Genomic DNA, 271865 nt, shown 5'->3' on the forward strand with positions numbered 1-271865 from the left:
ACGCCGGGTGGGTTTAAGTAAACTACAATATTCCCCGGGCGTTACCGTCGCTTCACTGTCACCCATGGGATAGCAGTAATACAGAGTATTAGGTTGGAGTCTAGTAAAGAAGGCTGAATTGAAGATTTACCTGCCATTATAAGGCAGACAATAAAGTTTATGTATCGTATATTTTACACAATTTTGTGTGTAAACAACGTATTTTTGCAGTAAACTTAACGATGATACATGCAATTCATTTCCATTACCGTTGTTTTATATGTGCAAGTAATATAAGAAAAGAAATAAACATATTATCAAAACACATGCGCTAGCGTAAACATCATATACTACTTTTAATTCATTTACCTTTATTATTTGTTCATTATGATTAGTATAAGTGGTACACAATTCCAGCAAGTATGTCCCTCCGTATCCAGACTAGAATGATGCAATATTTAGTATTGTAATGAAATACGGCCTAAATTTTATTATAATACTATTAATACTATTACATCATTCTTGGCAGCACACAACACCGTTTACAGGTCGATTTAATTTGAAATCAATACCCATGTACTCGTATTTTCACTACTTGGCAAAAAATCAGTTTAACATACACGTTGATTAAAATTTAAACAACCGGGTGGAAGATTATGGGTATTTAGAAAATGTTGTTACTTATAGAAATCAACTCCTAATTTATTACAAGATGTTGAAGAATTTAGTATTGACCTAATGTGCGTACACATATGGTACCCTGTTGTGTTGAAATCACTGCACCAGTACCGGCAGTCGGATCTTTGAAGCAGATATGTCTCCCGATTAAACATCGTCCCCGGTAGGAAGTACCTGACCAGCTCTTAAATAATTTATTTTATTTTACAATTAAGCGTCCCAATATTTTCGTTCACGTTCCATTTCGACTTCTGTATCTGTGAATGCAAAAATAAATGTTTTTTTTTTTGTAGACTATAAAAGCACACTATAAATCACGAACAATAGATGTGTTTAAAGTGCACGGACGCTCCAAGCCCTACACTAATGTATGTTATGTAGCAACGTGTTTTTATGTGTCATGTGTCATGGTTGGACTCAAAGTAAATAATAAAGTAAATATTTCTTGTGCAAATTCTGCTCTAAGTGTGAGTTTCGGCTAGCCCTCAAGGATTTAAACCGTAATACTTTGCATCGGCCGTTCCAAAGCGATGCTCTCACTTTTGATCCGTGAAGGTTTGTATTTTCGTTGTTCCGTTGTGAAGGTAGTTTATTATACAAAGAGTTTATGGACAATCGTTTTTTGCTATTTTAAAGAGCTTTTTTTAAATACTGGACAATGTCATAGTCTTAACAAGAATATTAGCGTCCGTGCGCGCGTCCGTTCATGCGTGCTTGTGTTGTACCGTCCGTAGGTCGGTATGTACAAGCATACATTGGAATAGTCAAAGCAAAACATATTAATTGTTTTCTTAAACACCTAATTAAAACTTTGAATAATTGGTCCCTCCGACTGCGATGACAGTATTTCATTAAAATATAGGTATTTAAACCAATTTAGCCCAGAAAATGCTATATTCAAAGCAACAACAAAAAAACAAATGGAAAGTTTTCTTATCAATGGCTTTTTGTACATTAGGCCTGTCACCCTAGTAATTGCAAATTGTGTCAAAACTTACATTAAGCCCAGAAAATGCTATATTCAAAGCAACCAACAAACATGTTCATGTTTTTACGCTATACAATACCACGAAGCCAAACGGGAAATGTTCTTATCAATGGCTTGTTGTACATTAAGCCTGTAACCCTAGTAATTGCAAATTAAACAAAAAATGTCCCGTTTCGTAGCACGGCCCGTTATACACTGTGGCCATTATGATAGGGTGCAATATCACTAATAGTCACATGATACCGAAATGGAGGAGGTTGACAACATTATTCTGCATTCATTGCGGTCAATTGGATGGTGCGTTATAGTTTTAATGTAAAAAGTACTCTGAACATGGTTTTTACAACTTTTTCAAATTATGACTTTAATGCGTTGTTTAAATCAACTCGTAGTCATCGCAAAAAACGTATTTTTGACAGTGGGTGTATCACTTAAAGTTGAATAAAATAAGCCTAGGGCTAGGTTATAAACTACTATGATTTCGCAACTAGTTTTATACTACTTTTTTAATATTTGCATCAATAAATACACCAATTAAGTGCAGTTTTCCGTTTTTGTCACAAATATCAACCATATTAGTCTTTCTGGCACCTCTTTTCATTAAAATATGTTGTTTTAACCGGCTTGGTAGAGTCCCTGGGACTAGGTGCCTACAAGATTGTTGCACCTCAAACAGCTTTGTTTGAGTGACAATATTTGGATCCAATTAAAGACATCTATTTTCATGTTTCAATACAATGAAAATATTAGCGATTGATAAAAGAACACAAGGCTAAATTGGTCTTGTAAAGGGCATGGGGGCGTAACAAAAACAGGTGTTGCTCAGTACTGATTTGCTCTCCATAAAACACTATGCTTTTAGCCTTTCTGTTCATCAGAATATTATATTTCCCGCCACTCACCCATTTGTCTGCAAAATATTCTGGTTAAGGTATACATGCAACTTCTCGACATCACTGTTTCTAGTTGAGGTATTCTATTGAAACTTCATACAAGTGTTTTGGGTTGTTGCCACTGACCAAGCTCCATAACTTGGTACAGAAGGTTTTGACAGAATTATTCTCCTTTTCATGCGTAGAAAATTCGATTTTACCTTTGCATTTGACTCCTTGATATTTTTACATTTGTATATCTACTACAGATATTGAAATGAAGCTTCACAAATGTGTTCAGGGTCTTCGTGAACATTCACTGACCAGGACCTTGAACTGTGACTACCGGTATCTTTTCAGTAGGAGTATGCCTTCTTTTGTGTAATGATATTCTTGTCAAGGTTGGGTTGAAAGATAAACTTCAGGATTAGGTTTGAGTGCAACAAGTACATGTCTGTAACTTGTAAAGATATTCAATTTAAGCTTTACACATGACTTCGGGATCATAGTGCCATGTTACTTGCCAAATTCCACCAGCACTTTAGCAATAAGAAAATAGTTTTCTTCTATAGACATGAGTTTTTAATAGAGGGTTTGCATTGAAATTTGTGTGTGTAGCTGATATGCAGAGCTTTGTTGGGATTTTATAGTTATCTAAATTAAAATATAGTTTTATTTGCTTGGGCATGCTCTTGTTGTAATATAAATGTTCAGATTTAATATCTAGCTATGTAACTATAACAGATATTCACCATAAACAAAATCTTGATAGTTGTATCAGGTCACTGACTGAAAATGTACATAACACTATCAAAGCACAATGTTTTTGGAACAGCTCTTGTTCATAGGAGTGTCAATTTTATTGAAGCCTAAAATTGGCAATTTAAATAGTTATATATGTTGATTTTCGTAAACGATTTTTAAACCTTAATTGAAAGTAGTCTTATAAATTTAAATTTAATCTGTTAAAATGACGTGAAGGGCCCTGCATCAGTAAAATTGTTCTAAGGGTTCTTAGAAATCAGTTACTATAGTTCAGAAAAGCTGGGTGTCCTGACAGTGTATGGAAATGTCCAAAGGCTTATATAGCTTTGGAAAAAAAGGTTGTTTAAAATGTATGTAAAGCATTAGAAATAACTTCAATTATTTGCATTGGTAGAATAATGAATTAATGTTTACACAAAGGTAATTGAACTTTTATAAGAGCAGTGGTATTACTAACTGTGGATTTCCAACTAGGGGTAAAGAAATTATTATTTTTTATTCACACAATTTCTTGTTTTCCAAAAGTATTTTCTGCCAATGAATTATTTAATATTATATTTAACATTCTATTTAACAGTGATATTGATGAGGAAGTTCAAAGTCTTAAACAGTTTTCCACTGAAGTGATTGTTGCCTGCACAGTAAAGTGCCTACGGACCATAGTGAAAGATGTCGACCTTCCATCCAGTCTTCCACAGGGCACCGCCGCCAAGTTCAGAGTTGGTACAGCACTTGCTTCAAATCTACAGGTGTGAAATTTTGGTTTTTACTTGTTGCTCTTATTTATACTTAAATTTAAGTCAATTTACACTGATTTATATTCTTTGTTCAGTGTGAAATGTAGAATGTAAAATTAATGAATTAGAATACATGTAAGTTATTAAAAATTCATACCATTACACGTGCGTATGTACGTAGGTTAATGATTGCCACTTTCCAGTGTGCATAGAAATTGTATGATCGGATATTCAATCTTAGTTTTGTTTTCATATTAAATTGATTGTTTTTAGCATGCTTCTTCTTAAAAATCCAATCCATGCATTTTCTGATAAACATTACATTATACATAACAAAATGAAATACACCCTGACAGGCAAAAATGTTGAATGATTGAATATATGCAGATAGGACCTAAAGCAGGATTGCATCTATTTATTCACATAAGACAACTTGTTTTCATGAAAACATTTTACTTAGCTAATTTTTTACTGTCGACAGGGTGTGATATCTCCTTTAGCTTTTTTCTTGGTTAAAGATTGCCAAGATTGCTGTTCTAAAAATGCTTGACTAAGCTGATTCTATTGAAAAGTGAAAGGTTTTAAAAGCAACTCAGCAAAAAAGGGGAAGTGTATTTTCTTCCTTTTATGATTAGCTTAACCACATGCATACATTATTTAACCCTTGCCTGATCAGAAACAAAGTGAAAATTGCTTTTGCAACCAACATAAACCAGAACAGCCTGCGAGTAACTCACAGACTGTTCACGATTTCTGCTGTTTGCTTCTCATCTCATCAGTATCTTAGTGTTTGAAATGAAGCCTTTAAAACTTGAATCTAATAAGGAAGGCCTCTTATTAAATTTGATTTTCTAAGGTTCTACAAATGCGTCTAATTGCATTTCTAAGCAGTAATGGGTTGACAGTTTCTTTTTGTCATGCTCTTATTTGCAGGCTCTCGGATACAGAGGAGACATTGGGTACCAGACCTTTCTGTACTCTAGTGAGGTGGACATTCGTAAGATATTCATGTTCCTTGTGGACAAGCTTCCAAAAGAAACTGTAGAAACAACCGAAGAAGTACTAGGTATGGGAGTCTGCATTTTAAACTTGTTATGCCCCCGGATCGGATATTCGGGGGTATATTGTTTTTGGCATGTCTGTCTGTCACTGTGTCTTCAGTCAGTCATTCATTATGTGTGTCCAAAAACTTTAACCTTGGTCATAACTTTTGCAATATTGAAGATAGCAACTTGATATTTGGCATGCATGTGTATCTCAGGAAGCTCCACATTTTTAGTGGTGAAAGGTCAAGGTCATCCTTCAAGGTCAAAGGTCAAATATATGGCTTCAAAGCGGCGCAATAGGGGTCATTGTGTTTCTGACAAACACATCTCTTGTTTATTTTGCCTTAAATTCTGATAAATTATTAAGTAAGAGAATTTGCCTTTATTTCAGAATAACAGGTGCGCATTTAAATAATATATACCGGTATAAGTGTTCACGAAAGATTGAACAGTGCGTTCAACTCTATTCTTTATTTGCGCTGGTAGGATCCAGTGTTTTGCTGCAGAGGAATATAGCGAGTGTTCTCTCAAGGCAGCTAGCATCACTGTGGGTGTCTCCATACATCAAGAACCGAGGCATCACTATGAGAGGGCAACCTCAAACCTGGCAGAGAGAGGTATGAACAGAGTTGAGTTAGAAACTACTCTTTTTCATGTAGAAATTATGATGCAATAGTTTTACACTAAACCCTCAAAGTTGAACAAAAAATTCAGTTTTTCACCAGTTTTGAGCTTGAGTATTTCATTTCAGAGTAGTGCCAAAATTATGGCAGCAGCAGCACGCACTAAATACTCAAGAAAAAGTAAATGTGCAACAGCTCCATATCAATATTGCTTTAATTTTAGCAGAATACGTGCTCGCTATACGTGACAACTTACAGTAATTTCAACTTTTGTATTAAAAAATTCAGATTCACATTTGCATGCAAATACTCAATATCTTTGAATCTAGGATATTGCCTGAATTAAAAAATAGCTGGGGGCCTGAAAAATGATGAAACCTTTGACAAAGCAAGACTTCACAGAGACCCTGTATGTGGGCTTGTGAGGTCAAGGTTGCTAAAGAGTTTCCTTCTAACAACTGTTGAGATGGAAAAAATCTTTTTTGTGTGTGTTGGTAGATTACATACTTATGTACTGTTGGATGGCATTTGGTTCTATTTGGGCCAAGGTCACTGTCTCTAAAAATAATAAAACAGATTCCTTTAAATGACTTTAGTTTGAAATTCCACTGTAATTTTGTATTAAGTTAGCGTACATAAAAACCTAGACTGGGATTGCATCAGGGGCCAGTTGGGTCAAGGTCATTGAAGCTAAAAAAAGAAGAAATGTTTTCTCTAAATAGATCTAGTTGTCTTTGCTTTGAGATATTGTGCTGAATTAAAAAACATGTACTCACAGTCATTATATGAGGTGAATCCCACAAACTGTGCACTATCAAAGCGGAAGAATAGCACTTTCTTGGGACAGCTCTTTTTATGAATCCTAAGCTTATTTTAACCCTTTGCATGCTGGTAAATTTGTCGTCTGCTAAAATGTCGTCTGCTGAATTTCTAAAATTAGCATTTTCTTCGATTTTTTTTCAAAGAATACTATCAGAATAGCAAACAGTTTGGATCCTGATGAGACGCCACGTTCTGTGGCGTCTCATCTGGATCCAAATTGTTTGCAAAGGCCTTCACAATTCGGTTCCCGCACTGTAAGGGTTAAATGCAATTATTTATCTGCGCCCAGTGTGTATATATTTCTAAGCATATACACATATACCACATATACTGTGATTATATTAACATTGTATGATTGTAATTTTTTTACATGTTAAATGTTTTGGTCCTTAACCAGTAAATACTTTCTCTCAAAGCCAATGGGAACACTTTTTAGACATAGAACCTTGTAAACTGGCTTAAACCCATCCAGATGTGGATAATTGCATGAAAATGTGACCTTATCTCTAGGGTTTATGCATTAAGATCGAGTGTTATTACAGGGTACCTGTTGCATGTATCACTTCCACGCCTCCCATGTCATTGTTCCCGAGGGATCTACAGACCTCACTAAGCCAACACCAAAAGGTAGAAATGTACAAATTCTATGGTATACGTTTGTTCTACCTTATTATAAATATAGTTTTATCTTATGTTAACAACAACATATTTTTCCCATAGTTAGCTACATATGGATGACATACATTAATACTGTCAAACAGCCTCCATTTGTTTGTGTGACATGGGATAATAGTTATTTGTCTTACATTGTTGTTTTTCGCTCCACTTTTATATATTTTCCCCAAATATAAAGTATAAAAACCTTAACAAATAACATGTGGTGCAAAGAGGAAATCATTACTGGACACAAACACAATCAACACCATCCAACTTTTCTGTCAAGTTCAGTCAGTTACTGCTCATAATCCTTTAAGAAACTCAACAAAACCTAGACAACCTATCTCTTTTCTCCAGAACATAATATTCTGAAATCATGTTTCTTTCACTTACATTTGTTAAAACGAAAATTCTTGAATCTTTATGTTTGTTTGTATGACTGTAAAATTAATGGTCTCACAAAAACACACACATGTAATTACACAAAACAGTTTTATGTTTTGAAAAGTTCTATAATTGATTCATGGATTTCCTGAACTACTTCAGCAATCAAAGTGTACCATCAGTCCAGTCTTCCGTTCGTTACTGGTCAGTGCCTTCACCACGGTGACACGGCGCCGTCCCTGATGGAGGCCAACATGGCCAATGTGACGGCGCAGCAAGAGTGGGAGGCGGAGTGGAACAGCGCCGGCCTGGCCTCCAGACTCTCTCAACAGGTAAGGGGCTGGATTCAATGATAATCTTAAGTTTGATTTTAAGTTATAGTTTAACATCATGTTTGGGGCTCTACTTTTCAAATATTCATAAAGTGAACATTTATAGGAAGAGTTTAAAGTTACAGTATTACAGCTTGACAAAGGATGAATTCGCAATAATTGTCAGGTTTTATTTATATAAAAAAAACAGTGTAATTGCAAGAGACATGAGCTGTATTTACAAAGAATCTAAAGTAAGATTTCACGTGGGAAAATTACAGCAGGTCTTTAGGCTGTATTCACAAAGATTCCTCAGTTACATTTAAAGTAACAGTTGCTGGTCTGAGGTTTTATTCACAAAGAATATAATAGAAGTATTATGGCGTGTCAGGAGATGTATTTACAAAGAATATTAACTTAAATTAAAAAATTACACTATTACAGCTGGTCAGATTTCATGATTGTCTTTGTTGTTGTCCTGCTTGCATTGCAGGTTTTATGCTGTAAAATATAAACAAAATTCTGTGGAAAAATTGGCACAGCAAATTCGATGTTTTGCAATTACCATTTCTTTCTCTTTATAATGGAATATTCGAGCTTGTAGTCTGTAGATTCATACTAATATCTTTATAAAGGAGACATAAAACATTACTGTTTTCATTTTCAAAATTTGTCTGTAGGTGTTAAAATATTAACATCTGAGTGCGCAGTGCCAAAATTAACTTTGATAGAAAACAATAAACTTCACTTAACAATGTACTCTCAATCAATGCAGGAAATTCAAACTCACCTGGATGTGAACTAATTGTGTACATTAAAATACGAATTAAAGAAAAGTTTTGATTCAGTTGGATTCTTATATTCCAAAAAGTTGTAATCCTTGTCTTGGAATGTTTACGTCTCATGTTACAGGACTACAGATCCAAGAAAGCGCAGAGAATACGAAAGCGTATTACAGACCAGCTACGCCAAGATCGGCAACGTAGTGAGGCTTCAGGAGAGACAACTAACGACCTGCAGCAGCTTCTTGCCACCATCGGGGGACGTGGAGTGGGAGCAGCAAAAACTAAAGGGTCGCGTTTTACGCACACTGAGAAACTGTTGTTTGCCAAGGTGTGTTACAACTCCTAAACGTATTAATATTCTCCTCGCTATGACGCCCCCTCCCCCCCCCTAAGTTATAAGCAGCATGTTACGGTCATTCTTATTCAAACCCTTATTTAATTTAATGTAAAACATTCAACTTAAAAAAATAAGTCAACATTATGCAGGTAGGGAACCCCATAATGTAGGGAACATCATATACATGTTCTTAAAGAGCAATCTAAGTTAAATGCTTTTAAAGAATAAAAAAAGATATATCATGCAATATGTAAGATAGAACATTACATGAATAAAAGTTCACAGTTTTTTTCAAAGTTTCCATGGCTTCTTTATAGTTGAATGTAACAAAATCAAATTTTAACTAAATGTGATCATTTGAAGCCAAGGCAGATTTGAATAAAAGCAGAGTAGGCATTGAACTTGTTATGGCTGAACTTGTGTTACTATACATTGGTTAAGTTTGTATTCGAAACTCGTGTTCATCAATTGGTCATCAAGTTTTACCTCTGTTTCTGGTATGTTTCTCTTTAGTAATTATCTGCAATTTGAGACAAAAAAAGAAATCTGAAATGTCTGTTTTCTTTTCAGGATGATGAGAAGGCTCTGTCTGAGGTACAGAGTCAGGTACCTGTTGGAAAAACAGAAGAGGTAAGAGAGGGCAAATAGTTGGATCAATGCAGTACTGGTATCGGAAATACATTCTACATTGGCTGATGGAAATATTGTGGTTGAGTTGATACAGGTTTTACTCCACATTAAGGATGTATTTTAAACATATTTAAGCTTACGTTTTACTTTTAAATTCTATACTTATATTTTGTGAAAAGTGGTGAACTCATATCTTCATCAAAAGTTTTCATTTCATGCAAGGATATTTTCATCAACAAGAAAGTGGATTGTACTTAAAGTGGGACTGCACAATTTTGTCAGATATTTATAAATTTATATAAAATGTGTAAAAAAACCTGATTATACATGTATTTCAATATAAATTAAAAGTTAAGAAGAACATATGTCGAAAAATGCGAAATAAGCCAGATATTTAATTCTGAAATCGAAAATGTCTGTACATGCGAATTCGCCAGCATGAATATCATGCATGTACGATGTGAATATAAATTTAGTTTTACAGATCATTTTAATTTCCTGCAACGATATCTATTACTACGACACACGAACACTAACTCCGATTCTAATAAAAAGACAAATGCTTTGGTTATTGTAGGAAAATATGTACGAAATATCTTCATCACAATCGGCTTGGGGCGCCAATTTGTCTTTGCTGCATTTTATGAAATTCGTCTTCAATGTATAATTTTTCTTGACTTTCTTATGTTATTGTAACATATTTTTATCAATATATTACAATTTAACACCTATAAAAATCGTTCAGTCCCTTTTTAAGATTGGGTTAGCTGTACCATAAAGCTCTAATGTAATTGAATCAAAATAAAACATGTACTCTGAAAGTTAAACAATAACTCTTAAAGTAATTTGTATTCAAAATTTAATATTTGTATCATTAAACTAAATAAAATTATCTTTTATGAAACTTGTTCTTTAAAGCTAAACTTTTTGCCCGATTTTCTTTGAACACAACTACCACATTGTTTCTCTTAATTGATAGGATAGCAAAATAAAATGATTTTCTTTAAAATCGACTTCCACGTTGTTTCTCTGAATCGATAGGATATCCAAAAAGAACGGGAGGAAGAACTGACCAAACTCAAGGATGAACTGAACTCACTGACATCGAACCTTGAAAAGCTCGAGCTTGAAGTTCGTAAGTTCACGGCTGGTTCCCAGCAAATGGAGGAAGAGATTGCCAATCAGACGCGAGCAAATTTGGAGAAGGAGGAGGGGTACAAAGTGAAAAAGCGAACACTCGATTTGCTGCCTGATGCAGAGAATAACATAGCCAAATTGCAGGTATGTGGCTGTTTTGTTAGAAACTATCTTACTGTAAGTTAATTCTGGTTATTTTACTTTAAAAGGTAAGTTTATGTTAGATTGAAATAGTCTATTTTGTCATTTATATTTTTATTCGTCTCATGCTAATCTTGATTTTAATGTTAAAAAACAACTAGTAATGCATTTAAAAATATTCAATCAATATCTTGTCACTAAGTGTATTACAAAATGTTATACTAATATTCAGATACTCATATGATATTGTCACATAGAATCAGGTTATTTGTAGCCAGCCCTGTATATAATTTTACAAAAAGAAAAAAAGAATCAGTAGATCTATCATGTGAATATTATAAATGCACTGGAATAAAATACTTATCTCTTAGAGTACCAGTACTAACAGTGTGTTTTTTTTTCAGACAATTAATTGCACCAATGTCACATTACTTCAAAAGATGCAAATATAATTTAGTAATTATAAGGAGATTACATTCTCTATTTATTGGGCTATGTTTATGTTACTTCAAAATGTTAGTTCAAACTAGATATAATGTACCACTTGCCAGGCGGTGGTGGATTCGAGTGCCCAGCGGCTGCTCACATTGGCCAGCCAGTGGGAGAAACACCGCGCCCCGCTGATAGACCAGTACCGATCCCTGAAGGACACAGCATCGAGAACTGAGGTATCTGATCACTTTTGTTTATTGTTTTTCCCCATAACTTCTTCCTAATAAAATTTTTTTTTTTTAAAGATATTATTTTTAAGCAAATGTAAGCGAGTTTATATGTGGACAGGTTAATCCATTTGTAGACCACATACAAAATTGATGACAAAATTGTATGGACGATTTATCTAGGAAGTTCTATAATCACCAAATCACCACAGGAATTGAGGAGTAATTGCCATTTACTACACTAATTTTGTGCTTTAGCCATTTGCTTGTCGTATCCAAACAGGGTTTTTTATGTGAAAATGTTTGTTTTATTAAAATATATCAAGTTCAATTATTTATACGCAGTTAATTTATAGTAATTTAATCGGTCTGTCCATGTAGATTTTGTGATGTTGCAAAGTAAAACCTGCTTCATTTTTTAGTTACCTGAATTGAATAAAAAAAAGAGTGAAATGTACATAATAAACAATGTTTTTCATTTGTTTTATTTCTTATGTTTCATTTTGTGTTACTGTTCAGTCTGAAGCCCAGAGGAAGTTGGAAGAAATCAAAGAGTTCCGTAAGAAACTGAAACAAGTGCAAGATGAGGCAAGAGGGAAGGAAGAACTCAGCAAACAACTGGTATAGAGAATCGCTACTTCTACTAGAGTAGAGTTTTTTAAACGCATTAATGTTTCTATTCCTGTTTTATGCTCACCTGAGCACAAAGTTCTTATTTTTGTCAACCTATATCCTGTTTAGTCAAATTTGTGCCACGTACATCCAAAAGATAAGGTCAAGTCTCAGAAAAAAGCTTTCTATCACCCTAGAGGCCACATTCATGATTTATTTTTGATGAAAGTGTGCCATGATGTTCTCCTTGACAATATCCGTGCCTTGTTTGAATCTGGATCAGGTGTGTCCGAAAACTTGATCACCATTTCATGTTTGATTTAAATCTTGTTTTCACTGTAGTGGCCACATTTACTCAATATTGTTTTGACTTGGTCAGAATGTTTATCTTAATAATATCTAAGGGTAGTTTGAATCTGATTCATGTGCTTTCAAAAACTCGTTCATCAGGACTAATCTCATAAAAACAATATTGCTGCTCTGGAAGCCACATTTAAGTCTCAATCTTGATGGAACTAGGTTAGAATCTTTAACTGGAAAATATCTAGGCTGATATTAAATCTGGGTCATGTGGGTCTAAAACAAGGTCAACAGGTCAAATCTTAGAAACAACTTATTATCACTGTAAAGGCCACCTTTGTGACTCGACCTTAATGAAACTAGGTTAGAATGTTAATCTTTACAATGTCTTGGCTGAGTTTGAATCTGGATCATATGCATTCAAAAACTGGTTGCCCAAGTCAAGTTTTGGGAAAAAAATGTAACCACTTTAAAGGCAAAATTAATGACTCACTGTTGGTGAAACTTAGAATTCTTATCAAGGCCATACCTAAGCCGAGTTTGATTGTGGGTCATGTGTATCCAAAACAAGATGAAGATAGGTCAAATCTTTATTGTTAGAAAAACTTAGTAACCACTTGATCTTTAAAGTCCGTATTTTTCTTGTATTTGCAGCGTTCTGAGTTTGAACGTATGACCAAGGAAGTCAACCGCTCTGCATATACAAAACGCATTATGGAAATAGTTGCCAATATTAAGAAACAAAAAATGGAAATAGACAAGGTATTTTAATTTTAATGATGTAAGCTTACTTATATCATAAAAATTCGTTATCATAGACTGTTATTATTAGTGATTACGTAAAATGTTTTCTTTTTTCTCCTTTCAATTATTCCTACGTTTTGCTTTGTTAGAATAAATATGCTATTTATGCATATTTTCGTTGTAAGTTTCATATCGAAAAAAAAAGATAAAAAACATAAATTGTTTACAGTACATGTATACTTTTACAAACCTTTCAACGTGGAATGATTGTGTACATTATGAATACCGTTATTTTTAAATTTGTATTTATAAGGGCCTATCGGAAAGATTAGGAGCAGTTGAGTCGTGCGCTTGCATATGGCATATAGCTTCACATTGATTGGTTTAATCAGCGTCTCAGTTATAAAGTCATTAAGTATCCTAGTATCTGTATATTATGGTATTTTTAAGTTTTGGGAGCAAAGTTCACAACTGAAAATCGATGTTTGAAAAGTCCATTTTGAGAGTGAAATTATAGATCTAGAATTGAAAGTTTTACCCTCTAAACCCTTGATTAACCAGCATTTACCAGAGCGTTATGTCACTGATTTTATTATTTATATACCCTGTATATTTGTTCAGGTGCTTATTGACACAAGGACTGTGCAGAAAGAGATCAACCAACTCTCAGGCAAGCTAGACAGACAATTTACAGTCACCGATGAACTAATATTCCGGGTATTATATTTTGTATTTCTTGATTTTTAGCTCCCTTCAGCTTCCAATTGCTAATGGTCATGTGGGAATCTAGGTCATGAGGGTTCAAAAACCAGGTCACCTGGTCAAATCTTATAATAATAGAAACTGTATTTCCACTTTAGAAGCAACATTTATGACTCAATCTAGATTAAATTTGGTCGGACTGTTTATCTTGAAAATATCTTATAGGATTTTGGGTCATGTGTGTCCAAAAACTAGGTCACAATCACTTGGTCAAATCTTAAGAAAACCTTGTTAACACTGTTTAGGTCTTAAGTATAATTTTACAAACACTTTCTGCATAGTTCACCAAGTCTTTTACATCGGTGTACCTTTGAATGTAGATGAGTGCTTTAGGGCCATCATGGCCATCTTGTATAATTATGGGCAAATATAAAAAGTACCTTTCTACTAACAAATAAATGCAAACATTTAAATGTCTTTAATTAAGACTCAGTAACAACCTTCTTACAAAAGCTACATTGTGTAATTGTTAAAAGTTCTACGGTCACTAAACAATTTTCAAATCTTTGGTTAGAATCAGTACAGAATTTCAAAGTGTTCTTTAATATTTGAAATTAAGGATCAAACTCGAGATGGCCTTGCTAGACAAGACCATATCCATTAGGCCAGATTTTTTGCTAACCATGGGCCCTGGGCAAGTTGAAGCTTAATACTTATGGACTGCAATAAATTTGCTTTTGTCTTAAATGGTTTAGGATGCGAAAAAAGATGAAGCAGTGAAGAAAGCCTACAGATATTTGGCAGCATTACATGAGGTGAGTAAGGATCCGTGAGTTATTAGGAATTCTTTGCCTGTTTTTTTACATGTAAACATAATTCACCTTATTTTTTAAATTTCAAATCGGTCAAACATTACATGGTTACATTTCATTTATTGTACCAATGTGGAGGAGATAAACTTTTGAACTGATAACCCGAGGCCATAGGCCAAGGGGTGTCTTGAAGTTTTAAATGTTCCACAATTCCCCCTGATATAACTGTTATATAACCTAATGAATTGTATTAAAGGTAGGGAGTATTACGTTACTGTGGTATTTTGGTGAAATTTAATGCAATAGTGTGATTGTGTGACTTTGTATTTCAAGATCATGCAGGACAAGTGAAATTAACACAATAAACTATTGCAATTCACCCACCAGAATACAAAAGTAACATAAATGTACTGTAGATTTATGCAAATATATACATGTCATCATTAGGTAATTATATTTTCTACATTGCACGTCAATTGTAGTCTGGTTTTATAAGCAATCAAATAGGAGAAACTACTTCTTTAGAGCTAAAATCTATGCAATCTATCTATCTACTGTATATACTACCATTAATATATCTGTCATTGAGTCAGATCATCTATAGTTATTTGTAATGGAATATACTTTATACTGCTGAGCGTTTTTTACGGCAATACATGTACCTGATTCCGTGGCAGACACCAGTTGACCTGTCAATAGTTTGCAAAGCATCTTGATTTTTGAATCTCGGTTAATTTTAAACTTTTTCCATAAAATAGCAAAAATGGCATACTACATTTATATAATGAGTTAGGTAGTAATATAATTGAGCCATGCCCTGTGAGCAAGGGGTTTAATGCATGTGTGTAAAGTGTCATCCCAGATTAGCCTGTGCAGTTTGCACAGGCTAATATGGGACGACACATTCTGACTAAACTAGAGTATTGCTAAGAAGAGATTTTCTCAAAACAAAAAATATCATAAAAGCGGAAAGTGTCGTCCCTGATTCACATGCATTAAGCCCAGTATTTGACATTGGTCCTTTTGCAGAACTGTGAGCTTCTGATACGCACTGTTGAAGAGACTGGGGGCATCATGCGGGAAATCAGGGAGTTGGAGGACCAGGTACCATAGCTGTCCGCTTGTTTGCGCTCATCCAATATCTATTCAGTTTTATTTACATAATTGTCTTGTCCTCGTTAGATTTAAAAGGGTTTTGATTTTTTCTTCCATTCAGCTGATTTCCTCTGTTTAATGCCTTTATTGATCAACTAATATTTAAGCTGAAGAATTTTGAAGAATTATGATAAACCCAAGTTATTGGGGGTCGGGAGTGTATTTAACTTCTAAGAGGAGTCATTAAACATACACACAAGATTCTATTGTCATTCTGTATGTATGTTTCACAACTTAATAACACTCCCTATCCAAGATTGTGGGACATTTGGATTTGCTTTTGTTATTCAGTCAGTCTGATGGTAGACCACTATGTTTTCCTTTATTGTTTAAGTCAAACAATTGTCATTTGATATTCCAACTTAAAAAAAAAATAAAAAAAATAAATAAATAAAATATTTAATATCTTTTATTTTTGACATATTTTATCAAACAACTTGATCAAATAATTTGACATATTTTATCAAACAACTTGCTCAAATAATACCAGTTTGAGGGTTTTAGTGTATTTGCAATTACAGACCTGAATTGGTTACAAATGTATCTCTTGTCTTTGCACTTTCAGATAATGACAGAAGATGGCAAGAAGACTCTTGAAAATCTGGACAAGATCACGGCCGACTTGCAGCAAATGAAGGGAGAAAACGAAATACTGCTGAAGAAACGAAAAGCTAAATCATAATGCAGTGATCATTTTTGTAGTGTTTAAGAAACATATGGGCTAGTGCAGTGTTAGTTGTATGCAATAGTTCATCAAGATGAAATGTTTATTACTGTATTAAACTTTGTATAAAATAATTGATTACTAGACATGTGGAAACTGCATTGGTCCCTAAAAGTATTACGATGTCTTTAAAACTGGTAATAATAGGCCAGTTTTCTAGCAATAATTGTATCAACTGCAAATATTTAAGCCACACTTTAGGAAACGGTGCTATATGTATGTGGGTAAAGCGTTGTCATAATTAGCCTGCGCAGTCCGCACAGGCATATCAGGGACAACACTTTCCACCAAGACTGGATTTTTGTTTAGAAGAGACTTCCTTTAACCCTTTAAGCGCTGGAACCGAATTTTAAAGGCCTTTGCAAACAGTTTGGATCCAGATGAGACACCACAGAACGTGGCGTCTCATCAGGATCCAAACTGTTTGCTATTCTGATAGTATTCTTTGGAAAAACCGAAGAAAATGCTAATTTTAGAAATTCAGCAGATAACATTTTAGCAGACGACAAATTACCCAGCATGCAAAGGGTTAAAACAAAAAATGTACAAGCTTATCTAAGATGGATGTTTTTACCCAAATGCATTAAGCCCCCCTTTCCCAAAGCAAGGCTCATTTCAAATAGTGTGCTATAGTACTATGTACTAGTAAATTGTGTTAAGTTTAATTGGTTATGAATAATTGTTTTATCTCTGTTAACAGTTCTTATGATACTTCCCTTTTAAAACATCATGTCAAGCTTAAATGGGCAGAAAAGCAACATTTCGCTGCATCAATTTAACGTTGATTGCAACCAAACTTTCAGTGCATAAATGTTCACAGAATATTTCTAGAATTTGTTTATACATTTTATATGTGTAATTTTCTATTTTGCTAAATATACATGGGTTTATCATTGACTGTAATATATTTAAAACAGCGGTCATTTTCTTTTATAAATGATAGCTGATGGCTTATCGATCCGAATTGTCTAATAAGTGATAAACAATCTACACCACCTGCATTTAATATGTGTATATAATATATTAGTTACTAAAATTTAGTGTAAATTATAATGTTTGTTGATCCTTTTTTTATCTTGTTATTTCATAATTATCATATGGTACTGCATACATTATTAATGAAAGCTTTAGATATTCTGCTCATTTATGATTATATGTTACAATAAAGTATTATATTTATTGTAATTGTGTTATTTAGTATCTCATCATGTTTTATGAGCCCGATTCCGTTGCACATTCCATGTTGCTGTTTTTTTTTGTAAAATATTTTTAAATTATGTATGAGTGAATAGTGGAAACTTGGTTTTGTAATTTGCAATAAAAAGCAATAATGAGTCAACGTGCTAGGCGATTTCCGTTCCTTTGATCGCCCTCACACTGTCATAGATCCTTTATTACAGTGTTTAAAGTGCTTCCAAATATTGTCCGAACTATTTTGCTCCAACCTCAGTACAAGAGTATAAACAAACAACATTTTTTAAAGCTTTTCTGTTGTTACAGTATATTTAACGGTAAGTACTATATCTTTTGGAAATAAATACTAGAAGCTCACACAATTCAGTCTCAGGTTCTGGAAAGATCTCAAACTTCGAAATACACACAAACGTATTCATGCTGATTTGTAATTATGTCGCACGCATCTCAGATGATATGGTGTCTTAGTTCTATTGATTTGTTGTTAAATTATTGACCAACAACTTTTTAAATCACGTCTGCAACGAAGACAATCGGAACGCCTCATGGTTATTGAAGAAAGCAACTGCTGGTAGAAATCCAGTTATGGCATCTATGTCGTCCCAGTGAGTCAACTAATGTTCATAAGAGGGTCAATAAAAGTCGGAAGCGGGGTCGCTTTCCAGCACGACTTGAACGAATATTAATTGACAGATTTATTCACGTTGTCTTACTTCTTTACGATTAACAGCATATTCACAAACAAGTATTTCCGTGAAATCCATGAAAATTATCAACACAACTCTCATTTTGATATGAAGACACGCAGATATAGACGCTTCGCACCATACAGCCTATTGAGACGTAAGTGCGCGAGATTACCGGATAGTATCTTGTGAAAATATTATTTTCTATAATCGCTCGTGACATTCAATTCAACCATACACCGAAATCAACACATATCCCATAATTGTATACCTAATATTTACTTGTATATTACAACTCATGAATTAATGTCAACATTCATCGGCTTCATAACCTGATCTGAGTACCCTTACGCTTTTCGCCCAAGTTCCGTTTTGTACAACTCCAGCACACATTGACAACAGTAAAGCACGTTTTTGTTTTTATCTAATATCATTTTTCAATTAATATTAAGCTAAGTATAATAACAGTCGCAGAAAAACGTGATTTTTCAAAAGTATTTGATTAACATTGAACTATCGGGATGAAGTTTACCGTCCTTACTATACAATGGATGACGAAGCGACTTTCACTACCAGACAGGGATGGCTAATCCCAATCGCAAGGATCAGTTTATCATACAATTTAAATACCGGTACAAAACAATCCGTATATTAATTGCGCAGAATATGACGATACTTTAAAACGACATAGCAAATAAAATGGTGTTTGCTAACTTTTCAGCAACTGTCTCATAAAATTTGTACTCCGACGCAAGCACAGAAAACGTATGGTGATAATATATGAGTACACGTTTTCTAGTCACACATGTAATTGGAACTCGCATTTATCTCTCAAAATTCGTTTCGAATGCATGTGCATCGATATAAGTATAAGAACGAAGATGTATGTGATGTGTGTAGGGGGGGGGGGGGGGGGGGGGGGGGGGGGGGGGGACACATCTTCGGTACATAGCCCTTCCAATTTGAAAGTGTAGCGTTCGGTCACAGAACAACGCGCACCACATTATTACATCCACGCGCCAGTGCACCATGGCACAGAAGGTTGAACAATCCAATAGTTCAAGGTTCAAGTAAGGCTTAAAATTATGTTTGTTTCAAATAACCCGACGTAATATTGACTTTTTGAGAAATTTAAGATTGAATTGTATTACATATTTCATGTGTTCATACTCGCTAAATTAACTTTTACGTAAAGAATGTTAAGCGGAGATTTATGTCATTGAATATCCTAATTTAATGTGGGCGTTTACCTTTGAACGGTAAACAAGTTAACCAAAAAAGAAATTAAGCGGGCCCACCTTTAATACCTTTTTTTGGAGATGTAAGCAGAAATAAAAAATGCTTAAGTATTGAAACTGTTTTTTTTGGTCCGTTGGATATTATGACAATTTACAGAGTTGCAAGGGCGCAGTCATGAGCGCCTAACGGACATCGAGATCTGTTTCAGTTGGTTTATCGCAGATCTATGAGTTCAGTTGATATATTTCTGGTTTATATGGATCTGTTATTATTTAATGCGTTAAAATGAGACAAATAATTAGTTATTACGACTGTTTGATTATTTACTGTGCATTGTTTATGAACCCTGTATAAAATACCATAAAACACGTGTTCAAAGTCTAGCAACCTAAAGGAACTGTACCATTTTCGTGTTTTCCGCTTATTTATTATGATATAAATCAATAAATCAGTGTTTGTACATAAAACTATTAAAACACTGTTTGTAAACACGCCTAAGGTTGCTCGCCTTTTTCCAAATTAAATTTTGCGGGAAAACATGTTTACAATCCTTGACATTAGGATTCCCCATAGTGTGGGAATTACGGAACATTTCATTACTGCGCAGGTTTAATAAATAAACCACAATATAAATGCATGGTATGAAATATTACCTAAAACAATTATTATTCATGTAATAACAATAATATTCGTACTTTTATTCGTATGATTTGTTTAATATGTTGAAAAAGAACAGAAAGCAGTAGATTGTATAAATCTGTTATTGCGGCATACCCAAAAAATAACGTGAACTCGCCCTAGTAAAAGGTCGAACGAATAAATGACGTCAGAGCCTCAATATGGCGCTCAATTTACTATTAGGATCATTTCGACCACTTCGAGACATGTGAAACACAGTTGGGTCTGTTGTATTTGAAAACTAAATGGACCTAGCTACTCAAGAAACATGGAAGGACCTAAACGACTTACTTTTACAACAGTGGGGCCCCCGGTACCCGAACCCAAAAAGGTCACGGTCCCGAAGACATTTCGGTTTGACTTGGACTTAAGTGAAACCACGGACACGACCTGTCCGGAGTATTTCTACACGGAATTAGTGAAAACGATATTGGTAAGTCACCATTTTGCTCATCATCATCAAGTTTTCTTTGTTTTAGCATGATATATCGAATTGTATGCGTCTTTCATTCAAAAACCTCTTTAAAACATGATTTGAAATGGGGACTCCGTTTGCACTTATGACCACCAAATACTTGTAAAAAGTTCCACCTAATCGTTTCGACATGACTTAGGTAATCTATAATATAAAATAAATCGGGCAAAGAACACACTAATAATCTACCGCCATTTTGATTATTTGTGCATGCAAAGCTCTTGTTAGTCGTTTATAAGGACAACACATGTTGTTTGCATGTTCCCTGTGGTGTAAGGCAACTATTCATGTGTTATGATAACCCTCTTCGTACTCGGTGAGTTCGGAGTGAGGATGGTTTTGTTGGGACCATTGCTTCTTGCTATTCTAAAATTCCTTATAACATGTTCGACTTTCGTGGTTTGTATTCGTTCTCATTTGCATATGACTGTTGACACAACTGAACTCCAAACATTACACAGCGTCCACTCTACACATTCTAGCATATATTTATGCAAGCGTTACATAGTATTTGTAGTAGCGGTATGCGGAATATGGTAAAAGCTTAATGCTCGAAGCATTATAGAAGTTGAATGTTTGTAATCTTACTTGTGAACGCAATGCTTGTATTAACTTTTATCTCAATATTCTTTGTTGAGACATTTTGATTACTATAAAGATATTCGCCATTTATCTATGGTATAACATTTTGACGTTCAAATATCAATACCGGTCACGTTTATAGATATAAGTCGTGCAATAGCTTGGTGCAATAGCGATTGTAAAATTTCGAGGAATCTTAATACACTAATCTCGTACTGAAGATATTAGTTTAGAATGTTGGTCATTGGTTATAGATGCGTAAAAAGGGTTGTTTGTCAAAATAATGGTTATTTTAGCATATTGTCTTATTAATTGTTGTCCTGACGATAGTTACGAATGTCGTCTGCAAGTAATTATTTACTGCGCACGCGCTCGATGGTCGAGCTATCGACTGTAGGTAAAGATGTTATTTTCGGTAACGCTCTATCAAAAATCGAGCGCCGATTGGCGGTGGGGCAACCAAGTCCCTTCTGGTACTGATATGCCTGATTGGAATGGCAGTAAGTGATTAGTATCGATTAGATAGTAAGGAGTCTTGCTTAAATTGTGTATCGCGGTTTACTGGGTCGCGGTTATTTATAGCACAGACAGCGTTAATAGTAAACTGGAGCGAGCAATATAGCTCGCGCAGTGTGTGTATTGTGCGATAGTCGCGCGCTTCTAACATCGCGCTGTTGTAAATGCGGATTCATTGATCCCGCTGCGTTGTATCTTTCATGATCATGGTGGCAGATGTCAACAAATACAGTTTACATAAGTTAGGAGCATGTTTGAATTACTGTTATGAATAGTTGAATTAAAATTCAATGCATTACATGTATAGTTTTATCGCATTTTTATATTAAACTCATTATACGTTATAAGATCTTGCACTGTGATTCTTTTATTTTCCGAAAAAACATAAAAAAAAATAATGATAAACAGAAAATATAGGTATTTACACATGTTCAACACACTTTTTTATTTTGATAAATTTAAAGAGCTCTACTAACAGACAATTACAAACAGACATAGATTTACCTGCAAACACACAATGACACTTATGTCTTAACTTAATCAAGTAAATGTGTTAAGATTGGTATTTATAATAACCTTATAAATTCAAATAAATGCCATTTAATAATTGTTTCTTCTTTAAATAAGTTTGAAAATGGAGATTATTAATTAACAAAACTACTTGCATTCTTTAACAAAGTTCGAAGGTTGTCATGTCATACTTCATCAAAAGAATATTAACAGTTAGTTTATAGTACTACTTCAACATTTCTTCCTTTGTTAAAAATAAAATTAAATTGTATATAGTAAAAACATCTGTCTGAAAATGTAAAACATACAGCACATTTCCATGTTTACAACTTCATTTTCAGGTTGGCAACAGTGAAAACAATAATACATCAGTAAATCCAGAAGATCCATTTGGAGATGGCAATGACCTCGACAATCTGGCTGCTATTGCAAAACGTTTTGAAGATAAATATAATGTAAATTTAAAACCAGCGGCTGCCTTGCTGACGCTATTTTTAATAACACGATGGCTATGTTTTATTGTTAAAAAAAGACATATGTTGATCCTTTATTTTCCTCTCCCTGTTGTCCCCCTACATTTGTTATAATTATTAATATTTTCTGTGTACTTGACCATTGCCACCATAACGGTGCTTTAATTTAAAATGTCTTATAACAAAATATATAAAAAATGTTTGATGATTTTGTTACAAATGTTTGTTCACAAACTGAAATTTAATATAAATATACTAGTACCTATCAAGGCATAATTGATTATAGCGTTACTTATAAAACATTAATGATTTAGAAAACAGATGGAAAGAAGAAGAAAAAGAAGAAATGGCAGGATAACTATTACCTGACCAGCCTTGGGGAGGGCTATGATGAGTCGGACACATTCATTGACAACTCTGAGGCGGTGAGCATTTAGATGTGTACAAGAATTTAATGATTTCACAGGACCAAATGATCAAATATTTTGATTAAATTGCATTTTGTTTGAAAGATAATAAGCAAATATGTGCTTTTTATGCCCCGGATCGAATGATCAGGGGTATTTTGTTGTTGGCCTGTCTGTCTGTCATTGTATGTGTGTGTCCCAAAACTTTAACCTTGGTCATAACTTTTGCAATATAGAAGATAGCAACTTCATATTTGACATGCATGTGTATCTCATAATACTAGTATACAAACCTAAACTGTGTATAATAAATGAGATATGAAGAAGCAAACCAATAAATGCACAAAGCTTAAAAGAACTAAATTCACAAGATTAAAAGATACTGTTTATAATAAACAAGTGCTTACACATCATATATTTCAGTATGATGAGGTTTTACCAGAAACCATGACAACTAAGCTCGGTGGCTTTTATATCAACTCGGGTCGTCTTGACCTCAAGGAATTCTCAGATGACTCAGCTGACGACTTTGTTACACCAAAATCTGTAAAGAAAAACAAAAAGAGGGTAAAAGAGTTTTGCCTTTTAAAAAATCTGTTTCGGGTTCTGGTATTTTAACCCTCTTCTCTCAGAATGACACAATTGTAGGAATTATATTTCTAAAAGTGGAAAGAATGCACATTAACAACTGTGCATTGGTTGCAATTAAAATTTATTTGTAAAAAAAATCACAAGATTTTTTTTTAACCCCATATTTGTGTCGGTGAGGATGTGTACAAAAATTGTACAATATGTATCAATATTTTTAACATGTCTTGAAATCACAGTTTTGTATCTTTTTACTTTGCCAGTATCAAATTTACTCATTGAAAATGATTTCAGTTAATAAATCGAGAAGTAAGAGTCACTAAATGGCCATGATAAAATGCCTGTTTAAAAAACACATTAACCTTTCAATAATCCTTATAAAGAACTATGGTGCGTGTTTTCAGAGAATCTCTTCCGACGAAGGCTCGGGTGATGACCAACAAACAGCAAAGGTATCAAGTTAAAATAAGTACTTGGCCTATGAGAACCACCTGAGAGAAATCTTAACTAATGCTGTATTGACCCGAGTGAAAATTTCAGAGCAAAGCTTTGCAACATTCAGTCTTTCTAGTTACAGAAAGCAAAAATAATAATCAACATAGCAATATTTACTTGTTTTAACCCTTTGCATGCTGGGAAATTTGTCATCTGCTAAAATGTTGTCTGCTGAATTTCTAAAATGAGCATTTTCTTTGATTTTTATGTCCCCCATCACTACAGTGGACATATTGTTTTTGCCCTGTCTGTTGGTTGGTTTGTTGGTTGGTTGGTTGGTTTGTGTTTGTTTGTGCAAACTTTAACATTTGCAATATTGAAGATAGCAACTTCATATTTGACATGCATGTGTATCTCATAAAGCTGCACATTTTGTGTGGTGAAAGGTCAAAGGTCAAATATATGGGTCAAAATTGCTAATTTAAAGTACACTTTTGCAATATTGAAGATAGCAACTTGATATTTGGTATGCATGTGTATCTCATGAAGCTGCACATTGTGAGTGGTGAAAGGTGAAGGTCATCCTTCAAGGTCAAAGGTCAAATAAATGAGGACATAGTGTTTCACAAACACATGGCTTGTTTTTCAATAATACTATCAGAAAAGCAAACAGTTTGGATCCTGATGAGACGTCACGTTTTGTGGCGTCTCATCTGGATCCAAACTGTTTGCAAAGGCCTTCTAAATTCGTTTCCAGCACTGAAAGGGTTAAACATTTCAATGGCCATACATTGGATACACATACTGGCCAGATAATTTAGGAATTTTATGAATTTAAGGAATTTTTGCGTGGAGCTTTGTGAATATGGGATGATATTTAATGGTTGCAATATAAATGCCATGCAATTCCTTGATTACAACGCAATCATTAAATATCCTCCCCTTTTTAATATGAGCTTTATTTCAGTTTTATCATTTCTGGGAACTACTAGTAAATTATTTCTTTGTAAATACTGTAAAACATATTTGCAGAAAAAAAAATCATGTTGCCTTTTGCTATATGTCTTAATGCTTTGACAAAGTTAAAATTGGGGGGAGGGGGGGGGGGGGCGGGTAGGGTTGACAGAGTACCTTAGAACAGTTTATTTGAAAATGCCTTTATTAAAGTAAGGTAACCGATGGTGGAATTTATTCATTTAGAGTGTATACCTGATTTTTTATAAAGGTATGCAATTATTTGATGAACTGGTTTGCTTCTGATGTATACAACTTTTTTCTTTTTTTTACTCAAAGTCTGAATAATTTTTCTATTGAATGTTAACATTTATTTGTTATCGGGAGGTTTGGTGTTAGCAAATTGTACATTAGGACATTTATTTACCAAAATCCTAGTGCTGAAGGTAATAAATTTTGTATAAATTTGAAAAACTTTGCATTATTATGATCGCTTGCTAAGTAATAAATGAATGAAATGAAATAACAAGAAAATAAGTTGAGATCAGGGTTAATATTTCCAATAGAAGTATGAACATTTAAAAACACCATAAATTCGAAAAAGCTCATGTCGTTTTCCTGTCTTGTAACTCTGTGGAAACATGCTATCTACAGAAGAAGAAGATAAAGGACACATTGACAGTGGACGGGGAGGTGAAGAAGAAAAAGAAGAAGTTGATAGTGCCTCCGGGGGAGAAGGGCTTCAAGAAACCCAAGATCATCAAGGACAAAACTAAGAAGTTGGTGTTGACTGATTTTCTTTCTTATATTCTTTAGAAAGCACTGATTTTTCCTTATACTGAACAAATGACTCATTCCCACAACAATATTTAAAGAGTTTAGCAGCGTTCTGGGTAAACTGGGCTTAATGCATGTTTGCAAAGTGTAGTCCCAAATTAGCCTGTGCAGTCCACAGGCTAATCAGGGTGACATTTTCCGCTTGAAGCATATTTTTTATTTCTTATTTTGGCATATTTGACATTACTTGTTGTTAGAAAATTTGACAATATCCCGTGAATACAACTTCTTGTGTTAAAAATGATACTTGGGAGCTTTGAGGGATCTGTGGTGCTCTTTAAGTTCATGTAACTAATTATCTGTAATGTGAATATTGTTCTACCTGTGCTACGCCTTATGTTAAATGACCATATTTTTCCATGTCAAGACAGTAGTGTACATATTGAGGGTCATGATAACGGCTTGATGTAAAAGTAGCACACATAGTTCATGTTCATGTTTTCTACATGAATCAGTAACATGCATACTGTAGGTTAATGAATACAACATGGAACGCTATTATGTTTTAAATATTTCAGTGGTAAACAAACCGCTATAAGTTCTCTAATAAAATCTACCTCTCCAACAACAAATGGCGAAAGACTTGTCGAAAATGGGGTTCACAATGAGGAGGGCGAAATGACGGAAGAGATGAAATCCAACGTTTCCATGGCAATTGAGTCGGTCATTGCAATGGCGGGCAGAGACGACTCCAACAGTCGAGACACTGAGGAGCCTAAGAAGGAAATAGACCCTGAAAGTGTGCCCAAATTGCCACCTAACTTGCCAGAAGGAATGGATACTAAGATAGAGGAGCTAAAGGAGGTATGAATGGCTTGGGGAAAGATAATTTTTTGTTGAGTGCTTGTGCAGTACCGATATTTGTTTTGTATTAGTGCAGAACCCTTAAGATATGTAATTTTATGACTGAATAAGATAGGAATGCTCACAAAATTAAATTCTACTTTTTGCTTTACGACTTTAATCAAGTGCTTTGCTACAAAAAATGCAATCTTGTATTATACTCAAACTTGATTTTATGAAAATAGCTGGGATTGTTTATAAAAAGGCCTCTTACTTGGTCATTTTTTTCCAAATTTAGTGAGTATTTTTCTACAATTTTTTTTTTTTGAGAGAGGAATTTTAAGGCAAAAAAGTATGTATCAGCAGGGGAATTTAGGCCCCAAAATCTCTATTTAAAAATCGCTTTAACGCTTATCTAATGCAGGGTGTGATTTTTCATTTGTTCAGCTGATTTCCACATCTCAATTAAGCTTTAAAAATAATTTTATTAGGCTCCGCCAAAAATTTTTGGGGGGAGCATATAGTCGCTGCTTCGTCTGTCCGTCCGTCTGTCTGTGTGTCCATCCGTGCACAATTTTTGTCCGGGCTATTTCTCAGCAACTAATGACCGGAATTCAATGAAACTTTATGGGAAGCCTCACTACCAAGAGGAGATGTGCATATTATCAGTGGGTTCTGGTCGGGTGATTTTTCACAGAGTTATGGCCCTTTTAAATTTTATATAAAAAAATTCTTGTCCCCCCAACTACTGTGCCCTCGAGACGTTTCCTTTTATCTGAATATATAGTGCAATATTGTGACAAAAAAAACCTTTGGGGAGCATCACCCGTCTCCGACGGTTTCTTGTTTTTACATGATCTATTTCATTTTGAAAAAGTTGTGTTGGTCAGGGAGATATGTTGTTTTCTTCCCCTATGGTGTGCCAACAATCACACTTCTGTGTTGTATTTTGTGGATATCTATCAGTGGACAACATTGCATAAGCTGGTAAGCCCTGCTCTGGTCATTTCTGAACCATGCTTGCTCGGATTCCTTGCTTCATCTTTGCAGATGTGCCTAATTTCTTGCTTCTATTATCCCATTACCACTTAAGATACGTATTTTAACGCATTTGTAGTCCCTTAGTAAGTTAACTTTAATTAAAGACCTTTCTTACTAGATTCAAGTTTTAAAGGCTTCATTTCCAACCCCTTTATACTGATGAGTAGCAAACAGCATAAAACTTGAACAGACAGTGAGTTACTTGCAGGCTGTTCTGGTTTTATGTTTTTGCACATGGCCATTTTTACTTTGCTTCTGAGTGGAAAGGGTTAAAGTTATTACTAATGAATAATGTACCAGGTACTCTGTAAGTTATTGATGATAACAACTTAAATGTTCCAGATACTTGTACTGTGTACATTGATCTATGATGTCCTAATGAGTGTTTTGTATTTGCCTCTGTTAAAACCAAAGTATTGTTTATCCAGCTGGCAACAAAGTCAAGAGATGGGAAGTGCAAGTTCTTCACAGGAGATGTGAACAAACTGTTATTAGAGTAGGTACCAGTTTATGAAAGTCACTTGTTATTATCCCCCGCCATAGGCGAAGGGATATTGTTTTGGCGTTGTCCGTCCGTCTTTCCGTCCGTCCGTCCGGAGCAATATCTTGGAAGTGCTTTGGCGGATTTCATTGAAACTTGGTATGAGTATGTATATGGATAAGAGGATGATGCACGCCAAATGGCATTGTACACCATCTGTTAATAACGGGGTTATGGCCCTTTGTATCTTGAAAAAATGCTTTTTAATATAAGCTTAGAGCTTTATCTTCATTAACACATGAGCCAGAGCCATGAAACTTGCCATAGTTGATCTAAATCATCTGGGGGTGCTTCACATTCAACACCCATATTCCTAGGGGCTAAGGTCAAGGTCACACATTCAGGTCAAATGGCGTTGTCCATCCGTCGAGAAAACTTTTGTGTACAAAAGCATATTGACGGGGGATATCAATTCAACGAATTTGCTTGTTATTTTTTAAAATCTTGAGCCAACAATTTAAGACATTGATAAAAAGGCATTTGATATTAACAGCCTGTCAATGGGGCCGTACTTTTCCCTCCTTTTTTTATACCTTAGCCCAGTCCTTCCCAAAATTATAATTTATTGCCGGAAATGAGGTCCTATAATCATGCAGCCATTTCCGGCCCAGACTGATTATTTCAGGCCCAAAAAGTAAAAAAATGACGAAAGACAAAGATGACATTTTAACAATATTGTAATATTATCGGATTAATATACAAAGCATGCCTTTAATCATTCAGAATTGCCAAGATTTCTTTATAATTTGTCTCTTCATCCTAGATATCTGAATCCTCTACCGAAGACACATCCTTTGACTAATCTTCTTTCGTTGGATACCCATCAGGCATAGCCTTGGGTGGGCGCTAATAATTAAGTCGACGAAGACCATCTCCCTGTATCATGAGCATACAATACTTAATCTTTTTGCTAAGGTGTTGTAGGCTAGCATACCTTATAATATTATACTAGTCTTAAAGTCAATCCCAATGCTTTTGAGTGAATTATTTGGATGATTTCTTTTTAAATTATGGTAGAAAACTTTATTGGTCCTGTATGTAGGTGTGAGTTTGTTACGTAAAAACCTCATTAAATATTTAATTTTACATAAAACCATCGAATCTGAACAGCCATTTGTCTACAGCTGCTGAATGGTCATAAGCTGTAACATCTGCAGTGCTGAGTTTGATCATCATGATCATCATGAGAGTTTGGTTTGGCTCTTTCACCAAATTTTAATTGAAACTTTTTAAGATATTAAAAAATAAAATGAAAACAAAATCACCAGTTATATATCTGGATACTCTGTTTTCCTTCGAACTCCTGTGTAGATATTGTCAGATCGCTTCGAACTCCTGTGTAGGTGTTGACAGATCGCGGGAAGATCACAATGACCTGTGTTAATGCCCTGCTTGCTTACGAATAAATCGGATATAACGGGAACCAAAAGTATATGGTATCGATTCTCTCCCTTTGCGAATCTACTCATATAGTGATGACATAGTGTGTAATTTGCATTGTGACGCAGCAAAAATCTTCGGATACCGTATATGCACGTACGTCATTCAAGAAATGCAACCAATAAAAAAATGTTTTTCATGATTGGAGTATTCATAAATAACTCGGTAAATTCCTTACTTATGCCTTGAAACTTTTCTGGAAAAGCTTATGGAATTCCAATTTTCGCCACAATTTTATTACCGGACACGAGGTCCGGCAATATTAGAATCATTTCCGGATTTTCCAAATTATTATCGGAAAAATCCGAGGACCGACGGTATTTCGGAAAGACTGCCTTGGCCCCTTTTTTCCGTACTTTTTTAATCAGAATATTTTGAATTCTTTGATGTTTTAGGCAGGCATCAAGCCATTATTAACTAGCTTGAGATAGTAACCTTTCCATGTTGATCACTGGAGGCATATATTTTCTTAATATCCATTTGCTGATATCCAATATAATCAGGATTTCTGTTTACAAAACACAATACTAAACCTGCATTTTTGTGTAAAACTAACCTAGTTCCAATTAAATACTTGACTTAAGCGTTTAATAGATTTTGTTTAGATTTTTTTGTTTACTTATTTAATCGTGAGTTAAATTATTTTACAAGGGGAATTTTGCAATGGAGGTGGGTGGTGATTTGTTTCAGTGAAGGATTTATTTTTTTGCTTTGAAGTGCCCCACTAAAGCATGTGTTATACAAGGATAAAAACCCTTCACAAATTAAAGCATCCTGCAGTTTTAGGAACAACACACATCACATGTGGGCGTGTAATTAAGTCTTGGCTTGAAAGTCACTGATGATCATCATTGCGTAATATGAAATGTCAAATGAATTAACTGTGGACGATTCATGCGTTCTTAAGTCGTAAAATGGTATTAAACTTTTGCCTTTTATGAAAGGATTAGTAGGCAAAAAAATGGGAACAGTTAATTGGCACATTTTACACTGTGTTTGGTTTACTGAGGTAAATTTGAAGACTGAATCTAACAAATTTACTACTTGCTGGTATCCAGAATTCAGAGGGTCTGGTATACAGAGGGATTTCACTAATTTAATTTGTATATGTAAAAAATCTGACAGGAGCATCGGTTTGGTTTTTAGAAGATTTCAGTTTCTAGCTATAGTACATTATAACACACCCTTCACAGATAAATGTGACCCAGATGGGCATATTTTTGTTACAAGTTATCACTTTTGTAAGGAATCTATTCGCATTTATTACCATTACTACAATAAACTAATTCTTTTGTGACAAGACCCTGCTATTGTTATTGTAACTTTATTCTTATTTACTTATGAACTTTTAATGTAATGTAAGATACTTTAAATCTTCAGAGTGGAGTTACTCTCAAAGCAGATATCAGTTGGAAGTCGTTCCACTATATTTGCTCATCTGGCTGCACATCTGCCCTGTAGCAAGGATACTCTTCTGAAGAGGGCCAAAATGTTGCGTGCTAAGGAGCTAGAAGATAAAATAAAAGAACCACTTGAAAAATTGAAGCAAGGTTAGCTGTATTTCATGTAAAAATATATTTTCATTGAGATAAGTGGTGTTCTTGAAGCTCATGGATATATTTAGTCATGTAGTTTGTGCACAATTTTGTATTTAAATATAACAAAAAAATCTGTAAAGTTTATTAAAGAAGAATATTAGATTATATTCAACGATATTGATTTGGACAAAAATTTACAGGCTCTTTTAAGTGGAACAATACCTGTCCTGGAAATTGTAGATATATTATTCTGATTCATCAATAATAGAGTTATAGTCAATCTAGTTGTTACTGATATTTCTAATTTGGTTCTTTATTTAGCTGTAACCAGAGTTATGCCAGCCATCAAAGAGAAATATGAAGAGGAGTGCAAAAGGGCTGCTCTTGAAAAGTATGTCGTTCCTACAGACCATAAGAGTTTTTTGTTTTCAACAAGTGTGTTTTCATGGATATACTAGCAGACATTGGCACAAAATACAGAATTTAGGGGAAATAATATTTATGATCCATTGTCTTTGATGCCAAAAAGGCAAATCATAATTGTCCTGTCTATATGTCAATCTGTATGAGGTTTGCCCTGTCTATATGTTTGTCCATCTGTATGAAGTTTGTCCTGTCTGTATGTTTGTCCATCTGTATGAAGTTTGTCCTGTCTATATGTCAATCTGTATGAGGTTTGCCCTGTCTATATGTTTGTCCATCTGTATGAAGTTTGTCCTGTCTATATGTTTGTCCATCTGTATGAAGTTTGTCCTGTCTGTATGTTTGTCCATCTGTATTAAGTTTGTCCTGTCTATATGTTTGTCCATCTGTATGATGTTTGTCCTGTCTATATGTTTGTCCATCTGTATGAAGTTTGTCCTGTCTATATGTTTGTCCATATGTATGAAGTTTGCCCTGTTCATATGTCTGTCCATTTGTATGAGGTTTGTCCGGTCTATATGTTTGTCCATCTGTATGAAGTTTGCCCTGTCTATATGTTTGTCCATTTGTATGAGGTTTGTCCTGTCTATATGTTTGTCCATCTGTATGAAGTTTGCCCTGTCCATATGTCTGTAAATCTGTATGAGGTTTGCACTGTCCTTATCTCTGTCCATCTGTATGAGGTTTGCTCTGTCTGTATAGGTCTGTCACTGTCCAACTGTAAAAGCCAATGAATATACATAAACTGAAATTGTTGTTAATTGGTTGATAGACAATAGTTAATTAAAAAATGTATGTACTGGTATTTAACAGAGCTTTAAAACTGAGCACCTTTAATAAAACAAAATTGCTGAATTTGAAATTATAAGTTTGGCTGCAGTAGTGTTCACAATATTGTATATTTAAAAGAGCTTCAAACTGCCTTAATAATTTGCTGGAAATGTAAGTTAACCAGAAACAGTTATTCTGAACCTGGCATTTTTCCTCAGGCAAGAGGAAGGGCCCAAGGAGGGGGAGTCTAAAAAGGATGAGGTAGGGGAGGCGGGCCGTGAGGAGGAGGGGTCAGAGGAGGATGATGAGAAGACCGGCCAATCAGACGTGGCCAAGAAGAGGCAGACGGGACCACGCAAGAAATTCCCATGGGACAATGATACAAGGTTGTTATTGTTAGCCATGCAGTGTCGAAGTCATTTAGGGTGGTCAAATAATTAAAAAAAGTGATTGAACATGTAGAGAATACTATGAGAGTGTTGAAAGGAGATAAGTTTTTTGAGAGAGGCTTGGAAAATAATAGAGTAACATGAACATCAAGAAAATGACATGTTCAGACTGCAGATGTATGCTCTATCCTGCAGTATTTTCTTTACCATTTTCTATGCAACTTTACTGCACATGAAAAAAAATATGTGAACAGTTAAGACAACTTTTCATACATCTATCATATATTGGGACTTATAATAAGTGTGACCAGAGTTTCTCATATGTGTTCTTTCAGTGCTTCTTGTACACAGTACATATTTGTTTTCTAAAAAACGAGTGGTCCTGCACAAGGTTTTGGGGCCCATGGCTTCTTTGCTCCTGCTGATAAACATTCCTGCATGTTGAAGATGTATTGCTTGTTCACAGGAACGCGCTGTGTGATGTTGTTCGCGTGAAAATGCACACATATCTGATGGCGCGTACAAAGGCCCAGTCGGCTGAGGAGTTTTGTAAGGGGTTCCTCGAGCAGGAAGTGCGGCCCTTATGGCCAAAGGGCTGGATGCAGACTCGTGTCTTGTACCGTGAGAGCAAGACTGCACACCATACATACACAAATCCGTAAGAGTCATGATTCACTATTTCAAGCAAAATGTTGTTACATGTATATAAATTTATGATAAAAATAAAGCACTGTGGTAATGAATGATTAAGAAATTTGATAGGTGAAAATCTGTTACTTATGCTATCAAAATGCATTAACTATTGTTGCGACTTTTGTAGGTCTGCAAAATCAGAGCGTAAGCTGTTAGTTCATAAACTTAAAAAAATATAGTTATAATAGTCCCATGCAAGGACCTAACATTTTGAGAGTAATGAGGAAGAATTATAACTATTTAGGTGTTTTTAAGTGCATTACAGACTTGATTACTTTCTTGATGTAAACAGCATGGGAATCTACGGTGATCTATCAATACTGCCATTTACATTTTTGTTCATGTTCGGTAACCAAGACTGCTGTTATTATGGGTTACTATCTTTCCAGTCAAAAGCCAAAGAAGACACTTGTGCTGAACAAGGTTGGAACAAGTTCGCCACTGAACACATCTGGTGCAAGTACTCCGGGTGCAAATACTTCCATGACTGAAAAGAGCGGGTCAGCAAAAACTGGTGGTGTTGTTGTCATGTCAAAGGTCAACCCCTCTCCCGGGAACGTGATTAAGGTTTCAAACATACCGACTAATGGCAAACCTGTAATGACCAGTGCTAAGTCTGCTGGGATAGCGACCGTCAGTCGGCCTACCATGCCATCGCCAAACACCCCTGCTCTTCCTGCTAAGAAAGCAGTACCAACACTGTTGGACTATGTGCAGAGCAATCCTTCCCCTAATTTGTCATTTATGTCGTCTGCTTTAAGCAATAATAAGGGAAATCCACTAGCCAGTTCTATGGATATTTTAAGTTACGCGACCTCGAAACCCTCAACAGTGAGTGCTGACCTGCAATCAGGTTCGCATAAAACGTGGGACCACAAGGCCTCGGATATTCTGAGGTCTTCCATGGTGAGTGAACAGGCTAGCAAGATCTCCCCTCCTTCTGTTAAAAGGCAGAACTCAACCCCGATCTCATCCGCTCAAAGTATGAACACTTTTCTTGCTCAGTATGCAAACTTTGCTACTTCGCCTATAGCATTAATGCAGTCAGGGAATTACAGTGCTGAAAGTGCTATGAACTTGTCCACAAAGGCTGATCAGCAGTTGATGCAGAAACATTTGGAAAGTGAGCGACAAAAACAGAAACTTGTTGAACAACAGAAAATAGCCGAGAAACAAAGGCAGTTAGAGCAGCAAAAGATACAACAACAAAATCAGCATCTGCAGCAGCAGCAGCAACAACAACAGGCAGCAAAACATATCATAACCATTTCAAGGGCATCATTAGATCAGACGTCACAACCGAAACCTCCGAGTCAGAGTCCAATGAGTCTGGCAATGTCCAAGTCCATATCATCCAATCAGAATCAGGTGACGGGTAAAATGACACCAAAACAGCTCGCCAGTCAGTTTGTTGGTCAGTCGTTATCAAAGTACTCGGAAGCATTCATTCGGCAAGAGTTAAGTGATGGGAGTTATGTAAGAGCCATACCCAAGAAAGCTGGCACCTCGCCAGGTAATGGCCAGGGGAATATTCAGTCGACCAGCGACAGTCTCAGGAAAATATCGCCCCAGGCGGTGGCTTCTCAGGAAGTGCATGCAGGGAATATTAAAAGTGAGGGTTTACATTTACAAAATCAGGATCACAGTTTGCCTGCCTCAAAAGCAACCAATGGGGCAACAGCCACCAGTCTGTTGCAAAGTTTGTTTGGGCACAGTCAAGGACAGGCATTTCCGACCACGCAGTCACAACGGTCCCCCTCTCGGGTAATTTATAAATGTAAAAAGTAGTTTCTCAAATGTGAAAAGATATATAAAATATGCTTGACAAATTGATTAAACAATATTTACTGGTAAACCTGTTTAATTAACTTTGAGATATTGAGAAAAAAACATGGATACAATTTTTAAAATTGACAGAGAAGTATGTTTAATGATTTTGTTTGTTTTATTGTAGCAATACAAATTTAAATTTGACATTTAAATGCTGTATGCCTGACTTTCGTACAATGTGGCTATTGACTCTGCAATAATTGCATTTATATTTGTTTTGTTTACACATGGAGAAGTATCCACGAGTTTCAGTGATATTGTTGTATTATATAAAGTCTGGCTATCAACTATTTTAAGTTTTTAACATTTCTAATCAATAATCAACCTATTGATTGTTTGAACATTTCGTAGCAGCTTTATATTTCTAATCAATCATTAAGCATATTGCTTGTTTAATCATTTTGATCATTAAACCTTTTTATTGGTTGTTTGTAGCCAAGTTTGAGCCCCCAGGGTCCAACTGTGCCATTGACTGTGTCTCACAGTGGCAGTCCCAATGGTCAGTGGTTTGGTCAGCAGCCAGGGGGCGGGGCTAGGCAGCCGACCATCAACTACCAGGGCATGACACTGACCAGTGAACAGATTGCTTCACTACGAGGTGAGTTGTGGGAGTAAACTGACCTCTCCATTTTATATCAGGTAAAATGAATGTAAAAGTTTTGGAAATACCATGCCATAACTGTAAAACCGCCTGTAGGAGATACCATGATGTTTTTGTAAAACTGGGTGTAGAATATACCATGCTATTACTTTTAAACTGGGTTTAGAATATACCAAGTGTAGGAAATACCATGCCATAACTATTAAACTGGGTGTATGAAATACCATCTTAAAGTGTAAAACCGGGTGTATGAAATACCCTGCCATAACTGTAAAACTGGGTGTAGGAAATACCCTGCCATAACTGCAAAACTGGTGGTATGAAATGCCATGCCATTTCTGCAAAACAGGGTATAGGAAATACCCTGCCACAACTGCAAAACCGGGTGTATGAAATGCCATGCCATTTCTGTAAAACAGGGTGTATGAAATACCCTGCGATAACTGTAGAACCAGGTGTATTAAATACCCTCCCATAACTGTAAAACCGGGTGTATGTAATACCCTGCCATAACTGTCAAACCGGGTGTATGTAATACCCTGCCATAACTGTAAAACCGGGTGTAGAAAATACCCTGCCATAACCACAAAACCTGGTGTATCAAATGCCATGCCATTTTTGTAAAACAGGGTGTATGAAATACCCTGCCATAACTGTAAAACAGGGTGTATGAAATACCCTACCATTATTGTAAAACTGGGTGTATGAAATACCCTGCCATTATTGTAAAACTGTGTGCGCAATACCGGGTGTATGCAATACTATGCCATTTCTGTAAAACAGGGTGTAGGAAATACCATATCATAACTGTAAAACAGGATGTAAAATATACCATGCTGTAAAACTGGGTGTAGAATATACCAAGCCATTGCTGTAAAAATTTTCGGGGAGCATATAGTTTCCAAGTTGAAGTTCCGTACTTCCTTACTTCCTTTCTTCCTTCCGTCACACTTTTGTTACAGTTTCTAATAGCGCCATCAATATTTTACCTATCTCTGACATATTTGGCATGTAGGTACCTTGCATGGACCTTTACCTTTTCATGCGGTTTGAGGTCACTGGGGTCAAGGACACCTAGGCTAATAATATACTTTGATGTCACAATTTTGTTACAGTTTCTCATAGCACCTTCAATATTTTTTCGATCTCTTACATATTTGGCATGTAGGTACCTTTCATGGACCTCTACCTTTTGATGAGGTTTGAGGTCACTGGGGTCAAGGTCACCGAGGCTAATAATAGATTTTTCAGTCACAATTTTGTTACAGTTTCTCATATCACCTTCAATATTTTACCGATCTCTTACATATTTGGCATGTAGGTACCTTGCATGTACCTCTACCTTTTGATGAGGTTTGAGGTCACTATGGTCAAGGTCAAGGTCACCAAGGCTAATAATAGATTTTTTAGGTGGTTATTAACACATAGATTGACAAAGCTCATCATAGGGGAGCATCCATCATTTTAACTGATATTCTTGTTCAAATTAGACATGTTAAAGAATCATTACTAATTTACACTATTAGCAGAATACTTCTTATAAACAACAAGGTTTCCAGGTGTTATATTTTGTATATAAGATTGTATGTTAATCCTCTGATCAAAATCTCAAATTATATCCCTTAGGCCATGCTCTTATGTATATATATCTATATTAAGTTAATATTTTTTATATGGCTCATTAAAACCACCAGGCCTAGAGGTTAAATATTGGGAATGTCACAACATTTTGCTCCCCCCCCCTCTTGTGTATCATGATTTATATAGACTTAAATATCAAAGTAACCCTCAGAAATAGCAGTAGTAGTATTTGGTTTATAACAATGTGTTCTGGTCTTCTACAAGTCAGGGGGGGTTTCCAGCCATGTTGGGAAAAGGAGTCTGGTCAAATTGGGATTTATCAACAAATATTTACACAACAGGTCTTTCCCTTGCCATTTTGGATAAAAATCATATAAATTATGGTTATATATTTTGAAGGTTGTTTAAAAAAATAAAATTGAGATATAGGGTCTAATAATCATAAGTCATGACACTTCTTTAAAAAAAAAAACAAAAAAACATTTGAAATTGGGAATTTTTTTATAATTTCGGTTTGGGGTAGGGCCCGTTTGCTTTGGGATCCGTTTTACAGCCTTTTTTTACATAGCAGAAAACCCCCCTGAAAGTGTTTTATAAACACGTGTTAGCATCAACTTACACCATATTGCAAGATGTAGTGACAACAAACTTAAGTAAACATTCTAGTTAACTTTGATAAACAATTTATTATAAGGTATGTTTTGCCATTTGGTTTGGAGTGTTAAAGTTGTATAGTCATTGTTATATGGTATCAACTTGTATTTCTCTTTCTTCTTACATATTTGGATGTATTTGACCTTTAGCTATGAATAAATTTTGTTTATTACATGGTGCATCGAGGCACATATAGACATAAACTAAACACTAACCAATATTTTTAATTTGGCACAGGTTTCAACATTTTAACTTTGTGCGTTTATTTTTAAGCCCAGCAAAGACTAGCTCAAACTGCCACCATGTTCAAAACAGCAGGTAAGAATCACAAAGCTGGAATTAAGTATACCCAACAAATATGTTGAGCTGTGCTTTAAAATGAATCCTAATATTATCTTCAAATATAGTGTACACCTGTTCTTCTGTCAGTTTTAGCATATGTGACGTAGTTTACAGTGCAACCAATTTATGCTATTGCATGTTAATGAGGGTTTCAACGAATAAGAAAATCCTGGTTTTGATATTGGGACATGGCGGCCATGCGGCATAAAACAGTACACCTCTGGTCAATAACTTTAGTTTTCATGGAGTGATCTTTATAAAACTGTTTGATATAGAAAGCTTGCATGGAGACCTAGTTTTGGATTTTATTTAGGTCAGTTTGGGTCAAGGTCAATGTTAATAAAAAAGAAAAACAATTTCTGCTCACTGAAATTGTGTATGTAGGAAGTTTACATGAAGACCCAAAATTCATGCTGCATTGAATTGTGACAAGTGGGGTCAAGGCCATGGTCACTGTTTCTAAAAATAATTGTGTAGGATGGTAGCTGACATGCAGACCTTGCTTAAGGTTGCACTTGGGGACCAGTTGGATAAAGGTGAAGGTAACTGTTAGTTAAAATAGAAAAACTGCTGTCTGTGCAATAAATTGTGTTTGGATGAAGGTATTGCACACACATTTTGCGTGTCTGTAGCTTACATGACAACCTAGCTTTGGATTGCACAATTAATTGAAACAATATATTTAATTTCGTTTCATGGTGTTGCTATATTTCTTATCTATTATTGTCATAGCCAGCTTGTCGTGTCGTCCGCCGTCCGCGTCGTGCTGAAACCTTAACATTTTGTTAAGGTTTTGAACATTGGCTCTAAAATCAAATTGCTTCCACCTACAACTTTGAAACTTCATATGTAGATACACCTTGATGAGTTCTACACACCACACCCATTTTTGGGTCACTAGGTCAAAAGTCAAGGTCACTGTGACCTTAAAAAAAAAAAAAAACATTCTGACAAGTTTTCATTTATTCAAAACTGCACCCATAGCCGAACGTGGCACCTGTTATGCGGTGCTCTTGTTATATATAGAAGTCTATTCGGCGGGGAAAAAAAGTACTGGAAAGTAATAATTATTTAGTCAGTGTTTTGTCATTTGAATGTGTTCAGGTATTAAGATAAATGGATGAAGAAATCTGTAGGAAGCAAATATTTATTGAAATGTTTGTAAATAATATATATACAAGTTAATTTATTAAAATAACAAAATTAATATGTTAATCTTAATTAAACTTCTACATAAATTTGTATAAAAATTCTTATTGAGGTACTTTGGCACTGGACAAGTTCAAGTAATGTAAACATTCCAAAATGGTGTATAATGTTTTATACGAACTAAACTAATCGTCAAGAGAGATTGATAGACACCTGTACACATTCCAGGGGTACGTTCACAGATGTCTTCTGACCCCCATCTCTATAAAAATATGCCTCACTTTGGTTACCATGGTTACCAAGGTAAATGGAGCATGTCAGCAGGGAATATAACCCTGCCCCACCCCCAACCCCCTGCATGACTTGTGGTTTTGTGGATCTACATTTATATCTCTTTTTGTTGATGTATGAAGAACAAGGAAGTTATCAAACATTCGTGTGGTGTAGATTATATAACTAGGTTTAATATTTATTAGTTCAAAGCTAGACAAATCAAAGAAAAATGTATTGCTGTAGCTCTTTGTAGATGTCATTGTCTTTGATAGTAATTTACTGGTTAAGTTTTTTTAAGCCATTGGATGGGAGACTTATTGTTTACACACTGTCAGTCTTTACACTTTTTAGCTCAACCAGTTTTTGTCTGATTGTTACAAAATATGTTTAAATGCATTAAACATGCATTAAATGAAGGTTTAAGTGTTCTCAATACTGGTATGGGAAACTAGGATAGATCAACTTGTATTACCAGTACAGTTATTTCATTGGAAGAACTTGAACAGTATTGAAATTACTATTGAGATCAGAGAAGTTCTCTTTTGATTAATGCCTATGCTGGAGTCAGTGCCAAAAGGATATTGAGCTCCCAGCAGCCATAACCTGTAGTCTTGTTTGTATTTAATTTATTAAAATACATAGAAAATAAAAACAATCAATTACGATTTCCACATGTAGTAGTGTATTCTTAGTTTAAATTTTAATTAAATCCTTTAATTATGTTTATGAAGAACTTGTTTACTTCTGGTCTTCTTAAAACCTTGGTTTTAGAAAAACTTGCATGTACATGGTTTTGATATATATATATATGTAGTACTGAGAGGAAATTTCTGCTAAGATTATATGGGAGAGGAGAGATTTTTATGCCCCCCTTCGAAGAAGAGGGGGTATATTGCTTTGCTCATGTTGGTCTGTCGGTCGGTCCGTCCACCAGGTGGTTGTCAGACGATAACTCAAGAACGCTTGGGCCTGGGATCATGAAACTTCATAGGTACATTGACCATGACTCGCAGATGACCCCTATTGATTTTGAGGTCACTAGGTCAAAGGTCAAGGTCACGGTGACCAGAAATAGTAAAATGGTTTTTGAATGATAACTCAAGAACGCATACACCTAGGATCATGAAACTTCATGGGTAGATTGATCATGACTTGCAGATGACCCCCATTGATTTTGAGGTCACTAGGTCAAAGGTCAAGGTCACGGTGACCTGAAATAGTAAAACGGTTTCCGGATGATAACTCAAGAACGCATACGCCTAGGATCATGAAACTTCATGGGTAGATTGATCATGACTCGCAGATGACCCCTATTGATTTTGAGGTCACTAGGTCAAAGGTAATGGTCATGGTGACCCGAAATAGTAAAATGATTTTCGGATGATAACTCAAGAACGCTTTTGCCTAGGATCATGACACTTCATAGGTACATTGATCGTGACCGGCAGATGACCCCTATTGATTTTCAGGTCACTAGGTCAAAGGTCAAGGTCACAGTGACAAAAATCGTATTCACACAATGGCTGCCACTACAACGGACAGCCCATATGGGGGGCATGCATGTTTTACAAACAGCCCTTGTTTATTAATTGTTCATGCATGTGACATATTCTGGTGTTTAATATCTTTCTTATTATTCAGGAAAAGCTGATATTTAAAAGTAATTGTGATGGATAGCGGTTAATATTGTTTTCAGTAACTGACACTGGTACATTTAAGAGTTTAAAGTTTGTAAATTATCATGGATCCTGGTTTACATAAAAAGTTTATATTTAGCTTTAACGCACATGTATTGTTTTGAAGTGTGACGATATTTGCTCCATTTTTACCTCACTTGAGCACAATGTGCTAGTGGTGAGCTTTTGTGATGTTTTTCTGTTGTTCGTACTCGTAGTGTGCGTACGCTTAGGCCTAGGATCATGAAACTTTATAGGTACATTGATCATGACTGGCAGATGACCCCTATTGATTTTCAGGTCACTAGGTCAAAGGTCAAGGTCACAGTGACTCGAAACAGTAAAATGGTTTCCGGATGATTACTCAAGAATGCTTACGCCTAGGATGATGAAACTTAATAGGAATATTGATCATGACTGGCTGATGACCCCTATTGATTTTCAGGTCACTAGCTCAAAGGTCAAGGTCACAGTGACTCAAAATAGTAAAATGGTTTCCGGATGATAACTCAAGAATGCTTACGCCTAGTTTGATGTAGTTCTAATGATATTTTGATGTAGTTAGACAACTGCCTATGAAAAACATGGCTGCCAGTACGTGAGGACAATTTTGATTATATGGCAATATCGAATCTTTGTGAACAATCAAGAAGTCACATTCTGGCAATTTCAACAATAAAAATTCATGAAACACGCTGAGAACATTTGATTTTTAGCTCATCTATTTTTAAAAAAAAAAAAAGAGCTATTGTCATCACCTTCATAGGTAGATTGATCATGACTTGCAGATTACCCCTATTGATTTTGAGGTCACAAGGTCAAAGGTCAAGGTCACGGTGACCCGAAATAGTAAAATGATTTTCGGATGATAACTCAAGAACGCTTTTGCCTAGGATCATGACACTTCATAGGTACATTGATCGTGACCGGCAGATGACCCCTATTGATTTTCAGGTCACTAGGTCAAAGGTCAAGGTCACAGTGACAAAAATCGTATTCACACAATGGCTGCCACTACAACGGACAGCCCATATGGGGGGCATGCATGTTTTACAAACAGCCCTTGTTTATTAATTGTTCATGCATGTGACATATTCTGGTGTTTAATATCTTTCTTATTATTCAGGAAAAGCTGATATTTAAAAGTAATTGTGATGGATAGCGGTTAATATTGTTTTCAGTAACTGACACTGGTACATTTAAGAGTTTAAAGTTTGTAAATTATCATGGATCCTGGTTTACATAAAAAGTTTATATTTAGCTTTAACGCACATGTATTGTTTTGAAGTGTGACGATATTTGCTCCATTTTTACCTCACTTGAGCACAATGTGCTAGTGGTGAGCTTTTGTGATGTTTTTCTGTTGTTCGTACTCGTAGTGTGTTGTCTGTCGTCAACATTTGCATTGTAAACACTCATAGAGGCCACATGTATTGTCCAATGTTCATGAAACTTTTTCACATTTGTCTGAATGATTTCTTGACTGGGTTTTTAACTCTGTCATATGAGAACTAAAATTAGGTCACAAAGTCAAATTAAAGAAAAAGCTTGTTCACACTGTAGAAGTAATTTTCTGTCCAATCTACATGAACCTTGATTAGAATTTAGTTTTTAAAGGTATCTCAGTGGAGTTCAAAACAAGGTCACCAAAGGGAGGTGTTGATTGCTGTATTGAAACCTTGCTTTACACCTTTGAAGTCTTATTTGATCCAATCATTCAATTTTTTCCAAACATTTGTTCCAATGATATCTCTTACGAGTTGGAAAAAGGTTCTGCTCCATTGAAAAACATGGCCTCCATGGGCTGGGAGGTTTTCCTTATGTGGCTAAAGTGAATACTTGTGAACCTTATTTTTGGGCCAATTCTCATGAAACTAGCCCAGAACAGTTGTTCTAAAGATATTTATGCCCCCCTTCGAAGAAGAGGGGGTATATTGTTTTGCACATGTCGGTCGGTCTGTCGGTCCGTCGGTCAGTCAGTCCACCAGATGGTTTCCAGATGATAACTCAAGAACGCTTAGGCCTAGGATCATGAAACTTTATAGGTACATTGATCATGACTGGCAGATGACCCCTATTGATTTTCAGGTCACTAGGTCAAAGGTCAAGGTCACAGTGACTCGAAACAGTAAAATGGTTTCCGGATGATTACTCAAGAATGCTTACGCCTAGGATGATGAAACTTAATAGGAATATTGATCATGACTGGCTGATGACCCCTATTGATTTTCAGGTCACTAGCTCAAAGGTCAAGGTCACAGTGACTCAAAATAGTAAAATGGTTTCCGGATGATAACTCAAGAATGCTTACGCCTAGTTTGATGTAGTTCTAATGATATTTTGATGTAGTTAGACAACTGCCTATGAAAAACATGGCTGCCAGTACGTGAGGACAATTTTGATTATATGGCAATATCGAATCTTTGTGAACAATCAAGAAGTCACATTCTGGCAATTTCAACAATAAAAATTCATGAAACACGCTGAGAACATTTGATTTTTAGCTCATCTATTTTTTGAAAAAAAAAAAGAGCTATTGTCATCACCTTGGTGTCGGCGTCTGGTTAAGTTTTGTGTTTAGGTCCACTTTTCTCATAAAGTATCAAAGCTATTGCATTCAAACTTGGTAAACTTACTTACTATCATGAGGGGACTGGGCAGGCAAAGTTAGATAACTCTGGCATGCATTTTGACAGAATTATGTGCCATTTTTATACTTAGAAAATTGAAAATTAGGTTAATTTTTGTGTTTAGGTCCACTTTTCTCATAAAGCATCAAAGCTATTGCATTCAAACTTGGTAAACTTACTTACTATCATTAGGGGACTGGGCAGGCAAAGTTAGATAACTCTGGCGTGCATCTTGACAGAATTATGTGCCCTTTTTATACTTTGAAAATTGAAAATTTGGTTAAGTTTTGTGTTTAGGTCCACTTTATTCCTAAAGTATCAAAGCTATTGATTTCATACTTGCAACACTTACTTACTATCATAAGGGGACTGTGCAGGCAAAGTTATGTAACTCTAACTGGCATTTTGACAGAATTATGGCCCCTTTATACTTAGAAAATTGAAAATTTCGTTTGTTTTGTGTTTTGGGCCGCTTTACTCCTTAAGTATCATAGCTATTGCTTGCAGACTTGGAACACTCACAAACTATCATAAGCGTACTGTATGGAACAAGTTGCATAAATCTGGTTGTCATTTTGACGGAATTATGGCCCTTTTTTACTTAGTAACTTTGAATATATGGTTTAAATTTTGTGTTTACATCCACTTTACTTCTATAGTATCAAGGCTATTGCTTTCAAACTTCAAATACTTTCATACTATCATGAGGGTACTGTACCTGGCAAGTTGAATTTTACCTTGACCTTTAATGACGTTGACTCAAGGTCAAATAATTAAATTTTGCAAAAATTGTCATGACTTTGTTATTTATTATCAGATTTGATTGATACAAAACAACTCTTACATGACATACTACAATAGACTCAATAAACTCCACCCAAACCATCCCCCATACCCCTCCCCCCCCCCCCCCGAATCCCCCCCCCCCCCCAAAAAAAAAACAATTTTTATTTTTCATGTTTTTTTTTGTTGTTGTTGAAAGATCATCTTATAAATGACCACACCCTCACACTATACCCCCCCCCACCCACCCACCCCCCCCAATTATTTTTTTTGGAAACATGGTTAAGAAACAAAAATATTGATTATGCCCCCCTTCGAAGAAGAGGGGGTATATTGCTTTGCACATGTAGGTCTGTCGGTATGTCGGTCGGTCTGTCGGTCTGTCCGTCCACCAGGTGGTTGTCATACGATAACTCAAGAACGCTTGGGCCTATGATCATGAAACTTCATAGGTACATTGATCATGACTCGCAGATGACCCCTATTGATTTTGAGGTCACTAGGTCAAAGGTCAAGGTCACGGTGACTCGAAATAGTAAAGTGGTTTTTTTTAATGATAATTCAAGAATGCATACGCGGCCTACAGGGCACACTCTGAACAATATTACAGAAGCAACTGGTCTGTAATCCTAAATCTATAATTATCAGTCCAATGAAACATCATCCTTTTAGTAAAATACAGTGGATCAGTAAAAATATTATCAGAATATGAGATTTTTTGTATATATTGTATATTAAATATTGTGTTAATGTTTAATTTTGTTGATTAATATAAATATAAGCAAGACAGGGGAGGTAATACACTACAGGGGAAACAAATGCAATAAGTTTAAATTTATTGTTACAGATTTGCCTCCCTTGTAATATATTTAAATTTTACCAAATGTAAGGCTAACTGCATTTTTGTAATGTACTACTACTACTACTACTACTACTACTACTACTACTACTACTACTACTACTACTACTACTACTACTACTACTGGTACTACTGCTGCTGCTGCTGCTGCTGCTGCTACTACTACTACTACTACTACTACTACTTCTACTACTACTACTACTACTACTACTACTACTACTACTACTACTACTTCTACTGCTACTACTACTACTACTACTACTACTACTACTACTACTTCTACTGCTACTACTACTACTACTACTACTACTACTACTACTACTACTACTACTACTACTACTACTACTACTACTACAAAAATGTAATGTAATACTACTACTACTACTACTACTACTACTACTACTACTACTACTACTACTACTACTACTACTACTACTACTGGTACTACTGCTGCTGCTGCTGCTGCTGCTGCTACTACTACTACTACTACTTCTTCTACTACTACTACTACTACTACTACTACTACTTCTACTACTACTACTACTACTTCTACTGCTACTACTACTACTACTACTACTAGTACTACTACTACTACTACTACTCTACTACTACTACTACTACTACTACTACTTCTACTACTACTACTACTACTACTACTACTACTACTACTTCTACTACTACTTATACTACTGCTGTACAACTACTACTACTACTAGTACTACTACTTCTACTACTGCTCTACTACTACTACTACTAGTACTACTTCTACTGCTACTACTACTACTACTACTACTACTACAACTACTACTACTACTACTAGTACTACAACTACTACTACTACTACTACTACTACTACTACTACTACTTCTACTACTACTACTACTACTACTACTACTACTACTACTACTACTACTGCTACTACTACTACTACTACTATTTCTTCTGCTACCACCACCACAACCTACTACTACTACTACTCTATTACTACTACTACTACTACTACTACTACTACTACTACTCTACTACTTAACTACTACCACCACCACCACCGCCACCACCACCATTCACAGTGACAAAAAACGTATTCACACAATGGCTGCTACTACAATTTATAGCCCATATAGGGGGGCATGCATGTTTTACAAACAGCCCTTGTTTTTATTATTTTATTTTTGAAAGACCGTCCAACTATCCCACCCAAGAACCCCCCTTTCCCCAAAAAAATAAATTATTTTTATTTTGTTTTTGCATTTTTATTTCTTATTTTTGAAAGATAATGTAATAATTGACCACACCCCCACACTATACACCCCTCTCCACCCCACCCCTCCATCTTTTTTGATTGAAGTATTGAGATAGTTCCCTTCACCTTTAAAAAGAAAAATAGATGAGCGGTCTGCACCCGCAAGGTGGTGCTCTTGTTTTATCTGGGCCGACACTGGAAAGAAATAATTGCTTTCATATAAAGAAGCATAACTTTTAAGAAAAAATACTTTGTACTGACTGAATGCAATTAATACATATTATGACATTCATTGTCTTATTGCAGCCATCATAATGTTAATTCTACCTGTGAAATATGGAGTAACATTAACTTGTGAAATATGGAGTACTGATAACATTACCTTTTTTGGTAGATTTTAGTTCTTCCTAAAGAAAAGATGAATTTGATGATGGTAGTCGTTGATGAAAAGGAATAAACATCTGAATGCACTACATTAACTTTGGGGAGAAACAACTTCATATAAAAAAGTGTTTGACGGCCAATTATGAATGCATGATTTGTCAGGAATAAATATAATCTCTCCTACTGTCCCTTGTGGATGGCATTTCAGCCACATGCTAAGCAACAAAATCAATACATAACTCTTAAGCCAACATTGAAACCCTTTGAGCACTCAAGCAGTCACATTTCCCCCCAATCTTCATGAAATCTTCAGAACATTTTTTCAACGTAGCTGTTTAACCCAGCTTTTCACCTGAAATGACCTTTATCAACAGCCTATTAAATGTTTTGGAAATTTCCCAGCAGTGGACCTGAATGAATCCATTAGAATATTTAATTAGCTAATTTAAGAGAAATCCACTGGAACAATGACCACATCACTGCGTCTGTGTACAGCGTATAGGATGTAAGACTGTCCACTGGAACAATGACCACATCACTGTGTCTGTGTACAGCGTATAGGATGTAAGACTGTTCCGTATAGGAACTTATGGACAATGTGTTGCATACGACACAAAGACACACATTTGTGCCCAGATACAATGCCACGTTAAAATACATATTTAAGAATTTCAGGATAAGTAATCTTAGAAGATACTTCTTGTTTAATATAAGTTCAAAAATGGTTTTGGTCCATTGAAACACATGGCTACCAGGGGGTTGGGCAGTTTTTGTTACATGTCTTCAGTGAAAGCATGTAAAAAAACTAATAAAGTCACACATTTTGCCCAATCCACATGAACCTTGATGAGAATATTACTTTTGTTGTAATGACATTTCAACCCATATTATAAATGGTTGTTGCTTTCAGATCTCAGGTGATCAGGGTAGTTCCGTTAGTTGTGTTTTTAGTTGACGCTGTGTTTTAGTTTGGTATTGTGAGCTATATTGGAACATATGTGTAGCAATAGTAAGGCATGTTATATTGTACCTTATTTAGAAGTATTGGTGTCACATGAAAATTAAGTAGCTTGTCTTTACCTCTACAAACACATGTTCAAGAAATTACCAAATACGTATTATGTGTACTTTCAAGGAGTGATTCTGACTGTGCACAAAATGTTATGTATGGATTTTATTCAGGAACAGTTGATCGTTTTATTTACACATGCTCACTGTTGTAAGGCTAGCATTTTCATAAATGTTTGCAGCAATATTGTTGATAAACAATGTAGTTGCATGTTATAGTATCAAGCTTTATTATAAGCCAGATGGATTATCTACTTGTTTACAATATATTTGCATTTTATTATTAAGGATAATTAAAAAAAAAGTTCTTTATTGTATTTTATTTCAGAAGGTCCAAAGTGAAGAATGAAAAAAAAAGACATTGTTGGACTCCATGGTTAAGAGCGTCAGAAGAAAGAAACTATGTCTGAGAATAGTCACACATTGGCCAGTGCTTGCAGAGGCATGTTATATTGAATGCCAACTGGGAATTGCAGGGCAAAATCGGACCAAGACTCTGTACTCTTTCCTTGCGACATTAGATGGGCATGGCTGCATATGTGTCTTTCACAATCATATATTTGAAATACATTTGAAATAATTAAATAGAAAATAAGTGCATATTTTTAATTATACAGACTATTTATGTACACACTCTGATAAAAGTTAAAATGTTGGTTAGTGTTCTGAATCATTCATGTGTCTACATAAAAATCTGATTTTGCAACAAGCTCTTTACAGTGACTGATATTGAAATATGTCAAGTAAACATATTAAGAATTAAATACAAAGAGACATACACTTAAAAAGTTCATAGCTACATATCACATTTATCCACTTTACATTTGTATGCAGTATAACACTCAATCATAGAAGTTGATTTGTTGTACACCATATTACAACACTTATAAAACTTCAGTTGTTGTATGCCATAAGACAATTATAAAACAATGACAAAATGAAAACAAAAACTAAGCTTGGACGGTTTTGAAAAAAAAATCCAAATCACACGTGGCAAAGATACGGTTTTGTTTTTGTACTAGCTAGCTATTATGCATAATTTCTATCATTAAAGTAACTGTTTATTATCTGTCATTGCCGTTTAAAGCAAATGTTTTGCCAGTGAGCATCATGTAATGTCAGATCTGCAAAATGTCTGTGATATTATAATTAATTTTGTTAAATAATATGCCACAGTTTTCAAACCAATAATTATAAAACATAATTACGCTGTGGTTTATTGGGTCTATTTGCATGGAATGTTTGATTTCATATATTTAACCAGGTTTTCCGAAGGAAAAAACTGGTTATTAGATTGGCGAATGCGGGCGGGCTGGCTGGCGGGCGGGCGGAACAAGCTTGTCCGGGCCATAACTATGTCGTTCATTGTCATATTTTAAAATCATTTGGCACATTTGTTCACCATCATTGGACGGTGTGTCGCGTGAAATAATTACGTCGATATCTCCAAGGTCAAGGTCACACTTTGAGTTCAAAGGTCAAAATTGGCAATAAATGAGCTTGTCTGGGCCATAACTATGTCATTCATTGTGAGATTTTACAATTATTTGGCACATTTGTTCACCATCATGGGACGGTGTGTCGCACGAAAGAATCACGTCAATATCTCCAATGTCAAGGTCACCACAACTTAAAATAGATTTATTTTGAAACAAACTTACAAAGGGGGTTAATTTTGTTTGTTCATTTCAAAAGTTCAGTTTGAGTTGTCTCCCTAAATCAGATTTTTTTTCACAATGAAAACCTGGTTTTGTGACAATTTTGTCCCTTGTTTATTTATTCTATTGTGGATTTCAGAATTTTTGGCATACACAAATTTTTATACAGAAATAAGTGAAAACTAAACTCTGGATACGTCTACAATTCAAAAAGTATTTTAGCAAGGTTGATAGAAATCTGTACGTATCAGTAGAGGGGCATATGGGAAATATTTCATTTTTAGTGGGACAAAAAATGTGGTTGCTTTTGTTACAGCAATAAGTTTGTAAAAAACTGAAATCTGTATCTTTTGACAACTCAAAATATATATGGCAGCTTACTCTGAAAGAATTTACCTGATAGTGGACTTGCTGTGTTGACAGTAGCAAAGTAAAAATGGCTATGTGCAAACAGCATAAAACCAGAACAGCCTGCGAGTAACTTGAAGTCTTTTCAGGATTTATGCTGTTTGCTGCTTATCAGTATCGAAGGGTTTGTAATGAAGCCTTACAAACTTAAATCTAGTAAGAAAGGTCTATAATTATATGTAACTTTCTAAGGGACTACAAATGCATCAAAATACGTTTCAAAGTGGTAAAGGGTTAATATACACTCATTATTCTGATGTGATGTATGTCACACGGGATTTCATTGCTGCCTGTGAGCATTAAGGGCTTACATAGATCGAAGGCAAGTTTCAATAGTATATTCACTAGTAAGTAACAAACTGTTATCATTTAGATTGTTTAGTTTTGTTGTAAGGTGCTGAGTTAAATTCTTCAGGAAATATTGGTGTTAAATTTGTATTATCTGTATTGTTGTATTGTTTGTGAAGTATGTTATTTTTGGGGTCAGAAGATGTGTCGTCAATACAAATTAGGCTCTCATTGGAAAGACCATTACTTAGCAGCAGAGGTGAGATGTAAAACACGTGTCTATGTGAACAGTATTTGAGATTTGCATGTGCAGTCCATGTTAAAGTATGTGACATCTCTGACAAAGACGGTTACAGGGAATAAGGTCCAGAAGCAATGATCATAACACTGGCTCTCCTGGATTGTTTACAAATCTGGTTTGGTATCTACTTCAATTAAAAATAACTCGCAACCTTGTCAAGTAGCGAGTACATTTGATAACAGAGCGAAAATCATTCAGGAGAATATAATGCATAATGGCTAGTAATGTATTTAGGAGAATTCAAATTGTGCATGTAATAAGATTTAAATTTAAAAAATATTGATTTTTTTTATACATATTTTTAGAATAACGGTTAAATTTAATTATTTCTACATAATTAATTAATGAAATAAAGAATGTATTTTGATGTAAATTGTTCAGACTAATGATGTTTATGCAGTTACTTTATTGCAAAGATCAATAAATTATTATGTTGTAAGTATTCAATATACAGGTTGTTGAACGTGTAATTGTGTGCAAAATTGACCCTTTAAGTCTGATTTGAAGTTCACCTGAATTTATGTTCAATTCCAAAGAGATTCAGTTATTCTTGTTCTAGTTTGATGTTCATATTTATGTACAGAATAAGTTAGCACAGAATAAATTAATGTGAAAGACGTTTTCTTTATCCTTCTTTGTGATATTTATACCACAACTACCAGTAGGTAGTGTGGCGGTCTATTCATTATTGGTGTGCACTGCCCGTTTGTCCCTAATATTTTATCATACCATTACATCGATGGATATTATGTGCCTGATATGTTTATGTTTATCACCTCAAAAGTGCAAACTAAATCAAGGTTTGGAAGAACCTCATATTATTTTTGGAATATTTTTCAGAATAAATTATAAGGAAATACGTTTTGGTAAAATAGAATTGGATCAAAGGTAACAAGCACTTTGATACCACAATGTAGTACATTTTGGAAACAAAAAGCAACAAAAACAGAATTATTTTTTAGCTCACATGAGCACAACGTGCTCTGTTGAGCTTTTGTGATCGCCTTTTGTCCGTCGTCAACATTTTGCCTTGTGAACACTCTAGAGGTCACATGTATTGTCTGATCTAAATGAAATTTGGTCAGAACATTTGTCTCATTGATACCTCGACTGAGTTCGAACACTGTAGAAGTCACATTTGATGCCCAATCTTCAAGTAACTTTGTCAACATGTTTGTCTAAATGATATATTGGTCGAGTTCAAAAATGGTTCCGGTCCGTTGAAAAACATGGCCGCTAGGGGGCGGGGTAGTTTTCCTTATATGGCTATAGTAAAACCTTATTAACACTCTAGAGGTCACATTTATTGTCCAATCTTCATGAAATTTGGTCAGAAGATTGGTCTGTATGATATCTTGGATGAGTTCGAAAATAGTTACATTTGCTTGAAAAACATGGCTGCCATGGGGCGGGGCATTTTTCCTTATATGGCTTTAGTAAAACCTTGCGAACACTCTAGAGGCCACATTTATTGTCCAATCTTCATGAAATTTGGTCAGAAGAATGGTCTCAATGATATCTTGTATGAGTTCGAAAATTGTTACGTTTGCTTGAAAAACATGGCTGCCAAGGGGCGGGGCATTTTTCCTTATATGGCTATAGTAAAATCTTGTTAACACTCTAGAGGCCACATTTAATTAGTGTCCAATCTTCATGAAACTTGGTCAGAAGATTCATCCCAATAATATCTTGGACAAGTTAAAAAATGATGCCGGTTGGTTAAAAAACATGGCCGCCAGGGGGCGGGGCATTTTTCCTTAAATGGCTTTACTAAAACCTTGTTAACACTCTAGAGGCCACATTTATTTTCTGATCTTCTTGAAACTTGGTCAGAAGATTTGTCCTAATGATATCTTGGATGAGTTCAAAAATGGTTTCGGTTGCTTTAAAAACATGGCCACCAGGGGGCGGGGCATTTTTCCTTATATGGCTATATATCGTGCTTTTGTAAAACCTGGTTAACACTCTAGAGGCCACATTTATTGTCCGATCATCATGAAACTTGGTCTGATGATTTGTCCCAATGATATCTTGGATGAATTCATAAATGGTTCTGGTTGGTGGAAAAACATGACCTTCAAGGCATTTTTCCTTATATAGCTATAGTTAAACCTTGTTAACACTCTAGAAGCCGTATTTATTTTCCGATCTTCATGAAACTTTGTCAGATTTGTCCCAATGATATTTTGGACAAGTTTGAAAATGGTTCCAGTTGCCTGAAAAACATGGCCACCAGTGGGCGGGGTATTTTTCCTTATATGGACATATGAATCTTCATGAAACTTTGTCAGTATATTTGTTTAAATGGTATCTTGGATGTGTATGAAAATGGTTCTGGTCTGTTGAAAACGTGGCTGCCAGGGTGTTCACTAGTCATGAAAGTTGGTAAGAACATTTTGTTCTAATGACATCTTGGGCTGCACAGAACAGGTCAGTTCCTTTGAATCTCAGGTGAGCGACTTTTGCTCTTTGTCACAATTGACACGTCAAACCAAATATTCATCAGGGATTATATTTCTTCTTTTTTTTATTGCATCACAGAGATAAACAGAAAAACAGCCTCAACTGATAACACACAAGAATAGGGCATTAACCTGTTATTCTCTATGTCTGCTCTTAAACATTCCCAAGCAGTGAAAGTTTTACATGGCATGCAAGAACAACATGCAGGAATACTCTACAGATCAAGGGCATACTTTGAGGTCAACATAACCTTCTTGTCTTTTAACTTCCACATGCATAATTAAACAGATTTCACGATAACCTGGCACAAATAATTAATATGAGACGGTGCATCTAATTCGAGAACTTTATGGTTGCTTAGAAATTCATATTGAACAAGACCTGTGTTTGTGAAACACAATACCCCCCCCCCCCCCCCCCTTGCAATTTGAAGCCACACAGCAGCTATTTTAAAGGAAATTTCTAGGTCCATGGCCCATAACTTCGTCAAAACTCAATGGAACCTAACGAAACTCCCACTTTATCTGTAAAAGTAAGTCATGTTGGTAGACTAACCAAAAAGCAGCTAAATATCTGGGAGTGTTTTGTAAAAAAACTCCGGAAAACAGTCATTATGGAGAAAATTTCTAATTCCCAAAGAAACTCGCACTTTATCTGCAAGTCATGTAGATAGACTGGCATACCAACAATCAGGTAAATATTTTATAGACCATAACTTGGAAAAAAATCAATGGCCCCACACATCATTTGTAAGTCATGTAGGTAGACTCACATACCAAATATCAGCTCAATATCCAAAAGCCTTGCATAAATAACCTCCGAAAAACGGTTATAATAGAGAAAAAATTGTAAGTTCAAGGCCGATTACTATGCCAAAAATTAGTGGACAGGAATGAAACTCACACTTCCTCTGTGGGTTATGTAGGTAGAATCACATACCAAACATAAGCTCAATATCTGAAAGTTATACGTAAAAAAACTCCGGAAAACGGAATGATAGACTGCTATATGCAACCCCTATCGGGGGCATACAAATAACCCGTGAAAAATTCAGCATAGGTTGTCAAAGCTCTAAGAGTCAAAGCAATATGTTGGGCTTTGAATCAACTTAAGTTAATACCCCAGCTTGTCAAGGTTTTTCTGTAGGTGACTCCTAATATTTTTATATTCACCAAAAGTTCTTAGACTTGAATTTAAGAATAAAGTATTTTCTTTAAACTAAAATATTCAACAATTGCTTAAATTTTGAGTCAGACTTGGCATAAACGAGTATATTCTAGATTCTGAAGTATAAGAATGGGTTGGTGAATATGGGTCCTAGTGTCCAAGATCACATGGTGATCACAAGTAGAGGCAATTCGTCATGAACACTTCCAGTAATAATTTAAATGCTCTCATAGATATTGATTTTCACATTTAATGAAATACATATGTAAAATAGTTTATGTCTGCACAGAACAGTAAAGGTATATTTAACCCTTTCCCACTCAGAAGCAAAGTGAAAATGGCTATGTGCAAACAGCGTAAAAACAGAACAGCCTGTGAGTAACTCGCAGTCTGTTCAGGTTTTATGCTGTTTGCTGCTCATAAGTATCTAAGGGTTGGAAATGAAGCCTTAAAAAACTTGAATCTAGTAAGAAAGGTCGTAAATTAAATATAACTTTCTTATGGACTACAAATGCGTGAAACTACGTATCTAAGTGGTTAAGGGTTAAACTCCTTCATAGGATATGTTAACCCTTTGCATGCTGGGATATTTGTCATCTGCTAAAATGTTGTCTGCTGAATTTCTAAAATTAGCATTTTCTTCAATTTTTTTCAAAGAATATCAGAATAGCAAACAGTTTGGATCCTGATGAGATGCCACGTTTTGTGGCGTCTCATCTGGATCCAAACTGTTTGCAAAGGCCTTCAAAATTCGGTTCCTGCACTGAAAGGGTTAAAGAGATATGGATTACTGCCTGTACATATTATTAGTTACACTGTAACTGATGGTGTATGGGATATACACCCTCAGTAATTTCATACCATACTGGAGCTCAAGTATGGTATGAAAGTACTGAGGGTGTATATCCCATACACCATCAGTTACTAACTGTGTAACGATTATATCTCAACCGACTTCTCGATTACTCGGGATGTATGGAAAATGCACTATGGGCACGTGACCACTGTAAGCCAATCGGATTAGGTCATTTTAGTAGGAGGTGAGATATTAAACTACACATTCTTGAACTCTGTTTAGCTTTAATTGTTGGAAATGTTCAGCAGAAACTGGGAAAATAAAGTTAAAAAAAGAAAGCATATTTATTCTACTTTTTAAATAAATCTTTTTGATGTTGAATAAACACAAAAGAAAATATCAAATACATGTACATACACTTTTATAATGTGCATGCATGCATGTTTAACAATATTACACTGATCTGATTTAGGAACATACTTGAATACAAGTGGCGATTTGACCAAAACTTCATACCAACGTATGAAATAATATTAAAATTGCGCATTCCATAATCCTAGTTCTGTGGACTGTACTTTTTCAGCTATTTTGCACATCTACAATTCATTTTGATGATGACATTTTTGAAGTTGCAATTTAAACACTTGAGAAATGGAGAAGAAATTAGTTCCATACACTAAAAACATTTAATTCAGACAAACCGACTGATCAACCAATCAACTCTAATATGCTTTCTCTCTAAGTATTTTAATTAATGAGTATTATAACAAGCAATTGATACAAGTTATAAAGAATGATCAAATTTATCACAACAGGCATATACAGCCTGGTTAACCACAAAATTGTTTAACTGACAGAAGAAAACCGCGGGATTTCGACTGTTCAAAATGATGTACTTCTTTAACAGGGATTGAGGACCTACATCTTCGGAAATGCCAAAAAGGAAATGACTTTTAATTATGTATAACATAGCAACGTTTGTTTTAATTTGCTAAATATGCATAGTACATTTGTTCCATACTTTCACATCTAGATCAAATTATTTCCACAACTGATTTTTAATTTATTTACTTAATGGAAAAGAAGACATATTCAATGTCCATCATGTGATCATTTTTTACAATATTGCCCATGAAAATATTAAATCAAGTTCATTTTTGAAAATAAAAAACCAAGAATTGCAACACGTCGGTCAAGAAGTGGTGATTTTATTTTCAGCAAACAGTTTGCTCAGCTGTTTCATGACGTCGCCGTGTTTCAGGTCCTTGTTCTGCTGCTTCACGACATTGTAATTCTCTTTCACGAACATAGCAAACTTGTTGGGAGTGCGGGGGGTTAGGCTGGCAGATGGGGTGGCGGAAGCGGGGCCAGGAGTTGTGGCCCCTGCCGACATGTTGTTGACGATCAGCTCGAAGCTGCCCTTGCACCTCCCACACCTCCATTTCTTCATGTCCAGAGACTTGGAGTGGCGTCCGATACTGAAATTAATACTGATCCAGTAATTTTGTCAAAATTAGCACCGAAATGTCAGATTCATTTACATATAGTATTGAAGAAAACCAGGTATAGAACACATTTTTTTACCCCAAAGTTTAAATTTAAATGCATATAAGCGCCTATCACTTTAGATTCATCTAATGTGAAAATTTAGCAATACTCTACAGACATTTAAAAAAGAAAGGGACAGTAGACACATGAAGCATAACCATGAAACATATACAACTACTATATTCATATTCAGTTTGTATCAATTTAATTATTAATTAATTATATTTTCATAAACAAGAAAGCAAATAAATCTGACCTAAACATTTTCTGTATATCCAGTAGATTCGCATTCATCCTTAAAATTGTTACAATTAATCTTGAAATTAATTATGACATTATAATTATAAAACAACCTCTGAAAAACAACATTAAATGCATCTGTGTAAAATGTTTTTCCAGATACGTCTGTGCAGTCAGCACAGTCTTATCATTCAGGGACAACACTTTCCTACTTAACTGGATTTACATCAAAAAGAGTCTTCCTTTATGAACTCCCCCCCCCCCCCCCCCAAAAAAAGTGGAAAATGTCGTCCCTGATTAGCGTTTGCAGAATGCACAGGCTAATTCTAATTTGGGACCACACTTTAAGCACATGCATTACCTGTAGTCACACTGTGTACATTTGTAGGTGTACTTGGTCTTGATGTCGTAGCTATGGCAGCGGTCAATGGCGGGCAGTTCTGGGTGGACGTTCATGGACTGGCGGGCCCTGTGCAAGGTATAAGTGTTATTCTTTTGGAACCATGAACTATCTAGATTGCATAAAGCCTGCTCTGATGAAATAACTGTGTGTAAATACAGTACACACACCTTATAATGTCTTTTTGCTATTAAGGCAGCCACCTCTGGGTAGGAAGGTACGAGTACTGTACCCTTCTCACAGAGTTAACCAAAACTCATGACATTTAAATAAAAAGGTCCATCAAAATAAAGATCCAGCAAGATCAAGAATTATTTGTAAGTTAGCAAATCAGCTCAAAGGCATAGAAGTCATACCCCTGCAGCCATAAGTCACCGCATGCACTCACCAGTACTTCCAGAACTGGCCATGGCCCCCGTTGACCCCATTGATCAACCAGACGGCTGCGTGGCACATCTCGTGTATCAGCGTGTCTCTTACTCGTTCTGCATTATCGCACACTTTCTCTGACAACTCGATTACAGCTGAACGCTCGTCGCTATGCCTTGTTTTCTTGTAGCTACAGTAGCCAGCTGTCCGAAGGAGTCGTTTGTTCCATAACACTGGCAGATCTGTAGGCAGCTGAAATGCAGGTCTGATGATAAATTAAAAGGTCTTAATAACAGACTTTCTTCTTCTTGAAAAAAATGTAATAAACATGTTTTTCATAAAAAACTATGTAACTGAAATACAGGTCTGATGATAAATGAAAATCAAAAGGACTTGCCTAATTCTGTAAAAAATGTAGTTAACATTTCATAAACAACAGGGCCACGATGGCCCTAGTTCACTCACCTGAGAGAAATCGGTTCATTCAATCTTTACCAAATGTCAAACTTGACCTAGATATTGTCCAGACATACATCCTGGTCAAGTTTCATCATTATTTCATCTGCAAGTCATGATCAATGTACCTATGAAGTTTCATGATCCTAGGCGTAAGCATTCTTGAGTTATCATCCGGAAACCATTTTTCTAAGTTGAGTCACCGTGACCTTGGCAGCCATTGTGTGAATACGTTTTTTGGCACTGTGACCTTGACCTTTGACCTAGTGACGTGATAATCAATAGGGGTCATCTGCGAGTCATGATCAATATACCTATGAAGTTTCATGAACCTAGGCATAAGCGTTCTTGATTTATCATCCAGAAACCATTTTACTATTTCGGGTCACCGTGACCTTGACCTTTGACCTAGTGACCTGAAAATCAATAGGGGTCATCTGCGAGTCATGATAAATGTACCTATGAAGTTTCATGATCCTAGGCATAAGTGTTCTTCAGTTATCATCTGGAAACCATTTTACTATTTCGGGTCACTGTGACCTTGACCTTTGACCTAGTGACCTGAAAATCAAAAGGGGCATCTGTGAGTGACGATCAATATACCTATGAAGTTTCATGATCCTAGGCATAAGCGTTCTTGAGTTATCATCTGGAAACCATTTTACTTTGTCAGGTCATCGTGACCTTGACCTTTGACCTAGTGACCTGAAAATCAATAGGGGTCATTTGCGAGTCATGATCAATGTACCTATGAAGTTTCATGATCCTTGGCATAAGCACTCTTGAGTTATCATCCAGAAACCATCTGGTGGACGGACGGACCGACATGAGCAAAACAATATACCCCCTCTTCTTTGAAAGGGGGGGGGGGCATAATGAGAAAACTGCCCCCCTCCCAGCAGCCAAGGAAACAAATGTTCAAAGCAAATTTCATGAAAATTGGGCCAAAAATGTGAATTCTACTGTGTTCACATGTTGTCACTAAATACATATAGAGAAAATTGCCCCGCCCACTGGCGGCCATGTTTTTCACCGATCCCGACCATTTTCAAACTCGTTGTAGATATCAATAAAACCAATGTTTTGACCAACTTTCATAATGATTAGGCAAAAATTGTGACTTCTAGAGTGTTACAAGGTTTCTCTATTGCCAAATAGGGAAAACTGCCACTATATACATATAGAAAAAAATGCCCCGCCCACTGGCGGCCATGTTTTTTCACCAATCTCGACCATTTTCAAACTCGTCTGAGACATCAATTGAACCAATGTTTTGACCAACTTTCATGATGATTGGGCAAAAATTATGACTTCTAGAGTGTTTACAAGGTTTCTCTATAGCCAAATAATGCCCCGCCCACTGGAGGCCATGTTTTTCAACGGATCGGAACCACTTTTGAACTCAACCAAGATATCATTAAGACAAACATTTTAACAAAGTAACATGAAGATTGGGCATGAAATGTGACTTCTACAGTGTTTAAAAGGTTTTTCTTTTTTTTGACCTAGTGACCTAGTTTTTGACCTGGCACAACCCAGTTTCGAACTCGGCCGAGATTTCGTTGGGACAAAGCTTCTGTCCAAGTTTCATGAAGATGGGACAAGAAATGTGGCCTCTAGAGTGTTTACGAGCAAATGTTTCTCCCTTAATTTTTTTTAATTATCTCTGTTTATTTAATTTCATAGTAAATTTTTGTCAGAAGCATAACTCTAAATCTACTGAAGGGATTTACTTGAAACTTGAAATATAAACAGATGGCAAGTAGGAGAAGTGCAGTGACTAAGAACCATAACTCTATCAACCTTACTTTTTAAATTATCTCCCTTTATTTAATTTCAAAGTAAATTTTTGTCCGGAGCATAACTCTATATCTACTGAAGGGATTTACTTGAAACTAAAAATATAAACATATGGCAACTAGAAGTGCAGTGAACATGAACCATAACTCTATCGGCTGTAGTTTTTTTAATTAACTCCCTTTTTTCATTTCCATATATTTTATTCTCTACAGCATAACTCCAACACTATATAACTAATTGATCCTTGAAATAAAAATAGATAACACAGGTGCCATGTTTTACAAATATTATTCTACTCTCTTAAACAAGTGTTCTCATACAAGCAAACACATTTCGGCAGGGATGTGTCACTACTGTGACAAGCTCTTGTAAGTTTTGTATTATCTGTACATCTGATTTAATGTTCTTAATCAATGGAAATAAATACATAACAAACCTTTCTATCAAACACACTTTGGTTGAAGAACTTGAATAAATAGTTGGATAGTTCCTCTCGATATTTCTTGAACTTCACAACAAATCTGTAAGAAAATGAAATGTTCACCATTCTACATGTATGAGTGGGATCACAGAAAACGCAGCAATTTAAAACATAAAACAAGGGACAAAATTGTCACAAAACCAGGTTTTCATTGTGAAAAAAAAATCTGATTAAGGGAGAAAACTCAAACTGAACTTTTGAAATGAACAAACAAAATTAACCCCCTTTGTAAGTTTGTTTTTTAAAAAAAATCTATTTTTAGTCGTGGCGACCTTGACATTGGAGATATTGATGTGATTCTTTCGTGCGACACACCGTCCCATGATGGTGAACAAATGTGCCAAATGATTTTTAAATCTCACAATGAATGACATAGTTATGGCCAGGACAAGCTCATTTATGGCCATTTTTGACCTTTGAACCCAAAGTGTGACCTTGACCTTGGAGATATCGACGTAATTATTTCGCGCGACACACCGTCCAATGATGGTGAACAAATGTGCCAAATGATTTTAAAATCTGACAATGAACGACATAGTTATGGCCCGGACAAGCTTGTTCCGCCCGCCCGCCAGCCAGCCAGCCCGCCAGCCAGCCAGCCAGCCAGCCCGCCCGCATTCGCCAATCTAATAACCAGTTTTTTCCTTCGGAAAACCTGGTTAATTATACATGTACTGGTACATTGTGAATAACAGATTATCAGTTGACACCACCAATTCAAGATTCTTCCCCAAAACAGTTCTGTTCATATTTTTATTTCACTGTTTATTTATATGAAATAAACCTCTCATTGTGTACACACCGGTCTTACTGACCTGTGTACTAACGCGAAAGGAATTGTGGGTAGCACTTCTTTTACGAGTGAAAAGTGAAAGTAGGTCAGGTAATCGTGCTTCTGATAATCGCTATCAGCCTTAATAGAGATTCAAAATCACATTTAAACATTACATTTCTTTAAACAACATTCTGTTTTAAACACACAATAAAAAACGATTTTTCTTTCATTATTATAATCTTCATTCCCATGCAGAACTACTTTGGCAGAAGCATAATTCCCCAAACCAGGGGAATGTGATGCGTCTTAGTATAGAGGTGACAATAACGTAGTGACGTTACCATCTATGTATAGAATGATAAACCGCCTCAATACTGAAGTCCACTACATGTAACTAGAAATCCGATACTTTATGAAACTGTTATGGAAAAGAACAAACGTTGGGTGTGCTATAAGAGAAGTGAGCATTTCTGTAGCCATGAAATATAAATACATTACAGTTTAGGTTTTTTGCAAACAACTTTGTTAAAATGGAGGTAAATTACAGTTAAAAGAAGACTGTTGTCAAGCAATATAAGTCCCTTACCGGCTCCACCATTGTAAGAAATTCCACCATTTTCAGATTTAACAAATATATATTTGTTGCCATAGCAACCAGAATTTTTGGCGTAGGAACAAAATGAAATGACGTGCATAATGTCCATATTGCCATCTATACATATTTCAAGTTTCATGAAAAGATATTAAGAACTTTAAAAGTTATCGCAGGATCCAGAAAACCACCATTTCAGCAGTATTTCTAGTCTATTTGTTGCCATAGCAACCATAATTTTTGACGTAGGAACGAAATAAATGATGTGCATAATTTCCATATTGACATCTATCCATGTTCCAAGTTTCATGAAAAAATATTAAGAACTTTTTAAGTTATCGCAGGATCCAGAAAAGTGTGACTGACAGACTGACAGACAGACGGAGCGCAAACCATAAGTCCCCTCCGGTGAAACCGGTAGGGGACTTATAATTTTTTAGGCAACCTCTGCTCTGCCCTGAGTTATCTAAGCTCGTAGAACATTTGACTGCTTAACTGAGGTTCTAGAAATAGAATCCACATTACGTGCATGGAGACTTGTCCTGAATTGTTTTGATTTCAACGGCTATTGTCCCGCCATTTCTGATTAAGGGATTGTATATAAATTGTTACTGACAAAAATATTTGCCCTTAAGTAACACTTGTAAACTGCTTTGATTGGAAACACCAGGAAACAAGAGGATCTGAAAGGCTCAAAGTTGCTCACCTGAGATAACAAGATATTGTTGGGACAAATCTTCTGACCAAGTTTCATGAAGATCGGAAAATAAATGTGGCCTCTAGAGTGTTAACAAGGTTTTACTATAGCCATATAAGGAAAAATGCCCTGCCCCCTGGCAGCCATGTTTTTCAACCAACCGGCATCATTTTTGAACTCGTCCAAGATATTATTGGAATAAATCTTCTGACCAAGTTTCATGAAGATCGGACAGTAAATGTGGCCTCTTAAGTGTTAACAAGATTTTACTATAGCCATATAAGGAAAATTGCCCTGCCCCTTGAGAGCCATGTTTTTCAAGCAAACATAATTATTTTCAAACTAATCCAAGATATCATTGAGACCAATCTACTGACCAAATTTAATGAAGACTGGACAATAAATGTGGCCTCTAGAGTGTTAACAAGGTTTTACTCTAGCCATATAAGGAAAAATGCCCCGCCCCTTGGCAGCCTTTTTTTTCAAGCAAAGGTTACCATTTTTTAACTCATCCAAGATATCATTGGAACAAATCTTCTGAGCAAGTTTCATAATGATCGGAAAATAAATGTGACCTCTAGAGTGTTAACAAGGTTTTACTATAGCCATATAAGGACAAATGCCCCGCCCCCTGGCGGCCATGTTTTTCAACCAACCAGCATCATTTTCGAACTCATCCAAGATATTATTGGGATATATCTTCTAACCAAGTTTCGTGAAGATCAGACAATAAATGTGGCCTCTAGAGTGTTAACAAGATTTTACTACAGCCATAAATAGCCATATAAGGAAAAATGCCCCGCCCCTTGGCAGCCATGTTTTACAAGCAAACGTTTCCATTTTCGAACTCATCCAAGATATCATTGTGACCAATCTTCTGACAAAATTTCATGAAGATTGGACAATAAATGTGCCCTCTAGAGAGTAAACAAGGCAAATGTTGACGCCGCACAACGCACAACGGACAAAAGGTGATCACAAAAGCTCACCATGAGCACGTTGTGCTCAGGTGAGCTAAAAAGAGGGCAGATAAACTACCATAACATAAATGGAATAAAATTCAAACAAACAAACACCTTTGAGCCTCTGGGTCCCTATTCTCCTCAGGGGTTGTGATAGAAAGCGACTTCAAGAAAGAATGCGTGCATGTTTGACCACTCTTAGCACTGAACGGCGTATTTACGGACCCCTTGCTCCTCTTCACTGAAGCCGGGGTGAGGAATTTGGAGACTGGCAGGGGAACCAGGGGCGTCTTGAAACCTGAATTACTCAGAGAGCCTTCCGATGTGTCTACTAAACTCAGCGTAATGCACGGGCTTCCATCACTATCATCATCCGAGGACGACATCAAGTCACTCAATATGGCTGCCTTTGATATCTTTACTACGTTCTTGTCAACGTTTCTGTCTCCCTCATCATTGTTGGGAGGCTTCTTAGTTTTCTTTCTAATAATGGCTTTTGGGTGCACAAAACCATTGTCATTAGACCTATCATCATCTGATGATGTACCACCACTGCCACTCTTAGTTTTAGGCTTATGTTGATGCTTCTTTACTCCAGGTTGGCGAGTGGTGCTAGTTGCTTCTGTGCCCTCAGAGTTTGATAAACTTTCATCTCCACTTTCTGAAGACATTGTAAAGGTGGGCACTGCTGGCTTAACTCGAACTTTGTACTTTTCTTTCTTCTGCTTGGTAACACTTGACAGATAGCGCTCTGAAAACATGCAAACATACTTGGACTTGGTTTATATGTAAATCACTGAAGACAAATTCTCTGCTAATTGTGGAACAGGCCAGGATAAAAACAGTTAGGTATTCTTATTTGTTAACATGAATTTATGAGTACTTAAAATAGTATAAACATTATTTACTGTTTAATATAACATTTTAATGATTCAAGCATATGCATTGGAGAAGAAAGCGGAAAACCCAAAACATGGAACTGAAATATATAACATGGCACCACAGCCATTAAGAACAAACTTGTCCATCTCATTTATTATTCAATATACCCGGTATTCATACTTATACAATTGTTGTACATCCAATATTTGTGTTGTGAAATAATGTGTAGAGTATTTATTGTTTATTATTTGCAGACAACTTGTAGACTATTTATTGCAAATGCCAATCATTGGGACAATGTTGAGGATTTGCAGGTCATTTCTACTATACCAGTACATACTTGATGATAAGTCATCATCACTATCATCACTAGCAGTAATGTCATCCACATCTTCTCCAGGATCAGATTCATCCTCATCCTCAGTCTCTTCACTTTCCTCCTCCTCCTCCTCACCATCCCTCTCAATGGCTCCCAGCTGTTTGCAGTCCTCTTCCCGCTCTAGTCGTTGGGTCTCCCTCAAGTGGTAGGCATCATCCTCATTGTCACTCTCTTCAGTAATGTCATCATCATCAACAATGAAATCTGCCATGCTGAAAATTATTAAACTATCCATTTGAACCTTAAAAGCTACCCATTAAAATTCAAGTAAATAAACAATTAAAACAAAAAGGGTAATACCTCTCGAAGTTTAATTCATAAGCATAAGAATGAAATTTTAGTGTTTATTTTCAGATAAACAACTAAAAATTAAAAATTTAGACAAATGATAGGGAAACCTATATACCACCATATATAGCAAGTTTAATTATCATATCAATCTAATATACTTTTAACTATTGCAATATTAAGCTTTAAAACTTTTTCTCAATTAATTTTAATAATAGAAACCTGACTTTGACCTCTCAGTCTGGTAAAAACTATAAATATAAAATAATAATATAAATACAGACAGACCAAGGGCAACTGTAATCCCCATTTGTAAAAAACAAATTCCCAGCAGTTAAATACCGGTGATGCTAGTGGGAGGCTTGTAATTAAACAGGATTTGCAATAAATGTGCACCTTTTTGGACTGTACACATCCTCCCTGGATTCGTCGCTTTTTCGTCTCTCAGGCTGCTTCATCTTTTGGAAAACTTCAAAAAAGATCAATGTCAACTGAATTCCAAATGACACATGTCATGCAAAAAATGTGTCTTATTTTATATGTGCATGTTGTGTTATCATGATGTCCAAAGATAATTCACCACTTTAGTGTTACATGGGCCAATGAGTTTTTTGTTTACATACAAGAGAGGCCTTTCACCGTGTTAATAGTTAAAAGAAATCATTCAAGCCCTACTAAACATTAAATGTACATATGTATTATCATAGACTATGAAAAATTGAACATTACATAGCATTTTTCAAGCAAATTGTGACATTTTCGTAAATTCCAAAGCAAGGAGCATCTTAACAAATAGTACATTTTTATTATTAATCCACACATTTACATGTCTACATGTTTTCACAATTGTAATTGATGCATTTCATGGAAAAACCAGGATGAATGTACACACATTAAGGCTTAACTTTTAAGCATGATAAGAATTGTGCATAAGCTGATACATCAAAGTACAGTCCGCCTTCAAGGGACAGTGACTTCTTGAAGCAAAAAATAATTTAAACTAGAAATGGCGCGGCAGAGGCCGACGCGTATCCCCACGCCGAATGTTTGACCTAGGTGTGCCCCAGGGTTGGTAATGGGGCCATGCATAGCTGAGATTGACCGTATTGTCATAAGAGAAGTTCATCATCAATTAGAAGTGAATTGGTGTAGAAATGAAGAAGTTATAGTAAAAGGCAATTTTGGGTGGGTGTGACATATGTGGGCAGGGCGCCCCAGGGTTGGTAATTGTGCCATGCATAGTTGAGATTGACCGTATTGTCATAAGAGAGGTTCAGTATCAATTTGAAGTGAATCGGTGTAGAAATGAAGAAATTATAGTAAAAGGCAATTTTGGGTGGGTGTGGTCTATGTGGGCGGGGCGCCCCAGGGTTGGTAATGGGGCCATGCATAGTTGAGATTGACTGTATTGTCATAAGAGAAGTTCAATATCAATTTGAAGTGAATCGGTGTAGAAATGAAGAAATTATAGTAAAGGCAATTTTGGGTGGGTGTGGTCTATGTGGGCGGGGCCCCAGGGTTGGTTATGGGGCCATGCATAGTTGAGATTGACCCTAATGTCATAAGAGAAGTTCAGTATCAATTTGAAGTGAATTGGTGTAGAAATGAAAAAATTATAGTAAATGGAATTTTTTGGTGGGTGTGGCCTATGTGGGCGGGCGCCCCAGGGTTGGGATTGGGGCCATGCATAGTTGAGATTGACCCTAATGTCATAACAAAAGTTCAGTATCAATTTGAAGTGAATCCGTGTAGAAATGAAAAAATTATAGTAAATGGAAATTTTTGGTGGGTGTGGCCTATGTGGGCGGGGCGCCCCAGGGTTGGGAATGGGGCCATGCATGGTTGAGATTGACCGTATTGTCATAGGTGAGGTCCACTATCAATTTGAAGTGAATCGGTGTAGAAATAAAGAAGTAAATGTAAAATAACCTAAAAAAATGAGTGATAATTTCTGACGCGGCCCCACCCCAACCCCTATAACTTTTGACCCAGGGGTCAGATCAAAATTCCAAATAGTGCAGGGTCGCACATATGCTCATAGCTACCATGTGTGTAAATTTCAAGGTTCTAGTGCTTTTAGTGTAGGAGGAGATAGTGGCCAGGACGGACGGACAGACGGACAGACGGACGGACAGACAGACGGACGGACGGACGGCGGAGATCACCACAATATCCCCACCTTTTTTTCAAAAAGCGTGGGGATAAATAGAAAGTTTTGTCCCAAAAAGACACTATGCAGACGGCTGTGACAGGCTGAACTGGCACGATATTTTTCGAACTTGCATTAAGCATTTTTTCCCACAACACACCTCAATTTTAATATAGAAAAAACAATGATTTTTTGGCACATAATTACAGCCTCTTACAGGCTGTTTCCCAATAGTGAAACATAACTTTTTTTTCCCAAGAATCTTACCATAATTTCCCAAAAAGATGCTTAACTTGTCCTATGAACTCAATTATTGGTGTATTGAGTGTATTATACAATTATATAATTATGTAGCACTTTATAATAAATTAATATACATTCAAAAATGCAGTTAAACATGGACTTACAGACAATTTGAATAGTGTTAGTTATAATCTTTTTAATAGTGTTTCATTTTCATGTTTCCCAATTGCATGTTTTATCTCACTATATTCCCCAATCCATAAGGCACATGCTGTAAGATACATGTATAAAGCAAAAAAATCACTGAATCTATATATATGCAGACATACAGGCCTCTAGTTCCTCTTCTCCACTGGATTCACTGCTGTAGGATCGTCGCTTTCTAGAATAGGAAAAATTCACATACATATTTTATAATTACAAACATGACTTCCAGTACTGCTTTAACATTAAATCAAAGCCAAACTAAACAAGAGATTGCCAAGCAATATGGTCCCCTAGCGGTGAAACTCCACCATTGTCAGTATTTTTTATTTTATTTGTTACCATATCAACCAGAATTCTTGACGTAGGAACAAAATAAATTGACGTGCATAATCTCCATATTGTCATCTGTCCATGTTTCAAGTTTCATGAAAAAATATGAAGAACTTTTTAAGTTATCACAGGATCCAGAAAAGTGTGACGGACTGACAGACAGACGCACAGAGCGCAAACCATAAGTCCCCTCCAGTTTCACCAGTAGGGGACAAATATGTCAGCTGATGAAAAAATAAAATGCAGAATACACTACTTCCTATGTCTTGTTCAGATCATAAAATTTTGGATTTTGATATACATGTTTTCACATAAATCTGCCTAATGATGACAATTAACTTCAAATTTTGTGTTGTCATTCCAGGGTTTTTTTTGGCCCGATGTTCCCAATCCCAAAAAGTATACTTTTTTCCCAAAATGTGGCAAAAAATTCCCAATTTCCAAAAAAAAAAAAAAAAAAAATTTTTTTTTTTTTTTTTAGAAAGAAGTGTCTTATGCATATTTTATCTCAATTTTAATTCAATTACATCTAACAAAGTATTTTATGATTTTGTTCTTTTAATTTTAATGATTATAAAGTGTTATATCAAATTTAGTATTTCCCTAATTAGTGGACTTTTCGTGTGGAAAAAAAAGGCTAATGAATTAATTTTCCCAATTTCATGAAAATGCCGATAAAATTCCCAATTCCAAAGCCATGGGCTATCTTCCCAAAAAAGGGAAAAAAAAACCTGCATTCTCTTTTAATTGTATTGTTAACAATTTCATCAACATGATTAAAAGCTAGATGCTTTTATCTCTAGGTTAGGAATTTGTAAATTGCAATAAACTAGCATCCAAATAAAGAAATTTTGCAAATGTGTATAAAAATGCAGAGTTTTATTTCGTTCAAATCTGGGTCCGTTAGTGGTACCCATTTCCAATGGAAACAAGAGTGCCAAACTGTCGCAAGATTCGCCCGTTTGAAGGTTTTGGACAACTTGATAACTTTACCATGACCCATATTTGAACTTGACCTACATATCATCTAGACACAACTTCTGACCAAATTTTGTGAAGATCGGATGAGGACTACTTCTATTAGAGAGTGGACACCATGCTAAATGCTTGAAATGCACTAAGTGACCCTGTGACCTAGTTTTTGACCTGGCATGACCCATATTGGAACTTGACCTAGAAATTGTCAAGATACAATTTCTGACCAAGTTTGGTGAAGATCGGATAAAATCGACTTCAATTAGAGAGCTGACACCATGCTAAATGCTTGAAATGCACTAAGTGACCCTGTGACCTAGTTTTTGACCCGACATAACCCATATTCGAACTTGACCTAGCTATTGTCTAGATAAAACTTCTAAGTTTGGTGAAGATTGGATGAAAACTATTTGAATTAGAGAGCGGACACTGCTGTGGATGCCGCCAGCCCGCCGCCAAGGTGAAACTATAATACGTCCCGTTTTTTTTTAAACGGGCATATAAAAAGTATATATTTTTCGCAAATGGGACCTTAAAATTCCCAATTGAAGGTTTCAAAAAAAGGATATGTTTTTCATAAGTCTGAACTTGTCAACTATCTGCAAATCCAGCTCTATAAGTTGAACCTTAGAAATATAATATTGAAATATTGATATCATTTTTATTATCAATTTTAAAGCATGTAAGCATACAATCAACAACATAAATATCCTAATTTTATATAGGCAAAAGAAAACGAAATTTCCCAATCCAAAGGAACCCTGCCTTATTCCCAAAATGGTAAAAAAACTAATAATGATAGACTTCACTACACATGAATGTGTATCTTACCTCCAGTTCTGTTGAGAAACTTCTTTGCTCCCTACATTTGAAAGGCCAAAATGTGTGTCTCTCTCGTTCAAACTGGAGCCACACAAACCTTTTTCACTGATTTTCTGCACTATTTCTGAATCAACCCTGTCACTCCCCTGACTAAGAGAACTTTCATGCATAGATTCTGTACTATTGTCATCTCTACCACAACTTTCCGCTGACAAGTCTGTAACCATATGATGTGGTGTTTCGTTAAGCTCAAGGCTTTCCTCAGTCATTTCGTTACATTCTTTGCTTTCATCAGTCAGTGCATTATGTTCACACTTTTCCTTTATTATTTCTTTACTTTTCATATTTTCCTCAATCTTTTTTGCCTGAGGACTTAATTCCGTTTGAACAGCAATGTCTATTACTTCTACTTCACTTACATCATCACTGATCTGACTATCGTCATCGGATGCATTTATAATATTTTTTGATTCATCATCAGAGAAAATTTCCAGAGCATTTTGACCACTACAAAGCTTGTCAAAGTCTTCTTCAATGTGCATACTGTCTTTGGATTCAATAATTTCTTTTTCATATTCAACAATAGTAGTGTGTCCATATAAATCATCTGAGACCACATTTAATCCTTTTGTCACATTTACATTTTCATCAATATCACATGAAACATTGGTGTCACTCATATTATTATAATAGTTATCATTGCCACACTTCTGTTCATTTACAGATGATGTATTTGCGGCAATACCTATCTGATTTTTGGTTTTATCAGAAACAGTGTCTGACTGAAAAACATTCTGATCATCTACACCAAAACCTTCAGACACTATTGTACCATTCATGTAAACATTGTCATGTTTACATAAATCCGAAATTTTTGGGTCAATGTCTTGAATACCAAAAATGTCATCAGCCAGAGTTTCAGACTGAAATATATTGTAACTTAACTTGCCTTTGATAGTATCATTATTATAGTTACCCAGCACTTCAGAATCATTGTGAGTGGTATTGTTCTGTACCACAGTCTGTTCAGAGTAAACATTTACATTTTTACTCCATGACCCCAGAAAACAATCTTGGATGTCCATGGTTTGTGTTTCAGCATCCACCACCTCTATCAGTTCATCCTCAGATTCACTACTATCACTTAAAAGAGTAAACTTTGCAGGTTTCAGTTTGACAGGTTTAGCGTTTGCTTTAGACAATTTTGTTTTAGGAGCAATTTTTTCTAGTTTTACATTAGGCTTTGTATACACTGTTTCATCAGGCATTTCAAGTGCAGTAATGTATTTTGTATCTTCTGTACACATGTTTTCATCATCTTTCGAATAATCCTTCTCTAGCTCAGTATCTTTAGATTCTACACCACTTATGTTAGCTTTGCTACTTATCAAAAAAGAATCCTCAACACTACCAACCGTCTCTTCAACCTCTTTGATATCAGAATCCTCAAGGCACTTCATGATCTGGTTGTAAGTTGCGCTACTTCGTCTGTGAATTCTGGTTGACTCAATTAGAGGGTCACCAAGATTGTCCAAGTTCAGAGTCATTGATGCCAAAGAGACTCTGTTCTTAACCACAGCGTAATCATACTCGTCACTCAACCTATCAAAACACTTGGGGGCCGAATATACTTTTTCAGGGGATTCCAACACCTTGGATGCTTCAACACTTTTCCTTGTGTCTGCTGCAGTTTTATCAGAAGGGCGGCTTTGTTTATTAAACACCTCACTTTCATCCTCAGAATCGCTACACAATTTCAACATTGCTTTTTTAACTGAGGTCTGAACTGAAGGCTTTGACTTTTTTGCAAGTGTCTTCTTTGCATTCGTTTTTACATTATTACTGATATTTTCTTTGTTTTCGTTAAAGTCCTCATCTTCACTATCAGAGGATATCACACTCTGCAAACTTTTTGCAGGTGTTAAAAATGGTTGGCGAAGTGATGTGTCCGATGGCTTAGAAGGCACACTGTGCATTTTTGTTTTCTGATTACTGTCTGCAAATATATGTTAATGCTGGTGAATAGGCAATACAAAATCCTTTTTTATCAGTGACACAAATTTTCAGAAAACAAGAGCTGTCTCCATATAAACGCTCCCGATAAACGCTTTGATAGATGTTATGAGCATTTTTCGAAACCTAAACACAGATTTCGAAACCTAAACGCGGACCCTAAGTTCAAGGTCAAAGGGGTCAAAATTTGTGTGCGTATGGAAAGGCCTTGTCCATATACACATGCATATCAAATATGAAGGATACATCTGAAGCGACATAGAGGTCATGAGCATTTTTCAAAACCTAAACGCAAAAGTGTGACAGACAGACGGACAGACGGAGGACCGGGGGCATAAAATAGAATACAATGAAATACTAGAACTATTAAGAGAGAAATTCGTCTTCTTTTCCACTACTTTTAAAACAGAACATCAACCTTAAACACAAAATGGTTAAAACTGGAATCTGCACCTTGGAAAAGTGAATTTTTATTTATTTATCATTGTCAACAGAAAATAATAAAGCATTTGTAACCCTATAATGGGAAACTTAGCAACAAAGCGTATTACCAAAAAAGCATTATTGGCTGAATCCATAAGCCTGTTGTGCAGAGGTTGCGCAATGCGCATTAACTTTGGCTGTTAAGGACATGATCTTTTTTTATACATAAATAATCCTAGCAATTATAATAATTTAAATAATAATTTATAATAATTTAAAACTATTACAAATACTACAGCTTTGTTAGTTAATTTCTTTACCAGTAAAGACATTAAAAACAAGAGATGTGTTTGTCAGAAATACAATTGCCCCCTATTGAAATAAAATTTCAATATATCATTTGGCAGGTTTAGAAATTATCTCCCTTTTAAAGATTATTACTAACCTTGGATTGTATTTTTTGACTTTTGACCTTGAAAGATAACCTTGCCCTTGACTTTTCACCACTAAAAATGTGCAGCTTCATGGAAACACATGCATGCCAAATATCAAGTTGCTATCTTCAATATTGCAAAAGTTATGGCCAATGTTAAAGTTTTCGGACGTACGCACAGACTAACAGACTTACAGTTCAACTGCTATATGCCACCTCACGGGGGGCATACAAATATAATCTGTTAACATATCTGTTAAAATGTATAACAACTAATAATCTCAAGTACATTTCCATAATTATTTGGATAATGTGACATTCACTCTCTGCCTATGGAATTAATAACATTCCCAGAAATAATTAAACTTATTTGTTACCTCTGCACTTGGGATGTTTTTCATATGCAGTGAATGGTTCTAAAACCAGAGAGGTATAAACTAAAAAATGCCCCTGACTTAGAACGTTTACTTTCATGGTGTTTAAAACATAAGGACTTTGAATGAAGCAATATGTTTTTTCACTGATTAAATTCTGCCTGGCTGTAACCTTACAAAGTAAAGATCTGGTAAAAGAAGAAGCTTGGCTTCTATTAAACAGCCCATTATACACATCCCCAAGTACCATGTGTGGGGTGGAGTATCACTTAGGGGTGTTACCCCCAGATGTCTATTTGAAGGAAACCTAACAACCCAGAGGTACACCTAGAGTTTAGAAATGCACCTGTTGTCAACAGCTCACTTTGTATATGATAATTTCACAGCCAGACAACAATCTCAATTACACACAATGCTGGCCAATGATTAGAAGATGAAAACAGAATTGTTCTGGGTTCATATTCCAGAAGCATCTTTAGTTAAATTTTATTCTTATCCTTAAATTGGGAAATTTTCTTAAGTGTTTCATTTCATATTGCAATAGATTGGCATCAAGATATACATTTAAATAATATCATTATCCCAATGTTATTTTAGGAATACCAAAAAAACATGTGTTTCCTTATTTAGTAAAGAAATACAAAACATTGTAATTTTGAACTTAAGTGAAATTATTTAACAAATGACTTAAGATGTTTCTGGAATACCACCCCAGAATTGGCTTAGCTTTAGTCTGGACTTGAGGCTAATCTGGGCGTTTTTTTCTTGAATGTGGGAAAGGGCATAGCCTTTAATTTTGAGAAAAAAATTATGGACAAAACTGAGAATAGGCAAACAATTTTCCAAAGAAAGCTTGAACTTTGGGGGAAATTGCATCATTTTAAACAACTTCTCTTTATGGAAGGGGCCTTTTTCTTGGGGGAATGGGCCATTATAAGGCCCTTGCTAAAGAAGGAAAAAAGCCCTGCCCATTGAAAAGAATTGCTATGTCATGAAAGACAGTCTTCGGCCCAAATCCCTGTCCATGAGTCCACGGACATTATGACCAATGATTTTGAGAAATTTGATAAGCAGCATGGACATAAGTATGGCGGCTTGTATCTAAAAAATATATAGGATTATCAAAATACTAGTTTGCAATTTGTTAATTATAGGAAATGTGTCAGGAGTATGAAAAAAAAAAATGCATTTTTGGATGATTTCCTTGGACAACTACATTTATTTCCCTTTTTAGTCATTTTGGGGAACACTTTATCAATATATGTTAATCTGTGACAAAGTCCTTTGAAACATAGATACCCAGAAATATGTTTGACAAACATTTCAGAAAATATACCTGGAGCCTTTTTTCTTTCACTGTTACTACCCTGCTTAAGTTTTGATCTTGCTGACTTCTTCTTTGCACTGGACGACAACTAAGATACATAAAAAAGATGCAATAAAAATATTAACTCTTTCAGTGCTGGAACCGAATTTTGAAGGCCTTTGCAAACAGTTTGCATCCAGATGAGACGCCACAGAATGTGGCGTCTCATTAGGATCCAAACTGTTTGCTATTCTAATAGTATTCTTTGAAAAAAATAAAAGAAAATGTGAATTTTAGAAATTCAGCAGACAACATTTTAGCAGACGACAAATTTCCCAGCATGCAAAGGGTTAAAGCATGAAGTTATAAAACATTCATTCTTGCAGAGATTTTGATTTCATGCGCATACAATATAAAACCACACTGTAGCAGGCTTTTTTTCTGTCTCCAAATGTCAAAAGTCAAATAGATCCTTAGAAATAAATCTTATTGAGGTTTTGTGACTTTCTTCTTCTTCTTAATTTATTATTATTTTGACTTCTTAGTTATCCCCACGCTTTTTGAAAAAAAGGTGGGGATATTGTGGTTATCTCCGCCGTCCGTCCGTCCGTCCGTCTGTCCGTCCGTCTGTCTGTCTGTCCGTCCGTCCTGGCCACTATCTCCTCCTACACTAAAAGCACTAGAACCTTGAAACTTACACACATGGTAGCTATGAGCATATGTGCGACCCTGCACTATTTGGAATTTTGATCTGACCCCTGGGTCAAAAGTTATAGCGGTTGGGGTGGGGCCGCGTCAGAAATTATCACTCATTTTTTTAGGTTATTTTACATTTACTTCTTTATTTCTACACCGATTTACTTCAAATTGATACTGGACCTCTCTTATGACAATACGGTTAATCTCAACCATGCATGGCCCCATTCCCAACCCTGGGGCGCCCCGCCCACATAGGCCACACCCACCAAAAATTTCCATTTACTATAATTTTTTCATTTCTACACGGATTCACTTCAAATTGATACTGAACTTTTGTTATGACATTAGGGTCAATCTCAACTATGCATGGCCCCAATCCCAACCCTGGGGCGCCCGCCCACATAGGCCACACCCACCAAAAAATTCCATTTACTATAAAAAAATTTTAGGTTATTTTACATTAACTTCTTCATTTCTACACTGATTCACTTCAAATTGATACTGAACCTCTCTTATGACAAAACGGTCAAACTCAACTATGCATGGCCCCGTTGCCAACCCTGGGGCGCCACGCCCACATAGACCACACCCGCCCAAAATTGCCTTTTACTATAATTTCTTCATTAATACACTGATTCACTTCAAATTGATACTGAACCTCTCTTATGACAATACGGTCAATCTCAACTATGCATGGCCCTATTACCAACCCTGGGGCACCCCGCCCACATAGGCCACACCCTCCCAAAATTGCCTTTTACTATAACTTCTTTATTTTTACACCCATTCACTTCTAATTGATACTGAACTTCTCTTATGACAATACAGTCAATCTCAACTATGCATGGCCCCATGATCAACCCTGGGGCGCCCTTGGGTCAAACATGCGGCGTGGGGATACGCGTCGGCCTCTGCCGCGCCATTTCTAGTTTATTATTACTTTGACTTGTATCATATTGTTAAATGTAGAAAACCACGGCTGTGATGATTCCTTAACAAGCATAACCGTAGTGAACAACAGTGGTTTATTCTTACAGACTGTATTGCGTCATCAAGACTGGGATGCTGGAACCAGCCCAGTTTCTCTCCCATCTTCTGAAACATTTGCTGAACATCATCCCTAGGCTTAGTGGGATCCATCGCACTGAAAAAAGCAAGAAGGAATAAGTTTAACACCATGGACCAAAATATGAGTAGAGTAAACAGGTGATGCTGAATGTAATATACTCCAAAATAGCTTTTTATTTCAGGGACTCCAACAGTAATGACCTATACTCGTGAAATTGGAAATGGCAGCGCCAATTCACTTAAAATTGGGTGCAAGTAACTGTATAATTGTTTGATTAATAAAATTTGAATTAATATTGATAGAATAGAACATCTTCAACAAAAGCAAATACCGTATTTTATAGGTCTGTGATCAGTGGCACAACTTGGTAGTGGCATGAAACGTCCATCACTTCATATAACCAATTTATTAAAGTGCCTCCTGGATTCAAGGCAGCTACTTTACTAGCTAAAGAAACTTCAGCGTACAGTTTATATAGTATTGACAGACCTGTGCCTATAAAGTCGCGCCAGTCAAAAAGGGTTATGGAGGTTTCGGTAAATGACAAGTTCGGTAAATTGATTTATATAGTAAAAGCCGTGGAGGTTTCGGTAAATTGATTTTATAGAGGAGGTATACCTACAACGAGGTGTTAATGACACCTATTATCGGCTTACAATAACATTAGGGGCATTTATTTGCAAACTGTGGATTAATTTTGATGTACATTAATTGAGTTGTTTGGCACTAATTAATTTATCTGTTTAAATGTACGGACTTGATTTTATCAAATTAGAGATGTTTGCAAAGTGTTATTATTAATTATCCAGGCTTGCAACCTATTGAAAGTCTAATCGATGGAGGTAAAATACTGGTGGTGACATCAAAGGATGTTTATTTGTGGTAAAAATAACATTATTATGTAATTGGGTAATTATAAAATTATAATGGTCATTGTCAAATAAGAAATGATCATCAGCCACATCAATGCCCTGGGACCATCCACAGCGGTCCACCACATGCTCGACGACGACGAGTCTTGAACGATGAACGACTGATATGGTTGAAATGTAACATTAAATTGAATTGTGTCGTACATGTATCTCATTTGTATTAGAAATGTAATTAAATTAAATCAGCATGCGGAAAATCTGAATGATAATAATGTGTCGTATTAATATTGTAGTGTGTCAAAAATGTATCTTATTAATATGTGATTACTCCCTCATTATTGTTTTAAATGACATGAAATATTCAAATATATATATTGCATCCATGTTATACTTGTTGCTAAATAAAACGGATTACAAAGTAAATCAGTTATTATTTTTTATTGAACCGATTTGTTTAGGCAAAAAATGATATCAGTTATTTTGGCCGTAAAACCCATTGTTCCAATACAGTAGCCAGGTGCCTGTGTATTAAGTTGATAAGATAATGATCATCACAGCAGCTTGCTATTACACAGTGTATTCATTCTGCTGGCGTTGTGTTAGTTGTCATTTTTATCAGTTTTCAATTATGTGTATCTCTCCGCTTAACTCAACGTTCAATGGCACGCGCACTTAACATAATTATAAAACATAACGCGTATCATTATATTACTTTTTATTAATTACGTACACGTATTAAATTTTATATATTGTTTTTTTTTCTTGTGTTTTTCTCAACCAGAAAGAAATAATAAAACATATAAATAAATATAAAATTCAACATGAAATCATTTTAATTAAATCATATTTTACAAGAAACTTTTTAAAATAGCATTAAACTTAATTGAAGAGCTTACATTGATTCCGCCATAAATCATTACTTCTTATTACTATTATGTTACTATTATGTTATTTAAATAAAAGCACCAATTAAAAAAACAACAGTATTGCGTTATTTAAATCGTAAAATTAACCAAAAATTTCCTAACAGAATTCGTTTTTCAGAGGTAGCTCATTCATTTCCCTTAATTCTTTACCTTAGGCATAGCATTAATTACTCAACTCAAAATTAATCCACAGTTTGCAAATAAATGCCTCTAATGTTATTGTAAGCCGATAATAGGTGTCATTAACACCTCGTTGTAGGTATACCTCCTCTATAAAATCAATTTACCGAAACCTCCACGGCTTTTACTATATAAATTAATTTACCGAACTTGTCATTTACCGAAACCTCCAGCACCCGTCAAAAATCATAACAAGCGACATTTAAAGTTATGGTAGCCAGAACTACTACTTTACATGAAAAATGCTTTTACTAGTTGAAACTAAGAGTCCCCAAGAGTCAATACTTGAAAGTATATGTTCGGGCTATTATTTAGTTATTAATTTTGGGTGATGTCAGACAATACAGAGCGTAAATATAACTAAATTAAGCACAAAAAGGAGTGTGTCCGACGTTTCAATTGTCCGAAAGAGTCTTTAAGTTAAATTGTGTTTTATTATAGTTTCGCAAAAAAATCTTATTTGGTTTATGTTTTTATAAATTGCGTCTTTTATTTTTGATGTCATCGTGTTTAAATAAATGTATAAGACACATTTTATAGAAATGATACCTCGAAAGTAGAAGTTGTTGTCAATCACTCGCATTTAAAATTAGCGCTTCCGGATAAGGCTACAACACACCATGGACCAATTCAGAGTAACGATGAGCGCATTCGGCATACATACCCGTGTAAAATTGTTTTGCTTACCCTATGTAACCCGAGTAACTCGGGTAACGGATTTAGTCCGAACGCTTATGGAGTAAACTGCACTCGCAAACCCCGACAGTAGAAAGATAAATAAATAGTTTTTATCAAGTAAAGTCACGCTTGCTAGATTTTCATCCAAATAATAACATTATTTCATATTTTATCTACCTGTTTCCTTTCTCGTCAACCAGGTCAGCCATTTTCCCGCTTCTTGTTGGAAGAAGAAGTATATTCGGACAGTCTTACCCGGCTTCCCGGCTCCGTGAGGTGGGTAGCAATCGAGTGACTCGCGCACCATAACCAGGGTAACACGAGTAATACTCGAGCATTACCCGGGTTAACTCGTGTTAGCTCGAGTTAGTATGCCGAACGCGCTCGATGTAATCCTGCGAAGCTAGTCAACTCGTACCTAAGTCAACTCGTACCTTCGGTCAACTCGTAACCGATTTTGTCAACTCGTAACCGATTTTTGGTCAACTCGTACCCCCACTAGTCAACTCGTACCCGAATAGGTCAACACGTTCCCTCCTAAAAATTATTTATATATATCAAAGACGTGACATATGTTTTTGTATATGTTTTTGATATGAATATAGATAAAGGTTATAATTTTTTTTTTCAAAAGTAGACAGAGTTTACGCAAATGTCAACTGACTTGTCAACTGGTCATTGGCATTAGTTTTGATCAGCGACCTTAATTTAGTACGTACATACCGTATTTCAATGTAACATCTACATATGTAGAGATATGCAATATTGAACTCAAAATGTTTAAGGCAAAAGGGGCCTTAATTTTATTTTTAGGAATACCTACGATTTTGCTGCTTTTCCTAATACCGCTGCTGACATCAAACAACGGAAGGGGATCGGGTCGGACTACTTTTGTATTTGGAAATTTCTCCGCACCGTAAGTGAAGTACTTATCTAATTAACCTGTCAAAAGACCAACGCCTACATTCCAGTCAGATTTGTTTTTCTTAAACGTTTTGAATAAACATTTTATTTGCGTAAATTAATATCATACAAGAGTAGATGTGTATTTTTTTAATCAATGAAAAATGCTTTTTGAAATATTTGTATTGTAGGCTGGTATTGTGTATGGTAGGTTATTTTAAAATCAATTTCAAATATAGGTTTATTTATGGAGTTTGCGCAAAAAAAATTAATGTTATTTTCATTTTATTTCAGGTCGGGTGGGAAGTAATCTGTATGCTCGGCTGTGGACACAGAATCATCATGAATTTTTTGGTTATTTCATCACAATAAAAACTAATCTTCTCGATATTTCTTTGAATTAAACAAAATAGAAATATTTTATATTTTATATGTCAGAAACTGACATATAATCTACTTAAAAAATAATCGACGGGTCACCGTTGGTTATTGCGGTAATAACCAACGGTATGGAGTTCCGATGCGTAGGAATTAAACCACGAGGGCGTAGCCCGAGTGGTTTGATAACAAGCATCGGAACGACATACCGTTGGTTATTACCGCAATAACCAACGGTTACCCGTGGATTATTTCGATTCTAACACGTTTTCATTAATAAGTTATCCGCAATTTAAAGGTTATAAATGAGAATTATATTAACCGAACGTCCTCCACTTTTCCGCGAAAACGTGACGTCACCACAACAATTACAATCAAATGACGTCGTTTTCATTCATAAAATGTGCGCGGACAATCAAAGTGACGTCACTTTAATCAACCGTTGGTATATCGGGGTAATAACCAACAGTAGTTTTCCTTCTTTGTATATAGAAAACAAGTAACGTGCCGTGGTAGAATTAAGAAATAATCGACGGGTAACCGTTGGTTATGGCGGTAATAACCAACGGTATGTAGTTCCGATGCGTAGGAATTAAACCACGAGGGTGTAGCCCGAGTGGTTTGATAACAAGCATCGGAACGGCATTCCGTTGGTTATTACGGCAATAACCAACGGTTACCCGTCGATTATTTCGATTCTAACACGATTTCATTAAAAAGTTATCCACGATTTAAAGGTTATAAATGAGAATTATATTAACCGAATGTCCTCCGCTTTTCCGCGAAAATGTGACGTCACCACAACAAGTAAAATCAAATGACGTCGCCTTCATTCATAAACCGTGCGAGGACAATCAAAGTGACGTCACTTTAAACACCCGTTGGTATATCGGGGTAATAACCAACAGTAGTTTTCCTTCTTTGTATATAGAAAACAAGTCACGTGCCGTGGTAGAATTGTATTTTCTCTTTGAAATCAAACCTCCTCTATATAAAATTTCAAAGTAAATTCATTATAAAATGTTCATCATCTACAAGACAGTTTTCACAGAAATGTTTAATAAGCTATGACTCTAGAGGAGGTTTGAATTCAAAAGAGAAAACACTATTATCGTTTAGACCTACGACCTTCTGTATCAGTTCCATCCATTCGCTGTTTCTCTTTCCTTGTCCAATCAAAAGACGTGTTACACCCACCATCAAAAGATGAAGCATTTAGCACAATAGGTAATTGACAGATCGGGGATGTTTGTACAAGGTGATAAGAAAACAATGCCTAGGGGCTTATCTCCAGTGGCGAGTAAATTAGCGCTAATCCCCTTGGGTATCAGGGGCAATAAAACACATCTGCACATTTGTATTGCAGGGAAGTGTACTTTGGGCCCTTTCATGTGATAAAATTTGCAGTAGGCCCATTATTAAAAAATCATAACTCGACAGCCAGCTGGGGGGGGGGGCGGGCCCCTGGGCCCAGTGCCTGGGTACGGGCCTGAACTGTGCAGATTAAATCGATTTAGATATTAACGACCCGTGTCAAGAAATGTGTTAATCAATATTTAACAAAGGTGAAGATTAGGTAAATTACGATATTAACGACCCGTGTCACGTAGATGTTAATAAGTATTTTAGGTGTTGATTAATTGATTAAATCATGGACTCAATTTTGAGACGAACCATAATTTGAGGCATATATATCAAAAACAACAACAACAACGACAACAACATTTATTAACTAATACACAAGTGTAACGACATGGATGATAATTATTTTGCAATTTGGTAATATTTATAAAAAATCATGCAATGGAAGAAGTTAACAAATATTTTACTGATTCATACCGTAAGATTTTTCCTTTTAACATCGATAATGATAGTTGTTATTAAATATATATTTTGAAAGATAAATGATTTCTATATATATCAGTGCTCCAGCTAGGCCTATATTGGAGGGCGCCGCGCCCTGCCCTCCCGAACCTCCGCCCTGCCCCCCCCCCCATTTTTACATATGATTATTCATAAATCTCTTATTACATTGTAATTACTTTAATCCTCATTGTAGACATTATATTTGAATGGTTTAATAATAATGGGAATAATACAATTATTTATAACATATAAATAAACATGCAATAGGAAGCATTCCAGAAACACCCGCGCGCTCGTACGTGCCCTTTTGACAAAATACTGCGCGTCGAAAGTGCCCTTTTGACCAAATACTGCGCGTCGAAAGTGCCCTTTTGACAAAAAAGCCCCCCTGCCCTTTTCAAATCCTAGCTGGAGCACTGTATATCTTAGATAATATAATCTTTGTATATTGGACATATTAATAAGAATAATATATATATACTTAGGTAATTACTTGAATTAGTCATATCGTACCCTGGTAAAAAAAACCATATAAGTTATGTTAGTCTATGCCAAAATAAAACTTTAATTGGTCAACTCGTACCTGCAATAAACATAAAAAAACATCTAATGCATGCAAACACCCATCGCAATTTGTTTCCATAAAGAAAAAATATTAAAAAGGTACGAGTTGACCAATCTGAAAAATGACTAAAGTACAAGTTGACCAAATCGGATAGAGTTGACTAGGGTACGAGTTGACTTAGGCACGAGTTGACTGGCATTCAATCCTGGTAAACAAAACAGTCTTTACGCACAATCTGAACGCTTCGGACAGTGGGCTACACCACACCGTCGCCGTCATGGCGGAATTGTCCGAGGATTCCCGATTGCTTTACGCAGTGTTGTTACTATCTTTTATAGCAAAGACCCGTCTTTGATTTATAGTATGGTCATCATGCAATACGCACTTCAATGATACCCCTGATGCGTGTTTTGTCATGCCGGTAACCTTCAAGTTAAAATGAGCTAATTAAACCCACTTAAATTATAAGCGTCTGTCGGTTAACATTTGCCAAAAAATACATCAACTTTCAATAGATTTTGTTTTATTTTTGAGTTTGTTGTTTACAGAGTGGGTATATTTTGAAGTGACAGTGTAAGTCTAAAAAGGAGTTATATATTCTTAAGTATGATTTTATTAGGAAAAATCATTAACAAGTAAAAAGCTGCACTAACTATGATACGAAACCAGGTTTTCACACTCAAAAGGCTGCCCCTTAACCACTCAGCCATCTGCCGTCATTTTATTTCATTAAAAATCCTCAAATACCCAGGTAATTGTTATTTATTAGAGATTAATCATCTTTTTAGCAATCCATAATTTTGCTTAACAATAGCATTTTAGTTTTCTGAATGTGTATAAACGGAAGTTAAAATAAGACATTACAAAATTTTAAATGAACCAAAGCTTTGTTTTGTTATTATGTTGATTAGGCATTTTTTGTCAGCTTCCGTCATCTTATTTCATAAAAAAAATTAATCATGTTTTAATAAATCCATAATTTTGCTTAAAAAATGCCTATTTGTTTTCTGAATGTCTATAAACTGAAGTTAAAATAAGACAAGCTTTGTTTTATTATTATGTTGATTATGCATATATGCATATTGTTTAAGTTATATGTGCATTTATCTATGACAACCGATAACAATAAAGCAAAATGTTTGTAACTTTGATATTTATTTTGAGCTTAGTGTATTATTCTAAAAACAAGTTCACTTCTAACAAAATTTTCTTTCTAGAAGAAAAGTTGTATATAATAGGAAGAAGAAAATTATTCTGTCAAAAAAGTTTGTACCAGGGGCAATTATATAACGTTTTAATGTCTCGCATTTGACCTTGAATTGTGACCACGATCTTTTACTTAGGGGATTCACGGACTCTAGATTACACGGATAAGAAACGGGACCGTTACGCCAAATATCTTGTTGTGTCTAAGTCACGTGACCGTGTCGTAACTATCGATCTTTTATCGAATCGCCGAGGTTATAAATTTGATGTACCCACTCACGTATTTTGTTAAATTATAGTTTCATTTCTAGACCGATTTTGGCAATTTATATATCATTAGAAAGCTTACGTAACGTAGTTTTCAGATATATAAACATATATTAAGTTTTTCCTCTGATTTCGGCAGCCCGGCGAGTTATAACTTTAACTTTTGCAAATATCATACCGTTTTGGAGTTTTAGAATCTAGATTTACGATTGACATGTTTGTACTTAATACCGATTTGTAGCGTTTATATTTAGAGTTCAGTTTTAAAAATTACATCTTGCTTAGGAGAATAGAATTCTGTATACGATAGAAAAAAAATTATTATAGTCAACGGAGTCAACGGTTATATTCAACGGGGAACCAGTTAACTTCCAACTATTGTGTAAACATAGTGTATTTTCACCTTAAAACAATATAAATATTAATATATTATATAATATTTATACATTTTGCGGTAAAAATCGCCTTTTGTTATAAAAATAGATAAAAAAATACATGTTAATATTTGAATTTTGCGTTTCATAAAATACTAACCGAATCTCGTTGTCTGGATAACAACGAGATGAATCTCTCAGACCGGAAGTTTGGAAGCTGTCAAATTAACACATTAACATTGAATGTATCTTAGATCTTTCAATTAAAGCGACCAAAAGGTATTTGGTATATGGGTGTCGTCTGTTTTTATAGAAAAGTGAATATTGTTGTTTTGGTAGTTTGCAGTAATAGTATATGTTAGTTTGATTTACGACGAAGCGAACAAAACCAGTTTAGGAAAACCCTCTGAGACTAGACATGTGAGAGTGGGTCTTATTCATCAAGTTAATGAGACACTGTGGACTTTCATCCAACATCATTTCAGAAACTTGAATCCTTTGCCTGACATATAATGTGGTTGGACTATCCACTCTAGATATGTAAAGCTGATTAAGAAAGTCTTATCTTAATTACATGTACTAGCCCGTTTGCCAGTTTGTGCTATTACCCCCTCTCATATGAATTACCCTCCCATATTCATCTTTAGCTTAATTTTTACTTGAAGATATAAAAAAGCTTGTGTTTTCATGTATTTTCAATGTTTGACAGTTTGTTTGTGGCATGTTATGAATAAATTAGATCATACATGTACCAGCATTGAACAAAACAGCTATACAAAAGCAGGTTACAGTACACTCCACGCGTTTTCCCCAATTTCCCTCCATACTCCGCGGGTTTCGACCTGGAGGGAGATTAAGAAAATCCCGCTTTACGCGGCGTTTGCATGATTTTGGACTCGGCGGTTAACGATCGGCAAAACTGATAAGCCGACGCGGCGGCCCTCGGCGTTGGCAACGCGGGGGAAACTCCGCGTTTTACGAGATAACGATCAATTAAATTTTGTTTGACTTCCTGATTTTCAAATAAAATTACATTTATTACAAGTACATGCATCAGGCTTTTTCCGCCCTATGCCACGGGTCCGAAATTCGGCCCCATTCCCAATGCAAATCTGTTTGTTTTTTTCCCAATTGAAAAAAAAATTCCCAATTAAAAAAAAAAAAAAAAAAAAAAAATTAATGGCTTCTTTGAAATATAAGAAACACTGTTTTAAATAATTTACATGCGATAATTTTTCCCAATTGAGCCAATTTTGCGATTAATTTTTTTCCCAAAATGGGGTTTTTCACGACGCGAAATTCCCAAAATTCCAGTGTGGCATTTTCCCAAAATGGAGCGGAAAAAGCCTGTGCATGTACATGTAGTATAATATTTACCATTAAAAAAAAAACAACCAAGATAGATCAATCCCGACGTGGTTGTAGAAGTAGTTGTTGTATAGAAAACTCGTTGATTTACGACACACAAAACGTCGTCCTTTAACTAATACTTACCAATTAATATAAACACAGTTTGCAACATTGTTTTTATTTTGATAATTTAATGCAAAGTTTTTATGTTAGCAGGTGATTTTCTATACTGAACATGTATACCCTAAAAATCTCGCAAATCGGTGTGAATTGACAGTTTGACGTAATCAAAGAAAAGCCGCTTCCTGTCTACAGGCAAAACTTACTCAAGTAAACACGTTCAACGAATGCATAAGGAATGGTTTTAATTGTCGGAACAAAGTCAATTCTCTGCTCGCTAATTCATTGATTTTCTCTTTGTTTGTAGGTTATTCCATTGATTGCTAAAAGGTGGTAACTATTGAGTTGATAATACATTTAATATTCACAGTTGTATTCTTGTTGCGTCGACATTCTAAACAATGTTTACCAGTAATTATGGACCAAATCGGCATTGTGACATTCACACATGGTAATCCCTTTTGTCAAAACACCGCAGACAGCAGTCTACACAATAGGTCAGTAGACAAGCTTTGCGTGTTTTCATAACGTCAAACACTTAAAATCCTGTTCCGCCTAGATGTCTTCTTTAATCAGTTTACTATACAATTAGTGTTTAAATAATTACTCTACTAAAATACCGTAACGATAAAGATTCGGCGTGTTTGATTTGAAATTATTTTAGAGGAAATATCAACTTATACGCGAAATAATTTCGTTAATAAATACCAATGAAACTTTTAACCGAAATCAACAAAATTCAATGTCCTCTGCGTTACAAAGTTTGTATCAAAAAAATCAATTCACCACAGAATACACGCACACTTTGCAGGGGTATACATTGTACCTTGACCTTGTACATTGCAGCATAATTTTCGCGCGCTTTTGTCGGGAAATATACATGACTGTATATTGGAAGCATTTGTAAACGTCGTGTTAACAATTAAAAATCGTAGTGTGTTTCGGATTACGAATTATTATTCTCATTTGGAAATTTTACGAAACATTTGTTCTTGTGTCATATGTGTTATGATTTAAATATTAATTTATCAAATGTATTATATTAGACTAATTCATATTGTAGACGTACCTGTGAATTAAAAACATAATTTTTATACGTATTAATTTCTATACAATTATCTTTTTTATACATGTACTACAGTATTGAAACAATTTATTATAACAATGTTTTTATTTTTTGGCATGCCCAGTAGCACACTGCTAACGCGGCGTTGCGCGGCGATCACTGATAAGAACGAAAAGTGTCTGCATTTACCGACTAGCCTAAAGTAATACACGCCGCGGGAATTAGCGAACGGGGCGTAACGCCGAGCGTTTTATCGAGTTCACCTCGCTCTTCCAACGCCGCGTGAACACTCGCTAGCAGAAAAAAACCCGCGGAGGGAGCGCGTTTTTTGGGGAAAACGCGTGGAGTGTACTGTAATAAACAGTTTTGAGTTCAAAAACAGCTAGGTTAATGTACTCTTTTAAAACCTTAATAAATGTTTGTACCTTTTATATCTGACGATTTGCTTTTCATTTATTGAAGCTCATAGTTGTTAATCCACTTTTATCGTCCTCTCAAAATATACTAAACATTAACGTACATTTATTTTTCCTTAGCTTTTTTCTTGTTGTCTCTGAGGTCTACAGAAACATCACAATTCACAGCAGGCTTTTCCCTAGGAATTATTCCAGACACAGAGGCAAGGCAGCATAGAAGGCTGCTGGAGCAAAGTGAATACTAACTTGTAACTTCTTTTTTTTTTTAAACTGTCGGCCTATTCAAATTTGAAATATGCACTTCTTCAGATCTATTAATCCTAACCACATTCTTTTATTACCTTAATTTATATATATATTTAACATGTATATATTTCCTTTAATTCATATACACAGATCCTTTTCGTGTGTTTCAAATTATCCTTGATTGGCTGAAAAGTTATGGAGCGGAAACGATTGACAGCATCATGTCAAATTTAGATAGAATGGGAGGGTGGCATGCGCCATGATGTTAAACTTTGTTTGAATGTTGGGAAAGTCTTGTTATTGTTTGAAGCACTAATAAAACATAAATTACAATCTTGTGATAAGAAACATTGTTTTACAATATGTGTGTGGCATATTATGAGTGTCACATTAATTACTAATCCGATTAGCTCTGTTGAGTTGTTGTATTTCATTTGTCTTTTCAAACTCAACAGAGTATAACAAATTATGTTGCTATATTGCTTGCATAACATTGGCACCATTTCTAGTGAAAATGTTTATTTCAATAAACCAAGGAAAGAATTCACTTAAACAGGTATAGGCCTAAAATATAATAACGATGACCCATCATTAACTGAAAGTGTGTTCGTTGGTCTGACAAGGTATCATAATGGGTGGGACAAATGTCTCACAGCTGATGAAAACTTTGTAACATATTCTATAGTTTTGAGACACAATGTTATAAAAGTTAAAATATTAATCATAAATATGAATAACTTTATAGCTTAAATTTTAACCAAGTAATTTGCATATAAATTGTGTAATGTAATTTTTGTGTCATCTAATTTGTGACACTGTCTCCTTTAAGTTTTTTATGAGAACTTTCAAAAAAAAAAATTCAATGGGTTTAAACATCATGGAATGCCAAAAAAAGGTTGTCTGAACACTTAGTGTCCGAAAACTTTGAGTAATAACGGTACCTTAAATTCTTGAAAACAGATAAAATTTGATTTTTCTTAAATTAATGTGTTCACTTAATATCAGTGGTTAAATTGAAATATAGGGAGGTTGTATGGTACTTTAGTATTTTAATTCTGGTAAAAATTTTGTATAAATGTTTTAGTGTTTATGAACAATATATATCTGTAATGTAGTAGGTAAACCAGACCTCATTTTCTTCTATTTTTTCTCAGGTGCAGTGATTCCAGTATGAGCATACAGAAGTCATGCAACAAGACTAATTTATGATGTCACATGGTATGTTTATTTTGTTGTATCTCTATACATGTAGTTGTTTTTATAATGCTTGTAGGAGTTCTTATGCTGAAAACAACTACCTCTGTTAGCAAGTAAAATGCGTATTTACAGCGATTTTTATACGCCCGTCTATGACGGGACGTATTATGGTATACCCCGCGTCCGTCTGTCCGTCCGTCCGTCTGTTAATGTCGTACGCTACGTCAAATATCCTTTGACAGATTTTCTTCAAATTTTAACACAATCTTAATATTGATAAACCCTGATCCCCTTTCGTTTTTGACGGAATTCTGAATTGTCGTTCCAGAGTTATGGGACTTTGTTCGTCAAAATTTCGTGATTTCATTGAATGTCCTACTGTAGCTCAAATATCCTTCGATGGATTTTTTTCAAATTTCAACACAATCTTAATATTGATAAACCCTGATCCCCTTTCGTTTTTGACGGAATTCTGAATTGTCGTTCCAGAGTTATGGGACTTTGTTCGTCAAAATTTCGTGATTTCATTGAATGTCCTACTGTAGCTCAAATATCCTTCGATGGATTTTTTTCAAATTTCAACACAATCTTAATATTGATAAACCCTGATCCCCTTTCGTTTTTGACGGAATTCTGAATTGTCGTTCCAGAGTTATGGGACTTTGTTCGTCAAAATTTCGTGATTTCATTGAATGTCCTACTGTAGCTCAAATATCCTTCGATGGATTTTTTTTTTTTTTTTTTAGTATCCCTGAAAAATTGAACAAGGTGAGCTTTTTTCTATTCCGATTGTACACTACCACTTACCCATCTACATTTCTCTTTTATTATTGGTCAAAATATCTATAACAGGTTTACTTCAACTCCATATCCTCTAAAGAAATGCATACATATACTCAAAAAAAGATATGGTATGAATGTCAAGGAGACGGCGCTCCATGCTCATGTACTTATAAAATAAACCATGTATTCAAATACAAATAAACTGAAGTAAAAAAATGATTCAAAGGGTTATTTATTACCTTACTACTTCATTGGCGAACGACGGGCGTATCATGCGCTCATGGCGCAGCTGTTTATTTTTTTTGCCCAATTGGGAAAAGTACTGATATCAGTCCAATTGAGAAAATTGTGTGCGAAAAAACCTATAAATTTGGAAAATTTGCGTCTGGCAGTCTTCATTTTGGGAAATTGGTGTTTTGTATGCCGCCGAAGGAGGGCATATAGTGATCGGACTGTCCGTCTGTCCGTCACACTTTGAATTTAGGTTTCGAAAAAAGCTCATAACTTCTATGCCCCTTGAGCTATCACCTTCATATTTGGTATGCATGTTTATATGGACAAGGTCTTTCCATACGCACACAAATTTTGACCCTTGTGGCTTTGACCTTGAATTTAGGGTCCGCATTTAGGTTTCAAAATCTGTGTTTAGGTTTCGAAAAATTCTCAAAACTTCTATGTCTCTTAAGATATAACCTTCATATTTGGTATACATGTGTAAATGGACAATGCCTTTCCGTACGCACAAAAAATTTGACCTCTGTGACCTTGACCTTAAACTTAGGGTCCGCATTAAGGTTTCAAAATCAGAGTTTAGGTTTCGAAAAATGCTCATAACTTCTATGTCCCTTGAGATATAACCTTTATATTTGGTATGCATGTGATAATGGACAAGGTCTTTCCATACGGCGCACACAAATTTTGACCCCTGTGACCTTGACCTTGAACTTAGATCTGCGTTTAGGTTTCAAAATCTTCGTTTAGGTTTTCGAAAAATGCTCATAACTTCTATCAAGCGTTTATAGGGGGCATAAGTCATCCTATGGTGACAGCTCTTGTTGTTATCATGGTCCCAAATACTTAACAATTGTTGATAACTAAATGTTGTCAAGTTGTGAATATTTTATTTTTTTATTTCAATTTTTTAGTTTTATTCAATTTTGATGGCAATTGAGAATTTTGTATTTTTTTTGTATTTGGGAAAGTGCCTTTTTCCGGTGTAACACCTTATTAGTTGTTAAAGAACTTCAGCATCTTATACTATTAATTGATTATTTTTAATAAAAATAAGTCAAGTAAGCCATACTGCCACCATATTTTGTGCAAGGGTCTCTAAATCTATCTGCCCGCCCATTCGTCAAGGGTGTTCCCATTACAAGTCCTGTCAAGAAAAAGGCATATAAAAACCTATGATATTAAAGTAAGGGTGCGTATAATTAATGATCAAAAACGAGTGTCACTTCACCAAAAATTGTGCCAGTTTACAGTTACCCATGCTGCAATTAATCACCGAACAGCCCAGTCCAGCAGGTGGAGTTGCTTCACATAGTAAAATCTATATTACCAAATGGAAACGTGCTCTTAGCCTTTCCTATGAAATGATGTCATAAAGGATCAATTAAATACTCTGCGCAACAGGAAATGCTTACAGCTTAAGGTCTTTAAGGTGTACAGAATTCATTGAATCTTCACCATACTTTCTGGAAATGTTTGTTGATATTAAATAAAGGCCAAGGCAAAATAACCAGCCAATTCATTAATGACTACATAGACTGAAGACCCATTGTCATTTATTTGTACAAAAAATGTGAAATGCTTCTTTTCTGCTCTCTTACTTGCAGAGTTTATTAAATTGAGTTTTTACCAAACTGTATAGATACATTTGTTGACATAAAAGGGAAGCAGAGTTTGTTAGCTGGCATAATTGCACGTGTCACTTCAGAGATTGTGCCCTTTGTTTATTAATAAAATGTGGAATACGCAGATTTTGCTGTCATGTTTGTACAATTGTCTTTGAATCTGCAACAAACTTTCTTCAATGTTCGACTAGTTTGTTAATATAAAATAGAGCCAATTTCAATAGCCAGCCAATTTGCACAAGGAACTTAAGAGTTAGTGCCCTTTGTTTGCACACAGAAAATGCTCACCATACTTTTTCTGGAATGTTTCTTTACATAAAATGGAACCCAAGTTCGATATACAGCCAACATGCACAAGTTTTTTATGCCCCCGGATCGAATGATCGGGGGTATATTGTTTTTGGCCTGTCTGTCTGTCATTGTATGTGTGTGTCTGTCATTGTATGTGTTTGTGTGTCTGTCCCAAAACTTTAACCTTGGTCATAACATTTGCAATATTGAAGAAAGCAACTTGATATTTGGCATGCCATCCTTCAAGGTCAAAAGTCTAATATATGGCTTCAAAGCGGCGCAGTTGAGGGCATTGTGTTTAACAAACACAGCTCTTGTTTATTACATGACCATGTTTAAGACTTAAAGAAGGCCATCTGACTGAAGAGATTAGCTTTAGGGTTTGTTAGTCTGCTGTAGACAACATAGTACATGAATTTATAAAATACACATGCATAGAGGGATGTTTATATTCCGCTATTGTTTTCCCAATAGTGACTGACACACAATAGACATCTGCACTAAACCAAAAAAAGCTATGTGGCACCTATACTTTTTGGGGTAGTTTCTTTGCATAACAGTTGAATATTCAAATCGTAAAGTTTGAATCAAATATTCAACCGATTTACAAATATTCGTTACCTTCCCTTGTTTTAACTAAGGATTATCACCCAAACCACCTATGATTAACTTAAATAAAAAGTTTGTGTCATCATGCATTCGAGTTATTAGAGTGTGTTGACTTGACAGGTATTGTCTTGCCATGAATGTTAAGCTGTGCTTACCAGGTTTCTTTGCACATAAATTTTTTATAACACTTGATTAAAATGGTTTGCTTGGCTTTTAAGGATTGCTCTTGTGAAATTGTATACAGGGAAATGTGTTTCATAGTTACTTATGTTTTGCTTTGAATGCGTTAGTCATTTGCCAGAGGAATGTTACATACATTCCTGTCGCAAAAAGTCCATATTTACTGGGGCATTGGGTCTTTGTTGCAAAGGGAGAAAACTAGACAATGAATCATTATTTCCTGTTGGATATTATAGAGTTGCCAAACCTTCGTCATGAATTCTCAAGAAACATAGTGTCACAAAAGTCAGTGCAAATTTTGTAAAAAAACATGAAGATTTTTCCTGTAACATGTATGTTCTAAATGTTTTAATGTACATTATGTAATATTAATTCAATTAAAAATGACTAATAGTTTGATACGATTGTTGATAATTTAAATGACCAGCCAACTTTCCATATTTTTAAATAAAATCGGTAGATTATGAGCTTGTTTTGTATGGAAACTAGAAATCATGGTTGTTATTAATTGTATTAATGTTAGAAAGATTTAGATGTTTAATGTTTAAATGTTTTAGATCATGCTGTTTCAGTTTGAATTTTATTAGACTGTTATACTTTAACCCATTTATGCCAAGTGGACTCTCCCATCCTTCTACATTGGATCAATTTATTTCCAAAATTAGGGATGTCTAGTATATTTATTTCTATATTTAGATTATTTCTTACAGAAATTCCTTTAGGCAAAAAGCGTAGACACAGATGAGACTCCGCATCATGCGGCGTCTCATCTGGGTCTACGCTGTTTGTAAAGGCCTTTTTCTAGATGCTAGGCATTAATGGGTTAAATGCAGAGGAACATTTGGGTTATGTTGTTTCAATATGTTCGTGTCATTTAACCCTTTCAGTGCGGGAACCGAATTTTAAAGGCTTTTGCAAACAGTTTGGGTCCAGATGAGACGCCACAGAACGTGGCGTCTCATCAGGATCCAAACTGTTTGCTATTCTGATAGTATTCTTTGAAAAAAATCGAAGAAAATGCTAATTTTATAAATTCAGCAGACGACATTTTAGCAGACGACAAATTTCCCAGCATGCAAAGGGTTAATGTTTTCAAAAGGAACAAATCCTTACTAGAGATATTGTTGTCAATGATTTCTTATATGAATTATTCATGATTATAAATCAAAATCTTATCTTTTGACTTAATAACCATTGATCAGGGTTGCTTGTAGCATAGTAAATTGTCATTTTATTGGTCATATCATGGCAGATAGTGGCAGAGGGTTTAAGGACACTTTTTATTCATTATGCGCTTCAGTTTTCTCATTAGGCGGTTGTATTCAGCGCAATCATTAATATTGTTTGACCTTTTACCCTATGATTGTTTGATTGAGGTTCAACATATAATTTCATGTACAGATAATTAAAGGAGGGTTCACTGAACTAATTAGAATCAAAAGCAGTTACTGTGCTAATAAAAAAATTAAGTTTGACACTTATTTAAAGAACATAACATGGTATTTTTGTTTTCAGCGATTCCATGAATCGTCTTGGGTTATGTAGTATTAAAGTGATTTATTCAACTTTTTCACATATTACCGCAACTATTTGTTTTTATGCCCCCAGATCGAAAGATCAGGGGCATATTGTTTTGGCCTGTCAGTCTGTCATTGTATGTGTGTGTCCCAAAACTTTAACCTTGGTTTAAGTTTGGTCATTACTTTTGAATATTGAAGATAGCAACTTGATATTTGGCATGCATGTGTAGCTGCACATTTTGAGTGGTGAAAGGCCAAGGTCATCCTGCAATGTCAAAAGTCAAAATACAATCCAAGGGAAGAAATAAGCTTTAAAAGGGAGATAATTTTAAACCTGCCAAATGATATATTGAAATTTTATTTCAAAGCGGCGCAATAGGGGGCATTGTGTTTCTGACAAACACATCTCTTGTTCACTTTCATTTTCAACTAGAAATGTTAAATGTCTTCTTTATTTTTTAAATTGAATTGTGAACATTTATCAACAAAAACACCGGTTCATGCATTATTTTGTCAGCTATTAATTCAGTGGACTTATACACATCCAAAACTGAAGGTACCACTTACCCTAACGTGCTGTTCTACATAGTTTAATTGTTCACTATGTATAAAGGGGCAAATAAGCCATTTGCAGAACTTCACAAAATGCACCTTCTCAACCTACGCCAGTTCTTAAGTTTGCAACAGATTAATTATAAAAACATTATGTCCTTACTCTGGTGGAATCTCGTCGATAGTTTTGGTTTCTTTGTTTGACGTTTCTCGACGGAACTTAGTAAATTGACAAAGAGGCAGAATGACATTAGCGGTATCGTCTCCTGCTCAGCGGACCATGAGTAAAATTAGAGGATTTTCTCTCCCGAAATTTGTTGCCATGGAAATAATTTGAAAATAGGTCTTTATGTAGTTTCCTGTGGACGACCAGAACTAATAATGTTATTGGACAGTTAATCAAAGTGCATTGATTTTCTTGTGCCACTATGAGATATTTTGACAGCTTATAATATTTCTGATTTAAACTGCATGTATATTGCTGAGATCCCCTTGTGGTTAATGAATAAAAAAGCTTTGCTGGAAATAATTGCTCTAAGTACTAAAAGACTTTGTTTGCAACACGTAATGTGCCAGTCAAGAGGACGAACAATCAAACCGTAATGATTTACAGCCTATGCATCACGGGTTGACAGATTACCATGTGGTACCGTAATGATCATATTGGCTGGGAATGTGGTGTAATTTGAGTTGATCTGATGTGCGTGTTATCAAACCCCCCAATCGCTTTGACTTATACTAAATATTATTCGTGCTATTACAACATCCTAAGTATGTTATGAGTAGGATATTGGCGAATACACTCTATTTAAAGACCGAATAACGAAGTTATACCCTGTCTGGCGGTCGTTTGGTTGGTTAGTTGGTCAGTTGCTCTATTAATCTTGTTGCACATATGTGTACTTGTGTTGCAATGACACCGTTCTGTTAGTTTGCTTTGGTCCCGCAGCTTGGTGAATTTGAAAAAAATGTTTCTTTTCCATACAGTTAACTTCTCAAACACAAAACTCAAGCATGGAAAGCATAAAAATAAATAAAATAAATCAAAGTCTTGCATTGTGTGATTACGTAATAGATATAAGCTGTACAATATGTAAAATATCAGAGGTCTGGAAACTGTTCAATATTTTACATTATGGCAAACATTTTGAGGCTATATCTTACACAAAACATTACCAACAATTTATCTTATGCTCGCTTTCCACGTGCTGTTGATTATACACAATAAACACCAATATTAGTTTTACTAAAACATGCCTAATATTCGAGGCTATCAGACTAATATTACATTAAATGTACAATATTTTAACAATAGAAAACTGTGATTTGTCCCGTTACCATTAACTTTTGTAAATTGGAATATAATCTGTTTGTTTGGACTGAGATGCTATTAAGCACTTATGCAACTAAGGTTAATTGTGATGTAAGCTTTTATTGTGTGGAGTTTGCCATTATATCAAGTTTCTGAACCATGTGAATTTCAATTACTGAAATAGTGAAGCCTTACAGTTTATTGCAGTTGTGCATAAACACTGATTCAAGCAATCAGGTTGTCAGTTCTGTACATTTTATTGTACGCCATTTTCCCCATAAATCCGTTAAATTTGACGGTTTAACTTCCACACTTACCTGTTAATAACCCCTGAAACCTTTTAAACAATTAAAAGATCACAAATTGTGCATGCTGAATAGCTGTAAAAATTAACTCAAATCAGACATTCGTTCCATTCTGAGCACTGCCATTAGCTGACATTTTATTGAGCATTGGATGTTTCAGTGTGCAGGGCTCATATTACAAAGCTAGACCCAGGTATTCAAGCCGTAATCTGAGGTGACATACTGGCTCCAATTCAGTTGACAGGCAATCAGGGGCTTCCATGCATTATGTTGGTGATTTCAGAACCAGAACAGCTTCTCAAGGCTCTTTTAATAGGGTGAACAATGGTAAAATCCTTGTCGAGATCAATTTATGGACACTTATTTGAGGTGTTGTATTGAGATGAACCTTTCTTCACTTGGTCCGATTTGATTCTTTTTATGTCCCCCACTATAGTAGTGGGGGACATATTGTTTTTGCCCTGTCTGTTGGTCTGTTGGTCTGTCTGTTGGTCTGTTGGTCTGTCTGTTGGTCTGTCTGTTTGCGCCAACTTTAACATTTTGCAATAACTTTTGCTATATTGAAGATAGCAACTTCATATTTGGCATGCATGTGTATCTCATGAAGCTGCACATTTTGAGTGGTGAAAGGTCAAGGTCAAGGTCATCCTTCAAGGTCAGAGGTCAATTATATGTGGCAAAAATCGCTCATTTTATGAATACTTTTGCAATATTGAAGATAGCAACTTGATATTTGGCATGCATGTGCATCTCATGGAGCTGCTCATTTTGAGTGGTGAAAGGTCAAGGTCAAAGTCATCCTTCAAGGTCAGAGGTCAAATATATGTGGCCCAAATCGCTTATTTTATGAATACTTTTGCAATATTGAAGATAGCAACTTGATATTTGGCATGAATGTGTATCTCATGGAGCTGCACATTTTGAGGGGTGAAATGTCAAGGTCAAGGTCATCCTTTACAAGGTCAAGGTCATCCTACAATGTCAAACATCATATAGGGGGACATTGTGTTTCACAAACACATCTTGTTGTAATTTATGTCATACAAAAATACATGCTACTTTCAAGTCACAGGCTCGGTCAAACATATGATTTTGTAGATCTCGAGATTTTGTCCAGTTTTGTGATGTTATATTCATTTTATTAAATCTTTGTAGAGTGCTAAATTGTTGTCGTATTTGTGACAACTGAATACTTCTGTTGGTGATCTTCATGTTGATCGGCATTAATAGATTGTAAAAAACATTCTGAATAGCTTTGAGTTGAGAAACTCATTTGTTCCTTAGCATTTTTTTAATCTCCAAAATCCTCTACAAAGCGTATACTAGCATATCCAGGGAGTGCAACCCTAACATTTCTGGACCGTATCTGTTAAAGTACAATTAAAACAGAAACTGAAATAATATGTTGATTCGCTGTGCTCACAAACACAGAAAGTATAAACATATAACTTTATGTAGATAAATCTGTCATAACACTATTGGGTCTACAGACGAGAAAATAGGTGTACAAGATGTAAATGTTGATTACCGTAAATCTACAAATATAATACGCACTTTTTTACCTGCCGATTTTTTCTTCAAGTAGGGGGTGCGTATAATATACGAGTTTAGAGCAGAACAACATTTTTTCTGTGCAAATTTTCAACTTAATCGCTGTTATTTGCTTCGCGGCAGCCATTTTGAACTACACCATTACATCAAAGGGGTGCAACAGGGCTCGCGCTGTCGTTCGCCATTTGAGTCATTTGCGAAAATATTGAGAATTTGGCTCAATAAATATCTTATTTGTGAAAATGCGAAAATCTAGTAAAATTTCATTGAAAACATCCGCCATTTATATTGGACTGGTTTTCTATATTTGTCTCTTTGTTTTAATGAAAGTGTTCGCAATTCGAACAGTAAACGAAACCCGGTCTGTACCCGATTATGAGACATCGCTTGACCTTATTGTTATTGAAGTGCGCATGGTAGCTGGCCAATCAACATTGAGCTTACACATGAAATGACGTTGTCAAATGAAACGTGAGAACGGGAGGAGCTATCGGATAATATTGGGTCATTCATGCGCAGACACTGTATACTTTGAATACACTGTTAATATCGTCGTCTGCCTACAAAATAGCGAAAGACGCTTAGTCATAAAAAGATATTAGCAAATGAAAAAAAAAACAACTGACAATACCCGTAAATAAATATTTCTTAGCTGACCACTATTTATCTTTCTACCGCATATTTACCATATCTTAAGTAAAGAGTGGTATTTAAATAATAGTTTTATGATGCTAATAGAGCCTATTACACCTGTCTGCCGATTGCCGAATTAAATTGAAAGGTGATAATTAATTAATTTGTTTTTTACTCCCAAACTAGCCTTAATGACAGCAGCGTATTTTTATGAAAGAGATCATGCAAAACACGAGAGCGGTTTAATTGTATTTAAAGTTATATTAAAGTATCGAGTTTGTAACACTTCGTAAGTAATTCATCTAGACAACTATAAAAACGGAAGTAACCATTTTGTCTTCTTATTACTTTATTATTATTATAATTATTATTGTCCCTAATATTGTCAAATTGAATTAAATGTGAAAACAAAAAACAGCGTCTCTGCTTTTTTCTTTTGTAATTATGACTGCTTGACCCGGATGTCAGCAAGGGGCCCGTGTGTTATCGGTTACAATCAATGGTAATATCAACAATAGACAGAGATATTTATTATGCAACTGTCATAACAACAGCACTATAACACATACCGATCAATATACCGGGGTATTACTGTGAAACAGATAGTTGACAACACCAAATTGATTTGCTATTTTCACAACACAAAAATATGTTGACACATTTTTTCGGAAATGGCCTCCAGGTCAATAGGCGGACACCATAACGCCACAGCGCGACCTTCATTAATCATTTCGTCAGGGAGTGGACAGATTACAGTGCGATCTTTGCTCAGGCATCGATAGGTATTCAGAGGATCTCTGTGCTTTCGTAAAGTTGTTTGTAAATGTTTTGTCTTTTTTGTTAGACATTTATTTCAACCGGGGAACTACTTCATTTTTATATTTCTCTAATGTGAAAATGCCCATTTAGCTCAATTTTTGGTGTTTGTATTTCTATTGTTTTTTTATTTTAATATTGTAACATTGGGAATTTAAAAAACTTATCGAAAGAAATCAAATTTGCAGTAAACTAGTGTGACCTTTTAGAAATTGGATGTTCAAATATCAATTTCTCTTATAATACACAGTATTTGTGCATGTGTACAGTAACATAAGACCACAGTCACAAGGCCTGAAAGCACAACAGCAAAAGGTATTCATCTCACCCTTTCCCACTCAGAAGCAAAATGAAAATGGCTTTATGCAAACAACATTAAACCAGGTTTTATGCTGTTGGCTGCTCATCAGTATCTAAGGGTTGGAAATGAAGCCTTTAAAACTTGAATCTTGTAAAAAAAGGTCTTTAATTAAATTAAACTTTCTGATCAGGGACTTCAAATGCGTCCAAATACAGATCTTCGTGGTAAAGGGTTAAACGACATTGGATTGAAAGCATTTGTAGCCATTTAGATAACAAATCATGACTTGTCCTTTAAAAGAAATTATTTACGTACTGTACTGAAAGCTTTTCAGAGATAGGCGCAAGTAGGTGTGGTGACAAATCTTAGGGTATGTAAGTTACCATGCATCAAATTGAATCGACATAAATAAAAGCTCTGCACACTACGGTATACTGAGCAAAAGAAACTCCCTTGACACTGTTTGGTTATATCATTCCAGTCATGCAACAATAAAAGGCCATCATAAATCATTTCTATTACACAATATTGTCTGACAAAGCTAACTTTTGGCTCCAGTGAATTAGGAGACACCACACATAAACATTCCCGGACAAACAACATTGGTACTTTTTATACCGGACTTGGCCACTGTTTATATGTGTTTTGGCTGTAAATTGGCAATAATCTCCTGTAATTTGTTACTCAAGGAGCTTGTTTTATAGGGCTGGTCAGAAAATAAAAAGAAATTGTGACAAGAGTTGATGTCTTTGGAAAATTGGTCAGTTTATTGGTTCATCTGAATGTTGTGATTTGAATGGTGGCACAAAAAACAACAGGCAAGGTTTTCTTGAAGTGTGTTTCTGGGATGCTTTATTATGTTATACATTTTCAAGTAAAATTTGGATTGTCTTGGTGACTTACTACTACTTCAATGAAAACAGTTTGTCAATAAATAAATGAAAAATATTATTTCTATAAATGCATAGGACCATAGTGCAGTTCTTCAATAAAGACAATTTATGCAAGCAATACGTGCATGCTATATGCCTATGAGTTATTGGTTGTCAGTATCTTCAGACAACAGTATTTGTAATCTACAATGTTACACTAATGTTTATATGTATTGCAACCCCTCTGAGAATTTTACCATATTCAGGAAAAGGGAGGTGTCAGGTTTTCAAATGTTGGGCTGTTGTGATGCATCAGTGTAGTGTTTTCACAGTTATTATGTTCATCCTAGATTGATTGGGTTCCATTTGCTGTTCAATCCGACATTCAATCGGACCGAGATGATTGTGCTGTCATGGACCATGAATGGAAACTGTAATTTATCTTTTGTAAAGCATTGTCGTGCTTTTGTCACGCTTCGATGTCTAACCCAGTAATTGCATGTGTGTGACTCTTTGTATACTCTGAAATAACCCCCTAAGAATTATTCTTTGATCTTAATTGGATATTCCAGACATGGCTTATCTTACATTGGAAATAGTGGTACTTAAGTCAGTTAAAGCATCATTTCCAATGTGGGAGCTGCTTTGCCTCAAGTTTGCTTACAAGATGACATTATCTTATTATCACACATCCACGATGTTGTGTCTGTCTTCCCTTTGTTTTCAAACAGAAGCTTCGTAAAATTGCTTTGATCTGCGAATGATGCTATATTTGAATGCAAACAGTTGCTGGAATCAGTACAAAAGACCATAATTTTAAATTTTATGATATGCATTTCCCTGCATTTGAGCCACTATCAATATGAATTTGTAAATGGAAACTTAAAAAAAATATATGCACTAGCCTTACAATTTGTGTGACTGTGGTTCCTAAAAAATATAATTCCATTAGCTGGTCATGTATCTGTATATGATAAGAGCTAATGTTCACGAGTATTTATTTTGTTGTGTCATCCTTTTGTTGATGGATATGTTCGTTAAGTAATTAAAATAATTTTATCAAGCAGGGTGCAGTAATGTTATTGAGTGTATCTTCACCATATTAGCTCTATTCCATCTTGTCCATTCTGTAATCAAGAAATTATGATGTAACCAAGTGCACGCCATCCCTCCCTGACGGCATGCTTCTACTGTGTGTTATTTGTTCAATTGAAAAACAACATGGGCTTGTAATGTTTTATAGATCACTTTATTGTTTAATTACTCATAATGAGAGGGTTGACAAAAATGTTGTTAGAATTCAAGGATTATAGAAATGTTGTTAGATTGAGTCACGGATGATAAAAATGGTGTTAAAATTCTTCATGAAAGGATAATTAGCCAGAGAAATTTCAAATTTTCCTAATTATGTATTATTATGGGGTAAATTACTTACATGTATTTCAATTTTTAGTATCACATCTTTATGAACGATATAACAGTTGATTATACCCCCTGCAAAGGAGAATAGAGGTTGTATTGGATTTACCATGGAGGTCTGTCCATCTGTCTATAGATTGAAAATTTTGAGACAAGTATTCATATATTGTCCAGGGTTCAAAATAATATGAAGTTAAGTATGTGCAGTTGTTGACCCCCAAGGAGTGGGCGACATTGAGCCTTGCCTTTATCAGTCTGTATGTACAGGTAGGCTCAGAACTTATGGTTTGAAACCGGTTTAAACCCCCAATGCTTTGCACTGGACGTTCCAAGGTGGTGACCCCAGCTTTATTCTTCTTTGTTTGTATGTTGTTTTGTATTGTGCTTTTTCGTACTGTTTTGGCCATTGGTCACTTGCATTAAATAAAGGACCAACAAATGGTATATAATTATAATACAAAACTGCTCCAGCAGCTGGAGTTTCACTTCTTTATATTGAGCTCCTCTTTAAATAGTGGATGGATCTTGCCCAAACTTTTATTCTTGGATGATTATGATGTATAGATGATCCTGGTAAAATGAATTTTGACTGCAAGGAGTTTTGGCAGAATTATAGCTTTGTCTTTTTTTCATAATAAAATATATATTCCCAAATTTGTAATGAATCAATCTGACGCAAACTTTCACAATTTAATTCGTCAATCTTCATATGATCACAAAGAAACAAATTTTGATTGTGGCCATGGCAGTTTTGGATAAATTTTTGCCCTTGGTATTTGTATGCATTGTAGAATATATAGTGGGGACATCTCTGAGTTTCTGTGACACATTTCTAGTTATCAGTATTCCTGAGTTAATCGGACACTAAGCCAACGGCTATGCCTGAATAATTTATATATTTATAATAAATCAAATAAAAACTCAATGAAAAGAATGTAATTATCATTCTTTTCTATTCTAGTTTTTATGCCCCCGGATCGAATGATCGGGGGCATATTGTTTTTGTCCTGTCTGTCTGTCATTCTGTCCCAAAACTTTAACCTTGGTTAAAGTTTTGCGATAACTTTTGCAATATTGAAGATAGCAACTTGATATGTGGCATGCATGTTTATCTTATGAAGCTGCAAATTTCAAGTTGTGAAAGGTCAAGGTCATCCTTCAAGGTCAAAAGTCAAAAAATACAATCAAAGGGAAGTAATAAGCTTTTAAAGGGAGATAATCTCTAAACCTGCCTAATAATATATTGAAATTTTATTTCAAAGCGGCGCAATAACGGGTATTGTGTTCAGGTCGGGCTACAGTAACCTCGTGAAGAGGCCAGTAGGACCTGTAAATAAACTCTGAAACACACACACGGGTATTGTGTTTCTGAAAAACACATGTCTTGTTTTCTAATAATACAAGCCAGGTCTTTTCCTGGCCATTTTCGGAAAAAAATCAAATATCAGAATTGGGACTTTTTTGCGCTAAAAGTCCACTGATTGGTGAAAAACGAATTCAATAGAACTCTTTGTTATATTTTGAACTAGAAGAACAATATCATATAAATTTTAGTAATATACTTTGTTACATGTTATTGAAATAAACTTAAGGTATTATTAGGTATAATAAGCATTAGACACTTCCTAAAAAAGAAAAAAAATATTTTTGTAAATTAGATTTTTTTTCATATTGGGCATTTTTTTCACCATATGGCTATGGGAATGGGTTATTTTAACGGTCCAGTAGATTTTTCAGGAAAAGACCTAAATGGAGAAACAATATTTGCATTTATTTACTGTCAAACAGTTTTATGAAATATCAGGAATCTTGGGAAATAATCACCCCGTGTGTTCTACTGTATGATTTACCCATCATTATTTAAATTTGCATAAAGGGCTTGAAAGTGACAAGTTTGATTCATCATTCACTGGGATCGACAGAGGCACATGTATTCGATATCATGGTGATGGGATTCTGTGACATAATTACAGTTTTCATGAATTGTGAATAGTGGTTCCCCACAGAGCCGTTGGAATCTCTGAAAAACGCCCAGAATGGTTATTTTCCATGATTAGCTTTAAAACGATGTATATGTCTGGTAAAAGTGTTACTATTATTATGATAAATATCAATATTTGGTATTTTTTTTATAAACAAAACTGGAAAGTTAAGAATAATTCAAAACTAAGGCAAAAGTTAATCCTTGATTTTGCTTCTTGTATAATCCTTCAATATTTTTATAACTGAAGTTGAATATAATTAGACAAAGTTGTACAGATGGAATGTTCAATAAATTGCAGTAATTAATAAATAAACAATTGCTAAACAAGCATTATACAAGTATGAGATCTTAGTGTTTGACAATCCTTCTATTTAATTTTCAATTTCTTCCTACTGGCTTACAACTTTCTTGGAATATGCTTTTAATACTGTAAATCATTATATGGTGTGGTTCATTAATTTTGGTTGATTTCCTAGGTTGATAACTCCATTAATTTAATATCCCAACAAATTATTATTCCTAATGTTTAAACCCTTTCCAACTCAGAAGCAAAGTAGAAATGACTGTGCAAACAGCATAAAACCAAAACAGCCTGCGAGTAAACGACGCAGTCTGTTCAGGTTTTATGCTGTTTGCTGCTCATCATGCAGTATCTAAGAGTTGGAAATGAAGCCTTAAAAACTTGAACCTAGTAAGAAAGGTCTTAAATTAAATATAACGAAGCGGATACTTGACATTACCTGTAAAACTTATGCAGTAAAGCTGTTTCAATACCGTTTACTTTGTTAAAGTCAACATGTAAGGAAAGGCCCTTATTTTTAACACCCTTCATGCCCTGTATGTGTATTGTGTTTTACAGGGATGTTGTATATAAAACAGCCAATATATGGCAGATTTATCAAAATTAATGCTATTAAAAGATGAATTTGTGTGATGTAGTTATAAGTTTGCAATAAATAGGGCTGGTTGGTATGATCTCTTATAAATGGACTAGTAATTTGGCTTGCGATTTACAGGGCCCAATCGCTGGACTGACTCTCCACACCTTGATTAATCGGGACACATATTACAATCACGTTCAAAAATGGCTGATACAAATTCCTATAATAGTTTTTTTTCTCAAATTCAGATATCCATGACTTTAGGTGTCAATAAAATTGTCATTTTTTGCGTGAAGTCATAAAATTTCATTCCAAGAACTATTAATCATTGTACAGTATTTGGGGCTCAAAGTAGCATGGGATATTTTGTTTTATATAACCTTTACATGTGACCCAGGTCATGTAAAAATGGGCTGTATGCCATATGCGGCCAGCTTAGCTGCAAAACAGCCTACAAGGTCTGGTCAAGGGCTACCCTGTCTGTTAATGAGACCAAAAAACCGTGTGTGACTTAAATTGGGCGTAGCTCCTGACCAGACTGCTCAATTGTCGAGGCTCGTCTGGAGCTACTTGGCCTCACATGGCATAAGACCTCTTTTTGCATGATGCGGCTCATATAATATGAACTGTTGTTTGTTGTGGTCTGCTTTTTATGCTCCCCCAAAAAATTTTGGGGGGGAGCATATAGTCGCCGCTTCGTCTGTCCATCCGTCTGTGTGTCCGTCCGTGCACAATTATGTCCGGGCTATTTCTCAGCAACTAATGACCGGAATTCAATGAAACTTTATGGGAAGCTTCCTCACAAGAGGAGATGTGCATATTATCAGCGGGTTCTGGTCGGATGATTTTTTCACAGAGTTATGGCCCTTTGAAATTTTCCATTAACTGTACATATAGTGCAATTCTTGTCCGGGCTATTTCTCAGCAACTAATGACCGGAATTCAATGAAACTTTATGGGAAGCTTCACTACCAAGAGAAGATGTGCATCTTATCAGCGGGTTCTGGTCGGATGATTTTTCACAGAGTTATGGCCCTTTGAAATTTTCCATTAACTGTACATATAGTGCAATTCTTGTCCGGGCTATTTCTCAGCAACTAATGACCGGAATTCAATGAAACTTTATGGGAAGCTTCACTACCAAGAGGAGATATGCATATTATCAGCGGGTTCTGGTTGGATGATTTTTCACAGAGTTATGGCCCTTTGAAATTTTATATAAAAAAATTCTTGTCCCCCCAACTACTGTGCCCTCAAGACGTTTCCTTTTATCTGAATATATAGTGCAATATTGTGACAAAAAAATTTTTTTGAGGAGCATCACCCGTCTCCGACGGTTTCTTGTTTTATCCTGATGTTGTTCATTTTCCACTGAACAAGCCAGTCCCCATTGGAGAATTGCATCAAGGATATCTCCTGGTATTTACTTTATTGGATAACAAGCTTCTGACTTTCTTCGAAATAAGATTTTTGGAGAGGACGGTGGAGACGGGAACACTAATTTCATTGATGTGCCCATCACTGGATGCTTTCCGTGTTTTACAATCAGACTAACAACATTAAAATTCCCCCTTCAACAGGCTTCTTCGACACCTTGCTCAAACAAGCTTCCAAAAGACCATGATCAATAGCCTCCTATAGGGCCAAGCTCTGGCCGCTGTATTGGCGTATTGGTGTATTTTGTTGGAATGAACCGTGGCTTACCAGTTACAAATCAGTATCTTAATGGATAAATGTTATGGCTGGTGTTGCTTGATACCATTTTATTGGATAATGTGCCATTTGGGATATTGGATACAGCGTTCTGTTTGAGGATACTTTAAAAGTTGTTACACGCTTCATGCCGTCTTCTGTTGCTGCTGTTTTAGGTGGTTTGTTGTAACATAAGGGAGTCATGTGTGATTAAATTCTGCACATTAAAAAAAAAAAATGTTTGATTTTGAAATTAGAATGTTTATCAAATGTTGATTGAATTGGGAATTTTTATATAAACATTGCTAATACAAAATTTAAAATATTTGATACATGTAACTATTGTGAATTCTTAATTAAATTATATATTTTATATATTTTTAAATTGGAACAGATTTGTCTCCATTTAAATAAACTTAATTAGTGTTCATTTGAAAATATAAATTGAACAGAATGTTCTCTTCAGAAAAAATATGTATAATATTTTATTACAGAGTCAAACATCAGAGAAAGTTGTAAATAAAGAATTCCGTATAACATCCACTTTCAGTGATCAGTGATAAACCTTAACGGGAAATTAAAGCAAGCAGCTTGTATAGTACATGAATAATACAAGTTCTATAGCTTAGGACATGTGACAGCTTCAATTATGTAATTCTTTTGAAATCCTTGAAAGAATGCGTTTGTGGGACCATCAGTTTCTAATTGCCTGTAGTCTCGATGGACCATGTGTCATATAGTGTTCAAAATGCTGTCAAAGCCGGCCCAATGTGCATCACGGACGAAAAATGTACGGGAGAATTTGGGATGGAGAATTGTGATTCGTTTCATCCGAACTCTCGATCCGGCTTAATGTCTGCGACGGGAGTCGTTCTGAATGCGGCCTATAACTACAAACATCTGTGTCCGCGCAGGGCTCGAACTCGTAAATTCAATTTGAACATGTTCTGGTATCGTAACTTGTATCTGAAGGAGAGCAAGTTTCAGCATTTTTGGACCTTGTACCGTAATCCTCTAGAAGGTAAATTGTACATACAATATAAAGTGTCCAGCTTTTAAAAAGTTGATTTATGTGTTGAAATTAATCCAAATTGTACTGGTTCTTCACTGATGAAAAAAATAAGTTATAATATTTCATTTTGTCATTGCAAATTTTTTATTTCTTATCATAATTAAAAGAAATAAAAAAATTTGAAAATATTATTCCTTTTATCATCTGCTTAAACAACATTTTAGTGATTTATGTTATGTTATTAATTTCTTGTAACTTTTTTTGTTGCACTTATAAAATAAATCTGTCTGGGAAAAAAAGCCCATAAATGCAGATATATTATTATGCCCCTCTTCGAAGAAGAGGGGGTATATTGTTTTGCTCATGTCGGTCCGTATGTCCGTATGTCCATCCACCAGATGGTTTCTGGATGATAACTCAAGAACGCTTAGGCCTAGGATCATGAAACTTCATAGGTACATTGATCATGACTCGCAGATGACCCCTATTGATTTTCAGGTCACAAGGTCAAAGGTCAAGGACACGGTGACCCGAAATAGTAAAATGGTTTCCAGATGATAACTCAAGAATGCTTATGCCTAGGATCATGAAACTTCATAGGTACATTGATCATGACTCGCAGATGACCCCTAATGATGTTCAGGTCACTAGGTCAAAGGTCAAGGTCACGGTGACTCAGTTTCGAAAAATGGTTTCCGGATGATAACTCAAGAACGCTTACGCCTAGGATCATGAAACTTCATAGGTACATTGATCATGACTCGCAGATGACCCCTATTGACTTTTAGGTCACTAGGTCAAAGATCAAAGTCACGGTGACTTGACACAGTAAAATGGTTTCCAGATGATAACACAAGAAAGCTTACGCCTAGGATCATGAAACTTCATAGGTACATTGATCATGACTCGCAGATGACCCCTATTGATTGTCAGGTCACTAGGTCAAAGGTCAAGGTCACAGTGCAAAAAAACGTATTCACACAATGACTGCCACTACAACTGACAGCCCATATGGGGGGCATGCATGTTTTACAATGAGCCCTTGTTAAATTTTATGATGTATTCATTGAAAAAAGGTTGGTATTTATTTGATAAAACATTCAGCTTTATTTTTCTGATTAATTCTGGTATTTGTGTTAGGCTATTATTCCTGAGCCAGCTTGCTCATTTAGATGAATGCTTGACTACAAATACAAGGATCAGGGGTTGGATCACCGCCCCACCCACACGTGGGAATTAGTCATGAGATAATAATAAAATGGCCATTCACCATAACCTCTGGTTCAAGTAGTGCAGTTGACAGTTACTGGCATAAGTTTGTGCACTTAGTACTGGCAATTTAGCTATCGCAAGAAAAGTGTGAGTTGGTAAATCGAGTGCCATGTGATGAGTGAAATACTGTTTGAAACAGCAAAAAATCTGATTAAACAAACAGCTGATTATTCCTTAAGGTAAGAATGGTCATGCAAATCACTATGCAATTTTATCTAACACCTGTTGAAGATAATTATAGAAAATACTTTCAAAATGTTAACATAACTAAAATGTTTTTATCAGTGATTTAAGTAAAATAATTCAGAAAAAATCAAATACCCAATTTATTTAGCATTCCTTATCACAACTAGCATGATGTTTTCCGGAATTGTGAAATTGTTTTCAATTTTGCTCTATTTTATATATCAGTATAATTACAACTTCTGTCACTTTCATATGAATGCTGCATTCTGATTGGATAATTTGTTCACGGGACCGTTTTTTCATTTTCAGATGAATCCACTTCGTATGCAAATTTAAGCATGAAAATTCATGGCGCTACTTTCTGGTCATAACAAGTTTCCAAAATGACATTATGTTTTGCGCGAAAGTTAATGGCGTTGTTTTTTATTGGTCAATAACGAATTGACGTTATATTTTTTGCGCCAACTTCAACGATATACCCATGAAACGGAGATGAAACCGGAACTGAAAATAGATTCATACGCTAGATTAAATAGGACTTTTATGACCCTTACCACGATAGAATTTCATCTCTAATATCATTTTGTGTTGTAATTATAAGAATTGAATAGCATTTTTCTTCATTTCATCGGTGTATGAACTGTCGGGGAAAAATACACCTAATTTATGCATAAACGCCGTTGGCGTTGTTGCAAATTAGGCGTCATTTTCCCGACAGTTCATACACCGATGAAATGCAGAAAAATGCTATTCAATTCTTAAAAAAGTTAAAATTTGTTCAAAATCATATACATCAGAATAGGAATGGAACTTGCAATAATTAGCATTTCAATTACGATGTCAATGATCTCTGTTATGTAGAATGTCTCTGGTTACCCATTTTTATGAGCATTTTCTGTACGGACTATTCACGCAATTTGGAACAAATCTTACTTATTGATGGAAAAATCCATACAAGTATTATGTTTATTATAGAACAACTTTTATTGTGCCATAAATTCTTGTCAGCATGTAACACTCACTTAATATTTGGTTGCATATTGAAAATTGTCTGCAAAATAAAAACCTTACAGAAATGCTTCTTGAAACATCAAAATAGTGATTTTGCAACTTGTTTATCAAAACCAAAATCATATGATTATCATTTGAAAATCCAATGTGCAAACTTGTATTTAATATTACTAATATTGTGTTTTTGTGGCAAAAAATAAAAACAAACAACTATATTTTGTCTATAGATCTGAAAAAAGGTTGAAGAATAACAGATTAATATAGTGACCCCACTATATATATCATTTGAATAAAAAAAAATAACTTGTTTATTTTATTACAAGACTGGTAAAAATTTGTTGTGTTATATTTTGTAATTATTTTTAAATTCTAATAGCTTGCAGTTACTTATATATGTGAAAAAAATGTTCTGATATGTAGCTCTTATTCAAAATTAAATAACTATTAATTGTTTTGTTATTTTAAACAATATCTTATTAAGAATTTTAATAATTATTTATTTACAATATATTTGAGTTTATAATTGAAAAGATATAATATTTATTATAAGTTTTTTTTCAACAATTTATTATAAATAGTACTTTTGTTGTAAAAATAGTTAATTGGCAATTTTTACACTTTTCAAAAGTACAAAAATTTGAATTTATTTATTAATTCAATTTATCTTAATTGGAAATTTCTAGTAAACATTTATTTTTTTGGACAAATTTACTTAACCGGTAATTTAATATAAGAATTTTTTAATTGTCTATCTACATTCCTGTATTTGCCTACATTGCATAATTCTGCTACGTTTATTATAATAAACATGTATATTTATTGACAAATTTGGGTAGTTAGATAACTTCAATATATATTTAGATAACTTCAATTTACATAAAATTGCAATATTTTTTTAAGGCATGAAAATTATAAATAACTGTTACAGAAATTGATGGCTATTAATTAACATTGTTGCCTCAGCCGGGTGCAGAATCGACTATGGGGTTTTCAGGGGTTTACACACGGGCTTGACAGAATGTAATCACATCGTTAAGACCTTTATTTTTTCAAATATCTCAAGTACCGGTAATTGAAATACATTATCATCAGTGCATAAAAGACAGTTTTTCTTGCAGTATGTGCCGATATCTCAAGGTATAAGAATACATCTTTGAATACGTCTGAAGTAGGTGACAAAATTTCAAGTTGCGTGAAGCATGACCATGCAGTACACAAGGAATTTTTTAACAAGAACACAGGCTTATTAAATATTGTAATGCTGATGTATTTCAAATTGCCATAAGCTGCATAAAAATCTGTCTTTATGCACTGGTTGAAATTCTTAAGAAAAATTGTTTTAAAAAGTTATTTGAAAAAAAGGACCACTTATCGGTGTGGTAACATCCATTAACGTTTAATTGGGAACGTCAGAAAGTCAGGTGATCTGGCTCCATGTCAGTAAACTCTTCCTTATACATGAGGTACAAACAATCGGTAAATTTTACAAGCACCTTAGTTATGTCAAAAATGAATTATGTTTAAAATCTTAATTATTCTGTGCAATACATATGCTTTCGAGTTGAAAAATAACTTTATTGCTGTAAATTTGAATGTGTCAGTTCCATAGAAAGTATCTATTTTTACTGAATAAATACAAATGTTTTGTTTCATCCAGTAGTCAGATTACGGAAAAGAAGAAAAAAATAGACCCAGATGGAATATTAATTTTTGTAAGTGTGAATGACATGTGGAAATTGTGAAAATATCTTGCTTTTTTATGATTTCAATTTTTAAGCCTTGTAAAATGCGATTGTTTTCTCTGAAGTCTGATGACATTTCTGTACTTAGCATGGACTACTTAGGCCAAGGACATTTGCATTTCGTCAACCGTGCCAGGATGCATTTAGACGTATAGACATATTTGTAAAGAAGCGACAAATATTCTGAATATTATCCTTGTGAATTTGCCTTTCAAGCTTAAACAGGCAGCAATGTGTCTATAGCCAAGAAAATGAAGTTACTAACCTAATCATCTGTTGAGTGAGTGTTCATTTACTTACAAGAAGAAAACACCACCAGTTTAAGTTTTTATTATACCTTGCTTCTTCATTTTGTCAACCTACCACCTTGGGCAATCAGCCTTCCTCAGATTGACAAAGTGCACTGTCGGACATCAAAAGTAAAATAATTATATATTGTTATCATGGCCATTTAGTCACATCATAATGAGTGTTATATAGTATGACATCGGGCATAAAAATATTTAAACAAGGACAAAGTTATAATAAAAATAATAATAATAAATAATAATAATAATAAATAATAATAATAATAGTAATAATAATAATAATAGTAATAATAATAATAATAATAATAATAATAGTAGTAATAATAATAATAATAAAAATTCTTTATGATAATCATTCCATGATTACACATGTACTATAGCTATTTGATATTTTCATTGACCCCATTGTGTTTGACTGTCACCAATCCAAATAGAATCTACATTATTTTTCTGAAATGAGGATCAAATGACATTAAGCAATTAAAAAAAAATCCTGGTTTTATCTTGACATTTCCGTAAATATCAACTTACTTTGCTAATATAAAAGCATATGATAAAAAACATCTGACACTCTATGTCATTACTTACCATTTGTTAATATTTAACTTGTAGAACAAACTTGTTTGTTAGCGCAGTCAGAGGCTCACTTACGAACCAATATTTGTGAACTTGTTAACTAAAATATGGTATGAAATGACAAATCCTGTCTGATCCTCGGTATATAAAATGATTTTTTATCATTCATTACAGATATAAATTATTTGTTTTTTTATTAAAAAGCAACTATGCATTTCTTTTTAACAGATCTCTCAGACAATACTTGGCATTTATTTGCACCTCCAGATATCTCAGAGTTCATAGGCTTTTGTTGTACCACTAGATATCTTAAAAGTTTTTTTATAGCAAAAGATATTTCAGATGTTATTATGAAGTTTTTTGTACCACCAGATATCTCTGAAGTTACCAGGCATTTCTTTTTACCACGAAATATCTCAGAATTTACTTGGAAATGTGTTTGCACCACAATGTATCTCAGAAGTTACTTGGCATTTCTTTGTACCACCACATATCTCAGAAAATACTAAGTAGTTCTTTGTACCACCAGATATATCTGAAGTTACCAGGCATTTCTTTGTACCACAAGATATCCCAGAATTTACTTGGAAATTTCTTTGCACCACAAGATATCTCAGAAGTTACTTGGCATTTCTTTGTACCACCACATATTTCAGAAGTAACTAAGAATGCAGTTCTTTGTACCACCAGATACCTCTTAAGTTACTGGGAATTTCTTCGTAACACCAGATATCTCAAAAACTACTTGGACTTTCTTTGAACCGCCAGATAGCTCAGAATTTACTAGACCTTTCTTGGTACCGCCAGATATCTCAGAAACTAAAGAAACTAATAGGCCTTTCTTTGTACCACCAGATGTCTCAGAAACTACTGGGCCTATCTTTGTACCACCAGATATCTCAGAAACTACTAGGCCTTTCTTTGTACCACCAGATATCAAGAAACTACTAGGCATTTCTTTGTACCAACAGATATCTCAGAAACTACTGGGCCTTTGTTTGTACCAACAGATATCTCAGAAATTACTAGGCCTTTCTTTGTACCACCATGTATCTCAGAAGTGACTAGGCCTTTCTTTGTACCACCAGATATCTCAGAAACTAATTTCTTTGAACCACCAGATATCTCAGGAACTACTAGGCCTTTCTTTGTACCACCAGATATCTCAGAAGTGACTAGGCCTTTCTGTGTTCCACCAGATACCTCAGAAACTACTAGGCTTTTCTTTGTGCCACCAGATATCTCAGAAACTACTAGGCATTTCTTTGTACCACCAGATATCTCAGAAACTTCTAGGCCTTTCTTTGTACTACCAGATATCTCAAAAGTGACTTGGCCTTTCTTTGTACCACCAGATATCTCAGAAATGACTAGACCTTACTTTGCACCACCAGATATCTCAGAAGTGACTAGGCATTTGTTTGTACTGCAAAGATGAGGTGATCAGGTGGGTCTTCTTCTTGTGTTTGTTGTTACATTTCAGGTGTTCATAATATATGAATCACAGTTGTCAAATGTTCATTTATGAATTGTACATTGTGAAGAAAATGTATTGTTTGCCAAGGAAACAATTTTATGTAAAATAAATATCTTGATGTGTTTCATAGAAAAACTATCAAGGTGGGTTTTTCATTCACTGTCCATTGTCGTTAGGGGAAGGTAAAACAAAAGAACAGTGTTCTACATCTGACAATCATGCAACAGCTCCTTAAGATTTCTGGACAAGTGTCATTGATTATTATCTTGTCATTCCTCAAAGCAGAGTTTCTCTACCAAATTTGTATTTCTGCTTTCTTGCATTGGTAGTACAAATTTACAAAAATATTTGCCAAGTTGCTAATTAGGTTACCAGTTATCAAAAATTAGAATATTCATTGATGGTGTTTATTTTGCAGCCGGAATGTTGTTTAAGCATTACGTTAATATGCATTATTCAGAGACACAGCTGTTGCAATAATTCGTATTTAACATAAAGCAACTCCAAATACCATAAGTAATTAGTTTATAACCATTTTGTGTTTATTTATAATAATAACAAATCAATACTGAGTGTTTAATTTTTGTGTAACAGAAAAATTAGGAATTATGCTTTTTTAAACCACACTGCACTTTCTAAATAAGGTTTTGTACAGCATCATGACAATTATGAGCCAGCCTTACTAGAAAAGACAAATGGTGGAATAAAAGTCGACAAGGCAATACATTTCATTGCCAGCTTGGGAATACAGGATATTGGCACTTTCAGAGGATATGATTGTGGAAGAATATTTCTTATCATGTTTTCAGAAGGGAATGTTCACAGAGGCAAACCTGTTGTGATATAATGTCTCACATGAACCAACTTTTCTGATTTCAAATTTAAGGCCTTAAATATTGGTTCTTAGTTTCATGCTGAATTTTCTTTTCCATGCACACGGGTGTTCTGTCTTGCTTTATATTTAAAGTGGAAAAATTCAATAAATTGCATTTTTCATAAAATTTTGTGTACCAGGTTATTTTTCCATTTCACTATTTCAGAATGCTTTCCTTAATGTGTATTAAGAAATTTTTATATGTGCTGGACTATTTTTGACATGTCATAAGATAATAAACAAGAACTGCTTGCGCTACATTTATAATATATATTTCTTTTTCATAAAAAACACTCACACCGTTTCTACAACCAGCGGGTATATATATGACTCCAACAAGTTCTCTTTCTTGTGCAATTTGTGATTCTCTTTCTTGTGCAACTTGTGATTCTCTATCTTGTGCAATTTGTGATTCTCTTTCTTGTGCAATTTGCTTTTGATTGTTTGAGTTGGTTCATATGAAAGACAATTAGATTGCAAATATTTTACATGACAATCTTTCAGATTTTGGAGATAATTTAGCTCTCTGTATTCTAGTCTGGAGACAAATATCTGGAATAAATTAAGCAAATTTGTTGGAATCTTGGTATTTAAATCACTAGTGGCGTCTCTTTAATTTGGATTCTTTGCTTACATTTTGAATTGGTGTTTATTTTTTCCATAGAAATTGGTAAAATGATGCTGAAGGAAGTCAGGAAGAATATGTTTAAGGTTTGTAGACAAATAATTGATGTGTTTTACTGGCGTAATAGTCTTCTTCAATTCTTTAGGACAGTTTAATGGACGAGTATAAAATATCTGTGATTCCCCATAGCCTAAGTGTCTATAGATTTTGTTGTTTCAAATCCTGCTTTTTAGGAATGTTAGATTGTTCTTGTCTTGGGAGCTATTCAGAGATAAATAGACCATCATTCAGTGGGGAAAAAATACTGCGTTGTATAGGTTTGTGTTTCCATTATGTTTTAGAACCAAGATATTAAAACTTGTCTCTATTAGATTTCCAAGAACATTGTAACAAACTTCCTTTGAAAACGAAGATAAATATGGAAAGCAGTGTCTGGATACTGTGAAACTATTATTTTTTGTCAGGCATTAATTTTCGTCTATTTCGTCAGTTGACCGATTGACGATTTCAACAATTAATTATGTCCAATGTTGACACAAAATTAAGACTAAATTGCCGTAGGCATGAGACATTAAAATCCAACATAATCCTCTCATACATACTATATCTGTTTCCTAATCAAGATCCGCTTTTGACAAAAAGGGTTGTACATTATACAGTGTTATTAACTGACACGTGACATTGCTGTAAAACGCATATGCAGTAAAGCTGTATCGAATGCGTTGACCTGTTTAGGTAGAATAGTTATGATAAGCGCTAATTTATTATTAACAACTTTATTACCCATTGTTTGTATTGTGTTTTTCAGGGGTGTTTCAGATTATGCAGCCATCACTAAGCAGATCCTGATCAAAGACAATAAACAAAATTAAAAGTTGACTGTTTTTTTATACACTGCAAGGCCGATATATCGTGGAACGGTATATCCCGCTGTCCAATATATCGCGCTTTGGCTTTGGCTCCCAAAAATCCAACGAGCATGATCACAAAACGACATGTTTTAATCTGAGAATTCGCTAACTTAAGCAAAAAACCAGTTATCGCTAGTATTAACACCCTATATTTCGCGGCTTACTATGGCACGCAGTGAAGCGTGAAAAACAGTCGATAAGTGACAGTGTTGTTTACACACAGCTGGGGTTGTTTTTAACACTTAAGAAATAACCAATTAGTGTCATTGCAAAGGTAATAATGGCAGTTTACTGGTATATAAATCGTTAAATTTCGGAACTGGTCATGAATTTCTTTGTCCTGATAAAAAGCGCGCAAAAATTGGCGTGGGTGTATTTATTTGTAAATAAACATTTCGTAGCGGGTACAAAATTGAGATAATTTAATTTCCATTTCATTGTAAATTTCAACTCAAGTACCGGGGTATCTCGCGAATTGTGTAGCATTGACATTTCTTCTTAATAAAATATAATTCAAACACGCTGTATCGTTACCGTTACGCTGTTTTAGTTCCTTCATTAGGACTATTTATAAGAGTAAATTCGAATCTATGCACAATTATATTTTATATGTTTTTGACGGCACGAATTCTTATTTTTAGCTGATTCGCGAGCGATTGTACATGAAAATAAAAAATATAATTTACATTTTGGTATTTATGATAAATACAGATACGTATGTAGTTATGAAAATGTTTATTGTAGAATTGGTTTGCAATTATTACTATACAAATATGTAGCAGCGCTGTATATAAAATGAAAACATTGGGGAAATTTGACATATTAACCGCAATACAATTAAAATACACATTTCTCGAGTTATATCGCGCGCTGGATATATCGCGCTCGCGATCTTTGGACAGCCACCAACTGCGATATATCGGCGTTGCAGTGTATGTATCAATTTAAATTTGTTAAATTTATTGACATTATTGTCTGATATAGTTTACCTTGCTGTAGAGATTGTTATGCTAACATAGACATTAGAACCCCTACATTTGCTTTTTATTTGCTCACCTGATTGCTCAGGTGAGCTATTGTGACCGGTCTTTGTCCGCCCGTCCGTCCGTTAACATTTGCTCATAACACTCTAGAGGCCACATTTCTTGTCCCATCTTCACAAAACTTGGTCAGAAGCTTTATCCCAATGAAATCTCGGCAGAGTTCGAAACTGGGTTGTGCCGGGTCAAAAACTAGGTCACTAGGTCAAAAAAATAAAAACCTTGTAAAAACTGTAGAAGTCACATTTCATGCCCAATCTTCATGTAACTTTGTCAAAATGTTTGTCTTAATGATATCTTGGTTGAGTTCAAAAGTGGTTCCGATCCGTTGAAAAACATGGCCGCCAGTGGGCGGGGCAGTTTTCCTTATTTGGCTATAGAGAAACCTTGTAAACACTCTAGAAGTCACAATTTTTGCCCTATCATCATGAAAGTTGGTCAAAACATTGGTTCAATTGATGTCTCGGAAGAGTTCGAAAATGGTCGAGATCGGTGAAAAAACATGGCCTCCAGTGGGCGGGGCATTTTTCTCTATATGTATATTGTGGCAGTTTTCCCTATTTGGCTATAGAGAAACCTTGTTATCACTCTAGAAGTCACAGTTTTTGCCCAGTCATCATGAAAGTTGGTCAAAACATTGGTTTTATTGATATCTCCGACGAGTTTGAAAATGGTCGGGATCGGTAAAAAAACATGGCTGCCAGTGGGCGGGGCATTTTTCTCTATATGTATATAGTGAAAACATGTGAACACAGTAGAAGTGACATTTTTGGCCCAATTTTTCTTGAAATTCGCTCAGAACATTTGTTTCCTTGATACGAGAGTTGAGTTCAAAAATGGTTCCGGTCAGATGAATAACATGGCTGCTGGGAGAGGGGTAGTTTTCTCATTATGCCCCCCCCCCTTTCAAAGAAGAGGGGGTATATTGTTATGCTTATGTCGGTCCGTCCGTCCACCAGATGGTTTCCGGATGATAACTCAAGAGCGCTTATGCCAAGGATCATGAAACATCATAGGTACATTGATCATGACTCGCAGATGACCCCTATTGATTTTCAGGTCACTAGGTCAAAGGTCAAGGTCACGATGACCCGAAATAGTTAAATGGTTTTTGGATGATAACTCAAGAACACTTAGGCCTAGGATCATGAAACTTCATAGGTTCATTGATCATGACTCGCAGATGACCCCTATTGATTTTCAGGTCACTAGGTCAAAGGTCAAGGTCACGGTGACCCTAAAATAGTAAAATGGTTTCCAGATGATAACTCAAGAACGCTTATGCCTAGGATCATGAAACTTAATAGGTTTATTGATCATAACTCGAAGATGACCCCTATTGATTTTCAGGTCACTAGGTCAAAGGTCAAGGTCACGGTGACCTGAAATAGTAAAATGGTTTCTGGATGATAACTCAAGAACGCTTATGCCTAGGATCATGAAACTTCATAGGTACAATGATAATGACTCGCAGATGACCCCTATTGATTTTCAGGTCACTAGGTCAAAGGTCAAGGTCACGGTGACCTGAAATAATAAAATGGTTTCTGGATGATAACTCAAGAACGCTTATGCCTAGGTTCATGAAACTTCATAGGTATATTGATCATGACTCGCAGATGACCTCTATAGATTATCAGATCACTAGGTCAAAGGTCAAGGTCACAGTGCCAAAAAACGTATTCACACAATGGCTGTCAAGGTCACGGTGACTCAACTTAGAAATATGGTTTCCGGATGATAACTCACGAATGCTTACGCCTAGGATCATGAAACTTCATAGGTACATTGATCATGACTCGCAGATGAAATAATGATGAAACTTGACCAGGATGTTTGTCTGGACAATATCTAGGTCAAGTTTGACATTTGGTAAAGATTGAATGAACCGACTCCTCTCAGGTGAGCGAACTAGGGCCATATATCTTGGCCCTCTTGTTAATAACAAATACACATAGAGTTTATAATTTTAAAATTGATGCTTATCAAAAAAAGCAGCATATCATTTTATTTAGCAAACATGCAACAAACAACAGCATGAAATATTGTTTACATCATCGCACTATTTGCATTAAAACAAATGTGCTTCTTTAAACTCGTCCAGCTTTTTATTAACGGTTATTAGGTCCAACTAATCCGCCAATCATTTAATGACTTTGGCAAACAATAATAAGGGACCATAACTATCACCTGATAAGAAAAGACTAGTTAATTGGCATGTGGCAAACAGGCCCCACCTCATGCAAGTGACTCCCAAATGTGCTCCCCCTTTTCCCACTACGATTTGTTGCAACTGCAATTTATCACGTATGTGCATTACAAACAAATCAGATATTGATCTGCACAATTAAATAAAAATAAAAAATATCAGAAATTGGCAAATTTAAGTGGTGACGAAATAGTTTTTTTTTTAATGATGAAATTTCGTGCTGACATAAATAAATGGTTTCACGGTATGTTATCAGGTTACACAAAAATACTGAAATACAAAACAGATCATGCCATCTGGAATATTATGGATTGATCTAAATTACAACATCTTTTAACAGAAATTATTCCAACCATAAAATACCTGCATCATACAACAGTCATAGACTTTAATGTCATTATATAATGGTGTCCTGTATGTTCTTTAAATGGCCTAAACATTTAAATGTGAGACATGAATCACACTGCCACTCCCTACACTCATTAATCATGCATTTTATCAGTTTTAAAAAACACAGATATTGAGCTTTTTGTTTAAGGTAGTTGTCCAAGGACTGGAAGGAAACTGATTGGATCATGCAACCATTTCTTTATATAACATTAGTAATAAGTAATTTTATGCACCAGTTGTACAAGAAATTTACTGTAAATAAATTATATCAGTGACGTAACCGTTGTGATTTACAATATGTAAATGCAACATGCAAAGCAAGGTTTTTATAAGTTCGATACATGCACAGCATGTATGAAATCAGTTTTATTGACTTGCCCTTTTATCTCTTACATTATTTGCTCAGAGTGCACAAACCCAGTCTGTCAATATTTTATCAATCAGCCCTTAACATTGGGTCATATGACCCTTCATCAGATTTCTGGAGATTAAGAGAGATCTATATCAGATGTATTAGTGTTGTATTACCCATTTACCAGTAAGGACTTGAAGGTCTTAAGTACAAAGGATATTTATTTCTTTTCTTTACCCAGTCTGTGCTTTGCTGTTTAGGGCCCTTAGATATTACAAGATTTAAAATTTATTTGTGCTGAAAAAGAATCTCATTATTCTACATGAAGTGTGTACTAAAGAATTTGCAGGATTGAGGATTTTGATTATAAAAACAGGCTGGTATGTTTGGTGATATTTTACTAACCTTTAATCTTACCTTAGAAAATAAGGACAATGAATCACATGGAGAGTGCTAAATGAATTTATTTTACCTGCTTATGTCATTTTAGCATGAAACTTAGTACATAAAATTATGTTCCTTGATTTTATTGCTGATGTTGTCTACATTTTTAGTTTGATTTTTTTCACACTGGTAAAGATCATGGTTGACATAATATTCCATTACGATACTTACCATGGTGAAACATGTTTCATAAGCCATTTGGTGCATTGACATTCTAGTACCGGCCTGTCCCCATGATTTTTTTCAACCACAGCGGCAAAGCAATCTGCAGCAGGGATGGTTCCATCTTTTGCTTGTTGATTTTTGTTTACTTTCTATATTTACTTAATCAGAATCAACACTACTTTAGAGCTATTCTTTTATTATGCTCCCCCAAATTTTTTTTGGGGGGGAGCATATAGTCGCCGCTTTGTGTCCGTCCGTGCACAATTTTTGTCCGGGCTATTTCTCAGCAACTAATGACCGGAATTCAATGAAACTTTATTGGAAGCTTCACTACCAAGAGGAGATGTGCATATTATCAGTGGGTTCTGGTCGGATAATTTTTCACATAGTTATGGCCCTTTGAAATTTTCCATTAACTGTACATATAGTGCAATTCTTGTCCGGGCTATTTCTCAGCAACTAATGACCGAAATTCAATGAAACTTTATGGGAAGCTTCACTACCAAGTGGAGATATGCATATAATCAGCCAGTTATGGTCGGATGATTTTTCACAGAGTTATGGCCCTTTGAAATTTTCCATTAACTGTACATATAGTGCAATTCTTGTCCGGGCTATTTCTCAGCAACTAATGACCGGAATTCAATGAAACTTTATGGGAAGCTTCACTTCCAAGAGGAGATGTGCATATTATCAGCCGGTCTATTTCTCAGCAACTTATCATGGGAATTCAATGAAACTTTATGGAAAGCTTCACTACCAACAGGAGATGTGCATATTATCAGCCGGTTATGGTCGGATGATCAGCGCTTCCGTTAGCTTTTAAAAGTTGGAAGTCCTGACTTCCAAGCCTAAAATTTTCGACGTCCTAGACATAAATTTTGAAGTCCCACTTTTATTTTAGAATTTTAATATACGTACATGTTCCAACTCTATTCATTACCAGATTATCCAGTAGTATTACGATTTCTATTTTCAAAACCAAAATACGGCAATATTGACGTCCGCTACCGTCCGCCATTTTACGCAAGTTGAATTGTGGGATGGGGGAATTCCCATTGAACATGCGTTAATCACGTGACGCGATTTGAGAGCATAGAGCACTGTTCATATTTTGTAATTATGACAAATCAACGACTGAATTTAAAATGTAACATGTAAATAATGATAGACGACAAATACTTTATCCGAAAACGACTGTCCGAAAAAAATGTGTTTTGCACATGAAATAATATGTGCATATCTTTGACTGCAGAAAATGAAAACCAACTGCTCATTAAATACGTTATCAATATATAATTAGGTTAACATTTCGCTTTACAATATGCTTTTGCACTACTTTACTTTGCTAATCCACACTTAAAATATTTCAAGATGGCGGACATTTGACTTTGAAGATTTTTGGAAACTAGCGAAGATATTTCGTCAATTGCAGTCCATGTCCGTACGATCTGCTAACAAATCGGAAATAAATAAAATATCGGAGAAAATCGGTACCAAACGAATATTTCCGAAATGCCGAATTCGTTCTCTAATGATCGTGCACGCGAATGAATTTTCGTGAATTGATAATTTGTCGGTTTATTTCCAAACTGTTTTTTCAGATTTTGCTATCTCCAGAGCCGAGATTTCATCGCATTGGCGATCAGGCGATGGGTTAATTTTGCAGACTGCTTATTTTCAAATGCGTGTAATCAAACATATTATCCGAAAAATTCAGGATTTTACTATTCACGGAAAGTTATGAAAATTCTAGCTACAAATAAACATTTCGCGTGTATTTCGTGTACAGATGAAAATCATGCGAAAATTAGACTTCATGCACAACGTCACGTCATTCTTCCGCGGGGAAAGCTTGGACTCAAGTATTTGATTGCTGAATAAAAACTTCGTAACGCAGAGGTCGCTAATATTATTGTATACAGCTTCACGTGGGGTCGGCGTGTATTCGGCTGCCTGAGCACTGATTGGCTGATGCGCTTACCAAGAAGACTTTGAATGACAGCTGGAAAAATAAATATTGGCCTCTCCCTGAGAAATTCATCGAAAACAGTAGCTCTTGGGCGGAGTTAACGGTCTGAATAACCCGATTTACTGTTGACATTTGAACGTGTTGTGTATTAGAAAATAGCGTACATGCGGATTATCGGACATCCATTTGCATAATGGACGTACAACTGCCGTTTTCGGGCGTAATTTACGCCCGGACATCCACTAACGGAAGCGCTGGATGATTTTTCACAGAGTTATGGCCCTTTGAAATTTTCTATAAACTGTACATATAGTACAATTCTTCTTGTCCGGGCTATTTCTCCCCAACTACTGACTGGACTTCAATAAAGCTTTATGGGAAGCTTAACTACCTTGAGGAGATGCGCATGTTATAAGTGGGTTCTGGTTAGATGATTTATTTAGAGAGTTATGGCCCTTTGAAATTTGTAAGTTGCTAAACCATCCATCGTATTATTTTGTCCAAAGTTATGCCCTCGAGACATTTCCTTTTATCTGAATATATAGTGCAATATTGTGACAAAAAAAACCTTTAGGGAGCATCACCCGTCTCCGACAGTTTCTTGTTATCTTTATTTGTCTTCTATTTATTTAATCAATTTCAAATACACTGCAGATCATTTATATACTGATGTTTCCGAATAGCGACATAACTAGTAAGGTCATAGATGTACATAACTATATATTCACATTGGCATGGTTTGGCGATCATACAAGTTGTTAACCTATGGGTTTTTTGCCACATCATGTTTTATATCCTTATGTAAAACATGGTCAAAATCAAATAAGACGTTATTCCAGGTTTTTTCGAATGTGTATTAAATTTGTGATTCTGAAGGTATAGCTGAATTTTACTGTTCACATTAGGTAATAGACAGTTGTCATTTATATTGCCTTAATCGTTTGTCCTGATTAAAAGCATACACAGATTTTACTTAATTCGCAGCATCATGTCATCCTCATGAAAATCGTGGACTTTAATATTTAATTGCTGACATAAAGCTTAGTTGCGAAGAGAACATTGAGATTTGTATGCCCAGGGATGGAATGATGGGGGGTATATTGTTTTTGGCCTGCCTGTCATTGTGTGTGTCTGTCCAAAACTTTAACCTTGGTCATAACTTTTGTAAAATTGAATATAGCAACTTTCTTATTTGTGAATTTTGGACTCTTTTGCTTTTCAGATTCAGATGTAATGTAGCTCTAATCATCCTGAAGCTAAGATGTAAGTTGTGGATGCACCCTTGCCTGTACACTAGCATGCCATGATAAAAACTAACCAATTTACTTCTTTCACTATCTTTAACCTCTAACACCAGTCCTTTAATATTTCTTTGTGTGTACCATGACTTTATGTTTGTTATATAACAAAATTTTCCCCAGACAGTGTTTTGCATGCCATTTTGAAACACTTGGCTATGTACTTTCACCGTTAATAAAAAAAAACATTATAAAAACCCATAGATTATGAAGAAATGTAAAATTACTCTATTTCTTATCAGACTATTATACATTTGGTTATTATCCCCTGCCATAGGCGGAGGGATATTGTTTTGGCGTTGTTCGTCCGTCCGTCTGTCCGTGCGTCCGTCTTTCAGTCCATTCGTCTTTCCGTCCGTCCCTCCAGAGCCATATCTTGGAAGTGCTTTGGCGGATTTCATTGAAACTTGGTATGAGTATATATACGGATAAGAGGATGATGCACGCCAAATGTCACTGTACACCATCTGTTAATAACGGAGTTATCGCCCTTTGTATCTTGAAAAAATGTTTTTTTGAGTGTCAAATATAACACTTTAGTGTCCAGAAGCATATTGGCGGGGGATATCAATACAACGAATTTGCTTGTTTTATATAATTTCAAACATGTTTGAAATTTTTCTTGGTACATGTATTTTCCTCAACAAGAAAGTTTAAAAGTGATCAATAATTTTTAAGACTGCATCTGAAAAAGTTTGCTAATAAAACTACATGTATTGCCAATACCTTATAATTTATTATCCTGACTCCTCAATATTTTATTGACATTGCCAACATCACAACTTTCGAAGTCTGTGCACATATTTACACTAACAAATTGCAGCGTGTTTTACCATACAAGATTAGTGCCAGCAAATACGAGACGAAATATCACTAAAATGTATCGCTCAATTGTGACATGGCATGCATGCCAATGTGTTGGTATTTTCATGGGTTCTTCGCTGTTTCTGGAAATTTGATTTCGACTGAATATCTTGCAGGATAAATTCCTTCACAGGGTTAGATCAGATGCAAGAAATCAGTATGCAAGAAACATAACATTGATTTCAAATAATTTCTGCGTCATTTATTTTCCTCTGTGGCCATTCAGCTATAGATTTTATTCTTTATCAGAACATTATGTCCAGAAATGTTTATTAAAAATGGTTATTATGTTGATGTCATGCATCTACAACATAATCACTTGTCTTAATGGCCCTTCACTGCATAATGCATTTTTATGCCCACTTTTGAAAAAAGACAACATATAGCAGTCACACTGTTCGTTCGTCCGTCCGTCAGTCTCAGCCAAAACTTTGCTGTGTATTATTGTATTAATACAGTTTTAAATAAAGAAAGTGTATTGTTAAAAAAAATTACATTGCAACAATCGAAAAGATTTTTAATAAATTATTTTACATTAAAATGAGGTGAAAAAATAATTCAAAGTGTTATATGCACTGAAATAGAGCATGATTAAAAGAGTACACAAACAGAGATTGCATGAACATTCCGTGTAACAGTGTTGAAATTATAATAATTTATATAAAAAAATTATCAGTTTGTATTTCAGCAAACTGTTCTATCCCTACTTAAGACAATTTGTTAAATAATGCACTATATGTGTATATGAAGCCTTATTCCTTTTAAGCTCATATATTGTTATTTTTGACATTCCTGTTGAAATGTAATTGCTTGAATCATGTTGTTACTTTTAAACAATGCAAGAAACAGTATATTGCGAGTAAAGGTTTGCAATTTTGATAAAGACCAACGTGTTTGCTGTGCACATGACTCACATGAATCTGTTCTCTATCGTCAAATAACTGTGATCAATAGAAAGACAAATCTTTATGTTCTTTGAAGCAGATGAGAAAGAAAACCCTACTCTGTGAAACTGACACCTTGTTTAATAAAAAAAAATCATATTAGCTGAGAGAACTTTTAATATATTTTCTCAAGTAGGATCCATCAGAAATGTGCCATTTTCAAAAAGGCTTCAATCAGTCTAACCAACCGCCTGCAGCAATCAAACGGTATTAGGCGGAATCAAATTGTTAAAACAGTCTACTTAAACCGTGAAACAACCAGTCTGGCCTCTCTTGAAGATTGTGAATCAGTCTAATCAAGCATGATCAGTACTTTCTGGACCGTTTTCAGTCGGGAATTACTACTTCATTTGTATATCAACTGATGACTGCCGAGTGACAAGTTAAAATTAAGTCGTGTAGGGCTTTGCTTTGAATGGGGGCCTAATTCTAGTGGAGACTTCTTATATCAATGATAGGGAGAGTAGCATTAGCAACAGATAGTTATTATCAATTATTGAGTTGTGTATGTTTCTCATGTCCTACTGTTACATAAAAACGATACTTAAACGCAATGTGAAAGATTGATGATGCTGTATTCTTGATCGTTATAGAAACTTAAGTCAGTGGCACCACTTGTAATGAGTTGTTTTTCTGTTAAGTTTACATTTTCTGTGTATATGGTTTCAGCCATAAAAAATATATCTGATGTGTTCTTTACTCGTACAACCTATATTGTACTGTTAGCGTCTATGCTAATAAACAAGCCTTCTTTGCCCATTTGACAAGCTCTTGCATTAGAAATCAGTGTTTGACATATGTCATGTTCTTGTACTCTGATTTATATCAGCTGGCTTAATATTAATTGAACATTCCTGGTATTTCAGTGACATATATGGTTTGGTATCCAGTTTCATAGGCAAACATTCATCAGAGGTTGATACAAACGTGTTCCTTATTCTGCCATTAATACATTGGGGACATATAAAACTGTCCACTTGCTCTGGATTTATGCCACAAAGCCTGAGGGCCATGTTCATCAAGTTCCCACTTAAAGTTCCGATGTGGTGGTTTTATGCCGTTAATTAGAAACCGTAGATTTGTAAACCAGCCACCGTTAATGCTTGATGGGTCTTTAAGACGAAGACTTATGGCGATGTGTTCCATTTTGGTGGGATTAACAAGTATCATCTTTTATGTGATGGGTAATAAAACAGATAATATATTTGTATACTTAAGTTTCTTGGTTGTTTTTTAGAGACTTTAATTTACATGAACCTCAGATCTTGCTTTTAATGATTTCTGTTATACATGTAGCAAAATGTTATTGTTATTTATTTGACACTCTTTATTAATTCTGTTAGAGATATACATATATCAAATGGGAAAATCTCACTGGCTTACTTGTAATGGTGGCCTTTTCACAGAATTGCAAAATTAAAATTAACAAAAAAAAGTTGTCATAAATTGATTCCATCAATGAATTAAAAGATTTAAGAAACAAAATAGAAATCATGACTTAAAACAGTTAAAACAGTTTTAGAATAAAATTTAAAAAATGTATATTCATTTCCATCAATCTTTTTATAATTTCGCTCATCACTTGTAAGGAAAATATGTGTATTACTAACATTATAAGGCCAACAAGATACTGTTAAGTTCAATGCCTTAATGGCCAAGTGGACTTCTAGTTCAATAGATTTTCACGCAAAAATTTATGTACATTTTGAAAGACTTATTATCTAATTTTGTAAGATTATTATTATAATAAGAAATATTATATATTTGTCAGTAAATGATTTTAATAACATTGAAATTTATTGATAAACTTGAAAATGTCGAAATGAGTCCCTACAAAAAAAATTCTCAAACCTTTAGACTAAAAGTCACATATTTTCAATATTGAGAAAATGTTCACTAATTAAGTTTATTGCTTCAATTCCTCATAAATATCAACCCAGTAGAGCTATTTTAAAGAACAATAACATAGCTATGTGCATGTGATAAGACCAGTGCAATGTTTTGGAAATGTTCCTTTACTGCAGACATAAGTGAGCCAGACTTGTTACTCATCTGCCAATCTCGACTGGTTGGCTAGGCAAGTTTGGCGGCTGCTAAAATGACCCAAGATGGTTCTTCTTTGGGATCAATGATTTTACAGAAATCATTTCTGCAAGCATCTTCTGAATATGCTTATTTCATGCCATGATGTGACCACAATATGTTATAATTGATGTACAGTCCTGGATTGACTGTGCTGGTGGAGTAAACAATGCCATAAATGTAATAAAAATTGTATACTTTAATCATGACAACCATTGAAAATTAATTTAAATAATGTAATATGCCATCATAGTTTTTCCCCCAGTGTATTCATGTATGATGACATCATAATCAATATGTTTAAGTGTTTGTATTGCATGATTTATAAGGTTTTTTTTCAAGAAGAATTACTTTACTTATTTCAAAACAAGTTACGTGTGAAACCATGTAAGTCTATGATTATCCTATATTTTACTTGAAATAATTTTTTGTTGAATTTTTAGAAGTGGTTGGAATCTGTACAGAAAATATGTGTTGAATAATTAGAGACACGAGTGACGGTTTAATCAATTTATCATAACAAAAAATGTGTTTTTTAAGTATTGTGCGTTAATAAGTAATTGTGTTGTGAAAAATAATTAGTTTGTAATATTGTATTTTATTTTTTCAAATGAAGAAAAAACCTATCACAAGTACACTCATAATAAAAATACCAGTGAACTGATCATTATTTATTGTAAAATGTTGATGACTACAGTCAAACCTGAATTCAGCGGTCATTCAAGGGAAATGACCAAAGTGACCGTTGTCAACAAGTGACCGTTGAATTCGGATCAGGATTTTAAGATGGTTTGTCAGTTGTTAGTATTGCTATGCGTTACCCCACCCAGTCGTTTGCATACAGTGTAACACAAAGGCTCATTGCCGTTAACTAAGCATAATAACAGAATTAACTTACATGTGTATATTAAATTAGACAGAATAATATCTTATTTATTGATTTAATTTCATATTGTTAAATTAAAGCAATGTTGTTTTCAACCCTCTTATAATTGTTATCCCCACGTTTTTCGGAGAAAAAGTGGGGATATTGTATTGATGTGCGTCTGTTCGTCCGTCCGGCCGTCCTGGCCACCTGCTCCTCCTACACTATTAGCACTAGAACCTTGAAACTTACATACATGGTAGCTATGAGCATATGTGCGGCGATGACAGAGACGGAATTTTGATCTGACTCCTGGGTCAAAAGTTATGGGGGTTGGGGCGGGGACGGGTCAGAGATTTTCACTCATTTTTTTATGTTATTTTACATTAACTTCTTCATTTCTGCACCGATTTACTTCAAATTGATACGGAGCCTCTCTTATGACACTAAGGTTAATCTCAACTATGCATGGCCCCATTACCAACCCTAAGGCGCCCCAGCCACATAGGCCACGCCCACCCAAAATTGCCTTTTACTATAATTTCATTTCTACACCGATTCACTTCAAATTGATACTGACCCTCTCTTATGACAATACAGTCAATCTCAGCAATGCATGGCCTCATTACCAACCCTAGGGCACCCCGCCCTCATAGGCCACGCCCACCCAAAATTGCCTTTAACTATAATTTCTTCATTTCTACACCGATTCACTTCAAATTGATACTGAACCTCTCTTATGACAATACGGTCAATCTCAGCTATGCATGGCCCCATTACCAACCCTGGGGCGCCCCCATCCACATAGGCCACGCCCACCCAAAATTGCCTTTTACTATAATTTCTTCTTTCTACACCGATTCACTTCAAATTGATATTGAACCTCTCTTATGACAATACAGTTAATCTCAACTATGCATGGCCCCATTACCAACCCTGGGGCACCGCGCCCACATAGGCCACGCCCACCCAAAATTGCCTTTTACTATAATTTCTTCATTTCTACACCGATTCACTTCAAATTGATACTGAACCTCTCTTATGACAATACAGTTAATCTCAACTATGCATGGCACCATTACCAACCCTGGGGTGCCCCGCCCACACAGACCACGCCCACCCAAAATTGCCTTTTACTATAATTTCTTCATTTCTACACCGATTTGCTTCAAATTGATACTTAACATCTCTTATGACAATACAGTCAATCTCAACTATGTAAGGCCCCATGACCAACCCTGGGGCGCCCTGCCCATAATAGGCCACACCCACCCAAAATTGTCTTTTACTATAATTTCTTCATTTCTACACCGATTCGCTTCTAATTGATACTGAACTTCTCTTATGACAATACTGTCAATCTCAACTATGTATGGCCCCTTTACCAACCCTGGGGCGCCCTGCCCATAATAGGCCACACCCACATAGGCCACGCCCACCCAAAATTGCCTTTTACTATAATTATGCCCCCCTTCGAAGAAGAGGGGGTATATTGCTTTTTTCTTCATTTCTACACCGATTCACTTCAAATTGAAACTGAACCTCTCTTATGACAATACAGTTAATCTCATCTAAGCATGGCCCCATTACCAACCCTGGGGCGCCCCGCCCACATAGGCCACGCCCACCTCAAATTGCCTTTTACTATAATATCTTCATTTCTACACCGATTCACTTCAAATTGATACTGAACATCTCTTATGACAATAAGGTCAATCTTAACTATGTATGGCCCCTTTACCAACCCTGTGGCGCCCCGCCCATAATAGGCCACACCCACCCAAAATTGTCTTTTACTATAATTTCTTCATTTCTACTTCAACTCACTTCTAATTGATACTGAACTTCTCTTATGACAATACGGTCAATCTCAACTATGCATGGACCCATTACCAACCATGGGGCGCCCCTGGGTCAAACATGCGGCGTGGGGATACGCGTCAGCTTCTGCCGCGCCATTTCTAGTTTACTCATGCATCTCGTTCATTCAGTAAATAAAGCTTGTCACGTGTTGTTGACGTCACGTCCGTACAAGTCTAAAAAGTGGATTCGCTGTCATAAACCCATAGTAGGGTGTAATTGTACCGTTCTAAAAAGACGCAGAAAGTTTGTTAAAATTTATTTAAAAAAGAAACCTTCTCAACACCTTATTATTTGTTTACTCGCAGCGGGCCACTTTTATAATATCAAAGACAATTACTGCTATCAGACGCTTTAACCGCAAAATAGACGTACACATGATGTGCTGTGTTTTTAATTTTCGCGAGACGATTGACGCGTGACCGTTGTTTTCAGGTCAAACATGAATTTCGGAGTGGAATATAGTGGCCGATTGGCCTTATGGACAGGTGGCCGTTAAATTCAAGTTTAATATAGCGTGTTTTTCGTCTGGGGCATTCCAGACTGACCATTGTCTGCAGGTGACCGGTAAATTCAGGCGGCCGTAAGGTCAGTTTCAACTGTATATATATACATATAATAAATTAGTAATCAATCCGTTTTGATCCATATTAATCTTAATAGTCTTCATTTATTATTATTAGAAGAGGGGGTATATTGCTTTGCACATGTCCGTCTGTCTGTAAGTCTGTCGGTCCGTCCGTCCACCAGATGGTTTCCGGATGATAACTCAAGAACGCTTAGACCTAGGATCATGAAACTTCATAGGTACATTGATCATGACTGGCAGATGACCCCTATTGATTTTCAGGTCACTAGGTCAAAGGTCAAGGTCACAGTGACTTGAAAAAGTAAAATGGTTTCCGGATGATAACTCAAGAACGCTTATGCCTAGGATCATGAAACCTCATTGGTACATTGATCATGACTGGCAGATGACCCCTATTGATTTTCAGGTCACTAGGTAAAAGGTCAAGGTCACAGTGACTCGAAATAGTAAAATGGTTTCCAGATGATAACTGAAGAACACTTATTCCTAGTATCATGAAACTTCATAGGTGCATTGATCATGACTAGCAGATGACCCCTATTAATTTTTAGGTCACTAGGTCAAAGGTCAAGGTCACACTGACTCGAAATAGTAAAATGGTTTCCTTATGATAACTCAAGAATAATTAGGCCTAGGATCATGAAACTTCATAGGTACATTGATCATGACTGGCAGATGACCCCTATTGATGTTCAGGTCACTAGGTCAAAGGTCAAGGTCACAGTGACAAAAAACGTATTCACACAATGGCTGCCACTACAACTGACAGCCCATATGGGGGGCATGCATGTTTTACAAACAGCCCTTGTTATTATAATATTGTATTGCATGTGAATTTGTAATGTATATTCAGGTTATAAGAACTATACAACTGAACTTTTTTTAATCAAGGAAGAAAGTTTGGGTATTTTCAAAATTTGTGCAGTTATTGTTGACAAATATTTCTCGTCGTAATCATCATGTCACGGCATTGTTCATCCTGATTATTAAAGAATATGGTGAATCAGCCAATCTTTAATTTTTACTAGGGTAATTTTCATTTAAAAGTATTACTAATATATTTGCAAAGTATTTATCTTGTTGTACACTCTCAGATTTTGAACCAATTTTGCAATGATTGTTTCATATCTTTGAAGAATTCTGCTGCTTTATGTACCTTAGAAACAAGAAATATCTTTAAAAAAGATATACGGTGTTGATTGTGGTCGATGTTTAAGAACGATAAAAAGTTAAATCTATGAGATCAAATATAGCGAACGCCTTTTTTTCTGCGCAGTTCTTAGCTTCATCACAAGCAAATTAATTACGGGGTGTTGCGCCAGATTTTGTTACTTATTTTGCTTTATTAGATATTATTACTCAGATTATATCTACAGAATAGAAAAACACAAGAACCATGAAAATTAATGAGTGCATATAGGTCAGCCGGCAACACTCAAGTCTTATTTGATTCTATTATTAAAAGTATCGTGAATTATCGTGCTCATGCTTAATAAATTTATCTAAATATGTAAATATTTCTCATTTATTTAATCAAAATTGATCCTTATCATGCAATTGTTGAAAAAACATTAAAAATCTATGATTGACATACCTTAATAATGCTAAATATCTTTATTTAGTATCATTCTGATCAAAGTAAACTTCAAGTGCACATAGTTTACGCCATGGCGTTTATAGAAAGATTTCTGTAACTGACCGCAAACTGACCTTGATACCTTGCAGATTGGAATGCAATGCATTAAAGTAAGGTAACAATTCTGCTGCTGACACGACGGCTTGTTTAAAGCTTTAAACATTTACATGTTTAACGGTCAGATTTGAAAACAATTTTAAATATTTTCTTCAAAGCGTATATCAGGTTACTGAACAACAATTCTTATATAATCTAAAAATGTTGAGTGCACAGAATGCAATATCGTAGAAATTACCAAATATGAGAACACAGCCTTTAAGCTGTGGCGCTGACATTCTTCTAAATATAAAGGGGCACACACTTTGTATTGATATCGAGGATTGAGTGTAAAACTGCTCTATCTCTCAAACTTTATTATTATAGATAGAGCTACAATTGTTTTATGCTGAATACGCAATAACAACGTTGCTAAACGAACTGTAGTATCCCTTACCCTACACCTCCCAAAAGTGGAAAGTGGATGGAATAACATATTAATGTTAATGTGAAATCTGTTTGTAGATTGAACGTTTTCTACTGCGAAAAGAATCAGGCCTACCGGCGGAAAATTTTATATTCAAATTGATTGGTCGTTTACAAAGGTCAGGCTAAGGTGAAAAGCTGGCTTATACAGCTTCACTGAAAAATCAAACAACAAGTATGTGTGGGGGTCTTTGAATCAACGAGGGGTATTAAAATTGAATTTCACTTAGATTTTTCAGGTATTATTTTTGAGGGTAACAACTACAAATATTTAGTGTTAACTTCCAATATGTCTTTGTGGTCAATATTCAGCAGCACCATGCACAAATCCATATTCTACCTTGTCGCTATAAAGTCATGCAAGGTTTCGTGGGCTCATTAGGGGATAGGGTAGCTCCTGACCAAAAATGTGTGGATCTTGTCTGGAGCTACGCTGGCTGCATATGGCATAAGACCCATTTTGGCATGATGTTGCTCATATACTATTACTATCAAAGTGGATGAATAGTTTATGTGGGCTGTATTGGGACAGTTCTTGTTAATGATATGTTGCAGACAGGAGTTTCATAATATTGTAGACGGTTTCTTTGGTTTAATTAGTTCAGATTTGGCTTTATTCTGTAGCAATGAAAGCTTTGAATTTCCGATAATACTTGGTTTCGGAACTACTTGATATTATGAAAACAAAAAAGGAAGCAATAAGAAGTTCCAGTTAATTATGATGCTAAGGTGTGTGTGCAATGAAAATGCACAATTTGAAATGTGAGCATCGTAGAATAGAATGATGGATTCTTGTTATTGTTAGACTTTCAATGCCAATTTATTTACTGCAAATTACAAAGTGATGTTTTTGAAGTAATGAGCTATATCTAGGAGCAATTTTCTTTACTTCTTTACTAGGGCGTTCGATTTTCATGTGAGCATGTCTGTACATAATTGTGTGTTAGGCATTATTGATTACGCAGTTGACAAGATTTATTGAAAAATCCACTTAAATAACAGTTTAACATGCAGAGCAGAGCATATCAAACAGTTTATGGAAATATGCTTTATTTGCAGAAAATGTCATCAGCAAGGCATGAATTGGTAATCCCCGACAGATTTTTGCATCTGAAGCCTTTACATTTGGATTAGAGTTTCCTGCTATGGGTGTTTCAATGCGGTAAATTGCTCTTATTTAGAATCTTCTCCCATAGGATCTCTTCAGAAAAAGAAATGTGAAAAGGTGGTATATTGAATTACCCATGAGGCTTTGCATCAATTGTATCAATGGTAGCTGGAACCCATGCTCTGGGAAGGAAAACAGATAGGGTGACAGTATAGTCATCAATTTGACATTTTTCAATATTTTTTCCCAAAGATTTTTATCTGGATGCCAGGGTGTTTGTTGCATGTTTTAAAAGAGAAGTATTAATTCCTCAGAGTTTCAGGACAATTTCGGCAGATTATAAATACTTGAAATATTGTTTATTAGGACTGAAAATTGCTGCAAAAATTAATCTTTCTGTAAATGCTTGAAAATATATTCCTTCCAAAGGCTAATATTTATACACTGCAACTCCGATACATCGCGATCCGTTATATCGCGCTGTCCATTATATCGCGAATCGGCTATGGCTCCCAAAAAATCCGGAAAGAATGATCACAAAAACACATTAAAAAAAAAAAAATTGGTTGACAAGTTATAATCTGACAATATGCAAACTGCGATAACAACCGGTTCTGGCTAGTAATTGATCACCTGTTATTTCGCGCCTTATACTTGACACGCAGTGAAGTGTGAAAACAGACCGTAAGTGACAGTGTTGTTTTAACACGGATTGAGTTGTTTGCAGCATTTGAGTTATTAGTGTCTCATTCTCAATAATAATGTCAGTTTATTGGTATATAAAGTGCATTCTGTCTCTGTTCCAAATTACTAACCAAAATGGCTACAAGCACTACCATCACACGAAAATGTAAACAGTTCTCAATTACTGAGAAAATTGAAAAAGCCCGGTCGTCATTGAAACAAACTGAATTGACTGACTACTTTTTCTGTGACCGAAATTGATGTTTTTGTTATATAATTTGTAAATAAATGTATGTGTATGTTTTATGTAAATGTATTTGTATGCATGTTGACTATGTTAACGCCATATATATGTACATATTCTTTATTGAATAATTTAACAAATGTCATATCCGCCGAAATTTTGTTAGAACTGCGCATTCTTCTTGTGATGAATCTCGTTGTGTCTGTAAATATAAAATAAAATTAACTTTAAATTATATTGGTTTGTTTCCTGTTTCTTGCTTGAAACGGACCATCTGTTAGAGTAGATTCGAACGTTAGCACAAGTACACTTCATACGTCTTCATACATATTTTACGCTGATCATACCTGAAAATAAAAATTAACAATGGCATTACAATTTCCACGGTAATCAAAACTTTAATTACGATATTACTTTTATACAAATAAGTATTTTGTTGTTGTTGTACAAAAGTACATGTAAATTTGGTTTGCAATTATTACAATACAAAGATAAAGCAGCGCCGTACATAAAATGAAAACACCAATGAAATTTGACACATTAACTGCACATCAACTGCTTAACAACAAAGTCAGACATGTCTGGATTTATATCGCGCTCCGGATATATCGCGCTCGCGATCTTTGGACCCCGTCAATCGCGATATAATGGAACTGTAGTGTATACTACAAAATGGCAGTGTATGATGATGATTGATTTTTATACTATAAATGATTTTAAAAAGCCTTTGCAAAGCTGTTACCATTTTTAGCTCACCTGAGCACAACACGCTCATGGTGAGCTATTATGATCGCCTTTTGTCCGTCGTGCGTCGTCAACATTTACCTTGTTAACACTCTAGAGGCCACATTTATTGTCCAATCTTCATGAAACTTACTCAGAACATGTGTCCCAATAATATCTTGGACGAGTTCGAAAATGGTTCCGGTTGATTGAAAAACATGGCCGCCAGGGGGCGTGGCAGTTTGCTATAGTAAAACCTTGTTAACACTCTAGAAGACACATTTATTGTCCGATCTTCATGAAACTTTGTCAGAACATGTGTCCCAATAATATCTTGGACGAGTTCGAAAATGGTTCTGGTTGGTTGAAAAACATGGCCACCAGGGGGCGTGGCAGTTTTCCTTATATGGCTATAGTAAAACCTTGTTAACACTCTAGAAGTCACATTTTTAGTTCAATCTTCATGATACTTTGTCAGAACATGTGTCCCAATAATATCTTGGACGAGTTCGAAAATGGTTCCAGTTGAATGAAAAACATGGCCGCCATGGGGCGGGGCAGTTTTCCTTATATGGCTAACTGTATGGTAAAACATTGTTAACACTCTAGAAGTCACATTTGTTGTTCAATGCTCATGAAACTTGGTCAGAATATTTGAACTAATAATATCTGGACTAAGTTCAAAAATGGTTGAGATCAGTTAAAAAACATGGCCGCAAGGGGGCGTGGCATTTTTCCTTAAATTGCTATTTACTTCAAAACCTTGTTAACACTCTAGAAGTCACATTTATTATCCAATCTTTATGAAACTTGATCCGAACATTTGTTCTAACAAGAGCTTCAGTGAGTTTGAAAATGGTTATTTTTTTTTTAAAAACATGGCCGCCAGGGGGGGGGGGGGGGGGGCAGTTGTACTTATATGGCTTTAGTGAAAACTTGTTGACACTATATTAGCCCCATTATTGGCCAATCTTCATGAAACTTGGTCAGAACATTTGTCCCAATGAAATTTTGCCAGAGATTGAAGCTGGGTAATATGAGCTAAAAAAACTAGGTCACAAGGTCAAATATAAAAAAAAACATGTTAAAAGTCATTTTTTTGGTACAAAATAATATTCATGAATCAGCTTGCATTTTTTTCAGAATAGTCTAGTTCCTTTGGCTTTCAGGTGAGCGCCTTAGGGCCTGATGGCCCTCTTGTTTAATTTTGTAATGTATACAAGAATACACAAGTTTCTTTTTATTTATATCATATTTGTTTGTAACTTTGCATTGTAATGGTGGTGTTCTATTTAACCGAAAGAAAAAGAGTCTCGCAAAACATTTGAATAAATTTGTTTTTCCAAGCTGCTCTGTCAGTCTGTCTCTTCTGTAAGTGAAGACATGATTCAGAAAAGGTTAGCAATTGTAGAAAGAAATATCTGGAAACAGAAAACAATTTAATTATATGGTTCTGCAGTAAATTGTAGAAAACTGGAATTGCTCTGATAGATTGGTTGATTACTTGGACAAATTGTGTTATACTATGAATACAGACAAATTGAGACAGCGACTGTTAGGAAAATGGACATTTGATGAAGTAAAGTAACAAGTTAGAACCTCCATTTGCATTTCACTAAAGCAATTTATCTGATGTTTGTGTGCATGTTTTGAATATTATTGAAATAGGACTGACAGCAGAAAATTGTATGCTGAAGTAAATATTTGGGAAGGATGCACATCATTGTTGCTTACTGGTATTCATATATTCTGACAAACAGATAAGTGATGGAAATTTCCACCAGAAAGTTCTATGTTTTAAAATAGTTAAATCCCCCCCCACAAAAGTTTGAAGGGCCCATGGGTATATTTGTTGGTCTATTGTTCTGCTGTCTCTCAAAATTTATATCTGATTTTTATCTTGAGTAAAAGTTTTTCCTTCAAACTTCTTATTCAATTTTTGTCAGATTGACAAAGAGGTAAAGACAGATTCTTCGCAGGAATATAAGTGTGTGACATAAATGTTGCATTTGTCGTTTCAAGTAGGCAGGTAGTTATGTTTATTTTTTTTTATAAATATTTGAGTGGCACATTTCCATGTTATTTCATGCAGTTGTTGAACATAATGTCCAGTTGTGTTTGACATAATATGTTCTTATATAAAATTTAAATTTGCCGACTGGCAGCTATCTTAATTTATTTGACCGACTGGGGTTCATATTGACAAGCAAATTGCTTCTACCTTGTTTGTTTATAAAAATTAATTCACATATTATATATATATAAAAATATGTCCAGTTTAAAAAGAACCTAAAAAGGGCCTATCAACACTCAACAGCAACAAAATTGTCCACGAAAATAACTGACACATGAGTAATAATGTATCTAAAGTAGACCATCATAGTCTGCCTGCGTCCCATTCTGCAAGTGAAATTGCTGAAAGACAAAAGACGGTCTATATTTCTACATGGCAGCACCACTTGATTACACCAATCTCCTATTCATTATTCCCATCTCTTTGTTCTTGATTTTCGTCAGTGATAAATCCTACAAACACAAATTGTTACCAGCCACCGTCTGATAACAGTTGAGTTTTTAGGCAATACCCACTGCTATATATGGAACAATCAGAAGAGAGTCCCAATCTACTCTGTCAAGTAAGGAAACCGCGTGAAAGCTTTATATCTGATTAGAGGACAGGGTAGCTCCTGACTAGCCTGCCAACATGTCTGGAGCTTCAGTGGAGGCTTGTTGCATAAAACATATTTTGGTTTGACAAAACTGGTATATGTAACATTATTTGAAATGGTTTCCAATCTTTAAGTTTTTATTGCCAATCTTCTGAAGATATGACAGCACCTTTTTTAACATAGTCATCATCCACTTACTATTTGCGCAAATTTATTTGGGCACTTTTGTTTTGCATCGTTTGAGGTGTGTGACTGTATTATGCACAGGTGGTTAGCATGTGGCTATGATATTAATTAGTGAAAACATCATTTTGAATGATAAATAATCATATTATAACGAACAATCAACTTTTTTGAAAAAAAAATCACTATCAAATATATATATAACAAGGTATCCAACTCAAAATCAGCCCAAAACGGGGTGCATCGCTTTGAACAGCCATATCTTCATCAATTGTGCAGCGATTTTCATGATCTTGGTCTTATTCAACACAGAAATGAATTTCCTTTCTACAAATGATGTTTATATCTTGTTATATTTCTACAAATGGTGGGTCAAATTTTAAGAAATAACACAATACACAACTCACGTAACCTACTTGACACCGATCAGACAGGATAAATCAATGAAATCTTTACGGAGTAAAGAGCATTTTTCCTGCAAAGTTCACAGACCTCGATACCATATTTCAATAAAACGTATGAAAAAACATTCTTACTGTGCAGGGCTCAACATTAACCGTTGTCCGATTGCCCCTGGCAAGTTAAAGTTGGGTCCGGGCAAGTTATTTTATAATCTAGTTGCCCACCCGGGCAAGTGCAAAAAAGAACAAAGAAAAACATGTTTTTCTGTGGTTAAATAGTACAAATACTGGTAATCATGAAGGATTTGCACGAATTTACCTCAGCGATTGTTGTTGGTGGAAGTCTGAACTAACTACGCATGGTACGCAAGCATTTCCAAACTTATTTTTAGTTACTTGGGATTCCAAACATCGGTTTACAAACATTGTGTACACACTGGTCTTACTGACAATAACGTAGTGACGTTACCATCTATGTATAGAATGGCTTTCAAAAGCTATATATTGTGTTTATCTTTTTCATTACTATTTAAATACATATAATTACATATAACATTGTTGTTGTTTTCAGTCACAAAGAAAACTACTAAAATTATAACTATATAAACACAACAACAAATAGCTTCGGTATTATATAGTTTTCATATTTTGCGACATATATTTTCAACAATCTTTTGCTTCACGTCAATTGACATTTTTTTTATGGTTCACGTGTTGTTAACAGTATTGTTAGCAGACGAGCAGCTGGCTAGTTTATTTAGCTTCGGCAGGTAACTGTAATTCTGCAAAATCCAATTAAAAATGCACAGACAAATTATCCGAAAGTTCCAAAAAGTACGAATTGAAGCAAAAACTTAACGTTTTATCAAAATGGAAAAGTGAGTTTAAATGGTTGAGATATGATGAATCGTTATAAGCGATGTTTAATAATTAAACATCGGCACAAATCTACATTTAGACTTTAATTAAACTTTATTTGCTGTAATCATTTTGTTAAATGTTAAAATAGGTTTTGTTGTGTATCATTTTGATCTTTATTAAAAAATATTACGGTAGGTTTACAGTTAATGTGATATTTCATCATCATTGGGCAAGTGGCTTTACATTCAGGGCAAGTAGATTTTCTAAGTACTTGCCCGGCAGGGAAAGTTGGTTTTTAGGTTAATGTTGAGCCCTGCCATGCTTCTGTTGCAATTGTATTTAAATGCTATGCAATTAATTTGAAATAATCGTTTTAAAAGCTATGTATTGTTTCATACTATTATAGCAAAATAAAAAATATCTTACCATAGCAAATTTTCCATTAATTGTCTAAATAATTCAGCAGTTTTAATGGACAAAATGCATGATATTTTGTATAATTACTTGTTTTATTTCTTTAAAACTGCACCTGGTTTGCATCATTTGAACAGTTTGTATGGCAGATCAAAATGACAAACAGCCACACGGACAATTATGCTTGTCTTTGATGACGAGTTTTTAATCAAAGATATAGACACATTAAAGGAAGTCTTGAAGAGTTTTTCTGTAAAATTGACCAATTACTACAAATTGCTACTATTAACACTGATTTACAATTAATACAATTTTTCTCATTTACACATTTATAGTGTAAATGAGAGAGCTTGGATGCATAGGGTAATGGGGTGAGGGAGGCATAGAATGATTGTCCTGTCTGTTCATCTGTCTGTCTGTGAAATGTTTTGTAGATTCTGCTGTTTTATTTGGCAGTAACCCCAACCGGGGGTGTGTGTGTCTATCAAATGTGGCCTCCCCATTTCCTGTTTTTGAAAATCATTAAGATTATTAATAAATGAGTTTTTCTGTTCATTTCAGTTCATTAATGATTAATTGGGTAAAACCTGTGTTTAGCATGTTTTTCTGAATCATAAATTTCAAAACTTATGTAATTATATGGCTATGAAGGCTCCCAAGGCCGTTGTAAATCTGTCTCGTCCAAATGTTTAGGATAGTGAACAGAATTCATTATTTTTGCTGGTAATTCATCACTTCATGTGTAATCTATTCAGAGTGTCATAACAACTCCTAGGAGGACAGAGATAAGATCAACTGTTTTCTGAATGGTTTCCTCGATTAGTTTATTCTACATAAATGGTGTTGTATGATAAGGTTGTTTTTCTCTGGTTTTTACTGTGTTAATGTGATCAAGTCTGTGGCAATGTATTAGTTAATGACTGGTTAAAGCTTTCAATATATTACCAATAAAATGTTTTTTTCATTATCCAAAGAAGGCTGATACATCCTTGCTGAAATCATGATTATTTAAATGCGTTTTCATTCTATCAAATGGTTTTCATTTCTATTTGCAGATATGGAAACACCATTCCTGAGCTTTTGCAATCCTAACTATCAACCTAATAACAAAGCAGTGCACACCAGTCCAACATCTGAGAACAACAACAACCAGAGCGACGCAGTCAACATCAACATTATGTCGGCCGCAGACGAGAAACAAGAGCAAACTAAGCTCATAAACGGAGAAATTCAGTCACTTACTTCTACGGAAGAGGATTCGGACTCAATCTCAGTGAAAAGTGGCATAGTTTCTGGAGAAGAAGCGGTCTCGGATGAAGAAAATGACTTTGTCGTTGCCAATACCAAGTTTGTGGGAGACTCCGGGACCGACTCGAGCGATGAGAAGCTGAACAACACTGAGTGCATGAACATGGCCTATGGGGAGAAAGGCAAGGGAATACTCGCCTACATTTCCCTGCTCGAGCAGAGTGCAAGAGAGCGTAGTGAGAGGAAGCGTAGGGAGCAGCTGCTTGGGGTCGAAGGCGATCAGACGCAGTGCGACAGCGGCGACACAACCCCTGCCTCATTGGCAGAGAACATCAAACTTAAAACGTATGTGATGGCCTTATGATTGGCCAGGGGCCATATTCTAGAATAATCTTGTTTAAAAATATTTGTATGCCCCCGGATTGAATGATCTGGGGTATATTGTTTTGGGCCTGTCTGTCTGTCTGACATTCTGTGGAAAACTTTAAGCTTGGTTAAACTTTTGCAATAATGAAAAACTTTTGCAATATTGAAGATAGCAACTTGATATTTGGCATGCATGTGTATCTCATGGAGCTGCACATTGTGAGTGGGGATAGGTCAAAGGTCAAATATAGGGCTTCAAAGCGGCGCAATAGGGGGCATTGTGTTTCTGACAAACACATCTCTTGTTTTAACCTAAGATCTGTATTTGGTCTTTTGGTATTTTTTGTCATCTTTGCATCAGTTTATCTAATAACCTTGAGTAAAATCAGGGTTTTGATTTGTCATTCTTTTCCTAATTCCAATGCCAGTATAAAGGTATTTTCTCCTCTAGTATTGTATACATATAAGAGCATTCCTGTTAAAGGAGGTTGTAAATAGGCAGATAATTTCTGTGAAAGAAATATTATTCGTGGTACATGTTTAATCATGGATATCTGTGGGTTTGCTCAACCACGAAAGCAAATGCTCATTAGTAGTTATGTCCAAATACTTAAAACAGGCATTATAAAAAAAATCTACAAATGTATTTTCCAACCAATATGGCAGAATTTTGCAAAAAAAATTACGTCAACAGTTGTAAGCCGGCATCCTTTTATACTTCCTGGTATAACATGTGATATCATGAGACTTATTAAATTTTATACATTTATGAAGTTCACCAAGGAGCTTTGGGAAATGATGTTTAAAATTGATAAATTTTACTACTTAGCATTAAATAAAGTGTCTGTGTCACTTAAACGATAATTCTGACAGCCTGTGGGTGGTGAATTCTTTTTTAGGCTACACAAAATTAAAAATTTATAGAGATTGTCAATTGGATCTTCAATCCGTTTGTATGAAAGCATTATAATTATAGCTAGTAACTCCTAGTAGTTTTATACATTACTGTGAAAACTGCATTAATTTACAGATGTTGCGCATGTGAGTGCAACATTATTTTACGACTGCACGATAGAACAACACATTTGTTTAGTTTACTAGTTTAATGACATTATTTCAATTTATTTTGCCTCCCAATAAACATCACACAAATGAAATCGGATGTACGCGTATGAAGATTTCACTAACAGATCCATATAATATATCATGCAAGTAAGAGAGTGGGATATAATGGCCGCAGCGTTAAACATAAACAGCTGAACATTATGCCTACCGGAGGTGGACGAGCACAAATTAAATTACCGATGTGAAGTAAGTATAAGTATAGTAGCAACACCTCCTACCTAAAATAAAAATGTTCTTGCTCATCAAGCGACCGGGCCAGGAAAAACCATTCACTTGATTTGGGCTAAGCCTAGCTCTACCAGTCGCTTGACCATTAATTGCTCAACCAGATGACTATACCTTTACACACCACTTTTTATACCAATGGTCACTTGACCATTAACACAATACTTTTACACACTTTTTATACCAATGGTCACTTGACTATTAACACAATACTTTTACACACTTTTTATACCAATGGTCACTTGACTATTAACACAATACTTTTACACACTTTTTATACCAATGGTCACTTGACCATTAACACAAAACCTTTTCACACTTTGTATTCCAATGGCCACTTGACCATTAACACAGTACCTTTAGACACTCTTTACACCAATGGTCACTTGACCATTACTTTTAAATCGGACATTTAATACCAATAATCGCTCGACCAGCGATTTCACACTTTTTATCTCGCTTAACCAGCGAGACCACACTTTTAAAACTCGGTCATTTAATCACAATAATGGCTTAACCAGCGATTACACACTTTTTAACTTGGACATTGAATACGATTTGACACATACCAGTTTTTCCCCTGCAGCATTGCTAATATTTTTTAAGCTTAACCCAGAGTCCATTCGAGCCAATGTGTTGAGTAATTGTCGCTAAGGTTAGCTTGTAGAGATAAATTTTGTAGAATAAGTATGCATGCCCATCCAGCCCTCCGGCAAACAGAATTTTCCGCCGCTGTGACAGGAAGGCAAATACATATAAACAAGACATGTATGACAAATAAAACATTTCGAAATACATAACACTGATTCCTAATATAAAACAATCAAGTATAATTGTAAAATAACATTACAGTAAAACCATGATGTGTAGACATCACTTCTATTTTGTATTCTTAAATGGTGTTTTCAAGGCCAGGTGAAAAACCAGAGATAAAATTTCATTGGAAAACTAATATAAAATAACTCTGGAAAACTGTACCTGAAAACAACCAATATTAACATGTAACTGCGGACATTGTGGAACTCAAAGATAACTGGTCATTTTAAACAATTTAGTAATGTGGTTCGAATTTCAAAAAGTAAAAGTTTACTGATTGAAGTCTAGCGTAGGACTGACCAAACAATGAAAACCACGTGCACATTCCTGCCTATGTCCGCCTGAGTGACTTTACTGATGTGAAAATGTGTATTATGGACAGAATGCCATAGTGGGCGATAGAGAACCGCCTGGAAACAGATATGGCAAGAATGAAATGAGAACACTGAGTGATAAAAAACCTAAAATGAACCCGCTGATGTTACACAAGGAGCGCAGAGTCCATTGGAGAAAATGTGTTAAGTCATTGTCACTAAGGGCAGCGGTGAAGAGATATATGCTTTAGAAGAAGTCGGCATAAACCCGGAAGCACCCGCTGATGTTACACAAATAACGCAGAGTCCATTGGAGCAAATGAAGGCCTTTACCCAAGAGAACCCGCTGATGTTACACAAGTATATACACTCAGCAGTTCATTGATCAGTTCAAGCAATGAAGAAGTTCCAAGCGCTGTGCCACACTGCCCATCAAGATGAGTCCCTTCTATACTGGACCGAACGGTGGACCCATAACGATCTTGTGAGAAGATGGGCTGGCCCCGGCACCACGATGCGATTGGATGTCAGCCATCAGAGTTGAGGAGCCCGCCAGGAGCCGGTGGATATAAACTAGAAATAAAATAACTGGCCGGCAGTATCATAGAACGAAATTTGTGAGGAGGTTGCCGGCCCCAGCGCCAATATGTGCTTTGATGTACATAGACTGGAAATAAAGAACTTTTTAGCAGAATCATAGAACCAAAAAACCTTAATCCGTATTACCGTAAGATATGGTAATAAATCGAATCTGTGCATCGACCGACCAGGCGCGATGATATTCAGGGTGTGGTGTGTGGTGTTTTTGGCAATCTAAACACCAGCATAGGCAATTTACAAAAGGCGGAATGACGTCATATCAGGTGGTACGGAAACTGCGTAATTCTATTGTACTAACAATCTTGACCGAGGCAATCCATACATTATCGTATCTATAGAAACCAGTAAACAACAATAGGTTCCGCGAAAAATAAATATTATTAATTTATATTCAGAAATTAATAAGTCTTTTGGAAAACACTGGTCTTTAAGTCCAAATTTGTAGTAGCAAGATTTTGAGAGAACAACTAAAGTTTACTGGTAGAAGTTCTCAATAGGTTAATTATTGAGGAAGTATGAAATTGTAAAAAAATGGCAACTTGATTTTATTTGATTCAATTGAAAGGATATAATGCTATAAGCGTTATGAAACACAATGTTTATAAAAATGAGTTTGTGGTGAAGTCACATATCCCATGATGTATGAATTACAGGGAAAACATGATTTCAATACCAACAATAACAGCTCTGTTGTAATCTTGTCACTTTCCCCAATGAATGTTCATGTACATGAAAAAGCAACAAAGGAAGTCCATTTTGATAATTATTGGACTCCCAGTGGCGGCATTGCAAGCTGTTAGTAATTACCTGCTGAATAGGAATTATAATTGTATTGACTGTATTAACAAAAATTATTCCAGTCCAGATAGACTCATGTACACTGGACTACACACACACAATTCCAGAAAACTGGACACCCGTCCTTAACTATCTGTTTTCTCAATCTAGCTCTATTTAACATTGGCATATGTTATGGTCCGTAAGAAAATAGTGAGACAATTTCTTCACTGTATGATTTTGACTTTCTAAAAAAAATTAAAGATGGTTATAATTAATAATGCAACATTTTGCACGCACAAAAGTGTATATGCTGACTTGCTATTACATGTAAATGGTAACCTAAAGAATATATATAATATTACAATTGGTATAGGGTGAACAAAACAAAATTTACAAACTTAGAATTACATATATTATAAATAAAATAATGTAACAAACTTGGAATTTTATGTGACCATAAGAATATTTACAAACTTACAATTATAAGGTGAACAAAAGAATATACAAAAACGAATGAAATATGGTGAACACAATAATACAAATATAAAATTCCATGGTGAACAAAAGAACATACACAAGCCTAGAATTAAATGCTGCATTTAATTTTTAGTCTTAACCAGTGATTTTATCTGGCTTTCTGGACTGAGCTGAGTACACCAAGTTACAAAGTTACACTGCTATTCCCTGCTCCCTACAATTTTTAATGCAAATTTTGCTGTCGGCGTTTTGAATTTCAGAAAGTTCAAACTTCCTGTTGTTGTGAATGAAAGCAAACATCCATACTTAAACCAGTGTGTATGAACCTGATTTCAAAATTCAAAATTTATTTCCGAAATCTGGGAGACAAGTTTTATATTTACTAACGCTTCAAAAAGTAGGTGTCCAATATTTTGGTAAAGATAGAATGTGGATTTACCGGCAGCCTGGTTCTTGAAAACTAAGCTATAAACTACCCTCTAGGTTTCGCAATGCTGGGTTCGATATCAACTCGCCTGACTCCAACGACAGCGGCATACAGTCAGACGCGCGCTCTGACGATGGCACCTCGCAGTCCCAGAGTGCATCCATCAGTGATGAGCTGTATGCGATCACCAATGAGTCATACCTGCCTCGGTCCAAGAGCCAGGAGGACACAGAGGTCACACCGACCCAGGTAAACTAGGGCAATTAGGAGTATCCTTTCCTGAACTCGGGAACTATTTATACGGTGTACTTGGATAACTCGCATTAATTTATGCTTGAATGTTTCATTTCTTTATATTGTGAAGTGTTGTCCCAGATTGACCAAACTGGCTTGTCATGGAGAAAAAATTTGTGCGTTTATATGAAGTCTCTTCTAAACAAAAGTACAGTCTGCAGACTTAACCCTTTGCATGCTGGGTAATTTGTCTTCTGCAAAAATGTCGTCTGCTGAATTTCTAAAATAAGCATTTTCTTCATTTTTTTTCAAAAAATACTATCAGAATAGCAAACAGTTTGGATCCAGATGAGACGCCACGTTCTGTGGCGTCTCATCTGGATCCAAACTGTTTGCAAAGGCCTTTAAAATTCAGCTCCAGCGCTTTAAGGGTTAACAGGCTAATCTTAGATGACACTTTGCGTACATGCATTAAGTTCAGTGTTCCAAGAACTGCTCATTTAAGAGCATTGTACACAGCAAAGAGATTCTAAAACTAATTGGTTAAAATTGTAATTTTAATTGTGCAACGGTACCACAGGTGAAGCTCATTGTCTCGAATTTACTAGAATCAAGTCTCGGGATATGTTGATGACTGTTATTCCTGACTTAACCCCTTTTTATTTTGTATAAAATAAAGTAGGTTAATTAAGTGTTTTATAGAGAATTTTGCTTATTTTGAAGTGGTTTTCAGTCCAAACATTTGTTTTGATCATGGATTATTATTAAGTACTCTTTAACTATAAGCGTTGAATTTTTGACTTAGGAAAACATTTAGAAGGAGAATGTTTTATGCATACGAATGATATCACTGTTGATTATAGGTGTGCACACTTTTGTAAATCATAAGAACCTTTCTTACATTGCAGGGGGAGGTTTTACCATCAGGCTGGGAAAGATGTGAAGGTAATCTTTAAATATATTTGAGACCATGTTGAGTCCATACAAAGCCAAGTAAGTGTAAACATATAGGATTGGTTGTGAATCTAATGCATCTGATATTGAAATGTTAAAAATGCTATATTTGTATCTTTTCAGATTTTTTTTTATATATATGAATCAAACTATAACACTGACAGTATTTCATATCCCACAAAGTATAATAAATGTCCACTAGTAATATTGACAAGTATTTAACCCTTTCCCACTCAGAGCCAAAGTGGAAATGGCTATGCGCAAACAGCATAAAACCAGAACAGCCTGCAAGTAAGTTGCAGACTGTTCAGGTTCAATGCTGTTTGCTGCTCATCAGTATCTAAGAGTTGGAAATGAAGCCTTAAAAACTAGACACTAGTAAGAAAGGTATTTAATTAAACTTTCTGAGGGACTACAAAGGTGTGAAAACAAGTATCTAAGTGGTTAGGGGTTAAACAACAACTTTGAAGAAAAACAGGCATTGAGCTGTCTGTGGCTTTCTCTATTTACATTTTCATTCGCCAACTTTGACTATTATCCCCAGACACATTTCCTTAGATGTTGACTGTGTAAAAACTTGCTGACACAAAAAGCTTAGATGACTCTGGAATTTACAGAAAGCAATGGAATAGCCAGTGAAATTTAAACAAACAAACATTTTGACAGGCTAGATTTAAAGGCAATAAAGCACTTATAAGTTTGAAGATGCTTTTATTTTTTTTATCCATTGTCATTTTTTATGTATATCTTTTGAAAAATATGGGTTTATTTGCAAAACAAGGCCATTTTTTGATAGATTAAGCATCTTAAATAAAAAACAAGACTTTAATGTCCAGTCTTTGTTAATTAGCGGTCACAAATGTGACGCCAGTTAATCAATGATAGATATTCAGGAGATTTTCATGTTGTAAAATTATTGCATATCTTTGCAGTCCTTTATCAGTTGTTCAGTGTACATAACATTATAATGTTTGTGTACTCTGTATTATGGTTCAAGAAGATTTGCTTGTGCAGTTTTGTTTGCATTTGTGAAGGGATGAATAAATCAATTGTGCACATTTCCTAAGCTAGTCCCAGTGCAGGCGCAGACATGGTAAATAGTGTATAATGGTCAAATTGTGTATGAACTGCAACTCCGTTATATTGAAGTTTGCGGGATCAACTGATCGTGATGGCGATATATCCAAGTCGCAATATAACTTGTCAGGTCATTCATGCATTTGAATGTATGGATAAACACAGTTTGGCCATTCAGAACACGCTATTCACCTACCTTATTGGATTGTGTGATATATCCATATGTTATACATTGGTATAACATAAAACATTATTCCATGTAAGTATTAAAATGCTTATAATTAAATGTGTAATCCGATATTATTTTCGAGTTTTATTGTTCCTGAATGATGACAAAATCTCGCCACAAATAAACCGTCCTCATGTATTTTGTGTAAATCCTTTGTACTGATTTTTAAAAGCATGCAAAAATTAGACCTCATGTACAATATCACATCATTTTTCATCCTGGTAAGCATTGGCCTTAATATTTGAATACTGGAAAAAACACACACACAAAATTAAGGTAGGTGAAAGAAAAGGGGATCCACAGCCGACTCACGATATATTGGACATTGTTATATAACATACGTACAGCGATATAACGGAGTTACAGTGTACTAGTATTCTTAGCATAAAATACATTTATATTGTCTTGATTTGTATTTGTGTCTGAACATTATTTCAATAGCCTTTACTATTTGGTTAACTGAATTTTATTTGACACTACCCTTTGTCTTTAACTTTAAAATGCTGTTTGTAAATATCAAAATAAAATGTTTCATGCCTGCAAAATTGCCAAGTGTGTCTATATTTAACATGCAATCATTGCGGAACAGACAGCTTTTAGAAATTTACTGGCCATTTCTGTATAATGCAGCAATAAAACCTGCATGCTCGGCTCTTAAATTGTAATGAATTGTGCAATAATCTATCGGCCACGAAAAGTCAGCAAATGAATTGGATTTAAACATTGGATATTAAGGCAGATGCCGTTATAGGATTATTTAGGGTTGCATGCCTTCTGAATAATTGATTATTCCAGAATTTAAATGGCCTTTCTATGGAAATATATTTGTAAAAGGAAAGATAAGAAAATTAAGCATCATGACTAATATCTTTGCATAGGAGGGAAAATTTGGAATTTATTTAAATTAAGACGGGGGCAAATCGGTTGGGTAATGTATTTATGGTAAGTATTTTTCAACTTTATATGTTACCACTTTTTATGATGCAATCAACTAGATAGAATCTTTGCCAGTGATATGAAAACAATATTTGCCTAAGGTGTGTTATATAGTTCTTCTAATTTCTAAAAACAAAACAAACAAGATTTATTGATAAAATATTTCTGATGGTGTGTTTTTTCAATATTTCTCATGTGCTGCATACATTCATGTACCTACCATTATATGAAGAATATTCAACAGGAAACCTGTTTTCTTATTATCATGTGCCAAGGCAGGCAATTATCAGAAACACACATTTCAGTTCAATTCACACATTTCAATTCAATACATTCAAGTTGTCATTTGTAATTACAGTTCCTGAGAGGATCTGCTGATTAAAATGTGCTTGTATTAACATTCAAGCGGGACATGTTCATCGCTTACTAAATAAACATCAATTCATCAAATCATGCAAAATAATTTTTTGCTATAATTTAAACAAATACACATCATTAAATTGAATTTTAAGTAATTAAAATACTTTTGCCAAATATACCAGTAAATATACAATTTTTTAATAGTTCCAGTCCATGTTTATGTGCAAAAAAGCCCGAAAGCTAGGTTAACCCATTCATGCCTAGCGTCCTGAAAAAAGGGCATTGCATACAGCGTAAACCCAGATGAGATGCGGCGTCTCATCTGGGTCTACGCTGTTTGCTTTAAGGAATTTCTGTAAGAATTGTTCTAAATATAGAAATAAATATACTAGACATCCCTAATTTTGGAAATAAATTGATCCAACTTAGAAAGATGGGAGAGTCCACTAGGCATAAATGGGTTAAAATATAAAATGCAGTCTATGCAGGCTAATCATGGGCGACATGCACTTTCCTCCTTTATGCAATTTTTTATTTGAAAGGAATCTCTTCTTAACCCTTTGCATGCTGGGAAATTTGCCGTCTGCTAAAATGTTGTCTGCTGAATTTCTAAAATTAGCATTTTCTTCGATTTTTTTTCAAAGAATACTATCGGAATAGCAAACAGTTCGGATCCTGATGAGACGCCACGTTTTGTGGCGTCTCATCTGGATCCAAACTGTTTTCAAAGGCCTTTAAAATTTGGTTCCAGCACTGAAAGGGTTAAAAAAATCAAGTCTATGCTGAAAGTTTCATCCCTGATGTGGTCAATCTGTGATGACACTTTATGTACATGCATTAAGCCCAGTTTTCCCAGAACAAGTCGCATATGTTTCTGCAGATGAGGATGGCGCAATATACTACTGGCACATCAAGAGTGGCACAATCCAGCGTGAACCCCCGTCCCCCGCCCCGCCAGACCTGCGCGAGACGCTGCGATCCATATCCGTCAGCAGTGACACTGTGAGTGGTTAACTGAGGCCCTGTTAATATTCTATTGTAATATCCCTGCTAAATCTCATAAATTAATGATCCGAATTTGATGAAACTTTATGATCTGAAGGCCTACACTTATAGTGAAAATGTCAATGCAGTGCAAGATGTCTGAACTAATAACTTTTTTATTTTCTTTTTCCAATGCTGACAATTTAACCGTCCATTGAGAACATTTATCTATGTGTCAACAATTGATTTTGCTGATCCCTGTTATACATATGACCACACCTTTTCAGGTCATTTTCCAATAAAGAATGTCACCAATATTTTTACAAATCATTTACATTAAATAATTTATTACAGGCTTTCTGAATGATTTACTGTATTGTCTGTCAAAGCCTCTCTATCGGTCATTTATATTCAAAGCTAGCACAATGCATATGAGCAGTCCACACAGGCTAATCAGGGAAGACACTTCCCGTTTTTATGATATTTTTTGTTGAATAGAAGTCTGTTCTAAGTGAAAATCCAGTGTCGTCCCTGATTAGTCTGTGTTAGCTGCACATGCTAGTCAGGGATAACTCTTTATGGGCATGCATTAAACCTCGTCTTCCCAGCGTGAGACTCATATTAAGCCTGATCTGTTGACAGAGCACATTGTCTGGAGACTCGGTGAACTCCATACCTTCAACACCGTCCAGTGTGGCCAGCACAGAGGACCACCTGCATGAGTTTGAAGACCATGCCCTACAGTACGCAGTCATGTCGCTGAAAAATCTGTAAGTCATTCACTACAGTAGTCAGGTCGGTCAAAACCTGTTAGTCTATGCCCTACATGCAGTCAAGTCACTTAAAAACCTGTAAGTTGAGGCACTGAATATTCGGTAAGTAGAGGCACAAAATAACATGTGAGTAAACTCACATAACAACCTGTAACCTAAGTCACACAAAAAAAACGTCTTGGTAGTAATTAACACTTAGTCAAGGCAGTCAAAAATTCAATGAAAAACTTGTAAATCAATGCATTGACAAATCAGTAAGTCAAGTCTTTGAATAACCTGTCAGTCAAGTCAATGAAAAACTTGTAAATCATTGCACTGAAAAGAGTGTAAGTCAAGTTTGCAAAAAACCTGTAAGCAAAAGAACAACTAAAAACCTGTCCGTGTCCATGAAACTTCAAACCCATAACAAATCTCTTAGTCAAGGCAATGGATCACCTGTAAATCAAGTCATTGAAAAACTTATCAGTTAAATCATTAGACAACTTTAAAGTCAAGCTTAGGAAAAACGTCAAGGCAAATTATTGAATAGCTTTAGGTCAAGGCATTAAAAAACCTGTAAGTCAAGTCAAAGAAGACATAAATAACCTGTTAGTTTAGTCAATTTATATTCTGTAATATCAGTCTCTGAACAAATATGTAAGTAAAGTGAGAAAGCAGAAAATCAAGCATAGTAAAATTTATTGGCTCAATCAAGTCACCTGAGCATTTTAAGGCAAATCAATATGATACATGTAAGTCAACTATTTAAAAGCATTAGATAATCATATTCCATTGGTTTTTTATAAGTTTGAATTAAAGGTGTGGCTAATAAATTTAGATTACCAACTGATTTTGTTTGTTCTTTCAGGTCAGCGCAGCAGAGAAGTTCCCGTTTGAATGAAGGAAGCATGGACAAACCGGTGAGATATGCGGTGAGCTCTCTTGGCTGGGTCCCAATTGCGGAGGAGGATTTGACCCCTGAACGAAGCAACAAGGCGGTCAACAAGTGCATTCTGGACCTGACCTTGGGTCGCAATGACATCAATGACGCAGTGGGACGGTGGGGCGATGTATGTACCATTGTATACATGGCAGCTTAGCTTATGTTATGCTTTATATGCTGTACATGATCCCAATATCAACCATTTTTTGGATTTCAGTCTGAAAACAAAGAGGTTTTTTATGCCCCCGAAGGAGGGGATATAGTCCGTCCGTCTGTCTGTCATACTTTGCGTTTAGGTTTTGAAAAATGCTCATAACTTCTATTTCGCTTCAGATAGCAATTTCATATTTTGCATGCATGTGTATATGGACATGGCCTTTCCATACCCACACAAATTTTGACCCCTGTGACCTTGACCTTGAACTTAGGGTCCGCATTTGGTTTCGAAATCTGCGTTTAGGTTTGGAAAAAAGCTCATAACTTCTATCAAGCGTTTATAGCGGGCCTAAGTCATCCTATGGTGACAGCTCTTGTTTTGAAATCTTTTTATGTCCCCCACTATAGTAGTAGGGGACATATTGTTTTTGCCATGTCTGTTGGTTGGTCTGTTGGTTGGTTGGTTTGCGCCAACTTTAACATTTTGCAATAACTTTTGCTATATTGAATATATCAACTTGATATTTGGCATGCATGTGTATCTCATGGAGCTGCACATTTTGAGTGGTGAAAGGTCAAGGTCATCCTTCAAGGTCAGAGGTCAAATATATGTGGCCAAAATCGCTCATTTTATGCATACTTTTGCAATATTGAAGATAGCAACTTGATATTTGGCATGCATGTGTATCTCATGGAGCTGCACATTTTGAGTGGTGAAAGGTCAAGGTCATCCTTCAAGGTCAGAGGTCAAATATATGTGGCCCAAATTGCTTATTTTATGAATACTTTTGCAATATTGAAGATAGCAACTTGATATTTGGCATGCATGTGTATCTCATGGAGCTGCACATTTTGAGTGGTGAAAGGTCAAGGTCATCCTTCTAGGTCAAATATATGGGTCAATATTGCTCATGTAATGTAACTTCTGCAATATTGAAGCTAGCAATTTTATATTTGACATGCATGTGTATCTCATGGAGCTGCACATTTTGAGTGGTGAAGGGTCAAGGTCAAGGTCATCCTTCAAGGTCAAACGTCATATAGGGGGACATTGTGTTTCACAAACACATCTTGTTTAAAATGCCAATAGGTGTGTTATGTCTGACTTAGTAGTTTCGGCTGCAATAGCATCTCAATTTGTTTAGAACAGTTGTTGAACTATTAAAAACAACACTTGTAGTCCGTTCGCATGGAAACTTTGTTTTTCCTTGTCTAAAGTCTATTCCGTATTCTTTTATCTCAGAATTATTGGACAAATAGAGCCCATATATTACATAAGGCATCTATTTTTTTAGGGTAAAAATGAATTTGCATAGGTGGCCCCCATAGAAGCCACCTGCCTTAAGCAACCACTTTAACCACTTCCTTTACAAAAGAATTTAAAAAAAAGGTTCACAACTGGTGTTGAGAATAACTAAGTTGTAATTCATACTCAAATATTAATTTGAATTACAGTTTGCAGCCCATGCCATATAATACAATGTAAAAATATAATAATGCTGAAACTATTTAACTATTTTGTAAAAGCATTAATCGGTGAACACAAAATTCTCAGAAACACACTTTGAACAAAAACCTTTTACCATTATATGTTGATGTTTGGTAAGATACTTAATCAATTAACATTACTGAATTAATATAAACTTATAAATATTATTACACAACAATTAAACAGTTGCCTTTTTAATTGAAATGGCAAGAAAAGCGTATATGAAGCAACCTTAAGTGACCTTAACTGTCCCATTTCAAATACAAGAAATGTTGCATAAAAAATTATTGTTCTTAAGCCATAATAAATTATGTTACTGGCTTAAGTGGCAATAATAAGGTCATAGTTTGCTTGACCTTCATTAAAGCTTTCTTTGCGCAACCCCTACATTGTGCATGGTTTTTAAAACTTCTATGCATACCTCTTACATGTTGCATGCAGTTTTTGTCAAACGTTTACAAAATTAATATCTTCAAGTGCTACTGTGCAAATGGTAAAGGTTTGACAAATTTCATTTTTATGTAGGATAAATTAAGCTTTGCCTTAAAAGAAAAAAAAAATTCAGATTTTATCTTTTTTATGGGAGTGAAGGTGGTGCTTTAAAATGGCAAATGGCGAATCTGTAAAATCTATTTATAATAAAACAGGCCTAAGAAGGTCTTATTTTATCTGATCATGTAAGCAAACAACATTTATATCTCAAGAGTTGAGCATAAAACTGATGTACTTTAACCCATTTATGCCTAGCATCTAGAAAAAAGGCCTTGGCAAACAGCGTAGACCCAGATGAGACGCCGCATGATGCGGCATCTTATCAGGGTCTGCGCTGTTTGCTTAAAGGAATTTCTGTAAGAAAATTTCTAAATATAGAAATAAATATACTAGACATCCCTAATTTTGGAAATAACTTGATCAAATTTAGAAGGATGGGAGAGTCCACTAGGCATAAATGGGTTAATAATATTTCAATATTAGTTACAGTAATTACACTTTGAACCCCTCAAATCAGTTTTCAAGAACCTTTTTTTATATTTTCCTAAGCAGGTGATGTTTGATACTCATATCAAAGACATTCTTTCAGTTCAAGCATATCAGATTTCATAGATATCATGCACTTTAATTAATGATTAGAGTTTGGAATGATTCAATATTTCACATGACAATATAATTGCAAATTTAACAGGGAACAAAGATCTTTGAAGTGCATTATTGCCATGAAACATGTTTGTCTATCGAACCAGTTTCCCTTTATGGAATTCCTCGCTTGTTCAAGTGTGTGCAAACACTGGTTATTAATTTCATGGGGCTAAAATGTCTTTTCACAACAATTGCAAGGCAAACTGTCATGCACATTTGCATCAGCTGCCAATATTTACTAAGGGCAAACTTTAAAAGTAAATTAACGCAAGTTAACTGTAGTTTCAGCATTCATTCACATATGTATAAAAAACACTTACAGGAAATGATTATCATGTTTGCTAAGCGTTTTTTTTTAAAATGCATTACTTTGGAGGAGTTGTTAAGAAAATATTATGATAAGGAAGTATACTTTTTCAAGAAATCCAACAAATTTGCTTGTTTTAGATAAGATATTAAGATCTTAAAGTAAATATCTCATAAAAAATAAAACGATAGAAACACTTTTTGAAGGTCTGTTTTCTGCATTTGAGGAGGTAACTTTAGGGAAAATTACAACGAAAAGCTGTTTTCTAGCCATTTTCTGTCGTTTTAACAGCTGTGGCAAGATGGGATCTGTGTATGTGTGTGTTTGTCTGTCTGTGCCAACTTGTCATGCCTGGAACCTCTTCATCCATCATGCAATTTTCAAATAAGTTTAAAATAATGTTGACCATGTGAAGAAGTTGTGTATTGTGTAAGACACATGTCTCTTGCTCAAAGGTAATGGTCTAATTTGTGCATAATATAGCTTTACCAGACTAACTTGATAATTTATCAAGCAATTTGTAAATGTCTCGTGAAAAACAAAAGTCTTTTGCTCAAAGGTCACACTTAGAAATAAAAGGTCAAATTATACATGATTTAGATTGTACAGATAGTATTTCATTATTCGTTAGGCAATACCAGCAGCTTTCAGCATAAAAAGATGACATTTCGCCCACAAAACTTGTGTCCCTAGGCAGTTTAAAAAACTTTCAAAATAAATTTCACCATATGGCATGAAGTTAAAGACCATTGTAACTAGTCTTAAGTATCTGTACTAAAATCTGTGCACCATTCAGTTTGTACAGATCTACTGTAATTTAATCATTCAACTGGCAACCTTTTGAAAGGATGTGTTGAGCGCAAGGCCTGTGTCCTGAGGTCAAAGATTAAAGTCTTACTGTCATTTTTAAATAATTATAAAATAAATGGCAACATTTCTCTGACAGGCATCAGCAAATTGGTGCAATCATTGGATTTGAAAAAGGTGTTGACATATGGTTTTTTCAAGTTATAGTATTTTGAGCAGAATCGTGTGTGAACTGTGCTTATTTTTCTTTCAGAAAATTAACCTGTTCCATTAGTTTAATGTAATTATATACATATAAATTTTGTTGATTGAATGTTCTAAATAAATGAAATTAGCAATCATTTTTCTGACTCAAAGGAATTTGTTCATATTTTGAGACATATTTTGTCAGTGTCTTGGTAGCATAGAATTAAATAACCATAATCCATAATAACCAGTAGAAAAAAAAAAAGTTGTGAGGATTTAATAACCATAATAACCAGAAGAAAAGAGAAAAAGTTTTCTCTTGCTGGAATTAAAGCAAGGTGTTTTAAATTAAAAGGCTTGCATCTTATAACCTCTCTGGTCTGTTACAATTATGCAGTATTTAATCGTACATTTATAAATTAGTGTAACCAGTGTGCATGAAATTTTGGTCCAGTTATATTTTTTTATCCATGTATTTGAGAAATTATGTCAGAATATTGTGCAGTTGATGGTGGTGTTTAAATATCAATATGGTGTCTGCATAGTGATTTTGAAGTCCTTATTTGATTCCCATTTTTTCTGTGCCCATTATTGTGATCCCAACTTTGTGTATGCCCAATGTTTTGATCTCCCATTTCAATATGCCGCATGTTTTTCATGACCCTTTTCTATATGCCCTATGATTGTGACCTCAGGGCAAGGACCTGTACATGGACCTGGATATCGAGAGTCTGCGCCTGATCGACCCCCAGGACATGTCCGTCCTCAACTACCAGCCCATACACACCATCCGAGTCTGGGGGGTGGGCAGAGAGAATGGCAGGTGGGTTGTCAATGAAACCTAGTAATGGCAAGACTGGGCTAAATGCATATGTGTAAAGTGTTGTCCCAGATTAGCCTGTGCTGTCCACACATTTGAGCATTTTTTGATAATTTTTAAGCAAAAATGTCTTTGAGAAGGATGCAGGGGCAAAATATAGATGCTCTTCAACAATCCATGTGCTGTCAGAACTGTTTTAACAATTTAAAGATATCAAAATGCTGTTAAAATTCATTTTGACCAACCATAAAAATGCTCCTTTCCCAATAAATTTGTCCCCTAACATGTAATAGAAAAGGCATGTGTGAAGGCAAACACCTTTGTTACTCGAGTGAGACTATCCTTGCACAGACCAAACTCCTGCTATTCCAGAGACTTTGCGTACGTGGCTCGGGACAACCTGTCAAAGAACTACATGTGTCACGTGTTCCGCTGTGACACTCCGGCGCGACACATCGCCAATAACTTACGGGATATCTGTAAGAAGATCATGATGGAGCGAACCCTTCAGCAGAAGGCGCTTAGTCGACTGACGCGGCCCAACGACTTGCCCAACTTGGAGACCACTAGCACCCAGCCAGCAGGGGAGAAAGTCACCTTTAAGTCTCTATATTCTAGTAGGTGTTGCCTATTTATTGTTTTTATCCCTACACACTTGTGGGTTATTTAACCTTCCAGATAGGTTTCAAATTAAGGGGTGTGGTCAAAGTAACAGTTGTGAAAAAAATCTGTCTGTGATCGCGTAAGTTTAAAAGAAAAATGCAGTAGTTAAGTGTAGAAATATATCAGTGAGTTAAGATCTTAACCCTTTGCATGCTGGGAAATTTGTTGTCTGCTAAAATGTCGTCTGCTGAATTTGTAAAATAAGCATTTTCTTCATTTTTTTTCAAAGAATACTATCAGAATAGCAAACAGTTTGGATCCAGATGAGACGCCACATTCTGTGGCGTCTCATCTGGATCCAAACTGTTTGCAAAGGCCTTTAAGATTCGGTTCCAGCGCTCAAAGGGTTAATGTCACTTGTATTGTTTATTTGTTCCCAGTGATATGTAAAACATGCTGTCAATGATACTAGACAACAGGTCGCTGTGGTGTAATGGATATGGTGTCCCCCTAGCGATGGGGAGGTCATGGGTTTGATCCACACTGTGGGAGTGTTCTTTTGATCTCCCCGAAAGACACAAAGTATTGTTTTTAATCCCAGGCAACAGACTCAAGAGATTTCAATAAGACTTTGGCTTTTGATGCAATCCATCTAAAATAAATATGTTTAAACTAAACGTTATTGTTGTTGTTTTGCAAACTTATAAATTGTTTGTAAACTTATAATTTCCTTTAACAAAGTTTAAGAGGGGTGTATTGGAGTCACTATGGCGATCTGTTTGTAGACTGTTAGTCAGTCTGTCCACATAAAATGTGATAAAGTATGTGGATCAAAATACTTCTGATTTCCTCAAGCAATTAACTTTAACTTAAGTGTATAATCACCATAAACATGAAAACACTTGTTTTTATCAAAAGTGATCCACACATGTCTGACTTGTTTGCCTTGAAGATATCTGACCAATGGAGGGGAATAAGACAAGTTTGTGACAAAGCTCTTGTTGAATGTTTAAAAGGTTGTTATTTTATGCTAGGTTGAGAATATTGGAAATATAAGTGAGAAAATTGGTATATTAAATGTGTTTTGTGTTTTGGTGTTTTTCTGTCATGTAAAATGCACTGTCAATTATATTGGACTCAAAACTGTGAAATGACTTTGATATTTATGAATCCTGTAATTACTCTTTAACAATATTGAAAGGTTAAATGGCATAAAAATGATTCCGCAATAGACCTCAATATCCACACAAAAAGTTTACAAACCCAAATGGAAAAGTGAAATGTCAAATTCAAATACATATAGTTTGTCACTTTTTTTTCAAATAGATTGAGAAATTCCACTCACCCCCTCATTGGTTTGGCATACTGATTTTGTTATGGTTTGCACACTCCTTCCTTGATTCATACTACGCTTTATTATTGTGTGCTTGCCACTGTAGATGCTTCATTCCCCACCCCAATGGAGGAGCCAAAGAAGATCCTGAGGTGTCACTACCTGGGCTCCACTCTCGTCAATAAACCCACAGGTATTGAGGGAGATACAGACACAATCATGCCCCTTATTCATATTTCACCCATGTATACAATTGTCAAGTATTTGCTTAGGTAGGCATAATGTTTTTTTATAAAACGCTTACTCTGTTTAAATGAATTTTAAAAAATTATGTTAAATACTCTAGGCTTAAACCATATAAGCAGCTCTGCAGTAATACCTATAAAAATTTGACACAAGATCATACTTACAAGTTTGTATCTCCTGTTCTCCTTTTCCCCAGGCATGGAGGTACTGAACGGTGCTATAGACCGGTTGCTAGAAACAGTGCCCCCTGAGAAGTGGCAGTATGTGGGCGTCGCTGTAGCCCCCTCCACCATCACCATCACTGAACATGGGGTATGATCAAAGTGACAGAATATAAAATTCAATGTACATAATTTAATTTTTGAAAAAAGCTAATTTTACAGCTGTTTGCTTTGTTTTATATCCTCTCTATTGACTTTACTTGGGAGGAAAGGAAGATGCCAATTGATTTTGTGGTCTACAGTTCGAAGGTTAAGGTCATGGGGTCATTTTATAGTAAAAAAGTTTCCACTAGAAATGTTGAGAATGCTTTAACCTAAGATCATGAAATTTTGTATAGTGGTTACAACTGCGAAGGGGAAGACCCCTATTGATTTTGAGGTCACCATGTCAAATGACATGATCACAGCGGTATGTGAGAGGACATTTTTTATGCGCTATGTTTTGAGAACACTTCAACCTGCAATCATGCAAATTTGTATTGTGGCAACTTTGGAAGAAATTGTGACGCATATTGATTTTGAGGTCAATAAGTCAAAGGTAAAGGTCACTGGAACTTGACGTACACACAATAACTTGAGAACTACAGTCTGCACAGGCTAATCAGGGATGACACTCACCGACTAAACTGGCTTTCTGCTACGTATAGACTTTCTTTTTTTTTAAATATAAAAGCGGAAAGTGTCATCCCTAATTAACCTGTACAGGCTAATCTGGGACAACACATTACGCTCATGCATTAAACCCTCTTTTCACAGAGCACGGCCCCATTTTGTTTCTGTTTTAATATCCTCAATAAAAGCAAGCTTTGTCAGTTTGACAAAATAGATTTAACAAATCCAAATGGTAAAGCTTTTTGCTAATATTTTCAGCAATGTTTTGCATAGGGTTTCGACAAACACATATTTTTGTTTTTAAACGATTTTACTCTAAGTTTTAATCGGTGAATAATGATCATTGATTTGAATTATTTTGAATGGCAAACGTATTTTCTGTTTCAAAACCGCATTTTTCAGAATGCTGATAACAAGATTGAAGAATGTCGTGTGCGGTACCTGTCCTTCATGGGTATCAGTATCACCAACGTCAAGTAAGAATACATCTGGCACTTTGCGTGGAGATACAAATAACTGTCAGTTGAAGGGCCTTGTTTGCAGTTTGGCAAAATGACAATTAAAATAATGTACTGTATTCAAAAAAGATTCTATGCATTATATGAGCCTTGTTCTGAGAAAACTGGGCTTAATGAATGTGCGTAAAGTGTCATCCCAGATTAGCCTGTGCGGTCCGCACATGTTGTGGTTATGGTATTTATAGTTTCAAGGAAGTCCCTCCTTACAGAAAATCAAGTTTATACGGAAAGTGTCGTCCCTGATTAACCTGTGGGGACTGCACAGGCTAATCTGGGACGACACTTTACGCACATGCATTAAGCCCAGTTTTCTCAGAACGTGTCCAATAATTTATTGTTTTTTTTTATAATTATCAATCACAATCAAACAAATGATATAGCTTTTGTAAGCCTGTTTATTGGTAATTTAGCAGAAACTGCATTACAATTAAGTATAACATTCAAACTACAATCCACAATCAAAACCCTACGCGGTGATGTGGTCGAGTGTTAGCTTTTGCATTCAAATACTAGGTCTGGCACATTATTTAGGTTTATAATGTGTCCATGTTGATATATTCTAATTATTTTTAACTTTTGAAAGTATTACATTTTTGCTTGTGACTTCATATAATGACATTTTTCAAAAATACAATTATCTGTGAACAAGTCCCTTCAAATTATTTTTGGTACGTCATAATTGTTAAGTAAGAGCATTATGTGTCACTTCTGTTGCAATTAAATATCTGGTAGTAAAGAACACAAGTGCAAAAAAAATTCCGAACATGATAATTTCAAGTAGGTTATTTGTATCGTTTCTGGTGACATATAGTTTAAATATGTCAATCCGGTGACAGAAACTATTAAAGTACACTTTATGTAATAAAATACAAAATATTAGAAAATTTACCTCAACAAAATAAAATCCTCTGAAAGCTTTGATGAACAGAAGATTTACAAATGTGTAATTGATAGCAAACAAAATACCATGACTTTGCAAGCTGAAGAAAAATATTTATAACAAAATACTTTGATGTGTAAACATTTCTTAAACAGTAATTAACAAAAACGTGCCCAACCATCTTAATCATGGGTCATGAAAGGGGAAACAAACTGTTTATTAATGTTGTCACTATTGTTATTTGTTTCCAGGCTGTGTGCATTCATTGTGCACAAGGCAGAGGACAAATTTCAAGCCCATGTTTTCCACAGCGACCCAAATGCTGGACCCCTCTGTAAAACCATAGAGGCCGCTTGCAAAGTGAGTTGTTAAATGTTGTAACTCACCATAGTACTGAAACAACTTTGTATAGCACGAATTTGTGAGGACTTCCCTGTTTATAGCTTACAAGGGCAAGTGTTCATTGCCAGCTTTTGTAATCACTATTTGTCCATTGTCCATCTTGCATCTTCAACATTAACCTAGGGAACACGTAAGACGCCATATTTATTGTCAAATCTTCATGAAACTTGGACAGGGTAGTTTTCCTTATAAGTATATTATAACCTTGCCAACTATCTAGAGGTCACATTTATTGGGCAATCTTCATGACACATGCTCTGAACACTTGTTCCGATGATATCTAGGCTGAGTTTGAACCTGAGTCAAATGGGGTCGAAATCTTGGTCACTGCTTTTTATTAAAACAAAAAGCTTTTGAGCACTCTAGAGGACTCATTGATTTCTCAACCTTCAATTATCTTTGTCAGAACACTTTCCCTAAGTAAATCTAGGCAAAGTTCAAAAGTGGTTCATGAAGGGTCATTAACTAGGTCACAAGGTCAAATTAAAGAAATTAGAGGTCACAGTGGTGTAGTGGATATAGTGTCCACCTAGCGATCGGGAGGTCACGGGTTCAATCCCCAGTGTGGGAGTGTTCTTTTGATTTCCCCCATACACACCAAGTACTGTTCTAGTGGCAGGAAATTGACTTGAGAGTGTTTCAAATAAGCCTTAAGCTATCTATGCAATCGAGCTAATATAAATAGGTTTAAATTAAAGTTAACTAAATTAAAGAAAAACCTTGTGAACAGTCTAGAGGGGACCTTTATTGCTGAATCTTTGTGAATTTTGTTAAAACAGTTCACCTGATTTTATCTTGGCCAAGATCAAAACTGGATAGAGTGGGGTCAAAAATGATCTCACAAGGTCAAATAAAAGAAATTCTGATCACTCAAGATGAAATGTTGATGAAACTTGGTGAGAACATTATTGCCAATGATATTGTCACTGAGTTTGAAACTGAGTCACAGGGGATCAAATTAAAGGAAAAGCTTGTGCACACTTTAGAGGTCACAATTTTTGTTCAAACCTGCTCAGAACATTTTTCCTGAATATATATGGGTTACAAGGTATCGAAAACCTGATCACTGGTCTCAAGTAAATCAAATGCTATAGAACACTCTAGATGCCACATATATGCCAAAGTATATGCAAAAGCATAATTTGTTTTAAACAATTTATTGGCTGAGTTCTAAGATGGTTCTTTAGACATTGCAAATGTGGATCAAAACAGTTGGTTCCTTCAGTTCTCGATCTTTGGCCCTATTTTTAGAATCCGCAAATTAATCTTTATCACACTGACCATTAAATGCTGTTGATTTAAGTTTAAAAAATTAAAAATTATTCAGTTACATCAGTTAAAGGTGAAATCTCAGTTTATAAAAAAAATTCACCTTTCATTTGCAAGGGTATTTCAAAACAAAACATAGAGTCCACACTTGTTGTTTGTCTTGGATGTGCTCAATTTCATGCAATATACATGTTTGTAATGACAGTTGTATACAGTAACAATATGTTTTCAGTTGCGTTACCAGAAATGTTTAGACGCACAGCATCGATACCTGGGGAAAACAAGAGAACGAAGAAATAAGGTATCTGTGTCTGAAACCTTCTAGCGTCCTTTCTAGTTTCAGTCTTTTTAACCAGGTTTTCCGAAGGAAAAAACTAGTTATTAGATTGGCGAATGCGGGCGGGCTGGCTGGCTGGCTGGCGGGCGGGCGGAACAAGCTTGTCCGGGCCATAACTATGTCGTTCATTGTCAGATTTTAAAATCATTTGGCACATTTGTTCACCATCATTGGACGGTGTGTCGCCCGAAATAATTACGTCGATATCTCCAAGGTCAAGGTCACACTTTGAGTTCAAAGGTCAAAAATGGCCATAAATGAGCTTGTCCTGGCCATAACTATGTCATTCATTGTGAGATTTTAAAATCATTTGGCACATTTGTTCACCATCATGGGACGGTGTGTCGCACGAAAAAATCACATCAATATCTCCAATGTCAAGGTCGCCACGACTAAAAATATATTTTTTTTTAAAACAAACTTACAAAGGGGGTTAATTTTGTGTGTTCATTTCAAAAGTTCAGTTTGAGTTTTCTCCCTTTATCAGATTTTTTTTTCACAATGAAAACCTGGTTTTGTGACAATTTTGTCCCTTGTCATTGTTATTCAATGTTTCTGGATGTTGTTTTTTTGTTTTGAAAACTAGAAGCTCTTTTTAATCTCATGTTAGCTCACGTGTGCACAATGGTCTTTATTATAGTGAATATTGTTGGTTATTTTTCATCTGTATTTAAATAAAGGTGAGTTGTTTTGTTAAATGTTTCCATATTTATGCTCCCGGTAGGGTGGCATATAGCAGTTGAACTGTCCGTCAGTATGTCAGTCTGTCCGTTCCTCCAGAAAAAAACTTTAACATTGGCTATAACTTTTGCAATATTGAAGATAGCAACTTGATATTTGGAATGCATGTGTATCTCATGAAGCTGCACATTTTGAGTGGTGGAAGTTCAAGGTCAAGGTCATCCTTCAAGGTCAAAGGTCAAAATAAAATATTCAAAGCTCAAAGCGGCGTTCTCATGAAGCTGCACATTTTGAGTAGTGGAAGTTCAAGGTCAAGGTCATCCTTCAAGGTCAAAGGTCAAAAAAAAAAAATTTGTTCAAAGCGGCGTTCTCATGAAGCTGCACATTTTGTGTGGTGGAAGTTCAAGGTCAAGGTCATCCTTCAAGGTCAAAGGTAAAAAAAAATTATTAAAAAATGATTTCAAAGCGGCGCAATAGGGGGCATTGTGTTTCTGACGAACACATCTCTTGTTTAATTTTGTATCTTGTGCTTTTATATTTCATCCCATTAAATGTAGTGTTTACATTGTTTTTTCAAGATATTTGGAATATTGGGAAAACATTTCTCACTCCCAACCATAAATAGAAAAATTCTTAAGTGTTTATATTGTGTCTATTGATAGAATTTTTTTGTTTCTTTATTTAAGTGAAGATGTCATTTTTCGATATAAATATTGTGTCACTGTTTAAAAAATATTTATTCCCCCCCCCCCCCCCTTTGAAGAAATTGGCATAAAGCAATGTGTCTGTGTGTCTGTGCGATAGTTTGTGTCTTAGCTATACTGAAAAATAATACGTCACATATGTCTTATAACATGATGGGTCGCTTATAACTCCCATGTCCCTACCTCAAAGGTTAAGGTCATACGTGGAGGTTTAAGGTCAAATGTGCCATAAACAGCATGACAATTTCTGTGTCAGCCATAACTTTGTAATATATATAGATGATGTTTAAAATAACTTGGCAAAAATGCAATCCATGTTAAGATAACGTGTCAAGTATGTTACTTGTCTCCTTGCCTTAAAGGTCAAGGTCACTCTTAGAGTTAAACTGTTAAATGTGGTCATAACACAGCCTTTCATTTGTCATTCAGCATTTGAATTTGAAGATAACTTACTCCTAATGCCTACCATGTGGAGATGGCATTTCTTTGTAAAACATGTCTCCTTACCTCAGAGGTCAAAGCACACTTAGAGGTCAAAATTCAAATTTGGCTATAGAACAACACATTCTGTTTGTCATTCATCATGCAGTTTTAAGGTTTTAAGGTAACTTGCTTAAAATGACTACTGCAAGACTACATGAGGAAACTTTCATCACCTGTCTCATTACATCAAAGATCAGCGTTACACTAAGGGTCAAAAGTAAAATTTGGCCGTTAATAGCTTTTTTGAAAGGGACTTTTTCATGTTTTGGTAAATTGACAAAATTAAAAAAAATTGTTTCAGATTTGCAAAATTTTCATTGTAGTGAGGAAACAGTAATACTGAACATTTACCATGTTCTAAAATATCCATTATATGCATCTTTTGACGATTTAAAAACCTGAAAATTATAAAGCGTTGCAACGCGACACAATTGAATAGTTCTGTTGTCGTCATTATATTTTGTGATACTACAAGGATTGCTTATATAAAGTATAAAATACATCACTTAATTTATGAGCACGGATGGCAGAGTGGTCTTAGCGTTAGAGTTTTACTCCAGGGGTCGATGGTTCGAGCCCAGTTGCGGGTTACTTTTTTTTTCTTTCTTTAATTGTATTCTTGTATTTTACTGGAGCTTTTCAGATCCGATGTTTACATTTATCAATATAAAGTATTAAATGAATATCTTCCTAAATCTGTGAAAAGGTCCCTTTAACATCAGGGAATTTTTGAGACAAAGTGGAATGTGTGGCAATCTGTGAACTATTGACACATGTCTGGTTTCTTTATATAAATGTTGTGTCACTGTGTCTTTATCATTTTCCGTAACATCAGTGTTGTCTCACTGTGTATCAAACATGAGGTAAACCTTTGGCTGGCACAGGTGGAAGCTGAGGAAGATGACATGACTCCTACAGAGCATCGATCTCTGAAAGACGGTGTCATACACAGGGTCGAGGTGGTCGGAACGAAAGTGAAACCAGTCCTGCAGCAGGTGCAGACTGGTATGAAAACTGGAGTCCAGTCTGTGAGTACGGGGCTTAAATCTGGGGTCCAGAAGGCCAAGTCAGGCGTTCAGACTGTGTCAAACTTGCTGTCGTCATTCAGGGGAAGGAAACTGGTGGATAAACAGTCCAGTGAGCAAAGCCAGCCGATGATTGAGCAGTCCTAGCCTTGGCCCCCAAAATTGGACGTTTTTATCTTTAATATTGTGATATAGGTATTGTGAACGTTTTTGTTTTCCTCTGTATTGTCTTTCTATGAAATCATATTTTCTTATGCATGCATGTATGGTAGATGTATTGTTACATGTTTTGATTTTATATTGAAATGTGTCTTGCCATCTGCCTTTATAATGTCACATGAAAGGGCATTATAAAGGGGTTTAAGTCAGGCACGCTAGCTCAGTTAGTAGAGTGCTGTACTGTGTCTAAGTATGTGCACTGAGTACTTGTTACCCCGCTATCCCATGAAAAGTGTGAGTTGGTAAACTGACCACTGCGATATGAATGAAATACTGTTAAAAACTGAGAAAATTCCAACTAAACAAACAAACAAATGTAAAAGGTTTCTTTTGGCAATGGCATTTTTAGTGTTGGTGACTCTCAGCTTGTGTGCAATCCTTATGAAAATATAAAATGAAAAATATCTTATACAATAATGTCACATCTTAATTTTTAGGGGCACATTGTTTTATTTCATTTGGTTTGATCCTTCATATTGCAAGACTTGAGCTTATATATATTAAATACAATATTAACACATTTTTCAATCTACCATTGAAAAGGGTCGAGTGTTGTATATGTATAAATAAATACCAACATTTGGATGTTTCAGGGAGTGAAGGCTGGATTGAAAAGTGTGATTTCGTCTCTGAAGTCGCCGACAATCATCCAGAAAATCTTCACAGAGCGAGTCTGTACGGGGGAGGACAAATGAGCAGACACAGTTTTGAGATTACTTCACAATGATTTGTTTATCAGTTCATGTGCATTTCAGTGTTGTTTCTCAACCAGTGAGGCGTGCTGTATTTACGGTGAACCAGTACTCAACATAAATTTGTTGCAGGTTACAGGACCTGCTTAAAAAAATGCAATGCTGCTAGAACTATTGATTGGGTTGAGTTCTTCACAAACCACTATTTAATGTTGTAGTTTGTTCATACATGGGAAACTTTTGTTTTTAAAACAAGCATTCATAAATAGTGTTCAAGTTGATTACTAACATGTTTTGAATATTTTTTTAGTTTGACAGTATTCAAGTTTACAAATTCCTCTATAAATACAAAAAGTTTCTTACTACCTACTGATGTTTTTGTGGTTCAGATTGTGTGATCTTAAAACATAATAAATTGCCTATTGCAATTTGCTGTATGCAGTTATCACTCAAATAGTAATCAGTCAAGAAAACGTTTTCGATATGTATTTATGTTTGTCTCCATTTGTGTTGAAATGTTTTTTTTAACATACCAATTTACCATTCATTGTGATTTTTCTAAACAGAGTTGTATTGATACAGGTTATTTTTTTGTTATTTAACAGATAAATGTTACATATAAGATGTAGATAATTACATATTGCAATATACATAAGGGTTTTGTCAATAATTGCTGTTTAAAATTTACCACCTATTTACAAAAGTGTGCAGTACACAACATACATGAAATGATAATTAAGTTTATAGAGCTAAACATGTTGGCTTACATTTTAAAATTCCCACTGTTAACAAAAATATTCGTCTATATGAATGCTTAAATGGACCACTTGGTGTTTACTTGCAGTCAGTTTGTGAATGTTTTATGCTATATATTTGATTCAAGTTAAGATAAACTTTATATTGTTAATCGATTTGAATGCCATTTCTTATGCACTTACAGAATATCTCATAGGATAGATGGTTATGAACAATTGTAGTGAGTTGTATTAAAAACTGTGCAATAAATACCATGGTTGTATGTGAATTCAAGCTGTAATTTGCCATTGAAATCTCATATTTTTTTCTTTATATTTATATTTTACTGTGTATTTTATTTTTTAGGAATATTGTTTTCAAGAAAGGGTCATGATCTGAAAAGTTTACTGATTTATAAGCATTCCTACAAAGATGTGCAATTATGTGTTCAAACAACAGAACATTCAACTTTAATTATATGATAACATCATACAAACTACTTACTTCAGAATATTCTTATTGTTTTAAATGAGTTGTTGCATAGTTGATGTTTATGCAGACAAAATGAACTTGAAGCAGAAATTAAAAATAATATACAACCATGAAACATGTATACTTATTCCTTATTTGTATTTATATATATATATTTTTTTAATATTGTATAGTGATTGACACAAACCAAACGTACACACACAAATCAAATATATTATTTTTAAAATTGGTATATTTTAACAGTGAATGGTAACAAGGTAAGATGATCTTCATATATGTACACAGCAAGATTGTCTTGCATCCTGAAGTATTGTTCAGTGTTGGCCAATATTGTAGATTGCATTCGGAACAAATTATTGATACCGTGGTAATAGAGTGAATTATATTGTTTTTAGGGCAAAAAGGAAAGTTAATAATACTAATTTTTACCCCCCCCCCAGGAGGCATATAGTTTTAGCACTGTTGGTGTGTCTTCTTCATTATGCTCTCTAAGTAACTGATTTCATCAGGTTATAACCAACTATATGGAAAGGTTTATTAGCATCAAATAGTTTTACCAAAATAAAGCAAGCTGAATTAGGTTGTAGTCTTGTGTGGAGCATTATGAACACTATGTAAACACTGTACCTTACATTCAGATTGGCACATCTAACCATTACAATTTTGAATACTTTTGTGTTGTCTTAGAATTATTTTCCATATGTTATACAGTAGAATTATCAGATGTCGAATTTATTGGTTTCATTATAAGAATGAATCATTGAGTAGATTTAATGAATATTGACCGGTTTATGAGATGATTTCTTTGTTCAAACTTTGTTTTTGAGTTTGAAGTTGTGTGTTAAGTTGTATTTTAGGTTGTGGTTACACTTCAACACCGTTATTTCGAACACCGATAATCCGAAGTCACCGTTATTTCGAAGTATTTTTCTGGTCCCGACTTTGGTTCTTCTTTGTTTAATGTAAAATTTCATTGTTAATCCGAACTTCGTTAAACCTAAAAAATCGTTAATTCGAAGTGATTCTGTCGGTCCCAACACTATAATTCGCACGTAATCATCAATCTTTAATATGAAGTCAAAGCTGCAAAACGCTGAGCATAATTTCACACCTTTGTCGTCTGGGCGTGGCGCGTCAAAAGCTGATAGTTACACCTTTGTCTTCTTCGCGTAGCGTGTTAATTTTATAATGTCGTCAAAAGCCGATAATTACTATTTATGTAGTTTTGCATTCTTAAGTAACAAATAAACGTGTCACGTTATGTAAATGTGGTCCAATAAAATTCATCTTATATAAACTCTACCTTCTGCGAGCAAAACGCAGGTGAAAATGAGTTCTTCAATGTCCTTGACAAATTGGAGAAATATGTTACACGCGTCCAGTTTAGTGCTGCTAAGGCCAGTGTTCAGAGGGACATCGCGTCTTATTTACAAAAAATGTTAATTCATTTCCGAAAATGTATTCATTTGTATTTACATGTATGACAATTTGTGCTGTTCGTTATATTTTATATGGTCTGGTAATTTGTGCTATTCGTTATATTTAATATGTTCTGATAATTAGTGCATATTCATTATATTTAATATGTTCTGTACTTAGAGAAAACATAAAAAGAAGAACAAGAATCGTTTATTCCTTCGTTTGTTACAAGTAGAAATCTATTGCAATCTGACTAGTTTACGTTTTTCAGTAAAACAATTATTAATAGTAGCGTGTAACCGAACCATGTGAATTCCGCAACGTTTTATTATTACAGAATCAAAGAAGTCGTCTGTCAAATGTTTATTTCGAATTATCGTTAATCCGAAGTTTTTTTAACGGTCCCGACGACTTCGAAATAATGGTGTTGAAGTGTATGTGACTTTTTGTGTGCCAAATATTATTTTTGCATGCTTTTATATTGCACATAACTTTGGTGTTTTAGTTAGCTGTTTTCATTTTATAATAATGCAACAATTTTATGCAGTTTACATTTTTATCTTATCAATTTTAACAAGAACAAATTGATTATGTTAAGTGGGTAGTAAATTAAGTTTTGCTTAGTAGTTATGTTTGTGCCATCATTAAATAGAGATGTGTTATTTAACATTGCTTAATAGTTACTACTAGCCGTTCTAAATCAACCAAAAACCATGTTAAATGGAGGAGGTATATAGAATGGAAGCTTTGAGTTTGTCGATTTACAGATGATATCTCAAAACAAGTTTAAACACATTGTGACCATTGTTGTGTTGATTTTGTTCTAAAGATACTGTTACCTGGTTACTGTTGCACATGATCTGTTTTGAATCCGATAGTTATTTGATATGTTACATCGTTAAAGATCATAATGGTTTATATAAAGAAAGTTATTTAAAGTAAGATATAAATGTGATGTTACTGTTGTTATTAGAAGTTGATTGGGACTAAATATTCAGATATATAACAAATAAATTTACATTTGCAGTACTTAATGGAGTAACTGTTACTGTATCAGTTATTGTTTTATTGACATAAACTAGACTGTTGTGTAGGTAGTATACCAAATTGAAGAAAATGATATAACTGGTTGTCTAGCTCAGTTCAAGTTTTGTTTTCTTTTATAATATTTCAGAAATAAAAATGCAATGAGCCTGCATGGTTCTGCTAATGTGTATTTTATTTTGTTACATATGTAGTAACTTACTGTTACCATAGAAATTATGTACATGTAACCGTTGATACAGAATCCTTCCAACTGCTTTGTGGATAATTAGTTAGAAAGTTCCTGTTTAATATAATCCTTTCAAATATGCTTATTATATCCCCCACTATAGTAGTGGGGGACATATTGTTTTTGCCTTGTCTGTTGGTTGGTCTGTTGGTTGGTTTGCGCCAACTTTAACATTTTGCAATAACTTTTGCAATATTGAAGATAGCAACTTGATATTTGGCTTGCATGTGTATCTCATGGAGCTGCACATTTTGAGTGGTGAAAGGTCAAGGTCATCCTTCAAGGTCAGAGGTCAAATATATGTGACCCAAATCGCTTATTTTATGAATACTTTTAAAATATTGAAGATAGCAACTTGATATTTGGCATGCATGTGTATCTCATGGAGCTGCACATTTGAGTGGTGAAAGGTCAAGGTCAGAGGTAAAATATATGTGGCCCAAATAGCTTATTTTATGAATACTTTTGCAATATTGAAGATAGCAACTTGATATTTGGCATGCATGTGTATCTCATGGAGCTGCACATTTTGAGTGGTGAAAGGTCAAGGTCATCCTTCAAGGTCAAATATATGGGTCAAAATTGCTCATGTTATGTCACTTCTGAAATATTGAAGCTAGCAATTTTATATTTGAAATGCATGTGTATCTCATGGAGCTGCACATTTTGAGTGGTGAAGGGTCAAGGTCATCCTTCAATGTCAAATGTCATATAGGGGGACATTGTGTTTCCCAAACACATCTTGTTTTAAATATGTTCACGATAATTTAAAAAACAACAACACAGGCAACATTTTCTTTGAAGACATTTTCCATGTTTGATTAGGTAAAAAAGTCAATGTATGTTATCATTTAACAATCTTTTGAATTAAGCAGCATGTTTTCATACAATTAGCTTTGTTGTTTAAGACCATTTGATAAAAAGTTCTGACATTCGTTGTGATATCATACCATATTTATGTGTCTCTTCCAATATGTTTTACTCGATTAATTCCAAATCCTTTTTGCTAAATAATGATAGAAAAGAATAACTGGTGTCAGTTATATTTAATTTGTCCAATATGTGTTGTGAAAAGCTTTTTTTAAAAAAAATTCACACAATTTTATTCACAATTCTACTGTCTGATATTGTGGTTGTTCATCTAACTGTTGCTGTTGTTGTTACTGCTGCTGTTAACCACTGTTCACTGTTAAATTGTTTAAAACCAAAAATATCAGGCTTAATTTCTCCTTGTAAATCACAATCATTTATCCACCTTGGTTGAGGCCATTTTTGAGCAGAAAATTACTCTTTGATGTGTAAAAAGTAATACTACTAAAGTGATGAAATCTGATATTCTTTTTAATCAGCAGGGGAATTTGGGCATTTTTTTTATTAAATGAGTTGTGACACAAAAAGAAATATGCAGGCATTCATGTCTGAAGGACACATATTTAGTGATAGTTTAAACTTGTATTCATAGGCGTTATACCAACATGAATTTAAGTTCAATATTGTATTTATAAACATTATATTTACATGAACAATACTTTTCAAATTTTGTATCCATTTATTTATTACATGTATTGCCGCCTAATCTCATGTTTTGAAGCCATAAAATGGTTCACTACACCTTTGCTTCTATAGTCTTAATGTTCTTCCCTAGTTCAAGGTCATGCCGTACATATTTGTGCCATCTTGCTACGATGTCTTACCATTTGCTTTCATTTATGACAGTCATTTTCCTTTTATATAAAATTTGCAATACATGTATTCAACAAATTGTAAAATTTATTACATAGAATATCAAGTGTTGCATTTTGACATGTTGGTATATTTAAGGTTACTTGGTCACAATATGAAGTACCAAGCATTTTGCTTGAATTTTTGCTCTTGTGTATCTGATATGGATTTTTTTTTCAAAATGTCTTATCTGAACTTCTATTTCATTGTAGTGCAGCCTTATCAAAATTACCAGTTTCTTGTCATGTTCATTGCCAGTAATGTTTAGTGCAATGGTTTATGCAGACCGTGTATGGTGTACACATCTGTTGTTTTATGTGATCACCAAAATGTTGTCATGTGATTTGTAATTGTTTAGCTTTATTACTAGTTTGGTTTGTATACCAAATTTATGATACGCCATTCTTTATTAAAAATAAACATGTACATGAGTTGCATATTGTTGTTTTTCTAAAAGACAATCAAGTAAACTTAACCAAAAGTAGCAGCGAAACTATATAAAAAACTTGTGACTTTTTATTTACTGTTGATTGGTTAAATTGACATAATATGGGTCTGGTTTTTTAAAAGTCAAAAAGGTATATACTTATAGGGGAATATGTGGAAACAATACCTTTGATACAAACTGTACATTTTTAGTATAGCTTACAATTAAAAAGACTATTGTACATAGAAAAGTTGTTTCACTTTCCAAATATATGTGCATTAAGTCCCAAAAACCAATCCAGTACAGTGTAATTGGAAACTTATAACAAAAGGGCTGCAACTCCTGTCAGGGACACAGTGATGTAGCTTTATTATTTATTGTGACTGGATAATTTTTCAGTTACATTTCATGCCAAACAGATAACAAAAGGTCTGTATAACAATAACAGCAAACAAGTAAGATAAGGTTATTTAATTAAAACAATAGCATAAGTCAACTATTTAAATGTGAAACAAATGATATGTTCCTTAAATATGCAAATCCCCTACAAAAATCGTGCCACCATAAAATTTTAAGATGTTTTTACAACACACCATGCATTAAATGTAAATTAATTGGAATAAACATAGCAGGTATTGTTTCCTCCCTAAATGGAAACAATCACAATAGCACAGTCATCCTGTATATATATATATTCATACAACAATTAACAGTCTTCATTACAAATAGTTTCTGCTATGACATAAGATATCCGTTCAGTTTAAACAGATGGACAGAACAAGTTTTCATACAGTACTTGGCAGACTTGTCCTTAAAAGTGTGTTGTGGAGAGGCACCATCAAAATTATCAATAAATAACAGTGCCCTAAAAAGAATGACATTGTCAATTCTCCATGCAGAGTTGTGGCTCTTTATATATCTGCAATACAAAGCTGATCATGTGTACAGAAATGGTCCACAATAATTTACACAGTCCATGAGTTTAATAATAAATCATTTTTGAGTTTTAACAATCGCAAGCATTCAAAGCAAAATACAATAAAGAGCTCCTGTATAGTGCAACATCATTAGTCAATATTTTCCATGCAGTCAATACTAAGCACATTCAATTATTGTAAACAGTTAAAATATTGAAGATAATATTATGGCAGTAGCATTATAATTATAATTTGACAGATGTATATAATTTTTCAAAATTAACAAATCTTTAGTTTTTCTTCCCTTCCAGGCTTTATACAAATAATTAAGTCTTTAGAAAGTTCTTTATGAATACATTTAAACATTTCTTCATTATTGTATTATCACAATAGCTATTAATCGTATATAATAGCTTTTTTCCATTTATATAAATCTAGAGTGTGTTTTTTTTGTCCCCTAATGGTGAAACCTGAGGGTACTTATGGTTTGCGTTCTGTGTGTCCGTGAGTCTGTGACACTTTTCTGGACCCTGTGATAACTTATTTTTCATATTTTTTCATGAAACTTAAAACATGGACAGATGGCAATATGGAGATTATGCACGTCATTTCATTTTATTCCTATGTCAAGAATTCTGGTTGCTATGGCAAAAATACTAGAAATATTGCTGAAAATGGTGGATCCTGCGATAATGTTAAAAGTTCTTCATATTTTTTCATGAAACTTGAAACATGGATAGATGGCAATATGGAGATTATGCAAGTCATTTCATTTTGTTCCTACATCTAGAAATCAGGTTTCTATAGCAACAAATAGACTAGAAATATTGCTGAAAATTGTGGAGTTTCACCGGTAGGGGACCATATTGCTTGACAAGTCTGGTTTTAACTCTGTCTTTGATTTGTGTCTGTTCCTCGTATAAAATACAGTCTCTGAGGTTGGAAGAATGTGTATGTAACAATTGTTTTATTATCTTGGAACTCTAAAAGGAACCGTCCACATAAGAAATACTGGAAGCAGACTTGTATATATGTTACTTTCTATCTTTTGAGAGATATTTTACTTTTATGCAATGACAAAAATACATTATAGTTCAAGTAACTGGGACGGTCAAGGTAAGTGATAGTATTCACAAGGGGTTGCACAATTTACAGACATAAAACATTCACAAAATCTGAATCAAGAAATAATTAAAAAAAATCTGATTATTGCACAAAATTGAAACAAAACAAATCAAGCAATAGCAATCATTCTTTCACTTAAAAGCAGTAAATTTGTACCAAAAAAAAGGTGCCTTATGTTAAAAACTATTGCCAATAATACCAAAATATTTTTTAGAAAAAGAACAACAAAATAATTCTTGTGAACAATTGCTTAACTGAAAGTCTGATCAATGCAGAAATTTAAATAATTTCTATTCGAATCTGGCATTGAGTAAATTGTAAATTATATTTAACGTAACGAAGACTATAACATATACAAGTCACTGTGAATCACATAATGAGGGGTGTTATTGGAAAATGTTGCTTAACTCATGTGCGTAGTGTCTGTACAGATTAGCCTGTGCAGTCCTCACTGTCTATTTAAGGACAGCACTTACTGCTTGAACTGGAATTTTGTTAAGACCAGAATTTCTTTCAAAGAAAAATAAAAGTGGTCTGTAAAGTCTAATCTGGGACAACACTTAACTCTTTCAATGCTGGAACCAAATTTTGAAGGCCTTTGCAAACAGTTTGGATCCAGATGAGACGCCACAGAACATGGCGTCTCATCAGGATCCAAACTGTTTGCTATTCTTATAGTATTCTTTGAATTTTTTTTTTATAAAATGCTTATTTTAGAAATTCAGCAGGCGACATTTTAGCAGACGACAAATTTCCCAGCATGCAAAGGGTTAATGCACATGCATCAAACCTTGTTTTCATAGTGTGGCTCAACATAGCATTTTAAGTTGAAAACAAATATCCCCAACTGTGCATAAGGGTGCATGCCAAGATTGTTGACAGTGTGCTTTTTGTTTTGAATGTGCAGGGTTACCATGATGAATATACTTACACAACTTACTTCTTCTTATTTTTCCGGTGCTTTCTTCTAAAATTCAAAATCTTGAAATTGTCAATAAAATATTACCTGTTTTGAGATATTTTTTCCTCCGAACAATGAGATACTGTTCCAGAAATATTTCTAGCCTCATGAAATTCATGATTCTCTTCCCTTAGCAATGTTTGAAAACAATATTGCTTTGATTTTTTTAAATAAAATATAAGGCTTATAAAACTCATTTGCAAAAAACATAACTACTATTTTCACGAAATCATATCATTTGAGGGAAATTATTGTTATAAATGATGTATTATATACATAACTTCACATTCAAAGATAACACAGCTATTTTATCACAGTTTGTATATATGGCAATAATAAATAGGCACCAATAGCAGTAATTTAGATTGTTTTCATGTCATATCTGGTTGTTGTATTGGAGACTTCAAAGCTCTGTGAATGGCCTCTTTCGGAAACTAGTGAGAAGAAATACAACTTCATTTATTCAGTTCCATTTTAATATATGTAACATAATAGACTAACAACAGAAATAAATATTAACTATAATCATTAATCAACTATGTTGATACATACAGTAACATATTAATCAAGACTATAGTTTTTCTAATATGTACATTAACTATAAACAAACCTCTTTGTACACCACTATCTGTGAATATTCATACTATTTGAATTTAATTTATGTAATATATAAAAGTATGTAATTGTTCAAATTTGTAATAGATATGTTATGTTAAGCTATACTCAACTTATAATAAACGAATTTCTAAACCGAGATTAAACAATAAAATATGTTTGTGCATGCATATAATTGCATATCATTTATAACATATAGTCATGCATATGGGTACAACTGGGTACATTAAAAGCAAACAAGTGCAACATCCATTCAGGAATAATGAAGATATGTGAAACCGCAAAATTGTAAAAAAGTACATAAGGCTTATTTTAATTTAAAACAAGCGATGTGTTTGTGAAACACTATGTCCCCATATATATGACCTTTGATCTTGAAGGATGACCTTGACCTTTCACCACTCAAATAGTGCAGCTCCATGAGATACACACGCATGCCAAATATCAAGTTGCTAGCTATAATATTGCAAAAGTGTACATTTAATGAGCGACTTTGACCCATATATTTGACCTTTGACCTTGAAGGATGACCTTGACCTTTCACCACTCAAAATGTGCAGCTCCATGATATACACATGCATGCCAAATATGAAGTTGCTATCTTCAATATTGCAAAAGTTATTGCATATGTTAAAGTTGGGGCAAACAAACAAACCAACAAACAAACCAACAAACAAACCAACAGACAGGGCAAAATCAATATGTCCCCCACTATAGTGGTGGGGGACATAAAAAAGAAAATTATCACAGAGGTAATTTTAATTCTTCAAACAGTGAATTACCTATTTTAACTAAAATTTTCCTAAAAACGGATAAAACATGAAATAATAGAGACTATTTGTTGGTTTTGATAGATTATTGAGTTTAATTCACGTGTGTTCAATGAAATAATCTGTAACCATAAGTGGATTAAGAACCAATATTCTACAAAAACCAACATATTTTCTTTTTATTCAGGGCTATTCTACACTTATAAATTTATAAACTGTTAAACATATCATTGTAAACAATTGTGAATTATAAATAACTGACATTAATGTATATGACTGGCGAGAAATTTGAAGCCTGGTTCAAATGACAGTTCAGGGCATGAATTTTCTTCATTTTCCATGAGGAACACTTAAAACATATTATTTGCATATCATACATATGAATTGAAAAGACAACCATGTGGTGTAAATTACCTTAATTTCGGATACATTAAGGTTACAATACACCTTACAGCTATCTTTGTTAACAACTTGAAAATCTATCTAACTATTGATTTAAAAAATTCATGTAGCACAGTCATAATGCCAGCAGTAGTTTATGGGGTCAGAAAAATGACTACAGGATATATTGGATAGCAATTGTAAAGATTGAAAAACAAAAAAAACAACATTATATGATGGTTTGAAAGAGACAAATGTTTTAAATATCAAATAAAGAAGTATGTAAAAACTAAACAATACATTATATGATGGTTTGAAGACAAATGTTTTAAATATAAAATAAAGAAGTATTATTATTAAGTAAAATATATGTCAGTACCTTAATTCTTTACGACTATAACTGCCAAAACTGTGAACAACAAGCATATATAGGTTTATATATTCAGTGCAATTCAGTGCATATATAGCCAACAAGTACATGCAAAACAACACTAATGCATTCATGCTTTGCATGCAACAAGCAATTAAAGCAAAATATGACTGTATTAACCCATTTATGCCTAGTGTCTAGAAAAAAGGCCTTGGCAAACAGCGTAGACCCAGATGAGACGCTGCATGATGTGGCGTCTCATCAGGGTCTGCGCTGTTTGCTTAAAGGAATTTCTGTAAAAAATATTCTAAATATAGAAATGAATATACTAGATATCCCCAATTTTGAAAATAAATTTATCCAATTTAGAAGGATGGGAGAGTCCACTATAGGCATAAATGGGTTAAATTTGATCAAGAAAATCTTGATATTTTACAGGATCCAAGACAAATGATTTGAAGCATAAACTGTTTACACAAAGACACCAATTTTTTTTAAAGAAAACTTTTAAGTTGGTTTTGATACATATTCAATCTGTAGTATTTTTATAAGCGTTATATCAATGCATTTTGCCATCTTTGAACAACTTAGAAAACACAGAACAATTACTTCTTCAATGTTCCTTCAAACAACTGTGACATATCTATAGGTATTGAACAAAGTAAATAAAAAACACTCCATTATAATATGTTTTTTGCAATATCAAGTTCTGAAATACATGTATTTATTTTTATTAATTAAGAAATAAAGGCACTTTGCAAAAGGCACTTATAAATCTTACCTTTGAAACACAAAAAGAAAAGATTTTTTTTTTAACTTGTTGTAAATATAAATTGTCATTTAGTAGAACTTGATGCATTGGGTACTCAAGATAATCCCCTATACATTAAAGATGTCTACTCATGTTACCAACCTATTTTTAAAACATTTGTTTTCTCTTAAATGAACTTTTAATTATGAGAGCACTTATTACATTGTGATACATGTAAATTTATATACCAGTAAGACAGTTCCTGGCTTTCAGGCACTCAAGCGGAAACAACAAAACCAGCATAACCGGAGCATGAAAACATGTCCATATCAACAAATTACGAGTATTAATTGCTTACCTGTTTATCCTAAAAATAGTATTTCCTATACACAAGTCTTAAAATTACATTTTATAAAACAATAAGCACCTAACTCGCATACGATGCATATATACTTATACTATTACAATGCACATAATTAATGAATAAAATATGACTAGATCTAATGTGAACAAATGAATATATCACTTTATATTGCTTTTAAATTGCATTCAAAAATAATAAAAATAAATATCACAAATGTAACCAAAAAAAAAGATTATGAACAAAATAAATGTGGCAACAGCTTTTGCATGTACAATAAATGTTATAAATCATATTATTGTTTCATGCCGAATTTCAACAGCATAAGCAGAATAAATGTTTAAATTGAATTGACAATTACTTTAAGCATTTTCTATGCAGCAAACATTTTCTTATCAAATATCTGCATCATCACAATGCAATTAAAGCATGCGAAGTTGTTTATTAAATTGTGGAGACAACTTGGTTTCACTTAATTGATAAAAAACTAAACGAACAAGATGTGTTTGTGAAACACTATGTCCCCCCCATATATTTGACCTTTGACCTTGAAGGATGACCTTGACCTTTCACCACTCAAAATGTGCAGCTCCATTAAATACACATGCATGCCAAATATCAAGTTGCTATCTTCAATATTGCAAAAGTTTAATATGGCCAATGTAAAAGTTTGACGCAAACAAACCAACAAACCAACAGGGCAAAAACAGTATAGATTGGGGGACATATATAAAAAAAAGACACAATATTGAAAAAAAAGCCTAAAAAACTGGTTCACTTAATAGTTGTTCTATGCAAAAGCTCTGCCTAATGAAATAAAATAAGAAATAGCTTGTAACAAGTTATCCACCAGTGTGAAACTCAACATGCATGAACACTGTCCGTAAAAATAGAGTTTGATACTCTCAACAGTGATAGAGAATGTGAAAGTCAAGCAGCGTAATAAACGGCCATCCAAGAAATGTATTGAGAAATGTCCCGTACACAATAGGGGCGTGGTATTGAGAGGGAATCGTGAGTGATATTGCATCTGGGGGATAGGGAGGAGAAGTAGCATTGAAGGAGCATGCGTTGTCAGTCATTCACCTGAAAGGCGCCGGGTGTTTCACCACCTTCACATGTTCCGCTACCTTTAGCGGCTTTTCCTTCTTATCTAAGGGGTCCGCGAGCTCTTTAACCCGCTGGATGTGAGACTTCGCTGTCAGGGTGGGCAAAGATTTGGTGTGGCGGTGTGGCGTCTTGGGCTTTGTGTAGATCTGGGACTTCACAATACTCGCGGCATGGTTAAAGTTAGTTGAGAAGGAGTTTGCCGTTCGCAGTTTTCGTGGCGCATGTTTGACACGCCGCTCCAAGAGTTTATCGTCGTCACCGCTCGTCGCCACTTCCGTCTCTGCTTCGTGCTCTGCGGGCTTCTTGGTCTTCTTCTTGCCCCCCAGGAGTCCCTGGGCTCGAGCCCGCTCTAGGATGTCCTTGTGGGCCTCCTTTACATCCTCGGGCTGGGGAACATTAAATGAAACAACAATTTACTGGTAAGGGGTTTTGCAAACATCGAGTGCATCAGACATATTTAAATGTTTATAATATCAATTATTATCAATTATCAATTGAGTTATTTTTTTTCAATCGGATGGAGGAATTAAGTTTGTTTTAATTGTGACATTTCATGACATTTTTACATAATACTAGTAATAATAATTCTATGTGTTGAAGGCCTGTCAAATGAGGGAATAAGTACAGTAAAAAATTGACAAAAGACATATTAAATCTCTAATCATAAATAACATGCTCAAATTCTGCCCTATATTAATATTCAGTATTGAATATGCATGTTTTTATGCCCCCGAAGGAGGGAATATAGTGATTGCACTGTCACTCTCTGTCTGTCAGTCTGTCTTTCCATCACACTTTTGGGTTTAGGTATCGAAAAATGCTCATTACTTCTATGTTGCTTCAGATGTAACCTTCATATTTGGTATGCATGTGTATATGGACAAGGCCTTTCCATACGCACACAAATTTTGACCCCTTGGACCTTCGAAATCTGCATTTTGGTTTCGAAAAAAGCGTTTTTCAGGGGCATATGTCTTCCGATGGAGACAGCTCTTCTTTAAAATATATTTATGCATACAGGTTAGTGTCAGGTTCAGGTGGGAGCTATACGTTTGACTTCATAATATAATTATTATCATTATAAAAATTAAAAAAAAGAATATCTGCCACACAAGCATTTTATACGGTTCTCTGGAATAAGATCATGGCTTGAGCTGAACATTTGCTATCTTCTAAGCATTTCTTTATCAGATCCAATTGTCTCTAGCGCCATCCAACTCTATAATCTCTTCCCATACAAACCTACACAAAAAATATTCTCAGTGAGTGTATTTCAGCCAATAACAAGATATAACAGAGTGAAAAACTGACCTCGCGAGTAATAACAGCAACAAAACAACCGCTGTTCTTCTCAGACGGTGAAAACTTGACGAACTTTCCGACGATGCCAACGCCCTTCTCAATGTCGTTGCCACTGAACGGCAGCACAGGGGGAACAACTCTCCATGGGAACTTGCGCTGCTGCAGCGTGTTCACCTGCTCAACAGCCTTCGAGACGACATGCTCGTTCTCAGACTCGTTGATCGAGCGGGTCATGTATACTATGGCCTGCACCTTGCTTACTGAAATGTATATTTTGTTCATAATTAAATGCAATTTATTGTACATAAAAATCTGTTTTGTTACTGAACTTATTTAAATAACATACATGTTTAAGTCTGAGCCTTTATCAGAAGTGTCAATTATAAACCAACTTTAGTCGTTTTTATATGTAAATATATACATAATAGATAAATATTGTTTATATACAAGTGCAAAAAAAATGTCTTCATATAGAGGAAATTGCCAAAAAAGTCATAATTATAACATACTTAACTCTGAAAAGGACATTGAATTGAATTGAATCACACACACACACACATTAAATTTGACTTTTCTTTTTATTTAAATTCAAAAGTTTCTATCATAAGTACTGGTTACCTAGTACTTATCTACATGCAATTCAAAGAATTTATCCACTGTTTAATTGCTTATATATAAGACCTTGACACCCACCTGTTCACTATGGCATGTCCAGCAACATCTTGATATACATTTATCATTGAGAAAAAAACAGCTGTTTAAACGTTTTTTAAAAAGCTACTTAAAAACATTCATCCAAAGTTTTTAAATAATGTCTAGCTGTTCAGACATTTTTTTCCATATAACTACAATATTTTTAGTAACAATAATATCAAAAGCTGGAATAACTCCCTAATGGCCTACATTTCATGGCATGTCTGAGAACTGCACCATGGCTGGCTATCATCTCCCCCAGTTTTGTCTCATCGGTCTCACCCAGGGACAGATACTTGAGGATCTTCATGTCTAACAAAGGTAAACATACAGCAGTTCAATACACTTGTCATACATTAAGTGCTGCTTTGAATGGTTGAATAATTTGAAGTGTGTCTACGCTAAATAATTTCACATAGAAATAATTTTCATTCGTGTGTTTTCTGTTTCAAACAATGATTTTAAAGTTCTCATACATTAACATCCGATATACCGATAGTTACAACTATTTTTATATTTTGAACTGCTTTTTTATCTTCAAATTATTTTTGTTTTATGCACAATTTTACAGGCAAAACATACAGCTCATATGTATCATGCAAAGTTCCTCAACTCCCATGCAAACATACCTTCACCCTCGTTGACAACAAAGTCTATGGGGTTGGTGATGCCAGACTTTGTGCAGTCTGCTGTGACCAAGACAACCTTGACATTCTTGAACCTGTTGTCATCCGTCTCAATGTTCAGGAACTGCTCTGACTGCTCCTTCACATCTTCACAAGGGTTAAAGTCAAACTGATTGAAGGTACACTACTAGGATTTAGCCATGGGAAAAGTAATTAACTCCCATTTATAACAGATAAAATCCCATTGATTAGATAAACTCCCATTGATAGTAATTAACTCCCATTGATAATAGATAAACTTCCATTGATAGTGATAAACTCCCATTCATAACAAGAATATCAGTGAAACTGATGGATGCTCCCCGATGATGCGCTTTGTCAATCTAGGTGTTAATAACCACCTAAAAAAAAAAAAAAATTAGCCTTGGTGACCTTGACTTTGACCCCAGTGACCTCAAACCTCATCAAAAGGTAGAGGTCCATGCAAGGAACCTACATGCCAAATATGAAAGCGATTGGTAAAGTATTGAAGGCGCTATGAGAAACGGTAGCAAAAGTGTGACGGACGGAAGTCTATTATTAGCCTTGGTGACCTTGACCCCAGTGACCTCAAACCTCATCAAAAGGTAGAAATCCATGCAAGGTACCTACATGCCAAATATGAAAGCGATTGGTAAAGTATTGAAGGCGCTATAAGAAACGGTAGCAAAAGTGTGACGGAAGAAAGGAAGTAAGTAAGGAAGGACAAACTGGCAACTATATGCTCCACCAAAATTTATTTCGGGGAGCATAAAAAACAAGCAAATTCGTTGAATTGATATCCCCTGCCAATATGCTTCTGGACACAAAAGTATTTTATTTGACACTCAAAAAAGCATTTTTTCAAGATACAAAGGGCCATAACTCCGTTATTAACAGATGGTGTACAATTCCATTTGGCGTGCATCATCCTCTTATCCATTATATATACATGTACTCGTACCAAGTTTCAATGAAATCCGCTAAAGCACTTCCAAGATATGGCTCCGAAAACACACAAAAAGCATTTTTTCAAGATAAAAAGGGCCATAACACTGTTATTAACTGATGATGTACAATGCCATTTGGCGTGCATCATCCTCTTATCCGTATACATACTCATACCAAGTTTCATTGAAATCCACCAAAGCACTTCAAAGATATGGCTCTGGATGGACGGAAAGAAAGATGGAAGGACGGACGAACGGACAATGCCAAAACAATATCCCTCCGCCTATGGCGGGGGATAATTAACTTACATTGCTTAATGGAAAACACCCAAAGATAAGTGATAACTTGAAATGATACAAGATAAACTCCTCCTAATAGTGATAAACTCCCATTGATACGAGATAAAACTCCCATTCGTAAGGGATAAACTCGCATTGCTTAATGAAAAACACCCATTGATAAGTGATAACTCGAATTGATAAAAGATAAACTTCTCTTGATAGTGATAAACTCTGATTTATACGAGATAAACTTCCAAGAGATCAACTCAGATTACATAATGATAAATGTCTATTGATAAGTGATAACTCAAATTGATAAGTGATAAACTCATACCAAGTTTCAACAAGAGTTCCGCGGTCGGAGATGACCGCATTGAAGCCGGATTTTTGATTTAAATGACAGGAAAGTACCTTTCGTGTTTTTGTCAATGCAATACTTAAATTACTGAAATATTGTTCAAAGGTCAAAATGAAATGTAAGTACTTTTCAAGGCATGAGCAAACCTTGTGTCACTGTCAATTGAAAGACTTTAAAATGACCAGTTGTTCTCTTGACCAGTGGTCATCTGTTAGTCATGGCAAAGTCCATGTCCAAGCATACGAAAGTTAAAACAACTTTTAATTTTTAACATTCAAGGTCACAGTGACCTTGACCTTCAATGACCTTAAAATGACCAATTGTCATCTACTAGTGCTGGCCAACCTTCATGTCCAGTTTGAAGACTGTAAGTCCAAGCATAAGAAAGTTATACCATGAAATAAGAATTTTAACATTTTTACATTCAAGGTCACGGTGACCTTGACCTTAAAATGACCAGTGGTCATCTACTAGTTCTGGCCAACCTTCATATCAAGTTTGAAGACTCTAGGTCTAAGCATACCAAAGTATTAACAACTTTAACATATTTACATCCAAGGTCACAGTGACCTCGACCTTCAAATGAATGACCTTGAAATGACCAGTGGTCATCTAAGTGTGCTTGCAAACCTTTACGTCAAGTTTGAGATTCTAGGTCCAAGCATACCAAAGTTACAACAATTTTAACATTTTAACATTTAAGTTCACAGTGACCTTGACCTTCAAATGAATGACATTGAAATGAATGACCTTGAAATGACCAGTGGTCATCTAAGTGTGCTTGCAAACCTTTACGTCAAGTTTGAGATTATAGGTCCAAGCATACCAAAGTTATAACAATTTTAACATTGAAGGTCACAGTGACCTTGACCTTCAAATGAATGACATTGAAATGAGCAGTGGTGATCTTCTAGTACTGGCCAACCTTTATGTCAAGTTTGAAGACTCTAGGTACAAGCATACCAAAGTTATAACATGGAATAAGAACTTTAACATTTTTACCTACCAAAGTTATAAGAACTTTAACATTTTTACATTCAAGGTCACAGTGACCTTGACCTTAGAATGAATGACCTTGAAATGACCAGTGGTCATCTAAGTGTGCTTGCAAACCTTCATGTCAAGTTTGAAGACTCTATGTCCAAGCATACCAAAGTTATAACAATTTTAACATTTTAACATTTAAGGTCACAGTGACCTTGACCTTCAAATGAATGACATTGAAATGACCAGTGGTCATCTTCTAGTACTGGCCAATCTTTATTTCAAGTTTGAAGACTCTAGGTACAAGCATACCAAAGTTATAACATGAAATAAGAACTTTAACATTTTTACATTCAAGGTCACAGTGACCTTGACCTTCAAATGAATGACCTTGAAATGTCCAGTGGTTACTTACTAGTTCTGGCCAACCTTCATGTCAAGTTTCAAGACTCTAGGTCCAAGCATACCAAAGTTATAACAACTTTAACATTTTTATATTGAAGGTCACAGTGACCTTCACCTTCAAATGAATGACCTTGAAATGACCAGTGGTCATCTGTTAATCCTGGCCAACCTTCATGTCAAGTTTGAAGACTCTAGGTCCAAGCATACCAAAGTTATACCATGAAATAAGAACTTTAACATTTTCGAGCACGCCGCCACCCCCGCCCGCCCGCCCGCCCCCCCGCCCGCCCGACAACATCAATCTATAAGCCGAGATTTTTTCGAAAAAAATCCGGCTAATGAAATCCACCAAAGCACTTCAAAGATATGGCTCTGGATGGACGGAAAGACAGATGGAAGGACGGACGGACGGACAATGCCAAAACAATATCCCTCCGCCTATGGCGGGGGATAATTAACTTACATTGCTTAATGGAAAACACCCAAAGATAAGTGATAACTTGAAATGATACAAGATAAACTCCTAATAGTGATAAACTCCCATTGATACGAGATAAAACTCCCATTCATAAGGGATAAACTCGCATTGCTTAATGAAAAACACCCATTGAAAAGTGATAACTCGAATTGATAAAAGATAAACTTCTCTTGATAGTGATTAACTCCGATTGATACGAGATAAACTTCCATTCATAAGAGATCAACTCAGATTACATAATGATAAATGTCTATTGATAAGTGATAACTCAAATTGATAAGTGATAAACTCCCACTGATTTGACATTTGTGATAGGCTTTCAATAAAAGGGATTAACTTCTTGATAAATGTGATGATAGTTACCAACAGGAAGAAGTATTTCCCAGGGAAAAGATATAAACTTCCTTGAAAAAGATATTCATTTTCTTAGATAATCTACACATTTCAACCATAAGTGATGAACTTTAAAAAATTAGTTAAGGGATATTGTTCACAGATTTATAAGTGATTAAAGTGATTAACATCAAAAGATAAGTGATACAACTTCTAAAGATAAGTGATGAGTTTCTAAACACTAGTGATAAACTTCAGTGATAAGTACAGGATAAGTGATACACTTTCAGAGAAAGTGATCATTTGATGGTTGTGAGTTGTTCATGGAAGCAGCTTTGCAAAATGCTACCAGCTCTTAAACTTACACCATGTTTAATGAGATCTATAGTTTGCAAATAATATTGTTTTTTGAAATCACACTTGTATAAAAAAATAAACTCAGATAGCAAAAGCACTCTTATTTGATTGCATATCGTCTACTGAATGTAATAACTAGGGTAACTGACATTTTGTGAATTGTTCAGGAAAGTATATTTTCAGACATTTTCCAAAATACAGTAAGAGCACTTACGTTATTTTTTGCGCTCAAAATATTTCAGTGTTGAAATTATGGTTACTGCTCCTTTCTTAATTTTTTAATGTTTTAAAAAAGACATATCAATTTGGAGTTTTGTTTCGTTTTTCAATTGTTATTATAATACTAACCAGAAAATATAGAATACGGAATAATGTTTATTATAATAATAACACATTTTTTTGCTTCTCCTGAAAATTAAACAAAATGTCAGTTACGCTACTTTTTACATTCAGAAAATGACATGTGTTTGTTATGTAAATTTTGAAAATTTGATAAAAACATTATTTTTACCAAAAAGGTTGACTTAATATTTTAACAGTTGATGTATGTCACCTTAATAAACACAAAAATGTAAAAAAGTAAAAATGTATAAAAATGTCAGTTACATGACTTATTACATTCAGTAGGCGATATGTCATTTTGTGAAATTCCATTTACTGTGATAATTGATGACGGCAAATGTTGAACATATTGCAAAAATTGATAATTGTAATGACACGTTCAATCATGCCAATCAACTATAACCAGACATTTAAGATTGGTAATTGAGGTTTAACCTTGAAGGATCTTACTGTTGGGCTCCCTGAAGAGGCAATTATTGCTGTGAGTGCCAATAACATAATGCATGTCTCATTGATATCAAAGTGGTTTTAATATATTTACATTCCATTTTTCTGTTTATCAAGTCATTCCAACTCCAGCTATTACTTGTTTAATTTCATGATTACTGCAATTACATTGTCATCTTAATTCATATATCAATACACAATTATGAAATACCAATGTTCAAAATTTCATTGTTATTAACTTTGTACTAGGAGAAAAGCATCGAAATGTTACTTTTATTTGGCAAATACTTTGTCAATGCAATATTATGATGAATGAAGCAAATAAAAAAAAGAGAAACATTCATATCAATCTAGTTTACAGATGATAATGATTGTACTTAATAAAGTTTCTCCTTGAACACAAAATATTTCAATGACTTTCATTCCTAGCCTATTTTAGCACACCTTGTAGTATCAACCAACAAACTATTTAGAAAAGTAAACAAGAACCTTCTCCTGCGCCCATGGATTAGCACTTCTGGTAGAAGAATTCCTGTTTAATTAAGGTTTACACTAGAGTATCTGAGGCAAAACTGATAAGGTTTTTCAATGAACTCTGGGTCACTAACATAATTGTTTAGGGTTATATAATTATGAATGACGTACATTCTTAGATTAAAGAACTGTTTATATCAAACCTGCGCAACTTAAAATATGTAACATCGCACACTGCCTAAATTTTGTTGTTGTTTTCACAATCAAGCATGAATGATATTAATAAAAAAGATTGAAATGTATAAATAGCTGAAAATTCACCATTATTGATAGAGCTGGAAATGATATGTATTTGTCTAGTTTGGATTATTTAAGAACTACGTAAAAGTAACATTATTAAATACAATCATTTTTGCAAATGTGCTTAAATTGTTTCTTCAGTCCCTACAAGAAAGCACATACTTGACTCTTAAGCTGCAAAATAAGTAAGTGAAACGGACAAAGATCATAACCAATATTTGTTTATATACTCCTCATAAAAAAACACACCTCTCATTGATCCTGGAAAATAAACAATTTTAATGCAAGCAAACAATTTCACAAGAAACCTATTCCTGTAACATTTCATTTCTGCAAATAAAACATTTATCAAAAAGGATACTCTTAACACCCATTTTCTCCATATTAGACGCCAGGGCCGGGGTCGTGCCGAATGCAAATATATGTGCCGAGGATGTGTGCATGGCACTGGCCAGATGCGCCGTGATGACCCCAGACCCTGCATTCACGTGGATCACATCATCGTCATCTCCAACCAGATACTTTATGGACTGAGGGGCAATACAGCTCGACTTGTCCTGCAAAATGTGAAAGAGAAGTCTCAATAAACAAACCACCATCACATTAACCCTTTGCATGCTGGGAAATTTGTCGTCTGCTAAAATGTCGTCTGCTGAATTTCTATAATTACCATTTTCTTCGATTTTTTTCTATATACTATCAGAATAGCAAACAGTTTGGATCCTGATGAGAAGCCATGTTCTGTGGCGTCTCATCTGGATCCAAACTGTTTGCAAAGGCCTTCAAATTTAGGTTCCAGCACTGAAAGAGTTAACACCATCATTGCCAGTGATCCTGGTAGGTCCATTCATCATTTATGGTGCAAGCAGGTGAAAAAAGACAATGGTATTTCAAAATCTTTGCGGGAGACTTTGCCTTTGTGTTTCGCTGGGAATTATATTTATAAATTGGCATGTTTGTAAAGAAATTGCAAACATAAATATTGGAATAAGTGTAATTTGAATATATAAGTGAAAGAAATAAACCTTAAGTTGTTTGTTATCATTAATAATAATTTAAACTAAAATTACTACTCATTACATGTACACGTAATCTGTTAAACTGTATATAAAACAAAATATTATGTACACATGATTATTTATGTTAGAAGGAATGGAATAATCAATATGATTTAAAAGTGAAATTCCCAATCTGTCTGACTCCATTGACTGCTCTCAAAGTATTTAATGCATTGACAGAAAGACATGTAATTAATATTTTATTGTGAAGAAACAGTCAAACAAATTCCTTAATAGTTATTTTAGGCCATAGGAACTTTGCTATAACAGTCTCCGTAAACAGAACACTATATAAATATTGTTTGAAATAAGAAAATATTTGGTCCTGAGAAACCCTACTGATTGAGTTTGAAAAGTTTGCACCAGAGCCTGTATTGACACAATACATTGACATTACTATAAAAAGAAAGCATTTGCATGCAAACGTCTGAGACCAAAGCTTTATAGTCAGTCAATATTCTTAACAGCTTTAATTTGTATAGGCATCTTTTTAATACATGATTTCCAAATATGTTTGGACAAAGGTACTGGATTCATGTTCAAATACAAACCAGGTTGGCTGTAAATCACCATATGTTTTCAAAAAAAATCTGCAAAGTCATTTTAAATGAACATGTACAATTGTTTCCTTCAGTTCATATTTTAAAATTAATAGTCCTTGGAATTCACTAAAAAAAGGGCCAAAATCAGGTAAACACAGCCCTAAATTAACAGCCATTTCATTTCCCTTATAGACTCATCTCCAGATTCTATTTAGGCTGACAAGCAGAAATACTGAATTAATTCCCGATTAATGTGAAATGAAATTTATGTTCAGGAAAGGCTTCCTTGAAACAATCAATGTAAATGTTCATGACTGCCAACTAGGCCTTGTTTTCCCTTGACATGCCTTATGCGGAAATTACACAGTCTTTTTTATAAATAATAGTCAAATATTGCATGCTCATCTATTTTATTTTGACCTTTTCCTTGTATAGGTAAATTTTCTCAAACTGGAAATGACTTACATGTGATTTGAAAAGAAAAGGAAAACTAAATATTTATTTCAACAAGACTATTGTCAAGCAATATAAGTCCTCTACCGGCTCCACCATTGTCAGAAATTCCGCCATTTTCAGAATGTTTTTTATATTTGTTGCCATAGCAACCAGAATTTTTTACGTAGGAACAAAATGAAATGACGTGCATAATGTCCATATTGACATATATCCATGTTTCAAGTTTCATGAAAAAATATTAAAGGGATCTTTTCACGCTTTGGTAAATTGACAAAATTTAAAAAAGTTGTTTCAGATTCGTAAGTTTTCGTTTTAGTTATGATATTTGTGAGGAAACAGTAATACTGAACATTAACCATGCTCTAATATAGCCATTATATGCATCTTTTGATGATTTTAAAACCTAAAAATTATAAAGCGTTGCAACGCGAAACGATTGAATAATTTGGAGAGTTCTGTTTTTGTCGTTCAATTTTGTGAAACTACAAAGATTGCTTATATAAGGTATAAAATACGTCACGAATGTGTACTCGGCGGATTAGCTCAGTAGGCTAGAGCGTTTTTACTTCAGGACTCTGGCAGGACTCCAGGGGTCACTGGTTCGAAACCTGCTCCGGGCAATGTTCTTTTCCTTTTTTAATTTTTTTTCTTGATTTTTTACTGGAGCTTTTACGATCCAATGTTTACATTTATCAATATAAAGCATTTAATGAATAAGTTAAAAAAATGCCAAAATCTGTGAAAAGGCCCCTTTAAGAACTTTAAAAGTTATTGCAAGATCCAGAAAACCACCATTTTCACCAGTATTTCTAGTCTATTTGTTGCCATAGCGACCAGAATTCTTGACCTAGGAACGAAATGAAATGACGTGCATACTCTCCATATTGCCATCTATCCATGTTTCTAGTTTCATGAAAAAAAAATATGGAAAACTTTTAAAGTTATCGCAGGATCCAGAAAAGTGTGACGGACTGACAGACTGACAGACTGACTGACACTCGGAGCGCAAACCATAAGTCCCCTCCGGTGAAACCGGTAGGGGACTAAAAAGACTATTGATGCCTTTACCATATTCTCTTCAAATTAAGTATCAAGTTATGGCAATATTTAGACATCAGTTAATATTGTGGGCAGAACAAAACATTTTTGAATGGTAAGTTTCCAATAATTAAATATGTCATGGTCAACAACTCTCAATACAAACTATTAGTGTTGACTTACTAACTTTTTTCAAACCTGCTATCAATAAAGTCTACATGTTTTGCAGCATCAGCATCAAATGAATACTTATCATTGTTGGTAACCCATACATAATTTATCAACTGTTTGTAGAAACTCTAACCTACCTTAGAACAAACACAAAAAGAATGTTAATATTGTATCAGCAGCATTGTAGAAGAAGCATGTTAATCAATGGACTTCACAGACTGTAAGCAATGAAATATGGCTTAAATTGTCTAAACATAATCAGGTGGCAATATCCCATTGCATGTACCTTACCAGGCCTATATTCAGAAATTATAATGCAGTAAAATTGATATTGTGAAATCAATATAACACATAATAATACCTTGTTTCATGAAAAGTTGGTAGGCTCATTCTAACGTATTTACTTATAAAATAATAATAATTGGAAATTTAAAAAAAATAATTATAATGTCTAAACATATTAATAAAAAGAAAGCAACAGTTGAATAAACATTTGTCTTTGTCAGGATTTGAACTAAAGTTGATATTGTAAGGTCAAGGACTAGGTTACACAAGTGATCAATATTATCAATAAAAATAATTAGATGGACTCTATAATTATGTATATATTTTGATTGATGACTGAGTATAAACAATACTTTCTTTTTGGAATTTAAGATAATATGAGTGTATGTTTGAAAATTATAGATGTATCCAATTATTTACTTTAAAATCCCTGACAGTAAATTATCAACTACACATTTTAAATTTACCCCATCACTTCAATGCGTTTTGTTCCTGTACAGTGGTTAACACATGCGTGTTTCATGGCTAAAAATTAATCCATCCTTGTTCACTTTTTTACAGAAGAATCTGAATCAGTCCAAGCCATAAAATTGCTGGAATAACTGAAGAAACAGAAGAATGTTCCCCCTCACAGGAGATGAACTGTGTAACTATAGCGCAATAAAACACAAGTCAATAGCCACAAACATTGGCATTTGGCATCAATAATTCAGGAAATCAACCAATTGATGATCTGATTTTGTATCCAATGTCTTGCATGTTTGACATTGTTAGCAATAGCAGTAATTATACTGTCAGACAGTTAACTTGACTGATAATTGATATATCTGAACATGTATGGATAGTGTGATTTTTTTTGTTACAAGTCAACCAGTTTATACATCTTATTTGTATACCATTAAGATACATGCAGTTCTGGCTGAAAACAATTGATCAATAAAAAAGCATGTGGTTGGCTGAAAAAAAGTGATTTTTTAATATACTAGTAAACAATTCAGACAAAGTACCGGTAAGTCAAACTAATGGCACAAATCTTCCAATGACAAAGTGTTTTGTCATCCACCGCTCCTGAACTTTTTTCTCATAATGCATTAATACAAAAACATCCTTATTTTTTTGAGGCTATTGATATAGTCAAAGCAACTAGCCAAAGAGTTTGTGGAAACAGATAACAATTAAGAAGATTGAAGCAAAAAACAAGACAAGTTAAACAAATAGTTTAAAATTCAATCGTTAAATGTCTTTAGAATTTAGCCTAAATTAACCTTGTTATAAAGCAAATCACACAAAATGGCATAAATGAGTGGGATCTAAGACAATAGACCAGTGTGCAAAGCAGCGAAAATCAAGGCCTGTACGCATATATATATATATATCTAGAAGGAAACCTTCAAATGACACCAAGTCCTAATATCTCACCTGCATTACAATGTGTCCTTGAGAAAGCAGATCGTGTTCTTGGACATACTCTCTACTGTCTGATGGAAGAACGATCACGTCGGAGCAGTGAGGGTCTATGTAAAGCGTGCGACCTTCGAGCCTCTCCTCTGGAGCAATGACCGCGTAATGGGCGTCCTTGAACTGGCTAATCACGTCACTGACACTGGAAAGGAACGGAACAAGAACTGCAATATTAAACTTGGGGGTAAGGCATGAGTTGCCAGCATGGCCTGAAATCATTTAAGTGTTTTATGTATGCACGTCCTTTTATGGACTGGAAAGGAACGGAACAAGAACTGCAATATTAAACTTGGGGGTAAGGCATGAGTTGCCAGCATGGCCTGAAATCATTTAAGTGTTTTATGTATGCACGTCCTTTTATGGAACAAGAAGGCCTATATAATTTGAAAGTCAGTCTTTTGAGTTTGTATTTAAAGAAAAATATGTTTTATACTGGGTATTATACTTTCACAATAGCTTTCACAGAATCTTTAAAACTCCACAACCTACTAGCAGTATTGTGAGACTTGAAAGAGTGTTAACAACTCCTATGAGTATTTTGTGCAGCCATAATTCTATTCAAAAATGAAAAGAGGCTGGGATGAAAACCTCAACTATTGATCCAACTGGAGTTTCATAACATGTCTGCTTTGAAAGGGAACAATCATGAAATGAAATGAATGCAATATTAAGTGTTCAGGTCTCAATCAAGTGCAAGCTGAATTTGATCCTAGATTTTTTTCTCCACTTTTGGTAAATTAGAGTAATTATCAAAGACCTAATGCACTGTAAATAGAAATATTTGCTTCAATGAACAACTAACTTCATTATCTGCTGGAGAAGTTGTTGATCAAGTCTGAACACTTTAACCGTTTGCATGCTGGGTAATTTGTCTTCTGCTGAAATGTCGTCTGCTGAATTTCCAAAATTAGCATTTTCTTCGATTTTTTTTCAAAGAATACTATCAGAATAGCAAACAGTTTGGATCCAGATGAGACACCATGTTCTGTTTTCAAACTGTTTGCAAAGGCCTTCAAAATGCTGTTCCAGCACTGTAAGGGTTAATAAATCAGGATTGTTGGCAGGAGTGACAGGGTTTCATGCAATCATGACTTTGGTCGATAACCCAGTAATTCTTAACCCCATGGTGGGTTTAAATTTATTTAATTTCAATGTTTATTTCAAACAGCCAAACGCTGCCATTACGCCATTACCGTCTATGCTATCAGTTTCATTCTCCAATCCAATTAAACAGCAATATCCCATGAAAATAATCTCTGATAATTTGTCATGGTGCCAATGGCGTAACAAATAATAACAACTGATTGGCGTTTAGAAGACCTTTATCACTTTCAAGTGTACAAGTTTTCACAGCTGTCAGTTGCATTCCAACTTGCTTAACAACGGGAAGAAAGCAATATTGTTACCAATACAGCTGTGGATAATGTTGCGCACTTTTCTGCTTATTTAAGGATTATGTTGATAATAGCTATAGCAAAGTGTACAATATCCAGCAAGCCAATGCTTTAGAAAGAATAATTTCATTAATGGTTCTTTTGAATAAAAAACACGCCTTTGCCATGTTGAATTCACAGGATTTATGAAACGGACTGGAGATCTTTATGACAATATTCTGGAATATAATGGTTATTTTTTTCCTTTATTTTTTGTTACCACAATAAAAGTCAAAGAGTAATTTTGTGTATGCCATCTGTCAATTAACTTTAGATACAACTACCATTCATATAGTAAATACATAACTTTTTGCGATCACATTCAACTAAACATAAGACTACAACTTGCAACACCAATAACTTTGTGTTCAACACACAAAAACAACTGTCACAGCTTACATTTGTGTATATAACATATTACTAACAGACACCAAGAGATTTACACACAAATAGTCATCCACCTACGTTGTTTTCAGCAAGTTGACCCAGATATACACAGGCGTCTTAGATACGATCTCCTCCTTGCTTCGCACTTTGTCTGGCAGCAGGAACTCTATGGAGGGCGCGGAGGCCTTGATTCGGTGACGTGCGAGGGATGCGTTCAACTTGGTCTTGTACTCAATAATTGCCTCCTCCACTGACTGCACCTCTGCATCGGTTGTCTCCCCTGGAACCGGGGTGCGCGCCTGGAACTTGCGGCTCTGATAGTCCCACAGCACAACATAAACCAGCGATTCATCCTCCTTGTACTGTAAGAATGTTGGGAAACATATGAGATTTAGGCAATGACACTTAACACGTCAAACACATTTTGAAAATGTCTGCCAAATGCAAACTGGTAAACAGACACTCAGTTTGACAGATTTGTTTCATGTTCTCAGAATTCACAGCTCTGGTCATTTAATATTAATGGTGACAAATAACACCTTGCAAATTTGTGAATGTTTGTGATATTGAGCTAATTAAATTTATTTATTTATAGTTCATAGTAGAAAAACTGGCGTCCATAGGAAAAAGAATATTCCCCAGCATACCAATTTTGTTTTCATATTTGATCCACAAGTGTGACCTTGAACTTTGCGGGCAAGTGACGTGTCATGTTATTATGGTTTACATTTGTGCCAAGTTACAATTATAATGTATCATTATTCGCGGACAGACATAGGGATGATCGTTCAGACTGCTATTATGCTGAATTCTTCAAAGGTAGCGCATTAAAAAATATGCTTCATTTGTTTATAACCCTTTAGTTATTATTTTAGTTCTCCAGAAAACATGGGAACACAGTTAACTAAGTCATTTTACACATTATTCTGACGCTGACATGTTTGCACAAATAGATTACAAATCTGTTATGATAAATACTGAAGTACATAAGATTTATATTTGAAAACTCTGACAGTGTCTCTGAAAGTCCTGTAAGGTATGATAAAATGCATTGAGCTAGATTTATTAATCAATTTACAACAAATTAAAGTTATGATACAATTTTTGATGATGTATAATCAGAAACCATAATTAATTATTTAATTTCATTAATTAAATTAGTGAATTCTTTTCATATAAAGCGTTCACATGTCCTTCATATTAGGGACATATTATTGATACTAAATGTTTATTTGTTGTCAGCTGAAAATTAAAGTCTCTATAACGCTCAAAATCAACGAAAATTTTGTAAAGTATTTCGTAAAATAAAGTTAAACAATTAAAAATAAGTGTTTCTTATGGCAATTGCCGAAATTTCAACGCCATGCAGATGTGGTCTGGTAAAATAGATGTTTGTAGATACAAAATGCTCGTTTTTATTATTGTTTTGCATGAACACTAACATGGTACACATGTACCATTTTATTGTTCTTGTGTCGTATGAATAGATATATTTGCGGGAAATTAAAATGGAATTAATTGTGCCACAAATGAATAAAAACGAGCATTTTGTATCTACAAAAATCTATGTAATCATACCACATCTAGCGTTGAAATTGTGGCTATTGCTACAAGGAACACTGATTGTTTAGATGTTAACTTTATTTTACGGAATACTTCACGAAATTTTCCTTGATTTTGAGTAGTAATGTTACTTTAAGTTGTTACTTAAATGTATTTGTCATGACATGAGACCCATAATCAATCTCTAAAGCCTTTCATTAACAAAAACATCCTAACATGATCATCATTTTCAATTGGAAGTATTAATCATTTGCATAACTGCCAAAACACATCATTCAACAATCTTTTACCATGTAACATGGATTACAAAAAAAACAGATAAAAGAACTCACTAATTAACATATCCACAAGTCGGTCAGATGTGACTCAAACAAGTAAACATGAAACTGCAAAATTTGTGGGTAATTATTTCCTAATCATGGATAATAATGACTAAGGTGAAAAACCACTGTAATGTCAGGTTTATACAGAAGAGCTCCAAAAACGGGAGCATCATTATTTCGTCTAAGGATGATTCAATCAGGCGAGACAGAGGCTCAAGTGTCTATTGTATAAAGTATAGACCGTCACGAAACAATGGCCAGGTGTATCATCATTTCCAACTGCATGAATCAATAAGGAAAACAAAGATATTAATACCATGAATGTCTTGACATTTAATTGTTTATATTTTTCAAAACAGACCCTTAAACTATGATTACTGTAAATATTTATATACCGGTATTATAATAAACTATGATATTTTATTTTTTGGACTTTTTGAAATATAGAAATGGTAGTTATGAAATATTAAGGTAATACAATTATTGAGTTTAAGCAATTACACTATTTAACACGTTAAAGAACAGCACTGTAAACAGTTTAAGTGTTTACATAATCTAATTATTTGCACAAACATAACCCCATAATCAATTTTGTGAATATCCTGTAAATTAGTATAGCTTGTCATGAATATTTAGTTTCTTAACTGTGTGCTTATAATGATATAGACCTAAATCTTAACATTAATGTAAATAAAGTGTATTTGAGGTCATAAAAGTCTGAACAGACTTTAAAGTTTGAATTCTAAATACTGTTAAACTTAACAAAATTAATACATAACAAAAATCAACATTATTTATAAAAAAATGTTTTTGCTAAAATGTATAATAATTTTTTCAAAAGTTATATACAAATAATTATTTTATTTGCATCTTAGGAAAAGAAGCAATTTCCTTCTCCTAGTTATTTACAAACAACAACACCTATTCCAAATAGTACAGTTGAATAAGTAGATCAATTATATGGTATTTTATACAAATAGATGAAAGTCTGTGAACAAGTCCCTTAAAGAAAGCATCATAGTTGTTGCCTACACCATGTTGAATAAAAATGATGACATTTTTTGCCTATGCACTGTAAAGAAATAGAAATGACATTGGCATTAAAGGGGCCTTTTCACGCTTTGGTAAATTGACAAAATTGAAAAAATTGTTTCAGATTCGCAAATTTTCCTTGAAGATATGATATTTGTGAGGAAACAGTAATACTGAACATTTACCATGCTCTAAAATATCGATTATGTGCATCTTTTGACAATTTAAAAACCTGAAAATTATAAAGCGTTGCAACCAGAAACAATTGAAAAATTTGGAGAATTCTGTTGTTGTCGTATTTTTTGATACTACGAGGATTGCATATATAACTTGAAAAATACGCTGATGATGTCATGAGAGTGGATGGTCTAGTGGATAGAGCGGCAGGCTTTTGCTCCATGGCTCCTTTTCAGAACTTAATTACATTGGCATCTCAAACGTCATATATATTTGACCAGCATGGCGAGCTAGTTCGTCTACTTATTAAAATTACAAAATTCTCTCGTAAATTAAAATTGTCGTACGAGCGTTTATGATCGTTAACGGCCCCCAGGACTCCATTGTGACCTTGACCTTTAGGCAAGCCATAACTGAATGATATGATGATAATTTGTTGCAATTTATTTTAAAATCCTAGCATGCACAGGGTTCGAAAAATCCACTCGCCTGCTCGTAATTTCGGGTAGAAATCAGCTCCGGACGAGTGAATATTCCGGCAGCTCTTGTCCTGCAGGGAGAGTGGCATTTCTGGCCGAAAAGATTAAAATTTAAAGTTTTAACACATATTAACCAAACAAGACAACGTTTAATTGGCGATTTAAAATTAACCGGATGTTGATTTCTCCACACTGCGATAAAATAAGTCCTGTTCCCGTTATGCGCTGATACTGGTATGTTCCCTGAATGTATCTTATACAGTACGGTATGCGGTCTTTTAATGCTGCTAAAAAATTCGTCTAAATTCTTCACATCTTTAGATTGAAAGAGCTGCTATTGGCACGTTTTAATGGACAAAAATGACAAAGAGAAAACTGCCTTTTGCACACACACAGGCTTGTTTGAGTTTAACAAAATGACTTTCGGACTCCCCAATGCTCCTAAAGTTGAATGATAATGTTTGTGACCATGAGGACAAAATGAAACACAAACAAGTGAAGTGTGTTAAAACAGTTTATTAGCTAAATTGAAGTTCGTGAGTTAACAGTTCTATATGAAAACCAAAAGAAAATCACAATAAAACACATTGGTTACTGATTTATTGCAGTTTTTGAATAAATTGCAGGGCAAGTACATAGTTCAGCAGGGCAAGAGAAAATTCTTAGCTACTCGCCTTGCAGGGCAAGTTGCTGAAAACAATTTTGTCGACCCCTGATGCACAACAAAGCTATGGGCCATACACAAAAATGTTCTTTCAATTTATACCAATAAGGAATATGCAATATATGTCAAGTGTCCTGTGTGACCATGGTCTTGATGCAAGTGACTTAGTTCTTGCATGTAACATGTCGTCTTGTTATGGCAACAAAGAACATATGCCTGAACTACATACTTACAAGGAATACCGTATTTTACCATGTATAGCGCGCTCCCATGTATAACGCGCATGCGATTTTTTAAAGCCAAAATGGAGGAAAAAAAGAATTCAAGACCAAAAACCTGAAAATTGGGCCGAAAATGGCCGCCATTCTTATATTGCGCAATCATTTAATCTGAGTTTTTCGGGCGCTTAATTTTTTGTTTTAAAGTAGGGAGCGTTTATACGATCAGGAGCATGGGTTGCATAGCACTATATTTTCGACAATTTTTAAGATTATTCTCTCAAGAACACCGTATATGTCCTTATTGCCACGCACTGCGCGTGTTTTTTCAAGACCCCAGCGCGCTAAATTCGAACCACTATTACCTATTCCTCACATTTGAACAGTGTAACATTTTCATTACCTGCCGCTCACAACATCGTATGACATAGTCTTCTGTAGACCCGCAACATCGCAATGTCCAATTTTACGCAAATCGTCCGTGGATCCCATTTTATTTTTTATGGACTTAAATATTTCCCCATTAAGAGATGCTCCCCATTAAATCCAGTTTGACCCGGTATTTCGCGCCGTCACTGCGTCTAGTTGATCAGTATTTATAGTGAGACAAACAATACACCCGAACGCTCAATTCCATACAGTTGGTGTTATTGGCGTAAAGCCATTAGACAAATATCATTTGTTTGTCTCTATTGAAAGAAAATAAAACGAGTCTATATCTCTATTGTTGGTTTGTAACCTACGTAGTATACTCGCACGGTAGCATATTAATGCAGAGATCTGAAAATCATTGATAAATGTATTCGTCGTTTCAATGCTTAGGGCTGAGAAATTTTGGCAAATCGGAACTCAACTTACGTATAACACTTGCTCAATTAACCGTTTAACTCCACCTCCGTTCTCTGCAAAAGGTTCGAAGGCGGAGCTTTGCACGTGCTATTATTTAATTGGACGATTGCCATTGAGGAACAAACACACGATTGGTTCGGCATGTTGATTGCTAGACAAAGGAAGCCAATTTTGTCGGCGAGAAACTTGTCGCTTTATTGCTTCAGACAGGAAGCGGCTTTCCTTTGATGACGTCAAACTGTCAATTCACATAGAGTGCAAATTTTCGGAATTGCAAACTTTAAACTTTGGATTAAATTATCAAAATAAAGCAAAAGCCAAGTTGACAAATATGATTGAAATAATTAGCGTCAGTTCAAATAAGAAGTTTTGCGTTGTAAATCAACGAGTTTTCATGACAACAAAAACTTTAACAAACAATACCGCGACGACGCGGGGATCGATGTACCTCGATTTTTTTTTATGAACAATCAATGAAGAAGTGTGAAAACACCAACAAAGACATTTTTTCATCTTTTAATTTTTGTCAAAACTGTTACTACCCCGTTCATTCCTACCCTTTCCTGCTTTTTGTTGTTTCCACAACGGCCCCTTCAGTCTATAACATTATAGGGTGTAGTTTTCTGCAATAAAAAAAAATGGCGGCAATTGTGAAGATTTACGATTACGAAATGGATTTTTTGCAATTTAGCAACCAGGAAAGCGTTGTGTCAATGTATTACGCGCACTGAATTTTTACTTTGAAATTTGAAGGTTAGAAACTGCGCGCTATGCATGGTAAAATACGGTATGCAAAAAACTCCCAAGAGTCCAAGTGTGACCTTAACCTTGAAGAAAATGGCATGGGTGTTTCACAAAATGTCATCTCTATATGATGATCATTGAGCCCATTTATTTTTAATCTCATAAAGATGAAAATTGTTTGAATAACAGTTTACACTTAGAGGGCGTCATATATTAAAAGTGTTAACATCATGTTTTATGCTCAACTTTCACTGAAATTAGCAGAAAACTGTATTCATGTCAATGTGTCAAATGCCAACGCGTCATCAATACATTACAAATGCAAATTAAGGGAGTACCAATGTACTGGACTAAAAAGATTCTTCAATATTACAGCAGTCTTAATATTACAGCATTATGAGTGTGTGCCATTGATAATCAAAGATCAACCTATTGAACGTCATCACTTTAAAAAGCAACATCTTTTCATTCATTTGATCATGAGATTATCAGCCACGAAGGATCATCATGTACAAATGGCATACAAATACACCAAACCAAAGGGCACATTCTTAAAAAACAAACTAAACATTTTTCTTTGTATTTTAACCAAAACTGTCAATTCATGTTTTAAAATCGGCCTACTTTAAAAAGTGCTCCAAAAAGTGCTTTAAAAGCTTTGTTTTGGACCGAACAGAAGATTGACTTTCAGTTGTTGAATATACTCCATAGATTAATAAGGTCTAATTTTCAGAATAAAACATGCATTATTGAGACTCCAAATAAGTTCTGGTGGGTCGATATTTTGATGTGCTTTTCTTTAACAGTCCAAGTGTATTTTATTTTCATTGGAGTTCATGAGTGTCAATTAAATATTATTAAAGCTAGGTAATATTTTTCTTTTGATAGCATTTACTTGAAACCAATATTTTAAAGCTGCATGTATTACCAATATATAATATGTTACAATTTTTTTGTTATATCTTTAATACGTTTTTACTGTTAGGTCATTTAACATGACAAAAATATATTTTAGGGCAAATAAAAAACACAAATTTGTATACAGTTTATCAAACATTATTTCTGGAAGTTACATAGTGTTAACTCTTTTTTAAATAATGAATATGATATTATTTATTGATCAAAATGCCATTACTAAATAAAGTATACAAAATGTTCCATTCACAAGCAAAGTTAAATGTAATGTCTATATATAACTATATTACTAGGACATTTACAGCAAAGTTCAAATGTATTACTTAACATAATTGATATTCACACTAAAAATTTTAAATGCATTTAAATATACATTTAATGATCGAGACCTATATAGAAATCCTGTTGATTTATACATATAGGGATGACCAAAAAGTGCAATCCTCCTTTCATCTTTGGCAAGTCATTCAGCTTGATTACGCCACACAGGATCTATGCGTTTTTAATGACTTTTATTTGGCTGTTAATATTAGGATTTGTGGAAAAAAAGCAATTGAACTTTGATTTATGTCATCCCTTTTTTTGAGCAATTTACATATCCATTTTCTAATGTGTGCTGTCTGGCTGACTGTTCCGCATAAAAAATGTACAAGACACATTAAAAGCAGGATATTTGGTTGCTTCTGTAAACATATTATTTTACAGAACATGACAATCGTTGTAAACAAGATGTTCATAACAAATGTCTGACCTCAACTTGTAGACAAGTTGTAATTTCGAGCAATTATTAAACATCTTATATGAATATTTGCATGCTCTGTGCCCTTTGCCTTCGATCTCTTGATCCCAACAGCAATAGTGGTCATTCTTCCCTGAAGACTGACCAGTGGTCATTCTTACATGAAGACTGACCAGCATACTAATTAAAATTATTTTAGGTTAAAAGAACCAGTTTTCATGACATTAAACTCTTACTGGTTTACGGCAATGTTAATACATGACTGTGTTTTCATTTTTCATTTGAATTTACCACCATGCCAAATAAAATGAAAGGAGGTAAAAACTTTCTTTGAATATGATTGCTGAAACAAAAATGGTCTATGGAGCATCAGAACAACCAACAGAAAAAGCGATCTACCACTTCTTCGAAAGGGAACATTACAACCTACAATGGAATCATGGTAATGATTAATGTAACATTCCTTTTTTTCATCCTTAACAAAATATTACTAACTTTTATGCCAATTAGTCTACAACCTTCTTGAGGAAATAACTTTTATATCCAGTTTCTTACATAGCCTAATGAAGGGGATTTTTTCTTAAGCACCTCGGACTAACCTAAGCTCTTGGAAGCTGTAGGATAACTGGTACTTATAGCGGCTTTTCAAGTTCAACAGATTTCGATGTGCACAATAAATTCGCATTAAGCTGTCAGATTAAAAGAGATTAAAAACTGCACATATTGCTATTTTCTAATTGATAGGAAGGGCCTGATAAACATGGTTGGTAGCCGGAGTACGCCGTTATAAAAACGAACATGCACTTTTTTCTTTAACATTAAACAGAGCTAAAACTGTGACGCATAAAACATACCTCTGGGAAATGTGTGAAAAATGAACACTCCAGTAGCAGATCTTCAAACACTCTTTGATCTGAAACAACAAAAACAAACACACTTAACAAAATTTATGTTTTCTTGAACAGCAAAAGTCAACTTCAAGAATCCCTCACACATATTTTGTAATGATAAGGGGATTTCACCTAAGCAAATACAAAACTGGCACCCTTGACTTTGAATATGTTTGTAATGTTGTTTTGTTTTCTGTTTACACTTATCTTAAAGAAAGCCTTGAAGAAAAGGTAACACGAAAGCCCAAAGTTTGTCCATGGAATATCTGAACACACACCCTATCCAAATTGAGGTTGTGGACCCAACCTTAAAAACTGTCATCCTAGTCAATAAGACTGGACAAACATTGAGAGACATGGAAAATCGCAAAACTATCATAAATATTTGTTAACAGCAGCCTTGGTGGGTGGGATATTTTGGGGAAAAAGTTTACCTCATAATATTATTGACTTACATAATCCTGAACCATTTATATGTAATTTTACTCTGGCAACTAATATTATAACCATTACACTGAATCGGACTTCTTTAAAGATTTAACTATTTTTTTAAGATGTGGATAACTGTTGCTTGTCAGTTGAAAACACATTTTTACACTATAAACAGCATTTATAGAAAGAGAAAAAATACAAAAATATGCACTATTATAAACATGATCCCCCCCCCAAACGATTTCATGTCAACATCACAAATCCCCCCCCCCCCCCCCCCCCCCCCCCCCCCCAACGATTTCATGTCAACATCACAAAATTGCAAACTACTAGGCTAGAAAGGTTATTTATTATACATTTTTGTTAAACAAAAACAAGAACATGAATATTATTTCTCTTGTTCAATTGTTTCCCATCTGTTCTTGATAAGCAAATAATACCAAAACTCACTTTGATAACCTGATTTACTTTGTCAATTAACATTCAGTGATGTCGCTCCAGTATTTACGATTGCATCAAAACACAGGACGGGTGCCAAAAGTGAAAAACCAACACAAAAAACACAAGAGAATAAATGGTTAATACTGATTAATGGCTTCAGAGGGTCAGGGTACCATAGCATGTTCAAACCTTTATCTGAAACCTGAATGGATTGCTTTCACAACCTCTGATACTGGAGGCATAACACAGCCATAAACGCAAGACCCAATGACCGCATGAGATTTATCTGCAGCATAGAATTTCACCTTTCAAAAACTGAACGGTGTGATTCATGACGATTCACAACCATTACTTCTGCCATAGAACGTTGGTCATATCAATGCCTATGAATGAACCTGAAATGATTCTGTACTGGCGTAGGTCTTAGGTCGATAGGAATATTGACTTTAACTGTTGTATCACAAATAACAATTCGGTTGCCATGAATGGACGGTAAACATGATGAGAATGGACCATATTGAACAAGCCTCTGTCAACAGGATTTCCCACTCATGAGCGAAATCAAAACAACAAAAAGGCAAACAGGTACCAACTCTATTGACAAACTTCATGGCAGTGTTTACATAAAAATGGTCTTGTCTGTTATTACAATAGGTGTCAGCATGATGCTTTGAGAAAAAGTACCATTCGCTTGAATTGTATGGACTATGGAGACAAAACTGTCTATACGTAATATCTGTTCCGGAGAAAATTAATTAAATGCAATTTCTCATAATATCTATGCAAACAAACCTATATTTATTGCTGCATTTAGACCACTTGTCATAGCTCGATATGTATGTTAAACGTCAATGCATTCAATTTTATTTGAGAAGGTAATAACAAAATAGTTCAGGGCTTTACTTTTTTTGCATAAGCATAAGTCGTCGTGGAGCCAAATAAATGTCAAAATGCAATTACATATATCAATAATGAGGAAATGATTCCCGCAGAGTTTGCCAAAATGAATGTCTACAAAAGGCTTGCAAAGCAATTAATAAAGCATTAATGTGCTCATGCATAACTGCACGCAAAAAAAAATCACTTTCAAAGCGTTTCAATAAGAGTTAACAAAAGCACAAAAGTTTTCAGAATAGCTGATGCAAGCCTGATTATTACTAATTAAAATAATTGAATACCTGTGATTAATAAACTATTAGACATCTGAAATTAAAAGGATTCTTAAAGCCTCACAATGTCCCAAAGGAAGATGGGCTTATAACGCATGACAAAAGATCCTTCATAAGGACAAAGTAAGTTTTGTAAAAACGGATATACCTAGATACAAAAGGTTATACGTTTACCTTTGATTAAACATTCAATATCAATTCAAAACAACCATTAGAAATCAGCGAATGTACACCAGAAGCACAAGTTGGCAAAAATCTTTCTTAAGCCTCAAACATAAATCGTTTATATAATTTTCAAAACCTCATAAGTTTTATCTACAATGGATTTGTATTTAATAATAAACATTTATTGATAGATAGTTGCTTTTACAAATGTTTGATAAGCAGTTTTCTTTTATAACATTACTTTACCCAAACGTAAATATCAATTTCCATGAGACACAGATGACAAGTCTTCACGGTAATTTCATGTGATTTATTTCATTTGTCATGTATGATACCCTTGTGGTGATGGATTATTACATCAAATTATTATATATTGGCAGTTTTCAACAGAAATCTCAATTACATTTATTAGCCATTTAAATAAGTTTAACTACTATGTAATTGTAGTTATTCAAACTGATCACCCAATTTCATTCAATAGTATGAATGATGCAAGACTATCACATTTTTGTTTAACCTTAACTAGTTTATAAAACGTAATTGCCTTTAAGTTTTAAATAAGTATTATAGTAGAAGAGGTTTTCCTGCTATTTAAACACAGCTGTAAAATAGCTCAGTTGAGAACAAATAAATGAATGAAAGATACTAAGACATATTATTCTACTGTGATAGAACAAATAGTACTTTGAATAATCATTACTTCATTTTGTGGGATTTTATGTAAACAAAATGTGGTCAGTTGATTAATTTAATGCATTGATATTATATATTATTTTTTCATAAAAAGTATAGTTATATATGGCCTGTCAGAATTATATATTTCATAATTTTAAATCTTGTCTTTTGTATATGTACATAATGTTTTAGCATTCAATACATTACTCAGCCCTTGTAATTTGATCTGGAAGTTGAATCTTCGTGTCAAAACTTATCATCTTTAACTAAAAAAAAACCTACCTAGCGACACAGACCTATTTTGCATTTATAATTTTGGCCTTTTTTAATGTCGCAGTAAAATAAATATAAGACCAAAGTTAATAAGTGTTCTTGTTCAAATTACACTGAAAAAGGTGGCCTATATAATTAAACTGACAAATCTGAGTGGACGAATTTAAACTAAAACCGTCCTACCCAGAGTTTATAATTTGATTGATAATATTGATAAAAGAGGTATCAAGGTCAAGAAAGAAATTGCAGCAAACTGTATGAATGCAATAGCTATGTCAATCTAAGTAAAGCTTGGAGATTGAAATCACTTGAAAAATAAACACAGTCTTTGACAGTTTTAAATCATTTTCATATAAAGTTTCAAACCTTGAAATGAATAATGTTGCAATAATAAAGGCGGTCAAATAAACTGTTTGACATATTTAAATATGTATTTCATTTTATATCAGTGTACAGGGCACTCAATCTATCAAATCTGCGCCGACGGCAGTCCCCCACCTGAAAAGTATACTTTTTTCCCCTTTTGGGGGAAATAATCTCCCTGAATTTTTTTTTTATTTATATTTTTTTTAATAAGATGTGTCTCATGATTATTATATCTCGATTCTATTTCAATTTAATCTTGTCAAACATACTAAATTATGAAAAATGAAACGAATATAGTGCAAACATGTACAAATGTAATAATGAAAGAGTAAGAAAAAAAATCCCCCCAAAAGCGAAACGCCGCGAAAATTCCCCCTCATGAGGGTAGCAACCCGCTTCCCCTAAAATAGATTGAGGGTCCTGGTTTATAAAAAAACACACATGAAAATGCAAAAAAAATCCCGAATAACAATTTTAAAAACTACATTGTCAAAAAACCTACCAACAATAATTATAATACCCCCCCCCCAAAAAAAATACTAAAACATAATTGTCAGGGCTTATTATAATTATTATATATATATAATTGTTTAAGTTAAAATGCATAAGAATTCTGATTGCTCGTTACATAAATCCCTTTTTACTACCAGATATCATCAAACTTCTTTCTAGTGTCTATCTTACCTGATTAAGTTTTATGATGTTGTAGTAAGTATACGAAATTTCAAATTTCAAGTGCAAATTAAACATTTGGATCATGATAATAATGACAACAACACCCTAAATATCTACTCAACAGATAAATCTTATTCTGAACAAACAGGTTAATAAATACCAGTATTCCAAGTCCTACATGCATTTATTTTAGCCTGTAAAATATTTCTCAACATCATATAAATTACCTTTGAGGAATTCCGAAATGTGATGAGATGATTTAAAATGTTTAAACAATTTAAGTAGAAAGCCTTTGATACAAAATAATGATAATATAAAAGTAAAAAGTTGCAAATATTTCCATCTATTAAAAAATGTGATAATTAACAGACTCAACTGAAATTTAGCATTTAATATGATGCAAGTGAACATGCAAAATAAAATAAGTCTTATTCATATGGTGGATCAACTCATATTAGCATAAAATACTTACATTTTAAAGTTTCATACGCCAACTGAAATGTAAGTCTTTTCTCATTGTCATCGGCAAAGTCCAAGTCTTGAACACAGACCTTGGGTTGTGAAAGTCCATTAGTGGTGTTTGCTAGGTGAAGCTTACGCTGATAGTAAGGATTCTCAAGTTCCTCTCGAGTCTCATGTTTTAAGCTTTGGAACACTCTGGCGGCATTTTTGTAAATCTTTTGTGAGTATAAGCAAGATTCCTTGTAAAAGAAGTCATACTTGGAACCCACTTTTGACTTGTTCAAGTCATCGTTAGAATGAAGGCCATTCTGCTGGTAGGAGTGAGAGTCATCAGCCATTATGCTCACTCCGCGCATACCTGGTTTCTTCGACTGACCAGATGTGAGCAACGAAACTGAGGTACGGATGCCGATTATCGCATTGTCAGCAGTGGGAGGCATAACTCAATAGCTGGCGTTCAGATGGGCCCACTCTCTAATGATACCAAAGCTATTCAAATCCACTTGCGGATGCCCGGTTGGCTGATGCTAGTTTTCCAATACACTTCAATGAGCTCAAATCCACCAATACAAATGTATTGTGCAAAATACAATCAATCCTCCAGATTTTCAGTGATTTATCTTAGTTACACTTTGATGGCTGTAGCTTTGGTGAAGTTCCAATTATAAACATCTGAAGAAACTTTCCAATCCAGCTGAAATATTAAATGTTTTCTTTATTTTTGTTATGTTAAAAATATTTGCAAATTTAAGATAAAATATATGTTTATCAGTATTTTAATTAACATATTATGAGTAAATCAATTTAAGTAGCATTATAAAGAAATGTACATACAACAGCTGAAATTATCTTTAAGATTACACAAACAAGTACTGATTATTCATACAATAGACAGAAAGATATAAGTATTTCTACCAGGTATGACAAGAAGCAATTTAACATGCTTTCTATATTGGTAAACCTCTTCCCAAGCCTCTCTTTATTTTGTCTAAGCTTTCTAGTATCAACGAGTATTAATACAGCAATTTTCCAATAACGCTCTTTAATAATTATAGCTTAATACATAACCGTACCACGCTATCCACCAAATAGACCTAAAAAGCAATATTTCTAGATCACTTCTCGATCACTGATCAGCTGTATACAGTCAGTGGCTCTGTTAATCGTTTAATAATGATTATGCGTTAAGTGATCCAGTCCTTATATACCTCTGATACTCTTACGTCTCCCTCCGCATACGACAGATTAATCTGTATTAGAAATAAACACTCCAGATCTGTACAAGATGACTAGGCTAGCATTTATTTGTTTGGTAAACAAGCTTGGTCTGGAGAGAGAGGACTGTTACCTGGTGCAGAAAATCTATTTAGTAGGATTTATTATGATTAATGAATAAATGGATCAAGGTATAAGGAAATGCTTGACTTTGGCAGTTGCCATTTATTGAGCGCTGTGCTTTAATTACCAACAATATTATGTGTTAGAGTAGCTGTACACGTTTAATGCTTAGGAATTTATTCTGATTTTAATTAAATAAGCCTGCAAAGAAAACTATGAATTTGACGTTACACTGTGCTGTTAGGTTTTGATAATTTATTTCCAGGGCAAGGGCTGGGTTACATTTACATCCTGCGCTTAACTGTTTAAACTTTGATGCAAAACTTATTTTGTTGTATTATAATTATAATTGTTCATTTACAGATCAGCCTACAACATCAACAACATATTATTGTAGTAAAACAAAAGCAACTAGAAATGTGTCAACACTGCAGAAGCCCACACAACGTTTATTTGGACACAAAATCATTTATATTCTACAGCGGACAATAAGGCAAAAGGCCAAAACTCATTTTAGTAAAAATCCCTCCATTAAAGATCATCTACTTATAATTCAGCCAAAGAAAGTTTGAGAAAATCCACCAGTACTCTGAATTTAATCTTTAGATGTCTTGTTTACCACTTTTCAAAATCACTTTAATCCACTGAGTAAATACAAATGTGTTTTATCACCAGAATTGCAATATGTCATGGGCTCTGAAGTGATTGAAGGTTGTAAAATGAGAGTTCATATCAAACTATTTTCGCTTATCTATTACAATACATTGTTAAATATCAAGGGAGTACAAAGCACAATTGAAAATACCGAACAATGCATCAATAAATCATCTTAAGGTATTTTTTTATGCTGATTTTAAAGCAGGGATTCGTTCATATTTCTATGGAAAAAAAGCATCTTTGTTTTCCAAATAAAGTCCTAAAATTCCAAATTGGTGGTGTGACGTTAAGATATTATTAAATAAAGATATTAAGAACAGAAAAGTTTTAAAGTTCATCCAATTTACTGAAATGTGTACCGGTGTGTGTGGTATTTGCTGTTTTACATAAATTTTATAAACAATTTTAAAGTAAATTGACGCCGATTTCAGGGGTATAGGTAGGTCATATACCCAAAATGTTGCGGAAAAGGCATAGATCGTTATAAATTCAAAGCATTATGACATTCATTACAGCAAATTCACCAATAGAATTCATAAAATTTAACTGTTACTTTTTTTAATAAACAGAGACATACATTGATAGGCCTCTAAAAGATTTATAGCAACTTTCTCTGTATGCTTAAAGGGGCCTTTTCACAGATTTTGGCATTTTTTAACTTATTCATTAAATGCTTTATATTGATAAATGTAAACATTGGATCGTAAAAGCTCCAGTAAAAAATCAAGAATAAAATTAAAAAAAAGGAAAAAAACATTGCCCGGAGCAGGTTTCGAACCAGTGACCCCTGGAGTCCTGCCAGAGTCCTGAAGTAAAAACGCTTTAGCCTACTGAGCTATTCCGCCGAGTATACATACTTGACGTATTTTATACCTTATATAAGCAATCTTCGTAGTTTCACAAAATTTAACGACAAAAACAGAACTCTCCAAATTATTCAATCGTTTCGCGTTGCAACGCTTTATAATTTTTAGGTTTTAAAATCGTCGAAATATGCATATAATGGCTATATTAGACCATGGTAAATGTTCAGTATTACTGTTTCCTCACAAATATCATAACTAAAACGAAAATTTGCGAATCTGAAACAACTTTTTTCAATTTTGACAATTTACCAAAGCGTGAAAAGATCCCTTTAAGGCCTTTTATATTCAGAAAAATAGCGTCATATGGGGAACTGGGTATTTTTAATTTTTAAAACGAACAAACATTTATATTCCTTCAAAATCATGCAGATTTTCAACCACCATAACTTAACTACATTTTTGCTTATTCAGTTATTTGTTACTTCTGAAATTAACCATTTCCCCCAATTTAGGTCAATCACCTTCAAAGGCTGTCATTATGCATGAAGTTTTTCTCATAAAAATACCCACCTAAAACCCCACCTCTGCTATTTACCTGTTTCCTAGTCTGTGGCCACATTCTGAAGTGCTATTGGGGTCAATGTTTGATGTACTAAGCTGTGAATCCTAATACGAAGTGAGTCATTAAATTTAAACCCTTAAGAAGACCTTTGAACCAGATAACTATATGTTAATTTTATTATTTCCATGTGACAAAAGTCAATCGGTGATGGGCACCACTCAAAACTCTACGTCATGCGTGTGTTATTCACTGATCTATCAACAAGTTTCATTTAATCAGGGTAAATCACCTATGCATACATTGTTGGTCAAATATTTATCTGTGGTTGTATGTACATCAAGGTGCCTGTACCACGTGACTTTTTCGGCCATGTGTGGGACAATCGGATGTCAACAAACCATTGCTTTAGGTACGTTTCTGATAATTTCTTCAATAATTCAAAACAATTTTCCAAAAAACACAAAGACGAGAGCCCGGTCATTGTGAAAATACACAACTGTGTTAAGTTTGCGCAAAATTAAAATAGTATTTTTTCCAATAAGTGCAACCGCGCGTTTGAAAATACACAAAGTGAAATGCTATGTGTGGTATATTTGTTATTCAATCAACAAAAACGTTCATTATAATATTGTTGAAGGTTTAAAAAATAGGGCGGACATTGTAATTCTTCATAGAGAAGCTACATATATTGTATGTTTGCGCATATACATCTGATTCGGAGTCTGTGTATAAAAATGCAATAATGCTATGCGTGGGACACATTTTTGAAATGCTATGTGTGGTATGCAAGGATTTTCCCGTCAGTTCTGCATTTAATCTGAACACAGTTTTGTAAGAATCTAAAACATATACTTCTGTCTGTACTGAATATATATCAAATTAACCAAATGTTACATGATAGGATACTGAAGTAATTGTGTAATGTTTAAACAATTTATGTTTATTTGAACATAAATTTTAAATAAAATACACTGCATAATTGTTATCCAACCAATGGTCTTTTTTAACAAACACGTTATGTTGAACTATAATATTTTCTTTTTTTTTTACTTGTTGTCTTTAAATAAATATCATGATTGATATTTCTGCCTGATTATTAAATTCAGTCCTTTTTTATAAATGAATGACAAAGAAAGTAAAAGCACGTGCTTTAAAATGGGTTTTACTTCTGTTGTTTTTCAGACTTGACAAGGATTAGTCGAAGGATTTGTAATGCTTTAAGGCGCGAAGCTGTGTTAAAATTAGATGAACACCATTAAACCACACGGAAGGTGTTATGCAGCAAGTTAATTATCAAAACCACAGTGACAGAGACGGACCTAGCTTCATTCTGTGATGTTTACGGAAAGCTATTTCAACTAACTATGCAAACATACCATTTAATATGTATTTTCGCATAATCAAAACGAAGTGTGTGTATTGATATTTGTGTTTATATATGTGTTTTGTATCTATGTTATTAATGAAATTGATTAGATGAATATAAAATCTGAGTATATATGTTAATAAAACAATTGTTTCATAACAAATAACAATATAAATCCAATGATGATTGTTTGTGGTCTATTAAGTTCATTTAGTTTCCAATATCATCTCCATATGAATATCTTAGGTATATCAAAATAAACTCTTCATTAATAATAACATTGCTTCATAACCAGCATGCACATGTTACAATAGAAATTAAAGCACCAAGTACATAAAGAAGAACATCAGTATTCGCAAAGTAACAAATCTTGCTATACAAACATAAGAATGATCTAATTAACACGTAACAAAAATGATCATCGCAAAAAAGTCTTGGCTTTGGGGGTTTATTATACCAAAAAAAAAAATTTAATTGTATTAAAACTTCATGAACTCAGTTTCAAATGAAATCTGAATAACTGAAAATAGTGTATGATGTTTAATGAAAATACTCATTCAACCCGGTCATGAAAGGGGCTGCAAGATCTTGTTACCACCGCACCAAGTAATAAACAATACATGTTGTTCAATTTGTTGAATTGTCAAATTAGTATTTAATGTTTACTTTGATTGTTTTCTTTCGCTGCAATACTTGCACCATCTGGTAACAAAACAAACAGTCTTTTAAACTTTTGAACATTAACTTTATATGACAACTTTTCATTGAGCAAGATATCAGTATGTCTCTTGAAGGTGCTTCCAAAAATACTTCAATCTCCCTGAAAATAACAAAATACACATGAAATAAACTGTAAAACTTAAAAAAAAAAAAAATAATTGTCATGCGTGATATATAAGATAGCTCAATAGGATTTAGATACGAATACATGATTTTACAGAAAAATAAGTTATTGATCCTTTTGTCTATTTGTCTAAATAATGCTGTATTATCTCTTTATGCTTATGTAATAATTCTCGTTACGGTCTAATATCTAATTTAACATTTTGTAACAATCAATTTTATAGTAACTCACAAGAAAAGGTTTGCCGCAACAGAAATATTTTCCTTCCCGTGCGTGGGTGGCTTTGAGTTTGGAGATTCCAGACTGTGTTTTGACCTCTCTACCACACTGTTCCCAAACAAATGTTATTCTACAAGTAAAAAACATGAATATAAATTATCGACAATCATGATAATTTTGAGTAACATGAACGTCGTGATTATCATATTTTAAGCACGCCAAACAGTACCAACAATGTTTTATTGACCAAATTTTGTTATTTAAACAGACTTAAAATATTATTGATGTTTATGTCAATCTTTCGATTCTCTAGTTTAGTTTGTATACCACACATAGTATTTCAAAAACGTGTCCCACACATAGCATTATTGCATTTTTTAAGCACACACTCCGAATCAGAAGTATTTGTGCAAACATACAATGTATGTAGCTTCTCTATGAAGAATTACAATGTCCGCCCTATTTTTTAAACCCTTGACAGTATTATAATGAACGTTTTTGTTGATTGAATAAAAAATATTCCACACATAGCATTTCAATTCGTGTCTTTTCAAATGCGCGGTTGCACTTTTTTGAAAAAATACTAAATAAATTTTGCGCAAACTTAACACAGTTGTGTATTTTGACAATGACTGGGCTCTCGTCTTTATTTTTTTGAAAATGGTTTTGAATTAATGAAGAAATTATCAAAAACGTTACCTGAAGCGATGGTTTGTTGACATCCGATTGTCCCACACATAGCCGAAAAAGTCACATGGTACAGGCACCTTGTACATGTAGATGGCCAGTGATAGGTCTTGTTTACAAGTCTTGGTTGGATCACAGCACTCTCTCAAAGTACAGGAAGAAGAGCAGAGGGGTATTTAGGGTTAAAGAGGTCAACACCCCATTTGATTAATAATATTTTCATAAAAATTATCAATTATGACAATAATAATTTTTACTAGATGCCAGTATTAGCATTTGTCAATAATTTCATCAAGTACCTGCAACATGGTGCCTACAAATTGTTTAGTACCAAACAAATTCCATTGAGCTCGACTATTTACATCAAGTAATAAGTATATAATTATGTTAATGTTGTTTAGTAATTTAAACTACTCATTAATTTTTGTTTAACATGTTCCCTTTGCGATGACACATTTATTAATATATGACTGTTTAACATTTTTGTACATAATTGTTTAATCTATCTATGAAATCTATCATGACCCAATACAAAATACACAAAAAGAATATAAAAAAGTTCTAGTTATTTTTAGTTGTTGGCTTGCGAAGAACTAAGGTTAGTAGTACGCATTGCAAGTCGGTCTGCTCTTAACTACGCTAAGAACGATAACCACTGCATTCATTCATAATCTGAGGCTGTACATAGATGCTGATTAACAAGTATAGTGGAATGTTGTGTAACCTCGTTTATAATGCATGCTGCAACAGCGGGGTTAAATTTGATATGCTTGGGAAACATTCTTTTGTTCTCAACAGATAAAGGCGATCTTTTGTATTCACGCGTGCTAACAACCCAATAGTAGAAATATCTTGGTAATTATTCTGTAACACTACAAACTTATTTTTGTGCGACCATGCTCTGAAACAACGGTTGGTATCATCTGATACATAATTTGTATGAAACAAGACGAACAAACAAATCACATTTTTTTAAGATATTAATTAATCTGTAAGACGATGATAATGTATGTAGTTTAACTAAGTTAAAAGCTCATTGTAAAAAGATCTCATGGATCGAGAGGTTAGCTCAGCAGTTTCAGTGCAGAATCCTTTTAAGAAGCTCGTTTAGAAACTCAGCAATGTTTGTTGTTTACATGGCCCATCAGTCGTAAATAAAATACTTGTTTATATAATATTAATTAAATATTCAATTTGCATAGCTAAACTGTTTCTGTTAGTTACTCATAATGCCATAACAACGTAATTTGTTTATATGTTCGTATGGAACCAAATGTGTTGGTGTCACTCTGGGTGTAAAGGTGTTAATGAAGAGTACTTGGTTGATATGTTTTCTTTGTTTTGTTGGTTCGATTGTTAAACGTTGCTTTTGATTATGATTGATGAAAGGAAATAAAATAAACAACAATATCGTTTTACAAACTGTTACTAATTTATGTAATTGTGTCGTATTTTAATTGAATCGATTGTCAGTTTGTTTGTTAAATATTGCTTTTGATTAAAGTACATGATGCGTATTAATTTTGTTTAATATGTTCAAACCTTTGTGAGAGTTTTGTGTTGGTTGTTTTATAGTTTTAACGCAATTATTTAACAAACGTATACAATTGTAAATATTGTGTTCGTTGGTATTATTACTCATTTTGCTGTCTTTGTTATACTTAGGCTCGTAGTTCTTTTATCTTGCTGTGATATTGCATGTGATATTGTATGTAACTTTGTGTAAATCGTAAATAAATAAATCAAAATTAATAAAAATACATGATACAAATTATATGTATTGCTACACTATTTGCACGGTTGCGAGGAGTATTTTAGAAGACACATTCCAGTGAAAGCTTGTTTACTGTAATAATATTTATTAACAATTGTATCTGTTAAATACATGCATATTTATGTGTTTCCATTTTCATACTGAAGTTAACCGAATTTCATCTCGTTACAGGCATGTTGTGCTCACTGTGCATAGGGCACTGGAAAAGACCAACATGAGCAAAAGTAGGATTGGCCACGTGGGTCAACGTTCCGTGCACGTGGGTCGTCCGAAAGGCGTTGAAACGTCATGCGTAAAACGCCTATCATATGGAGGCTGTTGAGTGGGAGGCTGCCCGCGCTACCCCTCAGAATGTAGAAGATGGTTTAGCCACTATGGGAACATTACAAAAACGGGCCCTCGTCTGTGCAACATCTATTGGCTTATGAAAGAGGAAACATACAACAAAGTTCAACCATCTGCAGGAGCTCATGAAACTGCAGGGAGTGAGCATACTCAACAATCTAAACCACGGCGAAAACAACAAGGCGACATCGCAACGGTTTATTCAAGAGACTGTTCTGACAATTGGAAATCAGATTTGATGTGACCATCTTGAGAAAATGAAGGCCTTGCTGTATTACACGATTTTCTTTGACGAGATGACGGACATTGCCACCGTGTCGGAAATGATAGTGTACATCCGGTTTCTAGAAGATGGAATGAGCAGGTCAGTTTTCCTATCTGTTTTTCCTCTGCAAGGCGGAGACAATCTTTAATACACTGATTTCATTCATCCAGGACAGTGGATTGGACATACAGAAGATGTGTGCCTTCGGTAGCAATGGCGCCAGTGTCATGTTAGGCCGCGAGAATGGCGTTGCTGCTCGCCTGCGCAACAGAGTGCCACATCTTGAAAACAAACACTGTGTTGCGCACAAGTTGGCACTAGCCGTCGGCCAAGCTTCAAAAGGTATACACTACCTTTTGAAATTCAAGGAAATACTAGGCGACCTACATCGGTTCTACGCAAAAAGTCCGGTCCGAATGAGCGGATTGTGTGACCTGCAAGTCATAATGGACGACCCAGCCATCAGGCTTAAGGTAGCCAAAGACGTTAGATGGTTGTCCCATGACCAGGCTACAGATGCGCTGCGCAGGTGCTTGCCATATGTTTTTGCAAGTTTAGAGCAGGAGGCATCGGAACGTCACGACGCCCAAGCGGCCGGTCTTGCGCTGTTCAGGCAAGACTCTAGGTTCCTCTTCGTGGTCCTGATGATGTGCGACGTTTTCCCGCCACTTTCAGAGCTGTCGAAGGCAATGCAGACGCGGGACGTTGTATTTACAACCGTGAGACCGCTCATTCGAGGGACTTTGGCACATCTACGTGCTCTTCAAGAATAGCCCGGGGAAAATTTTGTAACTGCAAAGGAACACGTCACCAAACTTCGAGAAGGAGGGCATAACATCAAAATTCCTACAAATGAACAAGAAGACACCTTCCAGACAGCTGTGTACCAGCCATTCCTTGCCGCTGTCATCGAAAACATCAAGGATCGATTCCCTGACCTGCCCCCCCTCAAGAACTTCAACGTTTTCAACATGAGGAATCTCCCAGAAGACAATGTCACGGGCAATGGTGAATGGAGGTACAGTGTCTGGTCAAACACTTCTGCCTACCCGTAGGTGCCACAGTTAGTCAGTGGAAGACTGTGAGAGGAGCCCTCTCCGAATCTGGGAAGACGGAAGATGAGGCAATGGCGTGGGTAACAGGAAATTTAAAAGAGAGCCACGTCAACATCTTCAAGCTTGCGACCATTGGTCTTCTCCTGCCCATGTCTACTGCCGACTGTGAGAGAGGGTTCAGCACCCTCAAACAAATAAAAACAGACAACCGAGCTACTCTGTCAAACAAGGTGCTAAAAGCCCTCCTCACTGTCAGCATCAAAGGTCCCTCATTGGAGGTTTTTGACTTTGCTTGTGCGGTCAAAACTGGCACGGGGCCAGGCCACGTAGAGCAGACATAGAGTAAGCGGGGTGTGACATGTACATTGTATTAATGTATATTTCATTTTTTGTGTAAGGGTGCTGTTGTCACTGACCTGACTGGTGATTGGTGCAATTTGTACGTGTCAAGTGTTTGTTATATTTTTTCTCAAATTTCAATAGGTAGTTTAAACCGTTGTTTTTTTTCTAATAAAAGTATGCTTACTGTAAGATGGATGTGTAAGGTACACTGTACTTATCATTATTTGTATGTGTTTGTTATGTTTTTCTCAAATGTCCATAGGTCGTTTAAAGGGGCCTTTTCACAGATTTTGGCATTTTTTTTAACTTATTCATTAAATGATTTATATTGATAAATGTAAACATTGGATCATAAAAGCTCCAGTAAAAAATCAAGAAAAAAATTAAAAAAAGGAAAAAAACATTGCCCGGAGCAGGTTTCGAACCAGTGACCCCTGGAGTCCTGCCAGAGTCCTGAAGTAAAAACGCTTTAGCATACTGAGCTATTCCGCCGAGTACAAATTGCTGACGTATTTTATACCTTATATCAGCAATCTTCGTAGTTTCACAAAATTTAACGACAAAAACAGAACTCTCCAAATTATTCAATCGTTTCGCGTTGCAACACTTTATAATTTTTAGGTTTTAAAATCGTCAAAAGATGCATATAATGGCTATATTAGAGCATGGTTAATGTTCAGTATTACTGTTTCCTCACAAATATCATAACTAAAACGAAAACTTACGAATCTGAAACAACTTTTTTCAATTTTGTCAATTTACCAAAGCGTGAAAAGATCCCTTTAAACCAGGTTTTTTTTAAATAAAAGTTTGCTTAGTGTAACATGGATGTGTAAGGTACGCTGTACTTACCATTATTTGTATGTGTTTGTTATGTTTTTCTCAAATTGTGATAGGTCGTTTAAAACGTTTTTTGTCTAATTTAAGTATTCTTAGTGTACATGCCTGGTATGTACATCGTTTCTTACACATCTATCATGGATGTGTAAGAAACGATGTACATACCATTATTTTGTCATTAGCAGCCTGAAATAGTTTTGTATTTAAAAAAAGAAATAAAGAAAGATTGAAAAAACTAATGCTTCATTTATATTTGTTATATTTGTTGTTAACTTATACATATTTTGTTCTTTCATTTTTGTTGCACACATTACCAACACACACCGAACATAGTGAACAAGAGAAGTCAAACAAAAGACTACGAAGAAGTAAGAATAATGTAAAAAAAAAGTAAAAACACAGTTACTCCGATAACACAACGTTTCTTTATATGTAAGATCATAGGGGGCACAGCATGCAAAGTTAATTATTAATTTATAGTGTGACAGAAATGTGAGCTTGGTGCTAAATCAGTCATTAATAGAACGTTCCCGATCGTTGCAGCAGCTTGACTTTGTATCTTTGTTATCAACGGGAAGCAACTGCTGTAACGACAGTTTCCTAACTTAGTTGCTGCTAGCCTATCTTCGTCGTCTTCCAGAAAAAAAGCTCGGAAAGGATGATATGACAGTTTTAATATCGGGAAAATAATAATAGTTAAATAACTAAGATGCTCTTAATTTGGATACAACTTTAAAACAATGTAAACATTTATCCTAACCAATCACTTCATATCTGTTTTTCTTAGATCTATAACGCACCACAGAAAGTCAATTGACAAGTTAAATTTTTAAAAAAAAAATGTCAGGAGGGGATACCCCTCCCGCATCCACCCCCGAGGCACCTGAAAATATTCCTGTGGAAGTCACTGCACCCAATGTGTTATCGTCTCATTATGCATCTCCTGACCAGACTGAGAGATACGCAGGCTGAGTTGGCTATACATATAATGGATGCATATGGAATAAGACCCATTTTCGCATGACGAGGGTCATTAAAAATCTCATTGTGAATTGTAAATGGCACATTTTAGCACAATGCTATTTGATACAAAATTGAATTCAAAATAGCAAACTTGTAAATAAGGGCAGCCTATCCAGGTGCTTAGGAACGCTTTCCACACATGCTGACCGAGTATGGCAAATTTTTGTGGTTAGATAATTAAACGATTTTCCTCTTTTCATGACACTTTACTCTTTGTTTGTTTTCCCATCGTGAAAGCAAAAATGTGTTTTTCGATAGTAAATTATATATTCCACGGACGATTTAGTGAACAAGTACTGACCCTGAAATTCTGCGAGATGGATTTTAAAGCCTAATTGTAACTGGGCCACAATTTGTGTAACATGAACATACAGAGAGAAATCAGAAATTTCTTACACTGAATAGTGATACATCATTTGCGCTGAGCACAGACATGGTGCTGTAGCCAAAGTTCAGAGGTTTTATCTGAAGGTTCTATGAAATATTTGAATATTCATGCGTGTCTGCTGGCGTTATGTAAAAGTCATTTAAGGTGAAAACCTGGGTAAAACAGCTATGTCGAAAAAGCAATAAGTGCTCTATACCCATGTTGAGGTCAGAGTTGTTGACACTGTATGAACTGCTAGGGTAACAAGTAATGCATAAACAACAAAGTATGGGTCAACAGGGCAGTCTTTATGACTACCTAATTTGTGAGTAAAAAGTATTGCTTGCAGATTGATTTATTTATTTTCATCAAATATCTTATTGTAAGTTTTGTACAGGGAATTTCCATAATGAAATTATATTGTTAGTAAGATAGGTATTCCATATTCCAACAATATTCATTTCATATGATGGTGATTGCAAATTGTCTTTATACATGTATTCAGTTCGCATTTTCATCATACTTTCTTTGCTTTCTGAACGTCAAAAAGGGCCATTTTGTTGTTAGTTTGTCTAAGTTATCTGTATAAAATAAATAGGATGATAAAAATTGCACACACATCTCGACCCGTGGGTTAAGACACACACTTTTAAAATTTGAATGGCTTGTGTTGATTTTAAACTTGCAATTAATTTTAAAAAATAAGTTGCATCTTAAATAATGCAATAGTGAACAACTTCAGTGCCTTCAGCGCTTTGATTGTTTATTTTGTGATTATGAAAGCATGTAATAATTAGCAGAAAACTCAATATGAAAAAAAAAGTATTGTGTGGACAACTTAATTTTGAGACTCGAGTTATTCAGTTTTAGTGGAAACAAACCAGAGCTCAAAATAATTTTTTGGCTAAGCAGTGTGTGCTTTTTCCACCATTTTGGGAATGGGTCGGTTCTGTTTTGATTGGGGAAATTTGCGTCGTTTTGACAAAAATTGAGCTCAGACCATTGTCCATATCATGATTTCAAAATTCAGGCCGATAAAAAATGAAGGCCAGCTGTCAAAAGGTCTTTGGTCGAAATAACATGTAAACAAGGCATCCAACTGGTAGTTTCAAACAGCACAAAAGTAAAGCATACAAATTGCATATCGTGTTGTGAGATAATGCGTATCGGTAACTATACTCATATGTAAACAACGATTGACGGATTCAAAATATTCTTCTTTGGACGCCATCTTGATGACGTCATTGTCAGTTTCTTTCGCGGCAGTTTTAAATTTTGCGAGTTCTGAACGAGAGCCCTTGTGAGCAGAATACGCGTATTGACGACTGACGAATCCAGCTGTAAAATGGGTATATTCACGTTTTGCTCTCCATATAAATATTTATAAATTCTAATATATTGTTCAAGTATAAATACTCTTTTGATGAAGAAATATCAACATTTTGTTTTTTATACACGTAACTGGTCAGTATGGTGCCAATTTACGGGTTCATAATTTCAAGTTATCAAACTTCCCAAACACACTGTTTATAGAAATTGTTATGCGAGAACGCGAGATCCTGATATCGCATTATCGCATCTGAATCTCGCGTCCTCGCATCGTTTTTTTTTGCGTTGTCTCTCGCAACTTGTTCTTTCATTTCGAGCTTTGCATATACAAGAAAAAACACAAAAACGTAAATGGCACGCGATTTTGATGCAAAATCTATGTTATTTTTTCGCGACTCCGCATTGTGATCTCGCATTCTCACAACGTCATCGCAAAGCGTTTTAGTCTATGTAATCCAATGGTAGATAAAGTGGAACAAAGAGTGGCCCGAACGAACACCGTACACTGGCGTTTTCACTGTATTAGTCATTGCACTCAGCAGCTTCGGAATACACACGCTCACAATCGTCGTACGTTCACCCGCATACATACACACACGCGCTCACACAAACGCATTAAAAAAAACGCGGGTATCGTGCAGTAACAACGTGATTGAACATTCAAATGTACATTCGCCGGTCTGTCCATTTTGTTACATGTATATCTACATACTGATTGGATTCATCATGATATACGATTTGCAATTTGCAATATAGATCCTCAACAAGGATGTTCAAATTGCTACTCTTCGCTCGTTTATCATGTATCGCGAATGTTTTATAATTTGCAAAGAAAGTATATATTTTCTTCAGTAACTTTTACAAACGCACTAATCTCTGTGCGGAATGTACTTGCGTCAAATCAAGCTCAGACACCAAAATCGATGTTTCGATAAAAGTAAACTATCGAGCCTCTGTCATAGTTGTCTCCCGTCAACAGTTAAAGCCTTCAAAATCACTAAAATCGTGGAGCTTCCGGGGGGGGTTCGCCGCCCTGGACCCCCAAAACTATAAACTTTGCACTTTTTTGGCATTATAAGAAAGTACTTTGACGAAAGTATATAAGGCGTGACATGCTCGAGAAGTGGTTGTCAAAGCCTTCAAAATCACTAAAATCGTGAAGCTTCCGGGAGGGCTTCGCCTCCCTGGACCCTAAACGACAAACTATGCACTTTTTTGGCATTAAAAGAAGGTACTTTGATGAAAGTATATAAGGCGTGACATGCTCGAGAAGTGGTTGTCAAAGCCTTCAAATTCATTAAAATCGTGAAGCTTCCGGGGGGCTTCGCCCCCTGGACCCCCTAAACGTCAACTATGCACTTTTTGGCATTATAAGAAGGTACTTTGATGAAAGTATAAGGCGTGACATGCTCGAGAAGTGGTTGTCAAAGCCTGCGAAATCACTAAATCCGTGAAGCGTACGGTGGGCATCGCCCCCCCTGGACCCCCTAGCAGAGCTTTGCCCTGCACCCGCCAGGGGCCTTAGCGGCCCCCTTGATCACCAGCAAATCTTTCAATATCCCGCCCCCCCCCCCCCCATAACCAGAAATCCTGGATCCGCCCCTGAATTGCTATAGTAAGTCAAAAGTTATTGGGTTCGTATAACCTTATAACGCATAACCGTGCGTGAAAGATTTGCGAGGCCTTAAATCGCTCGCTACATGAATTTAGCAACAAAGACAAATTCACTTAAGCGCAAAATGTAAATAGAAATAAAGAAATTTGGTTTGATTAAACATTTGAATGTTTATGCAACAGAAAGTTTGAAGGCATATGGCAATTACATTCAAAAGTAAGCGATATTATTTAAGGTTCTGAAAAGCATTAACAACCATGAACGATGAAATATTATACATGTATGAAGAATTACGCATATGCACGTAAATACTGAATGTCATTAATTAAGCAGCATAAACGTACTTGCGAATAGCGAATAAACCTTCCACAAAAAAGACTGAAAATGAACCCTGTGACTCAGTTCTTTAGTTGGTGGTCATCTGCTTAGTATTGATCCTCAATAAGTATTTTGACCATATTATATTTTGTTCACTGTGCTTATGCAGAAACAACTGGTATGATCATAAATATGTGGTCCCGACATACATTTGTATATTCATTACTTAATTAGTTCTGAAACGAGTTGAGCTCTACTCAGGATTCAATATATTGGCATACGTTTCACATTTTATTATATGTTCATATACCGAGTATCGGTAGTCTTGCGATTTTTGTGCATCCGTCAGCAATAAGACTGTTGTGGTAGCAGACAGCATAAAATCAAAGGTGTTTGTAAAAGCATTTGCAGAGTGACGTCCAATGTCGTGCTTTTTTGGTAGTTTGAAAATGTTGATGTGAACAGAAGCGTTGCGTGAGTCACGGCAATAAAACAGTCATCGTGCAGTAAAAATAAGTCCCTACTATTAATGAGCACGTCGCTCTGTCAACGAAAAATGTACGATCAAGTAACTGTCTAAAGAGAAAAACAAATGTGTAAAAAATAATTTCATTAGATGGATTTGTCAGTTTGACCAGAAATCATGTAAAGGACCAAGGGGACCCCGAAGTCAACCGGGAGCACCTCCCCCTTGAGAAATATAGGCGTAGTCTTACTGTACTCGAGCGTCCAGCCGACAGCAGTCCATAGAGATAGACCACTTCTGCAAGGGCGCCCGAGTCTACCCCATCAGTCATACCAGGGGCACCTGGAATAATCCTGACCCCGCTTACGATCCTTATCAGATTTCCCGCCTGAACTCTAAAATAAAAATAAAAGTACATATACAAACACAACTAAAACATAATGAAAGTTTAAAAACTGTGTGAAGAAAGCTGCTGATCTTTTACTATGGATAGGACTAAAAACTGCAAAAAGAGAAAGGGATTAAAAAAACTGAACAAGACGATCAAGATTGATCGAACTATTAACGCCATAACAAATATGTTTGTGTTCAAATTATTGATCACGTGTGTAGTAAATTATCAACTTTAACATAATAATTAAATTTGAAGGGTGTAAGCACGAGCTACTTGCGTGACGTGGAAACAACACAGCGTTTCCGCATTTTAAGCATTACAAATAACATACTTCCGGTATAAACGTAAACTTCGTCATGAAAGGAGTTTAATATATGCTTTGGATGTTGTATTCGTTTTTCTGGTAAATGCTTATGCTTGCTTTATTGTATCAATGATACAATAGCTAAAATACTCGAACTTTTTTAAGCGAACCAGTCGTCCTCCAACTGTTTTGAAATCGAATTGTATCCGGACAATTATATATTCGGATATATCCAGATTTCATCTCAAATATGTAAAATAATACAACTTTGCTCATTCGTAACGAGCAAAGATGAAAACACTCAATGTTTTACTTTCCATAATGAGTAGGGAGTCAACTAAGTTTTATTTTTCACTTGCTTTTAAAGCTTGGCACAAGTTTAATAATCCATAATCACAAGCACAGAAGTTTACTGTTCAGTATTTGAATTAGTAAAACCCAACCTGAATTTTTACTCAAGAATAAGCAAAGGGTACAAAACTTAGACTCAGTAAGCCAGCTTTAAAATTTATAATTGTAAAGCTTGCTGGCATGTGATTTATTTTGATCAATGGCAGACACTGAGTGATAAACTTACTCTCCGTGGAACTGAATAAGGTAGCAAACAATATACCTATAGCAAACTGCCAGGTAGCACAAACTTAAATCGAAAGTGTTTTATTATTGTATTTATATCAATTTCTTATGTATTACTAATTTTTGTTATAATTGGTGAATAAGTGAATTAACTGGAACTGATTCCAGATCCCCATGTTCAATAATGAATTTCAAGAATCATATGAATGCCTGATTGTTATTGGTTATTCAAGGTATGTCTTTTCAGGGACTGAACAATGCCAAGATGAGTCACAGGGACACAAATTACAGTTACAGAAGTGTATCCCCACCCACATCACCCCAAATATCACCGCCATCCTCACCTTTTCTATCAAAATCAAACGATGAATCATCACCACAAAAGCCGGAACAGAGATTATCTGCAAATGCAAAGAGGCAGAAATACCTACGGCGATTGTTTAAGTTTAGACAGATGGACTTTGAATATGCATTTTGGCAGATGATTTATTTATTTGTGTCGCCTCAAAAAGTGTAAGTAGTTTGTATTTAACTTTTTTTTCTGTAAATCTAATCTGTTCATATCTGTTAACTGGTACTGTATATTTCTCTTAGTAGGCCATATAAGAAACTGACTGTTTATCTTTTTATGCCTCCCCTCGAAGAAGAGGGGTTATATTGTTTTGCACATGTCGGTCGGTCAGTCCGTCCGTCCACCAGATGGTTTCCAGGTGAAATCTCAAGAACGCTTAGGCCTAGGATCATGAAACTTCATAGGTACATTGATCATGGCTGGCAGATGACTCCTACTGATTTTCAGGTTACTAAGTCAAAGGTCAAGGTCACAGTGACTCGAAATAGTATAATGGTTTGCGGATGATAACTCAAGAATGCTTAGGCCTAGGATCATGAAACTTCATAGGTACATTGATCATGACTGGCAGATGACCCCTATTGATTTTCAGGTCACTAGGTCAAAGGTCAAGGTCCCAGTGAATCGAAATAGTAAAATGGTTTCCGGATGATAACTCAAGAATGCTTAAGCCTAAGATCATGAAACTACATAGAAACATTGATCATGACAGGCAGATGACCCCTATTGATTTTCAGGTCACTAGGTCAAAGGTCAACGTCACAGTGACTCCAAATAGTAAAATGGTTTCCGGATGATAACTCAAGAATGCTTATGCCTAGGATCATGAAACTTCATAGTTACATTGATCATGACTGGCAGATGACCCCTATTGATTTTCAGGGCACTAGGTCAAAGGTCAAGGTCACAGTGACAAAAAACGTATTCACACAATGGCTGCCACTACAACTGACAGCCCATATGGGGGGCATGCATGTTTTAAAAACAGCCCTTGTTTATTACCTTTTTTTACAGTTACTTTAATACATCTGAAGATACTGATAAGCAGTACACAATTTCCATTTTATTTCATTTATTAAACTTTATTAGAAATTAAAACTTGAGCACTCACATACTTAAATGCTTTATACCTTAATTATAGCAATCTATCTTATGTTTGTTTACAGGTACAGAAATTTTCAATACAGAAAAAGTGAGTTACCATTGAATTTGATATTGACCTTAATTTCTAATATTCACCAATAACAAGTATGTTAAGCTATATGTTGGTTTTTAAAGGTGTTGGAAAACTTATGTGCTGTTTAGATATGACAATACAATAAAACTGTGCTAAATATAATGTTGCCTATTTCGGAATAAATGCACAGTATAGTTTAACACAGAAGCCGTTACTATCACAACATGATAGATATTTATTTTGTTTCCTAAAAATATTGTGAATTTTCAGATACAAAAGACCAGTGGGCCAGAGATGATCCTGCTTTTCTTGTGATTCTCAGCTTTTGGCTGATAAGTAAGTATACCTTTGTCTCACGGACATTTCATTATTAGGAACACTTATAATCTGATTTCACAAATTTTATAATTCATGGCAGAATCTTTGTGTGTGTTTATTTTCTATTTTTCTATTTGACTTGCACAAAGTGACACAGAATATCCATTAAAAAGGAGCAACATATATTGATAGTTGATACAGATTAGATTTATAAAGTCAATGATAAATGAAACACACATTATTTCGGTCCCACTTTATGAAATACAAACATAACATTCATATAATTTTTCAAACATTTAAATATATACACTGCGTAAATGATGCTGCTGCTTTTAAGTTTCTGAGGCATGACTTAAAATTCCATTCTTATAAACATATGGTTATTTTTATATATTTTTTAGTATCTTCGCTGGGCTTCTTCATTGTGCTGGGTCTTCGTTGGCATGAGTTCATAAAGTTCATCATCTGGATGGTGTTTGTGGACTGCATAGGCGTTGGACTTATCATTGCCACAATTCTTTGGTACAAACTCTTACATCGTGATCAACATTTTCTGTCATTACCTTTACATCTATTTGTCTTACAATTAAAAGAATGCCTTCGTATCTGTTTCCCCTGGAAAGGAATAGTAAGTGGTGTCTTTGAGGGAGCTCTTTAGAACACTCCATGTGTGGGGATCAAACTTGTGACCCTCTTTGAGATCACAAGGTCATTTTATTCTAAGTAAATTTGCTCACATTTTTATGAAACATTTTGCAGTTGTTTACCATTGGCTTATTGAATAGTATTGTATATTTTCTGAACAATTTTAAATTGACCAAGGCGTAACATTTACCACTTATTCACTTACTAATCTTTACTGGAAAATCGTCTTTGTCCTGGTACTAACAGGCAACTGTGACTGTCGTCTGTGTATTGTTATTTTTCCCTAAGAATAGTTACACTTAGCAAAATTAATGGGATCATAAAATACAAAACATATTCCGATTAAAAAAATGGGTTGATAGAAAAAAATAAGAAAACAAGTTAAAGGCTATTTAAATATGCTTACCAAACTTTACCTGTAGATTTCCAAGGCTCTCACAGTCTACATCATAGTACATGAATGCAAACTGTCTCTGTTGCAGGTTCCTCACCAACCGCTACATGGTGATAGCGCCACCTAGAGGCCAAGACGTGGAATGGGGATATGCCTTTGACGTGCATCTCAACGCTTACTTCCCCTTGGTCATGATACTGCATCTTTTTCAGCTCCCTTTTCTTAATAGTAAGTGATTAATTCATTAATTGTGATTGTATTTGAACATTTATCTTAGCTATCATGGAACTCCTTGTTTGTTGTTGTTGAATAGTTTCATAGGAATTGCTTCAAAGTTATGTTTAGCTTATCCAAACAATATTTCATATCTAGAGAATGGACTAATTGGTTATATGGGCTTTTTCAGAAATTATACATGGCAATATTCTACTTTCATTTAAATAAAGGTTTACTTAATGCTTTATGGCTGAATATGAACGTGATTTTGTACACAAACACCCAATTTATTTTATGAGTCTCCAAATAATCAGGTAATTTTATTTTGTATGTTCTTAGGCGCTGTATTTACTGCAGAAGTAATTGTACTAAACCACAACACACAGTATTTTTCACAAGTCTTATATCAATTAATTGGTGTTTTTCAGCTGTGATTATAGGTGATGGATTTTTGAGTCGTTTCTGTGGCAACTCCCTGTGGTTGATAGCCATTGCCTACTACATCTACATCACCTTTCTGGGCTACAGTGGTATGTAGAATGAGGCTTTGAGCATCTAAAAATTATACATTACTTACAGTACTTTGCTATACTTACAGTACTTTGCTATACTTACAGTACTTTGCTTTTGAGCCATTAGAACCAATACTAAGCGTCTTTGGGGGAGATCATAAAAATGCTTTGTGATTGGGTAAGCAACTTCCTTACTTAATTGAATCATGCATCAAATAGTTGAGTATATATAGAATTAAAGATTGTTAATGTATAGAAAACAAGTTTGAGGGTTGGCACCAGCAATAAGAGGAAGTAGGTACCAGTAACCGGTAAGCGGAAACAAACAAATCTTTATTTTAGGCCTTACCAAATTAAACACGATCATATCGCCTTTCTTTTGTTCTTATGTGATAATCACGAGATCCTTAGGTCTGTTCTTTTATAGCAATGAAAGTTATAAATAAATTTAAAGCAGATAATGATGTTTCACACTGAAATCAAGAATTCCTGCTTCTATCATTCCAGCTCTGCCGTTTTTAAAGAACACTCGGACAATGTTGTTCCCAGTTACAGCTGTGCTAGTGATCTATTTGTTGTCTCTGGTTCTCGGTTGGAACTTCAGTGGCGGACTTAGCTACTTTTACAAGTATCGAGTGTTTGTAGAGCCTTAGTGAGGGAATCGACGTACGGATCACTTTTGCTGCTGCTTGCAAGGAATAGCTGACAAGATTACCTTTGCTACATGGCAATTTTATAAAATCTTCAACAGAGATGTGGTACAGGTTTTTGTTGGGTCGTGAATATTTTTTTGAAATATGTGTATGAATTATTTGTTTGGGAAACAGAATATAAATTGTAGAAATTACTGCCTGAGCAATAAATAAATAGATGAAATACCCAGTGCTATTAAGTAAGGGTTATATGAAATATTTATTTTACAATAACTCTTTAAATATACAAAAACAGTGTGATTTACACACAACTTGATAATTATTGTACGATTTTGGTTTCTAATTGTGCATATATTTTGAAAAGTGGAAAATATTTAAGATCAAGCTTATGTAAGTTGCAAACCAAGTAAATGAAGGTAACTACTTCTTCAATGATTCCTGTAACATCATGGATAATTGCCCTTAGCAAATGAATTGGGTATTGTATCTAAATGGCATTTTAACAATTTCAAAAATATACATGTATAAAGCTTCATTTTTTTGCACTTAGAACTGTTTTATAATAGTTATATTGAAGATTTTGTTTATTGTACATGATTGAATCATTCGTTAGTTGTTAATGAACATTTAGCATTTCCCATACAGTGGATCATAATTTGAAAAATATTTTGTGCTAGGAACACTTATTTCAACGTCAGTTAAATCGCATTAAAGTCAATTTTGTTCTTGAAACTGCATGTTTTTTTAAATGATACATGATAAATGCTTAATGATACATATAGGATGTCATGTATTGGAAAAAACGTGAAGTTTTTGGTGATTGTGGGGATACAAGTATAGCTGTGTGATACACGTGTCACAACTTGTTTCTTTGATTAATATAGAGTAAATGATGTACAGTTTAAGGTATAATTGTGAAGGCACAATAGGCAAATAACTGAAGAACCTGTATTATTGATTTAATTTTGATCTTTTTAATTGAGCATACAATTTTTTACTGAAAAACGTTCTTGATTGTGCTGTCAATTTGGAACTGTTTCTAATAAATAACTGTTTAATATAAGTATTTTAAAAAATACACTAGCTTTTGGTTTATATTTTTTAAGCTAATGTGGCCGAGGATTTTCCATTTGTGAATGTTCATGTGCACACATTTAACATGTGGGAGGCCTGCTATGGGTAATTTTTTTAATGAATAAAACTGAAAATTAATCCAAATATTTATCAGTTATTTTAAATTCAATATTGTTTTTCCATGTGCTGTGTCAAAAATCCATTGATATGATAGGCAAAATCTTAGTATTTCTACAAAACATATTTATTTTACTGGTTGATGGTGATGGACTTACTCAAGATAAAGGAAATACAAACAATAAATACAGAATTGCACAAGAAATTATTGTAGTGTAGATCTATTATTTTTCCCCTTTTGCAAGTTATGGTGTATTTTACTGCCTTTTTAAAACTATACATCATAAAATCTGGAAAATGTATGAACAAGGATACTTGATTCAATTTCTTTTTTGATTCATTGAAATGCAAGTTAACAATATCTGATTGATTTTAGGCAGTATTTTTCTTAGACAATTGTTCTCTGATCAGAACTGTTGTATGAAATCCACACAGGAAAAAGAAAATGCGTTGTATAATCTCAACATTCAGATTGTTTTTTGTGTGTGCATATATTGTGCCTGCAAACAGAGCCTTTAAATCTGCTAGTCAGTTATCAGTTCCAGACTCTAAAACTGTATCCATTTTGAGAAAAGAACATAACATTTATTTTAATTCTGTCCTCAACTTTCCCATTTCGTCATCGTTTTGTTATTTGGTTTTTTGCTTGCTTTTTATTGTACATTAGACACATTAGAAAGTCTCATGCGACTTTATTATCCAATATATCTGATTCGTTTGTTAAAAGAAAGACACATACATTTTGTGTTTGATATCATGCTCTTCATGCATTAATGCCTTCAATAAAATAGGTCATCTTGTATTATTTGTGGGAGACTTTAAAAAAATATGCATTGCCTAATCTTGTATTGATTGTTTATGGCTTAACGGTTTTGTTAGTGGGCTTGTCTGTTTTTGTTAAAACGGATATTTTATATAAGGTATGACATAAAATGAGTTTGCTATACATCTGCCTATAATGATGTTCACAACTGCAACTTAAATTTGGTACTGGTTAAAATATAAAAGCGGGAAGTAATGTCTCCTTTGTACCATACTATGTTTTGAAGGTGTTGACCAACACCTTGTTGTACACAATTATATCATTTATTTAATATACCAGTCATAAAATAGAGGTTGTACACAAAAAAGATTGTCTTTAACAATTTAATTTGCCGAACTTCAGTTGAAATAAAAAGGTAACACTTGATGTGGGGAGTGTAAACATGTGGAGAAATGTAAGCATGTATAGAGAGCATGCAGTAAATATATGTAATCCTCTTTGAAAATCTGTATATATTATTAATTATTGTTTCTGTTTGAATTTATTGCATGTTTAAACGAATCTGTTTGAAGTAAACGTGAATGATCACATTAAATTATTTGATATAAAAAAGTGTTTTTACTTTGCCATTCACACATATTGTTATCTTGCTTTAGTGTGCACACCGGTTTATCGCCTGTGCGAAAGCTGCAGTACGCGGGGACATACTTGTCTATTAATATTAGAGACACACCGACTAGTGACATGAATTTAATTTGGTTGTTCTATACTGACGATGTGCATTGTGCAAGTCATAATAAAACACTAGTTCTGTTTTGTTCATGTTTAATAACGCATTCTTTAATTTTATAATGTTTATGATACGTTCTTAATAAATATTTGTTCTAGTATATACTGCATGTATGACTCATAAAATGTACTCTGTCGTTAAGTCATTTGATGAATCACATATATTATTTTCTTTTAATATTTTAGTTAGATACTCAATCGTAAACACAAATAATAAAATAGACAATAATGTACATGCATATAGAAACAGACATTATAAAATGTACCGTAATATACAGTACAGTAGAGTCTCCCAATTATTCCAATAACAATTCTTTCAAATAACAAAACCAGGAAATATTCATCGTTATTACACACAAGAAAACCACTTGTTAACACGCCAGATTCGTGACGATCTTGAAGTGGGCCTGGTTGAGGGGCGCCTTCACGTGCTCAAAGGAGGGGACCGTGGCCCGCAGACCGTTCTTGCCTTCGTCGCACACGAAATAGAGAATGGAGTTGTAGTTCGCCAGGTGGTCGACGGCGGAGCCGTGGTACATTTTTATGTTCGCACCTAGAATGGGCAATGTTTCACACTAGTTGAGCCTCGCTACGGGAAAACTGGGCTTAAAGCATGCGCGTGAAGTGTCGTCCCAGATTAGTCTGTGAAGTCTGCGCAGGCTAATCAGGGAAACACTTTCCGCCTAAACTGGATTTTCGTTAGGAAGAGACTTCCTTATAAGCGGAAAGTGCCGTCCCTTTTACAGCCTGTGCGGACTGCACAGGCTAATATGGGACGAAACTTTACGATTATTGTTAAAGCCAAAATTTCACAGAACGAAGCTTAATTAATAGTACACAATCTGCGGACAGAAGTTTCCACAGTCCGCAGACTCCATGCCATATCGAACTTAGCAGAGTGCGCAACACGGGGCAATCTTCATGCGCGAACATGAGTCGCGAAAAAGTTGTTTGTTTCTTTTATTTGTTTTAATATATCCAACAAATTATTAATAATGTTGGTAGGCATTTTATTGTTTACTTTTTAACGGTACTCCCACGTTCATAGGGATGTTCAAAGACAGAAATCGTCCAAATCCTAATTCAACATTCTTTCACTGTATATTAAAGTTAATTTAGCGATTTTGATCGAATGAATAAAAAATGATAATAAAAATACTGAAAATGGAATACCAACAATAAGTAAAGATTTGGCACAAACATAGGATCGGTAGATAATTAATTACATTTGTACGCTTTAAAAGCCTAGTAGCATTAAAAGATGAAAGCTACTGAATCATTTAAAATTAGTCGTGGGTGAGGTTATATTGCATACCCGAGTTTATCTTGGACACGATATGGCTATCTTAATATGTAACACAATACTATTGCGTAGCGAAAGACTGATAACAGTAAATCCAATAAGTTGGAAAATTGGTATAGTATCAGCTTGTTACGGTATTATTACAATCGATAGTTTATAACGAATGACAACTGGCCTTGACAAGTAAGTTAAAGTTGAAACGAATATTGTCCTGGTTGTAGACAGTGACACCAAATTAGTTAGATGGGTTGCCCACTACTGTAACATTCTTTGTTAAATAATTCTCCAATTATTTTCATAACAATATTTTTTTAAGAAATCAAGAATTAATAATTATTCAAGACTTTTTAAAGAATGATATTGGTCAACAAAATACTATTTTTTATTACGAAGTGAAGAAAAACTTAAGTTTTCTTATATTTTCACTCAGTCAAGTTCACGATGTATTTAAATATGCAACATGCGCGTAGTGATCGACTTGTCTGATTCAGAGCATGTCACAAACCACGCGATAATCGATGACAGCCGTATTGCTATTTTAATTCATGTTTACCATTAAACTTAATTAACGTTGACCAGGTGGAATTTTGAAACGAGTTGCATTAAATATGTAATAGTTATAAACACACACAAACGTTGACATCATTACGCTTATCTTAGTCCAAATCTTAAATATGAACAGGTTCATAATCAAAGCTCAATTATTAAAATAAATATAAATGGTAAATATTTTAATATAAAGATTAATATTGAGAACTTAAGACGTGATAACGGAACAGGGCGTGTAACCTTTGCGAGGAGTTTACCTGGTTTGAAAACGGTTTCCCATCTTAGTTAGGGTTGGAGTCGAAGGCTAAAAGGACTAAACATCTTGGTAAGGGTTGGGGTCGAAGCGTCAAAGGGCTGACCATTTTGGAAAGGGTTGGGGTCGAAGTGTCAAAGGGATAACCATCTTGGTAAGGGTTGGGGTCGAAGTGTCAAAGGTATAACCATCTTGGTAATGGTTGGGGTCGAAGTGTCAAAGGGCTAACCATTTTGGTAAGGGTTGGACTCGAAGGCTGAAAAGACTAAACATCTTAGTAAGGGTTGAGGTCGACGTGTCAAAGGGCTGACAATTTTGGTAAGGGTTGGGGTCGAAGTGTCAAAGGGCTGACAATTTTGGTAAGGGTTGGGGTCGAAGGCTAAACGGGTTTACCGTCTTGGTATGGGTTGGGGTCAAAGGTAGCCACATTGATATCGCCCCAGGATATACACTTTCCGTCAGGGGTAACCTGAAGTTAGAAGAAATTGCAATAAAGATTATAATCGTTTAATTTTACTTTCATATGTAAATACATTTAACAAGTATGTACAATCAATGCAAGTAATAACATTGGATAACTCATGGCCACGATGTATAAAACCTCTTGTCAACGAATGAAAACCTCCTCGCTAAGACTTATTACTTCGCGGCCACGACTTGATTTCTTGCGGCGGCAACGTCTTACAAAGTCGCGTACACTCTTTATATATAATTGCCAATACAAAAGATATAACAGCCTCGACTCGCTATTTCGACACCTCACGACACCTTTAACCGGTAACACGACTTATTATCTATGTGCTAGACTTAATATTTAAGTACACGACTTATTATTCCGGTCTTATCATAAGAGGCATCGACTTATCATATTGGGAACACGACTTTTTCTCTGGTACACGATCTAGTATTAAGCGATAGCGACAACGACTTGAGATCTAGCGGCCACGATACGATATCTGGCTAGCGACCACGACTTAATACATAGCGACCACGCCTTAACATGTGCTAAATAATTATTCAGTCAAGACGCCGTATTCAAAGTGAACACACAACTCTCACACCCATGTCACCGAAGACATCTATTTCCAAAGCGCCAAATATTGGTCCTAGTATGAAATAAAGAAGTCATGTTAACGTCTGTATTTGTTTATCAAGCCATACATGTTAATGCATTGACATTCCACACGGGACTTGGTGTAAGTAAATACGAATGAAATTATAAGAAGAAGTTATGTGTACTAGAGAATGAACTGTATATATTGAAAGAAAGCATATTGAGCTAGTTTTAGGCGACGCTTCGTAAAAGGAGAACGAAGCCAAGAAAGACCAATTGTAGACCTTATCCAGTGTCAATAATTAAGTATATTTAAATATACTTATAGTTGTATTTGTGTACAAGTAGCCATGTGACTGCATGACAATATAGTTTAACACAAAACACTTACAAAAGAAACCTCTAAAGCATGGAAACTATACATGCCTTGTTAACCATTATTGACAAATCGAAAACACACACACGTGTTCATATACTACGAGTACGGTAAAACCATTCATGCTGCTTGTTTGTATTGTGCGTAATGCAACCAACTGAATGGTTCGAGAATTAAATAAGTCGGTTGTTCTTCAACATTAGATTTATTAAAAATATCAAGAATAATACAAGCATAGGTTATTTAATAAATAATTAATATACTTTCTAAACAAACTCAACATCAGGCAAGATATTTTGCTTGGTTCTACATTAAATATTAAAATTCATTTGTAAAGATATTGTTCGTTCCAGCCACCAAACTGTGGCACTATGTCATTAAAGTCTCACCGAGTAGGCCGCCCCTGGGTCCGTGCAGCCGGTGGGTGGGGCGAGGATGTTGCTGCACACCTGTAGGTAGAAGGTCACATTGACCTGCGTGTCGGCAACCAGCGAGTCGAGGCTGTAGTCGCCGATCTGCCACACCTGCTGGCTGAACATGTAGTAGCCGCTCCTATGAACACACATACGGAAATAGATGCTATTGTTAAGTAAAATACAGAAGTCTTCATGAAGTAGCCTCTTCTGTGAACAAATATATAGACATCATCATGTTGTATCCGCTTCTTATACAATGTAGTATACATACAGATTCTACAAAATAGCTGCTTCTGTAAACACACCTACATAAATATACATGTTCCTGTCGCTTCTTTGAACAGATAAACAGGTTACTACATCACATACTTAACTCTACATGCAGTGGCAGCTTCTTTGAACAGATAAACGGGTTAATACATCACTTACTTAACTCTACATGCAGTGGCAGCTTCTTTGAACAGATAAACGGGTTAATACATCCCTTACTTAACTCTACATGTTTCAGCAGCTTCTGTGAACAGATATACAGGTTACTACATCACTTACTTAACTCTACATGTTTCAGCAGCTTCTGTGAACAGATATACAGGTTATTACATCACTTACTTAACTCTACATGTTTCAGCAGCTTCTGTGAACAGATATACAGGTTACTACATCACTTACTTCACTGTACATGTTTCAGCAGCTTCTGTGAACAGATATACAGGTTACTACATCACTTACTTAACTCTACATGTTTCAGCAGCTTCTGTGAACAGATATACAGGTTACTACACATCACTTACTTAACTCTACATGTTTCAGCAGCTTCTGTGAACAGATATACAGGTTACTACATCACTTACTTAACTCTACATGTTTCAGCAGCTTCTGTGAACAGATATACAGGTTACTACATCACTTACTTAACTCTACATGTTTCAGCAGCTTATGTGAACAGATATACAGGTTACTACACTTGGAGACCTTTCTAAAGCAACACGTATTGAAATCAATAAAGCTCCCTTATTTTAGAACGGATTTTGTTGTAATTTGGACTCAGACAATTCAACAGATAATATAATACTTTATGTAAATTTAATGGAAATTGGTCAAAATTAAAATATAAAACACGCCAAATTGAACAAATCACTGAAAAAGTAAAATTATCAAAATCGTACATCGTAAAATAATAATGTGAAAAGTAAAACGCATTAACTTACACGTCTTAATGACCGACCGGCTTGCAACATTGCGCTCATGAATATTTATACGAGCCATATTGTTTTTCTAATTTATCTTAAGTTTTTCTGGTGTAAAACCCCTCCGAGAATGATGAAATTGAAATTAAATTGGACACTTGGTGACTTTTCGAACGCAGCCATTTTCAAACTTAAATATCTCAGTTATGTGTAAATAATTTGATATAAATTTGTACATGTAATCATTTGACTACAGTATGTGCAAGAAAACGATAAAATCATTCATCCGTGACGATCGGATGCTTCAGCAAGTGTGGAAGGTAGCCTGCAACATTCCGATTGCGCTGATGCGCTCCTGAAATTTTATACGAGACATATTGATTTTTTAATTAAGTTTATGTTTTCCTGGTGAATCAACCCACCTAAAATGAAGAAATTGAAATAAAATTAGAATATCGTGTTTCACAATTTTCACGTGCAAAAAGATGAAACCACACCTATGCCACGCGCAAGAGCGCCCAATTGTCAAGAATGAGTCATTTTATCGTTATCTTGCACAGAATATAGTCAAATGATCACGCGTTCAATTTTAAATCAAAATCTTAACTCATTACTATTAAAGTTTGAAAAGTTTTGCGGTAGAAAAGTCGCCAACTGTACATCGGTTATTTAACTATACACGTTTCTGTTGCTAGTGTGAACAGATATGCAGGTTACTACACCACATGCTTAACTCTACATGCAGCGGCAGCTTTTGTGAACAGATGTACATGTTACAACAGCACATAGTTAACTCTTTATGCGGTGGCAGCTTCTGTGAACAGATGTACATGTTACAACAGCACATACTTAACTCTTTATGCGGTGGCAGCTTCTGTGAACAGATGCACATGTTACAACAGCACATACTTAACTCTATATGCAGTGGCAGCTTCTGTGAACAGATGCACATGTTACAACAGCACATACTTAACTCTATATGCAGTGGCAGCTTCTGTGAAGAGATATACATGTTACAACAGCACATACTTAACTCTATATGCAGTGGCAGCTTCTGTGAAGAGATATACATGTTACAACAGCACATACTTAACTCTTTATGCGGTGGCAGCTTCTGTGAACAGAAGCACATGTTACAACAGCACATACTTAACTCTATATGCAGTGGCAGCTTCTGTGAAGAGATATACATGTTACAACAGCACATACTTAACTCTATATGCAGTGGCAGATTCTGTGAAGAGATATACATGTTACAACAGCACATGCTTAACTCTATATGCAGCGGCAGCTTCTTTGAACAGATATACAGGTTACAACATCACATACTTAACTCTATATGCAGTGGCAGCTTCTGTGAACAGATATTCAGACAATTACATGTTAAGGCCACTTCTATGAATAAACATCGCTTATGTGGACAAAGATACAGGAAACAATTAGTATCGGCTCCTTCTGTAAGTAAACTTACAGAAATCTACATGCAGCGTCAGGTAGCGTCTGTGAGTTAAAATACATAATTCGTCATGTTTTGGTCGCTTAAATGAGTAAACTTACAGAAATCTACTCGTTCCGTGGGAAAACGGCATAAATGAACATGTTTTAGTCTCCTCTGAAAAAAAACTTAATGTAGTTGCAACTTCTGTGAGTAAAATAAAAAAAACACGTTAACAATCTTCTCGTAGTGAGTATACATGTTGTAGTTGCTTCTGTGAGTGACAAGACAGAAATATACATGTTAAGCCGCTTTTGTTTAGAAAACTGGCTTACATTTACCTGTTTTAGCCATTTCTTTGCATGAACATACACAAATAATAATGTTTAGCCGCTTTTGTGCGTAAACTTACATGTATACATTACACGTTGTTGCCCGTTTCTATCAGTAAACTCTCATACATGTATATGTCTAGCCGCTTCTAATAATAAACTTACTTAAATCTACATATTACGCCACTTCTTCAAGTAAACTTACACATATTAGATTTTTAGCCGCCTTCTGTGAGTAAACGTTAAAAAATGTTCAAGTTTTACTCACTTTTACGAGTAAATTAAAGAATGTTACCGGTATATAGTATAGTGGCTTCTTTGAGAAAACATTAAGGATTAACTTGCTTGAGCCGCTTCTTTGACTAAACTTACATAATAAATATTTTTGATTGGAAACCCATATCATATGTCATGAAATGATCTAAGAGTAGACATGTTATCTATACGTTCATGTCCGTTCTTTTTACAAGTGAAATGAAGAATACAAACTTACGGATTGACGAGTGTCTTGAAATCGTAAGTCTTTCCAGTAGGATCCATGTACATGCAAGACTTGACGTCTCCAAACGCCTGTCCAACGCAGAGGAACGCTAACGCCAAAAAGACCGCCGTATACATGACGTCGGGAATTACGTTGGATGAAAGCAAGAAACGCTGCCTGCGATGCTGTCTCTACCTACGTTGCGAATGTATATTCGAACACGACGCGTGTGACAAGTACTCAATACAGATTTATTGGGACATCAGCCACCCTTGATCTCGTGATATCTTGTGATACTAAGATAATGCAGCTTACTGAGACGCTGATTACTGAAAGTAATATAACACCGCCTGAACAGTTTGTAGTTTTAACGGGGCAAGGTTAAACCTGTCAGATTGATGTACCACGATTTTTTTTTACATATGTGCTTACGCTGAATTGATACTACCATTAAAGGCCACTATCCGAAGTTCAGCACTTCGAAATTTTACATTTTGCACTGTTTAATTATATATGTCCCCCAGTCAATACTGGGGGACATATTGTTTTTGCCCCGTCTGTTTGTTGGTATGTTTGTTTGCGTCAAACTTTAACATTAGCCATAACTTTTGCAATATTGAAGGTAGCAACTTGATATTTGGAATGCATGTGTATCTCATGGAAATGCACATTTCTAATGGTGAAAGGTCAAGGTCATCCTTCAAGATCAAAGGTCAAATATATGTGGGGGACATAGTGTTTCACAAACACATTTTGTTAATATTAAAATAGTTTTATCATATCATCGTCATCGTACCGCTGTTTCATCGTCATCTTGCCAACTGTACGATGTCTTATCTTAATTGCTCACCTGTATCATCTTTTCCACAAGACTGCAGTATAGTAATCGCTCAATTGCAGCACTACGGTCGATAGAATATTCATAGCAGTATCTTATTATTGTAATTGTACGATTCTTTAGTCGCCATTTAATCGTAGTATTATCGTCACTCTGTTCTATGAAACAATGAAACAATGGTACAAGGGTGATGAGACAATCATACCATGACGGTACTGTGGCGATGACACGACGGTACAGTGGCGATGACACGACGGTACAGTGGCGATGACACGAGGGTACACTGTCAATATGACGATGATACAAGAGCGATGACGATATGATACAAATACGATGAGACGATTATACGAGGGCGTTGACACGATCATACAAATGCGATGACACAATGGTAGTAGAGAGATGAGACGATAATACAAAGGAGATGGAACAAAAGTACTAGGGCGATAAGACGATGCTACAAGGGCGATGCCGATATGATACATTTGCGATAAGACGATGCTACAAGGGTGATGACACAAAAATTCTAGGGCGATGACACACTGGAAGTAGGGCGACGAGACAATGCTACAAGGGAGATGACACAATGGTACTAGGGCGATGAGACGATGATACTAAGGCAATGACACAAAAATGAAACGGCGATGACACAATGGTACTAGGGCGATGACACAATGGTACTAGGGCGATGACACAATGATACTAGGGAGATGACACAATGGTACTAGGGAGATGACACAATGGTACTAGGGCGATGACACAATGGTACTAAGGCGAGGACACAATGGTACTAGGGCGATGACACAATGGTACTAGGGCGATGACACAATGGTACTAGGGCGATGACACAATGGTACTAAGGCAATGACACAATGGTACTAAGGCAATGACACAATGGTACTAGGGCGATGACACAATGGTATTAAGGCAATGACACAATGTTACTAGGGCGATGACACAATGGTACTAAGGCAATGACACAATGGTACTAAGGCAATGACACAATGGTACTAGGGCGATGACACAATGGTACTAGGGCGATGACACAATGGTACTAGGGAGATGACACAATGGTACTAAGGCGATGACTCAATGGTACTAAGGCGATGACACAATGGTACTAGGGCGATGACACAATGGTATTAAGGCAATGACACAATGGTACTAGGGCGATGACACAATGGTACTAGGGCGATGACACAATGTACTAGGGTGATGACACAATGGTACTAGGGCGATGACACAATGGTACTAAGGCGATGACACAATGGTACAAGGGCGATGACACACTGATGAAACGGCGATGACACAATAATGAAACGGCGATGACACAATGGTACTATGGCGATGGCAAAATGGTACTAGGGCGATGACACAATGGTACTAGGGCGATGACATAATGATACTAGGGCGATGAGACGATGATACTAAGGCATTGACAAAATAATGAAACGGCGATGACACAATGGTACCAGGGCGATGGCACAATGGTACTAGGGCGATGACACAATGGTACTAGGGCGATGACACAATGGTACTAAGGCAATGACACAATGGTACTAGAGCGATGACACAATGGTCCTAGGGCGATGACACAATGGTACAATGGTTCTAGTGCGATGACACAATGGTACTAAGGCAATGACACAATGGTACTAGGGCGATGACACAATGGTACTAGGCCTGGCGATGACATAATGGTACTAGGGCGATGACACAATAGTACTAAGGCGATGAGACAATGGTACTAAGGCAATGACACAATAATGAAAAGGCGATGACACAATGATACTAGGGCGATGACACAATGATACTTGGGCGATGACACAATGATACTAGGGCGATGACACAATGGTACTTGGGCGATGACATAATGATGAAACGGCGATGACACGATGCTAAAATGATCATAATCGATGGTACAATGTCAAGGACCGTATGGGACAATTATGATGATACGATGATACAATGACTATGTCATAATGAAAAAAGCGATAACAGGAAGGTACCATCACTATGGTTCAAAGGTGAACACGCGATGTAACATTGCAGATGGTTCAATTACAATGAACAACAGCTATGTTAAGTCCGTAAAGGGCGATGATGCAGAAGTAAAATGAATACAATAAGTTTGTACACTCACGATGGTTCGACCGCAAACCGTCACCGAATCATCATGACATCCAGATCGTATCATGGAACCTCTATGTTTCGCATCACCGTGCCATTGTGTCTTCGTCTTAGCGTTACGTAGAGGTTTGAATATTGTTTCCTTTTCAAGCACCGTGATAAATAAATGTATATGGAGGCACAATTACTTGTCATATTGTAATAATAACCCCTTTATAACAATATATATTAAATGTACCGTATTTTATGTCATTATGGAAAGATAAGTAGGCATTACTTTTGATTTGTTACATACATTCCACAGGAGACGATAATAAGTAATCGCCACGATAAATAAATATATAGTTTTGTATCATATTGCTGAATGACTTAATAATGGGACATGAATTTGAATACATGTAATACATTTTAAAGGACAAAATGTACATCTGCATAAAACGTGATCATTTGTAGGTCAAATAATTTATCCGTGTCTATCTGATTAAAATAAACACTAAACTACAACAAAATACGACATCAACAAAATAACACTTATTGTACACATGTTCGTTGATTTAAGCTATTTCAATGCATAAATGTTATAGCATAAGCCATTTTATTCTGTTATGTTATTTGACCGAGGAAAAACAAGCAGTCTAAATGTTCAGCCACAGTTTCATCAAGCTTTTTTTTAAATCTAATTTATTTCGAAGCGGCTAAGGGTAAATGAATACTATTTGTCCGCCGGTCTCCAAAGTCCTTTGAAACATTCAAATAAAACCGCTGTAATGTTCAGATCAATTAGCAAATCTGCAGAATTCACACTATTTCACATTTAACTTTTGTAATGAAAATTAGTAGGTAAGCCTTCATGGCATTGCTGTTTGTAACATTTAACTGACCCCCGTATTACACTCCGCAGTCCGGTCAGAAGCTACGATATCCGTTGATGAGACCACGGGACCTTGACTGACTTTAAAGCGGACATGTTAGCACTCGGACCACACTCCAGACGGCGCGACTATTATAAGACCCATTTTCGCATAACGCGGACGTTATACTCTTTAAAAGATATCCTTGCAACAGTCATTCTTTGTGTTATCTATGATTTTTTGCATCTTCGAAACTGTGAACAAGTCCCTTTAAATGATAACGGCATCACAACCATGTGCAGAAGGAACGAGCCAGTCAAGCCGGCCAAAGGACATGGTAATTTTTTAATTTCAAATATTTGAACCACTTATTTGTGTTCTGTTTATAGCTCATATCCTCGTTGAAGGATTTTGACGAAACGTATTTCATATGTTTGGTTCATGAAGGCATTTGGTTCTTTATTAGATCCTCCATTCCGCTCTATATCTCTATTGTAATATTAAATATTCATTAAATGTAATATATATGGAATAGCGCATTAATTTAGTGTACAAGTGTATTGTTTTATAATCTTCAATCGTGTGAATTCGACTGCCACTGCGGGATTCTGGAATTCATAGAACAAAAATCTCGTGCGACACAGCCGATCGGAACACGCCGGTTATGTGATATTCCCTTTTATTTTAAAGTCTAATGAATGCGTGTTTGGCATAAATCAAGCCAAATACAGATCTAAATTACTACAATAATATTATCATACCTAATAGCTAAAGACACGACCTTATTTACCTTAACACCCACATACTGTATGCTTAAATCGAATAAAGTTAATTCGAAATATCAATATATTATATTGTCAATATGCACACATAATTGGATAGAAATAAATGTGATTAAAATGTATTAAATGTGGAGCGTACAAACACTATACGATAGCAATCACAATCGCCGCTGAACATCTAAAGGTCTTTGATGTGTTCTTGCCATAGTACGTTCTATAATGCGGAAATCACGACAACCGCAATTTTGATTCTTTATTTGCATACGTTTCATTGTTACTTATTGTCGTTCGCGAATGCTTCAAATGAACTTCGGTATTTTGTATATTTTTCATTGTCCAGATCCGAGTTCATTTTGAATGCTCATAAAGAGGGACAATCGAACCATTTAGGCGCCTTATCAAAATCCTAACTAGGGGTTTGTAATATCCTGAAGGGGAGTTTATACATCATACTTGAATGTGTCGGCGCTTTATCAAAGTCGTCACCACTGAGTGCTAAACTATGATATCCTTAAGTAAAACGGACGCGAAACCACTAGGAATTATACAAACAATAACCGAAATCACAAGTAATGAATTTTCTTTAAGATTATCATTTATTTCTGGTATCGCGATTATTTGACAGTCCGGATACCCTGCGGATAATTTATTTATTTATCTGGATCTCAAAGATTTATTTGCAAAGAAAATCGCCAAGATTCACACCGATTTACGATTGTCTTTTCACTACATCACTTGGCCATTGTTATCTGTGTCTTCAATACAGATATTGCAAAACAACTGAATTCAAGCCAAAACGTCCTTACATTGCGGATGATTACAGCATTACAATAACACTAATTAGCAAATAACGCAAACTATAACTGGATAATAATTGGAGGATAATTTGTGCGAAAACAGAATGGGAGTCCGCCGAAAGAAAGTGAAATTTCCTTTTGACTTAACAAAGGGACTGGCAGATGACTTGTACAGATTACGCTTCATGCGCCGAAGCGAGCTCGAGCCTAATGTTCGCCATAATTTTCGATCGAATGTGAACCAATTGGGCCATCAGTTGGATATTTGGTTTAAAGAACAATTGTTTACCATCGGGGCTTTAAATCGTGAGCAGGAGAAGATATTTCGTTCGCAAAAACATCTAATGACAGAGTCGAGAAAATCACGACGGCGCCAGTATGAACGTGAAAAGGAAATAATTCGCGAGAAACTCCGAGAGCTCCGGACGAAATCACTGTGCAGGAAAGTATTACGGAAATTCAGAGAAAATGTTATATTACGTAAAATAATGCGCGGTGAAATAAGTCCTGATCACCTTAGAGGCCCGAAAGGAAACGTGGATTTCCTTCGCGTGTCCGGAAATAAACACCTGGTTAATGGATATCGAAACACCGGAACAGATGGACATGACTTTGTCCCGGATGTAAATGAACAAGATCAAGCTCACGAAGCAGCCAGTGGAAAACATAAATCAAGAGGGAAACTTTTTAAGGGTAAGACATCGCCGCTGGTGACTTTGTATGATCCAGGCGACCAAGGGGAAGATACGTCGAACGAAGAAACTAGACTTTCCAGTTGTATGCATATAGCATCAAATAAAAATGATACGGAAGTCAAAGTTAAAACGAACTCTAGAAAAGGACAATATTGGAACAAAAGCGAATACGAGCAGACTAAAAATGATGGTAACAACGTTCACGATAAGGACGATGATGAGGATGTCGAGGAGGAGGACACGACCACCGACGAGAAAGGTGACCACGAGACACTACCGGAAGTTCAGGGTCTCGACCAGAGACTGGTGTCAGCTCATGGACCCCGTATGGAGACGATACCAGAAGAAAGCGACGTGGAAATAGAGGTAGACATGGAGGACGAACGTGGTACGAGTTTCTTTTTTGTACGTTTTTAATAACGTCAAATGTGATTTGTTTATCAGGTGCTGCAATAAGTAATGCCTGAACTGTGTTATATAGATAAAATCACTACTACTACTACTGCTACTACTACTACGACTACTACTACTACTACTACTACTACTACTACTACTACTACTACTACTACTACTACTACTACTACTACTACTACTACTACTACTACTCCTACTACTACTACTACTACTACTACTACTACTACTATTTCTACTTCAACAACTACCACCGCCGCCGCCACCGCCACTGCCGCCGCCACAACCACAACCTACACAAACACCACACCATCACCACTACCACCACCACCACCACCACCACCACTACCACCACCACCACCACCACCACCACTACCACCACTGCCACCACCACCACCACAACAACAACAACAACAACCAACTTCTACTACTATTATCATTATAGATACAAAAACAATAAAAACGACAACAATACCAACACCTATTACTACTACTACAACAACAACTAATACTTTTACTTGTATTTCTACAACAAGTTCTAACAGAAATGGATTTAAGTTACATTCCGCCAATATATTTAACAAATGATGTTTGCTGTTCATCTTTTTATTGAAATAAATGTAAATAAATAAATATATGGAAAGCACATCACTAACGGTTTGAGCTTTTTATTACAGTTCGTTTAATATTTCTCCATTTGTTTTAGAATTGGTATTAATTGGTAAATATTATCTCAATTATATATTTTTAAATATAAATTTGGTGAAGAAGAAACAATTATATTTTAAATCATTATTTTTTAATAAAATACAGGTATCTATTAAAGAACGTGATGGTTGTCACAAATGATGTCATGTTTTGGGTTACTGAGTCCGTCACTTTTGTACAAAAACAGGAGACCACTTCGGCGTTAAACTTTAAAATGTATATAAGATGTGTTGCAAAAACAACAACGATCAATTATACAAGGTCAAAAGATTACACCAAATCCAAATAACGAATATAAATTTCCCCATCGACCCTTAAGTGCACTCTTACAACCGGCTTACATTCGTACTATTTATTTAACGTTAGCATATTTGAACAGTCTTTGGAAAACAAAGCCCGGTGTAGTATCAATCCTAAGGGTCATCATATCGTTCTAAACTTCTTCTCGACTCATTGTTAACAATGATTACAAATGCGTTGAAATATTCGTTTTTGTAAACATGTTCGAATCGGATTAGATGAACTTGCGTAGTAGTAGAACCTTGTTGATAATTATTTTCAGATTTGAATAGGATTTGACTTGGTGTTACTTTAATTTTTTAACTATCATTGGTTTTGAGATAAATGCAGTATTTTAAAATAACAATCTGGACATTTAAAGTGCTTCTTCAACGGAAGGTATATGCTGTTAAATGGATATATATTAGACGGCGTTTATTTGAAATAACTATAGTGGGTTGAATATGATAAACTTGAACGTCATTCTTTATGTATACATATAAACAATCATCGAATTGGTATAAACTCATTAGAATATAATTAATCAAGGCTAATCAGGGACGACACTCTTCGCTTAAACTGGATTTTTGCTAAACAAGGACTCTTTTAAAACGAAAAATGCCATAACAGTGGAAAGTGTCGTCCCTGATTAGCCTGTGTGTACTGAATAGGCTTATATAGGACGACATTTAACGCGCATGCTTTAAGCCCCGTTTTTCCGTAGAGCCTATTTTTATTCTTGAAGTTTAATAGCTTTAACTTCACGGCTGGAGTGTGCTGCCGTAATTACGTTATATTCGTCGATTGTTCTGGCAAACTGTATTTTGTTGTTGCACACCCTAGCATCTTTTAATGCACTGGATTGTGATTTAAAATTGGTCATTGGCTTGGGAGTACCATTAGGATATCCCACAATAACAAAATCATGACCGCAAACCAAACACAAATGTTCCGAGTGGAACTGGAGCGCGAACCAAGATCGCCCTAGCGGTTACGACGGTAACAACCACTGCAAAAGGTATTGTACCAACCGATTTTTGGTTTCAATTCAGTGTGTTAATTGGAAGCTATTAGCATGGCGGACATTTATCTTTATTACATTGGTTATCGTCTCAATCAGATAACATAATGTTTTTAAATGTTTTAGAAACAAAGCATCTGCGAAAACGAGTTCACCTTAATCAGCTAAACCGAAGCATCTCCAAACGGAACATCTTTGACGTCAGCGATAGCGTTCCTTTGCTACCGGAAGTGACTGGGTCTCAAGCGTCTTTCGTGCATAGACCGCATCCAGAAACATTCGACAAGGAAACTCAAACCTCGGTGATTATTAGAAACGCGGCAATTGAATATTAAACTTTGTTTTATCCTAAACATGTATTGGGTAAAATTTACTCCAGCAGATAAGAGGATCAAATTGTTTGATTGTCGGCTGAATAATAAAAAGCTTGTTCGCGTGAACATTGACAATACAAGTCGCAATGCACATGCTTTCAACTCCTTGTACAAGTAAAATGTTAAAATGTTGAATACATTCTAAATGAAAAAAAATATTTTATACATATATACATACATAATGTCATTCAGAATATTCGACAATGTATAATTTGTTAAAAATATATACCGTATACAATTTGAAAATTATCTAACGCATTTTATCTAAGGTAAGGTTTCTGAACAAGATAAAAACGCTCTGTGCTTTCAACATTGTCCTGAGATACGGCATGTCTATCAGAATTTCAAAAACCATTTGAATTATAACACAAACATAAAACAATAAGAAAATAAATAATAATTTAATACTTTATCTCTTGTATTTTTTTAACACTATCATCGTTGCGGATACTTATCTGCATATTAGTTTTAAGTTTCACGCTGGTCATGGCGATACTTCGATAACTGAATGGCACTTCGAAAACAGAAGTACGCCATAGTACGATGGCGGCAATGCGATAATACGATGACAACAGTTCGACAACGTGATAGTACGGTGGCGACAATGCAATAGTACGATGTCGACGATACGATGGCGACAGTACGATATGACTATCGCATTGTCGCCATTATACTATCGCGTTGTCGCATGGTCGCCATCGTACTATCGCATTGTCGCCACCGTACTATCGCGTTGTCGCATTGTCGCCATCGTACTATCGCATTGTCGTCATCGTACTATCGCATTGTCGCCATTGTACTTTCGCACTATCGCATTGTCGCCCTCAGGATTTTAATGTGTTGCCACGAAGGCCCTAATGGTAATCTGTAGTTATCAAAGTATCCGCATGACCGGTGTGCGTTTGAGTTTCAATAAAAACATGTTAGCTGTAACATGTTAGCGCATTAAGCGGCCATCTCTTTTATCATACATGCATTGCATGTACACGTGGGGCTAATTTTTATCACAATTGCATGCTTTTTCAAGTGACGCGCTCGTGTTTTGTTTTGTCAAATTTTCGCTGAATTATCAGAAACCGATATAATTATTATTCGCCGTTAGGCCATACCAATTTGATAATTCGCTTTGCGTCTCCGGGCTGATACATTTTCTTCACACACCTTCAGTGATGACCATAACCAATAAGTTAACATTTGGACACGTCGATTTGACTTCTTAAATATAGGGGTAAATAACATAAAGAGTGTGTTTAAACCTACTATTGTACAAACAAAAATTTAAACGAATCCATTTATCCAGATCAAATACTGCTGAACAGTAGGTTTACAGCGTGAGTAGGATATGTGCCTGTCGATCATTAAAATGGTTTGTTCGTCGAATCGTTTTTTATCGTTACCTTTCGGTTAGTAGGTTTAAAGAATCATGGTGACTTAAAACATTGAATGTGTGCGTCCTAGACAGTATCTGAACGAGCACTCTCCAAACAAAGAACAGTTAGATTGTGCACTTGTTATGCCTTGTATGATAAACGTTGCATATAGTGCTAATTGAGTAAAGACAAAAGTGAAACGAGAAATGCTATATGATATGATACCGTCAAACAGATAAACACCATGTACATGGAATATAATTATAATCTAGCGGCATTTACCGCTGAACTTAATAGATATATAGAACGTATAGTTCAAAAATCGTCAAATGGAAGTCAAAGAAGTATTTATTCTCTAAAATGTATTGATAGAGGTTAGATCCATTTGGCATTAAGGCCCGTGAAATGGACTATAATGTGTAATTATATTATTATTAATTTTCAAAGGATAAATCCAGCAATCGAAGTGGAAATAAAGACTCCTACCGACCCGAGAAAGGTCGCTGTCGCCGACGTCACCTCACCCCTTCCCCTCAGTCCTCCGGGCGTCGGAAGCTGGTGATCAAACTACCGGGATCCATTACGAGGGAGGACTCCGCAAAATCGAACAGCGGTAATTTCGGCAGCGACGAAGAAGACGAGAGCGGTACGGATTTCGCTTACGGCTTCGAGAGCGAAACCTGGTACGAGAGCTCCAGCGATTCAGATGACGCCGCGTCTATACATAGCGATACCGAAGCGACAGACAGAAGGACGCGACAACTTACCCCCGGTGATTATTCTCTTACACTGACGAAGTATAAAACCACGTTACATCGCAAGGCAGAGAACAGCGTATCGTGTAAACCGACGTCGCATTCTTTCCCCACAGTAACCAACATCTCAGCCAATCTACCGGCCATAAACTACCATTTTCAAGTGAATCCATTCTCATTAAAATTTAAAGAACGCAGTTTCTATATCAAGTCAAGCATAAGCGATAGGCCGACGCATAGCGCCGGCGGAAATACGTCGCGTGGCAGCTCACGGCATTCTGCGGACGAGACGTCAGCGTCGGACAGAACATTCGCGGAAATTAGCAAAGATTTACGGCACCGTCAATCTGAAAGCGGTAGGCACAGTTTAGACGCAGATCAAAGCAAACGCTCAGGCGTGCTAATGCACGAACACCCAAGTATCGCAGTGTTTGGCCGGAAGGCGGACTCGACCGCCCGTGCGGAGCTCCCGCCGCCACCCAACACGCCGAACACTCACCGCGCGGTACCGACCCCGAGACGGAAGCCGCGTACTCACTTAAGCCAAGTTCTACTGGCGCAAAAAATGGAAAGGGAACGGGAACAGGTTTGTGGTGTGCAGCCGTTAATGTGCGCGCATCGTTTTGTTGATGATTTATTCAATATTTGATATATAGATCCATATAAAATACTTCTTAGTTTCATAATTATATTTTTCCCGTTATGTCCGCCGTCTATTCTAGCTAAAAGTGTTCAGCTAAACGTGCTTTAAACTTATTGATTTTTTCTTGACACAGTTGTTATTATCTCAAATAGAAACAATAACAACTGTTCAATTAATTTCATGGCGATTTCGTGTTGTCTGCTTTTTATTCAGATTGTTCTTTTTGAAGGAACGGATCCACGATATCGTCACGAGCGAACCGGTCCAGAAATACGAACGCACCAAGAGCGGCAAAATCAAGCCTTTCGGCTCGCCACGTGTCAATATGCACGAGGTCCCGTCCTTGAAGGAACAATACTACAGGTATTTAACACGTGCACGGCAAAAATTTCACACTCATATGGACGCAAATGTCACACTCATATGGATGCAAATGTCAGACTCATGTGGACGCGCGTTATATTGGAAGGTTGTATGACCTTTGCTTTCTGAACGTACATATAGTTCCTTAATAACAGTTAAGATAATTTCAATGCACATGTCGTTTTGGGTCTAAGCTCGAAAGCTAACAGCCATAAGAAGTGTAATTTTGGGTATTGGAATCGCGTGAACTTTTTTTTTACGTTGTAGGCTACGAAGAACTAATAGTCGATAGAATTTATACACTCCATGGGCGTTTTTGTTCGCTCTTTCAATAGCATTACGAACACTTATCTCAATTTCAACTATTATGTCCTTTTTGTGTACCATTTCCTGGCTTTTTCCATTGATTTCTTTTTGTCGCCAACAGTCTTCCTTCGCTACTGGCACTTTGATCAAACCTTTTTCAGAGATAAACTGTTGAAACAAGAGCGGGAAAACATCTTAAAGCAGAATGTGAAAATGAAGCGCTTTATCGACATGTTCAACAAAGGTACATGCATAATACTTACTGTTTGTTTTGCACATTATTACAGCCCATAGTTGAATTAAAGACAACGCCCTATCGTCACCCGAGATGCATACTGGATTTAGAACATACATGATTAAAGATTAATATTCGTAATGATTGCAAACATTTTAATGTGCATACAATACATGTACCGTCGTTTTTGTTAAATTAGAGATATAATACAATTTAAATGAAACATTCTGAATATTATCATACGCATATTTTGTTTTATACAACCTTTTAAACAAATAAAACATTTAAGTTGTATACGTTTTTCATAAGTAAAAATTAATATATAACTATACAGTTTTAAAAGCGATATACATGTACTAGTAATTTGTTAAGGCGACTTATTTTGATGACTTGTTAACCCTCATTCAATATTTTTATATTTTCATTAGTTTGATGTATTTTGAATATGTGTATTTGTGTAGTTTCGCTTTTTATTTATTTAGCGAACACTGATCACATTATGTTGGACAAATGATAGGGAGTTATAGCTTGAGGTACACTAATTGAACTTGGTGTTATAGTTCACAAACATACATATGCTTGCTGTTTTAATGTCTAACTATTGAATCCCTCACGTCACAGTTAGTCCATGGTTCTCATATAATGTTTGTCGTATATAATTCCTTAGAGTCATTCCTGACACAGAGCGGTCTCAAACTAGAAAGAGGACAAGTAGGTTGCACTCCACTTTATTGTGTAGCTGTCGAAACCCTCATTCAAACCGGCTATATCGGGCAAATTCTTCGATGAGGGATGCATGGGGTACATTCGATGCAATGAGTGATGATGGAATACATAATTTAAAAAAACATTAATCTAGCTCTAATTGCACACATATGTTCTGATTATAGACATAAAAAAGTCACTATTAACGCTTTCGGGATTGACATTTTGAGTTAACGGAGAAAGGAGTAGTGTCATTCACGAAATGTGATAGTAATTGTCATAATAGTGTTTTTACGCACCGACACCTAAGGCGTTTCGCGTACACATGTTATCGAAATGGCAATTATTATTTTATGTTTGTATAACAAAGAAAGTCGTTAATTTGATTTTTAACAGACATTGAAAGTAGATTGCATGCGAGACCAGCAACTAGCAAAACTGAATGTTTCTTATCTGTTACGTATTTACAAAATAGGTTACTTTCTACTTGGAGGTATTTAAATGCTCCATAAGAATCAGACACAGTCACACATTGATTCGTATTTTAATTGAATATTCTTTTGTTTACGTCCCTTAGCATTATGGTTTGGTAGAACGTAAGGTTTCGACAGTTACATCTTATATCTGTTCTCTACTTCTATATTGATTGGGTTGATGTTTTTAAGGGCCATGTTCACAGACTGACCTATTGACAATAAAAAAGGACACAGCTCCCACGAATAATCAAATCAGAACGAATTTATATTACAGACTCATCAGGGTAAACCAAAATGGCCGATTGGTTGGGTCACACTTTTGACCCTATAGTCCCGTATACGATTCCTGCTAGGAACAATGATATATTTTTATATTAAATTTTCGATTGCCTGTTTAGAACCTTTTACTTGCATTTGGTATGCTTAATAATTAAATACTAAACAAAATATCGTTTTCTGTGAACAAGTCCCAATATTAAATAGAGTTTATGGCGAATGAGCGAGGAGGCGTCGTTTTCATTGGTAACATTGTTTTCATCCTCATTCATCGGTTTGTAACAAGACGATCTGTATTTTAATTGGATATCTTTTCATAGTAACTGATGTTTTATTAATGGATTGGTCCTTATGTAAGGCCATATTGTAAGTAACTTTTATTTATTTTTATTTTGTAAAGCTGCTTAGATAGGCTTGCGGTAAAAGTATTGATGTAAACTGTGATATGTTCTTCACGTGTAGGTAAACATAAAAATGCTAGAATGCACAACTTCTCAAATATCCGACTCTTTGTATATTACATAAAAATATATTAATTTGTAGAATTCGTCGCGAAAACAATCTTAACATAAAATCAATTTTTTATGTTCTGTTTCGAAATGTCAATAATTCGTCAAAGCACGTGATCCATTATTGCGGCTATACCTTTAACTTGATTTCATATATGTTTGTAGTAAATCCAATTTTATTTTTTAAGTATGTTCCGATGTGTCTGTTGTTTATGCGAGAATTTGTATTAATTATTATGTTAAGATTTTAATTATATTGCTTGTAAACATTTGTATATGTTGCATGTTTGTTTAAAATCATGTTACTCAGTGGTAGTAGTCGACGTATTTTATTATTATCATTAATGATGGCACGCAGTCATAAATAAAGCAAACGAAGGAGCTTTTTCTTTACAGTAACACTACTACTCAAAATAAATGAATATTTCGTAAATTTAATCCATAAAAAAATCAGTGTTCGTCATAGCAATAGCCAATATTTCAACGCTAGATGTGGTATAGTAACATAGATTTAACGAGATACAAAATGCTCGTTTTTATTTTTTGTGGCACAATATATTCCATTTTAATTTCCTGCAACGATATCTATTCATACGACACATGAACACTGATTTGGTACATGAACATGTGTTGAATATACTGTCCCACAAAAAAGAAAAAACAAGAGCATTTTGTATCGTGTTTAATATATTTTACCAGACCACATCTAGCATTCAAATTTGGCGTTTGCTATAAGGAACATTGATTTTTTATGTGATAACTTTATTTTTCGAAATATTGTACGAAATATTCGTTTATTTTGATTATGTATGGGCTTTTAATGTTGTTATAAAAGAGACGATGTAATGTATTTGGTATGTGATGAACAGTCAATTTACAAGCAATTAATATTATCTTACATGCGTCGTCGATGGTTATGCGCGCAACTATGTGTAATCAATGCTAATATTCAGTTGGATCTTTACAGTTGTGTATTTTCGGATACTTTCCAGGGTATTGTTAAATCATTGTTACCATACTTAAAGGGGCCTTTTCACGTTTTGGTAAATTGGCGAAATAAAAAAAATGAGTTTCAGATTGGCAAATTTTCGTTGTAGTTATGATATTTGTGAGGAAACATTAATACTGAACATTTAACATGCTCTAAAATATCCATTATATGCATCTTTTGACGATTTAAAAACCTGACAATTATAAAACGTTGCAACGCGAAACGATTGAATAATTTGGAGAGTTCTCTTTTTGTCGTTATATTTTGTGATACTACGAGGTTTGCTTATATAAAGTATAAAATACATACAGTATAAAATACACCACTCATTGTATGTGCACGGATGGCCGAGTGATCTTAGATAGACTTTTACTCCAGGGGGTCAGTGGTTGGAGCCCAGTTGAGTGTTACTTGTATCAACCCTGTGTCATTTAAATCTATACTTTTCAGAGCGTGATTCTTCCAAGTTCACGACCCATGCCGATCGTACGACGTCTCGATATCCTTCCGAGTCCAACTCCAACTCTAGACAAACACTTAGGTAAGAGAACCTAAAAGCGTCAATCTCAAAATAATTTCAAAATTCCAGTGTAGTAAACATATATTGGCACCCTTGTTGAGGTCACAGTGTGGTGACTCTTTTCCAGCTGCGTAAAACAAACTATCAACGATCAGTATCTTTGGGACTACCATATTTTGCGGCCGGTAAAATACATAATACTATATCAACTAAAATAAGCTTGTTATTTCGTTTCAGCGGTATGCTATTCAAAGTTCACACATCGGACTCGAATACACGGCCAGTCCACAGAAAAATAGTCCCCACAGCTGATGCGACATCATTACGCCTTCTCAAAGATTGCAGATACCTACGCGAGTATAAGCCAATTAACGACGATGATAAATTGGCGTCAGAAAAAGTCACAAGTTGGGGAAGCCGATCATCATTCAAACCATACAATGACACTTATATCGCAAACGTGAGATTGCGTTTGGAACATTGAAACCATGCAACGACACTTACATATCAAACGTTAGATTGCTTTTGGAACATTAAAACCATGCAATGGCAGTTATATCGCAACCATTAGATAACGTTTGGAACACTGAAACAATGCAATGGCACTAATATCGAAAACGTTTGATTACGTTTGGAACATTGAAACGATACAATGACCATTATATCGTAACAGTTAGTTTGCGTTTGGAACATTAAAACCATACAAATGCAGTCATATCGAGAAAGTGTGATTGCGTTTAAAAGCTTTTTATCAACATTGTAAATAAAAATTTGCTTCATATTTCAGTATTGCCCTAAATTGTATTGACTTCCGTTTACAATTAATGACAGTTATATGTTAGAATGTTCAGAATGCACTACAAGTATTGTTTTAACAACCACCTAATTGTGAAATATGAAATAAGTGGTCTCATATAATATAACATCGACTCTTAGCATACAGAGAAAATAAGTTCTTAGTACACAAGACAGTTGGTATATGACAGCACTTTGATTTAAAAAAAATGTACTTAAGACAAGTGAACTGTCATTTAATGAATGTATACTTAGATATCATGCCTAATGCTTCCATTGTTTTTGAAGAGTTATCATGTTTTAATAGATGCATTGGGATATAATACAAACTAATATGTTTTTTTTTCAAATTACATTTAAACTTTTACGTTATATACACGCAGTCGTCATTGACAAAGTAGACAAGATATTTTTTGAAATATTAAACATCAGATGGCGTAGGTATAACACAGAATGTGTTTCCCTTTATCACGGATAGTACTAAGAGTGTTAAATTGTCGGAAAGTATTTCAAGATCATGAATATTGAATCGTGTGACTGTGTAAAGTCTACGTTGTCGAGAATATTAGTATTTCGTAAATGTTGAATACAGGTTTTAGTCAAATACATCTATCTGTATTTTTTATAAACCCAGGGTCGTATCTCCTTATAGACCGTGTAGGAAGCTGTCTTCACAATGTCAGCGAGATTACAGAAAGAAAACAGCAAAAAAACAACAAGTCAGAATGATATTAAATGAAAAATGGACAGAAGTATGGTAAATAATAGATTGGGATACACAATATTGCAAAAGAATGCACATTTAAGTAGTGTATGTTACAGTCACTTTTTTCCCAAGGAATGTAGAAGTTTGAAATGGAAATAGTTAATTACTAATACCTTTTGACAATATGGCGGTAGAATGGATAATGGTCAAGTTTATTGACGCCGTTTTTTTGGAAATGGAAATAAAATCATAAAATATTGGGTGAAACTATTTGTTCTGAGCGTAACCTGCACACGGCTGTTAATCACGGGCGTTACCTCTTTTTGCGACGCATTAATAAATGATCCAATGCTAGGACCGGATGTTTTGAAAATTCACGGATAATTTTACATGGTGAGTAAGTTTTTTGGTGTTTTTTAACATATGTCGAATTATTTAAAAAAATCGGGGCAATGAAGTGAGATTCAGCGAAGCTTAATTCATCGTTAAATGTACAAACACATACAATCACATCCCATTTGGAAACGTGGGGAGCTTTATACGTTGTGTCATGGAGAGTTTTTGAAAGCAAATCGATTTATTTTGACTGTGTGAAAAGTGTCCACCAGATTGATACGCGAATGACATCAAACGATTGCGTTCAACATATACTAGTTGCTGTATGCACAAACACTTTGGCTTCTTGAGGATCTAATAGATTATTTTGTATTTTTCTAAAAGAGGTGGAGCAAGTGCCAAGGAGGTTATGGCAAAACCTTGAACCGTCGACCTCCTGCTCCGTAATCGAAAAACATAATTACTATGCCGCGGAGTCGGTATGCAATGTGTATTTTAAGGTTATGTTTTTAACTAATTATCCTGTTTGTAAAGACAATAGGTCTATCGCTTTAAATGAGACCTATCGGATAATAACGATACTTGCTCACAAGTTTCTCCCATCATGATGTCCCCTGATTCCATATTCTGATTTTTAATGTTCTAAATAATTAGCAGTTAACAAAACGTCAATACCTACTGTTAAGCTAGCAATTACAGGAGACTAGATGATCATATACAATGCAGAGACATCAAAACGGTGATCCAAAAGGCACATATATAAACAATGATAACACCCAGTTGCATCAGCATAAAATTAAGCATTTAATTACTACGGGATCTTTTCTTAATGGCAAGTTACATATTGCCTAACAATTTAACTCAGGATAGAAAACACCAACAATTACCACACGACAAACTAAAACACACGTTTATATAACTAAGGTCACCTCCAGAGAACGTTTACACTTACAACAAATCAAACAATTATCTGTTCACTTCCTTTACATTCATAAATATCTTAAAATACTGAGAAAAATGCTTTCTTTTTAGAACAGTTTAATAATATGTTATTGTAGAAAATTGTCGTGCACAACTTATGATATTATATGGTTTCAATATCAGCAGTGCAACACAGCACTTTTTGCATTTGAAACTCGACTGGTCTCCTAGCTGCATTTCATCATAATAATTAATTAGCATTGGGCAATTAAAGGTAGTTAGATGTCCGGCATTATTTACATAAACCTGTCCATCCACGTGAAATTTCACCCATCGGTTGTATAATTGACAAATGTCCGTATTTCCTGACTGCTCGCTTTCGCTTCCACGATGTATTATCGCGTCCACTTGATTGGTATTCACCAGCTACAACAGCACTTCTCCGTGGTAGTCATTTTATGGAAATGCAAATCTTAACGTGACTGTGCCAATATCCGAATATTTGTTGTATAAACTTTCATTTTCTATCACGACATCGTCATATTAAAACATATTTTGTGTATAAATGTATGCAGTGTTTGTCTCGAATAGTTGGAAAGTAACTGAAAGAAATTCCGATTATCGTAAAGCGTTACTAATAACTATTGAAGTTTCGTCTAAATGATACTAAAGCACTTAAGTACAACATATTATCCAGATAATGATACTTTTTAGGAATACAAAATGAAGGATATAAATCCAGACATGTTTAAGAATATGTAGGATATTTGATTTCATATTAATGCTATTATCAATTATCTCCACCGAGAATCTTAGTCTTTGTAATATTTCTTCATGTGTTCATTTATATCACTAAATACCGCTTTTAAATGCTAACGGCTAAATAATATTTTACCATGAATCTTTTGTAAAAAAAGATATACATTAAAAAATAACATACATGTATACTGTAAGAAGATGTTAAAGAAGAGCTGCTAAGCTCCATATAAAAATAATATTTATAATGGTGTCGTTTTTGCTACTTAGAAATTGTTTTTCTTAAATCAATTCCTCTTGTTATAGTTTCGCGTGTTTTTGGAGATTTTTGTTATTGAAAATTTAAGGAACAATGACGTGTTCACAGTATTGTTTCAAAACAGATTTCGTGCAAATAAAGTTATATTAAAAAAAGGTTTACACTTTACACGTGTTTTGGTTATCGGATATCTCAATCGGCGTTAAAATTGCTTACATCACTGTTTAATATTTGTAACGTCAAACGAACGGATTGCTTTCCGTTGAATATATCCAAAACAATACTGCTAGATTTTGATTAAATGAATATTTCTCAGTATGAAACCTTGCTTAATAAAATTGTTGTCATTACCATAATCTATAAAAATGATCAACACAATTATGACAAACACGTGGTTTTATTTATTTTTTAATTTGTATATTTAATGTGTCTTTAGTGGACATACACGTTAAGCAACTACATTGTTGTGCCAAATTGATCTATTCAAATGTATTTATTAAGGAAAACACATCTAATAATTTGCACGCTCACCTGTTTTTCCACACTAATAAATGCATGTACTGTAATATATACTATTCCAAAACATGACAAGTCCTCACTTTGTGTGTCAACGTTTATATTTAATTTTCCAAGGCTTAACATAATGAAGATACAGTTCTGGAATATATATAAGATGCACACAATTGTTGCTCCCTTTCCCCATAAGTCTGGTTTTATTAAATATCCAGAAAAGGTGCAATATGCTGGTGTATACCAGCGAGACAACCCATATACTGTTACTCTATCCCCCTTCCTGAGACGGAATGTTCCTGATGTTCCCGCCATGTAACTTCCAGCGTCAGCAATGTCAATTGGATCAACTACTGTCATAACCTGATTGACCCCATTTATTTGGATATAGGCATATACTCCGTCTATATGCCTAGAACTTTCTCTTGTCTTTGTAAGACTTGTTACAAAGAAATACAGTACCGCAATTCTGCAGGTGAATTCGCCAGAAATAGGATTGTAGTCATCACCATCATTCAACAATATCGTCGGAAAGACAAGAGGGTATTCTTGTACTCCTTGCAACCCAGTTGCTGTGAACGCCGACGTGGTATTTCCTAGAAGATAAGTACAGCCTTACATGTTTATAAATGCATAAAACAATACCACCAATACTATTTCAGTGACACACGCATACCAATTATGCAACTGCAATGAAACAGCCAATATCATTCGAACGGTCTGGTACCAAGTAATTATTATTCGATTTGTGTTAATATACATACGTTTTTAATTATTGTTTGAATATTTTTGATAACCTTATTTTATGTTAATAAAACACTTTACACTTGTCTTATGAGCATTAAATAAAAAGGTTCATATCGCTATTGCGATATGATATGCCCCATTATTCAGTTCAGAATATTTCAAGATTGTATTTTTGTTTTATATTAATATTATTTGATAGCATTTCGAATTGAGTATTTGTTTATAAAAATACTCCCTTAATTTAATGGAATTACGAAAATATCTAATATCTAAAGGAGGATAACAAGATGTATTCTCAAATGATTCTTTCACTTCTTTTAAATTTTACTTACTTGTATATTCACTGCAAGTAGTTTGACAACTGATATATTGTTCATCGCTTCCGGAACACGAATATAACATGTTCGTTGATCCTACGCAGGAACGTGTTCTTTTCTGCAGACCATGTCCGCAATTGTTGGAGCAAGAGCTCCAGTTTTCCCAAGATGACCAGTCTGAAACATTGCTTATTTTAGGTATGATGAACAATATAGATACAAGATCACTAAACAACACATTTTAATGTTGTATACGTATCTTTGTTTAATTATGCAAGGTTTCTTATTAAAGTATTTAACTTTCTACATAAAGAAAATATTTACATTTAAATACACGACTTGATATCTTAACATGTTTATTGTCATTACTTAATGTTTTGTATACCTCATTCTGAATATCAGTGCTTTAAAAAGATACGAGAGAACTGGAAATTACAGATCTATTTAGATTTTAAACGTTTACGTGTTAACAAGACGAACTGCTATATTACTGTCATATCAGGTTACTTGCACAAGAGGGTTCAAAACATATCTCATAGTTTATATTGTCCCCAAAGCAGTGGTTGCCGTCACGTGAAGGCCATGGATTATCACAGACTCGGTCACGTCTTTTCAGACCCACTCCGCACGTGACACTGCACGAACCCCACTCGCTCCACGCGCTCCAGCCGCCATGGGCTAGACAACAAACACAGCTGACTTGTACCGAATTTCATCAACTGACAAATTATGTATCCACTCATCAAAATCTGTTGACTTTAATCTGTTGCTTCGTTATTTTAGGCATAGAAATGTTGTATATTAACTTTTGAACCGTAATATTCGACTTACTTGGGCATGTGGAGAGAAGACATTGTCCGGTAGTTTGTTTCGATCCCTGACAGTCGTCCCCTCCGTTGATAGGCGCTGGATTGTTACACTCCCTTGTCCTCGCCATAGTTCCATTGCCACATGTGACGTCACAGACACCCCAAGCGCTCCACACCGACCAACCACCGTGAACTGACAATGAAGCACATGAAAAATGCTCATATACACTTGCATTTGATTATGCATGCATTTGGACAATCTGTTTTCTATAGTATATGCAGTCAATAAGTGGTTCATGGTTGCATGTGTTAAAATATCGAACGAAGACAGAGGTAAGATAAGTAAAACATACATTTACTAATTAAGTAAAAGCTAAGGTAGTGTGTTTTTTTTCAAAACAGATTTCGCAAACTAAAAAAAGAGAAAAGAAATATCATACCAACACTGCACAGGCCACAGTACCGTCTGCATAGATTTGTTCCAGTATGAAGGTCTTTACATACGTTGAAGGTAGTATTCAACACGTCACAGTTCGGTTGCTGGTCTAAGCAAGCTTCATGTTCAACACAAGTAATAGTCACAATTATGTGCCTGTGTAAGTATAGGTATTTGTCGTTTATACCATTTTAACATAAAAGAGAACATTTGAATCTAATTCAACGTTAATATACAGTTTTATTTAATTCGGTATACCTATGTCAGGGCATAGACAAATTATATTATATTGACCTTCACTATTTGTGAACAGAATGAAACTTCGTAAAACATAAGATTAGCATTAACAACGCCTGGGCAAATTGTTGATTCGCTGTATGAATGTTGAATATTACAGTCTGCGATATACAATACTTTCGCATATGTCCATTATAATACTTATTGCTTCACGTACAGACCTCAAGATAAGCACATTGCATTAAAAGAAAGTTATAAAAACATAAGTATATAACGCGACTACCTGCATGCTTTTTATATAAAAATAAAATGATTCACACTTACGAGCTGGTGTTTGCGAATCGATCAGAAAGCCTGTAACATCAACTAATAGTTGTATACGTATTACTAACAATTCCGAGAGAATGCTACCGTTGTACAATCGATTGTTATTATGTGTTACCTTCTGATGTCGTAAGCGCCACTGTCAAGAGCAAAAAACCTGAAAAGATAGATTGATGTATAAAATGTTTTAGATTGAATCTCGTGTCATTAAATTCCATACACCATATAATTAACATTTCACTTAATTGACCAAAGAACAAAAATATCACATGTTACAAGTCGACCGTAATATCAACTTTGATATGGTGTTGATAGTATTAATTTTGTTAAAATAAAATTTGTTAATTTTCGAATCTATTGCACGTTCTTTACAAGAACGGGATACATTATTTTGCTTGTAAACTTATAGTTAAATTCAACATACCTGAAATAACTGCAGATTGCATGATCAACCTGATGTGATGTCTGCTCCAGAAATGATAATTAAATCCATGTAGTCAACCGTTATCAAGATCGACAAATGATCTTCTCTAACAACAAGACAACGTATAAACAAATCTTAATTGCGTTTGAAATAAATGGATGTTTTATCTTACACGAATTGAAAGAAGATTGTTTAACTTGTCCATTATCTTAAAGGGTAGCACTTGAAGCTGTTATCCAATTTTAAAATAAAATGCTGTTCGTGCACTGCGTCATGTAATTCAGGTTATCATGTTACACGTTTGATTATTCGACGTTTTATATTTGTAAGCCATCTGTTTTCAGTAATATGAATTAAATGTGCTTTTCATTTGAAGGGTGAATATTCACAACTACGCAATATTATTAAAACAGATTGTTTAAATATATTTTATATACTTTTTTAATTGGTTGCTGAATAAATAAGTCTTACTTAAAAACACGTGTTTGATGGTTTTCGATTCAGTATATCTTTCTTCCCTTAAAATTTGGAATCATTAGTGATATTATAGGCATTTTTCACTGTTGAATAAAATTGTGTCATTGTGTCGTATGAACAAATCTGCATGAATACTACATTATAGGCATTTGTCACTGTTGAATAAAATTGTGTCATTGTGTCGTATGAACAAATCTGCATATAAACTACATTTGGACTCAAATCGTACATCAAATCATTTCTGTCTTCAGTTGTCAAAACACCTATATACTGTTTGATTCCAATAATGTCGCTTTAATGGAATTACCATTTGTATTCATTTGCTTCTTAATATTAAATCACGTAAACTTGTTTTATTAGTAGCACAGCCCGATTAATATTTTTATTTAGTACTGCCCTTGGAATTTGTTCACGTCATTATGTCATTATGGATTTTTGTGACGTCATACGACCGACTTTCCCAGTTGTAATCTACATGCATAGGTCATTGGGTTTACAACGTTCCATTTTATTTATATTTTCTCTCTGATGGGCGTTTCTTGTTTGATTTAATTATTTTTAATTTGTTTAGCAGTCACATAAACAACCAAGGTATGTAATATGGAATTTTTACACCCATTATTGCTGCTTCTTCCTGTATTTGCGCGATGATTATCTGAGATATTAACTCTATGATTCTACATTCTCAAATCTTTTCTATAAAGAAGGAATGTAGTTGACAATTGTTAATAGTTTTATTTGATCGTTCGTCAAAAAGTTGTAATTCTGTTACTCTTGTATCTTCAATGCAATTGAGTAATTAAATAGTAATTAAATTGAATGCGTTTTAATTCCCTTTTATTATTGTTTAATTTGAGTTACAATGCTATGACGTTAAATTTTATTTACACTTGAATGTATTATGAATATTGCTGGGCCAAGTGTGAGGTTGAGCGCTCTATAACCAGGTTTAAACCCCCAATGCTTTGCATTGACCGTTCCAAGGCGGTGACCCCAGCTTTATTCATATTTTGTGTTTATGTTGGTTTGTATTGTGCTGTATTGTGCTGTTTTGTACTGTTTGGGCAATCGGTCACTTGCCTTAAATAAAGGACCAACTAATTGTTTTTAATGAAAATTCAATACTGCTCCAGCAGCTGGAGTTTCACTTCTTTATATTGTTTACATAAAGGCTCAGTAAATATTTTTTTATATAAATATATACAGATTCACCTGAGGACACGTGGAGCTTGCGCGAGCCTACTTAATAGTGATAAATGAACAAATCATGCGGTACCTGTTATACCAAAGCGTACTATTGATTTAAGTAGTCCTGCCTTAAAATTCCAATATTGCGTGTATCGAAAAACAAATTTTTTAGATTTAAATACATTTTTCTTCTAAACGATTTCACATTATCACCATATGTATATCAATCCAATAGAATTAAAATCACAAGTTGAACACTACTGGTTAGCTAGTGTATGACAAACGCAGGATGTATCAGTATTTTTTTTATCAGATATTTCGTATTATTTAGTAAGTTATTAAATAAAAACCCTTAACTTCGTCCGACAAATACTCGCTGACCAGAACAGAAGTGTTTAATTTGTATCTAAATGAGTAAACTTGCTTAGAGTTAACTTGCAACCCGTAGATTAGTCAATTTGTTTTTATAAAATAATTAATACAAATTCAATTATCATGAGTTTTGTGTCCTTTTTTACCTGATAAGTGATTATTTATATTTAACAAAGGGAAAACACTCAACATTTCTATTACATCCATTTAAATATCGTATTTTAAATTTCTTATATATATATATACATAGATAATTTCAAATACACATTTATCAGAACACAATTTAAGAACTCATTTGTATTGTTTTAAAGGTATCAGTTATAAATACATTTCACAAAATATACACCTGTCGTATAAAATCCTGCACCAGGTAAATATAGTCAACTCTGGTTTCACTACATTCACGAAAAAGTCTTTCGCTTTTTACAGTAATAAAACATCTGTTAAAAATTACAGACCAATTTCACTTTTCAATATTGATAGGAAGATTTTGTCAAAGGTTTTGGCAACACGGTTAGGGAAGGTTTTGCCCTCTATTATTGGAATATCTCAAACATGTTCAAAACCTGGGAGAACTATTTTCGATAATATTCATTTACTTCGTGATATAATAAGTTATGTCGAGCAGAAAAATATAACAGCTTGTTTTATCTGCTTGGACCAGGAGAAGGCCTTCGACCGGGTGTCATGGCCTTTTCTGTTTAGCACTCTTCAATCGTTTGGCTTCAATGACTCTTTCATACATTGAATAAAGGTCTTGTATCAAGACATAAGGTCATCCGTCATTGTAAATGGACATATGTCTGAGCCATTTGCATCGACAAGATAAGTCCGTCAGGGCTGTTCATTATCACCCCTTCTTTTATGTTTTATGTTTAGAGCCCTTTGCTAAGGTTATTCAAGATGATCCAAATATAAATGGTTTCAAAACTCCTGGTGGAAAGTTTCATGTAAAAATGTCCCTTAATGCTGATGACAGTACCACTTGTCTATCAGATGAAAAGTCAATGTCCTTATTCTTTAAACATGTGTCAGACTTTGAAAAGGTTTCGGGGTCAAAGGTAAATTATAAGAAAAGCTGTGGACTGTTTTTAGGGAAATGGATATCAAGGTCTGATCATCCTTTCGGCATTTCTTGGGCAAAAAATTGCAAGTTATTAGGTTACAAGTTTGGTAATGATTTAACAGATGATGATTTATTTCTGATTTATTATCTTATTTTGAAAGAATTCTTAATTTATGGAAAGCCTGTGGTAAATCGTATAAGGGTAAAGTTCGATTTCGAACACATTTGTATTTTCAAAAATAATATATATTATACAAGCCAAAATAGTACCTAGTCGTTATATAAACATGTTTCAAAAACGTTTCCTCAACTTTATATGGGCCAAAAAATTAGAGCCTATATCCCGAAAAACATTGTATTTACACATGTTAAAAGGTGGCCTTAATGTTCCAAATTTTGAATTAAAAATCCATAACTACAATTCTCCTTGGGTAGAATTTTTCATCTATTTGACAGGTTTGCAATTGAAGAAATATAATTCTTCTATTGCAACTAATAATATTCCCCATAGTGAAATTATTCCCCCGTTTTATGTTAAATGTTTAAGTGTATTTTTAGATTTTTTGGAACACTGTAAATCAAATGTTAATTCTTTCTGGACTGTTAAAGAAATTTATAATTACTTTATTGAAATATGAATTTTTCACCAAAACTTGTCAGGGATTGCACATTTGTACATTTGTAGAATATAAAAAATAGCTTTAAAAATGTTTTTTTTTCCAATTTTCCAATGAAGTAGATCCTGAGTGTAGGAAAACATGTTTTTAACTTGTTCATAATGCTCTTTTAACCAACCAATTTCTGTTTTCAAGAAATATGATACGATCTAGTAAATGCACATTTTGTTCTAAACCAGAAACTATATATCATTTATTTGTTGAGTGTTATATGTCTACATCTATAAATAAAGTCGTATTATTTTTAATCCATGTATAAACTGCAGACAATCGAAAACTGTCTCTTAAAAAATTTCATTATCTTAATGTTGATCATTCATATGGTCATGAAATTAATTATGTTTTTTTTAAATTTTGCTGTCAGAGTCAAGACAAATTATTTGAAAAACAAGACACGATGTTAAATTTGATAATAAACTTTTTAGTCCATTTGATCTTATTTGCAAACTTATTTATTGATTAAAATATCGTATTTTGTTAGATTTTAAAAGATTGCCATCTGAGAAATTTGAATTAATATGGGGTACTTATTGTGACGTTAATGCAAATAATAAAGTTGAGTTTAGATTAGATTTGAATCCTGCAATTTATGCCAATATTTAGTGATATACTTACATATGTATATTAAGTTTCTTTCTGCTGTTATGTGTTTCCTCTCTGATTTCAGGATGACAGCAGCGGGGTCGCTTAAGGCTGACACTTGGGTTGTCATCCTGCATCGTAGAGGCAACACTGCAGTGAAAAATAATTTATAGTGGAAAGTGTGTTGTGTTTTGTGTATTTTATTGATTGTGTTGTATATTGTGCATTGTTGCATCATCACTTTTATCACCAGTATTTCTATGAATCATATCAATCATGTTTATGTTCATACACTGTGTACCCAGTATTGGGCTCATCCCATTTCACTCATTGAATTTCATTAGCATCCATTTTTCATCACTGTGTATAAACGACATACCATTACCGCATTTTCAATCTTGTAGGTCATAGAAATACTTGACTAACCTTTTCTGTAGTAAAGAGTTGCTTTCAAAAACGCTTATTCATATATACTTTTCGCACGTGTTTCAGGCTTAACTGGATGGTAGGGCTGTGGCAGGTGAGTAGTGGTACCGAAGGCTGTCATGTGCCTCAACTATATCATCCAGGGCAGCTGTAGACTTTGGTAAAATTATTTGAACTTTACACGTTATTAAATTATCATCAATATAC

General features: G+C 34.9%; 10 protein-coding genes across 22 annotated transcripts; 6 read left to right on the forward strand and 4 right to left on the reverse strand.

Annotated features, from left to right (window-relative positions):
- The first annotated feature begins 1864 nt into the window (after window positions 1-1864).
- LOC127876055 (coiled-coil domain-containing protein 22 homolog) lies at window positions 1865-16925 on the forward strand. Its single transcript, XM_052420913.1, has 16 exons — window positions 1865-1942; window positions 3860-4031; window positions 4953-5085; window positions 5552-5682; window positions 7053-7137; window positions 7714-7883; window positions 8775-8975; window positions 9555-9614; window positions 10656-10895; window positions 11444-11560; window positions 12071-12172; window positions 13118-13225; window positions 13829-13924; window positions 14665-14724; window positions 15751-15825; window positions 16442-16925. Exons 1-16 carry the CDS (start codon window positions 1893-1895, stop codon window positions 16556-16558), a joined length of 1917 nt encoding a protein of 638 aa, XP_052276873.1. The 5' UTR covers window positions 1865-1892; the 3' UTR covers window positions 16559-16925.
- Window positions 16926-20526: 3601 nt separating this feature from the next.
- Window positions 20527-166115, forward strand: LOC127876051 (ubinuclein-2-like). 2 transcript variants are annotated; one of them, XR_008047625.1, is made up of 17 exons: window positions 20527-20830; window positions 22822-22935; window positions 23268-23378; window positions 23784-23927; window positions 24353-24400; window positions 25992-26116; window positions 26693-26978; window positions 28427-28494; window positions 31360-31529; window positions 31839-31908; window positions 32930-33097; window positions 33567-33758; window positions 34183-35557; window positions 36059-36221; window positions 38733-38777; window positions 49195-50317; window positions 165924-166115. XR_008047625.1 is itself a non-coding variant. In XM_052420901.1 (16 exons), the coding sequence occupies exons 1-16, from the start codon at window positions 20666-20668 to the stop codon at window positions 49206-49208; spliced, it is 3258 nt and encodes a 1085-aa protein (XP_052276861.1). In that variant the 5' UTR covers window positions 20527-20665; the 3' UTR covers window positions 49209-52138. The 2 variants fall into 2 exon arrangements, 1 of the variants encoding a protein (XP_052276861.1); XM_052420901.1 differs by lacking the exon at window positions 165924-166115 and having other exon boundaries at window positions 49195-52138.
- LOC127876050 (uncharacterized) lies at window positions 57000-79481 on the reverse strand. Of its 2 annotated transcripts, XM_052420899.1 has the most exons (13): window positions 79387-79407; window positions 77191-77306; window positions 76826-76934; window positions 75122-75200; window positions 70552-72538; window positions 68538-68590; window positions 66213-66285; window positions 65490-65740; window positions 64382-65018; window positions 61197-61281; window positions 58524-58756; window positions 58097-58204; window positions 57000-57425 (listed from the first exon to the last, which is right to left on the reverse strand). In XM_052420899.1, exons 3-13 carry the CDS (start codon window positions 76928-76930, stop codon window positions 57140-57142), a joined length of 3897 nt encoding a protein of 1298 aa, XP_052276859.1. In that variant the 5' UTR covers window positions 76931-76934; window positions 77191-77306; window positions 79387-79407; the 3' UTR covers window positions 57000-57139. The 2 variants fall into 2 exon arrangements, with proteins under 2 accessions (XP_052276859.1, XP_052276860.1); XM_052420900.1 differs by lacking the exon at window positions 77191-77306 and having other exon boundaries at window positions 79387-79481.
- LOC127876052 (amyloid beta precursor protein binding family B member 2-like) lies at window positions 85283-170424 on the forward strand. 2 transcript variants are annotated; one of them, XM_052420902.1, is made up of 17 exons: window positions 85283-85353; window positions 89427-89490; window positions 142595-143132; window positions 147974-148166; window positions 149060-149096; window positions 152588-152709; window positions 153334-153461; window positions 154312-154513; window positions 159164-159291; window positions 159661-159905; window positions 161331-161417; window positions 161667-161782; window positions 162706-162779; window positions 163953-164061; window positions 165605-165673; window positions 168462-168797; window positions 169415-170424. In XM_052420902.1, the coding sequence occupies exons 2-16, from the start codon at window positions 89478-89480 to the stop codon at window positions 168747-168749; spliced, it is 2349 nt and encodes a 782-aa protein (XP_052276862.1). In that variant the 5' UTR covers window positions 85283-85353; window positions 89427-89477; the 3' UTR covers window positions 168750-168797; window positions 169415-170424. The 2 variants fall into 2 exon arrangements, with proteins under 2 accessions (XP_052276862.1, XP_052276863.1); XM_052420903.1 differs by lacking the exon at window positions 85283-85353 and adding an exon at window positions 124815-124855.
- Window positions 170425-174523: 4099 nt separating this feature from the next.
- LOC127876053 (putative methyltransferase NSUN7) lies at window positions 174524-225122 on the reverse strand. 8 transcript variants are annotated; one of them, XM_052420911.1, is made up of 12 exons: window positions 212582-212713; window positions 211384-212067; window positions 206680-206738; window positions 198201-198484; window positions 196261-196444; window positions 191653-191848; window positions 185567-185710; window positions 185148-185249; window positions 184254-184504; window positions 182919-183328; window positions 178555-178590; window positions 174524-176500 (listed from the first exon to the last, which is right to left on the reverse strand). In XM_052420911.1, the coding sequence occupies exons 2-11, from the start codon at window positions 211811-211813 to the stop codon at window positions 178560-178562; spliced, it is 2091 nt and encodes a 696-aa protein (XP_052276871.1). In that variant the 5' UTR covers window positions 211814-212067; window positions 212582-212713; the 3' UTR covers window positions 174524-176500; window positions 178555-178559. The 8 variants fall into 8 exon arrangements, with proteins under 8 accessions (XP_052276871.1, XP_052276866.1, XP_052276867.1 ...); XM_052420906.1 differs by lacking the exon at window positions 212582-212713 and adding an exon at window positions 225043-225122 and having other exon boundaries at window positions 174524-178590; XM_052420907.1 differs by lacking the exon at window positions 212582-212713 and adding an exon at window positions 224998-225100 and having other exon boundaries at window positions 174524-178590.
- Window positions 221231-221899, forward strand: LOC127876058 (uncharacterized). Its single transcript, XM_052420916.1, has one exon. It carries the CDS (start codon window positions 221249-221251, stop codon window positions 221630-221632), a length of 384 nt encoding a protein of 127 aa, XP_052276876.1. The 5' UTR covers window positions 221231-221248; the 3' UTR covers window positions 221633-221899.
- A 3165-nt stretch (window positions 225123-228287) lies between the features above and the next one.
- On the forward strand, window positions 228288-234060 carry LOC127876057 (protein unc-50 homolog). Its single transcript, XM_052420915.1, has 8 exons — window positions 228288-228388; window positions 229113-229378; window positions 230384-230409; window positions 230665-230730; window positions 231114-231234; window positions 231840-231979; window positions 232396-232497; window positions 232987-234060. Exons 2-8 carry the CDS (start codon window positions 229131-229133, stop codon window positions 233130-233132), a joined length of 849 nt encoding a protein of 282 aa, XP_052276875.1. The 5' UTR covers window positions 228288-228388; window positions 229113-229130; the 3' UTR covers window positions 233133-234060.
- A 1834-nt stretch (window positions 234061-235894) lies between these two features.
- LOC127876061 (uncharacterized) lies at window positions 235895-243562 on the reverse strand. The gene is made up of 4 exons (XM_052420918.1): window positions 243274-243562; window positions 239800-239962; window positions 238374-238449; window positions 235895-236428 (listed from the first exon to the last, which is right to left on the reverse strand). Exons 1-4 carry the CDS (start codon window positions 243396-243398, stop codon window positions 236247-236249), a joined length of 546 nt encoding a protein of 181 aa, XP_052276878.1. The 5' UTR covers window positions 243399-243562; the 3' UTR covers window positions 235895-236246.
- Window positions 243563-248556: 4994 nt separating this feature from the next.
- Window positions 248557-260694, forward strand: LOC127878064 (uncharacterized). 2 transcript variants are annotated; one of them, XM_052424470.1, is made up of 8 exons: window positions 248557-249739; window positions 251897-252072; window positions 253962-254855; window positions 255142-255275; window positions 255743-255825; window positions 256484-256527; window positions 259224-259314; window positions 259531-259728. In XM_052424470.1, the coding sequence occupies exons 1-8, from the start codon at window positions 248761-248763 to the stop codon at window positions 259590-259592; spliced, it is 2463 nt and encodes an 820-aa protein (XP_052280430.1). In that variant the 5' UTR covers window positions 248557-248760; the 3' UTR covers window positions 259593-259728. The 2 variants fall into 2 exon arrangements, with proteins under 2 accessions (XP_052280430.1, XP_052280429.1); XM_052424469.1 differs by lacking the exon at window positions 256484-256527 and having other exon boundaries at window positions 248579-249739; window positions 259531-260694.
- Window positions 260695-263467: 2773 nt separating this feature from the next.
- Window positions 263468-267060, reverse strand: LOC127879496 (uncharacterized). 2 transcript variants are annotated; one of them, XM_052426350.1, is made up of 8 exons: window positions 266871-267059; window positions 266565-266603; window positions 266447-266476; window positions 265890-266003; window positions 265472-265642; window positions 265148-265318; window positions 264656-264817; window positions 263468-264172 (listed from the first exon to the last, which is right to left on the reverse strand). In XM_052426350.1, the coding sequence occupies exons 1-8, from the start codon at window positions 266890-266892 to the stop codon at window positions 263550-263552; spliced, it is 1332 nt and encodes a 443-aa protein (XP_052282310.1). In that variant the 5' UTR covers window positions 266893-267059; the 3' UTR covers window positions 263468-263549. The 2 variants fall into 2 exon arrangements, with proteins under 2 accessions (XP_052282310.1, XP_052282311.1); XM_052426351.1 differs by lacking the exon at window positions 266447-266476 and having other exon boundaries at window positions 266871-267060.
- Window positions 267061-271865: the final 4805 nt, after the last annotated feature.

The sequence above is a fragment of the Dreissena polymorpha genome, chromosome 4, assembly GCF_020536995.1.
Source record: "Dreissena polymorpha isolate Duluth1 chromosome 4, UMN_Dpol_1.0, whole genome shotgun sequence".
Taxonomy (NCBI): domain Eukaryota; kingdom Metazoa; phylum Mollusca; class Bivalvia; order Myida; family Dreissenidae; genus Dreissena; species Dreissena polymorpha.

Excerpts from the sequence above, each read along its gene's own strand:
- LOC127876055 (XM_052420913.1), top strand. The coding sequence starts at position 1,893 with ATGGAGGAGGTTGACAACATTATTCTGCATTCATTGCGGTCAATTGGA. Across the intron at positions 10,896-11,443 it reads ATAACATAGCCAAATTGCAG|GCGGTGGTGGATTCGAGTGC; the intron begins GTATGTGGCTGT and ends ACCACTTGCCAG. Across the intron at positions 14,725-15,750 it reads ATTTGGCAGCATTACATGAG|AACTGTGAGCTTCTGATACG; the intron begins GTGAGTAAGGAT and ends GTCCTTTTGCAG.
- LOC127876051 (XM_052420901.1), top strand. The coding sequence starts at position 20,666 with ATGGAAGGACCTAAACGACTTACTTTTACAACAGTGGGGCCCCCGGTA. Across the intron at positions 20,831-22,821 it reads AATTAGTGAAAACGATATTG|GTTGGCAACAGTGAAAACAA; the intron begins GTAAGTCACCAT and ends CTTCATTTTCAG. Across the intron at positions 33,098-33,566 it reads CCATGGGACAATGATACAAG|GAACGCGCTGTGTGATGTTG; the intron begins GTTGTTATTGTT and ends GCTTGTTCACAG.
- LOC127876050 (XM_052420900.1), bottom strand. The coding sequence starts at position 76,930 with ATGGATCCCACTAAGCCTAGGGATGATGTTCAGCAAATGTTTCAGAAG. Across the intron at positions 72,539-75,121 it reads TGAAAGAAAAAAGGCTCCAG|ACAGTAATCAGAAAACAAAA; the intron begins GTATATTTTCTG and ends ATATATTTGCAG. Across the intron at positions 65,019-65,489 it reads TGATGATGACTTATCATCAA|AGCGCTATCTGTCAAGTGTT; the intron begins GTATGTACTGGT and ends GCATGTTTTCAG.
- LOC127876052 (XM_052420902.1), top strand. Across the intron at positions 152,710-153,333 it reads TATCCGTCAGCAGTGACACT|AGCACATTGTCTGGAGACTC; the intron begins GTGAGTGGTTAA and ends ATCTGTTGACAG. Across the intron at positions 159,906-161,330 it reads CTTTAAGTCTCTATATTCTA|ATGCTTCATTCCCCACCCCA; the intron begins GTAGGTGTTGCC and ends TTGCCACTGTAG.
- LOC127876053 (XM_052420906.1), bottom strand. The coding sequence starts at position 211,813 with ATGCCTCCCACTGCTGACAATGCGATAATCGGCATCCGTACCTCAGTT. Across the intron at positions 191,849-196,260 it reads AAGGACACATTGTAATGCAG|GACAAGTCGAGCTGTATTGC; the intron begins GTGAGATATTAG and ends CACATTTTGCAG. Across the intron at positions 184,505-185,147 it reads TCTCAGACATGCCATGAAAT|TAAGCAAGGTGCAGGCCATA; the intron begins GTAGGCCATTAG and ends TATACATTTCAG.
- LOC127876058 (XM_052420916.1), top strand. The coding sequence starts at position 221,249 with ATGGAGGTACAGTGTCTGGTCAAACACTTCTGCCTACCCGTAGGTGCC.
- LOC127876057 (XM_052420915.1), top strand. The coding sequence starts at position 229,131 with ATGAGTCACAGGGACACAAATTACAGTTACAGAAGTGTATCCCCACCC. Across the intron at positions 230,731-231,113 it reads TCTCAGCTTTTGGCTGATAA|TATCTTCGCTGGGCTTCTTC; the intron begins GTAAGTATACCT and ends TATATTTTTTAG. Across the intron at positions 231,980-232,395 it reads TCAGCTCCCTTTTCTTAATA|CTGTGATTATAGGTGATGGA; the intron begins GTAAGTGATTAA and ends GGTGTTTTTCAG.
- LOC127876061 (XM_052420918.1), bottom strand. The coding sequence starts at position 243,398 with ATGTATACGGCGGTCTTTTTGGCGTTAGCGTTCCTCTGCGTTGGACAG. Across the intron at positions 239,963-243,273 it reads TTCAAGACACTCGTCAATCC|GAGCGGCTACTACATGTTCA; the intron begins GTAAGTTTGTAT and ends GTGTGTTCATAG. Across the intron at positions 236,429-238,373 it reads CCCCAACCCATACCAAGACG|GTGCGAACATAAAAATGTAC; the intron begins GTAAACCCGTTT and ends TGCCCATTCTAG.
- LOC127878064 (XM_052424469.1), top strand. The coding sequence starts at position 248,761 with ATGGGAGTCCGCCGAAAGAAAGTGAAATTTCCTTTTGACTTAACAAAG. Across the intron at positions 254,856-255,141 it reads TGGAAAGGGAACGGGAACAG|GAACGGATCCACGATATCGT; the intron begins GTTTGTGGTGTG and ends TTCTTTTTGAAG. Across the intron at positions 255,276-255,742 it reads TTGAAGGAACAATACTACAG|AGATAAACTGTTGAAACAAG; the intron begins GTATTTAACACG and ends AACCTTTTTCAG.
- LOC127879496 (XM_052426350.1), bottom strand. The coding sequence starts at position 266,892 with ATGCAATCTGCAGTTATTTCAG. Across the intron at positions 266,004-266,446 it reads CGATTCGCAAACACCAGCTC|CTTGCTTAGACCAGCAACCG; the intron begins GTAAGTGTGAAT and ends TTGAACATGAAG. Across the intron at positions 264,818-265,147 it reads TTTTGAACCCTCTTGTGCAA|ACTGGTCATCTTGGGAAAAC; the intron begins GTAACCTGATAT and ends GCAATGTTTCAG.